This window comes from Stegodyphus dumicola, chromosome 5, assembly GCF_044657685.1.
Source record: "Stegodyphus dumicola isolate Sdum_Otavi_A_Nest chromosome 5, ASM4465768v1".
NCBI classification, from domain to species: Eukaryota; Metazoa; Arthropoda; class Arachnida; order Araneae; family Eresidae; genus Stegodyphus; species Stegodyphus dumicola.
Genome location: NC_140772.1, coordinates 167,595,856 through 167,884,213, shown reverse-complemented (window position 1 = coordinate 167,884,213; position 288,358 = coordinate 167,595,856). Strand labels below are relative to the sequence as shown.

General features: G+C 31.8%; 3 protein-coding genes across 7 annotated transcripts; 1 reads left to right on the top strand and 2 right to left on the bottom strand.

Moving 5' to 3' along the window:
* Positions 1-55,806: 55,806 nt before the first annotated feature.
* LOC146997325 (uncharacterized) lies at positions 55,807-67,865 on the bottom strand. Of its 2 annotated transcripts, none has more exons than XM_085816369.1 (4): positions 67,729-67,865; positions 66,040-66,114; positions 58,986-59,302; positions 55,807-56,090 (listed from the first exon to the last, which is right to left on the bottom strand). In XM_085816369.1, the coding sequence occupies exons 2-4, from the start codon at positions 66,098-66,100 to the stop codon at positions 56,019-56,021; spliced, it is 450 nt and encodes a 149-aa protein (XP_085672495.1). In that variant the 5' UTR covers positions 66,101-66,114; positions 67,729-67,865; the 3' UTR covers positions 55,807-56,018. The 2 variants fall into 2 exon arrangements, with proteins under 2 accessions (XP_085672495.1, XP_085672494.1); XM_085816368.1 differs by lacking the exon at positions 67,729-67,865 and adding an exon at positions 67,608-67,679.
* Positions 67,866-94,001: 26,136 nt separating this feature from the next.
* LOC118195140 (uncharacterized) lies at positions 94,002-120,907 on the top strand. 2 transcript variants are annotated; one of them, XM_035366395.2, is made up of 6 exons: positions 94,010-94,272; positions 99,762-99,808; positions 103,822-103,929; positions 108,867-108,911; positions 115,819-115,878; positions 120,792-120,907. In XM_035366395.2, exons 1-6 carry the CDS (start codon positions 94,143-94,145, stop codon positions 120,831-120,833), a joined length of 432 nt encoding a protein of 143 aa, XP_035222286.1. In that variant the 5' UTR covers positions 94,010-94,142; the 3' UTR covers positions 120,834-120,907. The 2 variants fall into 2 exon arrangements, with proteins under 2 accessions (XP_035222287.1, XP_035222286.1); XM_035366396.2 differs by lacking the exon at positions 108,867-108,911 and having other exon boundaries at positions 94,002-94,272.
* Positions 120,908-122,200: 1,293 nt separating this feature from the next.
* r (carbamoyl-phosphate synthetase 2, aspartate transcarbamylase, and dihydroorotase rudimentary) lies at positions 122,201-288,128 on the bottom strand. Of its 3 annotated transcripts, none has more exons than XM_085817355.1 (46): positions 288,011-288,128; positions 267,581-267,689; positions 253,490-253,759; positions 248,601-248,662; positions 246,900-246,983; positions 246,673-246,814; positions 243,811-243,979; positions 243,403-243,588; positions 241,994-242,095; positions 240,896-241,088; positions 233,250-233,381; positions 231,827-232,060; positions 223,729-223,950; positions 219,502-219,690; positions 219,044-219,274; positions 212,698-212,835; positions 210,708-210,875; positions 207,126-207,223; positions 206,526-206,775; positions 200,620-200,718; positions 199,019-199,120; positions 198,785-198,907; positions 198,419-198,595; positions 197,260-197,478; positions 196,000-196,164; positions 192,470-192,652; positions 191,659-191,763; positions 190,990-191,214; positions 190,339-190,587; positions 188,511-188,675; positions 188,220-188,351; positions 186,411-186,612; positions 185,005-185,120; positions 181,617-181,832; positions 181,390-181,512; positions 176,455-176,563; positions 172,323-172,466; positions 161,328-161,554; positions 154,735-154,806; positions 150,033-150,174; positions 149,375-149,445; positions 148,873-148,998; positions 143,016-143,171; positions 134,278-134,379; positions 134,098-134,192; positions 122,201-124,424 (listed from the first exon to the last, which is right to left on the bottom strand). In XM_085817355.1, the coding sequence occupies exons 2-46, from the start codon at positions 267,663-267,665 to the stop codon at positions 124,325-124,327; spliced, it is 6,900 nt and encodes a 2,299-aa protein (XP_085673481.1). In that variant the 5' UTR covers positions 267,666-267,689; positions 288,011-288,128; the 3' UTR covers positions 122,201-124,324. The 3 variants fall into 3 exon arrangements, with proteins under 3 accessions (XP_085673481.1, XP_085673479.1, XP_085673482.1); XM_085817353.1 differs by lacking the exon at positions 288,011-288,128 and adding an exon at positions 270,483-270,616; XM_085817356.1 differs by lacking the exons at positions 172,323-172,466; positions 288,011-288,128 and adding an exon at positions 270,483-270,616.
* Positions 288,129-288,358: the final 230 nt, after the last annotated feature.

Genomic DNA, 288,358 nt, shown 5'->3' with positions numbered 1-288,358 from the left:
AAGCATATTTTAAATGATTATGAATAAACAAACAGAAGAATACTAAGTAGCTATTAGGCATAATTTCGATTAAATTCACTTCTGAAATATAAAAATGCATTTTAAATGCTACTTTAAAAACTAAGATGAAATTAAAGTAAATAGTTCGATATAAAAAGATTCATTAGCAAACTCCTTAAAGATATGCTCCGAGTTAAATCGAAAAAAGCACTTGAAAGTCGCAGATAATTTAGTTATCGAATTTTCGAACTCAATAATTAAAAAAGGAAAAAACTGCTCTTTCCAAATAAGTTAGCTAATAAAACATTCCCTCTTCAGTTTGAAATATTAAAGATCATCTATATTTCAAACTATTTCATTAGAAATAATTATTATATTATACGGGAATACTTCATAAAAAATTTTAACTTTTTTAGCGCTTTAATTAGTTAATTTCTGCTTTTCAAAATTCATTTAAGTGTAAAAAATTTGTCTTATTGAATGGCAACATATTTTTCCAGTCTTTTGTGAAAAATAGTCTTCTGTGAGTTACTGTTTAAATATTATTCTTTACCTATAAAACTTATTCTGGCTCTTTTTCTATACAAATTAAAAGTAACTTGAATTTTAGCATTTGTTTAATGACGGTGTCTGTAATTCGCTTTTGTTAAAATCCCGTAAGCTGAATACGAACAAGTGAAAAATAAAGCCAGAGTATTACTAGAAAAGAAATTTTATTATTTAATACTCATGATCAAGCGTGACGCAAATGTGCAATCACGAAATTGTTTAAGGAATTGCGTGATCCAATATACGGGACTTACTCTAATTTGAGACTTTGCAGCTCGACCTTTTTTGCACTCTGCACTCTGAGCACTCATTCTGTGCGTAAAAGGCATGAGTCATTTTTTTTAGTGGTGTGGGAGGACAATTCTATAATCGTGGACTATAAATTACCGTCCTGAATGACGACGTGTCAAGCTTCGCTTTGAAATTAAGGACAGTTTAAGAATTTTCTATGGGCAAAAATCAAAATTGTTTTTAACAAATTGTACCACAATTTTAATAATATTAATTTAAGAACACAAATATCGTTTTAATTGTAGGAAATTGAATGGACTTCATTTAACTATCATGAAGTTAAATATTTTAAATAAAATTAAAAATTAATAGCAATTGTTACTGGATTAAGAACTTATATCATTTACAATTTTGTCTGATCAATTTTATTTCAAGACAAATTGTGATCGGTAAGATCAGAAACTTCACTCTGTGTGACTCTCTGATTGTTAGTCCTAAATTTGCTTAAAATATGTAACTATGAATAGAATGTTTTCAGAAATATAACAGATATAACTGTAAAGAAATTTATGTATGATATAATATTCTTTTTCAGTTTCCTTTCTATCGTTTTTATCTGCTGACTGATTTTCATAATATTAAAGTATTAATTTTGAGCATTTTCTGTTTCTGGTATTTTATTTATATGAAAATAACTTTTTGAGATTAACGTTGACCATTTATTTCTCTTTATGATCACGCAATCTCGCATGTTTTCAGCTGATCTGTTAACATTTTTTTTATTTTTTATTTTGATGTCTCTTTACGAAAAACCTATAATTGCTGCAGCTATTTACTGTTATATTATTATTGCTACAGATAAATTGACCCTAGAATTTCTCCGAACGAACGGAAAAATGTTACTCTTCTGAACACTTTAATCGCTGTAATAGGAAAATGCTTCCATCAGTTAGTTGAAATCAAGTTGAAGGCACGCCATACTGCTGTATAAAGGCTGAAAACTACAAATCGAACAATGTTCATTCAAAGACGGGCCACTGAAACAAAAGGCTTCATTAAGCAAATGGCTTTAAATAGTCTGAATACTATGTTTTGTCCTATGTATAAATTGTCTGAATACTTTGTTTTCGTGACCGAACCAATTTGAACAATCATTGCTTGGTGCAAGAGACAATTCTCTTGAGTAAAAATTACTTGAAACCCGAACATTTAATCTTCTGTTCTTATCAGAATTGATTAGCGAGATATAGCTCGTGAGCAGTTTTTCTGTTTTTGTTAATGCCTGTTTATTAATATATTTATTGGAGACATTCTTACTACTAAAACTAAACAGAAGTCCACTACAGTCTTAATAAGATTCACAAAGAAACTTCTACCAGAAAGATTGGATGCCATAAGATTCTCCTCCCAGGAAGCTTTCTGAGTACGTTATAAGTGCTGCGATTGACGCATAAATGCAAATGAGGATTTTTTAGAAGGTGGTGGAAATTAGATGTAATAAGAATTCATCCCCATTCAGTCTTACACTCCTATCCTACATTTCATTGTGTTTCAATTACCACAAATTTTGATTCTTTCTTCTACACCCTTCGAGGCTTCTGTCACCAGCTCTTCAACATTAACGCAAACACGTACTCACCTCCATACAGATTAAAAGTCTAAAATGAACTTTTATAATAAACAGAGTAAAATAGTATTTGTCCTTCTATTAATCCCATGATCCAGTGTAATAATAAGAATTTTGCAAAATACAGTTTATCTATCTGTCTTCATTCTGATCACCATGGTCAACGGATAACAATCTGATACAGAAATCTTTCAGAATCAATCTAAACTTTGATTTATTTTCATATATAACTCTCTCGTTTCTGAGACAATACAATCCGCTGTTCTGTTATTCGGATTTATTTCACAAGTAGTACATATCTATTTCTTTTACCTAGAATCCTCCAAAGCAAACCGGTGCATATCTCAACTTGTTTTTCTATCGCGTAGGTGTTTAGTGAATACATCAGGCTTTGATTACGAACTAAAATCATATCTGTATTCTATTCTATTTGAGCAGTGTACATACAATATTTAATGTTACGGAAACATTAAATATTGTATGTACACTGCTCAAAAAAAAAAAAAAAAAAAAATATGGGACAGTGCTATATCTCCCGTTCTACTGGAGCGATTCACGAAATTCAAATTGCGTTCTTCATGTCCCGAAAGCGCGACTTAAGATATATATTAGATTTATATATAGCACTATTCTAACATAGGTATTTTGACATAAAATCGGACTTTTTCTGAAATAACATACCAAATGTTTTACATATTTCGATTCTACGACTCAAATTATGCCAGAATACCAAGTTTTGTAAAAATCGTACGAGTAGTTTTTAAAATATTAGCTCTCAAAATTTTAGCTCCTCAATGTTAATTGAATTTGGCAAATATTTATTTATATCTCTTTTTTTATTAAACTTTTTTGATTTTTTCTCTCACATTTCGAAATTTAGGTTCATTCCAAATAAAATTTACCCATTTTTTGTGTTTTATTTTTTAAATTTCTATTTTTAAATAATTTTTATAAATTTTTCGAAAAAAATTTTGAATTATAACCTATAAAATTTTTACCATCGTCTTAAAGTAGGTATATTTTTAAGCATATCTGCAAAAAATTAGACTTATTTATTAAAAATTTTCTAAGATATACACAAATTTACATATTTTCGCGTTTTGAAATTTGGCATCTTTTTTTTTGAGCGATAATAACGCCAAATGTGGTGTATGGATTTTTGCTACACTGTATTGGCACAGCTATTTTTAACCTTAAATTTCAAGTAAAATTTTACGAAGAATTAATTATATGACATTTTTTCCCTCAATGATGCGTAATAAATATTTATTAATACTATATGAAAAGCTATTTTTTAAATAAATTTTTGAATATTTTTTTTAAATTTCTATCTATCTTTTTTTTTTTTTTTTTTTTTTTTTTTTTTTTTTTTTTTTTTTAAATAAGAGTAAATTTTTGTAAGAGTAAACTTTTACCTTCGGCGTTTTATCGTCTGCTACTTTACTTCGTTTAAATCGAATTGTCTAAAACTGAGAATTTTCGTTTGACGTTTATTTGAATTTTATGACATTAACTGCACAATTTATTTCTAAACAAACTGATGCTTTTGAAGTGGCTGAAAGAGCGGCTGGTACTATCATCCATATTTTAAAAGCACAGTATTTTTTTATAGAAACATAAGATTTAGAATAATCATATTTATAAAAGTCAAATTATGATATAAACATACAACCCTCTAGAGACTGAATTAATGGAAGTTCAATGGTTATGTAGAAATGATCTGCAGCTACTTAATCGCTGGATAAGTCAGCAGATTCTGTGGACAAGTAAGAATAATTATATAAACGACACCCAACATTCTGAATTCAATTAACAACGAGGATACGATGTTTATTAAATGAATTCGAGAAGTTTTAAAACATAAAAAATCAACTCTTTTTTTTATCCTAAAATGTACTTTTGTGCGTAACGTATTTTCATTATTCTAATTTAAAATTATATTAATTCTTAAAATTCTAATTTAGAATGTAATTGTCAAGAACTGAATCCTAATCATCAGTAATTTAACAAGTAATTATTACAGTTATTAATAAATTCTTCTTATAAAGTAATTGCAAATATTTAAAAAAACTTTCTGTCTGAATGCAAATATTTTTCTGTGCAAATATTTTTAATTTTATATTAATCAAGATTGCACACCATATTATTTATTTGCACTTCAACTTTTAACGTCAGTTCTTGTAGAAGTTACAAATCAATTGTATTTAATTAAAGATTGGATTGGATTTGATTATTTAATTATGGCAAAGCACACGAGGGCTATCTGCCTAAAGGGAAGGATGCCTTCGTGGAGGACTTTCTAAGGGAAACTGGCTCGTATACACGTTACATATGGGGAAAACCACGAAAACTCCCATGCAACCAGCCCGTTCGCTGGATTCGAACCTCGGACCGAACTACCAGTGATCAGCGTCTTTACCGCTCGGCCGCTAGTGGGCTATTTAATTAAGGAATGCCATCTAAGTTTAGAAACAGCGTACCGTAACAGCAATTCAATTATTGGCGCTGTATCTTTCATGTTACTCCCGATTGGCAAGCTACATGATTTTTAATGAGTATTCGGGTTTTACTAGTAACTTCACTTAGAAATGGCGCTTAAACTAGGTTAGTTGGTTATTTGAACATAGAAAGAACATGGGAGCTATTTGATTAAGATGCCTTCATAGAGAACCTTTGTAAAGAGAACCTAGAAAACTACGAAAACCAACCATGCAAGCCTGGGTTAGACTTCGCAACAAACAATTAGTATTTAACAATCTTTCAAATGCTAGGCAACTGGTGAGGCTCCAATTAAATCTCCAATTTAATATTTTATTTGTAAATATTTTTAATATTGTTGTATTCTTAGACACAAAAAGGAGAATTTAAGTTTTGTTAACTCGTTAGTAAACTACCAAGCCGTAGTGCAATTGAATATTCAATTTCTTTTGCAATAATTGTATTCACTTAATATTCTTGGAATATGAGGTAAAGAAGGAACGTGCTCGGAAGATTAAAGAAGTGTTTAAATCCAGTGATATTAGGTTTGTCTTACAAGATCAGGATCAAAAAGATTCTGCTTCTGCAATTGCCCGAGTAGTTGACTTGTAAATGGCTGTGAACTAAGCAGATGACTTTTAATCTTACGTTTTCAGTCAGAAAACGTATTTCCCCCCCCCCAAAAAAAAAGTACTTTGTATTGCATGGCAATGCATCTTTTCATTATTCAATAACCAGTCGGAGAACCGCTTGTGTTCCGAAAATAAGTATGTGTACTCAATCGTCCTGCATGTTCTTCAAATTTCTCTTCTTGTGATTTTTTTTCTTTTCCAAAAACTAAAGTTGCCTCTCAAAAGAAAGTTTATTTGACATTGAAGAGACAAAAGGAGTATGACATCTACTTTTAGAGGCATGTCAAAAACAGATCTCTACAAGCCTTCTCTTCCATTACATGTTGTGCAGACAGACAAAAAGTTGCATCAGCGTACATTGTATAATCTAGTTTTATTACACTCTGATTACTTTATTAACATACAGTGAATATATACTAAATCTTTTACTTTAGCTTAAGTAATTCGGAATTTTTGACGGAATTGTTGTCGAAACTAGGACTTAGAAGATAAGTCAAATTAAATATTTCGATAAGCCAATAAATTCAAGGTCGGAGTTTCAATATTTTATTTTCGGAGGGAGGGAAAATTTTTTCAGTTTTGGTCCATTATCCTAAGTATATTTGCTTCGATTCTTTATTTTCCATAAAAGCGAAAAATTTACTCCTGGTATACATATAACGCATAGCTTCAAATTAAAATTTAATAATATACAGAGTGGTTATAATTAAAGTTCCACATTGAAACGGTCATAAAAGGAAAACTACTGGATCAAATGTTATCAAGCTTGGTAATCGTGTAAAGGAGGTCATAGGAATTTATTTTCCGCGAAAAAAAGGAAATTCCAAACCTCACCACCAGGAGGGAAATAGCGCTGTATGCAATATTGTTAAACGAAATATGGGTCGGAATCTAACTTAACCTTTTGTTACACGGGTTTAATATGTTGTACACCCTTAAGAAAATTTGAAGTAGGCAAATTACCATTTAAAAGCGTTAAATTCGATAAAAGTCGACTGCGCCATCCGTGTAAATGAGAAATTCGTCAGTAAAAACCACGAATTAGCGATTAGAAAGTGTGAGATCGCAAATCACTCGCACAAGTGCGTACAATTTGGAAATCGTTTTCTTACAGATCGCTAATTTGTAATTTTTGAAGCCTGAATTCGGCCCAAAAACATGAAGATTCAAAACGCTTTTAATCGATTTGTGCCAAAGAAATCCCTCATGTTATCTACCTAGTTCCATTGCATTCTCCTACTGCATTCGATTGCATAGCAGTCATTCCACACCGTCTGGTTTCATAACTGAACCATTTTTCTCTGAAAAGAAGTCGACAGCTGGATCACTGTGATTGCACCTCGCTTAGAGTCAATGTTAAAATGTTTCGTGATACACGGACTGCACTAACGTGGCATTTTAGATACTAGGATTTTTATGCAGGGCTGAGCCCCACCTCACATGTATCGCACAGTTACTTAGGCAACATTTCACGAATGAGCGTCTTATAGGCCGACACTTCCCCTCTTCCCACCAACCACCTCATGCTCTGTGACTTTTGGCTATGGGGTTATCTCAAAAGCACTGTTTATGGTGATAATCTAAACAATTTGGCAGAAATGAAAAATGTGATACACTGACATGTGCGTAACATTCCTTCTGATATGCTAAGAGCTGCTGTTGAGAATGCAGTAACAGGATTTAACTTGCTTTCGGAAAATGCTGGACGCTACATTGAACATGCTTTGTAACACGTTTCGGAAAATATTAAACACATTTTAAACAGATGTTTTCGTGTCTTATTTCATTTAACAATATTGTATACAGCGCCATTTTCCCCCTGGTAGTGAGTTTTTGAACTCTTTTTTTTCCGGCAGAAAATAAATTCCCATAACCTCCTTTACACGATTCCCAAGTTTGATAACATTTGGTCCGGTAGTTTTCCTTTTATGACCATTTCAAATTGAAACTTTAATTATAACCACCATGTAAAAAAGCTTTAAAAGATTAAAGTTTTTAAAAGATTAAAGATTTTAAAGCTTTAAATGATTGACAGTTTGGTTCAAGTCCCAGCTTTAAAAATATATATATAAATATAATCTTTTATATTAATCCTCTTAGGAAGAATGTTTTAAGAAGCTAATTTTTCTCTCGAAAAGCTAATTTTTCTTTCTTATAGATTGTATAAAAAAACATGGTCTTTAATATGATTTAGATTGTTTCAGCCGATATAAGAATCGGGTCACTCGGTGGTACAGAATAACCCTGTTGGACTGTTTTATTTCTTTGTCATTTAGCAAAAATCTTTTAATTAAAATATTCATCCTTTGGACTTCGCTTTAAACTTTATTTATAGTTAAAATGACTAGAAAATGAAAAGGCTGTCTTTAGCTGAAACGCAATTCATATAATTGATATTTTAAAAAATTGACAAGAATGCAAAATTTATGGAAGTCTAGCAGTCGAAAAATCTTAATTTTCTTGTGTGAGCACTGAAAATAACTGTAGAAGGAAAGAAGAAAATTAGGGAGAAAAGTAAGCAAAAATTTGCAGGGAAATTTGGCTGTCAGACATACCAAGATTTTTCAAAAAGTTGGACACTTTCGAATATACTTTCAGGATACTTCAGAGAATTTAGGTGTTCAAAGAGAAAACACTTGGACGTGTACACCAGCAAATACTATCAATTGAGCTTGTGTTAACAGAAAAGACAAAAACGATATCATTGCAGCTTAAAGTGAAGAGCGACTGGTTTTACACTATATGGTTGTGTAAATTACGTTATAGAACATCATATGGTATCATAAATGGAGAATCCCATGATTTTCTCAGTCGAATTATTTGAAGATTCAGGAGTTTATCCAGTGATTTATGTGGATGTCACCTGAAGATGTTTATTTTTCCCTCCTGATGAAACTGCGGCCGCGCGGTAAAGTCGCTGAACACTGGTAGTTCGGTCCGAGGTTCGAATCCCGCGAACGGGCTGGCTGCATGGGCGTTTTCGTGGTTTTCCCCATGTGTAACGTGTATGCGAGCCAGTTTTCCTTAGAAAGTCCTCCACGAAGGCATCCCTCCCCTTAGGCAGATAGCTGTAATGTGCTTTGTCATAATTAAATAAACCAAAACCTTTTGATGAAACCAGTCTTTCCTTTCATCTCATACCTTCAAAATTTTTAGCTTCTAAGGACTGATAAAGGCTCTGACGAAATACTTCGTGAAGAACTTTCTAAGGGAAACCAGCGGTCATACGCGGTACACATGAGAAAATCCACGAAAACGCCCATGCAACCAGCCCGTTTACCGGGGTTCGAACCCGGGAGTGAACTACCAGTGTTCAGCGACTTTACCGCTCGGCAGTTTGTGGGCCTTTATGAAATGGAAGGCGATAACTTTATTTAAAATGAATAATATACCAAAATGTTTCGAAATGCCAAAATGTTTCGAAAAGTTGGATACTTTTTTAAAAACTTTCAGAATGCTTAAAGAAAAAGAGAAGAAAAATAAATTTTTTCGTAAAATTTAGCATTTGTATTTTTTTTTTTTTTTTAATTTGAAATTTTCAATCTTATGATATTTGATTCTTGCGATTTCAAAAATAAAATATTTGACTAAAATATGAATAACATTTTAAGAAACCAAATGTAGGATAAAATTGTGTAAAGCAATGGGCACAATGATAAAACTGTTTAAAGCAGTATATGCAAGTCATCCTAAGTTATGTCGGTTATACATCTCTCTTATTTATATATATCTTTTCTGAATGGAACATTGAAAGGCGGTGTAAAACTGTGCTTTACTGTATTTTCTCTTTTAATATCGTATGCAGTTTTCAAACGCATCGTAGTCTGGGTTACAAAGTATTGTTCCGAAAGAAACGCAGTTCAAATAAATAAAATCCAATTCTGGAAAATTGATATTAATAAGTATATTTAAAATACTCAGTTCGAAGGAATAAATAGAAAATTTTAAAACAATTATCTGAAGAGGCAATGCAGCACAAACAATTAAAATAAAAGTATAAAAATTTAAAAATTACCTAAAATAATAACTATGACGAAAAATATATATAAAGAAAACTAACGCTGCTAAATAAACGCTGCACCTTTATTTACGCAATTCGAATAAGTAAATAGAAATTTTTAAAACAGTTATTCGAAAAAAAAATGTGCAACTTAAACAATTAAAATGAAATTCGAAAAAGAAAAAATTACTTAAAATAATAAGTTATAATTAAAAATATAATATAAAGAATATTATTTGGAAAAAAGGAACGATGGTGACTTTTTTCCTCTCATGGGAAAGGAAACTAGGTTGCCAAACATTAAGAAGTTCGCCAAGTGAAGTATTCTTGGCGCAAACTGACAAAAAAGTGCCAACATAAATTTGTGAATTTCTCCGTAAATTTCGCTCCAAATTTTACAAAATTTCATATATAGGCGTAATTTGAGTGATAGAATAGAAATATGTAAAAAAAATTGGTATGTTATTTCAGAAAAAGTCCGATTTTGTGTCAAAATACCTATGTTAGAATAGTGCTATATATAAATCTAATATATATCCGAAATAGCGCTTTCGAGACATGAAGAACGCAATTTGAATTTTGTCAATCAGCCCAGTAGATCGGGAGGTATAGCACTGTCCTTTTTTTTTTTTTTTTTTTTTTTTTTTAGCAGTGTACATATTGAGCAGCTAAAATACGCTTTAAAAAATCTTCTAATTAACACAGTGATTAGAAAAGGAATCGGAGTTCAAATCTCAGTGCAGGGACACTTTCTTTCTAAGTAAGTCGTCCGTGAAGGTTCTTTAAGGAGAGTATAACTTTCACCAAGTACTCTGTTAATGTACTTGGTGAGCATGTCTGGGACATGATAGGCCGCCAGATTCGGGCACCACAAAATATCTGGAGCATACGGGCATCACAAAAGATCTGGAGCGACAACTGATGAATGTCTGGCAGAATGTGTCGCAGGATGACATTAGGAACTTCTACCACTCCTTGCCTCGACGAATTCAAGCATGCATTGCCGCCAGGGGCCGCTCGACCAATTACTAATTTGAACTTTCAGTGGGTGATTGTGAGCCGTGAACAGGTACTATGACCTTGATTTTTTAATTATTTTATTATCTGTGTATGAGCTATACACATATTCAATTTCATCAAAAACAACCACTTCCTTCATGGTGCTTCGATTTTTTTTTTTTTTTTTTTTTTTTTTTTTTTTTTCAAAAGAGTGTGTATATGTATATACATATACTTTTGGTATGGCTGATTGAAACCAAACAGATAGGTGCACATCTACATGCTATAACAGTCCTGTATACAAAATATCAACGTTCTGAGGCTACTCGTTTTTGAGGCATACGAGATACATACATACATATGTACGTACGTACAGACGTCACAAAAAATATCTTCTTAATCCTTTTTAAATCCTCTTTGCAACCCATTTTGCAAAAAAAAAAAAAAAAAAAAAAAAGAGTCCTTTATTCTGTCTCTATGGAAAGATATCACGCAAAGACATCGTTAAATTGTATTCAATAACAGTCAAAATGGACATTTTCTCTGAAATATGATACCCGAAAATCTTCGCGATTACAATACTTTCTTTCCTTTGTACAAGGAAGTAAAAAGCCGTCGAATTACAATAAAAGCTTTAGGATTAACAAATCTTTCTTAAGGCTAGTGTAGAGTTGAAACATACATCCGATCCCCCTTTCAGTTCCATATTCACTTTAAGTTTGCTTTCTCATATTCCAAAACATCTTCAAGAATTTGATTTTGCTTTTGAGAACAGTGTACCTTCTTAAAAATGCTTAATACGTTTTAAATTGGTAACTGCCTGTAAGGAAGATAGCTTTCTGCATCGCCAGCGAAAGAAAGGAACGGGAGAGCATGCAAATGCATCAATTCCATTTCACGCATTTAATCACAAGAACAAACTTCTCTGCCTACTAATCGTATGCAGATCTCGTGTGTTTGTAAATCGCCGGTCTTTTTCGAGGCAAAAGTACAGGTTTGAATAGCTTCAGACTCCATACATTATTCAGATATTATGCTGGTCCCGAGAGAATTACTTTGCATTTGCATCTCTCCCCCTTCAAAAAGGATTCTCGATGAGATGGACCCTAATACGTCGTATCTTCCATTACACAGTTTCTGCAGCATTTAAATGCATTGCAAGTTTTTTATATCCCAACAAACAAACTATTGTCATGCTTTTGTGTAGTGTGATTGTTGAAAATGGTCTGCTGATTTCTAATCTATCATTAGAATAACATTCTTCTGTATTTTAATTGAAATAAATATGTTGTATTTTGAATGAAATTTATGAAATTTTTATGAAAATAATATTTTTTTTAATTAAAAGAACATTTGTCTCAGAAAGTTTTAAGTTTAGATTATATAATGCTCAAAGCAAAGTACAGAGATATGAAATTCTTATTTATTTTTTAACAGTAAACTGATAATATTTTTTATGTTCTTCCTGTTTTCCGAAAAGAAAGCTTCAGTTTTTTCCAATTTTCTAAAAATGTAATTTCAGCGTAAGTTGAAACAGATTAAAATAATTTTGATTTCTTAATGATGTCATATAAGCACAGTCGTTGCGAAAGAAAATACGGCATACTTCTTTTAATTACACTTGTCTTAAGAATGTTTCACCAATATAAGTTTTTTTTAACTAGAAATCTATCAGTTTTTTTATCAAGAAGGTATCTGACCTCGTTCGGGTACCATTTTTTAAAAAATGGTTTTTATTTTAACTATAAACTTATTAATTTGAAGATAAGCATATTAATGAGTGAAAACAGCTTAAAACGTAATGATAAGTAATTTTAATTTTGAAAAATAATGAAAAAAGGGTAATTTTTGCTTAAATTTTGCCTTTACGGCAACAACCACAGTGAATAATGTATACATAAATATGCAGTTTTTTTTTAATTTGTATTTATATTTACACTTGTTCTGTATGCAATGAAGCAAAATAATTAAGAAATATTCATATGTTCTTGAGATATGTTAAAATATATAGAATTTACTGCATATTTTCCTATTATTGCATCCAAAGTCTAAAAAAAAAAGTAACAATTCAACTTTTAATTAATATTTCTAAAATCTTCAGCTTCAGAGAAGGCATCAGATTATATGAAACATGCACAGAAAGTATCATTTAGTTTTATCCATAAAATTTTGAGTTATGGCTGTTACCATTGGCAATATTTACTGAAAAAAAATTCTTTTCAGAAAACAAGTTCAAAGTTTTCATAAAACAATTTCTTAGTGAAAAAAGCATCCCTGATAATTAAAATCCCCTGCTTTGTAACTAACACCTTATTTTTTTCCCACACACATTGCGCTTTTTCTTTCGAACAAAGCGTAATTTTTTCCTTTGGGTTTTTGTAAAACTTGCGGAATGCCGCCAAGAGTCATGATTTTGCACTTTATCAAGTTTTCGAATTCCCTGCTCAGTGTAAAATTCTGGACACATACCTAACCTTGAAAATGCTTCAAGCAAACCTATAAATACATCATTAAATAACATTAAATAACACAACACTTACATTTGCTCCAAACATTATTGTTCGCGAGTTTATGAATGTTCCTTTTGGAACAATTTGCAATAAAATGCCATTAAAATGTTCCTTGATATATTTGAGTTTTGCCATGTATACACTTTTTTAATAACTCTTGTTTATGTAGTCAACTCCGTATATGTAGGTTTAATTAAATTCAAAATATATATTGGTATACTAGAGGTATTTAATTGATTTTTTTCTTTTTCTGCAATCGCATATTGATAGTAACTCGTTGATTGAGGAGGGCACTAGCTTCGAAGAGCTATAATGGAACAAGCAGCTAGTACAGTCTGCTGCATCTCAATTACGTTTTCAACATTGCAATCCCTAATTCTGCAGTTTGTCAATAAAAGAATCAGTCAATTTACCTTTTCCTTTCAATCCAGGAGTAGAGTTTTTTTTTTTTTTTTTTTTTTTTTTTTTTAATTCGTAGTCTACTACCAACCCTTGTACATGTCTAATGCATTCCAGTTTCTTGGTCGAATCTTTCCCATATACATCTTTCACAATTCACAATTAAAAAACCCTTAGAATCCCCATCCTCATAATACTTCGTGTACTTCAGCTTTCGTAATTTAATAGATCATTCAAAAAGCGGATAAGCACCAACTGCCTCCATACCCGAAGCTGCTTCTTTATAATTTGCAGAACAATTATGTTACGCCATATATATTATGAACTATATGTCGTGTGTAGATCGCATTCCATTTTGTTTATTTTGTTGCAAATGATGCCAAAATGTTGCATAGCCTTCAAATCAAGCACTTTGTCAACGCTATTTGACAAAGCAGTAACACATCCATTCATCGTCGAATACACTCTGCGCCAAACTAAATACGAAATTAAGGGGAAAAACTGCCTCCAGATTCTTAAAATGTATTACAAAATATCTAAACTTGGTACGAAGGTTTATAATTTACAAAATCTTGATGATAAATATGGTTTCTAAATAGGTATGTCTATTTAAACGCTCACTTCCGGCCCAGCATATTGGAACTTCCGGTTTATTCCTTTACAGAGAAATGCTTATAACTTAAGTTCTAATTAACCTATCGACAAGCAAAAACTTGTATTTGATAGCTAATATATTCTTTAAGATAATGTAATAAAGTAAAAATCGAAATTTTGAGAGAAAATCGTCTTTTGTACGAGGTTGGATACCTACCATAACATTCACGTGTCACTTTGGGTAAATTGCAAATATTTGTTTATCAAAATTAGGCCTGACAATAGCATTATACGTTCGCATTAGCATTTATACATTGAGTGATAACAGTGCATTTATATTGTTAATTTTCGCAGTATTTTAATCATTTTCACTATTAAAAAGGGGTCAAGAATAATAACAATTAAATTACCTTAAACTTAATAAGAAAAAAGAATCCAAGTTCTCTGATTTTTAATTAAATGCTAGAATTTGATAACTTAGAACAGAAAGATATGTCAAAAGTACGAAAAAAAATAATGAAGTTCGATGCGCTGCTTCAACCGTCATTAATTTGTTGACAAATCTAGGATAAAATTGAAACATTTTCTCCCAAATGTTTTTTCTACCACTAAAGTTGCACGATTTTTTACTTCGGAACATAAGCCCAAAAAAGTAATTTTGTTGTTTTCTCTTACTAATGGGTTAATGGTATCATTCATCCAAACCTTCCAAATGCATTATGTTATCCTCTTAGTTTTTTAGGAGTAATATCATTATCTAGAAATAAACTTCGCCATCGAGACTTTGTGTTTTTTATAAATGGCAGACGTCTAAAATGACCGTCTCACAGCCCTGTCATAAGCCAGATATCAAACTTTGGCCAAAATTAGAAGAAATCGTTAGCGGCAAACTCATTCATTCTCATTAAGGTCAAAGCTCCTTTGCTCTGAAAAATTGAATTGGCTTCCGATCATCATGATTTGTTGCCAGAATTATATCATGCGAACCATTAAGCTGCAGTTCGGCAAATATTTAACAATGCACAATAATTAAATTATATATTCTTTAAGATGCTGATTGGAATTGGTGTCTTACGATCTATTTAGTGTAGCGTTTCTTAAAGCAACATCGGAGATTTTACATTATATTTCCGTTACTGTACATACCCGAATATTCACGTATCTGAATATAATCTGGGTCCGAAAAAGATGGCTACGGAATTTCCAAACATGATACTAAACTTGTAGTTTTAGTTTTTACTTACAGGATTTTTAAAATAAGATATAATATATTTTTATGAAAATAGTATCAATTCATTTAGAAGTCTATAAAATTAAATAATGGTTTTTATATAGCCTTAAAGAAAAATATTTAAATCAATGAAACATTCATTATGCTTTAATATCTTAAAAACAATATATTATATTATTTTATCTGCAAGTTTTGAGGAAATGTTCACTGAGATGAAATTTAGGGATTGCCAATTTCTCGTAGGATAATCATTATTTTCTACAAGCCACAGTTCTTCGTCTATCGAACTTAGACACGTTTTCGAATGATTACCATTTTTTTCGATGAGAGAGATTGAAGCATCCAAGCAACAGGACAAAGGAAAAACATACGCAATTTCAATGCTTGGAATAGGCTACTGCTCTTCCTTTTAATAGTATTTCTACTATGTAAGGCATATGATTTGCACATTCGCTATAATGTTAATCATTTGCATACCCTATAAAAGTATCCGCTTGGTTCAAATTTCAAGCCTATTAAATGATTCTTTCGGGGTGCTATATTCTGGATGGTCACCAGTGTACAATGACCCTGAAATCTTTTCAAAGATAGAAAATACGATGAAACAATTTATTGCGCCATATGAAGCTTTTCACTATGAGCAGGCTCATCACTGCTCGAGATACGAGACTTACTAAATGCTGACCTATCAGTGGCCTTTTAATTTTGGATATCAATGTGCCAAATGGAATTTTTTCAAAAGCTTATTTGCGATCTGATATGTCTTTTATGAGGCATTCAGTAGCGTATATTCCAGGTTTGGGAGACCCATAAAAGGAACTACCGATCAGCATACTGTTTTCTTTTTTACATTGCTTCTAGGTGACGTTAATAGTACACATGATTTGCATACGGCATTGCAGTGTTTTGCGTCTCTTATCGAGGTTTATAATAAGATGCAGATTTAGAGTATTGGATGCTTCCTTTACCGATGACGCAGTTTATTTTCTTATTGCTGAAAATGATAGAGTACAGTTCACTGATCTGCCTTGCATGATGTTGTATTGCCTCCTATACATGTGGCCTCCAGAAAAAAATGTTTCGTACTTTGAAATTAAACTCTCAAGTATTTTTTGCTTTTTAGGGATTTCTATTCACTTAGTGGAATTGAACAAAATCAGCGAGTTTCCCACCTACCATAAAAGGGTGATTGCTTTCACAATATGTCCGCGTATCCCTCTATTGAAACCATAGAGAGACGACCCCAGTTCTGCTTCTTCATTCTCTGGTGTTCTATATGCTAATTTCTTATCCATTTAGTACCCAAAACTCAAATAACGGTAAAATATTGGTTGTTGTTCGCTGATGTTATATTTGCCTTCACATATGGACTTTGTGCATAATGGCATCTCAAGCTGGGGGCAAAATGTATTGGTATTACAAACTTTTACTAAATGCTTTTGATTTTTCTTTGTAACATTAAGATTACGATTTAAAGTTTTCTTGTATTTTGAAAAAATAACAGTTGTAGCATTTTAGTTTCTACTAAATTAAAATTATTTCTGCCTTATCTTTTCTACTGTTTCTTTTCAACTCGTTCAAAAGATGCAATGCTTTTTCTAAAGTTCAAACTTTTCAACTTGTTTCGAAGATTAATACACTTTAAATATATGATTTTTAATGTGTTGCATCTGAGCAGCTATGTGAAATAAAGAGAGAGTACTAAGCGCTTAAGCCGTTCCTCATATATTCAATTCGCTCTTCCAGTACTCAGTATTCTAATGCTTCGTAACATTTTTCTAGCTTCCTTTTTGCTACTGGTAAGACTTCTGTTGAGCTATTATTAGTTTTGGCATTTAGGTGCATAAAAATGAAACAGCTGTTTAATTTTCCTGTGCGTTGTATCAATGAATAAATTTTGTAATTCTTACTTTCTTAACAGAGAAGATAGTGCTCCATAAATGTTTCATTTTACAGGATACTGCTAAGCCAACTAGCACATTTCAAACGGGGGTAGACAGTATATGGGGACACGAAAATATAACAGATACGTCAATAAATGCCTCCAAATGTGCTATTTATTCGATTGCAAATTTACTTTTGAAAGCTGTAGGATTTTGTATTATTTAACCAACTGTTAAGATTTGAAACTTCACTATTCTATAACTTCTTTTTCCCGTAATCATCAACAGAATGCAAATTAGTTATTAAATACTGAAGCCGAGGGTTTGAAGGTTTCAGAGTGAAAACTTTTGGCAACCTCGCTCGCAGTTCACGTCTTATCTCCAGCTTTGTCAAAGTTTATTCCGGTTTTAAGCTATTTTGCTAGCTGATGCTAAAAGCGCATCATTAATTACTTGATCCGTCTTAAGCAGACTATTTTGTGTGTAGTCTTAGATTACGTTACTTAAATTTAATTTTCACTCATACTATTTTTAAAAACCTGAAAGTGGCAAAGTTTTATTTTGCAGCGCATGTCGTACTTTCTATTAAGAGTTAATAAAAAAGATTATTTTAACCTTTGAATGACTTCCAGTACTCCGTAATTCAATACTTCATCTAATAGTGATAAGTTGGCAACAACTTGTTGGTTTTTGTGCTTTTGCAGCTGAGGATGATGGTTCGGTAAAACCATCGAAACTAGTCCCGTGAAAATTTGAAAGTATAACGCTGATTTTTGTTGTTTGGTTTCTAAGTTAATATTTGTTCGGTGTGTTATTGTATCTTAATTGGCAATAACTTATTCAATAATGTCATTTTAATTCAGACCGGAGAAATAATTCGCTTGTCAGTCTAGTAGGACCTGAAGGGCATTGATTTAAACTTCTATGCAAACTAGAAACTTACAACACTACAACGGGCAAATGGACTTTCTTTGTATCAGTGCTTTGTTGCAAGTGTATATTGGGTCTTCATTAATCCTCATCATTAGCTGTAGCTATTGATACATAAAACTGCTTTCTTCTCACTCTTTAAAACCGAGAGTTCTGTCGCGCCGAACATCGAGAACTTGGTTTGTAAGTTTATTCATTTTCTAGAAATGCTGGGGTGCTTTAAGTCCTGGAACTCCATGCTTCACATCAAATACACTACCAATTTCAAGTTTCTTCGCATTAGCCAAAATGACATTCAGGGATCATTCGTAACTAGGCCAATTAATATTGGATTACCATTAAAAAACACCTTGTGTTTCAGTCACAGACTTCGTTTAATAAATACGAGCATAAGTGACAAGTTGATTCCCGTTCAAATATTCCATTAAGAATAACATCCTCCCTTTCTTCCCTAAATGGCATCCTCTCTTCTACCTTCCTCCTTTCAACCAATCGAACAAGATATCGCTCTCTTGCAATATTCAAATATGAAATGTACTCAATATTCAGCACCCTATATTAAATTCTGAGTGTATAGTTATTAATTATTTTCGTATGGATTACAAAATTAAGCCTTCATGGTGTACCTGGAAGCATGTCTAAAGCATAATCGGAAATTTCGGCGTTAGAATCTCATCGAGGGCACTTCACACGTCTCCATCGGGAAACCAAGTGATTCTACAGTGACGCCCGAACTAAAAGAAGCGATTGAGTCCTCTGAACCCCAGTAGTCCTTTAAAAGAGGAAATAAATAAGGTATTTCTCCCTCCTCTCCACGTGCCTTTGTCGTGCTATTGAAAGTACGTCCGACGCGTAATCGGGAGATCTGGAGTTCGAATCCTGGCGAGGGCATTGCACATTTTTCACTTTTCCTCTACCAAAAAACCTATTGACTCTACAACAGAATTTAGTCAAAGACAAAAGATGGCCTAGATCTTTACGGACTATCTTTTCTAAGAGTAGACTAATACAGCAATTGATAAACTCCGAACAGTTACTACCATACTGGCCCGAATCTTCAACGGACGCCAAACTGGATATAGGAATTCGAAAATTGCTTTAATTATGTTTTTAAATTTGTCAGTTATTGTTAGAGGAAATAAGCTTAGGAAAACTTAAATTTAAAAAATAATAGGAAGAATTGCAAGAAAACCTGGAAATTAATGCAGTGTGCATTTCGATGTTATTTCTTATTTATCAAAAGAGAATTTTTTAACATTTTCATTTTAAAGTTATAAATAATTGGCTATATTATTTTTATGAATTTGTAATGTTGCGCCGCCCCAACCTGCACGCAACAATAGTGGTGACCGATATGAACTGGAAAGTACACAAAGGCTTGAGAAGGGTTTAAATCCATTTTCATTCAACTTTAGAAATTACAGATGCGTGCTCTTGACGCTCACAAATTACGCCGACCCGGCGTAAAATAAAAATAAGAAACTAAAAATGAATACGAGGCTCTCTAAACGTAACTAACCTAACCGCGTTCTAAGATACCGCTGATATTTCAGCAAACTTCTGAATATTAAGTTGAAAGATTCAACTATCTGCCGAGGCAAGCACACAGGCCGAAACGCGCGGTTCTTAACTTTCTACCTAGCAACCTCCACACTCGCGAAGCAAGAAACCACACTTTGGAACTCGTTTCCCTTCTATCTAACTCAAAATACTTCCGCTGACAATTTGAATACTTTGCGCGTTCTACTAAAATTTACATATTCTGGCATTGGCAGTTCCAGGAGAAAGTAAGGCTTGACAGGAAAGATAGTTTAAACTTGAAATAAATGTTAGTTAAAATAAATATAAACCCTACATTTGCAGGTGCCAGAATTTGGAAAACTTGGAAGCAGGTCCTACAAACGATCTGTTGTAAGTTTCTCTAATTCTGAACTAACTGGCGAGAACCTCGTTTACACAAAAAAAAAAATCTTATGTAACAAATTGTATACTAAAATTTCTGTTGACAGTTATAACTTTCTCTTCTTACAGCAACTTTTCCTGGACTTCATCAATCAATCTTGGTCTTTCCTTCCAGCATCTGGAAGGAATAAATATCAGTATCTTTCTAAATACATTATAAATTACACTTTCTTGACACTGAATAAAGTTTTTGTTTTTGATCGATTTATTTTCCTTAATTACTGCTTAATTCACATTCATTCAAGCATTCAAACATGAATTTAACTTTACCCTGGCTCTCCACCATGTGTGGTGTCAAACGGGAATATTCGTGTTTTAGTATTGCAACACTTCCCCTAACCACAATGATTTGTTAGAATTCGGCGACCAAATAGACACACCTTATTCGACATTCTAAAACTTGATTAGCTATTTTAACATTCTTAAAATTCAAGTGTAGGTGGAGAACCCTACAAAACACATTCATTCTAAATTCTCCCTCATTCATTATTAGACATGCAGGCTTTCGCTCTAAAGCATGATTTTATCTGCTGTTTAATACTTAAACTTTAATTCATTTCTTTCGAGTATTCACTTTTAGCATCTAAACTTTTATGCTTCTAAACTAAATTCTACTTTTACATAACTTTCAAGTATTTACGTATATTTACAAAATTCTAATCCATATGATTTTAACAATTTACCATAAAATGAATAAGAGAAAAATAAATTTTTACTTCACGCATTCTTCGCCAAGCTGGCGGCACTGAAACTAAATTTCTTATTAATACAAGAATACGAAGTTATTTTTATCTTCGGCCAAATTTTGGCTTTAACATAACAGAATTAGTCTTTCGACCAACAGAAACTGCTTGTTCCTAGATTTTATACTTAAAGAAAATAATACTTTTGCCTTAGCTAAATAAAGTAAAACAAAACTAAGTCTCAACCGAGACAAATTGACTTCCGTCAAAACATAGAACTTCGTATTTACGCATAACATTTCGGAACAAAAGAAAAAAATTTTATACAAGATTTTAACTTATCTTTGAGTTTTCGATGATTGGAACTCCGACATCCTCTTCTGGCAGAACTGCTCCCACGTTATAGATTTCATCGACGTCAGTCGTCTCCTTAGTGGTCTTGGCGTCTTCCGGTCTGGAATCATGCTTGAATTTCTTCTGTTGGTGGTGGTCTTTTCGTTCCTCATGCTGTCTTTTCGTTCTCGGGAACGGCGGCCTTGTTTGCACCTGACACTCTGGCCCTGGAAGCGTTCTTCTCGATGCAGAATTTCTACTGCGATACGTTGTAGGTGGTCTTTTTCTCTTTATCAAAGCTTCTTTACGCGGCGGCGTTGCTTTCTTGTATCTCTTAAATGGAGTCTGAAAGTTTTCACTTTTTCTTTTCGGTACCGACGTCTGGGTTGTAGAAGGGCTATGTCTCTCTTCAGTTCTCTGCTTCTTGGGTGGTGGAGCGGGTGACGTTACTTCTTGACCTTCCACTTCTTTTACGCTTGAGTCCTGCAAGAAACTTTTAAGGATTTCAAAATCCTTTTGATTATAATATTTTTTCACCTGATCGGGACTTGCTTTACAGATTTTCCCTCTCTCGTTCTTAAGGTACAATACGACTCCGTTGATTTCCTGAATTACATAGGGGGCCTTCAAATTTTGGAGCTAACTTTGCAGTAAAATTGTCTGGGGCACTTGATAAAGAAAATTTCCGCTTCAACACTTTATCCCCAACTTTAAAATCTGCTTCACGGCGTTTTCTATCATAGTATAATTTTTGTCTATTTCTTGCCGTATCCGAGCTTTTAACCACCTGGTCAATGAGTTTTTGTACATCTTTTTGCTTAAATTCTTGCTCTCTTTGTTGCACAAAGAATAATTTATCTAATGGCGTAATTAACTTCCGTCCTAAAAATAATTCTGCTGGAGTTTTTCCCGTAGTATCGTGATTTGCTGTTCTTAAAGCATAAGCTAACTCATTTATGTAGCCATCCCAGCGCTTGTGATGTGTGCTGACATAACTTCGAATTATTTTTACAATGTTTTTATTAACTCTTTCTGCGATGTTTGCCTGTGGTCTATACGGAACCATTTTGATATTACCGTTATCGCTAATGACTTTTATCGGTGCACCGTATTTTAAAATGCATCTGTGTAAGAATGCATCTGCGACTGTTTTGGCTGACGCACGTTTAAGTGAAACAATTTCTGTCCATTTTGAAAAATGATCTACTATTACTAAAAGAAAACGATTTTTATTTAACTCACTCTGGGGAAAAGGACCAAGAAGATCTATGCCTAAAATTTCATTCGGAAATGTAGCGCGAATGCTATTTAAGTACCCGGCCGGGCTGTAATTAATATCATTTATTAACTGACATTGATTGCAGGACCTTACATACGCAGTTACTATTTTGTATAATTGCGGGAAATATACCGCCTAGCGTACCCTTTTTAAAGTCTTTCTGACCGCTAAATGACCCGCTGTTTTCGCGTCGTGTAATTCCTTCAAAATGCCTAATCGAAGCGTGGCTGGGATGACTGGTTTGTACTCGAGATTTTCGTTTGTTGTTTTCGTATAAAATAATAAATTATCTATTATTTCATAGTTTTCTGCTCTATTTCTTATCACATCGATATCTGTGTGCTCAAGGCTTTCGGGGTCTTTCAAATATGCATAGATACTTCCAAATTCAGGATCAGCTTTCAATTCAGCAAAAATTGTTTCTCTAGAATCTAAAATTTTTGAAGTCAACACAGCGCATTTGAGTTTATTTCCTTCATCGTCCAGTTTTATACGAGAAAGTGCGTCAGCTACATTGTTTTCCTTACCCGGTTTATATTTAATTATGAGATTATATTCTTGAAGTTTTAAAGCCCATCTTATTAACCTGGGCGTTAGATTTTTCCCCGAGTAAAGTCTGCCAACAGCCGCATGATCCGAAAAGACTGTTACTGGCGATTTGCCGAAATAAACTCGAAATTTGTGTACAGCCATTAATACAGCTAATGTTTCTCTCTCTGTAGCTGTATAATTCCTTTGCGTAGGGTTCAACGTTTTACTAAAAAATGCTAGAGGATGGCCATTTTGCATGAGAACAGCACCTACAGCATAGTACGACGCATCTGCTGCAATTTCCAAGTTTTCGTCCCCCTCCGGGAATTTCAAAACAGGGGCATTGATGAGCGCTTCTTTTAATCTTTCAAATGCGGTATTTGCTTCCGCTGTCCACGTAAATTTACTTTTCTTTCTTTTAATTACTAACAGTGGTTCAACAATATTAGCGAAATCTTTTATGAATGACCGATAGTAAGAACATAACCCAAGGAAAGAAGAAAGTTTCTTGGCGGTGTTGGGCGGTGGGAAATTCTTGATTGCTTTTATTTTTGAATCTTGCGTTTCTATACCCTTTTGCGAAATTTTATAACCCAGATATTTAAGTTCTTTAGTTGCGAACTTGCATTTTGAGGCGTTAATTGTAAGACCGGCCTCTTTTAATAATTTAAAAACTTCTTCTAGGTCTTTAATATGTTGTTCCAACATACTACTCGTTATAATTATATCATCTAGATAGATTAAAGTGGATTTTCCTAGGACAGGCTTTAGAACAATGTTCATAGCTCTCTGGAATGTTGATGGGGCCCTACATAACCCAAAGGACATGCGTAAAAATGCATAAGTGCCCGATTTTGTTATAAACGCGGTTTTATGTATGTCTTCGGGTCTCATAGCTATTTGATAGTAGCCAGACGTTAAGTCCAACGTAGTCATGTATCTCGTAGATTTAATCTTTCTAATAATTTCCTCTATAACCGACAAAGGGTAAACTGGGAATTTAGTAACACTATTAAGTTTTCTGTAATCAATAGCAAACCTCCAAGCCCTTTTATCCGAAGGAGGAAACTCGTTCTTTTTCCTACATAGTACGACTGGACTCTCGTACTCACTATTTATGGACGTTATTATCTGGTTCTTTAACATTTCCTGAATGTGTTCTTCGATGATTTGTTCTTTCTGTTTATCATAGCGGTAAGGTTTAGTCCTACAGGGTTTGTCGGCAGTTAACTGTATATCATGCGTAACAATTTGACAACTACCAGGCCGTTCTGAAAACAAGTTTGAAAAAGTACTCACCACTTGCTGGATGGCTTGGCTTTCATGGTCATTCAAATGGCTAAGGTCGACTTGCGGTTGTTCCACTGGTTCCACCACCCTCCGATCCATCTCCAGCACAATAGAACTTTCCTGAAAATTCAGTTTGGCCTTCGCGGCTTTTAAAAACTCCACACCTAAAATAAGTGGACTTTGCAAGTTTTTTACTACAAAAATTAATACTTTAAGGCTTTCGTTTTGAACCTGTATTTTTAAAGATAATTTTCCAATACATTGACAAGTTTGTCATTGCGCTGCTATGATTTCTGTGTTTTTATTTTTAAATAATCGTAACCTATTAAAATTTTTCTTAAAAAAAGTATCACTCATAAAATTACCTTCTGCTCCTGTATCGATGAGGGCTTCTACTGGTACATCGCCAACCAAGACTTGTATAATTGGTAATTGTGAGTTTTTTACGATGACCGTATTTAAGTATCTTCTTGAGGGTTTTTTCGAAACTTCCGGGGTCTGGACCCTCGCTTTTACAGGCCCCTCTACTCGTTTAAAGCTTTCCTTTCAACTTTTGCCTTCTGGGTACGCGGACGGTTGTTTTCAAATTTCCTTTTTGGGCCTTGAACTTCGAGCTTCGATGAGTTAGCTTGATAGCTCTTTACCCCATAAGAGCGATTTGCGTTTCTGGCCTGCTCATTTGAAGATTGCCTTCGGAGACTTTGAGAATATGATGCCCCTCTAGCTTTTTCCGCTATTCTGCGATTTTGGATCTTGACCGCCAACTCAAAGAGTTCCTGCAATGTGCTTGGGTTTCTAATTTCGAAGTAATCTTGAACAGCAGGTAGCAATCTTGGTAAGATTATTTCAATAATCTCCGCGTCGGGTTTCTTCCCATACAGCATATCCGTCAGCTTAATTTTTCGCAGAATAAAGTCCGTCAACTCTTCTATATTCCGTTGATAAAAACTATATAGTTCGGCTTCTAGCCTTGCTTGGTCTTTCACTATGGGGAAGGCCTTTAATAACGATTTTTTGAAATTTTCAAAGGTATATGTCTGGCCTCCGAATTCCCCTAATAAAAATTTGCCTATATTCTTCCACCATAGCGCGGCCTGTCCTCTTAGTGCAGATGTGACAATGGCAACTTTTTGTCTTTCAGGCACAGGGTATAGCTCGAAATGGTTTTCGAGGCTTTCTAGAAATATCGCCACCGAATTTTTTCCGTCGAAATTGACGTTTGGCTTGATTGACGCTCTCATCGTCTGGACCAGGTATCCAAATCCTTCCAATTGGCTTGTCATTTTTTGTTGTTGTCCAGAAGCTTCCATCCAGTTTTCGGCCATTTCAGTTCGACAAGTGTTCGGGAGCTAATGTAATGTTGCGCGGCCCCAACCTGCACGCAACAATAGTGGTGACTGCTATGAACTGGAAAGTACACAAAGTTTGGAGAAGGGTTAAAATGCCTTTTTATTCAACTTTAGAAATTACAGATGCGTGCTCTTGACGCTCACAAACTACGCCGACCCGGCGGTAAAATAAAAATAAGAAACTAAAAATGAATAATAACAAGTTACTACCTACGAGGCTCTCTAAACGTAACTAACCTAACCGCGTTCTAAGATACCGCTGATATTTCAGCAATCTTCTGATTATTAAGTTGAAAGATTCAACTATCTGCCGAAACAAGCACACAGGCCGAAACGCGCGGTTCTTAACTTTCTACCTAGCAACCTCCCCACTCGTGAAGCAAGAAAACACACTTTCGAACTCGTTTCCCTTCTATTTAACTCAAAATACTTCCGCTGACAATTTGAATACTTTGCGCGTTCTACTAAAATTTACATACTCTGGCATTGGCAATTCCAGGAGAAAGTAAGGCTTGACAGGAAAGATAGTTTACACTTAAAATAAATGTTAGTTAAAATAAATATAAACCCTACAAATTTATAAAGCTACGATTAAAAAATAAAGAATTATGGTGTAATTAGAATAAGAATTATGATATTTTTTAATACATTTATTTTTGTTTAATACAAATATAGTTATTTTGATATATACAGGGTGAATCTAAATTGTTTTATCAAATTAAGAGGGATGATAGTACTCCTCCAGATGGACAATAATTACCATAGAACGTAGGGTCGCATTCCACTCTGAGAGACAGAAAAGAGGAATATTAGAATTCCAACCTGAACTTACAACAGTGTTGGGAGAGCTAATGAACGAGACCGAAAATTGACCAATCAGTTTAGAGAAAAACTCACAGAGAATGCACAAAGCGGATAAAACCGAAAACTTGGCTTTCGAGTGTTCATTCGAGCTCAGACTTTGATGGCAAGCGCTCAAATGCACATCTTTGGTTGGCAAGATCTCAACCTCGCAAACGATTGCAACAAGTTAATTATCTAAATTATTAGGGGAAAAAACTGCTACCTTGATATCAAGTATCAAAGGTAGCAGTTTTTGTTTCCCTTTGTCATCTTCTATCCTGTCCTCCTGGACACTATGCTGCTCTCTTTCTACTTGAAGCGCCCTTCTATGGAATTCGAGTTCTGACATCGGGAACCCAGCATGAACTTTTCATGCTAATCTCGGCATATAGCGGAAGTTGGAATTAGTTGATAATATTCAACCCTTTATTTAGATAATTAACTTGTTGCAATTGTTTGCGACGTTGAGACCTTGTCAACTAAAGATGCGCGTTTGAGCGTTTTGCCATCAAAGTCTGAGCTCGAATTAACACTCGTCTCTGTGATTTTTTCTCTAAACTGATTATGCAACTTTTGGTCTCGTTCATTAGCTTTCCCAACACTGTTATAAATTCAGGTTGGTAATCTAATATTCCACTTTTCTGCCTCTCAGAGTGGAATGCGACCCTATAAGCATTCCTAGAGTGGAATGCATATGGTAATTATTGCTCATCTGGATGTGTGTACTATCACCCCTCTTAATTTGTAAAAACAATTTAGAATCACCCTATATATATATATAGGGACGCGCAATTACCTTTTTACCTCAGATGAAAAATATCTTGGCACGGCTCTGGCTTGCATATAAGAAGACTCTATATGTATAAGCTTGACAACTTAAAGAGGTTCAATTAAAAAAACTTATATGCATATAAATTCTTTTCTTACATTAACTGAAATAAAAATTAAATGACTATGTTTTCATTTAACATAAAAGTTAAAAAGATAAGAGTCTTTCTTATTTATTTCTTTATTTATTTTATGTTCAGTGAATAACCTTTTAAGTCTTAGATATATAGATATGTACACGTATAAGACAGGTATGGTTATTGGAAAGGCATTTTAAAGTAAAATTATCATATATTTCGTTCATTCTTATATTTAATAATTTTAGCATATTTTATACATATTCTAAGTGTGCTACAGTTGTATATATTCATTAATTTATTCGCATCTGTTCCATTTTTTTATTACAATAAATATAGCTTTCTATGGAGCGTTGTTATTTCAACTAATATTCCTTATTCACTTGTTTCCTCTATAGCATGCAATCTATACATTCGCATTATTTTCGCTATTTTGTTTTGGCTTTTGTGCATTTCACGGGATCATTACAATTTGATCCTTCCTCTCACATCCGCGTGTATCAAATCATCAATGCATTCATACGGTTTGCATCGAAATATTCCAGAGAAAGATTTCGCTTTGTTCTACGCCGATTCTTTTGAAGGATTAGAAGGAACGCGAAAGAGATTTCAAATACATTACGCGATTTGCACAGTCAGCGTAGCGTGTAATTCGCCCGTTTTCAATTTCGGTGGTCATTAGGAGACCGCCCTCTGCTGCGTGACTTTGAGGAAAATCGGTCGCTTGCTCTGAATTTATAATTCCGGGAAATAAATCTGTCCCTCTTCGTTCGCCCATCCGAGGAACATTCGCGATGGAATATTATTCAGCGCCAATCCATTTGCTGGAGCGAGTTCAGAAGTATACATTTCACTTTTCTCAGAGTAAATTATCTGGAACGCATGTATAATTCAAATTTTGCACATTTTGCTACCAAATAATATTTGGAGGTCTCGCGGCGATTGCCGTTCATTTTGCTTAATCAGAGGATGCATATGGTTACGTATCGTTGCCGCTGGTTACCTCTTACTGTGCAATTTCGCAATTTCAGAAAAATGCGGTTCTATTAACTGAAACGGTAGCCTTTTATTACCGTTTCATTTTGTTCCGGGCAGTAAATCATAACCTTTCAAATACTCTTCAGTTTTTCTTCATAATAAATTCGTCATTTGGTTAAGCTGCTTTCGTTGACTTAGAAAAGTACAGTGTGACCTCATTATAATGCAAGGTGTAGGACCATAATAGTATTTGCCTTTTAAAGGCCTCTGGTAGCCCCCCAGACGGTATAGTGGCTAGGGAAGCCTGAATGCGATACCGAAGGGCCTGGGTTCGAATCCAGAAGAAGGCATGGTTGTAACTGTCCGCCACTTCATAGGAAGCAATGGCGATGGTGCCCACCTATTAGGTGCCTCCATAATAAAGAAACCATCACATCTGGTTTTATATAGAATAATGGACTGCGTTACACCGTAACTGTTCACAATCTGCCATTGGAAAACAAAAAGCCTCTAGTGCAGGATCCGAGTAAAACAATCTGAGGCTCTGAAACCAGAATTTCTTCAGAGATCCCCATTTGCCTTTTACCTTGTTTTAATGCAAGAGAAACTGGAATAAGTGAAAATAATAGTTATTTGGGGACCCCCTAAAAGCTAGAACCTAACTAGATACTAAGGCGTAATAAGGGGGTGAATTTTATTTGGAATGAATCTGAATTTCGAAATGTGAAAGAAAAAATAAATTTAATAAAAAAGAGAGATTAATAAATATGTACCAAACTCAATTAACAGTGAGGATCTAAAATTTTGAGGCCTAATTTTTTTGCCTTGTACAAATTTGAGCTCAGGTACAGACGTTTAAGACCTAAGTACAAATTTAGGGGCCTAGGTAGGTCATATTGAAAGTGCAGGTCATTGGAATTAAACAATGAACTACCACTGGCCCCGCGAGGATAAGATCACTGAATGCTGATACTTCGCCCAGGTTTGGCTGCCGACAAACAATAATTTACCATTTTGGTTGTAAAGGAAGTTTCTTAGTTTTCCTTGCATGTAATATGAAGAGAAAATAATTTCACTTAAGAAAAGTACAATACGAAGCATGTTTCGGTGTTGTGTATCTAAGAGAAAGAATGTGTTAACATTCCTTCCCCCTGTTATTTTTCTTAGTATTTACCTCGTACGCTTTGCTTACGGAAAATATACGAGATAAATGTTTCTTTCGTGCAACTTGAACAATTAATCAATGAAATTAATACAAGACATAGTATACAAAATACATATGCATGCTATGTTACATATTGTATATGTGCTTTTTTTATTATTATTTTATTCTGAAAACTCACTATATTTGAGAAGCTCACTTTGATATGCTATCTACTTGCGAAGAGGTATGCCTCATGGAAGAATTAATAAGGAAACTGCCTTACATTAGACATGAGTAAATCTAATCCCTTTTCAGTCGCCAATAATAAAACTCAGGTGAATCATGATATTCTGCAGCTACAGCTCACGCTTTCTTGCCAGAATGTTAATGAGTTGGCGCGCATGTGTTCAATGAGGTAGAAAAAAGCAATATTAAAGGGAATGTTTTTGGATATGATTTTAGAGTCTATTATGCTTGCTTCAAGGCCACGTTGTTATCTTTGATTACTAGTGATAAAACTTCAGTTGCGTTGAGTGCTTCTAGTCATTTTGTAAGGATCTTAAGTTTTACTAACGTTTATTTTATGTTAAATCTTTACTATCACTTCTTATTTTCTACTTCCGGCCAGAATTAAAAGCTTTAACTTATTTATGCAAATTTGTCTTGCTAACGCCAAGTACTTAAGTTGTGGCTTTTTGCCAAGCAAGAGAGAGGAAGGAGCTATTAGAAGCAGGCCGCTTGCCATAGTAGTTTTACTCGGTTGCTGGTTGGCTTCAAGGCCAGAGGTTTAATCCTCTTGATAATTTTTAACGTATCGTAGTGTTAGCAGTTCTCTGTACTACATACGGCCTTTTGTTAATATACGGCCAATCTTGGAGTTAGGCACTTGGTTGATTAATCCAAAGTTAGTTTAGTTAGAGTTTAGTTAATATTTTTATATTCTTACGTTCAGACCACAAGTGGTTGGTCTCTGTATTCCGAAGTCCGGAAATCATTGTAAAGAGAGAAAAATAAAGGGTTTCGTATACCCTTCCTGTGTGCATTGTCTACTTCCCAAATTTATTGAACATAGCTTTAGTAAGCTCCCTGTTCCGAGTCAGGACAGTTAATGTTCCCAAAGCAAGTAAGGAGGAATACAGAACCTGATAGTGGCGCCCGACGAAGAAGAATAACCATGGCCGAGTTTCAAGAAGAACATGTGCTGCCTGCAGAAGCGGCTCAGAATCCAGAAATGCCAGCTGCCGCCCTGGAAGGATTTGGTTACATCGTCCAGACCATGCGCGCATCGATGAAACCAGAAGCAACATTTAATGGAAACTCACCGGTAACCAATTTTTTGGAAAAATTGGATGACCACTTCATGCTGTATCCAGTACATAAGTTCCAGAAAGTCACCTTAGCTACCAGCGCTTTGAGGGGCCAAGCGCTTAATTGGTTCAAATGTATAGGCAGAAGCCTCTTGGGTCAAGCGGGAAGTCCCACCTATACTTACGAAAATTTTAAGACCGCCTTAGTAAAAGCCTTCCCTGTCGCAAGAGATCGTGCAAGATTAGAAACGGAACTTTTCAGCATATATCAGCAACAAATCGAAAATCTTTCCACCTTTATTTTAAGAAAAATTCATGTCTTTAAACTCTTGTATGGAAACCGTCCGGATCCTGAGATAATTCAAGTGATTTTGCCGAGGTTACTTCCCCAAGTACAAGACTTTATTGAATTAAGGAATCCGACTACACTGGAAAAGTTATTTGAGCTAGCAATCCAGTTTGAAAGTCGAAGAACGGCGGACATTGAAAGAAGACGCCAGTATGAGCAACGAAGCCAATTTGGTGCGCCAAGACCACAGCCAAGAACACGGCTACGAAAGCAAAGCGAGTCAGTGGGCAAGGAAACCCGAGTATCCAAAAACAACCGGCGAACGTCGACAGTTCAATAGTAAGCCAGAAAAAAAATCTGAAGACCAGTGGAAAAAGAAGGAAGGCATGGAAAGGAAGAAACAGGATTTAAACTAAAACGGATTTCTGCTGACGGGAGGGTGCGGAAATCCGAAGCCCAAGAAAACCCCTCTTCCTTCAAGTTAAATACAGTGATGGTGAAAAATTTGACTCTTCCAAAGATTGAAGTGTTGGTGAATAACATCCCGGCCACCGCACTCCTGGATACAGGCGCGCAGTCTTTCTGTGTGGCAGAAAATTTTTTTAGGAAGTATTTCCGTAAATACCGCATATATAATTTGGATAATACAACAGTGTTAGCTGCGCAGGGAGAAAGATGCAAGTGCATAGGTAAATTACCGTTATACATTCGTATCAAGGACGAGCAAGTAAAGATTATGTTTTTTATCGTAAAGAATTTGCAAGCACATGTCATCTTAGGGATAGATTTTCTTTCAGAGGCAGAAGCAACGCTGGATTTTAGCGAAGCGTCCCTTAAGCTGACGATGAAACCAGTTCGAGAAGAAAAATCAGAACCACCAACGTTAAACCTCGACCACCTGCCTAAGGAAGAGCAACAAGTGGTAAGTGAATTTGCTTCGTTATTTAGTGATATTCCCGGATTTACTCAAGTTACTAACCATAGTATCGACACCGGAGATTCACTGCCAGTTCGCCACAAACCATACCGATATGATAAGAATAAAGAAAAAATTATAGAGTGGCACATTCGAGATATGTTACGTAAAAAGATCATAACGCCCATCTCAAGTAGTTATGCTAGCCCGGTTGTGTTATGTACGAAAAATAATGACTATCCGGTCCTGTTATCTCAGCTAGTCTTAGATTAAATATACTGCAGGAGTTACACGACTGCCCATTAGCTTCTCATGCTGGTATTCGAAAAACCATCCAAAGCGTACGCGAAGTAGTTTATTTTCCTGAACTGCAAAAGTTAACAAGGGCGTATGTCCAGTCCTGCCCAACATGTCAAGCAGTTAATTATATTAATTTCAGCCCGGCCGGGTTTCTAAATAGCATTAAATCCGAATTTCCAAATGAAATAATTGGCATCGATTTATTGGGCCCTTTCCCAAAAAGTCAGTTAAATAAAAGTCCCTATCTCTTTGTTATGGTTGATCATTTTAGTAAGTGGACCGAAATTGTTCCCTTAAAACGAGCCTCCGCGAAATTATTTACTGATTCTATTTTAAATAAATATATTTTAAAATACGGGGCGCCCCTAAAAGTTATATCGGATAATGGTCCTCAATTTGTAAGTAATATATTTGAAGACATGTGCCAAAAACTGGGCATACGTCATTTAAAAATGGTCCCGTATCGGCCGCAATCAAATATAGCGGAACGGGTCAATAGAAATATAGTGAAAATTATCCGTAGTTATGTTAAAAAATTTCATAAAAGCTGGGATAATTATGTCAATGAATTAGCTTTCGCCCTTAGGACCGCAAAACATGATACAACGGGCAAAACTCCTGCTGAGTTATTTTTAGGCAGAAAGATTATAACGCTGTTAGATAAATTATTTTATGTGCAACAAAGAGCCCCAGAATTTAAAATGGGCGATATAGAAAAATTAATTAAAGAAGCAATAAAGAACACTGAAGTAGCACAGAGAAAACAGAAACTTTATTATGATATGAAACGACGGGGAGTAACTTATAAAGTAGGAGATGAAGTGTTAAAAATTAAGCATTCACTTTCTTCAGCACCAGAAGATAAAACTGCCAAGTTTTTCCACGATTTGAAGGACCATATGTCATAGAAAAAATAACTCATGCTGTAGTGGTGTTAAAAGCCAGGAATGGTAAAACCTGCACCGCAAACATTGACCAGATAAAACCATTCTATAATCGTAATAAAATGCCAATATTTAAAGATCTTTTGCAGGATCCGGCACGGCAGGCACTGCAGGCACAAGCTCCAGAGGTGGAACGACAATCACAAGGGCAAGCCATTAGGAGGCAGGAGCAATTGAAAAGAAAGTTTCCCCGTTGGAAAATTGAAGGTAACAAGAAAAAGAAGCCGTTCCACCGACCAGAAAAGAGAGAGCACGACCACCCCCAGAATAAAGAAGGGAGAAGTGTACGACGAATGCAAAGAGAGCCAGGAGAAATAACGGCAACTATAACCCGGCTCCAAAACGGAAGATCTACCCATCGGATAGGAGTCTACGCAGCAAATGTCGACGAATAGATAAAGGAAGACCAGTTGCAGATGTAAAGAAACAAGGAAAATTTGAACAGCCAGCAACGAGATCCAAGCAGGAACGAGAGAGAGTTGTCCCGGTTCCGCCAAGACCAGCTGCCATCAAACGGCCGAGACCACAGTCAGAGGCTAAAAAGAAGGTCTTAAAGGGTGACCAGACTGGAAGGAAAAGAAAGCTCATGGAGGAAGGACCTGAAGGGCGAACCCGCACAAGAACGAAGATAAACCAAACCGTAGTCTTCGCTACCTTCCAGGACTGGGCAGAAAAAAGGATGTCCGAATATCACAAAGATAAGTAAAACTTTAAGTTACTTTGAAACCTTGAGTTAATTTTTCATTCTTACTGCAAGTGGCAGAATTCAAGACGTTTTACCTCATGTGAGATCTACGTTTATCGCGAAAAAGGCGAGAAATGAGTTGTTACCTATTTTGGTATTATGTTTTTCAATTACTCGCGAGTAAAACTAAAATTAATGTACAATAGGAATGTGTAAATACTTGAATATTGTAAAAGCATTGATAATCTTTGAGAAAGGTACCTTAAGAAAATTGTAAATGTTATTGTATAAAATTTTATTTAAAAGATTCTGGCAAGAAAGAAGTTTTAGTCTGAAAGACTTTTGAAATGTAGTATTTCAATGTAGAAGAATTGGCACTTGCTTGGAAAAGAATAGAAGTTAACAATGTACTACTAATGTATGTTTTAAAATGCGTAAAATTAACGGCATGTTAATATGTCCTTATATACAATGTGCACTGTTATTTTAAAAGTTAAGAAATACTGTGATATGTTAAAAGTGAAAGTAATGCCAAAAAGTTTAACTTATTCGTGTGACTGTGAAAAGAGCATTTAATGTGAATATGTGTTAAAGGTTGAATGAATGTAGTTATGCTCTCTGACGCTACACTTCATAGTTAGCCACTTTTCAGAATAGTACCTCAGGGTTTAGAGATGAATATAAGGTGTGTTCTGAGGTCTTGTTATGTTGAATTTTAACACGTTAGTGTTTTGATTGCAGGCGGTAGTGTTGAACACTTGTACATAAACACGTTCGTGTTTGGTATTTTTCTTTACAACACATGTCAGAGAGCACGGGATAATTAAATAACGTCATGAATGAAATAAGAATGTTAAAACAGAAATATAAATATTCATGTTACTTGCCATTTAATTGTGTAACATTTCATTAAACTAGTTTTCCTTCCAGATCTCTGGAAGGAACCAGATTTCAACTAGAAACTCCTGTTTAGATGCAGTACAGATGAAAAGTAATTGTCCAAGGAGTTGATAATGTAAAAACGACTTTTTTTTAATTTCTAGTTTCTAGTGAGAAATGTTTGTAAAAGATTGGCCTCGCGTTAGATTCTAGAGCTAAAAGTTTTCAACAAGGTCGTTTTAGACCTCAATTTCAAACTAATTAACTCTGGTGGGAAGTATGTAAGGATCTTAAGTTTTACTAACGTTTATTTTATGTTAAATCTTTACTATCACTTCTTATTTTCTACTTCCGGCCAGAATTAAAAGCTTTAACTTATTTATGCAAATTTGTCTTGCTAACGCCAAGTACTTAAGTTGTGGCTTTTTGCCAAGCAAGAGAGAGGAAGGAGCTATTAGAAGTAGGCCGCTTGCCATAGTAGTTTTACTCGGTTGCTGGTTGGCTTCAAGGCCAGAGGTTTAATCCTCTTGATAATTTTTAACGTATCGTAGTGTTAGCAGTTCTCTGTACTACATACGGCCTTTTGTTAATATACGGCCAATCTTGGAGTTAGGCACTTGGTTGATTAATCCAAAGTTAGTTTAGTTAGAGTTTAGTTAATATTTTTATATTCTTACGTTCAGACCACAAGTGGTTGGTCTCTGTATTCCGAAGTCCGGAAATCATTGTAAAGAGAGAAAAATAAAGGGTTTCGTATACCCTTCCTGTTTGTATTGTCTGCTTCCCAAATTTATTGAACATAGCTTTAGTAAGCTCCCTGTTCCGAGTCAGGACAGTTAATGTTCCCAAAGCAAGTAAGGAGGAACACAGAACCTGATAATTTAAGCTTGTTTACGCCGACATTTACGAATCAGAGCCTGCTCTCACGTTAAGTAACCTATGAAAGGCCGTTAGGTTCATTTAATTCTATTTTATTTTACATTACTTGAGATCTTTTCGGTAAAGCCAAAAGTGTTGGGGCTTTTCTAAGCACGAATTGGTGCCATCTATGAAATTTATCTTGAGTTAATGAATCTGTGAAATTTATCTTGAGTAAATTTATCTTGAGTTTATCTTGAGTTAATGTGAAATTTATCTTGAGTTAATGAAGGGTTCTTTGCACCCTTCCTTGGACTGTACTTGATTATAATTTCTGATTATAATTCCTCGCACAGTCTGCTCTCATCTCGTTTGCAAAGAATACGAGACACTATAAAGGAATTAATTCCGTTGCAATGTCAATTAAGCAGTAAGTTCTTACTGAGAAGTAAACTGATTTGTAAAGATAGTTATTTGACAACCAATTTATAGCATATATTTTATATTTATTTTTAGCATTTTTTCAGTTCATAACTAAAGATTCTGGAAATTTTACTTATCAATTTCTGGTACAAATTTACTCAAAATCACATGTTTTGGTTCATAAATGAAACACTTTTAAACCTCAGAGTGCCTTGGTAAGTAAGCTGACGTTTACGTCGATCAGATCCGTTTTGCCATTGAAGGGTTTTCCTCGGTTTAGGTGGCAGTTAAGGTTTTTTCATTAATGGCCAGTTGCAAGGGGTGACTGTTCAGTAAGATATGGAAATAAAATAAAGATATTGTTATGGCTATAATTAGAGGATATTAAAACGATTTTTAAGTGAGTTTGACGACGTTCAGCTTGCTAGTAGAATATGTTTAAATAATACCCAAAAGTAATTTTATTTTCATTCCTTAGCCAACTGTCTTTCTACATTTCGCTCTAGTAAATTTGTTCAGGTCTTCGTGTGCATTGGACGATTATCCTGTTTCTGTTTTTCCAACATTTATCAAAATACAATACATGGAGCTTATATTTAACGCTAGGATCTTTATAATAAGACAAATTCTGTACAGAAGACTTCATGTGAAAAGAACCTCATGCCGGAAAGCCTGTAGTATGTATTCCTCTTGTTCTAAATCCGAAAAGAACACATCTGTATTAGTGTAGAAAACGTAAAAATTGCAAAAGAAATGAACTTGCATGCACTTATTGATGAGACTGCAAACTGTATTACTATTATTATTACTCGAAGAATAAAAACTCCAGAATCGGGATTTTCAGCACTTTAGTATTATAAAGAACTAAAATTTTGAAGTCTTTTTATTACAAATGGGGAATGAAAACAACAGTAAAAGTTTTAATAATGTGGAAAAATTTTCCCATTACATTAACATATGCCAATGCATATGTTCATGACAAACAAGCGAGGTTGAGAATTTTTGCGGTTGTGATTCAGGCTTTTCTGAGATGCAAATTTAACTTCGCATTTAAAAATGAACTATCATTGAAACAGTTTTAAAGTGGTGAATAGATTAATTGAATGTGCTAGACAGAGAACAAAAGTTGCAAGCCAAATCTTGAATTTTAAATCCAATCGAAAATGTTTCAGTATCACTAGGAAAAGAAGAAAATGGCTTTTAAATATTCTTTAAGACTTCTTCAGCGAAGCATTAAAACTCACTGGTTTGGGTTTTAATACTTTAATTTCTACCACAAAATCGGCTTGCGACACCTATGATAGCGATGTACAATCAGATGATCGCCTATCCCATTAAATTAAAAAAAGAGAGATAGAGAAATCTACAAGGGCTCAAATTTTAACGGTAGCCCAAAAGGTTTGTTAAGGCTTTTCTACGCTCTCACTAAGCTCGCAGTCTACCAGGCTGCTCTTGCACTCACTTCTGATAACCCATTTCTTTTTGTCTTTTTAGCTCTAGTATTAAGCATCATTTCTTCGAACTTATACCGTAGACGATTCAGCAGCAAAATTAGAAAAAATTTAAATGGAGCATGTGTTTAGAATTCCTAATGAAGTTTTAAGTAATGGCATGCATTTTTCTATTTTTTTTAGTCACTTTTCAGTTTATCATATCAAAGTACAGTTTGCTTAGCAAGATGGCTTGCAAATTATTTTTATTTTTATTCTTTTCATGATTAATGTTTTCCATGTTAAATTTTTTAATTAAATATCATGTTCTTTGTATACAAGCCACATAAAATTCAGTTGAATAGCAAAATCATAAAATATTTAAAAATATCATATCTTTAACGTGCCCACCAGCGGCCGAGCGGTAAAGTCGCTGAACACTGGTAGTTCGGTCCGAGGTTCGAATCCCGCGAACGAGCTGGCTGCATGGGCGTTTTCGTGGTTTTCCCCATGTGTAACGTGTATACGAGCCAGTTTCCCTTAGAAAGTCCTCCACGAAGGCATCCCTCCTCTTAGGCAGATAGCCCTCGAGGCTTTGCCATAATTACACACACACACACACACACATATCTTTAAAATTTCTGATATATACACTATACACTCTGGCGCGCTGGAGATAACAATGTTTTAAGCCTTACAGTGTTGGCACTGCTGGCTTTCAAATCGTTGAATTTGTTAAAAATTCGTTAAAGTATTTCAAAATATCAAATACAGCATTCGAAATTAAAACTTCGGGGTTCCAGGCGCACGTGCTCGGGGGAGGATTACCTTATTCAAAATCTGATGGCCCTAGGTACCGTCGTTTTTTTTTTTTTTTATAGTGCGAGAAACCTACATACATTCATGCAGATTTTTCATTATTTAATTTCTTTAAAATTAATACGAGGCGACAATATTTCGTGGCAACAATTCAAAAAATGATTTAGACATTTAAAGTGATACGCCGCCAAATCTCGTGTCGAGATTAATAGCTCATTCGGGCAAACGCCCTTTTGGGCTCAAAACTACTTTTAAATTAAAATTTGCAAATGTTAATCCCTTTGTGAATCGTTTAATTTCTTACAACGACTCTTTTTCACTTATATTTCCAGTATTTAACTCTGAACTTTAAAGTTTGCATGATTTGATTTCTTATTTAAGGTTAAATGAACGGTGTTTTCATTATTTGTGCTCATGCAAAGTTTTTACTCTTAAAATCTGAGCTAGGTTCAGAAAAAATGTAAAAGCATCTGAAAGTAGCATTAGTATACTAAGAGCAGGAACTATTTTTGATCACTTTAATACATTTCTAATGCCTCCTTTTCAGTACATCAATTATGGAATAATGATTTACTAATGGTGTATATGCTAGTTGTCCTCTTAGTTTTATTATAGAGATTGAAATTATATCATCAGTATTAGGTGCAAATTTTACTTGTATTTAAAGCTGTTGTTTTTATTACTCATTTTTATTTTACTGTTATTTTACTTATTTATTTGATGGCATGCATCTTCTTTTTATTTCATTGGAATGGTGTTCTTTTAGTAATACCATAAATGCAACACCACTTTGGAAATTAGATCTAGTATTAACAGCAAATGGCAACAGCATTCCGATCCAAACGATTTCGAAACTGCTCACGGTAAACGGCAGTAATCGAGGAAGAGCTGTTTCATTTTTTACGACAGGAAAAGAAGTACCGAATAAATATTTGATTCTTCCACTCAAGATGTCGTAAGGTGCGGGGTCGATCGAATGGAAGGGTTGATCCCAATCCCAGAAACTCCATAAAATTTAGCTTTCTTCTATCTATCGTTAAAGGCCATAACATGGAATACCTTCGACCCGAAACGTGTGATAGAGTGCACGGAGATTTAACGATTGTGGAGGAAACTTCTCGTTAGCCAGAAAAGGGATTGTTAACTTTCGCCAAGCGCTCAAGGAGGAATTCCATTCCAAGATCAATTACTGTTTTATTTTCATTTATTTTGTTCTTAATTGCATTTTATTTTCTTCACTTCTAGTGGGTTCAGTCATTCAATAGAGGAAGTGAATTAACACTTATCGAATGCTGAAGTATCTTAAAAATTTGCACATTTAAAACTGGTATATGCAGCGTGAAATTACTCAGTTAAATACAAACATACCTCAAGTTACTGCGGGTTCGGTTTAAGTATACCACTATAAAGTAAAAACACAATAATGAAATGATTTTTTCATTTCCCATTGCATGTGCATATTGTCATCTGCTAAATATAGGTTCATTTTGCTTTTCTAATATTCGTGTGGTTACTACAGTAGTCCAATTTATTCTTTTTATAGATCTCCTGGTATGGAAGTGATGTGTAGTCTCGTTTTGGTGTTCTTGCGTTGAAGCAAAAGAAGATACCAGATCTTTCAAGTCTACATATATTATTTTTATAGCTTCGTATGCGGAATAGGTATTGCTACATTTCGATGTAACTTATACTACAATGAATGTAATAGTATTCTTATAACAGTTTGATAACTTATTTACTTAATGCATTTTGTCCGAGCATCGATCATTAGTAGGGTAACAACATGAAGAATAAGTCGTTTATGCCTTTTCTTTCCTTGGTAGAGAACACCTAAGTTAACAGACGTTTTCTACATGTGAACTGCAAGATAAGTTTGAATAGTGTCATCACTACGACAAGACTTTTGTGTCTGTGTGAATGTGATAATTTTTCTTGAATACAGTGGCAATACGTTTTTGACTGATTGTTCTACCAATTAGGAACATTTTATTCCCATTGAATATTCTAGTAACTTTCCTCTAACCTCACTTTTGCCTAACAACCCCTGTTTACTTGATGTTACTTTCCTAATAACATCTGTTTTACTTAATGTTAATTATTATTAGGCTGAATCTATGCATGTTCTGTTCTAACAATTACTTCGTAGCTTCGTGTTTCTGTGTTAACTATTCTATTTGGATGTATTTTAGCCCAGCTGCTTTTAGTAACAAGCTGCATCAAAAGTGCTGTTAATGTTATTTTAATAATCGAGCGGTTTTCTGCTGGGTTCTCATATAACTTACCATTTAAATATTAATTGCAGTGTTCTTATTTCTTCCTACTGTTTAATTTATTATCTTTCTCTTTTAGTACGTATTTAATTTAATTTGTATTGTTTCTAAGAATATCCTACTTCCATTATTTATTACGCTTTTGTAATTATATTAATCAGCGGTGTTTATTTTTAATTTTAATTTTAAATTTATCTTACTGTAATTCTGCTGTATATTCTTATTCTTTACTTAGCTGTATTTACATAAAGGTAATTTTATAAATTATTTGTGCGTGATTTACAATATATTCAGCCAGATTAGCCTTCTTTCTTTGAGTTTGAAGTCATGGCTTTACCTTCACGTTCCTGCAGTCGAGCAATCTTACACTGCTTCTCTCTGAATATGTTCGTCATTAGCGCCTCATTGCTCATTCTTTATTAGTGTATCTGATGTTTTGTTATTTCAAATTCATTTAATACCTGCATGAACGAGAAAGTTTGATAAATTTACTAAATACTGAACAATTTCTACACATATAGAACGCATAACACACCTTGTATAAGAGCCATTTGCAAAAAGATTGTCTAAAAGCTAGAAGAATGGTCCGGTTAATAGTTCATTTTCGGAAAGTGCTAACACTAACGCCCAACAGTCGCAATCCCCTTTTTCACCCAGCTTGCCAGATATTTATAACGAACATTCCAACGAGCTGTGTAATAATTTTATTGAAATAATCAGCACAAAACGATCTGCAAAAATTGTATCTCAACAGAATACTAGAAGAGTTCAATCTTTGGACATCAACTAAAACCAGTCTGCATACTGTTAAAAAATAGTTAATGATTCAGCTACAAGTACAGAGGAACTAGAGAAAATAGTTAAAGACTCATCATTAAATGCAGGCAATCGGAAAGAATTCAAGAAAACAATTAGATTCATTAACAAATAGACAACACTTACTTCTTATTCTGCAAATTACTACAAATACTTACTTATTCGACAAAATATTACGGCATTAATTTTAAACTCTTCTGCTTGTTTTTCCATAATACTGCCAAAATGACGGTTCTAGAGTGAATAAGTATATAAGACTTTTCCCCTTTTCATTACCGACTTAATTTTTGTAAAGGTTGGTTAATTTGTAGGGTTTTATTTTATTTTCCTAAGAGTTAATCTTATTTTTAGAAGCAGCCTTTCCTTTACTTCTCATTCTCCTAGCCACATTTTTTTGTCAGAATAAGTTTTCAATTTGACGCTTTATACAAAGTAGGGTAGAAGCTACGGTCTGAGCTACTTCCAACACAGTGTGTACTGGCTTTCGGCCACGTTGTTGCTACTATTTAAAGCTTGCTATTTTATGGCCATGCGTGGTAATTGCTTATTAATCTACGCCGGTGATATTAGCCAAAAGTGCAACTACTGGATAAATCTCTCTGTGCAGATTCGGCTGATTATTCGATTTAGAGTTAGTTTAGTTTTACGTTTTCTACTTTTAAGCCAAAAGTGTCCAAAGCGGTACTTTTAAGTTAAAGCCATAGTGCCCAAGCCATGAGTGCCTATTTGTACGCCCAAGCGGGGCTATCTGTGAATATACTTGAATTAAAATAAAAGGGTATTTTAATTCTTCGTCTGTTGCTATTACTGACCCAACAGAATTAACAAATAGTCACTTTATAGTTCTAGTAGCTTTTAGAAGTCAGATAACTTTAATTTAGCTAGAATACAACAAGTAAGGGACTGACTCTGCTCGGATGGTCATAAAATGGCTCTCTGACACATGACTGGGTCATCCCTGGCTTCAACACAATGAGAAAGAAGAAAAGAAAGAGGCACATATTACACACGCACACTAAACAAGACACTCACTGAGTTTATATGCTCTGTTGAAGTTTATATGGTCCATTATTTTTCTCGAAATCCTTTTCTATTTTTTAGTATTTATTAAAATTGTTAAAATTAATTCAACGTTAAAACTGTAATTTCCTTTAAAATCATTTGTGATCATTCTATCTTTAAAACGTCTACAGGTCTCCACGAAGTGCTTTGTATCGCCTCTCTCGTTGCAGTTGCTCTAGTGTTCGGAATCTTGTACTTTAACCCCCTCGAGAGAGGATGGAACTCGTCAAAATTTAGTTGAGGTCAGTGTCATTGTAAATAGTTCTTTTAAAAAACAATTTGACGTGTTGCATGTAATAGAACGCATTCATCACGCATTTCCCTTGTTCCGCTCAGAAACGATCAATTTTCCCTTCTAATTTTATATATAGAATTTTTCATTAGGATCACAGTTCTTCCTCCTTGTCTCCTTCAACTTAACATTCTCTATTTCGTTTTGAATTGTTGTTTGTTTGGCCAGCGCATCGACCCTCTCATTTCCCAAGAAGCCTGCATTTGCCCTCACTCAGTGAAAGATGATATATATTTATTGGACAGTCCGTAATAATTTTGCTTGGTTTCCAATATTAGTTGATTGGCCTGGTCTGGGTGGGTCTGGATGGACTGGTTTGGTTCCTGTAGGGCAGAAAATCTATCACTATAAATATTTATCTTATCACTATTGTTAAGTCTTATTTTGGTACATTTCAGTGCGTAAAAACAGCTGCTGCGTATGCTTGGAAAACTACATTCTATGTATTCAATTAATATTTTTTTATCAGTTTCAATACATGTCATGTAAAGTCAGAGCTGGCGCCAGAGCAGATTGCAATCAGTACCACAGCAGCTGGCCGCAGTATTTAGGGCTGCAAAAGTTTCAGAATCTAGACAAACACTGAGAAGTAAGATTTGGAATGGCAAAATTTGAAGAATTTAGAGAGGCACAGGTGGAGACAGAATTTAGCATTCGTAAAATTAGTAAAAAAAACTTCAGTAGTCTAAGCCTACAAATAAAGACGTGATGATTAAAAATAAACCTGAAACCGTAGAAGTGACGGCTGACGTCTTTCTAGTGTTAAAGTATGACCTTTTTAGAAGGCGAAAATAAAGTAATTTTCTGCATCCTTTATAGAATTTATAGAATACTCCCAATAGGGCTTCATATTATTCGTAAATACAGTAAGATGCTGCATTTCTAAAGGAGTTTCACAAGAAAAAGGAAGAGCCCGAACATAAGACAGCTTTTCAGTTGCCATAATTTTATAGTCTAGATAAAGATACGAGGTATTTCTCCCGCCTTCGTAGTGTGGTAGTCTGCACGCTGGGCCGGTATTCCAGAGGCCCGTGGTTCGATTCCTGGAAAAGGCGATTGCTCATTTTTCATCTTGTCTTAAAATATATATATATATATATATATAATGTCTCTACAGTGGCGCCCGAATTAAAAGGGTGGTGGATGACAATTCTCCCCACCCAGGATTTGGCGATTGGGTTCCCTAAAAAGCCCAGTGACCCTTTAAAAGGGGGAGTATTTAAGGAATTTCTCAGGCCTTCCTAGCGTGCCTCCGTGGTGTGGTGGTCTGCACGCTGGTCAGGTATTCCAGAGGTCCGTGGTTCGACTCCCGGCGAAGGCGATTGTTCATTTTTCATCTTGCCTGCTTCTAAAAAAAAAAAAAATACCTAATGTCTCTACAAAGATAACTTGTTTGCTTTTATGTAGGATTTTAAGGCAGAGAACGTATTTTATAAGGCCAATACATTAATTAACTTCTATGGCTGTGCTCAGAAATCATGCAAAAAGAACGTCAAAACAAGTCTTGGTACCGATTTGATAACTAAAAATCGAATCTTTATTTACATAATAAAGTTTTTCCCTGCCTCATAAATTTGTAAGAAAGAAAAACGAAATGTAAAATTTGATTGATTAAAAAATTTTTTTAATTTAATTTTTGTCCTTAAAAAATTTGAAAAGTTTTGTATTTTACTAATCCAACATATTTCGCATCCTACTGTTTTTCTAACCTCCCGGATCGTAGTTGAGTAGTGAAACATGGTAATTCGACCTGATTTAAATCTCAGAGAACGGGCTAGCTACAGAAAGTTTCGTGGTTTTGCCTTTGTGTCACGCAAATACAAGTCAGTTTCCCTTAAAAAGTGATCCTCGAAGATATCCCTCCTTAGTCAGATAGCCCTCGCATTGCTTTGCCATCAAAACGGCATACGTTTAAGACCTTTATATGAAACTATTTATTATAAAAACTATTACTTGCATACAGTAGGATTTATTATTAGTACAATAAATACAGAGTCTCAGAAATGTTCAAAATAAAATTATAGGCAGATTTACTAAACGTCCAGATTTTCGACATAATTTAATAACAACATAATTTTCCATGTATACGTAATGTAGAAAAGCTGTGCTACGCGGCAAGCTGAAGACATTACATTTTATAAATCTTAAACCAAGTATGTTTATCAGCATGGGTTATATTGATGAATTATTTGTGTCTTTTTTAAATAAATTTCAACCAGTTGTAAGTATCAAATAGAAGAGGAACATGCTAATTTAAAATTTAAAGCTATGCAAAAGAGGAACCTTATTTTGGCGTAGATTTCGAATAAAACTCAGTGAAATTATATAAATATTTTTTGCTGAACTAAAAGTATATTCCATAAATTTGAATAAAGCTGCGCATCAGATAAAGGTGTTGAAATTTTCGAATTGCGTGCATTCAAAATCACATTACTCTGTTTGAATAAAGAACAAATATACAAGTAATATGTGGGATAATTATATTAATTTTTTAATATTCAGTTGATCCTGCCTATTTTTACTTTTTACTTCCTTGTACGGAGTAAAGGAAGTATTGTAATCGTGAAAAATTTCGGATATCAGATTTCAACGAAAATATCCATTTTAACCGCTGTCGAATCCGAGCGATGTTTTTGCCTGACATCTATGCATACGGGCAGAATAAAGGACCGCTTTCGCCAAAATGGATTATAAAATGGACTTCAAATGGATCCAGAAGATATTTTTTTCCTTGATGTCTGTACGTACGTGTGTTAAGGTGCAGCTAAAAAACTTTTTTTTTTTAAATTCATGTCGCCTGAGTCATTATATGGTTCCAAATTGGCTAGAACAAATTCAGCCCAAAGTATTGCTATCTTGAAGTTCCACGCCTCAAGTGAATATCTGATCTGCCTTTTTTAACAGTTTTGTGATTTTTCATGAATTTCTTTGTCAAAAACTCAATTATTAACGCAAGAAATTTCTTCCCACACCAAAATATCAAATTTAATGCCAAAATGTGCTACTAGATGGCGGACGGGTTCTAGTCTGACTGTTGGTTCTAGCTTGGGGTAAGCAGTCACATCGCTTACGTAACCTTTTAACGATGTTTTATTGTTAATTAGTTGGTTTTTCGGTGTGTTTTGTCATTTTTGCTTTATAAGGCATTGCTTATGCTGGACTAAGAGGAAGTCAACTAGAAGTGCATTTTTTGTTATGTTTTTAGAACTTAAAGAGACACATATGCTAATGTAATGAAGCATTTCCTCTGGGTCTGAAATGAATTATTGGGGAAAGGGAACAAGAAAGACTTGTCAATCAAAGATATTTTCGAAACTACTTCCTGTGAAATTTCAAAAATTTGGAAAAAAAACTTCATACCTCAGTTAAGTTCGTCTGAGAATTGCATCTAAAGATAATTCAGCTAAAGTTATTAGCAGCAGTAAGCTGCAGAGAGAACGTCGTATGGTATGGTCTCAGCTTCATTCAACCGCTACACCAATAATACAGTCTTGGTATGGCACCTATTTTGATGATTTGAAGGACAAAACTATTGTGTATGAGAAAAAGGGAAATCCTTTTTGCAGCACTACAGCTGAGGAAGAGCATATCGTCAGAAACTGGTTCTGTTTATATAGGATGTTGTAACTCCGAATTTTGGGTCTAGTGCAGATATTACACAAAGCAGCACCAACATTTTAATAACATTGTTACACAGAAAAGTATTGAACTTTCCAAACTGGTTGCTGCTGGGTGCGATGAAATGAGCATCAACCCTGGGAAGAAAACTGCGTAACTAGACGTCTTGAGATTTTTGTTGGTCATAAACTACATTGATTTGTTTGCTTAATGTACACCAATAAACTGCCTCTTCGTCTTAATGGAAATACATCTGGGGCAGAACAGCTTTTTGGAACAATAGTAAAGTCACTGAAAACATATTGGGCAGGTTGTGTTCCTATTCTTGTTGAACTGTACGAAATTGATAAAAAAGACCTCAGTGCTGATCAAAATTACCTCCTTGATATTTCTAAGCAGTAACCTCGGGGAAGTGCTCTTCAGAGCTAGCAAACAGGAGTTGTTTGTGGGAAGATGGTCCACTCAAGATGGCTCACTACAGCCAACAAAATTCATCGCCTTTGTATATCAGCCGCCGAACCAATAGACGGCTCGAAGCTACTACCCGAATATATTATAGACATTTATGTGCCATTTGTTAATTAAATTATAGTTTGAAATAAAGAAAGGTCCGAGAGCATTAAATAGAGCACGTCATGTTCACGAAATGATCCAAAAAAGTTAATACTTGCCAGAAAATTTTCAGCCAATCGTTCACGAAATTATTCAGACGAATTGTCATTTTCCCACTTTAAAAACATCCTGTTGGCGATGCTAGAAGATATATGATAATATATTCCTGAACATGGCCTGAGATGAATACTGAAAGCAAGGAAAACGGACTGGAAGGGGAAAATACGACAAGTTTTACTTTTCAAATTGAATTTCAAAGCAAAGGAGTATTCTGAGATGATTTGCTGGGACCCTTGAACCTCAGCCGCGAAGACATAAGATGGATTTAGAAGAGGCTCTCAGTTTTAAATAGGAAAACTTCTTTGCCATTCTCAAGTAGTAGAGAGGCATGTGAGACTGATGACAGAAGGGTCATTGACAACATCTGGTGCAGAAGCCAAGGATGGATTCATATGCAGTCGAATCAAATACCGGAACGTATTTACGAATTTCAACACCAAGATGAATTTCTTTGGTTCTCTTATGGAACCTAAATATGACAAGTAATTAAGCTTAAATTTTTTAATTGTATTTTTATACTGATTACCAACCATATGTTGGGTCAGGAAACAGAACTGTTATAAAAAAAATCATTAAAAATGTTGTTAAAAAATAGTTTGACGTTTTCGTCAACATTAACATTGAATTTTTTTAATTTACCTCATGTGGAACCCAAAGAAGACAAGCTGCAATTTTTTACGGTGTTTTTTTTTTTTTTTTCATTGAACAGAATCATTTATTCGGACAGGAAATGATAAAATTTGAAAATTGCTTTCTTTAACCCCACCTTAGCCTACATATGTATGTATCTCGCATAACTCAGAAACCTTCAAATTTTGTATATAACATATAGTTTGCGCATTGCATCCCATTTGAGATATACTTTATGTGTATATATATATATGTGTGGGGGGGGGTGTGTGCGTGTGTCCGAAAAAGGGAGGTGCACTTCCCCAATTTATATCTATATATATCTACTCTGTTACTTGGCTTTTATTTTTATATGTTAGTAAAGTGTGCAATTTTTGCTTTAAAATTATTTAAGTATATTGTTCTTATGTTCCGGTTAAGGGTTTTTTGCGTTTAGTTAATCTGCATGCCATAGTTGTAGAATTATCAACAAGTTAAAATTTCAAGTGGCTTTAAGCCTAACGAGGCCGCTGTTTATTTACATTTGAAATTCTTAGTGAAATAGGGTCAGTCGGTGCACCACTTTCAGTGGATCTGTATTAGCTGCCCGGGTGTCCAGATTCTGCTCTCAATTGTTAATTGCCCAGTGGGACCAAAAGTTAACATTCATTTTTGTGCATCAAAAATTGTGTCTTCTTGCCCGCTAGCCGAATTGCTTGTTTTGGGTAGAAATTATAATTTTAAATGTAAAAATTTATTTTACTGTTCATAAGTGCATTTGGCGTTTTAGATTTTTCTGTATTTTACAATTTTTAATGAAGATTGAGTTTTCATGTATTTTTGCGAAGGGAGAACTGAATTTAATGAATTAGAAATATATCTAATGAAATTCGTAGAAATAAGTTTAAATGAATTGCAGCCAACAACGTGTATAATTTCATAGGCCGGCAAGAAAGTCATGCTGTGTCATCATCAGATATTTTATATTAGGTTAACAATTATTTTATTCTGTGTTGGAACGGTTAAAGTAACTCTTAAAAAATTACTCATTAATCATTATCCTGCCACCTTTTTTTCGGGGGGGGGTACACTTTAACATTTAAGAAAACAATATTATTTATTTTAAGATATTCTCATATTACTGAAAGAGCGATTAATTTTTATTTTCTTCCTAGAAATGTATGTCTTATTTCAGAATAAATAGAGTAGAAGAAATTTTAAAATACAAACATTCCCTTTTTTAATTCATAAAGGAGAAAAGAAATCAGTGAAATTCTGCTTGTCGTGAGCAATTTAAAAAAGAAAAATCTTAAAATGTTTCTTCGGTTCTCTTGAATTATTTAAATTTTCTTTGCGCTTACATTCACTTTGCCACCTGCGCTTCTTTTCTATTAGTAAGAAAAGAATTAAGAGATTTTTAGATGGCTTTCAAGCGTAATACGCAGCCCTTTGGGCTTTACGGATGAAAATTTGCTTTGCATGTTCCCAATGAGGGGATTGAGATAAAAACTTATTTCCATTGCTGCATAAAGAAAGAAAATAAAAAATTCTGGGCATTTTTTCATAAACTCAAGCAAAGTAAGTAATGAAAAATCTTTATAAAGTTATTATTTCTGTAAACAACAAATAAAATCTTAATTTGTTTTAAACAGGTAAAACTAAATTTGTTCTTTTCTACCGATTTCGTTTTTTTCCCCGTGTCTCTTACTTCATTCAGAGTTAAGAAAATAAGCAACGAAATAAAAATTAGTATTGTTTGCTATGTATATGTATGTGTGTATAAAAAGTGATTATTCTATTATAAAACTAGGCAATTCATGCCGTTTGAAACGCCTGCGTAATGGTTTAAAGTATTTAAACCATCATCAATTGCTTATGTTTGATATGAGTGGTGTCAAACTAACAGTGCGTAACAGCATTATTCGCTCTTACTCACTCTCAGCTTATTCGCTCTTACTATGGTGGGTATATTTTGAAAGGATAGGTTATTATGATAATTTATTTCCATATTAGTAACGGAATACTTGTAAACTTTATTTGTAGTGTTATATATATATATATGCGTAGCAGCATTATTCGCTCTTACTCACTCTCAGCTTATTCGCTCTTACTATGGTGGGTATATTTTGAAAGGATAGGTTATTATGATAATTTATTTCCATATTAGTAACGGAATATTTGTAAACTTTATTTGTAGTGTTATATATATATATATATATGCGTAGCAGCATTATTCGCTCTTACTCACTCTCAGCTTATTCGCTCTTACTATGGTGGGTATATTTTGAAAGGATAGGTTATTATGATAATTTATTTCCATATTAGTAACGGAATATTTGTAAACTTTATTTGTAGTGTTATATATATATATATATGCGTAGCAGCATTATTCGCTCTTACTCACTCTCAGCTTATTCGCTCTTACTATGGTGGGTATATTTTGAAAGGATAGGTTATTATGATAATTTATTTCCATATTAGTAACGGAATATTTGTAAACTTTATTTGTAGTGTTATATATATGAGCGAATAAGCTGAGAGTGAGTAAGAGCGAATAATGCTGCTACGCACTGTTAGTTTGACACCACTCATATCATCGCGAGCACGAGGCCTGCACAGCATTTTCGCAATTTTCGGTTCAGTTAGACATTGAAATAATTTCTTCTAGGAGAAACTTCGTAGATACCATCGTGGAAAAACAAAGGGTTCTTTAAGAGCACATCTTTTTTCATTAGAAGATAGTCCTCACTTGCTTTGTCCCTACTTTGTCCTAATTTATTAAATAAACAAGCAAATAAATATCCTGCTTTTACTCTGGTTAGCCATACATTTCTTTAACTTAAAAGATAAAAATTTTTAGAAATATATATAGATATATATTGTTTTAAATCGCTCGGGTATACGTATAACTAACACTGATCAATAAAAATTTTATTATAGGAAAGCATTTAATAATTCTCATCTTTTTGGTGTTGATTTTAATTACCAAAATTTATGCTTGAGGTTCTACTCCTTTTATAACAGAGCTATGCATTGTCCCTACTACCCTATGACAGTTGATCAGTTTAATTTTCTTTTCGAAACGCATATACAATGTCTCTCTGGCTTTAAGTGTATTACTCACAATCCACTAAAAGGTTGTTCAAGCATTTTTGAATGATTTTGATCAAGCAAGTAATTAAAACGAATGAAATATCGAAATATAAAAATTAATTGGCGGCACTTTTCATATTAAGAGATAAATTGTTGTTTGTTGGCGATCAACACTTTTATAAGCTCAAAATGAGTACTGTAATTAAATTTTAAATAGAGATCTACGTTTTTGCACTTCTCGGGGGCAAATATTCTTCTTATTTTTCAATATAACAACTATGTAGTCATCTTGAAGTCACTATAGCTAAAGGCACAGTATACAGTATCTTTCATGAAATTAGCTAAATTATTTGAACATGGCAAAGCACAAGAGGGCTATCTGCCTAAAGGAAGAGATATCTTCGTAGAAGAGTTTCTAAGAGAAACTTCTTAGCATACTATAATAAAATACTTATTATCTCCAAGCACCAGCGTCTTGCTATTGGGTAAAGAACAAAATATTTAACTTGAATCCTTCTGTTACTGAGCAGCAAGCCATTGAAAGGAAATAAATGCAGTTATTTAATAACTTTTCTGCTTTTTAATCTGAACGCATTAAATAAAAATGCGTTTAAATCTTAAGATGTCTAACAGGAAATTTTAAATTCTTTTATGAAATGGTTTTTATTTAACTGGACTCATTGAAATCATTATATACTTTTTTCTTTTTAGGATAACTCTTTTAGGTTGTTGGCCGTTCGAGCAGCTAGTTTTCAAAGAAATAATAAAGCGAATATAAAAAACAATTATGGCAGTCCCTAACATTTTATCGGGATTTCTGAAGAAACGTTGTTTTGAGATATTTTGTGGTTATGCTCTTGAAGTTTAGGTTGCGTAAGTGAGAAAGCGATGCTTAATAATAAAGCTGAAAAGACAAACAAAAATTGTGTTAGCAAGAATGAGCCCAAGAGCAGATTGGTAATCTGCGATGCTCTGCGAGAGCATAAAAAACCGTAACAAATCCTCTGATGTTCCTTTTAGATTTTCCTTCTTTTTTTTTTCCCTTTCTCATTTCTTTTCTGATTAGGTGGCCTTTAGTTTCACTATAATAGTTACTGTTAATTGTTGTCCCACTATCTACGATTTAACATGCAAGAACTATGTTACAAATACATGTAATATTGAATTTAACTTCATTAACTTCCTTTTATTTATTTCTTTTCACTAGCCTTTTATAGTCACTCGATTTTGCCGAATTGCAAGTATATCTATGATCTAGTGTAAAAGCTTTTAATTTAATAAATATCGTTGTTAATGAAGCAGACAGCCCGAACTCTGAAGTCATCGGTCTTCATTGCACGAACTCCATAAACGCGAACTCGTTTCGGAAAAGAAAAAGTTTCCAGCGAAGCTTTAAAAATAATGCTTCGATGAACTACGCTTCCATATGGAAATTGAAAATTGCCGAGAGATGGAAAATTTTAAAACTCGTCCAGCCTCCACAATAAGAGGCATTTGTTCTTCGATGACACTCGTGGTTCGATAAACGCAATTTCGGGGATATCATTAACAAACTTAATGGAAACGGAAATGAAGTGTCCTTTTCGTAATGAGATATTGTATATGTGTGTAAAGTGAAGGTAGCAGTATCTTCGCTTTTCTCTGTTAAAATTGCGGGATGAGGAAGTCCATCCATGGTGATGCTTGAAAAGACAATTAACCGCGAGAACTACAGTTCGCATATTAAATGGAATTCTTCTTCCGGCTTTTGGGTTAATCGTACGCGAGGGCTTTTATTTCCTTCGAAGTAGTTTTCCCAATTCAAAACTCGAGAGAGAAAATGCAGTCCGGGTTGTATTGTGGTGGGGAATGCAATGTTTCTTGTTAATAGGTGGTCCAGGATATGGAGAAATGGTTTCTAAAATTATCTGGATATTTACGTTAATGGATTATTGATTGCTATACGGCAATAGTTTCAGTGACTAAGAAAAAGGGATCCCCGGAAAAATTTTAAGGGAATCATTTTCGTGGTTCACATCATGATACGTATCATGATTGGATTTACTTGGAGTTCATTCAGGAGAAAATATTTATAGGTTTTTTTTCCTATTGGAAGGGATTTATATTTGTCAAAGTAAACATTCATCTTTTCCGTTTGTTCATAATGCCTGCCTGAAACGTACATACTCAGGAGATGCCACAGGAGTTTGAAGATTTTTAGATCGAAACCAAAACCATGAAATGTATCTTAAATATTAATTAATTTTAGAATGCAAGAAGAAATGCAACAGCGTTTATTATCATAGAGCCATTTCTCTCTCTTACTTTTCAGCAACGCATTGTTTATATTTACTGCTTAAAGTTAAGGATTTTTCTCTTCGTATAGTTTAGTAACACTGCAAATTTTGAAAAGCTATGAACTGATATCATATTCTATCAGAGAATCAATCTATGACTTTGCTTTAGTATATGTTTCGCAGCAGCAGAAGTTTTAAAAAAGAAAGTGCATTCCATGGCCATCACGTTCACCAGATTAGTCAGCATGAGACTACTTACTCTGGAGTTATCTGAAGTCTGAAGTGTGTATTTGTAAAGCTAGGTACCAAATGAAGAAAATATTACAGGAAGCAACTACAGCTGTAGAAATCGACACTGCAGAAAGCTGATTTAGATAACAGAGGGAAATGTATGGTTTGAAAAAAACAAGAGTTAGAAACAAAAAAATGGCACTTATAATAAATGGCATTCTATATCTCAATTTGTAACGTTAATATATATTAGAGTTTCATTTCATACTGTTGATTTTAATCTCAATATCGGCAGATTACCCTGGCCTGAGCTTTGTAGCCTTTGTTTGAAATTTGTTCATCCCTAACTGCAACGTCTTAACAGACTTCTAACCTTAGGAATACGTAATCTTTCTCATCTTTCATTGGGTTTCTTCTTACTAAAACGCAGGCACGAGAAAGTAGCAATAATCGCTTTATAGAAATACCAGCATAAAAATGAAGGATTGCCCGATGAGAAAAAAGTGTTTAAATACAGGATGAAAGGAGGCGTTACACGCATATATATATATATATATATATAATGTTACATTTTAAAGAGCATTTTATGCAATCAATAAAGAGAGAACAATAGATTAAATAGAAAAGTAAAAACACAAAATTTTAATAATATGGTTATAGGTATGAATGCAGTATATCTATAAGTGAATCAAAAATCATACCATGAATACATACAATTATTTAGTAACACATTTGTAAAGCTTATAGAATTACATGTTTGCTGCTAGCATGTTATTTTTGAAACATATTACTTGCGTATGGGTTTAGGTTACAATCTTGTAAATAAGTGAAGGTGAAGATTGGAATGTCGATACAGGATACTGCTTCACACAACAAAGGCCAGGGGTTTGAATCAATTTAAAGTATGGAAGATTATAATTAGAGTGTTTAGGTAGCATGGATGCTTAAGCTACGTTTGAAAATCCTCTCGAGAGCCTGTTAGTAGGACGAAGACAGTTCTTAGATATTCTGATTCTGCGTTTTTGAGTATTCTTTAAACAAGAGAACCTAGAAAGCGTCTTCTGTGCTATCACTGAATTCTAAAACTCAACGTGTAAAATATCATAACAACAACATTTTAAATTAATATCTTAAAAACAACATAAATAGGAAAAAGGTGCCAAGTTCGAGAGAAACGACGTTCGGTGTAGTCGGTGTCACCGGCAAAAGAGTTGAGATCTAGCGGTAGACAAGTCCCACAACAATCCTTTTCATCATAGCTGTAGGAATGTACAATGTGTACAATTCCTTTAAAAAACAATTTACTTTCTTTGTTATTGGATTTTAAACTTGGCAAGTGAATTTTTACTTAAAGAAGTCAATTTATTTAAACATAATTAAAGCTTGAGAAAAAAGGCCACGAACAAGTACGGAAGAAAAGTGATGCTGATCATAGACCATGGACACAAGTGGGGCGCAAGTGTGTTATATCTATTCCACTCTCGCTAACTCCACTCGAGTTTTTATTGATAATAGAAATTTGGGATCCACTCCAGTTTTGACCCAACTTCAGTTTTGATGGATAACAGAAATCTGGGGATCGTATACCTTTGTTCATTTGCCACTAACTTCTTAATAGCATTTTCTGATCGATAGGTTTTGAATATCGCATTTCACTGACATTACAATCACAATAGCTAAAGTGCCTCGAATCTCCAGCCCTCCGCACATCAGCAGCGATTTCTGTTTGATATTTACTATGACAAAGTAGTTTTTTAATTCTGGTTCCTAAAACTATATTGGCTGTGTAACAAAGTATAAAATACTTTAATGTAGCATGCTGTCCATAAAAATATTCAACAATTTCGGTCAGAATTTCTTTTCATGTGTAACCATTACTAGTCGTGATTTTGGGCTTCAAAGACTGGGAAAGGAATTATTTGTATAATAACACTCAAACACTCAAACCAAAACGAAAAGCTGTCATTCAGAATATACTCAGATTTTTCCAACTGATCATTTTAACAAAGCACGTATTACCCAAGTGAATCAAAAGTCACTTGCAATGTTTTAAATTCTTGTGGCTTGGCGCATTTGGGTTTTAATCCTTTTTCTAGCATTATGAGGCAGAATTTTTTTATCTATAATGTATTTTTACATGCGTGAGAATTATGTCGTATCCATCTGCAAAGTTGAAATATCCAATTCTCTTGGGCGTTCAAAATTTCAATAGGATATCATCAGACAACGGAACAATAACCATATGAGAGACAGACCGTGATACTTTGTTAATGATTAAGTCTGCAAAAACAAAGAATTGCTTGAAAATAAAGTCATTTAGCATAAAATATCATTTTGAGTTCAGGTTCATGTGTTGTAATCTAATAAATATTTAGAATAAAAAGTAAGAAGTTAATATTGTTAATCTTTTATAAGGAATTTGGAAGAATTATTGAGAAAATGCTGGATTTAGATACTTTTATTCTTTTCAAGTTTACTTTGTTTACTATAACATTACTTATAACAATAACTCAGCTCAAATTTCAAAATGATTTTCTGTTAGTTAAATGCTATATATTTTCTAACACGAAAATTCAATGATTTTTAAATATCAATTACGTTTCCAGCCTTTTAGTTTTAATGTAAAATGTTATGTATAAAACAATGATTCATTTGCTGTATTTTAATGACATTTTATTGACTTATTTTAGGGAAAATAAATAGTTCATTGTTCAGATTATATTAATTATTCATTACATAGAATAAGCAGAGAAAATATTGCTAAGATGTTAGTCTCAAACTTCTTCATCAAATTTGGGAACATGAAAATTTCTTTGGAGACTGGTTTAGAAAGCTGCAGTGCAGTTTTCTGGTGTAGGATGGTTGCCTGCTAAATGTACATTTTTCCCACAGGAAAATTTCCACCTTTAAAAGAAAAAGTATCTCTTTTCTTCCTCTTTCCCTGTTAAAAGAAAGCATACATTAATAATATACATAAGTATATGCACTGCCTTGCAAAAAAAAAAAAAAAAAAAAAAAAAAAAAAGCATATTTGCTTTATGTCTTATAATAAATAAGTACATGCACTGCCTTACAAAAGTGGTAATAAATTCAAAATACACCAAAATCTTTTTGCGCATTAATAGACTACAAAACTCACAGAAGATCATCAATATTTTATTTCCAATTATATCAATAAGATTAAATAAATATTTATGTATATTTATGTACATTACATTCATTTTTACATCATGTCTTAAACGCTTACTTCACACTTAGTCCATGCAGTAACTATTTTCATTACCATTCATTTCATGATTACATTATCATTCATCGAGTACTAAATCCAAAGGCTAGAGATTATTTCGTTTGATATTAACATGCACAAATTTATTTACATATAATACAATGGTTACAAACATTATTCTTAGGCAGAAGAATTCTTTACTATAGGCTTAATACCTTCACTCTTTAAAGAAAAAGTTAAATTATCGAATAACATCAAAGGACGTTCGGAGCGCCACCTAACGGCGGGAGCTATCAATTCGTAACAGTCCATTGAGAAAAATATCTTATAAGTTATACAAATGAAACTTAATATGCGATATGCTCTACTATACCTTTAACACAAGCATTGCAACAATATACTTTATCCGTACAATTACTCTACGAGTAACACTTCCAGCATCACCTAAGAATTGTCATTGACACTGAAGTCCAGAAAATATGCTAGACAGGAAAATAACCTCATTTTCGAAGCGCAGATCTGCCAACTGTTCAGCACAGTGAGGATAAGTGTTATCTTCCATCAGATAAGCCACTACTGCTAGACTTAATCTCACAAAAGGTTCGACAACTTAATTCTGCTTGCTTTTAATAGTATCCCCATTATTACCCATACATTGGTGACATATCCCAAAAAATACAGCCTATGTCATCGCAATGTTACCATTAAAACGGGAAGTTAACCATATTATCAGGCTGGATAAGATCGCATTTCCTTCTATATCTTCAAGCTCTTATTCTATGATTCTAGAGCAAATCTTGATTCATCTTGAAGATCACTCACAAATATTGCTTTATGTTTCAAATCCAAATCGTATGCTATGGCAGCTATTTAAGCTATCGATTCTTATCTTACAGCTCAAAGAGAGATACGTTAATAATGAATATATTTCGAAAAAACGATTTTACTCTCCTTATTTGTAATTGGGCGTGAATTAAAAACTAAACATTTCTGCTATGTCGATAGTGAGCAGTCATTATAATTTTGTTCATATGGTACGTTTTGAGAAATTAGTATAGATGAATGAATCAATAGAAAGCCATAAGAGGTTAACAGAAATAACATGTAGAGACATTAGGATTTTTGATGATGAGAGACGTGAAAAATATGCAGTGCTCTTGCCGGGACTCGAACCACGGACCTCTCGTTTACGCCCCGAAAGCACTAAGCACTATACCACGAAAGCACGCTAAGAAGGCGGAAGAAATACCTTATATACTCCCCTTTTTAAAGGGAGACTGAGGATTAGGCAACCCAATCGCCAAATCTTGGTCGTGGAAAATCATCATCCACTACCCTTTTAGTTCGGGCGCCACTGTAGAGATATTACGATTTTTTTAAGCAGGAGTTGAGAAATATGAGCAATGCCCTCTCCGGTACTCGAACTACAGACCTCTTGTTTATGCACCGAGCGTGCTGACTACTATACCACGAAGACATGCTAAGAAGGCGGGAGAAATACCTTATAAATACAGCAAGCTCTATAGCAATATTATTTTCGATATTTTTAAGACCTTCAGAATCTAATGATAGCATCTACTTGAATGTGCCTGAAATGTCTTACATCTATAATAAAGCTTATTCAAAATCATTATTTTGTCCTGACTGACTTGACTACTTGAACGTGCCTGAAATGTCTTACATCTATAAAAAGCTTATTCAAAATCATTATTTTGTCCTGACTGACCGTAAGTGCATTCACTTTTCAGAATAACAGCATTTTCAAATTTATAAAAATCTGTCACAGTTAACATTGTCTGATTTACTGTAAAATATCCATAATGGTATCATCTGATTTATATCATTGTTATTGTTTTCTTAGTATACCGCCTGTACCGGCAATGCTACTTGAATTCTGAAGATGCTGTTGACTCCTAAGGTTCTTTCTTTCTGTCTAGAGCTTTAAAGATTAAAGCTATAAATTCTTTATAAAAGCCCATACACCCTATTTCATTCACAACCACTTAGTCAATATTAATGATCACGTATATTCTTAAAATTAGGAATTGTATTCAAAAGTCTTGAAATTAGGAACTGTAAATTAGGAAATAGGAAATTAAAATTAGTAAATAGAAATCTTAAAATTAGGAATTGTATTTAGGATAATTAAATAAAAAGATACTTATTTTAACAATCCCTTCATAATGCCTGGATATTGAAATATATTGGACTTTGTATGACCACAAGTAACGGAAAGAAGTTACAAGTCGACTTTTATCAACCATTACCAAGTCGCTTAAATTTGATTTCCAATCAATATAATTCATCGGTTTCCACCAAGACTGTATTAAATTTACCATGCCTAATATCAAAACTGCCTTTCTTTATGCCGCTTTTTGAAGTTCGCGACAATAGCACAAGACAAAGCACTAGAGCCAACAATATTCTTTAGACATAAATAAAATATTACGACATTCTGAATTTCCATGCTAGTAATAACAACAAATGTGCAACTAAATAAGTTTTAATTAGAATAAACTTTGTAATTACTGAAAAAATAACTGGAAGGTATTAATTTCTAAATTCAAACTATTCATTTCTATAAGTAAATAATGAATAGATGATTCTCACCTGGAAGGGTAAAGTAATTTCTCCTATGCTGGTAGGAGGCATGATACTAGCGGCTAAGCCTCCAAGTAGAGCCAGGCCGATCGGCAGTGTCAGTAATTTGAGAGTTTTGAGCGCAATTTTTGTCTTCAAGGCCTTGACAGCGATTCCTGCGGCTCCGGCACCTCCCGCTATACTAAGTGGTGTCAGTGCATTATTGCCATAGGCTGGATAATCATAAGCACCTAGAGATTCCGGATAATCATAAATAAGGTTGTCTTGTCTTTTAGCACGGCGTCGAGCAACAGGCAACAGAGAATTTGTAGTTACATTTTTGTCTCCTGAAAAATAAAATTTTATTTGAAAATTGCATTTCTTAGAAAATATTTAGATAAATTATCTCTTAAAACCAAATTTGAAGACCATAAATATACATGCATTTTAACTCAGCATCAAAATAATTTTTATAGTATAATATTATAATACAACAACTAATTAATTTTATAGTATAATATAGTATTTTATAGTAAAAAATAAATTTTGATAGTATTCAATAACATTTTTATATAAGGTCATTGAATTTTAGCTTGTGATGCGATACTCGACACTATCACACGTTTTTAGATATGTAACATACCGTATCGAGAAACTTGACTCCATGTGAGGAAGAGTTAGAAGTTTTTTTCGTACAAGTAAGTATACAAAATAATCTAGTAATATTTTATGTGTTTTTCTACTGATTTGAAGTATTTCCTATCTTTATGATATCCCTACATTATTGGTATACGATCACACGGTTTGAAACAAAGGAAAATTTTACTCCCGATATGCACTGGAATTACGTGAAGTAATCCAGCCATCTCTTTACAGTTCAGTATTACTAAACATAATAAATTGTAAATTATTAACTTTACAAAATAGTAAATTGTTCTGCATAACAGCTTCTCACTTTCGAAGGGTATCTGGGATTCGACTGGATTAGATTATATTACAGCAAAGCGCACGAAGGTAACGGAGATGTGCCTTCGTGAAAGGTATTTTAGGAGAAACTGCTCATATTTACATCACACAAGAGGAAAGCAAGAAAACTTTCCATGTAGTAACACGTTCGTCGGGGTTTGAGCACGAGTCCGACTAGCAGTGGTAAACGAATTTACCCCTCAGCCACTGACAGGCAAAAGCTAATATTGTCAAAAGAAACTATTAGACCGAATTGCGGCAATGAACTTACGTTTTTCTTTCAACTATCCAATTTTTTTGCTTATCTCAATAATAAATTTTTTGCCATCGAATTCATATGGCCAGGTAAAGCTGTAATGCCACCTCTTAGTCGTTCTTAATGGCCAAGTTGTCGCACTATATGGAATGGTCATCAAAAAATGAATGCTGTTATATTCATTTATTAACTTGTGGACTTGACAATATCATGTCTAAAATTAAGACACAATAACACGCCGAACAAATACTAATTCAGAAGTCAAACAACAAAAATCAGCGTTTATATTTTCAAAATTTCACAGGACTAGTTTGGATGGTTTTACCGAACCACCATCCTCAGCTGCAAAACCGCAAGTGGTTTTATCGAAACTAGTCCTGTGAAATTTTGAAAATATAACGCTGATTTTTGTTGTTGGACTTCTGAATTAAATCATGTCTAACAACTACACACACTTTCAATAACTGTGTGAAGTATTTACAAAATAATATTTTCTCTAGTAAATGTTTTATTTTGTATAACTGTATACTTGCATCATATGGCTTTCCGCTCTTTATTGTTTTCACACTATCCAGCTTCTGAAGAGTTTATGAATTATGTGCTGCCAAATTTGATTGCGATCTTCATTTGTAACATTAGGTTTTATATAATCTGTTGTTTTTATCTCTGTCTGTAAATTCAATCTGTCTCTTACTGATGAATAAACTAAGCGATTTAAAAGGAATAAACACAGTTAAACACAGTTCTTATTAACATTTTATTAATCTGTTTGATTTATATTAAGATGTATTTAATTCATGATACATCTAATTTATGTTTTTTAATTAATCACAGATTTTTCTAGCTTTACATGGTATATAACGGATACAGAATCCTTTTATATTTTTATATCCTTCTGCGGTTTTTAAAAGGCAAATCCTTCCTTGAGTGTTATTTGTAAATTAAAGATTTTAGATGCAATTCTTTTAAGCTGCACTCATGCTATTGATTCGTACCGAAATTCTTCAGTATTCATTATGTTCAGTCCGCTATACACGAGAAGAATGAGTAAAGGTATGTGTTAATAAAAATCAAATCATGTACATTTATTTATTTGATACTCGTGTAATATATGCGTGTATGTTTTATGATTTTTTTTCAATTACTTCCAAAACATTCACACCTTATTTTTTTAATTTGTATTATTTTTGAATTAAATTTCCCTTTTGTGATTGATTTATTTTGTACTGTTTATTTACTTAATATGAGTTCAATTATTATGACTGCCATACTCATATTCAATCCGATATCAGAACACAGCAATGCCTAAAAAGTTCGCCACATAGGTGCAGAGAAATTAATTTCAAGGTTTAGTAGCACTGGAGAGGAGGGTTTACAAAATATTTCGAGGCAGGTGAAACAACATTTACAAGTCAAAGGACTGACGTCACAATTTCCTTTCCTTATACGAAATAACATATTCTAAAAGGAAAAACTAAATAATATACGCTCACAAAAGGTCATAACGTAAACAAAATAGATGTTAAAATCATATAGTTGCACATTCTCTATTTCCAAAAGCAACGTGACATAGTAAAAAGTGTTTTTTCCTGAAAGTTACACTTTTGAGGTATCGTGGGTTGTACATTTTTTATCTATTTTCGTGAAAATTACACTTTTAAAATATTGTATTTAGATGTATTTATAATATCCCTTATTATAACATTGCTCGATATACCACTCTTTAGATCACTTTCCAGATATTAATTAAAACGCTATTAATAACGCAATGCTGAAATAATGCTCATCACAATAAATCAAACAAAATTTGCATCAAACAAGATTAATTATGTCTAATGAATGTTATACCTAAAACTCTTTATCAATCGATTGCAAAATTTGTAATTTTCTTTTGTATACTAGCGACTGCATCTAAAATTGAATCCAAAGGCAATGATAAAATTTTCAGTAACATATATATATTTCAAGTTCCGTCTACATACTTGTTTTGGTTACTTACGTATTAAAGCAACCACCTTCACCCAATCTAGCAATTTTTAGGTAACAGGACGACTGTAATGGTAAAAGTTAGTCATCGAGTGCAGGTTGGTAGTTTTCTCGAATATTTTTGAAAAGATTCTCCTACTGCAGCTATTTATCATAAGTCACATTATCAACACACAAAAAGAAAATATACTTTAATAATTTAAAATACAAATTTTAAACATTAATTAATTAAGTATTAATTAATTAAGTATTACGTAATAAATTAAATAAAATACTTTATTTTCATCTAAAAATCTTTCAGCGATGTTTTTGAGCTATACTTCTCCCCAAGTATTTGAGCTATACTTCTCCCCGAATTGCTATCGCTTAAATAAAATCAGAGAATTGCAGAGACTCGACATCGCGCAAACCCCGTAATACCCGCTATCTACCAAACGCTTCTCGTGGTTGTTCCCTTTATGGACTTTGTGTTAGAATTCTGCATTCCTGCAGAAACGTTATGGCAGTTTCTTCCATTGCTGGCAAATTTCACAAAGACTTTGAAACTTGGAATATGACAAAAAGAGCACATAGGAAAATGGTGATGTTGCTTTCACCGAACTACTGTTATAAGCATTGTTGCCTGAACAATGGTCATGTACGTGGTTGCTAGAATTTGGCCCAATATGAACATTTAGCGACATCTAATAAGGTGATAAGAAACAGTTTTTTTTTTTTTTTTTTTTTTCTGGTTGATTCAAAAGGTAACTCTAAATTTAGTAATAAAGGGGCAAGGAAACTAATAGAAACATTATTATTCTTTTCTTTACTAAATCTTTGGGCAACTCTTTTGCAGAATGTATCAGATTCAGCCATTAGATACTTCATAAAAAATTGAAGCATTTTTACCCATACATAAATTTTATAGAGAGTAAAAGGAAAAATTTATGGCGCATGACTGAAATTATGAATTACGATAATTTTAATTGAAAAGTACAACATGATAAACTCATTTTAATTAAAATAAAAAAATTACATATGTATCTTTTGATAATCTGGCTCTGTATCAATTAACATATTATAATATCATTACCAGCAAACGATTAAATCATAAAGTACGAGTATTGTATATATATATTGAAGCCGCCCAAGCGAGAAAGCGTTAGTGACACTGACTGCCGAACCGAGGGACTCAAGCTCGAAACCCGGAGAAAGCATGGATGTAAATTATGTGCCCCTTCATAGGATGTAATGGTGGTCGCCTATTAAATGCCTCCATAATAAAACGACCACCACTTCTGCCTTTGTAGCGACCAAAGCCTAAAACGTCTAGTGCCCGACTCAGTTTTTTCTAATTGATATAGCAGGGCTTGTGGCATTACCCAGTTAAAGATATTTAGTAACTTAATGATTTATAACTTGACGATTCTATTTAAGATATTTTTACTTTTACATGTTTATGTTACTAACAATTGAATCATCATTTTCGAATTCAAAATTATTTCTTTATTTATTTAAAATTTTGGATTTAAAATTCATAATTAGACGTCAATTTGTAGGTACGATTACTCGCAAACATGCTTATAAATCTGTAAGGATTCAAAAATAAAAATTCTCCAGGTGATTTTTTAGAGCTAAAAAAATAGACAAAATATTCCACAAATATTTAAGCAATAAGTTTCTTTAAATATAATTTTAATGCTTAAATATTCCTACAAAATATTATTTAACACTGAAATAAAGTAAAAATTATAAACTGCTAAAAGGCTTCTTTTTCTTTTTAATTCACAGGGTTTAGCACCGAAATCCCTAGCTCCATCTCTGATATTCCATGCAGATACATTCTTTATCTGCGCAGAAATCTGAATCATTTAATAAATTAATTTATCTGTACTTCTGAACAACGCTTTGTAACAAATACATTATTATACCATAAACAGGAGATATGAAGTATAATTTAAAGCCTTAACAATTATTTCTAATGCTGGTACGTAAAAAATCTTTATTTGTCGATTGCGAAATCTCTAATTGTAATTCTTTTGTATACAAGCGGCTACATCCAAAATCAAATCCAAAGGTAATGATAAAGTTCTGAAGTAATAATTTATTACAGACCTTAAGCTGAAATTCCTTAAGCTGACCTTAAGCTGAGTTAACTTTTATACAATAGTAAAGGATTGTTTTTATGAATTGACAATATTAGATATTTTTCGTTCAAAAGATAAACGAAGTATTTGTATGATATAATTATAATTTAATTTTTTTAATTTAAAATATTATAAATAGTTAACTCATTTTGAGTTGTTATTTTGAAATTTTCAGATTGTGAGTTAAATGATTTTTAATTATTTTCTGAGCAATACTGATTACTTTCAATACTGTTCTTCTCAGAAAAATTATCTCAGTGAACTCCATATGCATTGTAGATTTTATTGCACAGTTTTGCACGGTTTTAAACAATGCATATACAAAGGCTATACCGATAACTATTAAATCAAAAGAGAAAAGAAACATGCCAAAGTACAACATAAAATTGAGCAAAACAACAACCTTCCTTTTGCCTTATGCTTTAACCGTTTGTATTCTGTGCGGGTATGTTTTATTAAAACATACGCCAAACGGAAAATTGTTGCTTTACGAAGTTTAACTATCAACTCACTAAACTTCAAATACAACTTTAAAAAATCGATCAATTAATGAAAGCTATTCTGACTTGCTTGAAAACTTACGTTTCACGAGTGTTTACATATTTTTCACTCGCACTAAAACGTTTTTAAGCTAAAAATCTTAAACTTCGATATGGCAGCCGATTATGTTTTCTGATAGTTACAGAATTTTTATGTTTAAAACAGAGATTTGTTAACACGAATTTTTGAATTCTGCAAGATTTTAGCAATTAGTTTTTTACTGAAAAGATTTTTAAAAAAGAATATATGAGTTAACGTAAATTAGAATATTTTCAAGTGTTTTGGACGCCAATCTGAAAATCAGCTCCAAGTCTTAAACGATAATATCTCGGAAGGGACTTGTATTGATATTTATGCTTAAGTGATGCATGTAATAGAACTATGAAAAAATAAATTGCTATGTTATTTCAGAAACAATTCGATTTTGTGTCAAAATACATATGTTATACATAAATCTAATATAAAACACTAGTCGCATTTTATAGACATGAAAAATGCAGTTTAGAATTTGTAGATGAATCAGCGAACCAAACAGAACGAAAAAATCGAAAATGTCTTTTTTTCTGAAGCTTTTAATATTGAAATTCCTTTTGAGTCGAGTTTTAATTTTTCAAAATTAGAAATAATTTTTATCATTTGGTAACAGAAAATTAGAAATTAGTTTTATCATTTGGTTTTATCATTTGGTATCATTTGGTATTATGTATTTTAAAAGAAAAGCTGAATATTTGTATAATTAAATTATTTATGTTTTTCGACATTTTATTATATATATATATATATAATTTAATTTAAAAAAAATTAAGCATCTAAATCATATCTAAAGTGTTAGACTGTAATCTGAAATTTTCAAACTGCAAGTTATTATTTTTATATTCGATTATTATTTATTCATTAAGCAATAATATGAATTCTGGAATTTTATTGATCAACTTTTTTCAAAATTTTCAACTATGAAATAGAGGAACATAGCACCTTAAAAGACACGTAAATAATATCATTGTACGCTGGTAGTTCATTCTTTTTTTCTTAACAACTGAAAAAGCTGGCTGTATTTACCTTAGTAGTTTTATCCGTGAAGTAATTTAAATTTGGTTTTTGTTAGAAAGTCTTCCCGATGACATCATTCCTAAGGTAGATAACTCTGTTGTACTTGACTGCAATAATTGATGTAATCAAATACAATAATTAAAACAACAGTTTTACTCACCTTCGATAGTCAAAGCCGCATTGGAAAGAAGCACTATTACAAAATATAGCACAAGCTTCATTCTGAGCAGGAAATCTAAAATAGCGAATACATCTTTTTAATTTGCAGATTACTAGAAAATATGATTCAAAATATTTTACATTTGTTAATTCATTTGCATTATACAAGTTTATCTAATCCAGACATCATATTGACCGGAATATAAGACGATGTTTTCCTTCGAAATGTCCTTCTAAAAATTTAATCCATTCGTAATTTAATACAGTGTAAACTTACTTTTCACTTCTTTATTTTTAAAATTAAAGAATATTTGCTTAACGTAACTTTCCTCCATTTCTCGAAAATAGTTTTAAAATTTTAGGTCCTCTTATATTTTATACTGGCTTGTAGTGAGGACAATGAGACATTTAATTAACATAAGTAATTTACGTGATAAAAATTAACATATTAAAAAGAAAACTAAAATTTCAGACGTTGTTGGTTGACAGTCATTATTTAGCAAAGGCACACCCATTAGTCCTTATTATCGGCAGTTAAATTAGTACACTTAAATAGCATTAGTCCTTATTATTAGCTGTTTAATAGTGTCAGCAGATTTAACGAATAACTCGTTCTTAATTAAAGGAGCTGCAAAAGGATTTGAAATTTCAATATTTTATGGCAATCCCATTGTTAACAATGGCGGGATAAAAAGTGCCGAAGAGAAATTTAATCGAATTGAAAGTAGTTATTTTTATGTATGGCGTCTCTAAATTATCGCACCTGTTATTCTTTAAAATTATCTCATAGTCGTGATGTAGTTCATATAAACTTTCCCTATATTTATTTTCAAGATATTTCTATTTTTACATTACGAATTTATCTCTCATTACAACAACTTTATTAAAGATTGTTTTTAATCGACTAAATACAATTTTAATTCATTTTGGTTTAATTTATCTGAACTGAGAGCTTAATATACATAGTTGGACTGACTGCGTAACCATTAGTATAACATAATTCTCTAATCTTCTCTCAAAAGGAGGAAATTTTATAACATTTAATATCAGATGAAATCAATAATTGATCACACTAAAATATTTTCAAACACCTTTCAAAGTAATGGTACCATGATTATAACAAATCCTAAGAATTAATTTTATAACTCTTTGATAATCTCACTTGTTAAAACTTCAAACATAAATTGGTGATAGATAGCTGACATAAATATACGCTTGAAACTATCTGAAAACCTTGAGATAGTTTCAAACATAATACATCATTTTGAAAATTTCCTGATGAAGTAAAATTTTTTTCATACGTTTAAAATATCAGCCAAGTTTAAAAGCTTTATAACAGTGACAAAATGAATGATGTTTGAGAAATACAAATGGTAGAAAATATTGCGGACATTTTCAGTAAGCTATATTATCAAGTGTATAACGTGTAATTCCAACTCATGTTCTTTTGCATATTTTAAAGTTCATTTACTCTGTTTTCTTAACCAGAAACGCAAACGCAATGATTAGGAAGTTTATTTTAAATTTATTTAGTTCCGTTAATAAAATATGAATAAAAGTACTCTAAACCTTGCATTTAAAACCTCCTATTCATTTACATTAGCACAAACGTTATTCTGTTCACAGAAAAATGTAATTACAAGTAAATTTAAAACGAATAGAAAAAGAACTGGTAATAATAGTTTCTTACTTCCGACTAGGACCGGAATCGATACATATACATAATATTACTAGAAAAATTGCGTATTTCCCTTTTTAAAGTTACAGCCGACATGACCTGCTTGCCTTGTCCAATAGGGCTGGCTTCCTTTTTAGGTTTCCTTTGTTAGCCTTAAATTCTACTAACGCCCTTCTCGGCAAATGTGTAGAGAAGTTTAAAACATTGATTTCCTTCCTTCTCTGTGACACCAGCACTTTGGGACCGAAAGGTAAACATTTCACTCTTTTGCAATGAATTCCATATTGATCTCAAAGAAAGACTAACACAGAGGAATGTTCAATGTACTGTTGGAAATTCGATCATTTCAAAGCCAGTTTTGAAAAGAAAATATGGGGCAATAACCTCACAAACATTATTCACCCTCTTGGATCCGTAACCCTATTACGATAAAGTTAATCATAACGAGCATCATATTTAAATAGTTATTATCAAGATTTAGTCTTCAGTCTTTTATCTCCCAGCTTAACTATTTCAGCCTATCCTTAATCCACCTTAGCAAGTTTTTATCGACAATACAGTTGCTTAAAACAGACATGTGTTTTATCGTAAACACTATTAACATTATTAACTAAAATATTTTATTTGCACTTCCAACATAAAACTAAAGGCCACAAAATGTTAGCTGTTTCTTGCAGACGATAAAATACATGACTGTTATTTGAAAAGGATATATTAAAAAAATGAAACAATTTTGACTGGAGAAGTAGAAAGTTTGTTATTTCCACTAAGCTGACATTGAGGGAAATTTAAAATTTTCACCTGCAGATCAGGTCGACGAAACTTATTGTACGAATCTCCGCTAAACTGACAAATCGCAAAAAAATGTCACAGTTTACTGTATCAGAGGGACAAACTCTAAAATGAGGCTATCTAATTAGCCTAACCTAAGTAAAAGCTCTTTATTCTTCCTTAGTATGCAAAATGCAAAGATAATTCAGAAAACTAGTGTAGAGTCATTACGAATTTTTTTATGCGAGAGACGCGAAAAATGAGCAATGCCCTCGCCGGGACTCGAACCTGGACCTCTCGAATACGCGCCGAATGTGCTACCGTTACACCACGAAGGCATGCATAAAGGAGGAAGAAAATACTTTAAATTATTCCTCTTTTAATGGGCGACTGGAGATTAGAGGACCCAATAACCAAATCCAATTAGGTTTTGGATGCTGGAGACGTGAGACATGAGCAATGCCCTCGTCGAGACTCGAACCTGGATCTGTCGAATATTTGCCGAATTTCCAACCGTTACACCACGAAGACATGCAGAAAGGAGGGAGAAAATAGCTTATAATACATTTAAAACGTAATTCATATTAATTTGTAAATGAAATTCAAATTGCAAGTATCCCAGAAATGGTATTTAAATGAATTTTGACGATGGCGAAAAATCAGCTCGCCTGAAGTCGGTTAGTTTCATTCAGATGATTTCATACTATAGTATTTTGCTCAAACTTCATCTCAGGAAATGGAGATAGCTAGCAGTTATCGTATGTAAGCCTTCCATCTGGACATTCAATATTAGTGTCAATATGAAGAGAATTTTTCAGTATATGAAAAGTTCACTGAAAGTAGAAAGCTTACCCAAAAGCTTCAGGCTCTTCCGGAAGACTACAATATGATTCTGACAGAAAAGTTTTCACCAGGCAACAGCTAAGTAATTAACTATGAACCTAACCTCACAATAACTTGTACGAGGATTAGCATATTTACTCCTTGCCTAATTAGTGGGAGGTAGGTCTGTGTAAGAGATGGGCTATAGTTTATTTGCCCTTAGCTGCTCCATTTAACGGAAGAAAAATAGTTAATAATACCAGAAAGTTGTGCTAGCTCTTGTATTCTAACAGAGGGCTTTTCCGTATACAAAGTAAATTATGATACACAGAATTCTTCTGTATAGATGAACTAATAAAAGTATAGGTGTTAATTTAAAATTTTAACTTCGACTTTTGTCCTTATTTCAAATGAGCTGAGAGCTAACTTTTGCGAACAAAGGGTGACTCAGAACTATAATTATTCATCGCATCATGTGATAGCAGTATTGTGGCTAGATAGTGCCATTGAACAGTCAAGTTTTCAGAAGGAAGAATAAAAAAAAAAAAAGAAATATCATCATACCAAGCAGATTCACTTTATTTCTCAAATTACTAGCCGTTTCGAATACTTCTAATCTTTACCGATGTTACTGCATCGGCGCGACTGGGAATCCCTCCTTCCATAAGCTGTATTGTAAGCGAATATTTTTTACATTAAAGTAGTTTTAATGCAGCATTCTAGACTTCAGACAGAGTCGGCCTCTAGAATCGCAGTATACCATACCTGTCTGATCTTACGTTCCATGATCATTCGTAGAATGAAAGGTTCAGATCATTTCCAGAATGATAGTCATCAGTCATAATGGCTGTCTTTAAAATAGTCAGATCAATATTCATAATGATATTGGCAATGATCTCTTGTAGCATGGGTGACTGCATACGCAAACACCTATACTGGAACTGGAACCTGATGTTGTATTTCGTGTTCCATCTTGGATAATGATCTATGTTCCGATATTTACTTCTATTTGAAATTAAAAAATTGAATTTCAAATTTAGTGTACTTTTCACCATTTCCCAAAACACAGCGCGTTCGTTTTAAATAACAAAGAAACAAAATCTTCATTTGACTTCCTTATTCAGTTCTGTCCGTTGTTTTAGATACTCTTAATCCTTCTCATAAACAAATGGAACAATGAACAAAGTTGAACAACAAAATCAAATAACTGAAATATAAGACTCATATAATGATTTTGTTTAATACCTCTTTTAAAATGAACGTAATATTTACAGTAGCTCCTCGCATAATGAACATAATTTGTACCAAGACGATTTTCATTACGAGAATTGGTCCACTTCTCATTTTTAAAAACTTCGCTTTAGAAACGTGAACCAGTTTAAATTTGACTACTTCGAAAGATTTAAGAGCTGCAGTAAAGGTAGACCGAATAAAGCATCTTTTTTCCACACCAGAAGCACTGGTTTGCAAAATGTTAGTGATTAAAAGAAAGTATGCCGTTTTTCAGTGATAGCATAATACAGGGTGAACACACAAAACAGTCTCTGATTTCCGGATGTCATAGAATTAAGAGCTGTTGGAAAAGTTTGATGAAATTAACTCAGAATATTTCATCTTTATTTTAAGAACTGTTAACTCTGACTTGGGCAGCTAGAGGACAGTAGCATCGAAAATAGCATTTACTCCCCAGCAGAGAAGCTGATGGTTGCTAGAGCTTTCCAAAACAAGCCTATTTCTCTGTATTACTGAGACTTGGAAGCAATTTTTGAACGGCATTCAACCATGCTGATAGATTGATTCGCATGGTCACCGGACTTAACTGCATGTGAATTTTACTTTCGGGGGGTTCCTGAAGGACAAACACAAAGTTCGCTGCTAGAACTCTCAATGATCTTCAGGACTGGATACGTGTAAGTACGGGTTGAAGTAAGGCCAGCACCTATGCATTTCCGTAAGTATATTATCTCTGGGCCTTTCTTAACTGCTAAGCTTCCTCCCTAAGTATGAGGAAGAATGGCCCGGGGCGGTCTGAGGATCTCCCATCCCTCTTCTTCTACCACAAACCTCTCGAAAAGGTTATCAGATCGCTGCGTATTTTGAGAGCGCCCTTGCCGAACAGACGCTATATGCTTACAAACATTTATGCCTTCTTCGCCATTCAGACCCTGGCCCATCGGTACGGCAGTCAGCCTATACTGGCTGGGTGGTCCATATATATGCAGTTGTCATCATCTGCATCATACTGAATGGTTAGAGCTAGATTACCGTCTCTATTCGTATCACAGGTTGCTCACGCACTGACTGTTTGTTATTTTGATCAGCATCACCAGTAGCTTCTTTGTAATATTACTGTAAACGTTTGGGCAGGATAGTTCTTTAGGTATTAAAGTTACAGCCTTTCAAAATCAGGAATTGTTCAGTGCTTGTCCTGTATTAAGGAATATGCTTATTTGACTGCTCATTTGTTCTTTCTCATTTTATATGTGCAGTTATTGTTTTTTCAATTGACTTCTTGTAGAACAGGGATGAGAAAAAAAATAGCTTACCTTTTAATTTACAGTAAAATTTACATGCGTCTCGTACTCTAGGACATATTTCATCATGTGGGATATTTTTCGATCAATGCACGCATTCATATATGTATCACTGTAACCATTTTCTTGACTCAACCTGCATATATTAACTTTAATATATCCTATAATAATGGAGTGGCAGCTGGCCGAAAAGGTAAAAATTTGTTGAAATTTTATGTCATTTATTGTTGATTATGGATTAAAATATTTTCTAAATTGTCAGTGGACTATGTTAAAATTTCATCTGAAATAAATTTAACTTGCTTGCAATTTGTTTAAACTCGCAAGAGTTCAGCTGAAAGGATTTCAATAAAGTAATGAAATCTTCTAAAATATAAATTACGATGAATCCAATAAATTTCATACTAAAGAATTTATTTTAGCTTGACTATTTGATTCCTACATATATTATCCTTCATAGCATTAAAAACCAACTGAATAAAAATAGCAAAGTACTTTTAAAGCTCGCTGTTGCCAAATACTAGTTGATGCAAAAACTAATAATGAAATCAAATAATTAATAAAACAGAAAAATTTTAGATATAAATTAAAAGCACCTTAAAAGTAAATAATATTCGGAGCTGCCACATATAAAACAGTGTTGGAAGTTCAAAATTTTAATCTTCAAAATCAAACACACTTCAACACAGGGAGTAAAAAAAAAAAAAAAAAGTCACTTTAGATATGATACACTGAATTTCTCCATCTTGAGTGCAAATGCTTGCGAATTGCCCATAGAAAGTTATAAGAGGTTATCAGAAATAACTTGTAGAGACATTTAGGATTTTTGATGCTGAGAGACGTGAAAAATGTGCAGTGCTCTCGCCGGGACTCGAACCACGGGCCTCTCGTTTACGCGCTGACCACTACACCACGAAGGCACGCTAGGAAGGCAGGAGAAATATATTCGAAATATATTCGAAATTCGAAGGCAGGAGAAATATATTATATATTCCCCCTTTTAAAGGGCGACTGGAGTTTTTAGGGGACCCAATCGCCAAATTCTGGGTGAGGAGACCATTCTAACCATTCATCACCCTTTCAGTTCGGGCGTCAGTGTAGAAACATTAGGATTTTTTTGGGGGGGAGGGGAATTTGAAGAAATGAAAAATTAGCAAACGACTTGCCAGGTATCGAACCGCGGACCTCTCAATTACGCGTTGAGTGTGCTGACCACTACACCACGAAGGGTCGCTAAGTAGGCGGGAGAAATATCTTATATAGCTTTAACATTGTGTTTTCATTGCTTTACACAATTTTATCATTCTACATTTAGTTTCTTAAAATGTTATTCATATTTTAGTTAAGTATTTTATTTTTGAATTCGCAAGAATCAAATATCATAAGATTAAAAAGTTTTAAATTACAAAAATACTAAATTTTATGCAATTTTTTTTTCTTCTTAATGGCTTGCTCTTTTTCTTCAGACATTCTGCAAGTATATTAAAAAGCATCCAACTTTTCGAAACACCTTGGTATTATTGACATTCATTTTAAATAAAGTTAACGCCTTCCATTTCATATATTCCCACAAACGGCCAAGTGGTAAAGTCGCTGAACACTGGTAGTTCGCTCCGGGGTTCGAATCCCGGTGAACGGGCTGGTTGTATGGGCGTTTTCGTGTTTTTTCTCATTGTAACGTGTATGCCAGCTGGTTTCCCTTAGAAAGTTCTTCCCGAAGGCATCCCTCCTTTTAGGCAGATAGCCCTGCTTTGCCGTAACTTAATGATCCAATTCAATCCATTTCATTAGTATTTGGTCAGAGCCTTTATCAGTCTTTAGATTCTAAGCATTTTGAAGGCATGAGATGAAAGAAAAGATTGGTTTCATCAAGAGGGAAAACGTCTTTAGGTGACATCCACATACATCACTGGATAAATTTCTGAATATCCAAATAATTCGACTAAGAAATCACGGGATTCTCCGTTTATGATGATATGATGTTCTATAACGTAATTTAAATTTATACAAACATATAGTCGAAAACCAATCGCTCTTCACTTTAGTCTGCAATGATATCGTTGTTGTCATTTCGTTATCGTTTTTGTCATAAATTTTGCATTCTTGTCAATTTTTTTTAAATATAAATTACATCAACTGCATTTCATTTGAAGACAGCTTTTCGTTTTCTAGGCATTTTAACTATAAATAAAGTTTAAAGCAAAGTCCAAAGGATAAATATTTTAATTAAAAGATTTTTTGCTAAATGGCAAAGAAATAAAGCAGTCCAGAAGTGTTTATTCTGTACTACTGAGTAACTCGATTATTATATCGGCTACAAATAATCTATATCATATTAAAGATCATGTTTTTTATACAATCCAACGAGATACACGATTTTTATACAATACACGAGAGAAAATTAGCTACTTAAAACATTCTTTCGAAGAAGGTTAATGTAAAAATTTATTCTTATATATATAATTTTTAAAGCTGGGACATGACCCAAACTGTCAACGTCCTGTTTGCTTAAAAACATTGTGGAAATAAACATTAAACGAACTTTCTCAGTTTTAAACAATTCAATTTATTACGCATCATTGAGGGAAAAAATTTCATATAATTAATTCTCCGTAAAAATTTATTTGAAATTTAAGGTTAAAAATAGCTATGTCAATTCAGTGTAACAAAAGTCCATAAACCACATTTGGCGTTATTATTGCTCAAAAAGATGGCGAATTTCAAAACGCGAAAATATTTAAATTCCTGTATATCTTAGAAAATTTTGAATAAAAATCTCTAATTTTTTGCAGATATGCTTAGAACTTCATCTACTTTAAGATGATGGTAAAAATTTTATAGGTTATAATTCAAAATTTTTTCCGAAAAAATTATAGAAATTATTTAAAAATAGAAATTTAAAAAATAAAACACAAAAAATGGGTAAAATGGTATCATAATTTTATTTGGAGTGAACCTAAATTTCGAAATGTGAAAGGAAAAATCAAAAAAGTTTAATAAAAAAAGAGATATTAATAAATATATGCCACATTCAATTAACATTGAGGAGCTCAAATTTTGAGAGCCAATTTTTAAAAACTACTCGTACGATATTTACAAAACATGGCAGTCTGGCATAATTTGAGTCGTAGAATCGAAATATGTAAAAAAATTGGTATGTTATTTCATAAAAAGTCCAATTTTGCGTCAAAATACCTATGTTAGAATAGTGCTATATATAAATCTAATATATATCCCAAGTCGTGCTTTCGAGACATCAAAAACACAATTTGAATTTTTTTAATCGGCCCAGTAGAACGGGAGATATAGAACTGTCTCATCCCCCCCCCCGCAGTGTACATCTTGCAGGTTCCTCGCTTGCTTTTCGAGAAACAGAATAAAATTTTCAAAAGTAGAAAAAGTATCTTTATCTAAAGACAACTCCTATTGACTTCTACAGCTATTTCATTTGCAAATTATATATTAAAATTCAATCTAGCAGATAACATTTACCATTTCAAATAATCAGCTGTTACCAGAAATTGTTGTTACCAACATTTGCTTTCTTTTAAATTCTTTATTGAAATCGTTGTAAAAATGTGTAAATACCCTCTTTACAAGCTGAAAGGTCATCAAGATAAATTTTTGATCCCAGAAAAATTGAAAATAACAGTACTTTGACACTGCAAATTAATGAATTGTTGCCAAACTTGAAGCATCTTGAAAGCACCTTTCAAACTGTAAAATCAGTATGTGATGTATCAACTTATTTATTGTTTCAAATATGCTTCTTATGAATACTTTATTACACCTCAGTGGCAAAAAAACTGTTAAAACATGCTAGGCATTTTGACTGCAGCTTTCAAACAGCAGTTATAAAAATCAACTATGTGTTATAACTATCAAATCGTAGTAAATATGTGTTCCAATGATGAGAAACTGCAAACAGGCGGTCATAGGAGAAGCTCTTTAAAAGTTTGGTGTAATTTTTCAAAATATTATGTAAATTTTTAACCCATGATCTTCATGAATTTCAAGAATTTAATCTAATTCATATTCAAATGCAACCGTTTTCATTCGCGAAATGTTATTAAATTGAACGTTTCCTTCAGCATATAAACAAAAGTAATCCATCGAATGAGGAAAGTTAAAAAGTTAAAACTTTCCCCAGTTCATAAATTATGGAATAAAAGTATCCATTCTGAAAAGCTTCTGCCATAATGTAGTTTATTTAATTAACCTGATGTTGCTGTTACACAGACTGCTCTCAGCATTATGTGTTGAATATGTATATGATTGAAACTGATGCGAAAAACGATATTAAGTAGTGTCAAAGGGAGTAGTAAGGATTTCTGAAATGGTATTGCAATTAGACGGATGTTTTTGTACGAACTCCCCCGCCCCTCCCGTTTGTCATCCACCTTCCCTGTTCATACACTATTTCATCAACCTTGTGCTTTTACCCTAACCACCGCCTTCCTCTTTATGCAAACACGGAAACGAAACCGTATTTCCGTCAGGAAATGTCGAGCTGCAGGGTGACATCTGTTTCTGCCAGGAGCTCTAGGCGTTTTATTCACTAAATGGAAAAATAGAATTTTCCTTGTAGAAGTACCTATTTCTCCGAAATAATTCATCGACTCTTCGCTCTAATGTGTTCGGTTTCACTCATCAGATATTTCATTTCAGAAATTTAAATGAATTCCTTTTCTCAAAAGTAATTTCCTTAGCTTAAGCATGCCCACACATTAGGAAGGCTAATTAGTAATATGATAACACTAACAGATTTGGCATTTCGGAAGAATTTCAGTAATAATATGCATTTATGAAACTTACGTTAAATAAGTACAGTTTCATTAACTAATCTGATTAGTTTCTAATTGATTTATGCTTTTTTTTCCATCATCTAACCCCTATTATTCAATACTGAAAAATCTGAATATAAGTATGTATGTTTCCTCTTATTGTTGCCGAAACCTAGAACTACTAAGTTACATACGTCGTCCTCCAGTCGAGCATGTGCAATTTGAAGCTCGAATTTGAAATTTACAGTTTATTTCTTATTTATTGGACTTTTGGTGGGAATTAAATTTTCTTATTAATAAACCAAGCAATTTAAATACAGAGTGTTATCGCTGCCTAGAATTAAAACATTTTTATTCTCCGTGCGCCGGTGTATTGCTAATCGACAAGGTATAAGATATTTATCTATCAAATTTATTAAAACTTCTCAGCTATTTAAAAGCCATGTGTTATCGTTGCCGGAATAAATTACTTTTATTTTCCATGCGCCAGTGCATCGCCATCGATAAAACGTCAGAAATTTTTCTTTTAGATTTAATCTCTCTTTTATTGATTAACAGATTAAACGATTTAAAAACAATAAACGTATTTTTCATTAATTTTATTTACCTTTTAAACTGATTTAAACAAAAGATTTATTTAATTGCCTTTCTTAGGTAGATTTGTACTAATAATTCGTCCAGCAAATCATTATGTTTAGTCCGGCCGATCTATTATGTATCTCTTAATAATATCATTAAGTTCCTTTCTTGATTTGTTTCGTCTTCTTTGAAAAAGGACCAAGCTTTTTTCCATAAGTAGAAAGAAAGAAGTTTGGATACAATATACTATATGATAATTCCTACATAACTACCATTGTATCCCGATTCTTCACAGGCCTTTATAAAACGAATGTAAATATAATGAAGCAATTGATATTTGAGTTAATATCAGTGTTGTATATATATATATATAATTGTTATTGGTCCCCCTATATATATATATATTCTTACTTTTATATATATGTAGTTTTTATATTTTGCATATAACTGATCCATTTTCAGGAGCATATTAAGCGGAAATAATATTGGGATAATTTGTCTTAAAATAAAAATTTCTGATACGTGTAAGGGATTAATTACAGTACCATTTACAGTTATCCTGGGGCCGCACTCAAATGCCGCCAAATGGCCGCCAAGTTTGTCTGTTCTGCCTTCCATAGCTTCGAATCTGTTTTCTGTTATGGTAGTAATTTCTCTTTTCATTTCCTCTTGACATGCTTTAATCATAATAATTTCTTAAACTTACTCCAAGGCTCCTTCCATCTTGAAATGCTTGCATCTCTCCTTGGCACGCTTTCATCTCCTCTTGGCTCGCCTGCATCTCTTCTTTAATAGCTTTGATCTATTCATCAATGCATTCTTGTCACGCTTTTATTTCTTCTTTAAATGCAGCAAGATCTGCCAGCAGCTGACTTAGTTGCTCCTCCATTCATCTTTTCACCGGCATTCAACCCCACTTCTCACACTAAAAAAGTGTTGCTTGCGTACGGTTCTTAATGGATTAAATGCACACAGAACCAATGGTAGATTTATAAAATTTATTTGTGCCCAAAGAAACAATTTACAGTTCTAGAACTTTCTCAGAAATACTCGTACAGTTTTTCTCGGTATCGCATAGCACAACCAGAACTACTAAGAATGTTAAACACAGCGCAATGCAAAGCGCATCTAAAAGGCGAAGATCATACGGAGATTTCTCAGTACTCCGAACTCAAACTTCAGTTGAACTAAATAACTGAGAACTGATGTTCTCTCCGGCATTACATAGTTTTCCTCCAGCAGTCGAGAAATCTCTAGTGTCTTCCATTTCTTGAAATTACTAGAAGGATTATACGGTTAAAGTTACATGCAGGTATCAATTATAATTATTCAATTACAATACCATTTAGAGCTATACTCGGATCGAACCAAAATGTCGCCAAATAGTCACCAAATTAGGCTGCTTTTCGCGATTTCTCGCCACATTTGGAGAAAAAAATTAGTTGCCAAACTCATTGCCAGCTTGGCGATATCTCTTCAATTTAGCGAGATGCCATTTACAGTGGATGGACAAAAATATGGAAACACCTTGTGAAATGCATGTTTGAAAAGAAAGATTGATTCTAATGAAATATGTAGGTGGCGCTGGCGTTTTTGACTATTGACGCCACCTATACAACTTCGTAAATGTGCTAAACAGTTCAGTTGTTGTCGGAGTACTGTTACGTGAGGTTGTCATTGCATTATGTCAGAGTTAACAGACTTCGAACGTGGGCAAATTGTTGGAGCACGTATGGTAGGTGCTTCCGCAAGCAAGGTAGCCGAGGTGTTTAGTGTTTCAAGAGGTACTGTATCGAAGATTTATTCCGCATATTTGAAAAGCGGAAAAACATCATCTGCTAAATCACAGCGCGGACAAAAGTGTGTCCTGAGTGATCGTGACAGACGATCATTAAGGGCGATTGTGACGAAAAATAAGAAGACCACAGCTGCAAAAATTGCTGCTGAAATGAATGTTGTGTTACCGAACCCTGTGAGTACCGAAACAATTAGAAGGGAGCTTCATAAACAGGGAATTGCCGGCCGTGCTGCAATTGAGAAGCCACTCATCAGTGATGCTAATGCCCGTAACATGAAAAGGTGGTGTTTAAGTCATAAAGCCTCGACTATAGAGCAGTAGAAGCAAGTAATATGGTCTGACGAGTCTTCTTTCACATTGTTTCCCACTTCTGGCCGAGTTTACGTCTGGAGAACGCCATCTCAAGCCTATAATACAGACTGCTTGTTTCCAAGAGTGAAACATGGCGGGGGTTCTGTTATGGTTTGGGCAGCCATATCGTGGTTCTCTGCTAGCCCCATGATAACTGTGTCAGGGTACATGACTGCCAAGACTTATGTGAACATTTTGGCCGATGTAGTTCATCCCATGGTACAAACTTTGTTCCCCGATAGTGATGGTGTCTTCCAAGACGACAAAGCCCCTGTTCACACAGCTCACATTGTCCAGGACTGGTTTTCTGAGCACGAGGATGAGTTGTCCCATCTCCCCTGGCCACTACAGTCACCAGACCTGAATATTATCGAACCTTTGTGGTCTACATTGGAACGGAAAGTGCGTTCTCGTTATCCACCGCCAACATCGTTATCTGAACTTGCCACCGTTTTGCAGGAAGAATGGTATAATATTCCCTTGGCAAACATACAGGAACTGTATTGATCCATTCCGAGAAGACTGCAAGCTGTTTTGGATGCCAACGGGTTTCCTACACCATATTAAGCAAAGAAACATGTTTTTTTAAAGGTGTTTCCATATTTTTGTCCAACCCCTGTACGTCAATGTTAAATAAACTTGCCCCTGTAATCTCATCTTTCCTGAAGGACTTCACTCTCTTCAGACTTTTCATGTTACATTATACAAAAGATACTACAATTTTACTAAAATTTTTACAAAACTAAAAAATTCGTATCAATATCTATTGCGTGTAAAGTGTAGTATCGTTGGTCTAGAATGAGTAATTAAAGTAAATGTGATCAAATATATTATACTTTTGGTTTATAATTAAAATCATTAAATACTTTTTTATGAAATTACACTAACTGGACTTATTGAAATCATTATATATTTTTTCTTTTTTATGATAACTGTTCTAGGTGCCTCGCTGCGCAAGCGTTTTGTTTATAAAATTACAAGGTACAGTCAAATCCTCCTCCTCCCCCCCACACGAAATTTCTACGATTTAATCTTGACTTAACATAGCTGAAGGCCCATTTTCAAATATATACCCGCTTCCAAAAAAAAAAAAAAAAAAAAAGCCATTCTGTATCGAGGCATCATCATGTTTCTCCTGATAAAGGGGGACCTTACGTCTGTTCATACTCTCAACATCAACAAAAATTTTCTAAATTTAGCCAAACTAAGCTTGCTTATCTTCTACGCTTTTATAATCACAATATAATAATAATTTTAATTTCTCGATACAGGTTTCATAAATTTTCTTAATGCAGTAAATTTCCGTTAACCGGCTTAAAATAAACCAAGTCCTGTGTATTAAAAAAAAATCTGAAAGCTTTCAAATTTTATATTACGCTCAAAGGTGCGTTTTTTAACGTTTTTGTGTGTTACTTTTATTTACTAAATATCATGTTCTTCGCCCTTAAACCATAAATTTCAATTCAACAGCAATATGACAAAATATTTAAAACAGCGTATGTTTAGAATTTCCGATACACAGTCTTGCGTACTGGAGATAAAAAATGCTCTCTCTCTTTTTTTTTTTTTTTTTTTTTTTTCCTTTCTTACAGTGTTGTCATTGTTCGCTTTGAAATCGTTGAGTTTGTTCATCAAAAATTCATTAAAGTTTTACGAAGTATTAAATAGATAATAAATAAATTCCAAATTAGGGCTTCCAGATGCCCATATTCGGTGGAGGATTTGGAGGATTATGTTATTTAAAATTTGAATGGCTCTAAGGTACCGTTGTTTTATCACAATGCGAGAAACATGCATATATTTATGCAGATTCTTTATTATTCAATTTCTTTAAATGTAATACAGGGCTCTAACACTTGGTGGCAACAATATTCAAAGTGGTTCGTCTTTTATAGTGACTCAACGCAAAATGACAAAGCGAAATTAATAATCCTTCTGGGCAAACTGTCCCTTTGGACTAATAAGAAACGAAGATAACTGTTACAGATCATCAGTGTAAAACAAAATTTTCCATAAAAATACAAAACAAAAAAGGAAAATACGCGAGGAAATTGGAAGCAGCAATGCTAGCAAATACTGATAGATTGGGAAATAACGGATTTTAGCGAAAGTTTACCGCCACCGCAAATATCGTCTGCACAAATAGTTAGCGTTGGCGTGTTAAATCATAGTTTGTCAAACGAGTTTGGGCATTTGAAAGAAAGAGACTTGCTTCAGAACACTGAGTTGTAAAATTTGTAAAAAAAAAAAATATCATTAAAGTACAAGGTGTCTGAAATGGTACTATCATGCTACTAGTTTAGAACCATCATTTACTTCCAGATCTGTTGCAAAAGGTTACCTACAGAATGCCACCAACTTGTTTCCTATGACACTGTGAAGGTTTGGTACCGAAAGTTCAAAATCAAGGACTAAGACATTCAAGAAGCAGAGCTCTCTGGTCAGCCTATTGATGTTGGTGAGGCTCGCCTGCGAGACCTTGTGGAAGATCAGTATGCAACCATTCGAGAGCTTTCTTGCTAAGGAATTCGGCGTTAATGCCATGTCCATCAGTCGCATTATGCGTTGCATAAACTTGACGGACACTGAGAACAATAATTATTTGTATTTCTTTGCAATTAAAATCTCTTAATTAAATTTTAAATTTTAATTTTATATTTACTTTATACGAATAGAGAATTTTATATCTGCTTTATACGAATAGAGAATATTTGTTAAATTAATATATATATATATATATATATATATTATATAAAAGAAAATCTGAAATGTTTCAGATTTTAAATTGCGTCCAAAGGGGCGTTATTTTAACACTTTTGTATGTTACATTTATTTATTAAATATCACGTTCTTAAACCATAAAATTCAGTTCAACAGCAATATCGCAAAATAGTTTTAAATAAGCATATCTTTAGAATTTTCGATACAGAGACTCACGCGCTGGAGATAAAAATGTTTTTTCTGTACAACGTTGCCATTGCTCGCTTTGAAATCCTTGAGTTTGTTAATCAAAAATTCGTTAAAGTTTTACGAAATAGGAAACCGAAAATAAAACAAATTTCAAATTTCAAATTTGGTCTTCCACACGCCCATATTCGTAGGAGGATTACGTCATTCAAAATTCGATGGCTCTATTTACCGTTGTTTTATCACAATGCGAGAAATATACATACATATATGCAGATTTTTCATTATTTAATTTCTTCAAATATAATACAGTACGATAGTATTTGGTGGCCACGATTTGAAAAGTGATACGCCGTTTATAGAGTTCCGAAGCAAAATCGGAAAACGAAAACAATAGTCCTTCAGGGACAAAAAGTGAACTTAAAAAAAAAAGGGGGGGAGGACTGTTCTGCTTTGACGATTGACGAAATTCAACTTGCGTTTTTCATGTCTCGAAAGCGTGACTTAGGATATGTATCAGATTTATATATAACGCTGTTCTAATATAGGTACTTTGAAACAAAATCGGACTTTTTCTGAAATGATATGCCAGTTTTTTCCATATTTCGATTCTATGACTCAAATAATACCAAACTGCCAAGTTTTGTAAAAATCGTACGAGTACTTTTTAAAAAATTAGGTCTCAAAAGTCTAGCTCCGCCTGGTGTCCTGGGATACTTGTTTTTTTAAGGAAAGCTGGTATTCCGTGTAATATTTACCACCTTATTAAAGATTTTCTGCATGACAGATCTGCATTGCTCTCCCTTGGCCACGTTTCTTCCTCCCGCATTTTGGAAAGAGGTTGCCCTCAAGGCTCGGTTTCCGGACCTTTATTGTGGAATTTAATTATGAATGATCTACTCAATAGACTCTCACGTTGTCCGAGTTGTAAAACAATTGCTTTTGCTGATGATCTACTAATTTGCTTTCAAGAGAAGTGTCCCATTACTCTCTTTAATACGGCTCAAAACACCCTTACTATTATTTCCAATTGGTCCAGAGAACAGAAATTGGAATTCAATCCTAATAAATCTAACATTATGATAATTAAAAGAAAGCATGTCAGCTATACAAACCAACAACTGTACTTGGATAATACCTTACTCGAAACGGTGAATGAAATTAAATATTTAGGCGTTATTCTTGATCATAAGTTTTGTTGGAAAAATCATATTATGTATTTATCCAATAAGTGTGAAAATATACTTAGAGGACTTAATCGTGTCTCTTGCAATACTTTTGGTTTAAAAGTTAATGTTATTGATATGATTTATAAGCAGGGTATTGTCCCCTTTATTTGCTATGCTTCTAGAGTGTGGGGAACAGCTTTAGAAAAGAAGATTAATTCCCGTATACTTCGCAGAATTCAAAGAAGAATTTTACTAAGAGTTGTGCGTGGCTACAGAACAATTAGCTATGAAGCCTGTTTCGCAATTTCAGGATTTCCTCCGATTGACCTTCATGTTTTGAATGACAAAAAGTTTAAAGATACCATCAGCAAATTTATGTTCGATGCCAAGGTGTTGTTTGAAGATCTTCCTCATCCTGCCAATCGTTTGCCAATTCAAACTATCATTTATGACAATTCTGTTGATGATAATTTCCCTGTTGTGTGTTATACAGATGGCAGTAAAATTAATAATCGAGTTGGATTAGCTTATGTCGTTTTCCATAATGGTTCTGAACTGGAATACAAACTCTTTAGAATTCCCAATGAATGCAGTGTTTTCCAAGCCGAATTACTGTGCATTAGTGAGTCAATTAAGTGGATATCTAACAACTGTTCGCTAAGTGCTAAATTTCTTATTCGCACTGATTCTCTTTCATCCTTATTTTCTCTTAGGAATATCTTCTCATATAATAAATTAATTGTGACTTCCCATGCTCTTCTTAAAGACCTTAATAATAAAGGTGTTGATGTTATCTTTTCTCATGTACGTGGCCACACTGGCAATCTAGGAATTGAACGGGCTGATTGGTTGGCAAAACAAGCTACACATCTTCAAGTAATTACTCCAATGATACTTCCTAAGTCATTTTACAAGAACAAAAGTAGGGATGATACAATACTCGAGTGGAATGAACTATACAGGAATTCTACTACTGCCTCTTTGACTAAACCATATTTTCCCTCCATTCCTCACAGACTGAATAATAAACACTTTTTCTGCAATTTTGAAGTTACTCAATTTCTAACTGGACATGGTAAATTCAATTCATATCTGAAGAGATTTAGATTATCTAGTACAGACTTGTGTTCATGCAGTTTCGGGGGAGTGCAAAATGTCGAACATTTGTTGTTCTATTGTTCAAAGCTCAAGGAAGGACGAAAGGAACTCATTTCTAAGTTAAACTCTGTGAATATTTCATTTCCTCCCCCTCTTCATGTTTTTGTTCAACATAAAATGGCTTTCTCTTTTTTCTGTAAATTTATCTCTTGCGTATCATCTGTGAATTTGTAAGTTTATTTTATTTTGTGTTGTGTTGTTGTATTTGTTTGTTTTTTTTACTTACCTCTGTAAGCCTTGTGTAAATACTATGTGGTGCACAAGGATTTAAAATTTTCAATAAAAAAAAAATAAATAAATAAAAAAAATAAAAAAAAAAAAAAAAACTCTAGCTCCTCAGTGTTAATTGAATTTAGGAAACTATTACTATTTTGTATTTATTTAGCTATTTTTAGATTTAATAAATTGTCTTATTTCCCCGTGTAATGCAGCGCATGACGAGTTTTAAGAGAAAGCTACGTCGAAAAAGTAAAAATATAGAAGCACGCGCATTTAATAAATAGATATCTCGTAATTTATATTTGAATGGAAATAATGCAATTGTGTGTTAGCTGAAGCTGTAATTCTACTCTTTTGTTTTCCAGAAACCTCGAGAAATTACCAGAAACTTCTCGTGACTGATTAAAAAGCTTATAAAAGCCGGAGAAAAACATCTCAATTCAGTCAAAAATAACTGCATAGTTTCTCTGTTGCGACGCACGAGTCTCAGACCGCTATTCTTGATTTTTGGTAAATATCATTTTTGCTTGTTCTCCTCGATATGCCTGTAATAGCAAACCACCTGATAGGGGCAAAATTCCTTGGCATGCTACTTTCAGCGATAATGATTCTACTTATTCGAATTATTCAGGAAAATCGACTACATCCAAAGATATGCCTGTAATTGCTTCAGATGACCCGGCGCTTCAAAGTATAATTGCTACTCTAATTTCTACTATGAAAAGTAAATCCCAGAGAAAAGAAAAGGAAACCGCAGGAAGTCCTAAGAAAGTAGCTGATAATACTAAGAAATTCAAACCCTCCCCTTCAAATTTTGTAGCAGTAGTTAACAAACACAGAAACGTTTTTTCGAATTTAGCAGAAGCTAACTCGCAAGAATATCAATACTCAGCTTCCCAATAACCCAAAAGATCTCGCACTCGAATTAGAAAACGAAATCGCCGATAAATTAAACTGTATTAAGTCTATGAAGAAATTTACCTCCCTACGAGCGATAGAAATACGTTCAAAGTTACAAGAAGGAACTCAACAAAATCAGTTAATTTCGGCAAGCATTCAGAACACCCCGGAGCTCGCAAATTCTAAAACAGATGATAAAGCAATAAATAAGAACGATTGGCAAACTCTAAAGAAAACAGTGAAAAATACCGAGTCTACGCCACCACCAGATATTCCGCAAAATAACAGATTTGAATCTCTTAACGAAAATAACGAAGCACTGGAAGTTACAGATGAAACGCAGACAACTCCAACATAGAATAACTCAGAAAATAAAACGAAAATTCCCCCATTAGTCATTCCGAAAAACGATGTTGACTGGCCTGAAATAGTCAAAATGCTCAGAGAAATATGCAAAAACAAATTTCAAGTTACAATCAAAACCAAACAGATTTTCTACCGAAGTCGATTATAAAGCTACAATTGATAAATTCAAGAAAGCACATATTAATTTTCATACGTACCAAATTTCCTCAGCCTCTTCAATTAAGATCCTACACCGAACAAGCAATTCACGCAGACTTAGAACTCAGAAGCTTACCTATAATTAAAGTAAAGCAATTCACGAAGAGAACAGAAGACCAAATTATCCGTTTACACTATATTTTTCCTTGAACTAAAAAGAAATTCTGCAGGAGAGAATCATCAATTAAACAATATGTTCGGTTTCAAAATCACAATAGAAAAATATCAGCCCAGAAAACGCCAATTCAATGTTTCAATTGCTAGGAGTTCGCTCATTCCCAAAATAACTGTTTTAAAAAAGGTGCTGTAAGTGCGGACAAAATCACAGATCCAATACCTGTAAATTAAAATCAGATGAAAAACCAAACTGCACTTACTCTCACAAAAATCACGTTTCTTCTTATCGTGGTTGTAAGGTATACAGAAAAAGATTCAATCATTTAGAGAAGATAGAAAAACCACAATAAATGCCCATTAAAGATGACTTCTCCGAATTCATTCAAGCTTCAACCCAAACTAATCAAGAAATGTCTAAAAAACTTTACCGCGACAAAATTAAGCAGAACAACTCGCAGGAAAATTTAGCAGAAATCATTAACATTTTCAAAGATCAAAAAACCCTTTATCTCAAGAAATCAATAACCACAAGAGCTCAGAGAATTAAATCAGCTAAATCAAATATGCAGAAACTTTGTCTAGCTTTTTAGCCATCGAGTTTATTTTGAACTTTGCAGATCAAAATTAATTCGCAGCTTCTCTCAAGACAAGCATAGCCGAGCGGCAGAATTCCTCAAGCTACAGATCCTCACATCGTGGGTTCGGATCACGCTTACAATTTTCCCCAAAAGATGGCGCCCCGTTTACTTGTCTTCTAGATACTCTGCACCAAAGAACGTCTATGTACATACTCATATGTCTATGTACGTCTGTGTACAATACATATTCTTTGTCTTCATTAAAAATGTACGTTCCATCTTACTGCATTCAACTCATCATTTAAGATACCCTGTTTATAAAATATTGGTAAGGGCGGCACTAGGCCGATTGCCTCTTAATTGCGTTACAACATAGAACATATCTCAGTTCAGTTGTTTACTTATTTGTTGTTGTTGACGGTAACAAACTCGCGGTGAGATCGGATTAGCTATCTGTGCACTTTAAATTGTGTTCTATTTAACGTTTCAGTAGTTTAAAATATAACTACTGTGTGATAGTGTATGAATATCTGTGATGAAACATTTCAGCATTTTGTTTTATTTCTTGTGATAAGAATAAATTTTGCTGAATTTTTATCGGATTTGTGCATTCAATATATTATGAACCTGTACGCACGCAACACGTTTGGGCAGTTGATGACGTTTGGGCAGTCTGCATTTCAAGAAAAGATGGAAGGAGCCGTCAACTCAGTTAAAGTAGAGATGAGGCTCGCCGAGAATCAGTTAGAGAAGACATGAAAGCTAGCTAAGAATTCCGTTAAAAAAAAAGATGAAAGCAAGTCAAGTATTTGTTAAATAAGGAATGTCCAGAACGGCTATTAATTACGTTTTGGCATTTTGCGCTAGTTCATTATAAAAGCTTTTCACTTTTCAAATTGTTGCCACCAGATATTTGAGCCCTTCATTACATCTAAAGAAATTAAATAATGAAGAATCTGCATAAATGAATGTATATTTCTCACACTATGAAAACCACAACGGTACCTAGAGGCATCAAATTTTGAACAATGTAGTCCTCCACTCGAATATAGGCATCTGGAAGCCCAAATTTAGAATTTGTTTTATTATCTATTGCATACTTGGTGATGTTTTAACGAACTTTTGATTAACAAATTCAATGATTTTAAAGCGAAAAATGGCAACACTGTACTGGAAATAAAAACATTTTTATCTCCAGCGAGCGAGATTGTGTATCGGAAATTCTTAAGATATGCTGTTTTTAAATTATTTTGTGATACTGCTGTTGAGTTGAATTTTATGGTTTAAGTGGGAAGAACATAATATTTTAATAAATAAAATTAACACACAAAACGTTAAAAAAAAGCCTCTTTGGGCGTAATCATCTTTTTGAAAGAAGGCACTGTAAAAAAGCCATCTACTCTAAACAAATGTTTATAAAATATGCTTTAATATAATAATATTATTAGTTTTGAGATGATCTGTTTAGGGGAGCCATTTGTCATAGCTTTTGAGCCTGGTTAACAACTGCCCTGCTATCGGAGTGTGTTCACTGAATTCATTCGCTCAATTCATTCTAATTTATTCTAATTATTCGGATAATTAGAATTATTAATTTAATTCTAATTATTCGGACGCTAAATTCATTCTGTCACTTCTAAAACTCCTCTTCAATTGCGTCAGGTGAAACTCTTTGCTTTCGCCAATATAAATTCGTAGACGCGATCTAGATCATTTTCAGATGAGAAGGATAAATTACATTTAATTAAATTCCTACTATTAGCTCACAACTATCCCTATATCTTGTTCAAATTTTCAATCGTTAATAAAATACTTTTTATTCATCCACTCAAGTTCAAATACGTTTTTTTTTTAAACTTGTAGTGGATGACACTTGATGTTAATACAGTTTTTTTCACATATTAAAGTGCTGGTATATATCAAATATTGATGTGAAGAAGGGGTTTTTTTTAATGGTGTGATTGGATCCATCACCGAAATTCATTGGCCTAATTTCTGCCGGGCGTAAATGTATGAACAAGACATTCCATCAGTCACTATGAACTTCGGCAATAATGGTATTCACAAGAATCGAGCCAACATCAGTGCAATTCCCCAAGAAACGCAGCTACAGTACTGCTGAACAAAGAATGCTACTATTAGTACTATTATGGGCAACAACAGTACATAAGATGCAAGGTAGCTCTGTAGATTATGCAGTAATATAATCTAGGACGAAACCTCTTCGCAGCAGGTTAAGCATATGTCGCCTTGAGTCGTGTGAAATCATTAGATGGAGTATTAATTGAAGAACTGGACTGCTCGAAACTCACTGGAAATATTCCTTGCAATAATGAAGCATTACAAGATATGGATAGAATGAGAAATGTAAAATAATACTTTAATAGTGTAAAGGATGGTAGGATAAGATTGAAGCAAAAGGCTGTCGCAAACTTCCGTACAACTAATCAATCTTCCGTGCAACTAATCAATGGAGAGTACCTCTGTTTTTTTAACCAAATTCTTTGTTTCGTTCTTTTCCTCTCATTGAATACTAAAAGTGAATACTGATAGCGTTTCATTCCTGCTAAAAATACTTAAAGCGTTTTTTGTTTGAATTATAAACGATTATCTTATCTTTTTCGATAGCATTTGAAATTTTTCCTTATTTTTCCTACTTTTTGCAGTTTAAGAATAGTTTTCATGTTCACATGCAATTTTCTTGCCTTCGCATCTTATTTTTGCATCATGAGAGTTAATAACTATGAATATTTGATTTTCACTCTACCATTATTCGTGATGCATAAAAAGCAAATGATTTTTATGATACATACCTGAAGATTACTAATTTAATACATTTCCTCTGCAAGCCTTTTTCAGAAATAGTGCAAAACATTCGAAGAAATGGTGCATAATATATTTTTACGAATGCAGCATTAACTAACTAAGAAGAAATGTTAAAAATTCCTGCTAGCTAACGGAAAATACAAGGTGATAAAAAATTCCTAATCAACTTTAGTTTTACATGTTTACATTCCTTGCTAAAATAATTTCATCATGCCCATTTGTAACCAAAAGAAGTCGAATCTTTTAAATGACTACGCGTACTTTACTCTACGATTCTAGTTTTTTATGCATCTGAGTGTCAATCTTTAGTTCAGCAGCACTCAGGATTATCCGAAAGTACAATGTTTATTTTTGCAAACTACTGAAAATATTGGTTGGGAAAAGTTCCGAAGACCATGTAGACCTTTCGTAATTGGCTATTACTTTATCTTTGCAAATAACAGAAAACAACGGGACAAACTCTAACTGAAAGCATCTTTCTATTTAAACAGGTTCGCGAACGGGCTGGCTGAATGGGTGTATTCATGGTTTCCCCATGTGTAACGTGTATACGAGCCAGTTTCCCTTAAAACGTCCTCCACGAAGGCATCCCTCCCTTAAGGCAGATAGCCCTCGAGTGCGAATCGGTAAATAAAGCAAAGACATCGTAAGAATAAAGGTTCCTCGTTATTTTAAATACTCAAAATCTCAAAAGTTCATAGTTATCAGTTTCTTATTTCACCTATTATTATATTATACGATAATAAAATTTTAAAAAGTCCTTCATATTTTAAACTAGTCTGAAAATAGTATTAGAAGGTATTTAGAAATTAGGTTATTTAACTTAGTAACTTTAACTTTCTGGTTACCTGCTGCTGACAAAATATGCATAGTGCATGATCCATTAGTACTAACCCTAGAAAATATTATTATATTTCTAAATATATTATGTATATTGAGCATATTATAAAGTATCATAAAGAAATGAAACATGGCATAGATCTTCAAACTGCTAGCCATACAGCTATCTAAATTTTAAAAAGTTAAAAATATCTAGGGAGTATTCGTTGAGCTAAGTACTTCATTTAAAAAATAATATTTGACTCTTTTAATTTCCCATCTACGAAAAAAATCAAATATTCATCTGACTTTTGTTATCTTACGATCACCGTTCTTGCTATAGAGTAAAACTATTTTTTGTTAAAAATGATTTTTAATGTTCTTACTAGACTGTAAAAACATTTAGTTTAGCAAACAATAATGTCCAAAAAGAGGGGTTATTTTTTTAGCCCAAGGCGCGTTAGACTCAAAGTCTATTAGTCTCAAAATGGCGTTTTGCGTCGTTTCACTTTCTGCATTGGTTTACTTTTCAAACTGTTGCCACCAAATATTATTGCCCTGATATAATATTTAAAGAAACTTAATAATGAAGAATCTGCATGAATGTTTCTAGCATTGTTAAAAAACTACGGTACAAAGAGCCATAAAATTCTGAATAACGTAGTCCTCCAACTGAACATGGACTTGGAAGTCCGAATTTTGAATTTGTTTCAATATTTATTTCAGATTTTCTAAAACTTTAACGAACATTTGATTAATAAACTCAACGATTTCACAGCGAGCAATAGCAACACTGCACGGAAAAAAATATTTTTATCTCCAGCGCGCAAGACTGTATCGGAAATTCTAAAGCTATGCTGTTTTTAAATATTTTGTGATATTAATTTAGAACTCAGATCACAAAAATCAGCGTTATATTTGCCAATTTTCACAGGATAGTTACGATAGATTTACCAGACTATCATCCTCAGCTGCCAAAGAGCAAATTAACCAGATAGCATATAGTGATACGATAAGTATGGCTGGACAAGAGTTAAGCTACTGGTGCCATCTATTGATCAAACAAGAAAACTAAAACATAATTTCTTTAAAGGCTGAAGGTAAAGATGGATTTAGAATTAGGGTCCTTAACCAGAACAGAGGGAAATTTTTAAATGTGAAACGCCTCTAGGAAATCTAATTCAGCAATAGATGTTTTTTGAATTATGTTGGCTGCAGAAAAATGGAAAGCGGGATTTTCGGACCAACAATGCTTTGCAATAGAGGACTTCTGTGTTTCCTTTTTCCTAACATATGCCTCATATTTATTGACGCAAAATTTTAAGGCATTTTTAGTTTGACCAATGGAAATTAAACCACACTGGCAAGGAATCCTGTAAATACCCCAGGAATTCATTTCGGGAATGGGGTCCTTAAGTATGGAACTCGGAATTTTATTGGCAAGAGAATAAATGACCCGAAAGTTAAATTTTTGTAAAAAATACGTGCAATTTTATAGCTAATTGATGGAAAGAAAGGAAGGACAACAGAATTCTGATAATCTCCTAAAACAAGAGTGTGCTTATTTGGTGTGTTGAGATTATAATTTTTTAACTCCTTGGTTAATAATGTTGGATTAAAAGCCCTTATAAATAGCTACTGATTTTAAATAATTTAAGAGCCAATTTGGAGGAGCAAACTTGAAGTGCACGGAAAACAAAGGAATAAAATGAAGCTAACTTTTATTTAGTCGGATGACGTGATTTGAAGTGTGGTGGAAGCCAAATCGATGCATGTTTACGGTAAAAAGTAGTACAGAAGTTGGATATGTTACGTGTGACCAACATGTCGAATGTAAAAGTATCGTCTACGTAGTTTGTATGTTTAGTATCTATGTTTGACGGTAATAATGATGATTTAAATGAAGTTCTATCAATAATGAATTAGACTGATCCTGCTATTCAGTTCGCTTTTGAACTTGAGACATACAATTCTCTTCCGTTCCTCGACATTTTGGTCACACGTAACACATCCAACTTCAATATTACTGTTTACCGTATTGATACCGTATTATCTATTGATAGGATCTTTCCACCCAACATTATCAATCAAGCAGTTAAAAAATTTTCGTTTAAACACACCAAAAAGCACACTCTTGTTTTAGGAGATTATAAGAATTCTGTTGTCATTCCTTTCTTTCCACCAATTAAATATAAAATTGCACATATTTTACAGAACTTTAACTTCGTTTTATAGGTCGTTTATTATCCTATCAATAAAATTCGGAGTTCCATAGTTAAGGACCCCTTTCGGACATGAATTCCTGGGGTATTTACAGGATTCCTTGCCAGTGCAGTTTAATTTACATTGGTCTAACTAAGAGAGCCTTAAAATTTCGAGTTAAAGATTGAGACATATGTTAGGAAAAAGGAAACTACAGAAGTCCTCTATTGCAAAGCATTGTTGGTCTGAAAATCACGCTTTCCATTTTTCTGCTGCTAAAATTATTCAAAAAACATCTTCCATCGGTGAATTAGATTTTTTAGAGACGTTTCACATTCAAAAAAAATCTCTCTGTTCTAATTAATGATCCTAATTTCAATCCATCTTTACCTTCAGCCTTTAAGGAAATTATGTTTTAGTTTTCTTATTTCATCAATAAATGATGCCAGTAGCTTAACTCCTGTCCAGCCATTTTTATCTTATAGCATCACTGCATCACTATATCTTATCTCATTCATTTGCTCTTTGGCAGCTGAGGATGATGTTTCGGTAAAACCATCGAAACTAGTCCAGTGAAAATTTGCAAATATAACACTGATTTTTTTTGTTTGAACTGTAAATTAATATTTGTTCGGCGTGTTATTTTTACCTAAATTTTGAGATATTGGTGTTGAATTGAATTTTGTGTGGTTTAAGTTCGAAGAACATGATATTTAATAAATAAAAGTAACACACAAAACGTTAATAAAATCGCCGTTTGCGGCGTAATGTAAAATCTGAAAGCTTTCAGAATTTTTTTTTCCTTTCGGGAAGGAGAGGAACAAACTAATCTAGAATATATATAATAACACAAGAACGAAAAAAATTTCATTTACACATAATATAAAAAATCTTTAATAGGAATAATATCTAACAGAGAATGTATCTTCTATTTACTGGTAATTACACTTATAAAACTCCTTGACCACAAAATGTGGAAAGAAAACAGATCAAAGTATGTTAGAAATGGATTAGGTTAGGAACCTTTTATTCTGAAAGGATGTTAGTTCTCTCTCTTCAAAAATAATTTTCACTTTCTGATTTCGATGTCGTTAAAGGTACACAACAGCAGCTGCAACTTGAACAAATAAGAAGCCAAGTTTTACGACTCGAGAAACGTCATTCCCTGGTTCGCAGGAAGTTTCAGTTAATACTCACGAATCTGGAGACTATTTTGAGGAAATATTGCTTGTGCTGCTGGCAGACTCGTGGCTTACTTGAAACAGAAGAGAAATTTTTCTACTGAAAATGCACATGCATTAACAGATTGATGTTGAAATAACATAGGAATGAAATTCAGGACTTGGATTAAGTGCCTTTTTTGGAATTTAATGGCTTTGTGGATAATCTGGAGTTTTACTGACAGTGAAAAAGCAGACTTATTATTTCGATGTTTGCTGGGATTGTTATGTGATAAAAGTAAGATAAGTAGATTATTAAAAGGAATTTTTTTAAATTACTCTTATGATTTGCAGTACTTTATTCTCTAATATTTTGCTTCAGTTCAAAAAGCAGAATTTATAAATCTATTTTATTTTTTTATTAATACTACTTGCTGCCTAAAAGAAAAATTCAAATACAATTTAAATTCTTATGCATTTTTCATAGGATTTGCTTTCTTAAAATAACAAAACTAATTTCAACTCAAAATTTCGTAATTTGTCTTTCTTTCTTTGTCTTTAGAAATTCCCAAAGGTGTAATGAGGTGTTTTTTTTTTTTTTTTTTTTTTTTTTTTTTTTTTTTTTTTTTATAAAACTAGTACTTTTATATTACACATATTTAATTACACAATTATGTTCTTGTATTACACATTTATGTTACATCTAAATGTAAACTGCATCTGAGATTGTTATGAAAAGAAATTATTATTGTTATAATAATTTCTTTATTAGAATTTTTAGGGCAGCTGCTAATGACAGATAAATTCATCATTTTCATTTCCTGTATTATCCTATAGCTAGGAAGATTTATAAAAATCGAAATGTTAATTTTTGGGTCGAAAGTACTAATAGTTTCATGTATTCAAAAATCATGATGCAGTTAAAATAGCTGTGAAATATCCATAAATAATCCCCCCAAAAAATTGAAATTAGTAATCATAGTGGCTTTTAAAGGGTTTAATAAGAATCTGGATTCCGAGATAAAATTTTCCGACGAGATATGCTGCATTTCAAGTACTAGTTAATTATATTTTTTTGGCCATGCCATTTCACCTGGCAGTTACCTCAAAACTGTATTTTATAGCTGAGTTGTAATCCATTGCTTATGCTTTACTTACGTTAATCACTGCTTAGCCTTTTATACACGTATATCAAAGCAAATTTGTTTGTTTCATTAATATTCCTATTTATTCTGCAAGCTGCAAATAATTGTTCATCGAATTCACTACAACACCTACCTTCTTCAAACTGAAGTTATAAATGAGGCAGCATGGATTTGTATTTTTATGCCCAAACTGTTTTTCTATGTGTGTGTTTTCATTTATTTTTTTTATTTCTAAACTATTTTTCTATATACTTATTATGTAACCTGGAAGTTGTATTAAAAATATGCAGTGAAAGATTTAAAACTTTACGTAAAAGATTAAATATTAAACTAAAATAGGAACACTGGTATTTTATAAGAATATGAGTAACTATATGATGTCGTTTTTAGTACACCTCATCCATGTTACATATTCAATCCAAATCGATGTATTGATAATCACTTCTTCTCATAATGTGAACACACCTGCTTTGTGAAATATATTTAATTTAAGAAAATCTTTATTAAAAAAAAAAACTTGAGTTTGTATTTAAAACAAATATAATGTTAGAGTTGTGTTATTATAAATTTAATATTATCCTAAATCACGCTTTCAAGACATGAAAACTGAAGGTTGAGTTTTGCTGACCTGTCAGCTACAGTCTGTCTATTATCATAAGAAAAGCTCTCCCCAGTTAGTCTGTAGCTGTCTGTTGCCGTAGAAACGAGCCTTGGCCCGTTTTTCGTAAAGCGCCGTTCCCACTGGGGTTTATCTGAGCTAACGGAGTCAGTTCCCTGTGTCGACTAGCTCCGCTGTGCCTGCAGTTCAGATTTTTCAACTTGCTACTCTATGGGGAAAAACTGGTTTGGGGGATGGGTCGACTACGTTAGTTGTGTTCGTTAGCTCAGATAAACCCCAGTGGGAACGGGGAAGCCGAATGATAAACTCTTTTCCATCAGCCAACAATCGCCCCAAAACAAAATAACAATAAAGAAACCCTTGGTTCGCTCCTATTTGAAATATGCTAGAAATGCAAAAATTCTTCCATATCGAAAATCTGTAAAAACTACTAGCTCACACTTACTAAATGGGTTGGAAAAGGAAACAAATTTTAAGTTTGTGAGCCCATTCAATTGTTGTGGGCTAACTTTCAGTAAAGATATATTAAATAAAGACTTTTGTCTTGCCATTTTGAATATATTGTTTTGAATCTGAATGTGCATTAATTACTAAGTCATCTCTGCTGAAATGGTGTGTCAGCTAATCAAGAGCTTTTCTAGAATTTTCGCTGGTTAACGATAATCCACTGACAGCATTTAAAGCTAACCCGTCCGAAGGTGTCTTTAAATAACAAATCAAGTGAATTGAGATATTCATTTTGGTTAAATGAAACTGTTAAACTAATTTCAGAATTCAAACCAAGAACAAGGGTCGCCATAATACTTGGTAATTGTTAATTTCAGCAAAATGTTAACTTTAGAAGCTTTCGACTTCGCAGGTATATTTTCCTTACTCAAATTTTAGATTTTTTTTTTTTTTTTTTCCTGAGTTTTACATTTGAAACTAACAATTTTTTCCAGACGTACCTGTGCGTGATCTTGTAATATTTATACTTTATACATTGATAGAAAATGAAAGCCCATTACTAAGAAAGAGTTGTGCTAGATAAATAAAATTTCGACTTCTGAACCATATGCATATCTGAAAGATGACGTCTATTAACATTTCGGGTACACGAAGAAGTGCGAATCCGCGGCGCTAGTAATGCTACTAATGTACATGCAAATCTTTAAATACGCGATGTAAACCTTGTGTCATTTATTTATCTTTAAGTCCGAGCCTTGTGAGCGAGATTTGAATCAAGAACTTTCAGGTGAGAAGGATGGTAATATCAGTAGCTTACTGAATATGAACAAGGTCGCGTTATAAGTCTACGAGAAGGTGGATTTTCTTTTCACGATATTGCACAAATACTTGGCAGATATTTGTCTAATGTGCATGCATACTGGCAGCAGTGGTCACGAAAAAGTACTGCCTCAAGAAGGCCGGGGCTCGGCTGCACACGTGCTATCACTCAAGGAGAAGACCACGGTATTCGCCACATATCTGTGGTGAATCGCACTGCATCTATAGCAGGCTTCGAGCTTTTTCTAGGACTAGAGTGATACAGTGAACTGTAAAGCTGCGTTCCCACTGGGGTTTATTTGAGCTAACGAACACAATTGACGTAGCCGACCCATCTCCAAAACCAGTTTTTTCCCATAGGGCGGCAAGTTGAAAAATCTGAACTGCAGGCACAGCGGAGCTAATCGACACATGGAACTGACTCCGTTAGCTCAGATAAACCCCAGTGGGAACAGGCCTTAAAAGATCGATTATTTGAGGGAAAGCTTCGAGACAGGCGCCTTGTAGCAGCCATATCATAAATTTCAAATCACTGCCATCTGCCACTTCGATCGTATTGAGCTAAGACTCACTGAAGGGTGGAGTAGAGATCTGTTGTGTTTTCAGATGAGAGCCGTTTCTGTCTTGATGCCAGTGATGGCCACTTGTTGGTCAGAAGGAGGCCAGGTGTGGGCTTGGAGCCAAGCTGTCTGCGGCGTAGACACTTTGGATATACACCAGGAGTTTTTGTCTGTGAATCAATTTTCTATGATAGCAGAAACCTCGTTATCCTACACACTTTGGCAGCAAATTTGCACATCAGACAGTTGATTATACTGCTTCTATTCTTGAGTAATATTCCAGGAGCATTTTCCTAAAGAATAACCCTTGTCCCTATTTCTATTATCATCTAGCTTTTTCTACAGAATGTCTTTGCCTGCGAAATCCTCCGATCTTTTTCCAATCGAGTATGTGTGGGACATTATTGGACGACAAATCCAGAACATCCACAACGTCATCATCCAGCACGTACTGTTGCTGACTTGACTTAGGCATGGAACTTCATCCCACAAAATGGGATACGGCACCTGTACGATATATTGCATGTGCATTTGCATGCTTGCATTCAACATCGTGGTGACTACAGCAGTTATTAATGTACCACCATTTCAATTTAAAATGGCACTTTGGCTCATCTCGTGCATATTTTAACCTGTAACCTTGAAACATTAACATTAATCATATAGGTTACCTAGACAAATCTTTTGCATTCCTCTGAACTGATTTCTTCAGTGGCGTAGCAAACACGGAGCAAGGGAGGAGTCGTTTCCTGGGAACGGCATCCAGGGGGAGCAAACTGATGTGACGGAATTTTAGAAGAAAATGACACGATTACAGCTATTACACAAATTCCTTGCTAGTTCTACTACACAAATGATTTTCTATGCGCAATGCGCCATCTAACGAAAATCGTAATCGGAGGGGATCAAATATAGGAGGTTCTCAGAACACATAGCCCAGAAAAAATAGCTCAGCAAAAATAGTTTTCAGCAAAAATATTTTAGATGGATCATCCGTATTTTCGAAGCTCGCTGTTTATTCTTGGCAAACAGGAGGGCGGCGAAACCTTCAGCTGTCCCAAACGCTCTTCTTCTTGGTGTTGGGATTCCATTTTTCATCAGTATATTTACAGATTCTGCGTACAGTGTTATTTTTTTTTTCCAATTATAAAAATTATTGGTCATCCGCGGTCCACCTAGCAGTGTGGCTGTGAGGGGTCACGAGGAGACATCAGACTCCGGAGTTACTAGCCTGGGTCCACTGCCATCAGAGATAAGATGCCAGAGAACCTGAGTAATATTCTCATTTTGATGATTTGGTGTGATCGTTACCTTCGAATTCTGTTACATAAATGACAGCGATTGTTACAGATATTACACAATGACACAATTACAACTATTACACAAATTCCTTGCAAGTTCTATTACACAAATGATTTTTTATGCGCAGTGCGCCATCTGACGAAAACCACCGTAATCGGAGGGGATCAAATATAGGCTCTCAGAACAGATAGCTCAGAAAAAATAGCTCAGCATAAATAGTTTTCAGCAAAAATATTTTAGATGGATCATGCGTATTTTCGAAGCTCGCTGTTTGAAAATTCCTCTTTGTTTGCAAACACTTGAGGACTATAATAAAATTAATTAGAGGCACACTCGGAAAACCTGTCTAAAGTGTTGTCACTAATGTGCATTATATGAAATATATTACGAATTAAAGTTAGAAATTTATTCGAAATTGAGATACGTATGTATATTAAAAGGTAAAAGAATCATGATGCAAAAGTGTTGAAATATAATTATAAGGAACAGTTATCTAAAATACTTATTAGTATATGAAGTGTTTTGACTTAATACGAAACGACGTAAGTACGTGGATGTATCATCATAAATACTAATTTAACATGAGATACATTTAAAAATTGTGTATGGGGCAGTGCGTAGTCATAAATAGTTCTACGAATGAAATTAAGCACATGAAAAATTTTCTTTAAACATCTTTTTCAAAATTTACAAGAATTTCGCCTCTTTTTAGGTAAAGGTTTATTTTCAATCAATAAAAAAAATTTTTAATTTACCATGACGTAAATTTAGAGGAATAATTCGCACGCAAAATATTTTTAATCAGTTTTAGCTTTGCTAATTCGTGTCAGATGTTATTTTTTAAAACTCTGTTACTTTCGAGGTAGTTAATGCTGATATTACTCATTCTTTTCAGCTACTTTTCGATATCTGAGAGACTGCTGGCTGATTTTAGCCGCTGAGGTAAATAAAGCATTGGTTCTCTTTCTATTAATTCATCATTAATTCATTTAAAACTTCTCATCACTGTTAGCTTTATATGCAGTTGATTCTTTTTACCATTTAGTAATCTGGAGATGAAGTATACTTTTTATATAGGCAAATGAGATAATTATACTTCTTCCGTAATGTGCTGATTCTCCTTAAATTAGGAAAAACTAATTGACCACGTTTTCATTTTAAGTTTGTATTCTTTTATATGTAATTGTAATAATATGATAATTAATTAACAATTTTAAGATTATCACTTTACTTATTATTATAACTCACATTACTTTTTTTTCGGAAATATTTTTTCTATTAGAATATTTTCCAACTACTTTTCAGGGACTATAAATTTAAATATTATACGCTTTGTTTCAAAGAGATTGATTGTGAAAGATTGATGCCATATTAAATACTACCATGTCTCGTATATCTAAAAGTATGCAAATAAAATTCTGCTATATGTGTCATTTGTTCACATTTAAGTGACAGAGACGCAGTGTTATAAAGTACTTCAAAAGTGCTTAATGGACTTCGGATTAGTGGGTTTTATTGAAATCCAATTTTTACGTAACTTCGCCAAACGTGATGAAGATAAAGGTCAGTTTAGGCATATTTTTACAGGGTATCAGGATAAGGTCTGCGGAAAGTAAGTTATCAATTATCTTAAAAACGTACTATCTAAGTTTATCTCTATTTTATTTATTTTTTATTTTTCGCGGAACTTAAGTGCAGTTAGTGACGAGCAAGAAAAGCATTTCCGTTAAGTTATAAAAGTGACGGAAGAAAGCTAAGATGGGACTATTAAGGAATATTGTTTTTGCATATCGCGATGCTTCAGAACAAATATGGGATTGAAACTGGGGTTATCGCATATTTTAACTGAACTGGCTTTTGTATATTAATTTTCTCCACAAAAAACCATATTTTTAAAATTCTATTCTTCAGGCAGAGAATATTCTTGCCCCACTCATTGCCCTTCCTTGATAATGTGCCTGATTCCTCTCATGACTGAACATTCTGGAAAACTAAAACTGCATGTAATTAACCATCTATCAGACGGTCTTAGTTCAGTGTCAATAATTACACTTAAAACTTCAGTAATAACTTTATCGTCACGCGAATTTTTGCGATTATTTCACGATTTATTTTCACGAATATCGTTATTTAAATTATTTTCACAAATGTTAGGGTATTTTCTGAAATTTCACGAATATTGAGTTTTCTGTGACTATCAGATAAATCTGAAAATTTCAAAAATTTTCCTGTTGTTTTATGGTTTCTATTGCAATTATTGGATTATTTTTCATAATTTTATAATATTTTACTTCTGTTTTATTCAGAATGCTTGCTTAAAGGACCCTGGGAATTAATTATTAAAACAAAAGCTTTGAATTATATTTCGAGATTCTCATTCGCATGCAGTCAGGTAAAGAGCGTATCTATCGCGTTTCGTGACTTTCATATCCACTAATACTCTGTGACCAAATTGGTGACTAGCTGCGAAATGTCATAAATTGTATTTAACAGATCTAGTGGGGAAATTAGTTGAGGAGTAAAAATTTTTATATTCTGTTCATGAATTTTTACGAAGGTTAATTGTTTTTTCTTTAAACTACAAAATGTAATTACAGATGTTTTCATTGAGAATAGCTAGCTCAAAAAGCAAAAATCCATCCATAAAATGTTCGAAACTGTGGTAAAAAAAGGTGAGGAAGAAAAACCATTTCAGTGATAAATAACTAGTTTATAAGATAAAAATTACGACTTCGCACTCATATTAATCAGAAATCTGGCCCTAAATGTATTCTTTCGACTTAACGCAAAAGTTATAATTTATTTATCAGGACAAGTAAAATAAATATTATTAAAAAAAGAACCTCTCGCAACCAAATATAAAGGTCGGTGTCAAAAGATTGCAAAAAATAAAGAATGATTTTTTTTATTTAGGTTACAATATCTAAGATAATTCTAGACTAGATTGATGCAATTACTGCTTTTGTTCAAACTCTGAAACTACAAATATGGAGAAAATAGATCAAACGAATGTTTCATATGAATAAATATATTTTATTTTGTTTTGAGTTAGGAAATAAGAAATAATGTATTGAGAAAATTTTTGGAAACACGACGACAGGGAAATCCAAAACGAATAGTACAAAAAAAAAATCATATCTGTGAGACGGCCGTGATGCATTGTTTTCGCAAGTACAGATATTAACTATTATTACTCAGAGACATTTAAGAACCGAATTTGCTAAAGATAGCTCCTCACTGTTGCATCATAAAATAAGCGAAACAATTCGAAGAACGTGATTCTCAAAAGGCAAATGTTTTCTGCACCATAAACAGCCGCAGTGTATTTAGGGCCTCCATGGAGTACCACTACATGGCTCATCTATCTCAACTTGCTATAAGAGGAATTGTAAGAGTAAGGAAAAGAAGTACCCAACCTATCAAGACTCCTTCCCCATTATCATTGTTGGTTACATCACACCACACTGTCATTGCTGTGCCATATTGATGCTTGATGTATGTAATTATGTCTACCAGCATCTTCCCATTCTGCATTAGTCGTGCTAATTTGAATGATTGTCATTGATGTTCTGGTCATTCAACTTTTACCAACTACAGGTGACGGGCAAAACATTTGTACCCCTAGTTTTGAAGAACTTCCAACAATTAAATCAGCGGTAGCCAAAACATTCGATTCAATTTATCAGATTATGCTAGCATGGATATAAGCAGAACGGAAGTATCATGTACATACGCAGTGTCAACAAAAGTATCCACATCGAACATCTGTCCATAGAAAACTTGGTTAAAAAAGTTAGTTTTTCATGTTATACGTATGTTTGTGAAATAAATCCATCGGAGTATTCATGGTTATAATTTCTTTTCAGTACTTTGAATTATCCTATATAAAATTATATATTATATATCTGTTATTGCCAAAATTATAATGGATATGTGAGCTGTGAATTTGAAGCATCAATATAATTGCATTAGGGAAAAAAAAAAAGATGTTCTTTATTTAATTTTGAAATACGGGAAAATGTTAGGCTTTCAAACAATATCAGTAATTTCTATGAAAAATACCTTATTTCGAAAATTTAGTATCTTTAATGTAGTGTTTAGACAGTAACAGAGACGATAAGGTTATTCAGGGAAGATTAGGCAGGTGAGAAGCGGGAGAATAGTCTTTAGCTGAGAGAGTGCAATCGTTTGCTTTCGCCATATTAAAAAAAAAAAAGAAAAAAAAAAAAAAAACCACTTTATTTTCTTTCTGCTTATCCCAGTATCAAATGCTGAATTTTATTATACGCTAATGCTGATGTGAAAGGCTTGTAACATATATTACTTAATTACTTAAGCAGTCACATTTTTTTTTCCATTGAAAAATTTCTTTGCACACGACAAAAAATTTCTGCAAAACCATCGTAAGCCAACAGGCTTTCCCTAAATAGTCATTCTCATGCTTCTTTTCAATCAGCGCGTAAACCAAATACTGAATGATGCTTTTGCTTTTCATCATTTTCAGTAAAAGCGAATTTTCTCTTCGGATTTCTTTCATAAACTAAAACCGGTACCAGATTTAGGAATTTTAATAGTAGAGTGCAACTTTTACATTAGTTTATTACTAGCCCAGTAATTAAAACAAAACAAAAATAACTAATGAGTTCTCCTCTAATCTGCGTCTATACTCTTCAACAGTTTATGCTTCAAAATACTTTTCTTTTGATGAATTTTATGTAACATCTCTCAGAGTGAAGATTTAAAGAAAAAATCATTTAAACTTTAGCTTTGAAAAAATGCACTGAATAACAAATTAAGCAAGTAAACTTTGAATTCCGGAAACACTTGCAAGTTCACATGAATTCAATTTCCTTAGATAAGATTTTTTGACTTAATTTTATAACAGTAACACTTCAAATATTGTAAAAAAGAGTGCATGATTGTGGAAGGCATAAAACTACGACTTCTATTTTCAGACCAAAGATGTTGTGCAGACTTGTACATTAAAAAATTGTGGAATATACTTGCCAGATTATTTTTCGATGGATGATGTTTGCAACGATCATCTCACGTATGATAATAAGGTAAGTTGCAACAATTCAACTTGCACTATAATTAATTAATAAGTTTTAAGTTCATATTTTAATTTGACTAGAATCATGACATTAATAATGACCATGCAGACAAGCATAGTTTAAATCAATGCTTGATAAATGAAATAGCATTAAGCAAAAATAATAAACAATAGGAAGGTTTAGTGGAAACAATTATAATTTATTCATCAGTTTGCTTGAAATTTTAAAAAAATGCGAATTATAATAAAGGGTAAATAAATCGAATTGTCATGAGGAACATTGTAAGGAATAAAGTTAACAAAAGAATTGTTTGAATTTATATTAAACATCTGAACAATAAAATGTTTCGACAAAAATATCAAGTTGTTAAAATAGTATTCGACATATTCATCTTATCTTACAACCTGCAATAGCTGTTGACCGCTATTTCAAGAATTCGGTGGGCTTCGAATCTTTATTGCATAATCAGGGTTAGCATCAAACATTTCCTTAGCATGCTGAAGGTGATTCAAAGTTAGTTCATGTTCTTTGCAAAGTTAGCCCGTGTACGTAGATGTAATAATTATTTTCTTGTTTGCCCTCCTTATTGTTCTTTCTTCGTTTAGCATGTCATTTTAGTTAAAGATCATTCTGTATGATCATTATGCATATTTCTCATTCTTCATTATAGAACTAATCCAGTTTAAGTCCTCTTTCGTTTTTGCTAACCTTCTCAATAATATAAAAGCTCAGTTTGTAGATAGTGAAATCCTTTGAGCAATAAGGTGACATGCTGTTACTCAGCCTTCTTACTGCGCGTAAAGTTAAAAATAAATAATAATAAAAGAAATAAAGAAAAAAATAATTTTTCTTTGCCTGGGAATCTAAATTTCTTTAAATTAAATGTATTTGCCTAGGGACTTCGCGCTTAAATTTTCTTTACTTAGAGGCAACTTAAACTCTTTCCCTGGCAATGTTATACAGGAAACTCTAAAATTATGCGTGTTTTGTTCTGAGTTTTTCTCATCATAATCTCAGCATATGCTAAAATTTCACTAGCCCAGATTTGGAATATAACGAAACTGTGTGATAAGATAATGAAAATCTAATGTCAAAATGAACTAGAATAAAACAGAATTTCTTGCAAAAAGTTTACCTTTACCTTCTTGTGAAATACCAGCGCTTCTAGTATAAAATTTTCAACGAGTTTCCACGTAGTGAACACGGGTCATTTAGTTTCTACAAATTCGATTGCTTGCCAGTACTTTCTCACAGAAAACACTTGCTAACTATTGGAAAGCGAAACATGCATTAAGAAGACATGTGAGTGTATTGGTAATGAAATTCTTCATACAATAAAGGCCAGTTGTACCACTAGAGAAAGAAGGCAATGGTCTAGGAGTGTCGATACAAAGAAGCAATTTTTTCACCTAAGCAATTGAAAGATAAATAGTTCAATCTTTTCGGTTTTAAAGTCTAGCTAAATATATTGTTTAATATGATGTTAAATAAATAGTATTTGATAGTTGTGAATAAATATACAGTAAAACCTTTCATGATGCTTACCTGTGTTAGATAATCTTTGAAAGTGACGAACACTTATAAAAGCTTAGTTAAATAATGGTGTTGAACATACCGATAATCATATTCTCTAACGAATTGCTTTCACAGAAGAAAAAAAAATCGTTCATAAATATAAGTTAGTGTCTTATGTCGGTTTCGCAGCATATGCTATGTATTGTTACGCCCTTGTTATTCATTAACAGAGTATTAGTGAATAAAATTAAGCGCTTTTACAATGCATAGGGGCGCTTAAAATTTTCTTTGCTAGGGACATCAGATATTCTTTACCAGCCATCTATTCAGCAAATTATAAATTCATACATTCATGCCTAATCAGCTTTAATGTTGCCTTCAAAAGGTTCAAAAAAAAATGGCCGTTTTATTAATGATCAGGCAATCGAATTAGCCAGACTATTGGCTCAATCAAGCATCCTTCCATGGCCTCGTTTAAATTTCAAATAATCAACTAAAACAACTTATTTCAAAATATTGGCAAGCTCTGTGGAATAATGCTTCACAGGAGAAGACGCACATATATTCCCAATGTAAGCTTCACATCTTTGCATATTTTTGTACTCTACGGCCGCTACCCAATGTATTTCTACGCAAGAGATATGGCAAACTCCGATATCTGTACATGTGGGGAAAACAGAGAACTGCTTATCATTACACTTTCTCGTGCCCCTTAACTGATGATAATCACATAAAATCCCCAAACATTGATATCCTGGCATTTCTAATTGAAGATAAACATGAGTATCCTAAGTCTAAAAATATTATGCAACGCAACCACTCACTTCCTAAAGTCAAAATCTTGGTCATGTTTAAGTTACTCATGCTGCATAAATTTAATTAACTTTTACATCCTGTGAATTTGTTCAAAAGAATTCCACTTATAAATTACAATAACCTGCTCCAAGATACCATTTTTAATTTTTTTTAATTGTGTTGGTTTCTCATCAAAATTGTTTTCTGTTTTCCCACACCCTGAGATTTCAGATTCATACTTACAGAGATTTTTTTTAATGTTTTTTGTCAAACAGTTTTACCCCTTTGACACTTATTTATATTACTAGTGCAATTCACTATAACACTGTGTTCCCAATACTTATTATATTTATCTCATTATACTTATTCCCTATTTATTGTATTTATCTGTTATTTTTGTTGCATCAAAACAAATGGTCTTAATTTAATTTGTGAATTTCAAATTGTATTGTAAGCTCATTATGTCCTAAATTAGAATTTCAAATTGTAATGTATTTTATTATATTCTAAATTATTACTTTTAATAAATACTGGATGCAAAGTATATGATGTCCCATAACAGGTAAACTCAAGATCCTTTGGAAAGCTTCAGATGCTAGCCTTCTCAGCGGAACTCAACATTTTCTTAGTAAACTCTTATTAAGCTTGCATTTTTTAGAGCTGGTTAGTATGGGAAGGCATGACTAGCTGACCCAAACTTTTGCCTGTATTTGTAACTGTACCTGCCTTCAACAAAAACTTTTTAACACAGTATCTAAAACATATTTTATTATTTACATTATCATAAAACAAACACACATTCAAAATAACAATTATTGTTTCCCAAAAGGAACTTTTCTGAAAAATTTTCTCAGATACACTTCCTCGTGTTAATATTACCTCCAAACTTTATCTAGACTACAACATATGTGCAGTTCTGCCTCATCGGTTTCCTTGTGTTCCTATAATTATTTCTAACATGTCAATATTTCCTTCATAAAAAATGCTAGTCTAGCGATTCAATATGTTTTCCTTACAATCATGTCTGAAAATCCGAGGTATAGCGATTACACAATTATTCGCAGTACTCCTTCTCCTCCCAAAAAAGATGCCAAAGTATGATATTCGCTTTTCATATCAAAACTAAAAAATACTCCTTCTTTACATTTAACAGAGGGCGTGACCATTTCTCAGCCTTTTTGTCTCACACTGAATTTTCGTATTTTGTATCAGACTGCTCAGAAGCCTACGAGTAACAAGTCCTGTTCCTCAAGTAAAGCAGTTTTCAATTTCGAAATGCTCCTTCATAGAACCTGATGGGATGCAATTAACTTCCCTAGCTCAATACACTCTCATTCTATGGGACTCAGACCTGAAGACTTTGATAGCTCCGAATTTTTTTAATTGGATATCTTCAGTTCGGTGATACCTGAATATCTGAGATCGCAGAAGATTATCGTAATCGTCCATGAATACGATTTATAGACTCGGATCTCGCAAAAAACTGAGCATGAGGTTCCAGTAAGTCTTCTTTCTACCTTCATATCTGTAAACAGAATTTCTGTCGAAGATTTAGACCTCTATGCGCAGATCATAACCTCTCCTAATAACAAACTATATACCACTTAAAAATTAGTCTCTTTACCTTTTAAAGGGAAAGTAGCATGTTTCCTGTTTTCTCCTTATCACTATGGTAATAATCAGATGAAAATGGACTCATTGCTGATGAGCATATTGCCCCAGTGATTTAGAATCCAATATCAGTGTTTCTGATTTCACTGTAAACGTCTATACCTATGCGCACTGGTGAGAAAAAGACGAAGTGTTGGATGTTTGTTATACAAATAAGCTTTGCTGATATTTTGCAAACATAATTAGAAGCAGTTACTTACTCCTGCAGAATCTGTTCTTCAAAACGTCCACTGACAAATAATTTTCTAAATCGCCATGCAGTTAACTTCAGTTGTCTGTCTAGTAACTAATTTAACTCTTGGATGACGGACAATGTAACAGTAGTCGTCAAAAGTATGCAACGTTTTGTAGTCTTCTCCAGGATCTAAATATGTTGCTGTTGTGATTTATCTCACTTGTCTGACAGTCAAACATTAGAACAAGATCACGAAATTTATCGTAGCAAGGAGTGCAAGACTGAGCCTTGAGCACCATATAGATGACGGCCTTACTTTTGCTCAGTTCCGCCTCCAATTTTGATGCAGAACACCTCAGGGGTCTGGGTCTGAGCGTCTCCCACCCCTCGGTCCCTACCATCAACCTCTCGAGAGGAGTTTCGGCTCGCCACATATTTAATGTGTCTTCATGCTTCACAGACACTATACATTTAAAAACATCCGTGCCTTCTCCGACATTTGAACCCTTGCACTTCTGTACGGCAGTCAGAATATCACTAACCACTCTCTTGGTTGGGCGGCAGAATCTAAATATTACTCATTGTAGCACATTCAGTTCTCTAGAAACGATCTATAGATATTTTAGTTCCAAATAACCCGCTGTTCCCCTTTTTAAAAACTGGTGTGTGTTTGTGTTTCAGTCATCTTCCGTTGTGCCAATTTCGGGCTCAGTTTTGTATGAGTGTCCTCATGTATGTATATGCATATTAAGTTCTTACGAAAAAAAAATGTATTGCATGTTTCTTTCAGAAACGATGCTTCATCATGTGCACTCAGGCTCTGATGGATCATGTGGTAAGTATAAATAAATATCGCACATAATTTAAATATTTTCATGAAATTTTAAAATTCAATATCACTGAAAAACCCAAACCATCTTTTTAACTTTGCTTGAAAGACCTCTGCAAATTTCGAAATCAATTATTACTATTTGAATTTTTCTTCTTTAATGAAAATCTACTCTTTCCTCCCTAAAGATGTCTAGTATCTTCCTGTTTTCCAAATTCAGGGTATTTTTCAAATTATAATTGACAAAAGAAAATATATAACACTTAACATAGTCTTGTTAAGTTCTCATGACGAAAATGCATTTTTAGCATTCTAGTAGTGGAAAACTTGTATTATTTTTCAAGTTTGTCAAAACTGAGAAATGTTTGCGAATTATTGAATTGGAATCGAAAATTTTTATAGCATCTGCCTTCTTCTCATTACGATACTTAAGCACTGAATAGCGTCATGTTTTCAGAAAATTGAAATGGGTATCAAAGTTGTGTTAAATAGGCGTTCGTAATGAGATGTAACTAATGTGTCCATTCCTTCATCATGAGGAAAACTATTATTATGAAAATAGCGCATCGGAAGAAGAATGTAAATATTCTGCTGGATCAAAGAAGGTTGTTCCACAAGAGATGTATCATCAGAGGATGGAGTGGCATACGTTTTAAGGAGATTTAACATAGGGATGAGGTAACTGAAGAATAAAATGTTGACGCAGGAAGATGTCAGCACTATACAAGTATCTTTTTATCTCTTTTTGTAGAGATTTCATTCAGAACCGGTTTGTCAAACACTCTGACTTAAAACCATTTCGGAAAAGTGATTTTGGTTGACAAATGAGAATTTGTATTATTAAAAAAAATGAGCGTCATATTACCATGGGTTTTAACCACTGAGGAAACAACTGCTAAGTGAGACAATGAAGTTGCTGGGCAAAAGAACTTAAAGCATAAACAAGGAAAACAGAGGAAAAATGTATTTTAGAAGAAAGGAAATTTAACTTTGCATCTTTGATGGAGAGCAGCATACAAACTGCCAAGTTTCAAAAAAATATCCTGATGATAAAAAGAAAGGAAAAAGTATCGTAAGGAAGAGTGAGGAAAATTATAAAGCAAACACGCTGTGAAATGGTTTGCACATTTCACATGTGCATTCACATGCAGTTGGATTTCACATGTAGGCCATGTACGTTTTATAGTTGACAAAATTACACATTCTTCTTAAAATAATATTTATAATGTGTTAAGGAGTGGTTTACCTATTATTTTTACCACTTAAGCACAGATTAACTCAGGGTAAGTAATATAATGATTCTTAGCATGGGAATAGCTGCAACCTTAAGACCTGATTAAAAGTTTCTAAGACGATTTAAGTGCAGATTAGCTCAGGGTAAGTAATATAATGATTGATTCCGTTGCACAGAAAGAGCTGCAACCTTAAAACCTGATTAAAAATTGCTAGTCCAAAAGCACCGAAAGTTTACAGGAAACCTTCATCCGAAAGGCCTTTAGATGAGATGCTAAACAATATTTGGCATCATCATCGAAGAAGAAAGTTACTTCTAAATGAGATGAGGTTTATTACGCGGATAAATATGTAACTATTATCAAAGCGAAATTTGTTCAATTCTACCTTCTCTTTTTTATATATAAATATAGTATACATATATTGCTAGCTTTACTTTTTGAAAGTTAAAGGAGAAAATTGTAATTAGTGTGTGCCACTTCCAAAGAAACGTGTTTAAGATAGGAATAACCATAGGGCATAAGAATATACATAATACATAGGGATAGAGTACTTAATTTTACTACATTCTGAATATTTCAATGCACTCAGTTATAGTTAATTATTTGTCTTCCCATAATGTAATATTTTCCTATCTGTCCGCATCTTTTACGCTGTTAACATAAATCAGAAGTCTCTAAATCACATGCTGAACAAATCCATGGAGATGGATTATGAAAGGGGGAGAATTATGTGAGTAAGTACTGTATTCCTTTGTTTCTGTTATTAAAAAATCATGCAGTTATCAACATTTCAAAAAATCTTTATCAAACACTTCTTAAACTAGAGAGGGTGTTGACACATTTTTTAGGATGATTTTGATAAAGAATTCAAAAACAGCAAATGTTCTAGAATAAAAATTTCTGGAAACAGCTTATTTCTTGAAATGACAAATATCGTCCACTACTTTAAATTTATTTTTCTTTCAAAATGTCGTATGTAAATAAGCGTAATAAATTCAAAATGTCTTATGTGGATTAAAGGATCTGCTTTCGTACTTTCCGAAGAAACAAATTTCTATTCCAATTAAACGTTGTGAAATACATGGTATTAAAATGTCAAAGCATAAAATAAGCAACATTATTAATCGGAAAGGGAAAAACCTTTAGTCATTACCTCTACATGGAAAGAATCCTCGAAACGAATACCCGAAAAAAGCACGTAATCCTGACGCAGAAACAAATTGCAAAGACTTTAAATGGACCTGTAGCAACAATAAATAAAATAATAAAAAGATTTACAACTTAAAAAAGCTAAAAAATATAATGTTCATCAGTTCTTGTCGAGGCATGTGGCTCAACGCAGATACTATTTAACTATTTAGCAGGCGATAAATGTAAATACATTGTGACCCTTCATGAAGCCTGGATTAATGTAAATGTCTTCAATAAAAAAAAATTTAAAAGAAGGTCTATTTATTACTGAAAACGAAGAGGAAAAAATATATAAACCTGGTTGCTTTTAATGCAAAGAAAGTTTCAGTAAAAGGTTTATGATAGTCGCAGGATTCTCTTATAATGAATGAAAAATTTAGAGGGGGGGGGAATGTGTTAAAATCAACGCAGCGTACTATGAAGAAACGATTTTATGTCTTATGTTTACAGCAGAAATTCCATTTCTTTATCCCAATGACTTTTAAAGAGTGAAACTTCATCTAGATAAAGCAATAATCATACTTCGAAAAGTACCAACGTATTCCTTGAAAAAATGAAGACTGCTATAGGTATTGCGATATAGATTTTCAACGTATTCCTGCGCAATCCCCCGATGTCTCACTTATGGACTATTGGGCTTCTGGTGCAGCCTTTTCTAAGCGCAAACCCATTACTATTGATGGACTCTGGAAGGTAGAGAAGGAGGAATAAAAATCAATACCCCTGGTACTTTTACGAAAATCCTCGTATCATGGAAATTATGAGGCAGGGTCCAGAAAAAAAGGCTATCAGATGGAACATTTAAGAAATACTCTTTATATTTTTAATATTAGTTAAACGGCCCCGAAATCGTTCTAAAAATGTGTAAAAACCCTCTGAACAAACTTCTCGTAACAGGTTATTCTCTAATGCATGTACCCAGATTTGATGCAATAACTGATGCACCAAACATATTTTACTTTATTAAACTGTTTCAAATATTACTGAGTAACACAACCCTACTGCAAATAGTTCGTATTTGCTCGTATTTGCTGAAATTTCGAATAAGTAAATATTTCGACGTATTCTAATTGGATAGTTCAATATGGAAGCATAATGCAACAAAAGTGGTGCACCAAAATTTTGTCACAAAATCTGAATCTCCACACTAAGTATTTCAGACAATATTCAGACTTCTGTTATCATTCGAAAATTTTGAGGATTGTTGACATTCGTTGATATTATTCTACTTGCTAAGAATATAAAAGTAAAAAATTTAAGTTACATAATAACGCATACTGAAATTTACTCATGAGAAAAGTAAAAGTGTAACACTTACATTGACATCAAGGTTTATGGTTTTCACATCAGCATTCTTCTATTATTACCTTTTAGACAATGTGTTCATGCGGCTAATTTTCTGTTACATTGGCAATGAATCAGCATTTGAAAGTCAGAAACGCTGCCAGTGTGAAAAAAACGTATGAAATTTTGAAAAATCCCACTTGGAAGAAGAATATAAATGAAATGCAAATAAAACATAGTTCTACAATTTGAAAGGTCAGTCGGTATCTTTTCTTCTAGCTATGACAGTGAGAGACAATTTTACTTGCATTATTATTATTCCTCTTGCTTAATTTTATCCCTTACAAGTTAAACTTATCTGATATAGCCATTTATAACAATTATTATTTCTTTCCAGCTACATAAAATATTGCTTTTTTTTTTTTTTTTTTTTTTTTTTTTTGCCTGTAAGCAACTGAAAAAGGATAAATCAAAATACTAGAAAATATTGGCCAGAATGAGTATCACTAAGCCCAGGAAAGTTTTATGTCATCAGCAAAATACCGATGGATAAGGAAAACTTTGAAGACCTTTCGCTGAGGGAATGGATACAAATGTTTTCGCATCTGCCTGAGAAACGAATATCTTTCTACATATATTAATAGAAACTGATAAAATAAAAAAAAATTAATTTTGTGAGACTATAAATTATGAAACTATTTTTCGAATAGAAAATTCGGTAAACATTGGAAAAGCTGGATAGCAGTCTGATGTGTATATTTGCGAAAATTTCTTATAGAAGTCCTGTGACAAAGAACTACGAAAAAGGTTGGATGACCATTTTTGAAATCATATGAAGTTTTGAAAACAAATACTTTTTCTTCACTTTGTGCATTTTAAAGTAGTTCCTTCTATGTTTGTCTGGGCGCATGAAAGTGACTGCTTTTACCAAATTTTTTTATATTGAGAAATGGCATCAAGCCTACTGGACTCAACTTTCTGACGTCTACTGACTTAATGAGAGACCAATCCTCAAGCGAAGTGCGGCAGGAAATCGTACATCTCTACATTTAGATGATTTTCTTTCTCGATGCAAATATAAATTTATGTATTGCAAGGTTATTACTATTATTTTACATAACCAGTTATTTATAATTTCAGACTTTACTGTCACTTCTATTTTTCGTTGTCCTACCAGAATGCAAATTAGTTTGAGGTTATTTAAGCTGGGGTTTTCGAATTGTAAGACAGAGGGTGTTTCTTCCTCTCGAAAGCACTTTATTAGGTTTCGCTAGCTCTGATAAACTTGTATTACTTCGGCTTTACATTATTGCTGCCGACATTTAGAGTCGTAGGTTTTCAGCGCCCAGAGACAACTGAAGATTTCACGCCCCCTACTGCTTGCCAAGGATGGAAAACATTTAATTCTAAAATGTCGTAACATCAGTTTGGTGCCCCTTGGATTCTGCGCCCGGGGACAGATGCTCCCCCTTGTCCTCCTCTAGCTACGCCCCTGCCGACATTTAAAATGTTATGCCGGTGAGGAGTTTGAGACTACTTCACGTTAAATCAATTTTGTAGTCTACTAAGTTTAACTTTTTTTAAATTGACTTTTACTTTAAGTTACCACATTGCAAGTGGTGTTTGAGTTTGTCAAGCACGAAAAGTGCGTTTTATGTTGAAGTCCTGATTTTAAAAAAAGGTACTTTAAAACTTTTCGAGACTGTCGTATTATAGCTGTGTATGGAAATACACAGAGATAATTCGCTTTTGTTAAGAGTTTGATGTTAGTTTAATCTAACAGATAGAACCAAACTCTATAGTATACTTATATACTAAATTTTAACGGCGTGTCAATAAAAATCCTTATCAATAAAAATATTCTCAATACATACAAGTACAATGTCCGAAATCCGGAACTTCGGATTTTAGATCATCAATCTATATCTAGTAAAATGATATGTGGACATAGTAACACTGCGGCTTCACTTATTGTTCAAGTCAGATCGAAAAATGCTAACCCCCCAACCACACACACACACAACCACTCAAGGCAGATTGTAGCAACATCAATACAACGCAAGGCAGATTGTAGCCAACATCAATCAATATATTGTCACTAGCCACGATGCGATTGCCAAGTCAGCGAGTGTTTGAAAAAGACAGGAATCTCAGTTAATCGCATTTTACGGCCCATCTGCTTCCTTTTGTTGATTATTCTATTATCCATTCTTAAGAGGGATTTTTTAAAATTATTATTTTACTCATTTATTTGTTCATTTTGTGCTAGTAGTCTGGATATTAGATCATTTCGGCTATTGGAGGTCCGGATTTTGGACTTTGTACTGTATTTGGACTCGGCAAAACAACGGTTATCACATTCATATACAATGGAACTTCAGATCATAAATGCCTCACATCACGAACAAATTATCTGAATAAACCTGAATACACCCGAAATTAGATGATTAACAGTGTCTCGACTTACGGACACTCAAATCGCCAATATACAGTTTTCAGAGATATTTTGAAGTAATCTATGTCACAGTTGAGTGTTATTTTGTTTTAATTGAGTCTTTATTATAGCACTCAGTTGCTGGGTTATACATTTGTGCGTAAAGTAATGTTGCTAAGTTTTAAATAAACACACATCTGCGACTCAGGAACGAATTAATCCATTTTACATTAATTCCTATGCAGAAAATGGCCCACTAGAGGCCAAGTGATGATAGCCTTGTAGTTCTACCTGGGCTCGATTCCAGGTAAATGGGCTGGCTGCATAGGCGTTTTCATGGTTTTCCCCATTTGTAGCGTGGATGCGAGCCAGTTTTCCTTAGAAAGTCTTTCACGAAAGCATCCCTTCAATTAGGCAGGTAGGCTTCGAGTGCTTTGCTTTAATCAAATAGTAAATCTATGGTTGAAAATTTCACTTTACAGACTTTTCGATTAACAAAAAGCCTTCAGGAATAAATTTAAATTCGTGAACCGACATTTCACTGCATTTTGATTCATGTGACCAAGAAAAATTTGTTAATCAGCGTTCAGTTTTTCTTATTCTAAGCTACAACCGCGACTCCCCACCACCATTTATTTTTAGAATAAAAAAGATGAAACTAAACGTTTGCTGAACTACTGTTGATTTTCTATGCGAGTAAGATACTGGCTTAAAATATTATATTCGTATTATATAAACAGAAAATTAATAAAAATACTTTACTTCACAGGAAAAATTACAGAAGAATCCAGCATTCAGTTTAGTATATGAAAGTGCACTTCAATCAGGGGTAAGCATAAAGCTTTTAAACAGCATAATCTTTTTTATTACCATTATTATGACTAATGTGAAGTGTGGTCCTAGTACATCATTTTCAATAACGTAAAAAAATTACACTTATAAGGAGCATTTGGTTGCAGGACAATAACCTACAAAACTTTATTGAATTTTGTTCCATACAAGCATAAGGAATATTAAAAAAATCATTGTCTTAAATCATTATTCTAACAGTATTTTTTTTAATGCAGACGATCTCATCATAATTTATAATTTAACTTTAAGAAAACGTCTGTACTAACATTTAAGTATTAATTAATTCCATTTTCACTATAATTCAGTTTCTTATCAACCACTTCATATACAGTGGCTCCCCAAAGTGTTCGTACACTTATGATTTTCTTTGAAATAGGGCTCTATCCATTAATTAAAAGTAAACTTTCTGAATGAGATTTTAATAATAATATCTATAATTAAGTCTATATTATAATAATAATATTTATAATTGTGTAGACACAATAACACGCCGAACAAATACTAATTCAGAAGTCAAACAACAAAAATCAGCGTTATATTTTCAAATTTTCACATTGGGAGGATGGTGGTTCGGTAAAACCATCGAAACTAGTCCTGTGAAAATTTGAAAATATAACGCTGATTTTTGTTGTTTGACTTCTGAATTAAGATCTATAATTTATTTGTAACAAAATTACATGAAATATTTTTAAAATATAGCGAAACTTTATTTTTAAGAAATTAATAATCAAAAAATGACAAATATTTTATCTCACAAAAGTTTTCGTACCCTTCAAAAAATCTTGACATATTAGTAAATATTTTCATTTTTCGTTAAATTAATATTTAGTAGGATATCCTTTAGCATCCACAACAGCTTTTGAGCATCTAGAAATAGAATTTATTACTTTTTTTGTAATTTCTGTATCAATGTTCATCCATTCTTCCATCATGACTGTTTTAAGTTCGCTTTTCGTTCGCATATCTGTTTTCGTACCCTAACTTCCAGTTCTTTCCAAATGTGTTCTATGGGGTTTAAATCTGGCGACTGAGGTGGTGTTTTTATAGAGACACCACAGGCGAACGTTCAGAGCGTATGCTTAGGATCGTTATCATGATTAAAAATAAAATTGTTCAAAATACCCAAATTTTGGGCTGATAATTTTAAATTGTCTCTTAAAATATTTAAATAAAGAGAATGATTCCTTATGCCATCAATAAATAGCAAATTACTTAGTCCTGATGCTGCCATGCAACCCCACACAAGAACACCTCCACCGCCATGCTTAATTGTTCCAACTAAGTTCTTAGAATGAAGTTCCTCATTTTTTTTTCTCCATACAGTTATTCGACCATCGGAACCAAAAATGTTAAATTTGCTTTCGTCAGCAAATAGGGCATCATTCCAATGCGTTTCGTGTGTATTTATCATTGATTTTGTGAATGAAAGCCTAAGCTTTCTGTTTTTCTCACTAACAAAAAACTTTTTACGGGCAGAAGCCCATGCAATCCAGCTTCTCTGAGAACTTGTCGAACAGTTTCAGGTGAAATTGAAGTAGAAAACTTTGAATTAAATTCTGCAGAAACTTTTACAGCACTCAAACGTGGGTTTTTCACAAGTTTGCTAATAATAAATCTCTCATCACGTTTAGTTAACTTTCTCGGTCGACCTTTTCTTACCTTGTTTTCAATCCGATTTTCTTCTTTAAAGCGTTTTATCACATACTGCACTGCAGAATGGGATAAATTAACTAATTTAGAGATATTTCGAATTGATTTACCACTACTATGGTGAAAAATTATCAATTTTCGAATGCGGTTTGTAATTTCTTTAAGACTGCGATCCCTTTTTCAGTAATAAATAGAATATTATGAAGAAAACAATAAAAAATTAAAACAAACGATTTTTTAAATGCCACCAGAATGTAACAATTAAAAAAAGCAGCAAATGATAATTCTAATTCTTATTTTATCCAAAAATATTTCAGTATACGAAGACTTTTGTCCGATAAAATGTTTCTCATTTTTTTATTATTAATTTCTTAAAAATAAAGTTTCACTATATTTTAAAAATAATTCATGTAATTTTGTTACGAATAGATTATAAATCTTATTATTAAAATCTCATTCAGAATGTTTTCTTTTAATTAATTGATAGAGCCCTATTTCAATGAAAATCATTAAGTGTACGAACACTTTTGGGAGCCACTGTATATTACGATGCGGACAGATTTATTACGATGAGTTTTGCAGCAGAATGAAGTTGGGAACATCTTCCTTCAACTGAGGGAACAACCATTCTGACAGCATATCTTGGTAAATGCAACCGTTAATTGATTTTTCCATTAAGAAAAAAGGACCTAAACACAACTGTTAGAAATGGCGCAGAAACAATTCACCTTTAACGCTCATGTTCCATTACACCATGTGGATTTTTCAAGTCCTCAAAATCGTAAATTATGGTGATTAAGTTTGCCAGAAATGTGAAAAGTGAGTTCACCCGTAAACGCAAGTACAAGTCTGTTCACGAAACCATCTGCTTCCAACTTACCCTGCAAATTCTGACAGAAGGCAGCGGTTTGTTAAGATGTTTTAATGCCTGCGCCATCTGAAAGATTTACGGTCGGAATTGTAGACATTTCCGTAGCATACGCCACACCATCACATGAGGCACACTAAGTTCCGAACTCGCACGACACGTTGATTTTGTGAGACTTCGTTTCGCGAATATTTTGAACCACTACGACTCTTCGTTCTGGGCTGATTTTCTTACACAAGCAGCCTGTGTCCTGCTTCACCCACCGTTCGATGTTGTGACGATACGATGGTTCTTTACTAAATTTAGCGCGGAAATATCTTTGAACGATAATAAACGATGTTTTGGCGTATTCCAAAGCAAAGTGCGCTTTCTCTTGCACGGATGATTTTGATTAACAGCGTCTCTAGCGGCGATTTCGTATCGCTGATGCCAGATAAAAAATGTATAATTTGGTCTCAGAATTAATTTGTTTCGGCATTATAAATCAATTACAGAATTTGTACTATGCTGTTCTTTTTGTCCCACTGAATATGAAACACCTTGTAGTTTTACTGATATAAACCCCCCTTAGACAATTCTCGGATGTCTTCGAATTAGATTTCGGAGATTCAGTTTCTCAACTGAAATTTATGATTATTGAATCTCTTTCGTTAAGTGGCTTTTAATTTTACAAAGTATTTTATATTTTGAAATATACACAGCAACAAAATAACCCACACACCTAGAAAAAATGTCAGCAATCATAAAATTTAATATGCAAGTATATCTTAACTAAATGCACATAGCATTGAAACAAGCTTTGAGAGCAAAGGAAAAATTCACCCCAAATTATGTACAAACAGCAATGGTTGACTGCTATGACAGTTGGAACTGTATTTTGTTATACAGTCAAAAGTCGTTAATTAGGACACCCATAATCCGGAATGATCTATAATCCGGACCTCAAAGCTACAAACTTTCTGCGCATGCTTCGCGTTCACGCATGCGCACAGGCGTTTACGAGAGCGTGTAAGACCCTTACGGCTGCGAATATGTTTGTGCGCATGCGCGTTTAATGTGTAACGGAGTTATACGCTAAGCTAAAGTTATCTAATTCAGTTAATGTTGCAGATTGCGTTGTTCCTTAATCTTCGAATTGGATCCGGCTTATTATTTTTTGCAGACTGTTAGAGCCATTTAATAAAAGTAAGCTTGAACTTTCGATTATGTCAAATAGAATTTCCGATATATATTTACTACAAAGCGAAAGTATGTTTTGAAATCCGAAATCTGTTTATCAATTTCACGCTGCTCTGCGGCAGAGGGGGGGGGGCAGAAACGTCATTATTAGATTATGATAGATTAGAAAGATTATGTCAAATAGAATTTCCAATATACATTTACTAATATGTAATTTGTATCTACAAAGCGAAAATATGTTTTGAAATCCGAAATCTGTTTATGAATTTCACGCCGCGGATTGGAAGTTGATCTGTCAACATTATCCTTATCTTCAGAGCAGATGTTTTTATTTTATTTGGATTATAATTCCGTACTAAGTTTAGTATTTCGTCTCGACGTACTCCGTCTTTGATATGATTTAAATCAAGTTCCTCGTCATTATAATTCGCTTCCGATAGTGAAGAAAGTGACCCAGAGGTTATTGAAAACGAAAATATTTCGATTGACAAATTAGTCGGTATTCTCAACACAGCAATTATAGGACTTGAACAGCGGAACTTTGTAACTAAACAAGAAATTGTGTCTGTTTAATAGAATTAAAGAGAAAATATTATCACATGAAACGAAGCAACTTACATTGAAGGAAATGTTTAATAAAGTAAACAAATAAATATTAAGCTTTTTCTTTTTGTAAATTTTGATACCCTTTAGATCATAATTGTTCTTTATTTCATAAATTACGGTTTCATATTTTTAATTTTGTAATTTTTGCATGCCATCTTACCAGATTTAAACTGATGATCTATAATCCGGAAAAATCGATAATCCGGAATCGCCGAAGTCCCGACGAGTCCGGATTAACGACTTTTGACTGTAGTATCTCAGAGGCCAACCCGATGACAGTAAACAGTTTGATAGTGATTTCATCATAGATTTAATCTCTTGCAAAGATCCTTCCTTTTAAAAGTAGCATAGCTTCTTGATTTATTTCACATACAGTACCGTCATAGTTATAGACCCTGTGACTTTTGGCTTGATTAATTCCCATATTAATCCTTTAGTTGTATATGTGAAATCAGAAAATATTTAGCATGCAATATAATGATATAATTTTTAGTTAAAAAATAAAGTTATAAAAAAGTGAGCAAATTAAATAAAAACTACCTTTAAAACTTAAAATGCATTGTATAAAATATTTTGTTTCATTTCAGAATTGCTTAGAGCCTGTTCTAAGACCATGTATAACCTTGTGATTCTTCGACAATACATCTAGATTTGAAGATTTGTCGCTATTGAGTAAATGAACATAAATTCATATTTATTTACATGTTTTTTTAGTGTATTTATTGTTTCACTATTGATACAAGATAAATAATAGAAGCTCTTTACCAATTCACTCTTTACCAAGAGTAGAGGGATTACAGAATTCTTATAACTGAAAAGAGAGAAATCTTTAAATGTGAAACAGAGAGGAAGTGACATGCGAATACCATTTTAACTTTTCTTTGGGTGCTTTTCACTTTTCTAGCTCTTTAAAGTGTCAACTTTCCCATTAAATTTTCAGGAATAAATAAATAAATAAATAAAATCAGAAAAAATGCATTTTCTTAGATCTTCTAGTATTCATTAAATGATCACACTTACTGGCATCATTATCAATAAAAATCTTGCAAATACACATTGCTTTAACTTCTAAATCTTGCTTTTTTAATTGCATTATAAACCCACAACTCACCCAGAAAAGTAAAATAAGTTTTCCATTATTGCTTCATTTAGCTTTTAAATTCCATTTAAAAAAGATGGGATGTTATAAGGCCTCATAATTCTAAGGCCTGGAACTTTTGGCTGTATTTCCCAATCATTCCCTAAAACTTTTATCATAATCATAAAAGCTTTCATCAACATCAGTATCATAAATCTGCATGCAAAAATAAATGAAAAATGTTTTTCAAATCATTTTCCAATAATGTCACATTTTCTTTCCAGTACTCAGAATATTCAAATATTTTATTTCAATGCTCTGAAGCTCATAAATTATACATTGATCAAAATCCATGACGAATAATAAGCATTAAATACAAAGATCAAATGGACTATAATTTTTTTTAAACTGGTCTGTAGCTACAATCATGTATTAATTAAAATATCACTATTTGTTTAATTTATGTCATATAAAAAACAACAAACAAGAATTTAAATTTGAGTTAAATTCTTCCTATATTTAATTTAAATAATTAAAAGAATGTAAATATTAACATGTATTTTTTGGTAGTTCTTTAATTCACTTCAAATCTTAACTTCACTTTCAAGACTATATTTTCTCTAGCTGCTATTTTATAATCTTAACTTTACCTTTTACTATACTTTTTCAATGTCTTGAATAATTTAACCATTTTGCTTTCAATGGAATATATTTACTACTATTTTCATGCATGGAATTTTTCCCCCGTGATTTTAAGCATATAGTAATAATTTTGTAGATGAGCTCTATTAATTGTAATAAATGTAGGATACATAGGACAAAGATACCAATTATTTTTTAGTCATTGTTGAGATGATCGTTGATGTTGCTGGCATACAGATCAAATGCATAGTAGAAGGAAAAATTTAGAGATGTTAGCATAGATAAGAACACATACTTTATTTTCATAACAGAATAGGCCTTAACACGCATACACAGATTTACACAGCATCATTTATGGGTGCAAGATGCATGCCAAAATTTTGAACAGTTTACACCTTCTTACATAAAAGACAAAGTGAAGCAGCAAAGCGATACATCTTAGCAGCAGCAAAACGAAGTCAAAAAAGAGCTGTGCAGTAGTAGGAGTAGTACTTATAAACTTTTATTTCTTTGTTTAAATTCTTCATCTGTAACTGAATCTGAGCTGTCACAATGCAAGAAGATTATGTAAATAAGCATGAAATGGAAACAGCCAGTCCAAAAAAATTATAACTTAGAACAGAAAGAGAAGACAGACAAATTAAAATGAGGAATTAAAAGGAATAATGAAAAAAATTAAAGTTAATAATTTTCAGTTAGCTTATATATATAGTATTCCTTTTACATACATTCATAGTTTTAAACTCATAATTTATATTCATAATCATTTTTAATTTCACTTTATATTCACCATGAAACACAATAACTTTTTTTTTTTTTTTTTTTTTTTTTTTTTTGGTGTGTGTGTGAGTCAACGAAACGATTGTGATAAACTTTGTAAAATAAATGGATACAAAAATTTTTATTCCTGAAAAAATTTATTTCATTTTTAATTCATACTATTAAAGTTTTAATTACTTGATCTAAAGCAGTTATGAAGAAATGAAAAATTATAAAAATATAAAAATATGAATTCAAATTCAAAATTAAAAACATTATTGATAAATCAATTGAAAATGAACATATACACATACTGGGCATTAAAATGCCCCATTATATATTTAGTCTTATTTAAGCACTAGATAATGCTATGTCCTATTAATAATCTACAACTTTCATATTTGCAGTATATCAACTAAAAGGAATGGTAATAAATATGATAAATGAAAAAATTTTGAGATTCATGTATTTTAAGTCTAACAGAAACTAGAAATCTTATTACAAAACATAAATCAGCAAAAAAATTAAAAATTCTTTATAAATTGTCAGCATCACAGATTATTTACACCATACACATAGTTACTTATCCAATAACAGTTCTATAGCAGTTATTTATTATCAACAGACCTAATTACATTAAATTTAATATTTTGCACTATTTTATACACTTGTATTTCAAATTAAATTATGCAATACGAAGTTTAAAAGAATTTCCTAAAAGTATTTAATAGTTTTCTATTTCAATTAAAATTTAAATAAAAAAAGCTGAGTATTTAAAAAGTAAAATATAAAAGTGTAATATGTTACCTTCATCATTTAAAAAAAACTATGAGAGTAAATTTAACAACAGATGATTCTCAAATCAAAATTATGAGGTCTACTAGATTATGGAAATCATATAATATGAGATTCTAATTATAAAAATGCATTTACAGTAACATAAAAATGTCCATTCTACATTTAATACACAATAAAAGAACAATTAAAAGACTCATTATTTAAAACTTTATGAACATAAGAACTTGAATAACAGGCATATAAAAATAAGCACTTACTTGAGTACTATGTGTTATCTAGCTTGATAAAATTTGTATTGGCTCAGAAATATAAAAACAATACCTATATATTTTTCCTTTAAAATTTTTCTAATAAAAATTAATAGAAGTCATATACATTTGAAATTCAACATACTTTTGGCACTACTTTCATATCACACTACTAACAACTAGGGGAAAATATATGCTATTTTTAATCAAAAATGAAAAAGAAATGCAATTTAAAGTTCAGGAAGGTCGGACAATTCCCTTCTTGCAGAAAAGTAATAATTCCCTCAGGTTAAAAACTTATACTAACAAAAAAAAAGAAAAAGATACATTTCAAATAACAAGTCTTCTAAACATAAAAACTTCAATACTTCTGAAGTATAAAAATAGCTTTTTTTATTTTTTTAAATATTATGCTGAACTATTTCTAAATTTAAAAATATATATTATTATTTTGCACAACAGTATTCAGTAATCATTTTATTACATTGTTCAAGAATAAATGTAGAATTAGGAAAAGTGAAAAATGAATGCAGTCATTGTAATACAACAATTATTATCAGGTAGTTGCATTATGTAGCATTTTAGAAAAATCTGTCTAATGTCCAATAACAGAAGCCAGAAGTGCCATACGCACAAACATTCCATATCTTGCTTGCCTGAAATATACTGCACGTGGATCACTATCAAAATCAGTGCTATAAAAGAAATACAGAACATTATTGTTTAATAACAGCTATTACTTTTTAATACCACAAAATCACAGTTGTGAATTTTTATTACTTGGGCAAAATTCACTAGTTGTACATTTCCAAATATGATGAATATTTAGTAAAATAATTATCCATGGCCATTAAAAATTTTGATCTTCTGTGAAGATAATTGCTTTAGAGACAACAGCAACTTGTAACTGTAACTATTGGTTTGATGCAATAAAAATTTTTAATTCAATAAATATAGGTATATTTTTAGAAACTATATTCCTAATTTTTTTAATTAAACAATAATTTCAAATTTTGTTAAAACTCCATATTTTATTTTATTTCTTATTATTATTCTCATATGAAGGATTGAATATACACTCTTAGACAAAAAAAAATGATGCATCACAACGCACCAAGAAGATATAAAGCAAATTGGACACAAATTGATGTGGTACATGTTTTGATGGAAAATGCAAAATTTTACATTTTGGCTGCCAATGAATGAACAGTTGTCGCTACAGCGCATCTAGTCTGCGCAACTGGCAGGATATTGAAGAGGAGAAATTACGATTCCAAGTCATAAATTCTTCACGAATTTCATTCTGTGTACTCTGGTAGACAGTAACTATGCCTCGCATACAGCTGCGCGAACGATATGCGCAGATGTCAGAATTTGAGAGAGGTCGTATAGTTGGGCTCAAAGAAGCTGGTTGGTCTAACCGGCAAATAGCTCGACATTTGAGCAGGAGCAATGCCACTATTAGACGACGTTGGCAGGAATGGGTGAACCATGGCCGCATAGCGTCAAGAAGGAAGCGGTAGGCGTAGAGAAACAACAGAATCGTCAGAGTGGCACTCACAGCCCCAGATGCATCATTATCATAAATTGTACATGCAACTAGTACTTCAGTGACCACAAGGACCATTCATAGATGGCTCACAGAAAGGGAGCTGAGGTCACGTCGCCCCTTGTGCCGACTACCATTGACCTCTGTAAGACATCAAGCCTGTTTTCAGTGGTGTCGGGCTCATTCGCACTGGAATGTCACTGACTGGAGTAGAATAGTCTTCAGTGATGAGTCCCGCTTTGAACTGAGCCCCAATGACCAGCGAAGGCAAGTCTCGAGACACCCCGGACAGCGGTGTGATACCAACCTGACTGTCTTCCGGCAGACAGGCCGACAACCAGGAGTGAAGGTCTGGGGTGCCATTTCATTTCATAGTAGGAGCCTTTTGGTTGTCGTCCGTCAAACCTTACAGTACAGCGGTACGTCGACGAAGTTCTAAGGCCCGTTGTGTTGCCCTTCATGTCAGGCCACCCTGGGATTACATTTTAGCAAGATAATGCCCACCCCCACACTGCACATGTTTCTACTGCTTGCCTTAGTGCTTGCCGAGCATTATCTTAGCCAGTAAGGTAGCCGGATCTCTCTCTCCTATTGAGCATTATGGGAAGGGCACTCCAACTAGCTCGGGATGTTGATGATCTAACACGCCAGTTGGACAGAATTTGGCACTATATCCCACAGGAGGACATCCGCAATCTCTATCAATCGATGCCAAGCTGAATAACTGCTTGCATAAGGGCCAGAGGTGGACAAACACATTACTGACCTTTTTCACTTTGTGAAGCTCTATCACTTCAATAAATCATCCAATTTTTCTCAAACGGTAATCATTTGTTTTTCTGTACAAGTACATCACTTCTACCAATTTTCGTCCCATTCAGATAACTCCTTCTTGGTGAGTCTTTCCCCCCCCCATCTAAGAGTGTATTTCAAAGATTCAAGAATCTTTTAAGATCAGACTCACCTCTGCACATAATAAAACATTTAAAGTGTACTTTTAAACAAAACAAAGTCAATAAACCATCTAATAAAGATAATCACCATCATAAAATAAGGATATTTTTTTCAGAAATATGTAAAAAACTGTTTTCTATAAGCAAAAATAAAAATAAATAAATAAATAAATAAAAACACCACAAAAAAATCTTAAATGTTTCAAATCTTAACTTACATTCAAAGGAGCATTTTTTTTAACGTTTTTGTGTGTTACCTTTATTTATTAAATGTCATGTTCTTTGCACTTAAACCATAAAATTTAGTTCAATAGCAATGTCGCAAAATAACTTTAAAATGAGCATATCTTTAGAATTTCTGATACACAGTTCGACATGCTAGAGATAAAAAGGTTCCCCCTCCCATACAGTGTTGCCATTGCTCGCTTTTAAATCACTGAGTTTGTTACTCAAAAATTCGTTCAAGTTTTACAAACTACGAAATCGATAATAAAACAAATTCCAAATTTCAAATTTGGGATTTCAGATGCCCATATTCACATTAGGATTATGCCATTCAAAATCAGTTGGCTCTAGATACAGTTGTTTTATTACAATGCGAGAAATATACATACATTTATGCAGATTTTTCATTATTTAATTTCTTCAAATATAATGCAGGACTCTAACATTTTGTGGCAACAGTTTGAAAAGTGAACCGACATTTATAGGAGCGAAATGCAAAATGAAAGTAATAGTCCTTCGGGGCTCAAATCCCTTTGGACTAAAAAGTTTCATTTATACAGTACTTAGGAATATTTTCCATTGATACAAAATTTCAGACTTTTTGTGCTTAAGAATAAATGTGTTTGATAATCTTAGTCAGAGCAAAGAGTAATCAAATGCATTTTATATATCAGTCTTAATCAAGTTTATTTTATTTATTAGTTTTACTGTTTGTACACTGCTCAAAAAAAAAAAAAAAAAAAAAAAAAAGGCAGTGGGAAGTGCTATGTTTCCTGTTCTACTGGGCCGATTAATAAAATTATATACTTTTTCTACTTTTGAAAATTTTATTCTGTTTCTCGAAAAGCAAGCGAGGAACTTGCAAGATGTACACTGCGGGATGGGATGAGACAGTTCTATATCTCCCGTTCTACTGGGCCGATTAAAAAAATTCAAATTGTGTTTTTGATGTCTTGAAAGCGTGACTTAGGATATATATATATTAGATTTATATATAGCACTATTCTAACATAGGTATTTTGACACAAAATCGGACTTTTTGTGAAATAACATACCAATTTTTTGCCATATTTCGATTCTACGACTCAAATTATGCCAGAATGCCAAGATTTGCATACGAGTAGTTTTTAAAATGTTAGCTCTCAAAATTTTAGCTCCTCAATGTTAGTTGAATTTGGCAAATATTTATTAATATTTCTTTTTTTATTAAACTTTTTTGATTTTTTCTCTCACATTTCGAAATTTAGGTTCATTCCAAATAAAATTTACCCATTTTTTGTGTTTTATTTTTTAAATTTCTATTTTTAAATAATTTTTATAAATTTTTCGAAAAAAATTTTGAATTATAACCTATAAAATTTTTACCATCATCTTAAAGTAGGTATATTTTTAAGCATATCTGCAAAAAATTAGACTTTTTTATTCAAAATTTTCTAAGATATACACAAATGTACATATTTTCGCGTTTTAAAATTTGGCATCTTTTTTTTTTGAGCGATAATAATGCCAAATGTGGTTTATGGATTTTTGTTACAGTGAATTGCCACAGCTATTTTTAACCTTAAATTTCAAATAAAATTTTATGGAGAATTAATTATAGATGAATTTTTTTTCCTCAATGATGCGTAATCAATATTTATTAATACTATATGAAAAGCTATTTTTTTAAGTTATAGATGATATTATTCAAATTTTTAACTATTTTTTTATAAATTTCTCTCTTTCTTCCTTTTTTTTAAAAAAGTTTTGTAAGAGTAAATTTTTATCTTTGGCATTTTATCATCTGCTAGGTTACTTCGTTTAAATAGAATTATCTAAAACTGAGAACTTTCGTTTTATGTTTATTTGAATTTTATGAAAATATTTTATGACATTAACTGCGTAATTTATTTCTAAACAAGCTGTTGCTTATAAAGTGGCTGAAAGAGCGGCTGATATTATCATTCATATTTTTAAAGTACAGTATATTTTTATAGAAACATAAGATTTAGAATAATCCTTTTTATAAAAGTCACATTATGATATAAACACACAACTCTCTAGAGACCGAATTAATGGAAGTTCAATGGTTATGTAGAAATGATCTGCAGCTGCTTATTGGCTGGATAAGTCAGCAGGTTCTGTGGACAAGTAAGAATAATTACATAAACGACACTCAATATTCTGGATTCAATTAACAACGAGGGTACGATGTTTATTAAATGAATTTAAAAAGTTTTTAAACATAAAAAAATCACTCATTTTTTATCCTAAAATGTATTTTTATGCGTAGCATATTTTCATTATATCCTTAAAATTCTAATTTAGAATGTAATTGTCAAGAAGTGAATTCTAATCATCAGTAATTATTACGGTTATTAATAAATCCTTCTTATAAAGTAATTGCAAATATTTCAAAAAACTTTCTGTCTGAATGCAAATATTTTTCTATGCAAATATTTCTAATTTTATATTAATCAAGATTGCACATGATATTATTTATTTACACTTCAATTCTTACCGTCAGCTCTAGTAGAAATTACAAATCAATTATATTTAATTAAGGAATGACCATCTAAGTTTAGAAACATCATACCGTAACAGCAATTCAATTATTGGCGCCGTATCTTTCATGTTACTCCTGATTGGCAAGCTACATGAATTTAATGAGTATTTGGGTTTTTCTAATAACTTAACTTGGAAATCGTGCTTAAACTAGGTTAGTTGGTTATTTGAACATAGAAAAGAACATGAGAGCTATTTGGTTAAGATGCTTTCATAGAGAACCTTTGTAAAAAGAACCTAAAAAACTACAAAAATTAAACATGCAGCCTGGGTTAGACTTCGCAACAAACAATTAGTATTTAACAATCTTTGGAATATGAGCTAAAGAAGGAACGTTCTCAGAATATTAAAGAAGTGTTTAAATCCAGTGATATTAGGTTTGTCTTACAAGCTCAGGATCAAAACGATTCTGCAATTGCCTGAATAGGTGACTTGCAAATAAATGGCTGTGAATTAAGCAGATGACTTTTAATCTTAAGTTATTCAATCAGAAAATGTGTTCCAAATGTTTTGTATTGCATGTCAATGCATTTTTTCATTATTCAATAAGCAATCGGTGAACCGCTTGTTTTCCGAAAATAAGTATGTGTACTCAACCGTCCTGCATGTTCTTCAAATTTGTCTTCTTGTGATTTTTTTTCTTTTCCAAAAACTAAAGTTGCCTCTCAAAGGAAAGTTTTTTGACATTGAAGAGACAAAAGGAGTATGACATCTACTTTTAGAGGCATGTCAAAAACAGATCTCTACAAGCCTTCTCTTCCATTACATGTTGTGCTGCATCAGCGTAAATTCTATAATCTATTTTTATTACACTCTGATTACTTTATTAACATACAGTGAATATATACTAAACCTTTTACTTCAGCTTCAGTAATTCGGAATTTTTGACGGAATTGTTGTCGGAACTAGGGCTTAAAAGATAAGTCAAATTGAATATTTCGATAATCTAATAAATTAAAGGTCGAAGTTTCAATATTTTATTTTCACAGGGAGGGGAAATTTTTTTTAGTTTTGGTCCATTATCCTAAGTGTATTTGCTTTGATTCTTTATTTTTTCCATAAAAGCGAAAATCGTACCCATGGTATACATATAACGCATAGCTTCAAATTAAAATTTAATAATATACAGGGTGATCATAATTAAAGTTCCACTTTGAAATGGTCATAATAGGAAAATTACTGGATCAAATATTATCAAACTTGGTAACCGTGTAAAGGAGATCATGGAAATTTAGTTTTCGCAAAAAAAAAAGAAAGTTCAAAACCTCACCACCAGGGGGGGATGGCGCTGTATGCGATATTGTTAAATGAAATATGGGTCAGAACCTAACTTAACCTTTTGTTACACAGGTTTAATATGCTGTATACCCTTAAGAAACTTTGAAGTAAGCAAATTACCATTTAAAGGCATTAAAATCGATAAAAGTTGAGTGCGCCATTCGTGTAAGGGAGAAATTCGTCCGCAAAAACCACGAATTAGCGATTAGAAAATGCAAAATCGCAAATCACTTGCACAAGTGCGTACAATCTGGAAATAGTTTTCTTACAGATCACTAATTTCTAATTTTTAATGCCTGAATTCGGCCCTAAAACATGAAGATACCGATTCAAAACACTTTTAATCGATTCGTGCCAAAGAAATCCCTCATTATCCACCTAGTTCCATTTCATTCTCCTACTGCATTCGATTGCATAGCAGTCATTCCACACCGTTTTGTGTGGAATAACAGCTAGTTTCATAATTGAACCATTTTTCTCTGAAGAGCAGTCAACAGCTGGATTACTGTGATTGCAGTTCGCTTCGAGTCAATGTTAAAATGTTTCGTGATACATGAACTGCAGTAACGTAGCATTTTAGATACTACGATTTTTATGCAGGGCTGGGCCCCACCTCACATGTGTCGCACAGTTACTTAGGCAACATTTCCCGAATGAACGTCTTATAGGCTGACACTTATCCACTTCCCATCAGACCTCAACCTCTGTGACTTTTGGCTATGGGGTTATCTCAAAAGCTCTGTTTATGGTGATAATCTAAACAATTTGGCAGAAATGAAAAATGTGACACACCGACATGTCCATAGCATTCCTCCTGATATGCTAAGAGCTGCTGTTGAGAATGCAGTAACAGGATTTAACTTGCTTTCGGAAAATGCTGGAGGCTACATTGAACATGCTTTGTAACGTGTTTCGGAAACGATTAAACACATTTTAAACCAATGTTTTCATGTCCTATTTCATTTAACAATATCGCATACAGTGCCATTTTTACCCTGGTGGTGAGTTTTTGAACTCTTTTTTTTCCGGCAGAAAATAAATTCCCATAACCTCCTTTACACAATTCCCAAGTTTGATAATATTTGGTCCGGTAATTTTCCTTTTATGACCATTTTAAAGTAGAACTTTAATTATAACCACCATGTAAATTAAACTTTAATTTGACGGTTTGGTTCAAGTCCCAGCTTTAAAATATACATATACATTAATCCTCTTAGAAAGAATGTTTTAAGAAGCTAATTTTTCTCTCGCATTATAGATTGTATAAAAAAAACATGACCTTTAATATGATTTAGATTGTTTCAGCCGATATAAGAATCGGGTTTCTCGGTGGTACAGAATAAACACTGCTGGACTGTTTTACTTCTTTGTCATTCAGCAAAAAATCTTTTAATTAAAATATTTATCCTTTGGACTTTGCTCTATACTTTTTTTATAATTAAAATGTCTAGAAAATGAAAAGTTGTCTTCAACTGAAACGCAGTTGATGCAATTCATATGTTAAAAAAATTGAGAAGAATGCAAAATTTATGGAAGTCTAGCAATCGAAAAATCTTAATATTTCTTGTGTGAGCACTGAAAATAACTGTAGAAGGAAAGAAGAAAATTAGGGAGAAAAGTAAGCAAAAATTTGAAGGAAAATTTGGCTGTCAAACATACCAAGGTGTTTCAAAAAGTTGGAATGCTTTTAAATATACTTTCAGAATACTTTTAAGAATTTAGGTGTTTAAACAAAAAACACTTGGACGTGTACACCAGTAAATACCATCAATTCAGCTTGTGTTAACAGAAAAGACAAAAACGATATCGTTGCAGATTAAAGTGAAGAGCAACTGGTTTTAGACTATATGGTTCGGTTTTAGACTGGTAGTTCGGTCCAAGGTTCAAATCCCGCTACCGGGCTGGCTGCATGGCCATTTTGGTTGATTTCCCCATGTGTAATGTGTATAACGAACCAGTTTCCCATAGAAAGTCCTCCACGAAGGCATCCCTCTCCTTAGACAGATAGCTTTAGTGTGCTTTGCCATAATTAAATAAACCAAAACCTCTTGATGAAACCAGCCTTTCCTTTCGTCTAATACCTTCAAAATGCTAACCTCTAAAGATTGATAAAGGCTCTGGCTTAAATACTGATGAAATGAATTGAATTGGTTTATTAAGTTACGCAAAGCAGGACTATCTGCCTAAAAGGGAGGATGCCTTCATGAAGAACTTTCTAAGGGAAACCAGCTGGCATACACGTTACACATGAGGAAATCCACGAAAACGCCCATGCAACCAGCCCATTTACCGGAAGGCGATAACTTTATTTAAAATGATTGTCAGAAATACCAAGATGTTTCGAAAAGTTGGATGCTTTTTAATATACTTGCAGAATGCCTGAAGAAAAAGGGCAAGAATAAAGCAGAATGCCTGAAGAAAAACTGTTTAAAGCAGTGTATGCAAGTCATCTTAAGTTAAAATGTCGGTTATACATCTCTCTTATTTATATATCTTTTCTGAATAGAACACTAAAAGGCATGTTAACTGTGCTTTACTGTATTTTCTCTTTTAATATATGCAGTTTTTAAATGCTTCGTAGTCTGGGTCACAAAGTGTTCTTCCGAAAGACAAATAATAATAATAAATTCCAAATAAATAACATAATAAATTCCAAATAAATAAAATCAAATTCTGGAAAATTTATATTAATAAATATATTTAAAATGCTCAGTTCGAATGAATAAATGGAAAATTTTAAAATAATTATCTGAAGAGACAATGCAACACTAACAACTAAAATAAAAGTCTAAACATTTAAAAATTACCTAAAATAGTAACTATGACTAAAAATATAGTATAAAGAAAACTATTTGAAAAAAAAATGATGCACCTTTGATTTAAACTACGCAGTTTGAATGAGTAAATAGACAATTTTAAAACAGTTATTTGAAAGAAACTATGCAATGTAAACAATTAAAATGAAATTCGAAAAAGAAAAAATTGCTTAAAATTAATAACAATTATAATTAAAAATATAATATAAAGAACATTATTTGAAAGAAGGAACGATTGAGTCTTCTCATGCACTATGTAAAAATGGAAATGAAAATAGGTTGCCACATATTAAGAAGTTCGCCAAGTGAACTAATTTTGATGCAAACTGAATAAAAAGCACCAACTTTAAATTGATGAATTTCTCCATAAATTTCACACCAAATTTTACAAAATTCAATATTTAGGCATAATTTGAGTCATAGAAACGAAATATGTAAAAAAATTGGTATGTTATTTCAGAAAAAGTCCGATTTTATGTCAAAATACCTATGTTAGAATAGTGCTATATATAAATCTAATATATATCCTAAATCACGCTTTCGAGACATGAAGAATGCAATTTGAATTTCGTGAATTGGCCCAGTAGAATGGGAGAAAGTTCCCCCCCTTTTTTGGGGGGGAGCAGTGTACATGCTCTCAGAAATACTAGTCACTTTTAGATATAGTGTATGGTATTTTTTATATTATTTTCAAGCAGACTTGACTGTTAATAAGACTATTTCTTTAAGAAAGAATGCAAATGTGAAGAAACGGTCGTTTTTTAATCAAGTAAAAGTAATACGATACATTAGAATTCAAATACAGTCAATATATAATTTTGTATTCAAAAACTATTTTAAATTCTCCTCCTTCTTGATTATTACATATAAAGCTATTAATATATGCAGAATTTCCTTTATCACACAAAATTACATCTTTATCCTGATCTTGCTTTTCATATAAAACCTTTCTAATCTGTCAAAGAGAGCATTAAAGTAAATGGTAACATTTTGTAAGAATTACCTAATTTCATCAACACGAGGAAGAGGATGCATGACAATCATTTTCTTCTTGGCATTTGTCATCAATACGGGAGTAATCACAAAATGTCCACATGCCTAAAACATAATTTATAAATCAATAATATAACATAAATGAACTGGCACATGATTACTTAAATGAAAGTTACGAATCCTAACTTACTTTTTTATATTCCTCTTCATTCTGAAACCTTTCCCTTTGAATTCTAGTCATATATAATACATCTGTTTGAGGTAAAATTTCTTCTAGGCTGGAAAACTCCTCCTAAAAGATTAAATATTAACACAATGTATGAATACCGTTTTTGATCTAAAGGTTATGCATTATATATTTATTCACATATGTATTTGTACAGAAGCCAGAAAATAATCAAAATAAATACAAAGCACAAAACTTGCTCATTTTGCTTTTATATTAATATAATCTAGAATATGTATTAAAATTAGTGAAATAATCATAGGTCTTTAACTTTTATAATAAATTTTACTTAAACCAGGAGCATCTGATCTGCATTCCATATGATATAAACAAAACAAACAAAGGGAAAAAAAAACTGAAAAGTGATGTTGGAGAAATGTTAAGAAATGGTGAAAGTAAGAAATAATTAGATGATTTTGGGTAGATATTGACTATTTTCTTAAATGAAATGGGCAATTCTCATTAAAGACTAAAAACAACTAATCAGTGATATTTCAAAGAATATAACATCATTTGAAACTAAATTGCAATTGCATCAATTTCACATTCACAGCATTAAATGAAATTATTCTGGAATTTCATCTCCACAAAGTTATGCAAACAATGAAAAAATTTTTCAGCTCAGATTGCCATTATTTGTGAATAAACTTCAGGATTTAAAAAATCATCACTTACATATTTGTTACTCCTTTCTCAACTGATAACAGAATTTACTTGCAGATTTGCAAATGAATATTCAAAGTTGAAATCAGATACACAACATAAAAAAAAAAATTTAGATGGATTTTCATACATTGCTCTTAAGAAAAATTTCAAAATTTCATGAATATTCGAATATACCTAAAATTACATGATAGGTATGACCAAGGAAAAGGGCATAAATCATGGTCTAGCTCTACATATAAATACACATGAATTTTAGTTAAATGAAAGACTAAAAAACATACTTGTTTAGACAAAAGCATATAACAAAAACTGTGGTTTTGTTATATGCCAATACAAAATACTATTAAATAAATGTGCTATGTGAATTGGAGTTATTTTTCAAGCTGATGTTATAAAGAAATTTTACAAATTTATATTTGTAAAATTTCATTATACGACATTTAGAGACTTGATGACTTTTTTTGACCACATAAAATTCTTCTTTGCAAGCTAATGATTTATTTTATCCCTTGCTTTTATGTATAATGTGTTTCTCACTTAAGTCTATGTTTTTAAAAATATGTAATCTTTTTTAAACTGAATAGAGACCTACTATTATGAATGCAATTATCATACACTCTTCTAATGGATCAGAACCAGAGGAGTTACATTCTTCAGCATTGATTTGTTCGTAAGTAGTTCTTCAGTAGTGATTTGTTCATTCTGCATCTGTATAAGCCTATAAAAATATTACGTTTTTCCTGAGCCAGATATATGAGAAAACAGTTCTGCCTTTCATCACAATCTGAACTACGGAACTTCTGATTGCTAGACATACACACTACTAATTACACTTTATAAGTATATATTGGGAAAAGTTTTAATTCCTCATAAGTTCATATATTGCTAGTTTTTATTACATGAGCCCTTGCTGACATCATCACTCAGATGGACATGCTACTAGTCACACTTAATAAGTACATGCAGGGAAAGGTGATAATGCCTTATAAGGTCACAAATTGCTATACAAGTCCTAGATGGCATCATTGCTATAAGCATCCAATTCTAACTGCTCGCCAAGTTTGACAATTTCTTCTAGTGTTACATGAGTAACTTGATAAGTTCTGGCAATGTTTTCATCTCGCTTTTGAAAAAGAGTAGAGGCAATGTTTTCATCTCGTTTTTAAAAAAGAGTAGATAGATTTTTTTCCAAATATCATTCAAAGATTTTTTCTTTCTTTCCAAGATTCTCCACTGATTCTTGGTGGGGGAGGGGGAATGCAAAGGGGAAAATAAGGAGCTGCTAACTTTATGTTTTCCTAATACCTGCTAGCATAAGTCAGTGTATTACAGCATTCCCCATCTATAATACCATTTTTTAAGAGCATGCATATTAGTATGAAACCTTCTTCTGTATAAAATACACAAAAAAAAAAAGAAAAAATGTCATACAAACATTGTTAATATACACTTTACATTCATTACTATATCTATCAAAATAGACACATACGTACTGATATTCAAATATTCAGACACAATATTCACATTAAAAATATATTTATTTTTAATGCATGTAGTCTCAAATAAAACATAAAAATAATTTTATCAGTTGAAATAAGAACAGCAAAAGTTTTATTGTGGTCATTAATAAATAGTTAATTCTATAATACAGACCTCGAGACATCTTTATTGGGCTATGAGGCTCAGAAGCTGAAAAATTATAGGTGTATATCTCGAAAGGAGATTGTTGTTCAAGATTAATACATTATAATTTGTGGCCTTGATCATAAATATTTATGTATTATTCTCAGTACACTAGCATGCAAGTTAATTATTTCCAACACAGTATTCTCAAATTAGAATAAGCTCATCTGGCACATTCTAAGTAGCTGCAAAAATCTACATTCTAAGTAGCTGCAAAAAATAAGAAGCCTCATTCATTAAAACAAAAACAGAAATTTGATTGAACACAGTACCATGCTGTGCTAACATTTTCAGTAAGCATTTAATTCAAGACAATATATCTAAAGATTTAAGTGCAGACGTAGTATTTTTCTGAACTATTACTCAGAATTAAATGCAAAACTTATATCACCCTACTGTATTCATGCAAAATAAATTTTATTTAATGATATCTCAAAAGCAAACACTTTCCTCTGTGGCGTGGGAGGGAAAAAAATCTTTTCCATTTACTATACAAAAACTCAGATTTATAACACATGTATTTAATATTTCAATATACACTTTGCTGGAAAAAAAATGCACCCAGAAAAAATTGAGCCACAATTATGAAAATCGTAACAGTATAAAGTATACATTTGAGTAGATACATAAATGATCAAAAACTGGGGCGAAAAAAAGCATTTAGTTTACGAATAGCAGTACAAAGAATGTGAAAATCAGTAGGTGGTAAAGTCACCCTGACAGCTATACAAGCTGATATCCAGCTGGGCATGGAGTCTATTAAGTTGCCAACATCTCTCTGTGGTAGCTTGTGCCACTAATGTACATGGCTGAATTTGCCTGTCCAATATGTCACAAACATGTTCGATAGGTGACAGTTCTGGAGACCTGACAGGCAAGTTAACGACATTAACATGCTGAAGGCATTGTTGGAAAAGTCGTGCTATACGTAGCTGAACATTATCCTGCTGGAAAACAGAACCTGGACAACCTGCTAGCATAGGTAATATAATTGGCTGCAAAATGTCATCAATTTATCTGTGAGCAGTCAAAACTACTTTGCGCCATAACTAATGTCTCAGCTTTTGCTCCCCAGACTGTCTCATCCTGTGTTCTGGCTGTATGCCGCTAGGTAACAAATGGTACATTGGACTGCTTGCCTCTCAGGCACGTAAGCAGTAATCAACAGCATTGAGAGAAAAGCGTGATTTGTCGCTGAAGATCCCATTTCATCAATCGGACACTGTCAAGTCTCAGTGAGAGCAATCATACAAGACAACACTGCTTATAGTGGAGTGTAAATAGCAAGCATTTTAATAGATTAAGGGATTTGAGCTTAGCATCACCTACTCTTCTGAAAATCCTATTCCTGGATATCCCAAGATCCCTGCAAGTTGCCAAATTGCGTTGAATCGATGATAGCCTAACTGTTTGTGTGGATGCAGCAGCTCTTCTAATTGCACAATCATCTTGTGTATTGGTGGCCGGGAATGTCCTGAACCACTATGGTGGCTGGCTATGCTTTTGTCAAGCCACCCCTTTCAACAATGGACAATGACCATATCATTTCAACCACTATGCTGGCTGATCTGCCTGTTCAACCAACCAGCCTCTTTTAACCCTATGATGTGACACTTCTCAAGTCTGACAACTGTTCATAATGTGGTTAAGTAGTCTTAAAGGCATCTTTAATTACAATGTCATGTATCGAAGCCATCAGCATGGCTGCAAATGCTCATCACTTACTGCACCTGCCTTTTTATATTTTACCAGCTGCGCACTTCAGACGTGCATAGTATCTGGTATCGGTGCAACAAGTTTAATTGTTTAAGAACTCACCAAACCACATTTGTATGTTTCGTAGTCGTGGCTCAGTTTTTTTAGGCAGGCTTTTTTTTTTTTTTTTTTTTTTTTTTTTTTTTTTTTTTTAACAGAGTTTATATCAAAATTCAACTTCAAAATGATGCGAAAAAATTCAAACATTCAAAATGTATGTAATTGATAATCTCAATAAATAAACTGTATTCAAACCTAATGATAAAAGAATTCTCTCAGTTTTGCATTCTTTTGTGTATATATTACTGATAAACACTTTTAGAGGACAGAGAACAGTTTCATAAAATAAAGTAAATCCTAGAATTAATATTTGATTAAAATAACCTCAGAATTTTTTTATTTCAAATTAATTAAGAAACTTATATTAACAACAAATAAGGTAATTTCTTTTATTGTCAGTTTCAAATCAGTAATTGTTATAATGAAGTCTGATAAAAAAAATTCATAAATATTTAAACTAATTTGTAAAAACAAAATATTTTATGACTTTGTTTTCATTGTTAAAATTACAATGCAGCAATTTGCAAAAATTTATTATGCATTTTCACAGAATCATCCAAAGGCATTAAAAATTAAATATTTGATCACTTAACAATTTTCAAGTAACAGATACATTGCATACATTGCTAATTTTCAAGTAACAGATACACTGGTGAAGAATTCATATCATGATCATATCAAATGTTTTCCAAGAGCAAATCTTCATTTTGGTATTTTAGAATTTGATTAAAATTCTTCCCATTATGAACACTGTGGTTTATTTTAATGTTTTATGCATTTATTATATTACATAAAAAATAATTTTTAGCATAAAAAGTGGCATACTATTACAGAATCAGAAAACTCTTTCTGAAAACACAAAACTTTATTTAACACTAGAAGCGCCGTTGGGGGTCATTTTGACCTTTTTTTTTTCAATTTTCTGCGTCTTTTGAAGCTGATATTTTTTTACTTTTTCTAAAATGTTTCCAGGTATACTATGCCAATTTTTCATATTTCTATGTTAATTATTTAAATAAATAATCGCAGATATACCTAAAACAGCCAACTGGGATCATTTTGACCCTCATAAGAAAAACAACATATTTTTAAGCGAATGTTCGTTTTCGAATTCCCGATGCCACGTTTTCATTTTCTGCGCATTGGGAAACACGCAACTCTTACTGCGATGACTCAGGGGAGAAAAATAAAATCCAGAACGGAGCATATTCTCTCTCCATTGCAATGCCGAGAGAAAGAGGATTGAGTATACAAGAGTGCCTTGCCCTCCTTGAACAGATGATTTGTGGAACAGGAATTGGGGACCACCTGTATTCAAAGAAACAATGTCATGCAATAATGTGAAATAATGCGGTATCTCATTCGATGTCCGAAGCACCAGAGCTGATCGTCTCGCCACTAACAAATTTGCTCTCGCTTCTGAAACCTGGTAACAGCTAATGGAAAACTGTTATTTATGCTATAATCCTGGACCAGAAATAACCGTTAATAAACAATTGTTGCCTTGTAAATCAATATGTAGATTTATCCAGTACATGGCGAATAAACCGGACAAGTTTGGCATCAAATTCTGGCTAGCAACTGATGTAAAATCCAAATATGTTTTGAATGGTTATCCTTATCTGGGTAAGGATGAAGAATGACCAACTAATTTACAACTTGGGGAAAGTGTAGTTCTCAAATTACTGCAACCACATCTAAACTTTGGACTCAATGTCACAACTGACAATTTTTTTACTTCTGTGAAACTTGCAGATGAACTTTCTCAGAAAAAAACCACAATTGTCGGGACGATGCGTCTGAATAAGCGAGAATTACCCCTTATTGCTCGTGACACTTCTTCAGCACGATATTCATCTTTTGCACTGAAAAATGGAGACAAAACACTCACAATATATAGGTGCAAGAGCAAAAAGAATGTTGTGATTCTGAGCACAATGCACAGTAATGTGTTTGTTGACGACAGCATAAAGAAGAAACCGAACACTGTCACTTACTACAACAGTACAGAATGTGGCGTTGATGTCGCAGATCAGATGCTGAAGAAATATAGTACAAGTGGTGGAAGTCGCAGGTGGTCTGTACATGTTTTTTACAACGTCCTTGACATTGCTGCACTCAATGCTTGGATTATATTCAAAGAATCCTTGGGCACCTCTATTTCCCGTCGAGAATTTATTTTTGCACTCATGGAAGAACTACAAGTTGGTGCACTATGCAACAGATGCCCCCCCCCCGATTGCTCAAATACAGACACTTAAACGAAAGAAATGTGCATTTCAAAGTTGCAAGGGACAAAACAAGACTGTCGTCAGCTGTGAGGGATGCCAGAAACCAATTTGTGGTAAATGTGTTGCTGTCACTGTCAAGCGTTCATATTACATCACCTGCGGTTATGTACAGTCAAAAGTCGTTAATTTGGACACCCATAATCCGGAATGATCTATAATCCGGACCTCAAAGCTAAAAATTTTCTGCGCATGTGCCGTGTTGACACATGCGCATAGGCGTTTACACGTGCGCGTAAGACCTTTTACCACTGCGCATATGCGTGTGCGCAAGTGCAGAATACGTTTTCGCGTGCGCGTTTTATGTATAATCTAAAATTATCTATTTCAGTTAATGTTGATGATTGCGTTGTTCCTTAATCTTCGAATTGGATCGGGCTTATTATTTTTTGCAGACTGTAAGAGCAATTTTATAAAAGTAAACTTGAACTTTCGATTATGTAAAATAGAATTTCTGATTCTGGAGCTCCCAAAGGATCGTACAAAACGAAAGTATGTTTCGATGTCCATCAAACAAAAAGTGGAATTGCTGCAAAAAATGGATAAAGACATGAAGAATGTGACAGAGAGGTTAGTGAAAACGAAAAAATTTCGATTGACAAGTTAGTCGGTATTCTCGGCACAGCAATTAACGGGACTTCAACAGCGGAACTTTGTAACTGAACAAGAAATTATGTCTGTTTATAGAATTAAAGAGAAAGTATTATCACATAAAACGAAGCAACTTAAACAACTTACATTGAAAGAAATGTTTAATAAAGTAAACAAATAAATATTAAGCTTTTTTTTTTTTTTTGTAAATTTTGATACCTTTTAGATCATAATTGTTCTTTATTTCATAAATTACGGTTTCATATTTTTAATTTTATAATTTCTGCATGCCATCTTACGAGACTTAAACTGATGATCTATAATTCGGAAAAATCGATAATCCGGAATCACCGAAGTCCCAACGAGTCCGGATTAACGACTTTTGACTGTATAACGAACTTTGGAAAACATTGTGTGTTTATTCCCAATTTATGTTTTTTTGTAATTTTTTGCATATGTTCTACTTTCCACTTTTTGCATTTGTATCTTTTGTCTGTTTTTCATAGATTTTGTTTCTGTTTTTGTAATCTTACATTGAAAGATATTGTGTGCTAATTTGCACTAATTGCACAAAAAAAATTCTAAGGTATAAAAAATAAATAAAAACCTCTAAAAACTCTTTTATGTGGTCATTTCAGCATCATTTCAATCATTTACTGTGTTTCTACTTACATTTCTTATGAGGGTCAAATTGACCCCCAATGGCGGTTTTAGGTTAGTCTGAAATTCGGCTGTTCTAGTGTTAAAAAAATCAACCAGCCCCATTTTTCTGAAAATTCAAATTATACAACTCATACATTTAAAATTATGAAATTTAAAAACTACATAGGTGGATCCAAAAAAAAAAGGGTTACAAGCATCAATATTTGAAAAGCAATTACTGTGGAAGGAATACTTTTCCTCCAAAGTGCAGACAGATAGCATTAGTTCTGTAGCAGTAGTTGTGGGGTTAGGTAGAGTAAGTTTGCAGGCACGTCAGAGCAACTAAAATGGCAAGACATTCAGAAAAGTGGTTTCTCTTGGAGCTGCAAAACATGATTCGTTATCCTGATCAATTATCTGGATCATGGCTATACCATTACTGCCAATCGTAACTGAGCCGCACTAACAAGGTTATGTGAAGCCATCTGATGCAAGTGCCATGGCATGTTGAGTGACGGTGCATGACAATACCCAGCACCTGCAGCTTGCCAAACTCAAAGATTGTTGCAAAAGTTTCAGTGGGAAGTCCGGAGTCCCCCGACAAACCCCAGATTTTGCACCCAATGACTATTTCATTTTAACGAAATTGAAGGAACATTTATCTGGAATGAGGTTCTCTTCAGATAGTGATGTGAAAACAGCCACCAAGAATTGGCTCAATTGTCAAGGACGTGGTTTCTCAGAAGCTGAGTTAAACAAGTTGGTCCCGCATTCAGGAAAATGCCAAAATAGAATTGGTGATTATGCATAAAACTGACAGGCAAATATGCCTCTTAATTCCATTTTGTAGTAGTTAATAAGTATTTTTTACTACCCTTGTAATCTTTTTTTTTAATTTTGATCCACCCTCTTATATTAAATACAGTAATCTCTATGTTTACAATGTTCATATATACTGCATAATCTGTATTATCATGTTCTTAAAAGAAAAAAATTTTAAATATAAAATCTCCTTACCTGAGGAGTTGTCTTAGACATCACATAATTGATCACAGAGTCTGGCATTTTTAGTTGCAGAGGAGACACATAACACAATCGAACAGCATAATTTGTTAAAAGGCAAGCTAAAGAATGTGCTGTGCGACCATGTTTAAGGTCTCCAACAAATGTTATCTATGAGAGAAAAACAAAAAATCGAAATCAGAACAGACATCACTACAAAGTAATAATTCATAAAGATATAATGAAATATGAGACCTATTTACTTTAGATATAATGAAAAATTATCAAGCATGAAAGTCTCAGAAAATCACATGTGTTTCATGAAGGAAAGGGGAGAAATTTTATAATAAATTTTTCTTTGATTATAGTCATTTAAAATAGATTTCTAATAAACTACATTCTACTGTTTGTAATATTGTTAGAAGTCTATGCATAAACACACAATGCAAAATAAAATTAAAAATAAGTTTAAAATTCATCACATATTCAATTTCAGAATAAATCATGTTGAAAGCAAACAGAAGCATGATGGAAAACTAACTACAAGAAATAGGCAAAATATGTAAAAAGCAAAAATGAAATAAGAAATATGAAATTTATATCTATCACTGCATGGTCATCAGAGAGTTGGTGCAACGAAATAAATTAAAAAATAAAACAGCCAGTTTCAACACTAAAAATGACACAAATTAAAATTTAAAAATAGTACCAAAAAACACTAAAAGTAAAATTCAAAATGACTACAAAATAAAAGATATACTTTAAAAATTATTTTCAATAGATCAAGTCCAAAAACAAAGCTTTAAAAAATAATAATACGATACTTGAAAACAAATACTTTAATCCAATATCTGAAAAAAAAAAAAAAAAAACTATATGCAAACTGTGAAAAATACAGACCAGGTTGAAAAATAGTATAAATCATAAACAAACAATAAAACTTAAAACAAAAATTTGCAGTTTTAATGGACTGAATCCCAAAACAGGTAAAACTGAAGTAATGTTAATATATGAAAAAAATAATAATAAATGAAAAAAGTGAAAATTTGATAACTATGAATATCATTTGATCACTGTATGTTTTCAGTGTGAAGTTTGCCATTGCAGTATTGCCTTTTTCAAAAGGAACAGAAGCGCAATGGGTGAGACTGCATGTGATTTATTCCGAATTGAATATATGTGATGAATTTTAAATGTATTTTTTTTTTTTTTTTACATTTTTTGCATTATTATCCACACTTTAACTTATTGCTGCTATCATCACATAATTGAACTACGTTTTGAATTGCTTTTTACTTTATATTTATTCATTTATGTATGTATATATATATATATATATAATTACAAAACAATTTTTTAAAAAACAAAATATAAATATGCCTAGTATTTTCCTGCCTTAAGCTGCAGAAAATTATCATTAAAGACAAAGTAAGAAATTTAGAACTAATGTTTCACAAAGACAAAAATTTTGAAATTCATACCCCAATCCAAAAACAATTCTTAAAGAAATTAAAAGAAAAAAGAACATAACAGAAGAGTAATTCAATCAACTTCAATTTTTTTCACTAAAGTATTTTTTTCAATTTTTTTCAACTTTCAATTTTTTTCATTGAAGTATTTTAATTATTCACTTTTGGTTTCATTTCTTTTAACAAAACAGAGATCTCTTTATTTAAAATACAAGTTCTAATTGAATTTTTTTCCCTTGCTTTGGGGAAGGGCCAGAATTTTCAGGTGAATTATTATAATTAAAATACATTGAAATAGTTCCTCAGCTAATTCTGGATACAGAAAAGCAAGGATTTTTGTAGAAGAGAGATTTCAATGTTCCTTTTCCCTGATGAAGTAGCATTGAAGTTGATTGAATTACTCTTCTGTTATGCTTTTTTTTTCCTTTTAATTTCTTTAAGGAATTTTATTGGATTGGGGTATTGATTGCATAAAAGCTTTGGTTTTTACATTTATTAAATTCTTTGTTGCATTTATTAGATTATTTGAAATTTATTAATTATGAATTTCAAATTTTTCATCTTTGTGAAACATTAGTTCTAGATTTCTTACTTTGTCTTTATATATATATATATTGCATAAGTAAATAAGGGAGGGAGAAGTTATTCCTTACAAAATAACCACACGTATAATCATGCTTTGAAACTACATTTTTACAAATATATTACTTTAACTACTTTACATTTTGAAATTCACCAATTTTTAAATGCAGAAGTAATTGAGAATGCTTATATATGAAGTACAATGAATAACATACAACTTTTCCTGGCAAGGGGAAAATATGGTTATTTTTTACCAGTTGGCAATTTTACAACAAACAAATTTTCTCACTATAAGAATTCTTTGTCATTTCTCCATGCAGCATTTGTTAACTCCTCCTAAAAATAATTCTGACTTATATCAAATTAATGCAATTCATGATTCTGAATTTACACATATGTGTAGCATAAATGCAGTTTTTGACATAAGTCTCTTTCAGAAAAGAAGCCAGTTTATACAAATTAAATTATACAAAGCTAATTTATACAGTTTGTACAAATTAAATTTTAATTTGAAATCATTGCATTTATGGAATGAAAATTTCAGTTGTAAAATAGCACTATCATCAACAGAATACATTTTCACAATTTTTCATGTGTTGTAACAAAGCAGTTACAATAGAATATCAATTATCTGAACCACTGTAGCATCAAAAATCAACAGTTTTCAGTAACAAAATAATTATAATCTTCAGTCCAAAACAGTTTAAATCTTCAATTATCTTTCGGCACTTAGACGAAATTTGATGCATTTATAAAAGTATACTTCATTGGGAACCCTTTTCAATTGATAAACCCACTCATTCTATGGACAGGTTTTGTTTTAATTGATTTTGACATTAGGGCTATCTGACTAAGGGAAAAGATGGCTTCGTGGAGGACTTTCTAAGGGAACTAGATTGTATACACATTATACATGAGGAAAACCGTAAAAATGCCAATGCAGCCACCTTATTCACCTGGAATCAAATCCAGGTTTGACCTACCAGTGTTCAGCAGTTTTACAACTCGGCCGCTGGTTTGCCCCAATCTTTGGATGCAGCATTTTAAAATGATGATGCGGGCTTCCTCCAACAAATGGATTAAAGCATTCTAGAAACAATGATAAAACATATTTAAAAATATTTGTATGACCTTCTACAACTAAAGGAGGTTGAAGAGAACATTAATGAAACTTTTTTTAAAAAATTCAATTTTAAGGAATTTTGCATATATATGTTAATAGACACCTAGAGCACGCTGGCAGGAAAAAGTCTCAAATAATGTGGCATAAAAGCTGAAGTGATGCCAAAAAGACAATCATGCATGAGCAACATATGTTTTAATGAAAAGATAACCTTAACATGAAAATATAACCTTATTTTTAGAAATTCATAAATTTTCCAAGTGTTGGTATAAGGCATGGCTAAAAAAAGGTATTCTTACACATGGTTAGCAGATTTTAAATAAAGAAGAAATTACTGCATTAGCCTAGGCTGAAGGACATGTTATTGCTAACCAAGATGATTTTGAATGTGAAGAAGTGGAAAGCGTACTTGTTCAAGTGATTGATTTTATTGGAAACTGTAACCAATGGCGTAAATGATAGCAATTATGTGGAGATATTGCTTCTAAAAAAAAGGGCGGCAAATCTTGCCATAAAGAATGCACTGTTTTCTACTTTAACATTAGTCTTAACTATGGTGTGCAATTATGCCTTTTTTATATATATTTACATAAAAGAAAATTTTACATCTGAAATTGTGTATAAAAAAGAAATAAACTACGATATGCATGAACTTAAGACTAAAACTACATTTAAATATAAGGGGTTTCCAGGCGAACCATCTGCTTCATCAGATGGGATGAATTTATGTTTAAAGTACAGTTTAAGCATGTCAATTTAAAACATTTTATTTCATTTTAAACTACTTTCTAACCCCATGTGTCTTTTAATCCTTAAACCTATATGCATGTACAAAGTACATGCTATCATTTAAAACCAGTTCATTAAAATTCACACACAGTTTCAAAAATCAAATACTATTTCAGGTAATGTAAGATTTCAAAGCACAGCATCAATATTGTCCCATAGAATATCTAGGCTTAACTGTAATTAAAATTTTTACTATACTCAGAATAAAGTCTGCTTAGTATTAACTAGTTTATTATTAATCAAGTTAAGTAACAATTTGTAACTATAATGAAGCCTTGATTTACATATTAGTACATTCATGTGGGTTTAATCACCCAGATTATTTAAATAACTGAATCACCTAGCTCTTAATAAGTCTGGATGGTCAACAATCATTTTACTATATTTCAATATGTGTTTTTCATATACACATATGATGCTCATCAAGGATGAAAAATACGACTTACTAAACTACTAAAGCTACTTTTGTCTTCAATATTTCCTTTTTCTGATAACAGTTCATTTGGGATTCTGAAACAATTTTACACTTGATTTGCACTTACAAATTCACATTTACTTTTCTTTTGATATATGTAGCTAATATTTTTTATTCAATATTTCCATTTCTATTCAATTGTTAGCTAATATTTTCTACTCAATATTCCATGCATCTTAAGCAAAAACATTTCAACAGTTATACTAAAAATACCCAAATTATCCAAATTTTATAAAGAATGAATGATTACTATTACCCTCTGGTTGGTTCTCTTTCCATTTACATACACACTCACAACTTGTATACTTGGTTCTATTCCTTATATAAATGTATTTCTCATCATTAATGCACAAGAAGACAAAAGCAACACATATCTTCAATTGCTGACACAAGAAAATGGTTACATATGCAATATAATTTTTTAAAGCTAGATTATAGAACAGGGGTAGCCACAGTGTGGTCCTTGCAAATGAGTGGTGAGGCTCTGATGCAAATAAAATATATGTATGAAATATGGTAAATTAAAAGTACTCAACATCCAAAAGAAATTAATTATTTATTTCATTTCTTTTTACAAAGTTATCAGACTTTCTTTCCATTTGTTTCACTACTTTTAAAATAATGTAAATATGGTCATGTGGCTTTTGGAAAACTAGTTGCAGCTAGTTTAACTAGAAACTCTCCTGAATTCGAACATGCTGCTCATACTGAAATAAAGCTTGGCCACCCTTGTTATAGGATAATGAAAACCACATGAAGCAGATGGCATTTAAATGAATCGATATTAAATTGCAGTGAATATTTAATGGCATTATTAAAGAATCAATTCAGTATCACATATGAAAGTGATATTAAATTAATTTTCCACAAGTTCAAAATGTTTTAATTCAGAACACTTACAAGCATGGATGAATTTTCAAGTCAGGAAAAAATGAAGAGAGTTATATAATAGTTATGCCCATTCAGAAAAACTGGAAAAGATTTAAAGAGAACACATTCCTCCATCCCATACTTATTGAATCTCTTCAAAAATTGGGTGTTGTACTACCTCCCATAGACTTTGATTGGAACATAAAGAACTGTGACATAAATTTTATAAATTTATAATTTTATAAATTTTATATTTATAATTATATTTATAATTTTATAAATTTTATAACATAAGTACCCCCTGATTGCCATCCTGTTATTCAAAACAAAGATAATTTTTTGGTTAAAATTAATTGAAATTCTAGAGATTCTGAAAAAAAAATTAGTACAAGATGCCAATAAAGCTTACTGCATCTCACCTTCATATATCTGGAGATTCATTAAAGCAATATAAAATAAAATTATGTGTATAGGAAATTTGACAAGACCAAACTTCTTGTTCATTATTTCTGAGAATTTGACCATAATATTTAATTAAAATTTGAGAATAATACTTTTGCTTACTGTTAAGTTATTGACAGAGCCTAATTCTTCTCTGATGGTGAAAACATCAAGGAGAGCTTGAGTAGGATGTTCACCTGTTCCATCTCCTGCATTTATTACAGGTTTAGAAGAGACAGTAGCAGCTCGCTAAGGTAAACATAGCACAGTACATTAAAACATTTATCTTTCCATACATACTATTATACCTAAATAGAAAATTATGCTATAAACTTTAATGTGAAGCATGAAATGGTCAGTCTAACATTAGAATTCACACAACTAAATTTTCTAGAATTAGTTACATAAATATGAAAATCATAATAATAAACACATATAAAACAAAGTTCCAAGAGACGCATGCCGATTGGAACTTTTTGTAATATTTAATTTTAGTGACTTAATTTAAAGAAGTATTTTGTCCATTTTAAGATGGAAAAATACTTTGAGCAGAAATATTTTTGGATCATTGAAGAAAACCTAAGTTTGAAATTCACTATATTTTAAACATATTCAACTTCCATACCTTGGCAGCTCCATGTTCTGGGTGCCTCAACACAACTACATCGCTGTAACTTGATAAGACTGCAATAGTATCTAAACATATAAATGAAACTGTTACAATAAACAGTAATGCAAGTATCTTTCTGAATGATATTCTAAAAATTATTTTGGGGGAAAATGTACAGAAATGACTCAACTACTCAGAGACATGAATTCCCCTTCCCCCCCCCCAAAAAATTACTTTCCTAAGTTGCTAAGCATAAGTATTACTTTTTTAAAAAAAACGCTTATGATTAACATCATTTCATACTTATTTCATCATTAACAATTGACAAAATTAAGAAGTCTTCTTTCTTATAAACCAAGTAGATTTTTCCTGAAGAGTGAAGCTACTGAAAGTGGGTTTAACTCTCTCATTTGAAGCAGATACCAAAGAAAGACTGAATTCTGAAAATTATTAATATCAATCCCAAATCAAAATTTATGACTACAGGCTCAATTTATAACAATGTTTGTCATAAATATTAAGTACATGTAAAATACATTCACATGAACATTTCAAATTGGCTGAAACTTTCAAATGTAAAATGTGTATAGATTCTAGAACGTTTAAAAATTTTATTAAGAATTTTTCAATACTTTAAAGTAGATAACATTTAACAAAATAAAATATAAATTACCTTCTAGTGATTCGCCTTTCTTTACAGAAGAAAAGGTCTCATTAACATCTATGATACTACCACCAAGTCTTTCCATAGCAGCAGCAAATGAAACTCGAGTTCGAGTGCTTACTTCATAGAAAACATTAACCATCACTTTGCCCTTTACAGAGAAATAATAATTATGCATTCTCAAAAATTATACATACAGTGCTACCTCAGGATACGTCCAACTTGGTATATGTCCTGTTTGCACCCAAATATTTTTTTTTTTTTTTGGAATATGACTCAAGTTTGATAAATCACATCTACATGCACTGCACTTGTTCCCCTCTTTAGAGACAATGCTACAACTATCCATGAGTGTTAGTATGTATGCCTGTTGCTATTATTCAGTAAACAACTTGTGCTATAACTCTGAACTTTTAAGTGATACTACGTTTTTTTCATGTATTGCAAGTACAAATAAGTCTTCATCATTTGACAAAAAATGGTGCCACTTGTAAGTTAGGGTTAAATTGTCTGATGTAAAAAAACAACATATTGTAAGGTTCGACATCTGCTAACAACATAACCTTGATATATTTTATATCAGCATTACATATTTTTTGTCCGTGTGAAAATGTCGCGTTTTGAGCCAAATGAACGTCACTTATGGGAACTTTTGATTTATGTATTTAATTTGAAGAAATCTGCAGCTCAGCCACATTGATTGCTTGTAGAAGCATATTTGGAGGCTGCCTTAAGTGAAAGAAGTGGTTTCAAAAGTTTAAGAACAGTGAATTTGATGTCAAAGAACATAGTGGAAGGAAGAAAGTGTATGAAGACATGGAATTGGAAGTATTATTGGATGAAGATGGGAGCGAAACACAAGTAGAACCTGCAGTTACATTAGGAGAGACTCAACAAGCAGTTTCAGATTGTTTAAAGTCGTCAGAATGATTCAAAAGCCCAAGAAATTGAGTTCCATACAAACTGAAGCGTAGAACCGTTGATTGCCGATTTTTTACTCGTGAAATTCTACGCCAGACTTCCTTTTGGGGCATGGGTACACCTAAAAATTTCCTTCTGTATGCACAGAAAAACTGAATAAAAAAGGCTTTGAAGGTTACTATAGGTTACTCTGAACCTTCTTTATTTATAGTAGATGGCAGCCCAATGCAAACCAGTCCATATATTTTAGCCATGTTTAGTTTTTTAAGACCCTCATTTTTCAAAGAAATCTTCTAGATATTTTAGGGTATAAACGGAATTGTTTGAAAGGAAATTTTTATGGTTTTTTTTTTTTTTTTTTTTTTTTTTTTTCCCCTGTATGCTAATTTCCTTATTCTATATTAGTTTTAAATTTTTACCTTGAAACTTGCCTAAAATCGAACGGCGAACTGAGGTGTTCCCACGACTCGGTTCACTGTGAGTCTAGGTCACTGAGAGGCAGCTGTATCTTTGTTTCTCTGCAGCTCATCGGTCAGCTCATTAACATAGAAAGGTGGATCCACATCTATATTTTATTTCCCGTTTTTCTCTTTCTTCTTTTCTTTTTTTTTTGGGGGGGGGGGGAATTTGGTTATCAACTAAGAAATTGTTGACGTGATTTTCTGAAGGTCAGGGATAATTTTATCAGTTAGCTGTTTGATTTTTCACTAGAACAGTTCTCTTTTTCTCTTTCACTTTGGTTCAAAGAAGTTTTCTTAGCGCTACATTTAACAGTTTTGAGTTGTAGACATTAGTATTTTTATTTTATAGCTTATAATTTCAAATTGTAGATATAATATCAGTTTATTTTTTATTTATTTATTTATTTATTTATTTATTTATTTTGGATTTTTAATTATTTTCCAAATAGATCGGAGGACTGACCATTTCTAAAGCACTGAAAGTGCTACACGAATTGCTTTCAGATAGTGAATCTGATACGGATCCCAGCACATGTGCAAAACATGCAATATTGGGTTGTGCATTTTTAAAGGTGGTGTCACTTTCTTCGAAAAGTACCACGATGAAAAAATAGACTAAATTGTAAATATGAAATGTAAATAATGTAAATATCATATACCCAAGTTACTTTTTTTTCCATTAATAAGCATGCAATCATCATATAACCAAAAATGAGGTTTTTAAAGGGGTGTAGAGTAGCAGATCTTCCCATGGCACACCTTGGGTAATGCTAAATCTGCTATGGTATTCAGAATACATTGTTTTTTAATCATAGGCAAAATCTCTTATTCTTTTACGCGCTTCCCAGCAATGATTGTTTCAGCACTCTTTTTTGAAGCTCTATTCAATCAGTGTGCCCGCTTCGGGCACATCCCCAGAATTAAAACGATAAGTGCTAGCTTTACAAAATTTTAATTGTGTACTCTTCTAGGCCTAATTAAGCTGCCTAATTTTCTTATCAAAATTCTAACTTTAAAAGGTAGCGTACCGGAAAGGGTTAAACAAAAGGGTTTCTTGCATTGTATAGTATCACTGGTGATGAAAAACTGATTCATTATGATAATCCAAAGAAGAAGAAATCACGGGGACCACCTGTACGTACTTCAACGTTGAAAGCTAAAATGAATGTTCATGGAAAAGAAATAATCTTGTGTATATGGCGGGATACTTGGTGTCATGTATTATGAGTTGCTCAAACTAAATGAGACTATTACTGGGGCCCACTACCAAACACAACTTATGAGACCGAGCCGAGCCTTCAAAGAAAACCACACCCACACCTACTCCAGACATGACAAAATTATGCTCCTGCATGATAACGCTCATCCACATACTGTGGCCCAGTCAAAACATCTTCCATTGGTGAACTGCATTTTCTAGAGGCATTTCACATTCAAAAAAATCTTTCTGTTCTAGTTAATGACCCTAATTCCAATCCATCTTTGCCTTCAGCCTTTAAAGAAATTATACTTTAGTTATGGTTTCATCAACAGATGGCCCCAATGGCTTGTATCTTGTCCAGGTTTTCTTATCTTATCTAATCATTATATCTTATCTCGTTCATTTGAGTTTTTGCAGCTGAGGATGCTGGTTCGGTAAAACCATCGAAACTAGTCCTGTGAAAATTTGAAAATAAAACGCTGATTTTTGTTGTTTGACTTCTAAATTAATACTACTTAGAAAACTCAACTTATTTGTACTCAAAGTGAACAAACAACCAAAGACTTATTTGTACTCCTCATATTTTTTTCACTTTGTTTTGTGTAAATTCATTACCATTTGAGTTTTAAGAATGTTAATAAGAAACATCAAACAATTAAGAAAACTGTTAGAATTATTATAGAAGTGAAAGAAAGAGATGTTTGAAAACTATGAAGATGGCATGCATATCCAGGGTCTCGTTATTGAAAACTGTAAGTCGAGTACAGTGGTGTCTATGGTTGTGAAAACCTAAGATGCTATTCAATCAGCTAACAGTGCAAAGAGGGTGAAATAGGTTACCATATAGAGACATTAGAGCAAACTGAAAAATTGTTTTTGATCCTGATAGCAGAAAAATATCTATGTATAGTATCATATGCAGTAACAGGGTTTGGGTTAGTTGATTATGGCAAAACATACTTGAGCCATCTGCCTATGTGGAAGAATGCCTTTATGGTAGACTTTGTAAGGCAAACTGGCTCTCATACACATTACACATGTAGAAAATCATAAAAACACACAAGCAGACAAACAATTTGCCTGGAATCAAACCCAGGTCAGAACTACCAGCATTCGGTGATTTTACTACTCGGTCGTTGGTGGGCTATGTATAATAATAACAAAATGAACTTTTATTATAAGAATGGATGAATTATTTTCCTTTTATTTCTTATAAGAAAACTTTATTTGATATACATCCAAGGATCTGGAATGGATTAATGATGTATGCTGAGGTACCACTGTACAGTCATACAAATTCCTAAATGCAGATAGATGTAATTCATATAATCTTTCACAATTTAATGAACTCAGTTTACACAATGGATATAATAAACAGCGAGTGTGACTACTATGAATGAATCACAAAATTATGTTTAAAATAAAAGAAGTAAAATATAAGCATAGTAAATCAAGCCAAAATTATTAATGAGAAACAGAGAAATGCAGATTTTCTGATGATTTAATAAAATAAACAGAGATTTTATAATTACATAAAACATTAATTTTGTGCATTTCACAGTACTGCAAAGAATATGATACCAAGCAGATAAAAAAGCGAGATTTTATTTAAGGTGCATAATAGTATAATGTACAGTGAAGTGCACTTAAATTAGTAGCAGTTATGTAAGTTTAAAACTAACTCTTTGTAAATCGTATGCCATTGTTGCAAGGCAAAGCATTTCAGAATCCTTATATTTTAAAAAAATTAATAAGTAATGTTTACATTAAAAAAGAAAGAAATAAAAAAAATTGCAAAGTTTAAGATTTTAAGAGTTATTTTTCTATTCAAATGATCAACATTTTAATGAAATAAAATTATGATGTTAATGAGATTAATTTCATAACAAATGCCAAACATTTTTATCATTAGTCATTAATTAGTCCACAGACAATAATATTTTATACAAATATTGGATAATATTTGTACAAAATATTATTATTCCAATCAATCAGTCTACAGCACTAAATAAGATAATAAGCTACCATTTAATATCAACAATTACAAAACATACTCTCAGAATTATTCAGTTCAAATCCAAATGGTTTCATAAAACATAAAAGAAAAAAAATTGAAATATGCACATACTTTCATGATGTCCAAAGGACCTTTTTTCACTAAGGTTTTGAAATTTTTTGCCACTTCAAAAAGCCTGTGCAACTATAAAATTTTACATATATTAGTTTGAAAATGTAAAGCTTTTTCACAATAAAAGCGCAAATACAAAAATTAAAACATTTTAGCATGACATGTAGCCATAATTAATGCACAGATTTTATATATGAATTTTGTTTTATGAATTTATTGCTAATTTCAACATGAATATAATATTAGAATCCCAAAATCACATTTCTGATTGTAATCATAATCCATTATCTGTAACATTTAATTTTATTGACCATAATAATTATGCTCACAGAAATACCAGTCCTTTAAGAAGTAATCATTAAGGAATGTTTTGCTGTATTCTTTATAAATATATATGGGCAGAAATATATATGTAGAATAATTTATGTATATATATATATAATATATGCATAACTTTTCTTACATTTTTTGTTGCCTAAAATGGGCCAGGGAAAGAAGGTAACAGAGCTGCAAGTTATGAAACATAAAATTACAGTGTTACAATGCAACATATATTTCATCTTCCACACAGTTAAAATATAGCAGTGATGCACTTGCATAATTTTACATAAATAAAACAATATTAAAATTATAAAAAGGTAGCAAAATAATTATATTAAGTGCTTTAAACTATTGGTCGAAATTCTGTTTACATCTTTTCTTTATTTAAAAAAAATAACATCTAAATATATTTTAAGTAACATCTAAATAATTTTAAAATTAAAATTAAGTGGTGAGAATAAGTTATAAAATCAAAGCTAAATTTATTTCTTTTATACAAATCCATTATTAAAAGAATTCACCTAAAACTGCAATTCAAGGGAGGATGAATTGGGAAGGAGAATCAAAGAGATGAAAAAAGTTTTATTAGAAAACGATAAACCTTGCAAATAAAGGGAAGTCTATGAAATTTTCATTTTATAAAAACTTTTAGTTTTAAATACATGTGCCATAATGGTTATTGATTGTTAAAAATCTCTATAAATTTTTAATGGATTTTATTTATCAAGTACAGAATGATTATCAGCCTAAGCTTCAAATTAGTTTTAATTCACAACAAATCACACACACTAAGTCATGCATATAACATGAATTACTCATTATATATACACTCACATTTGTGAAAATTGCAACACCAAGAAGGAATCGTCATAATTGAATGCAATTTAATACACAGTTGAGTGGTAGTGGTACAAATAAATGATTAAATGTCCAAAGCAAACAAACAAGAACAAGAGATCAGAATCAGTATTTTGTGTGGCCACCACGCGCCGCAATAAGTGCTGCTACACGACGTGGCATGGAGTCAAACAAAGTTTGAATGTCTGACTGAGGAAGAGCATTCCATATCGTTTGTACGCGTACCCAAAGTTCGTCTGCAGACGCAACAGGACGAGGATCACGAGCAAGACGCCGACCAATGACATCCCACACATGTTCAATTGGCGACATATCCGGGGAACACGCAGGCCAAGGAAGAAGCTGTACCTGCTGCGCTGCAAAGAAGGATTTAACAATCCGAGCAGTATGAGGGCGGGCATTGTCCTGTTGAAATACAGCGCCTGGCAAGCTTTGAAGGAAGGGAACAGCTTCGGGCTGTAGAACTTCACGGATATACCGGTTGCTGTTCAGATTGCCCACAATTCGTAGAAATTGAGATCGTCTATGATATGCTATGGCGCCCCAGACCATAACTCCGGGTGTTCGTCCACTGTGGCGTTCACCGGCATAGCGTCTGACACGAATGCGGCCATCATGGTACCACAAATTAAAGCGGGATTCGTCAGAAAACACGACATGCTGCCAATCAGCACGCCAGTCTCTATGCTGATTGGCCCATTGTAGCCGCAGGCGGCGATGGTCGTGCGTTAGGGGGATCCTGTATAAAGGAGTCCGTGCGCGCAGTCCACACTGCAGCAGACGTCTACGAATTGATGAAGCACACAATGAAACACCTGTAGCTATTGACCACAGTGCTGCCAATTGTCTAGAGGAAGCTGTATGGTCCGTCCGCGCCATGCGGACCAGGTGTCTATCATCGCGAGCTGACGTCACATTTCGGGGTCCACTCCCGGATTTCCGAGTTGTCCGACACTCGTCCGTCCACTGCTTCCAAACGCGCATCACTGTGCTGCTGTTATGCTGCACACGAGAGGCTACTGCACGATACGACAATCCAGCTTCACGAAGGCCGATGATTCTCCCTCGTTCAAACTCTGTAAGTTGTTCAAATCTCGCTCTCTTTCGTCGACGAGGCATAAGTACAGATTGAGTTAACGTTTACCACTAGCAGATAACCACCGATAACCATACATGCCTCGCTACAGCCGTCTATTTATTCGGATCCATCAGCCGTTCAGAGGGCGCTGCTCAGCATACGCATGCGCTACGGATTTGCAATTCTAATCATTTGCATATCATGCGCTACTTTGCATTTCCTGAAAATTTCAGCTCACTCGCGCAAGTCCTTCATGGTGTTGCAATTTTCACAAACGTGAGTGTATATATATAGGGTGTCCCATAAATGTTGTGACAAACTTCTGGGGGGAGGTAGGACACATAAGGATTATGAATTGCATAGGAACCTATGCCTGGAAATGTCATAAGTGGTAGCAGAGGTAGAAGATAGAAGATGGGAAAGGAAACAAGGAGTGATTAATTTGAAACATTTATTGGACATGAATACAAATGGTGTATAACAGCTTCAATTATACAACAGATGCTCAAATTTTGCACCATCAGACACCAAACATGGCTGTCACCGACGTACCATTGATTGCTGGATATGTTCAAACACACCAAGAGTTCCTTTGATTGTACCAGCTGTACATGCGAGTCTTCTAACGAGATCCATTTCAGACACAGCAGGATTTTGATATACAACACTTTTAATGGCATCTCACAAAAAGAAATCAAGGCTCAATAAATCCGCTGAGCGTGAGGGCCAGGGAACCAGTCAACCATGCCCAATCCATCGATGCGGGGATGATCTGTTCAAATGGATACGAACATCTAGTCCAAAATGAGCAGGTACTCCATCATGTTGGAGCCACATGTTCACAGGCTCTCCATTCGTAGAGTGTTCCTTTCTCTTTGTATGGTGCCTACCACCAGAGTCGTAGCTAGGGTTTTCAGCATCCAAGGACAACTGAAGATTTTGCGCCCCCTACTGCTTGCCAAGGATGGAAAACATTTAATTCTAAAATGTCGTAACATCAGTTTGGCGCCCCTTGGATTCTGCGCTCGGGGACAGATGCCCCCTCTAGCTACGCCCCTGCCTACCACTTGAATGAGGCAATCCTCACTTTCCACTAGAACTCTCCTGTACAACCCCCCTGGTGACGTACAATGACATTTCTGGGCAGGGGTTCCTTTGTAGTTCTTAATCCTTATGATGTGCCCTACCTCCCCCAGAAGTTTGTCGCAACATTTACCAGACACCCTGTATATATATATATGCACACATATACTTCCATATTCCCCCTCTACATATATTTTCCCCCTAATTCTCCCTAGTATATGATTTAGAAACATTTCATTATGGTAACAATACAAAATATATGCACAAACAGGAAATTATTTTATGTAAATAAACAGAATATTATTGACACTGATAAGTCCTTTAAAATACATAATGTAATAAAATTACAGGGTCTTTACATGTATGTTTCAATGTGCTATGTATATCATTTGCTTAAACAATTAGATAAAGTCAGGCTATGTTAATTGATTAAATCTTGAGGGCTATCAGCCTATGGGAAGGGATGCTTTTATGGATGACTTTCTAAGGGGAACTGGTTTGTATCCACTTACACATAGAGAAAACTGTGAAAAACAAACATGCAACCACCTGGTTTGCCAAGATCGAATCCTAAGTCAATTACCAATGTTCAGCAACTTAACTCTGTGGGGGCCAGTTGGCCATTTCCTTAAAAACAGTATACACCACATATTTTTCTCCACCTGGTTTTCAAGTGGTAAAACTAATAGAAAAAGAGTGAAATAAGTGAATAAATATGGTATATATACAGTACAAAAATCTAAAATCCAGAATGATCTAACCTCCAAATGATCTAAACCTCCAGAAAAAAGGGGGGAAATGGATGGGGGAGGGGGGTAAAAGAAATTTTTAAAAAATTAGTAATGACGAATATCAGAAAAAGCAGATTATCAAAACAGTGATTTTTCTCTCAACCAAGATTCCAGCAGATCATTTTCAAACACCTCGCTAGGGAATCACATGGTGATCAATGACAATGCATTGACTCACATTAGCCGCAACCACACTTTCGCCCCTTGAATGATAGTGGAAGTGGAAGGTTAATATTTTTCTGTCTGGGACTTACAAACTAAAATACACAACAAACGTTTTGGAGCAGGATATTGTTAATACTGGTTTTCTTTTATTGGCATAATGGCAACAAGAAAGAAATTAATTTGTAAGAAATTAAGCTCAGTTAACACCACAAATTGTGTTCTTCTGTAACTAACTGATCCAGGATTTTTTGCAAACTATCATTATTACAACTACCTTTTCAAAATTAGGATGTGAATTTTTAATTATTTTGAAAAGACTATAATTCTAGAGATGTAGCTGCATCTGCATGTGAAACTATGTACTTTTCAGAGCAGATGTGGTGCAAGAAAATAGTGATGGTGATATTCACGCTAAAAAGAGTGCAAAATTAGGCAAAACAGCAACCTTATACCGGCATAGATTTTAATTGCTAGAGATGGTGAATTTTCCAATTAATGTAATTTCTGAAGAAATGTGGAGAAATGATAATAAATGAGACTGATAAAACAGAAGTTTTCTATTGCAATGGCAATGCCCCAGTGACCACTCAACTAATGAACAGCGAAATTTGTATTAAATCCAGAAAATATCAATATCATTAGTGAGAAAAACTGTAAAATTTTCCAATCGAACAAGAAATTATGTCTGTCTATAAAAATCAAAGAAAAAGTATTAGCACAACAGCTTGAACAACTCAAATTGAAAGAAATGTTTAATGAAACATACAAAATCAAAGAAAAAGTATTAGCACAACAGTTTGAACAACTCAAATTGAAAGAGATGTTTAATGAAACATACAAATGTATATTTGAGCTTTTATATATAATTTTTTTTTATTCCTTAAAAATCATAAATGCTTCATTTTTTTCCTAAACAATTATTTCATATTTTTAATTTTATAATTTTTACAAGTCATTTTACTAGATTTAAACTGATCATCTGAAATCTGAAATTGCTGAAGTCCAGATGATTGCAGATCTTGGACTTTGTACTGCATATATACGGTCAAAACTCGTTAATCCGGACTCGTTGGGACTTCAGCGATTCCGGATTATCGATTTTTCCAGATTATAGATCATCAGTTTAAATCCGGTAAGATGGCATGCAGAAATTATAAAATTAAAAATACCATAATTAAAAACCATAATTTATGAAATAAAGAACAATTATGATCTAAAGAGTATCAAAATTTACAAAAAAAAAAAAAAAAAACTTAATATTTATTTGTTTACTTTATTAAACATTTCTTTCAATGTAAGTTGTTTAAGTTGCTTCGTTTTATGTGATAATACTTTCTCTTTAATTCTATAAACAGACAATTTCTTCAGTAACAAAGTTCCGCTGTTAAAGTCCTATAATTACTGTGTCTAGAATACAGACTAATTTGTCAATCGAAATTTTTTCGTTTTCAATAACCTCTGTGTCACTGTCTTCACTATCGGAAGTGAATTATAATGACGCGGAATTTGATTTAAATCATATCAAAGACGGAGTACATCGAGATGAAATACTACATTTAGTAAGGAATTATAAGCCAAACAAAATAAAAACATCTGCTCTGAAGATAAGGATAGTGCTGACAGATCCACTTCCAATTCATTGCGCTCCGCGGCGTATATTGAGCTTTTATATATAATTTTTTTATTCCTTTAAAATCATAAATGCTTCATTTTTTTCCCTAAACAATTATTTCATATTTTTAATTTTATAATTTTTACAAGTCATCTTACTAGATTTAAACTGATCATCTGAAATCTGAAATTGCTGAAGTCCAGATGATTGCAGATCTTGGACTTTGTACTGCATATATTTATGTGTATATATGTGTTATATATATATGTGTGTGTGTGTGTGTGTGTGTGCATGCAATAATATGTAAAAATGTTACCATCATGTAGAAGCACTGTAGACGCATAATAGAATGGTGTAATTTGCAGTCATAAAATACTTCTTTTATTTCTTGTTATATCCAAATTAAAGCAGAAAACAAAGGGACTACAGCAAATTAAAATATGTATTTTTGTGTGCAGGGAAGGGTGGTGTATGCATGCAAGTGTGTAACTTCCTAGTTTGTGTTTTTACAGATAAACTTCACTTATTTTACCTAACACAAATTCTAAAGCCATCCAAATTACACTCAGGCTTGTGTGCAATGTTGTTAAAAAATGTTTAACTACAAAATTAGATAAATTGACAATTTCAATTTGACAATGAAAAATAAAACAATTACACTTAATTAAACCAGAAATCTGCTTACTTCATATCTGGAGAACATATCAACTTTAAGGATGTGCTTTCCTTGTAATTCAGGAACTGCTAGGAGTGCAGAAGGTGAAGCACTTGGGATATATGAAAGAGGTCCCTTTAAATCAATATGTGGATCAACAGGTTTATGTTTAGCCACAACTAAAGGTTCCTCAACTTCCTTTATAAGTTGTTTTGACACATCGCTTATAAAATCCTGCATTGTCTGAGTATGCATTTCTGAAAATTCCATGAATATAAATAAGGAGGATTCCATAAATATAAATAAGAATAATGTGTAATGTTACATTTTACTCATACATCTTTGAAAATTAAGATGAATTTTTCATTCAGGAGTACTTCATAACTATTAAAATATTACATATTACACAACTGTCACAAAAGCAGCAGTTTTTAAAATTTGTACCATAAACTACTGTTTATTTTCATAATGTGACATGATAATAATTTTAGATCACTGAAAAATAAAGGAGCAAAGAACAATAAATACACATAAAATTTTTTAAAATATCATATTCAGACAAAAGCAAGCTATTGCTTAGATTGTTAAAACAAAGATTTAAAAAATGCAAGCATACATAATTACAACACATAACTTTTGTTCTTTATTAATGAAAACATTACAATTAACTGAAAACAAGGGGAGATTGAAGTAAAAACAAGTAATGTTAGTATCAACAAACACAAAGGTTTAAAGCCAAAATTATGTCACTTAAAAATTCAAATGCAACACTGATCAGCATTTTGTATTGAAGTGTAAGTGCTCACATTGCACATTCAGCGGACATAGGAAAAGATGTTAGTTCACAAGAAATAAACTCTGTATACAAGACCAAATTACAAACTCTCAAATACAACAGCTGTGGTTAAAAACAATGTTATTCTTATTTCATACTTCAGAAGCATGCCCAAGCTTAAAAAGAGATTACATGTATTACTCTAAATATGCGAACAAAATAAAAGTGGTTAAACATGAACGCCTAAGCATTCACAAGAAAATAAGAAATCGCAATGCTGATTTCATGGGGATATACACAAGCAGAAAGTGAAAAGAAACAGAATAAAGGGACTAACATTAAATACTTAGGTGCAGGAATAGAAGCAAATATTTTAAAACAGAATGCCATTGTTGTATGCATATAAAGATTTACCTCTAATGTTCATTTTCAATAAGAGTAGAATTAAAAATTTTACATATAATTTTGCTTACATCTGGCATTGTTATGTGGCTAATATATAGCAAATAATTTAAATTTGAAAATTATTATATTAAAAGAGATCACTTCTTTAACTATACACAAAATCACTAAAAGTATGAAATAAATTATGAATGCAAATGAATGACATTTTAAAATATGTGTTATAAGAATTGTACAAACATCTATTTGTAATCTATTATGAGTATATTTTTGTATATTTGACAGAGAATTTATAGGCAATTATCAAGCACAGTAAAATTGAACAAATTTTTTTATACACTGGATTCTTTATTCTAATGTTATTGTGTAATGAAATAAAAATAATGGTGTGTATTTTATAAATGGAAAAAGTACTTAAATATAAGTTTTATATTAGCTCTATTATGAGAGAAGCACAGTGGTTGAGTACAGCAGATTTGTCATCATTCCGGTTTTACTTTTTGTGTGTGTGTGTGTGTGTGTGTGTGTGTGTGTGTGTGTGTGTGTGTGTGTGTGTGTGTGTGTGTGTGTGTGTGTGTGTGTAGGCATTTCTTAAATATAAGTAAAAACAATACTCATATTTAACAATTACGATTCAATTATGTATAATTATAAATAACAATGACATGTCTATTTATTAGCAAATTTCTTACTGCTCAGAAGTATCAAAACACATGGATTTACTCTCCTGCCAGATAACCTTTTGCAATTAAGTTACATTTTTCATTGCCATGCAATGGCAATCCTGAACACCTTTGAATTTTATGTGAAATTAGGCCGCCTAATGTAGTTGACCCAGCAATAATGTTTGTATTTAAGTAGATTATTTACTGTATCTGATTAATGATGTGACTTTCATATGGCATACTACGAGTATTTACCACAATAGATTTACAATTTCTGATACCTAAAAGTAATTTCGATTCATTAAAGTTATTATAATACAAGTCCAAAATCCAGGTGCTCAATATTCAGGGACCTCCAGACCATCAGCCATAAACAAAAATAAAATATAATATAAAAAATTCCCCCCCCCTCCAATTACAAAGGAATAGAGAGTATAATGCTGAACAAAAGGAAGCATGTGTGCCATAAATGCCACAGAATCTTGCATATCACTTTCAAACACCTGCTGGTTAAAGAGTGGCCATGATGGCCAAAAACAATAGCATTCTTCTGTCTGATGTTAACAATAAGCACAACCCCAATGTTGCCATGTCTACATGTCATCTTACTTGATTTAAGTTGATGATCTAAATTCTGAACATTTCTGAAATATAGAATCACTAAAATCCAAACAATTTCAGACTTTACACTGTATTTCAAAACAAAACTTTGCAATCACCATTTGACCCCATTTTAGATATAAGCAACAAAAGTTTCAAAAAGAAAGAATGTATATTATTTGTTTTCAAATTTGCTTTTCCTTAAAACGTAAAAAACGTTATTGACATAGACTGATAGTGTTACAACTCGAACACGAAATGAGCGAAAGTTTCTCTTCTGCCAGTGGCAACAAGGAATCGAAAAAAGAACTTGGAAGAGAGTGGTCGCTCACTTGGTTTCTCTTGATAGAATTTGATATGAAGGGAGGATAATCCCCATCTTTTGATTTGAAATTGATCTCGAATTATGTATATATTGTTATATAAAAGATGTGTGTAAATAAAAGGCATTAAGACTTAATTGAAGTAATGATTTGAATCGAATATAGAGATCGAAAGCTCTCCCAAATAGAACTATGGATTTTAGAAATGACATATTTTAGTGGTGCCTTCACTAAGGGACTTTTGGATTAGAATTTCGAAGATTAGCAGATAGATTACCAGTAAAACAGGTAAGCAATTCCTTTTTCTTTGAAAATTTGGAAAAAAAAACTGAGTTTCAATATTGTGATTAGTCAATTTTAAACATGGAAGCTTTAGACAAACTGAAGCAGAAACGTACGAATGAATGCAGTAGCGTTACGAAATTAATTACAAAAATAGAATCTTTGTTATTAGAAAACATCGAAAACACAAACATTGAGGAATTGCAGGAGATGAATGAAACAATTATCGAAAGAGAAAACACGTTGAAAATGTTGAATTTACAAATTTAACTTCAGTTAAAAGATGCTAAAGAATTTGAAAAAGATATTACTGCAAGTGATAAATACAATGAACAAATTATGTCTGCAAAGTTTAGAATTAAAATAAGATTAAATAAATGTAATGAAAATTTGTCTGTGAAAAATGCATCAGATACAAATTCTTTGACCACTTCTGTTTCTGAAATAAATGTAGCGTCATCGGCTATGAAATTGCCAAAGTTAAATATACCAAAATTCTCAGGAGATGGAGGAAAATGGTTAGAATTTTTTAACAGTTTTCAAGCTGCAATTGATCAGAACAAAGCGTTAAGCAAGATTGAAAAATTCATATACTTGAAATCATTATTGATAGGGCAAGCATATAATGTCGTTGAAGGATTTCAATTAACTGAACACAATTACGATTCGTGCTTAGAACTTTTAAAAGAACGCTTTGGAAAACCAGAGAAAATTATAAAATCACATATGAATAATCTTTTGGACATAGAACCAGTTAAAATTTCTTCTAACTTAAATGCACTAAGAAGATTACACGATGCTTGTGAAATAAACATTCAAAGCTTAAGTAATTTAGGAGTAACTTCAGGTTCGTACGGACACTTGTTAAATCCGATATTATTGAAATTATTGCCTCATGATTTGATTCTCGAATATCATCAAAAGCGTGATCCAAAAGAGAAATCTGATGTTACAGGTTTAATTGCTTTTTTGAAAAACGAAATTGAATGCCACGAACAAACATACGCAGTTAACAAACCGGAACCGAAACTCGTTCCATTGAACGTAAAGAATAAACACTTCGACAAAAACAAAAGTAATTATACAGTCAAAAGTCGTTAATCCGGACTCGTCGGGACTTCGGCGATTCCGGATTATCGATTTTTCCGGATTATAGATCATCAGTTTAAATCTGGTAAGATGGCATGCAAAAATTACAAAATTAAAAATATGAAACCGTAATTTATGAAATAAAGAACAATTATGATCTAAAGGGTATCAAAATTTACAAAAAGAAAAAACTTAATACTTATTTGTTTACTTTATTAAACATTTCCTTCAATGTAAGTTGCTTCGTTTCATGTGATAATACTTTCTCTTTAATTCTATTAAACAGACATAATTTCTTGTTTAGTTACAAAGTTCCGCTGTTCCAAGTCCTATAACTGCTGTGTTGAGAATACCGACTAATTTGTCAATCGAAATGTTTTCGTTTTCAATAACCTCTGGGTCACTTTCTTCACTATCGGAAGCGAATTATAATGACAAGGAACTTGATTTAAATCATATCAAAGACGGAGTACATCGAGATGAAATACTAAACTTAGTACAGAATTATAATCCAAATAAAATAAAAACATCTGCTCTGAAGATAAGGATAGTGTTGACAGATCAACTTCCAATCCGCTGCGTGAAATTGATAAACAGATTTCGGATTTCAAAACATACTTTCGCTTTGTAGTAAATATATATCGGAAATTCTATTTGACATAATCGAAAGTTCAAGCTTACTTTTATAAAATTGCTCTAACAGTCTGCAAAAAATAATAAGCCGGATCCAATTCGAAGATTAAGGTACAACGCAATCTGCAACATTAACTGAATTAGATAACTTTAGCTTAGCGTATAACTCCGTTACACATTAAACGCGCATGCGTCCAAACATATTCGCAGCCGTAAGGGTCTTACGCGCTCTCGTAAACGCCTGTGCGCATGCGTGAACTCGACGCATGCGCAGAAAGTTTGTAGCTTTGTGGTCCGGATTATAGATCATTCCGGATTATGGGTGTCCGAATTAACGACTTTTTACTGTAAATACACAAACAATAAGTTTAACTCTAAAGTTAACCCCTCGTCGGCGTCAGAATTATTAGCCCCTGTAAAAGAAGAAAACAGTATTTTTTGCAAAAATAACACACATAATAGTGAAAAGTGTAATATGAGTGTAAATGAAAAACGAAATGTTCCGAGATTACAAGCTCAATGTTATGTTTGTCTGGCTCAAGGTCATCGATTTTCCGATTGTTCGGAGAAAAAGTCTTGTGTATACTGCCACAAAAAACATAATGCAACCCTTTGTTACAAAAATGAGAAAAAACCCGAACCATCGCAATCAAAAAGTGTAGAAAATTCAGCGTGCGATCACATTAGCATCGGTAGGAATAAAATACTGTTACAGACGGCGACAGTAGAACTTAAAAGTAGGTCACGCAAGAAATTAGTTCGTTGTTTATTTGACAGCGCTAGTCAATGCTCGTATATTCAGAAACATCTGTCTAAACAACTGGGATTAAAAGTCGTAGGAAGGGAAGAAAAAATGATTCATACTTTCGGATCTCAAGTGCCTACCAAACAGAACTGTGCGCAAGTAGAAGTAAAAATAAAAAACATTTTTGATAACCAGGATTTAATTATTCAGGTTTTAGAGACTGATGAAATATCGAGTGCTGAGCTAGACTATCCTCCGGAAAATATTCGGGAGTTGTTAAAAGATAGGGGAATAATTTTAGCGGATGTTGATCACGAATCTTTAGATAACAACAACGTATCTTTACTCATTGGAGCTGATAATTATTGGAAATTAGTAAAAGACAAAATTGAACGTTTGAACTCATCATTAGTTACAATGAAAACCAAAATGGGTTGGATTTTAATGGGAAAATTGTTTGATCATACTGACGATAAGGAATATGTAACTAATGTCATCGCAGTGACTTTTTTATTAATTCACACATCGAAGATTGAAAATTTGTGGAAATTAGATTTATTGGGGATTCAAGACCCTGTTGAAACAAAATGTAGAAAGGAAATGGAAATTGCCGCATTGAATCATTTTAATGAAACTGTTACCTTTAAAGAGGGAAGATATGAGGTTCAGTTGCCTTGGGTAACAGAAAAGGACTGTAAGTCAAAATTTCGATATTGCTAGACAGCGTCTAAACAGTACGACACACCGGTTGAAGATACAAAAGGGCAAATTCAAGGATTTCGAAAATGTTTTCACAGATTGGTTGAATGAAGGAATTATAGAAGTTCCTGAACACAAAATGAATAATCAGTGTCACTATTTACCACATAAAGGGGTATTCAAAGAAACTTTGACCACGAAATTGCAACCGGTATTTGATGCTTCCTGTAAAGACAAAAATTTGCGCTCACTTAATGATTGTCTAGAAAAGGGTCCAAATTTGCTGGAACAAATTATTCCTATAATAGATTTGCAAGAATTCTAGATTTCGCAAGAATTCTAGATTTCGCAAGAATTCTAGATTTTGCAAGAATAGAAGTTATTTCAGACATAAGAAAGACTTTTTTGCAAATGTCAGTGAATAAAAGTGATCGTGATTTCTTACGATTTTTATGGTGGAAAGATTTTGACAAGGAGGAACTTAGAGTTTTTAGACATAAACGCGTTGTTTTTGGATTGAATTGCAGTCCCTTTTTATTGGCTGCTGTATTAAGCCATCACATTGATCTAAAATCGTCTAAATACCCTGAAACAGTGGAAAATTTAAAAGAATCATTCTACGTAGATAATTGCATTACATCTGTTCCTGATGAAGAGAGACTTATGCGATTCATCGAGGAATCAAAACAGATATTAGATTCTGCATCATTCGATTTGAGAGGGTGGGAGCACACTTCTGAAATCTGAAGACAGTATAGAACCTACTCCTGTGTTGGGAATTTTGTGGGATAAGGAAGATGATAGCCTTTTCTGTGAGGTGAAGACTGCTACTTACAAACCAGTGAATCTTACTAGAAGAAATATATTGTCTGCAGTACATTGCATTTTCGACCCCATGGGTTTTCTCTGCCCTATAATGCTAACACCTAAACTACTCATACAAAAGACATGGTTGTTAAAAATTGGTTGGGATACAAATATACCCGAAGACTTAGGAAAAGAGTTCTATTTGTGGATTGATGATTTGTCACTTTTATCCAGTGTTAGAATTCCAAGGGCTTTAGATATAAATGGAAATGAAAGTCTTAGGCTTCATATGTTCTATGACGCAAGTAAACAAGCTTATGGGTGTATGATTTATTTAAGAAAAGAAACAAGTGAAAATGTATTGGTGTATTTTCTTCTAGCCAAAAGTAGAGTGAGTCCATTACGAAAAATGACCATAAATCGTCTAGAATTATTACCCTGCTGTATAGGAGTCAGACTCGCAGCTCTTGCTTTACAAACACTCAAATTAGACAACGTTACAAGGAACTATTGGACAGATTCGAGTACTGCTCTTTCTTGGATCCAAAGAGATGACCATTGGGTGCCATTTGTAGCAAATAGAGTAAGAGAGATACGAAAATTGTCATCGGAATCTGAATGGCGTCACATTCTAGGAAATTCGAATCCAGCAGATATACCATCACGAGGGTGTTCGATTAAGAGTTTTGTAAAATCTCGCTGGTGGCAAGAGCCAGAATGGCTTATGAAGAAAGGTGAAGTGTGGCCAACTAGTGAAGTGATTACTAACGAAGAAGAAATTATGAAAGAAAAGCGAAAGAACATTATTTCAACTTTGGCTAATATCACCGCTGGAAAGTGGTATCTGATTTCCTTTTCAAGTTACTTTAAAATTGTGAGAATGATTTCTTGGATTCTAAGATTCATAAATAATTGTAGACATGGAAGAAGAAATTATGGCAAAACCCTGAGTTTTGAAGAATTGGACATTGCCGAGAAGAAATTAGTGACGATTGTTCAACAAGAAGCATTCTCTAGTGAAGAACAGTTGAAGGGACATTTTACTTTCAGGGATGAAGAAGGGATTATAAGATTGAAAACGAAGATTTAAAGAAGACATGATGATGAAAATTTCCGGTGCCCCATTGTACTTCCATCCAAACATGAATTAGTAGAAAGAATGATACGAGACTACCATTTACAACTTTTACATACTGGTACTCAAGTTCTTTTGACCAATATTCGTCAAAAATTTTGGATAATAAAAGGAAGAAAAACAGTACAAGGAGTCATATCGAAGTGCATTCGGTGCAAGAGACACTCAGCGAAAGCTCTTGATACAGTGCATTGTCCTCTCCCAGAAGATCGAGTCAGAGATGCTTATGCATTTGAGGTGACAGGTGTTGATGAAGCAGGACCACTTTATTTAAACCAAAATAGAAAAGCATGGATCTTGCTTTTTACTTGTGGAGTTTATCGTGTGGTTCATTTAGAATTAATTGAAAGTTTATTGACTAATGGATTTTTTCTCGGATTTACAAGATTCATAGCACGAAGAGGACGGCCAAGAGTAGTATACAGCGATAATGGCACAAATTTTGTAGGGGCAAGGAATTTGCTACGATCTGTTGACTGGAACCAAATTATCAGAAGTTCTTCGATAATGAAAATTCAGTGGAAGTTAAATCCACCAACCGCAGCATGGTGGGGCAGCTGGTGGTAGAGACTGGTTCAGATGATCAAGAAATTATTGAGAAGAGTCCTGGGAAAAGCATAACTTTCATATGAAGAAATGTTAACTATCCTATGTGATGCAGAAGCAAATATCAACTCCAGACCATTAACATACGAGTCAGAAGATTCCACCGATTTATGTGCACTCACTCCATCTATGTTTATTCAGGATGTGCGAACTGAAGGTGTTCCGGATCTGGACAGTTTGGATAAAATCAACTTATCGAAAAGATCGCGATACCACCAAAAGTTACGTGTGAAATTTCGTAAAAGATTTAGAGATGAATATCTTGATATGTTAGTACATCGACCAAAGACTGTACCTTCGCAAACTATCAAGAAAGGTGATTTAGTGTTTGTAGAGGACGATAAAAGGAAAAGAACAGACTGACCTATGGGTCGTGTGATCGAAACATACCCAGGAAAACACAACAACATCAGAGTGGTGAAAGTAAAAACATCTAGTGGTGAACCGTTAAGACCAGTTCAAAGAGTATTTCCAATGGAGATAGACAATAAAGAATCTATCTTCGAACTTAAAACTACTGAATCATCTACATCTACGAGAAATACTGGTAAAAGGAATGATTTAGTAATTGATAAAGACTGTGAACTTGAAAATTCTGATTAAAAACATTCAGTTTAGTAAATATGGCAGAAAAATTGTGAAACCAAAGAACTTTAATTAGTTTAATTTTGTTTTCAGTATCACTATTATTTGTTTTCTTTATTCCTTTCTTTGAATTTAATTTTGTATACAATTTGATTTTCCAGTTTAGTGAATTAATCTCTTTACTAGTATTTTTCAGAAAAGAATTTTTTGCCTGTTGTTTAAAGAATATAAGTTAGCAGAATATTAAGTAAGTTAAAAATATTCAAGATATTTGTTACACCTAGATAAAATTGTTGATTTTGGTAAGATTTAAATTACTCATCTTATATTCGTATTTCAATTTTCATTTTACAATTGTTTCCATTTTTTCATACTTTGTCAAAAATCAAAAGATGGGAGAAATATTACAACTCGAACGCGAAATGAGCGAAAGTTTCTCTTCTGCCAGTGGCAACGAGGAATTGAAAAATGAACTTGGAAGAGAGCGGTCGCTCACTCGGTTTCTCTTGATAGAATTTGATACGAAGGGGGGATGATCCTCATCTTTTGATTTGAAATTGATCTCGAATTATGTATATATTGTTATATAAAATATGTGTGTAAATAAAAGTCATTAAGACTTAATTGAAGTAATGATTTGAATCGAATATAGAGATCGAAAGCTCTCCCAAATAGAACTATCGATTTTAGAAATGACAGATAGGGAAAAGAAATTTATGGTCCTTGTTTAAATTACATTAAATATGTTTGCCTCAGTTTGTCTACAAAGGATTTGGTAGACTAGTAGAAAAACAATGACCATACACTGTACTCTTAACCTCCCAGATCCATAGATGACGTTTTTTCACTGGGGATTCACCAGAGACCAGCTTTTCTTATTGACCATATCACTGCATTGACCATATCTTATTAACCATATCACTGCATAGCAAAAACTTTGACAGAAAACTGCTGCAGCATTTTATTCCATAAATTGAGCACAGGTAGAATTCAAGCAAATGAAAACTCATACACTTTCATTTATGTCAACTTAATTACTCTATAAGCTTTCACTTATGTCAACATTATTCTATAACTATTTCTTTATGTCAATTTAAGGAAATAGCCCACAAAATGTCTTGTGCACCAAACTTTAGTGTTTCTCTATTAGATAATGTCCAATATGTTTTTGCATTGTAAAAAATAATTTTGAAAACAAGTAAAATACCTTGCACCTGTAAGAAGCATACCAGAACATTCTGTAGCATAATAAGCAATATATTGTAGCAGTTATAGCAGTTACATTGTATAATAAGCAATATACTCTAACAGTTATAGTATTATACTGTGTAATAAGCAATATATTGTAACAATTATATTAAAACTGTTGCATCGTGGACAATGATTTATTGATTTTTCTTGCCATGATGATTTTAAGCTAAATATTTAATACTGACAAGGCAAACATACTAAATATCGATATTTTATATTACAGAAACTTGTTTTAAAAAACAGTACCTTATAATTCAAATATTATTATTATGTTAGCTAAATATGCATACAACAAGGCTGATAAAAAAGATGATTAAATTAGTTTTGTTGGACTAGCGGTTAATTCCAAAAAGTTAATGTTAAGTATGCTTCTGCTTAATATTTTAGAAAGTTCAGAAGCAAACATTTGAAAGTAGAAGGTAACTTACTATTTCCTACAATATAAGTACCACCACCATGTAAGGCCTGTTTTGGCATCTTTACAGATTTCATGCTTGGAAGGAAAGACATTGCATTTCCAATTACTTTACTAGACAGAGTTGCTGATTTTTTTGGAGACCAATGTATTCCAGCTTTTTTTATAAAGAAGAGAACCAAACAGATTATGTATGAAAAAGAAAGATAGTATCATAAAGGTTACTGACGAAAAGAAGATATAAGGAAATGCTCATGTGTGCTTATTATTTTAGTTTAACATTTCCTGAATTTTTTATTCTCACTCTTTTAATTCTTGAAAAATGTCCAATCCTAATCATTTTAAAAAAAATACTCTTAATGTTTTCAATGTTTAAAAATTAGAAAAATACCACACTACATTTTCTTTTTCGATTAAAGATTTAAGACTGTTATTACATCAAAATATTTATATGCTACAGTATTACATGATATATTTTCAAACTATTCCTGCTTCATCTGCTTCATAAGCTAATCAGAAATACTATCTGAAAAATTAAGTATAAAAATTATTGCAAAAGACTTATTTGTTAAATATTGCATAATTTCTATTTGATCAATAATCATTAACAGAATGACTTTACTAACCAATAAAACTAACATTCTTCAAAATGGATAGAAAAGTAATAAGAAATAAAACTAATCTCTCTTAGGTATATCGAACAAACATTTACCAATTCTTTCACATAAAATGCATAAATAAGCTAAATAAGCATTACATTTAGGAAAATTTACAAGATAATTTTGTTCAGACATATTTCAGCATTAAAAATTTCACAATAAACTATGAGAACTGCAGAATTTTATCAAAAAATCTTAAGAAGTATTTTCGCAGCTTAAAAATAATTTAATCATTTTGGACTTTTTAAATGTTCTCATATGTAATAGTAATAATAATTATTTAAATGCTGTGAAATAATATGCATCTGAACTGCATTTTAATTTTAATATATTTTGCAATTCTATATTATGCCCCCTCCAAAAAAAATTCTAAATTATATTAGCATCATATTTATATATTTAGAGTCATGTAATTCTGAAAGTAAAATACTGGTGAAATTTTTTGGATCATGAAATTTTTTGGATTTTTTATCATGAATACTTCTGATCATAAACAAATCAGTTCACAAACAAATTATTTTAACCAAAAAAATCTCGGATGGCAAAATATGCCTCAACGTACAGATGCTCAAGTCAGCAACAGATGATTATCATCAAAGGTGTTTTCAAGTAACCTCTGACACAAAATCAACATTCAAAGATTTCCATTAATTCTCATTAACAAAGCCTGACAGCAAAAGACTTACAGGTTCAAGAATTCAGCCTGGGGAAAATTATGGCCTAGCTGTGTTACAGGCAGAGATTTTGAGAGAAATTATACTGACAAAATTTTGCTATCAATGATATTGGGTCTCTAGGCAAAACCATGGGCTTGGAAATTAAGAATATACACATGAAAGAGTTATTATAAGAGCATAAAAATGAGCTAACAAAAAAAAAAAAAAAAAAAAAAAAAGTGGAACAACTTCAGAAGTAGCAATAAAAGGCAATTGAGGAGAAGTGTTTTCAGAGAAAGAAGAAAAGACGAACTGGCCTATGAAATTTATGCAAAACAGGACAAGGTGAAATGTTTCACAGAATGACGTAACCCTAATAAAGCAGTAGCAAGCTACAACCTAAGCATTTTCAATGACACTATGTCTCTCTTTAGAAACATTTTAACTCTCTCAGCGTTATGGGCAGAAAATTCTGTATAGAAGGGTTGCTTTCATATTCATTAGATATGAAAATTTTCTGAGAGTTTTTTTTTTTTTTTCTTCTGATTATAGTTAAGAAAATATAATTTATTCATAACATTTTGAGGAACTTTGAAATTTCAAAACTAAACCCATAATGCTCGGAGGTTTAAAATAATAGACAACAACATATCACACTAGACACATACTGAGTGAAATAGAAGCCCAGTAAGGCTCCTGCAGTGTCAAGTGACATTAAGACTAAGATAGCAGAAAAGAAGTTACTCCAGAAAGACTGTTAACTGATATCTTCATGCAGGAAGATTCCTTCTGCTAAAAATAACACATCTTCCTTTCCTCTTCCTCAACATTTACATCATCTACTCTCTTTCATATTGGTATGGTAAAATTAAATTAAATGTTCATCTATTTATGCATTTTATTTTTATGCTTACCTTTTTTTATCCTAGATGGACTAACTTTCATTGATTTGTGAGCCATAAACTTGTGCAAAAGTTACTGTAATAAATTTTACATAAACAATCACCTTTTGTTCATAAATGAATTAAATCCATTTCACGTTAATTCCTATAGAGAAAATAGTTCTGATTTACGAACATTTCAGACAATGAATGGCCATCAGACGATGAATAATCAGACAGTGAATTATACTTTAACTGAGGTTTCAGAGTATTATTTTGATTAAGTTTGACTGAAGTAATATAGTAATATTTATAATATAATTTCTATCTTAAATCTGAAAAATTATTTTGATAACCTTAACATATATTGTTCTACACTTAGCCAGGTATATAAAACTATTGAAAATTGATCATTCTACCATGATTTATTTCCCAGTGATCCCAAAAGATTGAACAACCTCACTGCATGTGGCTTTTTGCATTTACTATAATATTTCTCCTCCATACATATAAATACAAACCTCTTGCCCTTAGATATTCCTCCTATGATACAAGCCCTCAGATGCTTTCAGGAAGTTAGTAAGCCTTACCTAACCTAGCTCAGTACAGTCTCAAATTTTATATATCTAGTTTTGATATAAATCAAATTAGTTTGGAAGCTATAGTATTAATTTATTTGAATATCAATTTATTACAAAAAAAATATCTAATAGAGTTATTTTAAACATGAAGCAATACTTGTTAGTATTTAAAATAAACGAGTGATGAATAAGTTTAATTAAATCAAACACCTTTGAGCAGAAAAAAACAATGCCCATATTTTTTTAATGGAATAAAAGAATCTGAACCCATATATACTGTATTTTTATGAGTTTTGCCAAAACAAAAATTACATAACAAACTCTCAAAACAAAGATGTTAAGTACAAGATGTCAAACAATTAAATAACCGATTTACTTATTAAGAAGAAAATGTGTCATAAAGTAATTATAAATTAATCTTATGACAATATCTATTACAGAGCTCATGGAGAATTATATTCAAACTGCATCATGATATTTCATTCTATTATTTTAAAATACTGAGCTAAAATTTACAAGTTATTAAACATATAATAAAATATAAAATACAAATATAATACACAGTTATATGACATTTATAACCTTTCTTTGCATATATTACCTAAAACAAGTAAAAAATGTAAAATGGGAAAGGTTTCACACTCAAAAACATAAGTACAATTTTTATAGTCAAACTTGCTTTATATCACTGTGTTGCAAATTTTTAACTAAATTCTAAGTAAACTTAACCTGTAATAAATACTAACAAATTTAAACAAAGAATAACAAAATATGAATAACAAAATATGAATAAATATATAAATCTTTCTCTAAAAAACTGAAATGGATAATTAGGGAAAAAAAGATAACTATATATATCATTTCCTTTCATTTAGAATTGAAATAAAATTTCTGCTTTTCTTTAACAAAGTCCATTTAAAAAAAAAAAAAAAAAAAATGTTTCCTGAAAATCTTCAAAATGTTTTAATCTGTTTCAAAATTTTAAGATCGTACTAAACATTTTATTTACTAATACTCGAAAAAATTCTTTTTACTTTTGTAACAAGTTACCTGATAAATGAATTTACTCAAAATATTCTCATAGCAATAAAATAAATAAATGAATAAAAATAAAATTAACTCAGTAGAAAATAAGTGTAATTCGATCCCCACCCCCCCTTTTTTTTCTCTCAAATTAGGAAAGGAATAATTTAAAAAAATAAAAACATAATTTACTAAAAAATTTTGAAAAAATGTGGGGGAATTTTTTTATGATATTTTTTAGTTTAAATACCAATAATAATATTTTAAAACTGAAGTCTTCAAAAAATTACTACAAAATTATAAGCAGAATTACAGAGGGTTAAACTTAAAATTCAGATTTAATACCTGATGAAGCAGTTGGTACAATAATCTCCGGACCATATAAATTAGCTCCTACCTGGTCAGAGGAAAATAGCAGGGGAGCTGGAGTGGTTCTTCCACCAGCAGGAGAAAGCTACAATATTTTTATAATTAAAAAAATAACAAAAAAACAACATTAAGGAACAGTCATAATTTATCCTTAATAATAATTTTACTCTTGAGACTTCCTCAGTACAAACAGATATCCTTTTTTTAATCCTTTTAAATGTTTAAAATTTTATTTGAAATACAGGGTGTCCGTAAAAGAATGTCTGAGTTTTAATGGTATATTACAGGAGTTTATTTTATACTAAATATAACAAATCATACATGAAATTGAAGGAAAACTAACCTAGTTTTTCCTATAAGTGTTCAATGTATGAGCCTTTAGTAATACGGCACACATCCAAACGAAAATGCAATTCTTCCCATACTGTCTGCAGCAAGTCTGGAGTAATGGAAGCAACAGCCTATGCAATTCTATCTTTCAAGGTTGGTAAATCGTGGGGTAGGGGTGGAATGTAGACCCGATCGTTTACGAAGCCCCAAAGGAAGAAATCACAAGGCGTGATGTCAGGTGAACGAGGCGGCCAAGGTAAAAGAACTCTGTCGCCTGGACCATGACGACCAATCCAACGGTCAAGGAATTCAACGTTTAACCAATCTCCCACAAAGTGACTCCAATAAGGAGGGGCTCCATCTTGTTGCCAAATAAAGTTTGCAGGTTCCCTTTCTACTAATTGTGGAAAGAGCCATTGTTGTAGCATATCCAGATAAGAAACCCATGTTACTGTAGCTTCAGCGAAAAAAAATGGTCCGTACACTTGTCGTCGTGAAACAGCACAGAAAACATTTATTTTTGGAGAATCTCTTTCGTGTTGTACAGGTTGATGAGGATTTTCTGAACCCCATATACGAACATTATGGGTATTTACCTTCCCACTTGTATGAAACATCGACTCATCACTGAACACCACATGATGCAGAAAGTCATTGTGCCGTTGAAGAACTTCACATGCAAAACGAAATCGTACTGCACAATCATTTGGCTTTAATTGCTGTACCAACTGTAATCGGTATGGACGCAAGTGTAAAGTTTTTTTTTTTTTTAATCATCCAGACTGTCGTCTTTGGCAACTGTAGTTCACGACTTCCTTTCTGAACAGATTTCTGCGGACTACAACGAAAAGATTCTTCGACACGTTCCACATTCTCTACAGAATCTTTGGGTCTTCCTGGGCTTTTACCTTTACAAAGACATCCGGTCATTTCGAATTTTTGATACCATCGGCGGATATTTCTGTCACATGGGGGATCACGTTTAAACTTTAATTGGAATGCACGTTGTAACGGCAATTACCGAATCACTCTTAGCAAATTGTAGATCACAAAACGCTTTACGCTCAGAAGTCGCCATTTTGAATAGATGACGCTGAAACTGTGAAAATGATGTAGCGGTACAAGAGCATGCGCTTATCTGAAATTGTTGGAGTTAATCTTTATTCGTCACCTTCAACCACAACTGTCGAATGATCTCAGCTGATACTATTACAATTTGAAACTCGGACATTCTTTTACGGACACCCTGTACTTTTTGCTATGATTTTATTATGCTTATATTTTCACTAAAATAAATAAAAGTAATGCTATCTTTATTATAAAATATTTAGGGATTTTTAGACCCCATAAAATAACCATCTATAGCTTTTTTCCTCCAGGTCTTTATAGACTGAGAGGGTCTACGATCATTTATTTTGCACAAATCGGTAAGTTCTAAACTGAATTATAATAAAAATCTCATAGCAAATGTATATGATGATAATTAAGCATTTGCAGTTTTAAGGAAGAAAGATCAAGTATATATCCCCATTTCCAGTTATATAAAAACATAAAAATAATATAATAGGACATTCAAGAAAATATTTTCTTATTGATACCTGGTTAATAATCCAACAGTGAAAGAAAGTATAAAAACGATACAACATAGTTTAACAATAATCTAATAAATGATGAAATTAGCAATTAAATATATGAATATGTCACTTGATATGAATAAAATATGTATGATGATATGTAAACAAAATTCAATTGAATGCTACTTTTTTGTATTTTAAGTGAAAGACATCTATTTGGCAACATGATTCTTTTATGCTACATAAAATTTCCTATCACCAGTCTTCAGTAATATTTTTATTCTAAATCTAGGCAGAGTTATTATCAAAAAGTGATAAAAAATAGATATTACACTATAAAAACATATTGCATGCATCAGCATTTATGATATATAAATGGGGTTTTTCAATAAATTATTAAAATATTGCTCACTTTAAACTATACTTTAGTTTTTAGTTACTGATATATTAAAACACATTAAATATTATATTATACTTTAATGAGCAACTAAATTCCGTGTTTTGCAGTAATTTCACTAAAAATGAGGATTAATGCATTAAAATAAAATGTGGAGTCCCTTTCTCTAATGACAAAATTTTTTAATCAGATTGTGATCTGATTGCAAACCTAAAGCTAGACATAGATCTGAGAAACTGAATAGAGAAGAGCTAGTTCTCTGTCATACTGAATATATTTAGAAAATTTTATTTGATGCTGATCTTGATATGGATTCAAATGCATTCAAATCTGTTAAAATCTTAATCAAAACCTTCACTAGCTGTTATAAATTACATGACAAGATGAAAAAAATTGAAGAATATTCAAACATCACAATATAATTTTGCTGTAAAAAAAAGCAGTCTAATGAAATGCTTAGGCATTAAATAAAAATTTAAGGAACTGTTCTTTTGAACTTTAATGACTTTATCATAACAATGATCTCCTTCACCAGATTTATACTAACTAATGATTAAATGCTGATTCAGAAGTCAAACAACAAAAATCAGCGTTAATTCACAAAATTTGCATTTCTGATGCATGCAATATGCAAACATTGCATATTGCATGCATCAGCATTTATGATATATAAATGGGGTTTTTCAATAAATTATTAAAATATTGCTCTCTTTAAACTATACCTTAGTTTTTAGTTACTGATATATTAAAACACATTAAATATTATATTATACTTTAATGAGCAACTAAATTCCGTGTTTTGCAGTAATTTCACTAAAAATGAGGATTAATGCATTAATCCAATAATAATCCAATAATAATTAAAATAATAATTAATGCATAATTTTGTGAATTAACGCTGATTTTTGTTGTTTGACTTCTGAATCAGTATTTATTGGGCGTGTTATTGTGTCTTAATGATTAAATCCTAATTGTTCCTGTAACTGCATTTATGCAATGCTATAATCTTGTCAATTAAAAAGATTTTTGGAAAACCTACCATATAAGATGCATAGAAAAAAATGTTACAAATAAAGGTACTTTCCTCTTTACTGGGCACTACTTAGCATCAAGTGTAAATGTTGGTGCAAAATCTAACTAGATGGCAGCACTCTATTAGTACTAAAGCTTCAAGAAAAAAAAAAAAAAAAAAAACTCATGATAGCAGTAAAATACAAGTATAATAAAATATATATAACGTTTAAGGTGCACAGTGCCAAAGCTGTGCAGACATTAAACATTGTACAGCTAATCATGATGCAATATCACAGGCTATTACATTATATACTTTGGCACACATTTGGCAATTGACACCCCGTTAACAGAAAATTGCCCAAATAAAGTTCAGCATACATAACTAAACAATATTAACCTTTTAACTGTCAAGTCATTTTGATGATTTGGGTGCATAGATTGTCAATTTTTTTTATTCCAAAAATGAAATGTTTGCCTCAAAGTCAAAAAATCAAAAAAATGCCGGACACTTTGAACTTTTACCTCTATCCTCTGAAACCTTCAATCAAATGCTGCCATCCGTTGGACTGAAGCCGAAATATACTTCTCAAAATATATATTCAGGTATAACAATACGATGCACTCAAAAAAAAATTAGCCCGAGTAATATTCGGGCGTGACATTTTGGAATACCAGTGCTGTGCCTGAGATTATTTTGGGCATGACAGTTAAAAGGTTAATACTCTTCTGCTCAAAACGTTTAAAGGAACCATGCCACATAAGTGAGAGTGAATTTAGCTGTTAGTAGGCATAGCATGCTCTCTAATGAAGAAATGTACGTATACGATGCAACAACACCCAAACATTGTAGCTTGTGTTGTTGTGCAAACAGAGTTAAAGCATCTTTTGACTACTCGATGAGATGTTGAATTTTGAGTAAAGGTCATTTCAGCAAAAAAGCTTATGTTGTTTCATTCTGCCTTATTTCTCACCTTTTATTCTCTCTTATCAAGATTCTATCTAAAACAAAATCATAGTCAATTTACTACATACCAATAGAGACATTTTTTCACTGCTTCCACGAATATCAGATGCACTGGCGGAGGTGTAGGTATTCCAGACGATATTACTTTGAAGGTAATAACTTTTTATATTTGGAATAAAGATACCTTAAAAATATATTCCATAAACTTTTTAAGCATAGGAGTATATGCTTTAGTTTCAAGAAAAAATTTAAATGCAGCTAAGTACAGTTAATCAGAAATATAGTAATTAATAGTTATTGAGAATAGATTAAAATTACATTATTATCAAAAAAATATAATAAAATTACATTATTATCAAACACACCTCAACAGCTGGAAATAATGCGACTTAATAAGTAGCCTGCTACACTAAGAATTTCAGGCTATTTCTGTTTTTCAACTATTTTAAATGTTCTTAAAAATAATTCTAAATCACTTGAAAATATTCCTTAAATACTCCTATTTTTTTAATAATGCTATAATAATATAAGAGTGAATAATTACATCATATGCATCCTATTTCTATATCACTTAAAAACTATAAAAGTACTATTATGAGAAAGAATAAAAGAGAAGATTACAAATTTGTTACCAGAGATGGTACAGGTGGCACAGCTGGTGATACAGTTCTGATATGCAAAGGTGAACGAGCTTTTACTTCAGCTTCTGGTTTGTAACTAATAATGTTTTGCCCAAATCCTGGTTCAACTAAAATCTTAAATATTTGCACAAAGAGTAAGTACACTTATTTGATTACAAATTCAAACACTAATTAGTAATATTTCATCAACAAAGGGGAAAAAATCGGAAACAAATTACCTGGCCATCTATAAATGCAACTTCTCCGCGCAATACCACACGTCTTACTTGGCCTTTAACTTTGCGACCCGCAAAAGGTGTCCATTGAGCTTTACTGAAAGAAGTTTTGGAAGGTATTTCCCATTCTTCATCTAAATCTACTTCTACATATGTGTTTTTTTGTTCTGGTAGGTTAAAAATTTTTCTTGGATTATGGTACAATTTATTCTCCAAATCCTATTAAGAATAGTCATAAGATAGTTTATCTTGATATACAAATAACAATTTAAAAACCATGCATATTGAAAACAAATATGGAAAAGCTAATGAAATAAAATAAATATGTAATAAAATTTCAAATATTTTTATTGTTAATTTCTGAGCTAGCATAGAAACAACATTCAGTATAGGCTCCAAAATATTTCATAAAATATTCACTGCAAGGCGTTTTTATTTTTTTATTTATTTATTTATTTTCTGAAGGTTTTTTTATTCCAATGGAATCTGTTCTATTTCAGATTGATAGACTCAAAATATAACAAAAAGCTCATGACAAAGAATAGCTACAATGTGAATAAAAGATCATTCAAAAGAAATGAAAAAATTAAATGTAAACTTAAAGCAGAACAAAATCAGCCGAGTGTTTTCTTACTTACCAAATATAAAATAGTTTATACAATAATGAATATATAATATTTTACATTCTCCCGTTTTTCATTACTCTGATGGAAGGAGGAGAACAAGGAAGGCAACACATTTTTTTACTATACTTCAGCAGTTACTGCAATTATGTTATTATAAACATTCATACATATGCTCATAATATAAGCATAACGATCATAATAAACACGAATATGAAGTGACCAAGCGGAATGAGAATGCAAATTATTGAGATCTTGATAGAAATTCAAACGTGTGTAGTATTTGGATGGGAGGAAAAGAAAGCCGAATGTACCGGAATTTTCTATTGCTTTCGCAATTCTTTGACCAATAGAACGACGGGCACCTGCCTGTACTCTTCGTGCATACCAAAGGTTATGTTAATGCAGAGAAAGGGGAAAAAACTATTTCCGGGGCTATGATTCACAATCTGACATTCCATATTAGGAAGAAAAGTTGTTTATTTAGTTTCAGCTTTGATACGGGGAAAAATAGCGCGTTCATTAAAAAAAAAAGCACTAAAAGCAAAAAATAAGCACTAAAAACAAAAAATAAGGGCTTTAAAGAAAAAGTAAGCACCTATAAGGGCCTTTATATTTTATTTTCAAATATAAGGACTTATAAGCACTTATAAGGACTGCTACGAACCCTGTGTTATTATACATCATTATTCATGATTCATTTCAAAATATTTAGTCATAATGACATCATAATTTAAAGTATTTTTTCTTCGATATTGCATACTCCTTGTTGCCATTTCCGGAACCTATAAACTGAATGTTTATATTTTGAGAGGCAGTGCAGATTTCAGGTAAATTTTTGGTACTTGACTGTACCAATTCAAAGTTGAATTTTCAATATTTGTTTTTTAATGGATGTGTCCCTTTAGGTTTGGCTTATTGAAATACGACTATATTTGGCCTGACTCTTCCTTTTTTTACTATAAAAGTGAAAGTTCTACGTATAATACACTTATTTCATTTCAAATTAAGTATTTAACAAAATAAACTAAGATTTTTAAGAGTTCGCAGTTTTGGTCATATCCCAAAGTAAAAAATATATGCAACATAAATTTTTGTGTTTACCCTTTTATAAAGAATGTTTCAGATAGCTAAGCTTTCCTCATAATATTACAGATAACTGAAAAAATATATTACGGAAATTACAGATCTTAAAAATTGTCACTATTATATGAGAAAAGATCATTCAAAAGAAATGAAAAAATTAAATGTAAACTTAAAGCAGAACAAAATCAGCCGAGTGTTTTCTTACTTACCAAATATAAAATAGTTTATACAATAATGAATATATAATATTTTACATTCTCCCATTTTTCATTACTCTGATGGAAGGAGGAGAACAAGGAAGGCAACACATTTTTTTCAGATTCTAGCTGATAAAGCAAATAGATCGTCCACAAAAACTCCACTTTTAATGGCCTCTTATTGCAGTTACAGCCATGAATCAATTCTATTAAATTATTTATTCTTATATTTATACTAAAATTGCCAGTTAATCTTCAATTTGCATTTACTGATATAAAAGATTTATTCGGGAAATACTCATATTACTTGATCCAAGAAGGTATAAAAAGTTTTCAAAACGTACAAAATTTTTAAATTATTTAATTGAAATTTATTCAGATATTTCAGAAAACTATAGTTCAACACTCTTAAATTCAATGTGAATGCATAATTAAGACAGTAAAGTAGATAACCAGAAACACAATACAAAACTAAGCACTCTGAATTGAGACATATTAGTTAAAGAGAAAATAAAATCCTCTCAACTACATACTCTTGTAGATTACATAGCTGAATGAGGAAGAAACAAATGTTCTTAGTTTAACATTAAAATCTACAAACTTTTGTTCGATTAGTTGTGTCACATCACACATGCCACCAATTACTAATAATTTAGACCCGATTTTAATTTTCAGTCAAGAGTAATATTCGATAATATTCTTAATTACTGTTCTATATATGACATTAATCTTTTCATAGGCTATCTAAAGAAAAATTTCATTCTAGAAGTTTAAACAAATACATCTATATTTTATTTCCCATTCACTGTTTTAAAGACATAAGAAATAAGTAAGAAAAATTAACAGCCTTAGTAACTCAACTTATGAGGTTATTTGTCAGAGAAGGAAAATTGGGGTACAACACACACATGAGAAGATAAAAGAAACCAAACAATTTTCTAATGAAAAATACATGGCCATAACTAAATAAAATGTGTTATTCTTTTCTTATAATATCACTGTTGTTTTCAAAGTAAGTATAATTAAGAAATAACCAATAAAGTGTACCATTTTATTTCATTCCTTCTTTAATAAAATAACTATGATACATTTCTTACCTTTAGAAAAAACTGACAACAGTGAAAATGAACTGATGATAAAAGTATGTTTCCTTGCTGGAAGTATTAAGTTGAATGCATATTTCATTCTGGACAAAATTGTTTAGTGCAAGATATCCTATAATGGAAACATCTAAACTGGGCATACTCTGATTTAAATCTCCCTAGTTAATGATCGAAACAATACATAATAACAGCCACCAACTAAAGATTGCCAAACTTCATATAACTGTTCTACTACAAGTACACAAAGATTTTTTAAAAGCAAGTTCCTGATAAAATATTTGTAAAATTAGTCACCAGCAAAATACCCAGAGCTTATTAAGAGTGATATAATATAGTCTTTTAGCCCTACAGATGAATTTGAATATATTTTAAAAGTACAAACTTCTAATGTAAGTCTTCCTTCGTTTACAGCTGTTAGGAGCAATGGAAGCATTGTTTCAAGACCAGGGAAGCCAGGTGGTGCAGCTTCGCTCGTCTTTTCTGCCAGAGTATGAGGAGCTATTGGAAAATATTTATCAAATTATAAATCTGACTGTCCATCTTTAAAATGTAAATAATTACAGGGGAAAAAATTTTTTTCAGCATATGCATTTTCAGCCAATACACATACAAAACAGTTTTAAAGAAATAAACACGAAAGTTTAAAAAAAATTCTTCAAGCTCAGATTTATGATTTGATGCATGAATTGTTATTAAGATTCATTGGAGGAACACAGGTGTTTGAAGGATGATCAGAAACAGGAGGAGAGAGAGAGGAAAAAAAATATCAATATTAACTATCATTATACAGTTTTTACATAAGAAAAAACCAATAACACTGCTAAAAAATCAAAATAATAGCAATAATAATTAGTAATGAGATTAGCACTATAAAACTGGATTTCTAGCTCATCTTTAAGCATCTGAAATGTTCTTAAAAAGAATATTCATTCACAAAATGAAATCTTTTATTTAGAAGTTAGTAGTTATGACAGGCAAAATTTAAAATAGCAGTGTTTCATCAGATTAAAAGCACAGTTTAATTCTGAAAACTTTATCATTATAGAGTAAAAATTTTTTTAAATAACACACCAGTCATTTCAACTAAATATTATAACAGATGTATGTAAATACAGAACTGGCCAGTATTATTTGATTATAGTAAAGCATGCTAAGTTGTCTGCCCATGAGAAAGAAGCCTAAGTGTGAATGTTTTAGGGAAAACTGACCCATATTTACATTACACATAAAGAAAACTATAAAAACCTCATGTGAAATATAATAAAGTAATTTAAAATATTTCTGTTCAGACTTCATACAAAAAAGATGCAAACCAGCGGATGATCAAACTCATATGTTGTTGTCGTTTATGAATTTCATGGAAGAATGGTTACCACAGCCTCAAGAAAATTGAACTTTGAAAGGTTATTTCCACCTTAATTTTGAGGTAGAGCACACCTCAGGGATGGTCCGAGGGTCTCCGACACCTCTTACCTACCACCAATCCACATGAGAGGCCTTCAGCTGGCAATATATTTAGAGTGCCCCCATGCCACAAAAACACTATACATTTATAAACATCCATGCCTTCTCTGGGATTTTAACACGGGCCCTTTGGTACCACAGTAGGCTCTCCTAACCACTACACCACCTAGGGGCCAACTCAGATGTTCTTCCATCAAATTAAAAATTTTAAGAGTTGAATTTATTGACACTCATATATGCTTAATGACTGAACTATAATATAAAAAATTCATTGAAAATTGAATAAAATATAAAATGAAATAAACATATTATATTGTTGCTTACCATGATCAGTAGCAAAGCAATCAATGACATCTAAGTTTTCCCACAGAGCATTTTGATCATCCATTGTCGCCAAAGACGGTCTTACTCTCCCTTGCAGCTCACCTAAAGTTGATAAATCTTCAATGGATAAAAATAAATGATGAGGGCAGACTTCACATGTTACAGGTAAACCTTTCCCCTTAGCTTCTTTGATAAGCAGTATCTAAAGGGGGAAAAGGATATGAAGCTAAGATTATAAATAATTTAGTTATTTCTGGAATAATTATATTTATATATTCATTTTATCTAACTAAAACAAAGGTAATTAATAATATACAGCATATATTCGAGGTTCAGACTTGGCGCATGAAGGTGCAGTTGCCCCTTGCTCCCTATTTTTTGACTTCGCTGATTTGTTTGCTTTTTAGTCTATGTTTTATATGTTTGATAAGATAGCCTGGCTCAGTAAAAGTAGGCGGCCAGTGTAAATGTTATTCAAAATCCGGTTACAACCACGTGTTTCCGAGATTCCTTTGCCAATCCTTTATTTTTCTTCTTTTTCCCTTTTCTAGTAATTTTGCTCTCCTGATGAAAAGGGACCTTTTGCTGCCCTCGAAATCGATCGAGTGTTTTAATATATGTAAGCTAAATACAAGGTTGTTATTGCAATTTTAATATACAGTATAGTTTAAAAACACATATGAAGTCTTTCAGTAAGACTAGCTGCTTTAAATATCTTGAAAAACAGTTTCATGACTTATTATAAGGAAATTTGTTTCACTAACTACAGAGAAATCTACCAGCTTATCTAAATAAGGGAAGGAATGTGTTCAAAGAGAACTTCCTAGAGGAAACCATGAAAATGCCCATCAACCAGTCTATTTACCAGAATTTGATCCTAAATCAAAGCAATGCTGTTCAGCAGTTTTATTTATTCAGCCACTTGTAGAAATAAACAGAAAATAGGAGTGAATTTTACTGTCCATATATGAGCATTCATACTGCTGGGTGCTTTTAGCTATATATATATAAGAAATGAATGCCAAGGTTATTTAGTTTTGCCAATGAAGCCAAGATGGCAAACCTGTACAAGCAATTCTATATAGCCTCAAATATTTAGACTAGAGACTAATGAGAGTGATGGAAGTTCTTGATTACTTTTTATGTGTTTTAAATAAGTTTTTCAACTACATCTTACTTCACTGGATTTTCAGTTTAAAGGTAAAATTTTTGATTTAAGAAATTGTTCACTATAATATTTTGTTTTTTCACTTTCGTTTTCAATACTTTTAAAAGAATAAAATTCTTTTGTAAAATTATTCTAAATTTTGTAAATTATTAACATTTAAATTTTAAAAAAATTATTTCACTAAAGTATTTTGCTTTTTCATTTTCGTTTTCAATTCTTTTAAAGAGATGGAGTTCTCTTTTTTTGAGATGTTTCTAATTAGAATATACTTTGTTTTTTCTTTGCTTTGGGGAAGGGCCAGAATTTTCGAGTGAACTATTACATTTATAATTTAAATACATTGAAATGGTTCATCGGCTAAGTCTGGATACAGAAAAGCAAGGATTTTTGTAGAAGAGAGATTTCAATTAGTTTCAAAGTTCCTTCCCCCCCCCCCCGATGAAGTGACACTGAGCTTGATTGAATTCCTCTTCTGCTTTTGTTTAATTTACTTAACAAGAATTTCATGGTTTTTGAAAAGCTGTTTCCTGTTGCATAATACTGCAAAAATATGTGTCTCATTTCAAATGAAAAATTCCTAAGTCTCAAAACAAAAATATTGAAAATGTTCTTTATTTAAATATTAAATTTAAAAAACTTACCTCATCTCTTGTTGCTACATGACAAATATGGATAGGCCTGTGAGTAAAAACTGACAACAAAATAGCTTTAGCAGCTGTTGAACCTTCAGCATGAACACAGAGAGGTAAATCAGGAGGACAACTTTCAAAATGCTGTAAAGAAAAAAGGCATCTTTAATATCAATTTTTAAGCATATTTAAAGTAATTGGAATGAATACAAGAATCCACTGCAAAAAAAAAAAAAAAAAAATAAAAAAATAAATAAATTAATTAAAAGTTTAAAAGCTAAATTTGTATTCATAACTTCTCACCTTCTTCCAGACTTCCAAGGAATGCAGCTGTAGTGGACCATAAGTTGGATTTAAATACATCTTTATGCCAATTATTTTTGTCCAAATATGCTGCAAAGCTTCAAAATTATCAGAAGTTGCTCCAGCAAATAATGCATAATCACATCTGGCACCAGCTTTAGCTTTCTAAATTTAATTAGAATTAGTATATATAGTGAAGAGTAAATATTTAGTATGACATAAGCAGCAGAATGTATGTTTACACTAGTTATAATTACCTCTCTTTATAACAATATAAAGAAGTATAGCAAAGAAATATTTAAATATGAAAGCAGTTTTGGGAACTATTGAAATAAATGCAGAAATAAATTTAGAAGCAAAAATTATAATTATATCATCGAAATAATCTCTAAAAGCACTTAAAAACTTAACCAAATTGATAAAACATGCTTCATGCATATAATTTCTCATGTGGAATAACATGATCACAAAAACCAACCATGGCAGCTAAATGTTGTGACATTAATATTACAATCATACTGCAGATATTAAATATGCAGATAAATGAATTACTTTTGCAGAAAATTAAAAATACTGCATGAAACAGATACTAAAAATAATCTCTAAAAATTAAAAAGTTTAAAAATACTAAGCTACATCACATAAAACGAACTATGTGATTATGAAATACACAACAAAATAAACTTTAAAAATTGATAATCGTTTTAACACTACATAATCAGCCAATCTTCCATACAAAAAAGTTATATGTAATATGGTATATCCATGATCATATGTTATAACATATACAATTGTGGACTAACAATATCTCTGGTTTAATATAAAGATGTAATTGAGTTTATCAGCATTTGAAACTGTTTGCCTCAGATATGCTTTTGAAGTGGAAGCAATTTTAAATTGTAAAGTAATAAGAATTTTAAATAAATTATTTGAATTTTATTCTTAATATACTGGTCATGAGTAATAACATTGAAGGCTGTTAAAGAAGTTTTATCTCTCTAATGATTCCAAAAATGAGAGAAAACATTTGCTGTATATCTAAATAACTATGAATCATAAAGCTCAAGTGCACTTCTAATATGGAAACAATCTTAAACTTCAAAGTGGATGAAGATTTAATGAAACGTATTTTAAAATGCAGTTGAAGATACTATTAAAAACTATAAAAGAAGTTTATTTTTTGCTATGATTCCAAAACAACCCTTACTTTTTATACCTGTTTTGTATCTAAGCAGTAATATGTAATAAACAAATTTTAATATACTGAGTTGTAAAACAAAGGGTTAGTTTAAAACTAAACTGCTTATATTTGAACAAAAATGCATAACTTCAATCTTTTCCTCATCATTACCATTAAATTTCCTTTCAGGGAATCCAAAAGTAAATGAAAAACATTAGTTGCTAGACTCAGAGCATATGGCAAGTGATCCAAAGTTTCATGTAGCATATGAATTATTCCAAGCTTTTGACAAGCTCGATTACAGAATGTCTATTCTTATATATTATTAAACAACCCTTTCTGGTAAGCTTTGATATGAGTTTAAATTTGCTAATAGCACTGCTTCTTAAGGAGTTAACCAAGAGCTTTAACTGTAAAAAAAAAAAAAAAAAAAAAGGAAGAAGTTCTTAAACTATAAGATCATTTAGGAAGATTGTTTTCAAGAAAAACGTTTTATAGAAAAATCTTGTTCTTAAAATATATATGTATAAAGAAAAGTTCATTACTCATTAGCTTAGAACTGTCCTAATAAAATTGTAATAAATCATCAAGAAAATTTTATGATATAGTTTCAAAGTCTGAGAATTATTTTGAAATGATGCACCTTACCTGAAGTGCAAGGGTTAAGGAATCTTTATCAATAACAGGGGGATTAGTATTTGGCATAGCACACACTAATGTCACACCACCTGCCAATGCAGCAGCAGTACCTGAAGCAAAATCTTCCTTATATGCAGCTCCAGGTTCTCTCATATGCACATGAATATCAATAAGTCCAGGAAGAGTAACCATACGACTGGCTGTAAGGCAATCTATATAAGGTTTCACTAATGGTTCACCTTTAATCCTATGCAGCGACTAAAAAAAAAAAAAAAAAAAAAGCAATTTACACGGAAAATAAATAATGAATTAAACAATTACATTATTGTTTTATGAAGACACAAATTTTCTAAAGACATATAAATGTAAATTAAAAGCTTCATGAAGACAAAATTTCAGCAATTAGTTCAATATGAAAGATGTATTTAAAAAATACAAATTTATAATATAATGGATAATCTAGTAAAAACGTTCAGTGAGATTTTCTTTAAACAATTATAAACTCCCTAATTCCTTTATAATTAACTATTTTTGCTCAAACTAATTTTTAACAAAAATTACAAATTTGTGGATATTTTTTAAATACTAATAATATAATTTAAAAATAATTAAGACACACAAAATTTAAAATATATTGAAAATAGATATTAATTACATTACCTCAATAAGCAATTTAGCACATTTTACATCTGTTATTAAAGGAATTGCATAATTCAAAGCCATCCTACGAGTCTGATACCCATGTGATGCCCTTGCATAACCACCACTGTGTGTTGGGAGATTAATAACAACATCAAATTCCTTTTGGGCAAGGTAGTCTGTTATGCTTTTCAAATAACCTCGACTTTCCCCTTTATTGTCATAAGGCCACTCAACAGGTTCTATCTATCAAAAGAAAATTCTATATGCATACTTATACATACCAAAACCAAAATAATACTTTCTGTTCACTTCCTTTCATAGACATACAAATTTTAAAAAATAAATTAACAGATTTTAAACTTAATGATTTTTCCCCCTACTTCAATAACATTTAAAAAAATTGGCTTTAATATTCTTACTTCTTAAAACCCATATTATCATATTTAAAAAGACTTACTTGGGTTCAGGCGGATTAGAGGCTCAAAAGTTGGCTGGTCCATTCATGATAAAATATTATCAAAATGAAGCAATATAAATTCTCAAAAAGATAACTTTAAGATATTCTAATACCACTGATTATTATACAAAAATTAACATATTTCCTTAAAAATTAAGCTTCATGTTTAAACCATAAAAAATAGCGTCCAGTTATTAACAAGAATTTTAAGTAAAGTCAAAAAAACTTACCGAAATCCCTTTCATAGAATAATAATCTGCAGTTCCAGTGCTGCCATATAATTTCAATGACATATTTTGCAGTATTCTAACATATGGTAATAATTCTTCTTTGTGCTATTAATGAAAAATTCAGTTTCTTCAGAGAAAAAAAAAATTTAAATAGGAAACACAAAACATATCATGAGTAATATATAACACATAGTGTATCTACAAAGTATAAATACTATTATTTTTCTACTAATTCCAGCAAAGTTACTAAGTACTTAATAGTAAAAATGGCTACTAACTTATCTCAACTTACTTGATGTCAATAAGTGCTTACAGAAAGAAATTTAAATGGTAAATTTTTAGTTTGCTTTTATGGAATTGATATAATCTGTTGAGGATTCAACAAATGAGAGAAAAATTTCCTTGTCACCTGTTTCCTATCAGTTTGATGCAAAGATAAATGCAGCTGTTCTTAATGAACCTGATACTCAGAGTGGCTACATTCTTTTGGAGCATTCCCTTTACAGGGCACACTCTGAACAGCATTTTAGAAATTCAAAAACTACAATAAGAAACAGTGCCCCAACAAATAACTTCTTCAGAAGCATTCAGAATAGGTAACAGATGTAGCTATGGTAACAGTTGTATAGAATGAAAATTTATTTTCTTCAAACCTTTGATTTATTAAGAATTTAGTATTAAAACTTTGTAATGTGCATAAATGAAGTTAAGTAACATACAGAAAATAAAAGCAAGATACAAAATTTTACGGCACAAAAAATTTTAATTTATTTTCCAATAAAAAAATGTTAAAACTGTTGTGTGTTGTTACCTTATAGCTACCTATGGAAAGAAGAACTGCTCGCTGAGGTATATGAAAGCCAGTACTAATCAAAGCTTTTAAATATGCTTCATAAACATTCTCTCCAAAGCAAGCCACTTCTCCTGTACTTGCCATTTCAACACCTAGAGTCACATCAGCACCATCCAAACGAGAAAAGGAAAATTGTGGTACCTGAAAGAAACAAACAATGATTAAAAATACAAATAATTCAAACATATTCCAAAACTGAAAAAAAATAAACAATATTAATATTATAATACCACTCAATTACCATTTTTTGCATGAATTTATATATATTTTCCCTAAAACTAAACATCTGCTAAAATATGGAAGAAATGCATAGAGAAATTTTATATGAAATTTTAAGTTAAGCAAAACTCAGCCTTAGATTTATAATTTTGCAGGACAACAGAATGCATTTTTAGCAGCATATGGGCTCGGTTCCCCCCCCCCTCTTTTTTTTCAGACAGTAAAATGGCAAATTTTTACTTTATACAACATTCTGCAAATAATGACTCCTTTCCAGTTTTTCTGGCAAAGTAATTAGTTTTATTTTTTAAATTAATTTTTTAAATAAAAGCACATATTTGAATCTTTTATAATAACATGAGAAACACTATTTTATAATTCAAAGAATTTATTTACATGAGTAATCAAGTTAATTTAAGAAAGTATTGTCATTAAATAATCACAAGAAGTTCTGAAGTTTTAATGCAAACATCAAAGTGATATCACTAAGATGAAAATTATACACATATGTATTCAACAGCATTGAATATTTTAAATTGTTGCTTTAGACAGAGGCAAAACACTAAATGAGCATGCAATGAAAAAGATATGTTATATATTTTAAACATGTTTGGCATTACAATACACAATTTTTTAAATAAATAATCAGCAATATTGTCTCAATATGTAAAAAAAAAATTTAAAGTTTTAAAATATTTTTTTTAATCAAAGCAAAATTACTTTCACAAAATTTAAGCAGATAATTTTAAATAAAAATTTTAAAATACCAATTTTCCAAATTTTGAAGCAAAACTTTGTTTAATTATCATTAAATCTACCATCTTAATTTCATTATGACATTGTAATGTCAGAAATGTTTTCACAAGTGTTTTCAGCATTTAAGTTTTCAAAACTTAGATATTAATGAAATACTAGATTATCATTAATTACTTTCTGATTGTATTGTAATTTTGTTTCTAAAAATATATATTAAAATACTCTAAATGTAGGAATTAAATTTTAAATTATTTAATAAGCTTTCAAAGAATTAACTAAGTTTTGAAATATCAAAAAATATGAAAAAATGCTACTAATTAATATAAAAAAGTAAAATCAAAATAAAAAAAAATCAAATTAAAAATTTTTAAGACACTATGCAATTTTAAAATGAGTCTTTTTAACTCAATAAATTAATGATATTGGGAGTACAAATAAATCTTCGCCGTTTGACAAAGAGAGGGGCAGCACCAGTAAGTTATGATGAAAATGGTCTGATGTAAAATGTCATATCATAAGATTGGACATCTGCTAACATAAACTTTGAAATATCACTGATTTTGTATCAGCATCGTATATATGCTTTGTGCGAAAATGTGGAGTTTTGAGCTGAATGAGCACATTTTCAGGAACTTTTGATTTAATTCTTTAATTTGACGAAATCTGCAGCTGAGGGGAATCAATTACTTATATAAGCATACGGTGAGGCTGCATTAAGTGAGAAAAGTTGTGTGAGTGGTTTCAAAAGTTTAAGAACAGTGAATCTGATGTCAAGGACAAAAAGCATAATGGAAGGTTGTAGTGTAGGAAGATGTGGAATTGGAAGCAATATTGGATAAAATTTTTCACATTGTTTGTTGATTCAACAAACAATTGCACATTATTTAAAGTCATTGGAAACGATTTAAAAGCAAGAAAACTTGGTTCCATATGAACTGAAGCTGAGAAACATTGAATGTGGATTTTTTAGATGTGAAATGTTGTTTGCCAGGCGTAAACAAAAAGGTTATTTGCATCATACAGTCACAAGTGTTGAAAAAAATGGATCCACTATGATAACTCAAAGATGAAGAAATCATGGGGACCGCCTGGCCATGCTTCAACATCGAAAGTCAAGACGAATATTCATGGGAAAAAACATGTTCTGTATATAGCAGGATCAACTTGGTGCCATGTGTTATGAATTGCTCAAATGGATTATTACTGGGGCTCTCTACCTTCACAATTGATGAGATTGAGCTGAATACTCAAGGGAAAATGCTCCCACTACTGCTCAAGACATGACAAAATTATTCTGCTGCATGATAAAGCTCATCCATGCGTTGTGGCACCAGTAAAACCTACTCAGAAACACTTAAACAAGATTCCCCCCCTCTGGCTGTATTGCTCCTGCTGATCTACTTGCTTCGATTGATGATACATGGCCTGTCTCAGTAATGCTTCACATCATATGAAGATACCAAAAATTGAGTTGGTTTGTGGATAGCCTTTATGAAGCATTCTTCTGGCGCAGTACCCGTATGTTGCCAGAAAGATGGGAAAAAGTAGTGGCTAGTGATGAACATAATGTACTATTTTTTCACAATAAATGCCCAGTTTTTGATTAAAAAAAATGGCAGAGACTTATTTGTTCGATAACAATTTTAAATTCCTTTTTAGGTTAAAATAAAATATAATGAAAAATATAAAAAACTAAACTACCTTCACTACAGTCTCTCGCTGTCTCGAGGTGAAATTAAAAGTTACAATACAAAGGAAAAAAACCCAAAATGGCATTTTATCCTTTAAAAGAGGTGTCAGAAACCCCTATACCAACAATGTTAAATTGGTTATTTTCGATGTACCTTTTCTCAAAATCTGCTATAAATATTCGCTTGAAATTTTTTGTTTAATTAAAGTATAACTATTTGATTATACTGAAATGAGCCTTTGAAACATTTTTAATTTTAAAGTAATTTACAGAATATTTTGTTAGGCTTAGTAAAATTTAGCAGTTTTCTCACACAATTTTTTTTTTTTTTTTTTTAATTTTCCCCTTAGTTTATCACAAAAAGCTCATTTCAGTAAATATTAGGAAACCTAATAAATAAGTCATAAAAAATTTAGACACCTGTGAGCAGTAGTTCCAGAGAAAAGGTGCATTGAGTATAAAAAAATCACGTTTGAAGAAAAACACGTTCTTATGTAAAAATCCTCATTTATCAAAGCATTCGATGACAAATTAAAACTAGATTTTTTACAGTTTTAATTTTCATAGAGGTTAAAGAATGATATTTTTAGAAAGATAAAAATGTAGAGAATTCTGAAATCGCCATTTTTTGAAGAGTTTTGGGTTTCAACACAAAGACAGTTAGTTGATATGGCATAAATTACTAATAGCCTACTGAAATGCCATTGGAACCTGCATTCACATTCATCGAAAAAGTTTAAATTAAAAAAGTGCAGAAATGCATTAGATATTTTTTCTTTCACTAAACGATTAAAAATATAATATCCATTGCTTAGCAAATTACCTTAACTCCAACACGTCCACAGCTGATTATATCTACAGGATCTGGCTTCAAACCCATGATTACTTGAGTAGCAAGAGCAACAAAATCACAGTTCAAAGTTTTGGACACGAATGGAAAGGACCGTGATACTCTAAGGTTACATTCAATGACTTTTAATTGATTATCCTAGAACAAATCATGAAAGAGATTGACTTTAATAATTAATTAATTAAAAATACGTTAACCTTGAACAGTAGCTGTCCAGACAAATACACACACAAAATCACAAAACAAATACACAAAGTAACTTCATTCTGCATTGATTAGAATTATTAGATTGAAAAAAGGCATTATTAGCCATTAAATTTGCTATACCATCAAGAAAAATGGTTAGAAAAAAAATTATGTTACAAATACACTACAATAGAAAGATGGAATAACTAAAATTTCAGGAAATTTTGAGGTACAGAATATGAAAAAATTAGCCCTCCAAGCATGTACGTCTGACAATAATAAAGGTTGAACATGGGGGTCACACAAACTTTGGATGGTAGTTATAAGTACTACAGTTGAGTTATATGCCAGAGCTCATATAAGTTGGTGAATGTTGTCATGTTAGTCACTCTGTAACTTGACAAGATGTTTTCAGTTCATCAGAGATCAGAAGAACATGCTGGCCAACGCAGGAGGCAAACACATGGTGCGCTGAAAAAAATTTATAACAGCACTAAAACATGCAGTCTAGCTTTATCCTGTTGAAAGGTGAGGTATGTCAAAGTCTTGGGCATTAAAACCTTAATAATTTAATTATGGTTCGTCAAAGTACAGATATATGGACTAAAAACAAATTATATATGTACTCTATACTATCAATTAGATGTTGGGCCAATATAATGATGGAAGCTTGGAAGCTTTCAACATTCATCGCACTCGGAGCTTCCACATACAAGCAAAACCACTGCAACGCTCTAAGCAGCAGTGGGAATCAACACAAAAGATAACATCAAGAGCTTTCATATATCAATGTGCATTTTTGAATGCTCTATTTTATATCAAGACCAGCTGAATAAATAACCTTGCTAATAAATGCCTGTCCTGTAAATATCAAGAAAAGTTGAATAACAGTGCTAACAGTTTAAGGCAATACAGGAACAATACGCCAAGTTTTCAAGCATTGGTGATTGCCGGCAGACTTCATTTTTCAATTATAAGATAATAATAAGATATTTAAAACCAATTCTGAAAAGAACTTTAAGATAATTTTAAATAATTAAGAATTACCTTTGCAATCAGTTGTATGTTATAAGGGCCATTAGCTTCTAAAGCTCTCCCAATTGCATAACAGATACATCGAATTTTCTCCAATGTCTCTTCATTGAGATCTTGAGGAGGTGTTACCAAAGTGGCATCCCCTGAATGGACACCAGCATTTTCAACATGCTCTGAAACAGCCATACAAATCAGTTGCCCATTATCAGCAACAGCATCAACATCAATTTCCTATGAAATAAACCAATGACAATTTTATAAATACATAAAGTTTAAAAAAAAAATAATTTGAATACAAACAAATATATCATTACCTAAAAAGAATAAAATTTATAAATAAGGAGATGAAATTACAGTAATCACATAAAGAGAGGGAAATTATGTGTTGTCTTACAATTTTGTTCCCTTTGATAAACATCACAAATTAGTCATACACATATTTGTTCTGCATGTGCTACATTTAACTGTAAAGTAGGTATTACAGTCATAAAATGAACTAGTTATCCTATAATTAAAAGTTATTTTTTTAGTTTATGTGTTTAGTAAATGTCCTTAATAAAACTGCATCATAATAATATCAGCATATAACTTCTTCAAATAAATTTATATTATCATTTAGAACAAAAGTAAAAAATTTTTCAAAGAAGAAAGACAGTTCATCCTCATACTTTTAAAATAAAATGCAGTTCTTAAAACATTCATATGCCCATATATTTATTACAAAAGATCTTTTAACTTTGCAGAAAACTTTTCTTATCACTATTAATTTTGCCAAAACTTTTATTTCAACTTAAAAAATAGATGCTATAATCTCACATGGTTTAAAATATTTAAGGAAGTTTTTTTTTTTTTTTTTTTAATTATTATTTTAAATAGCCAGCAATTTGGAGAGAGATATGCAAGAGCTATCTATATGTGGATGTTCCTTACTTGGAATATAGCAAAAATACATGAAAATTTTCTAATCAAAAAGCTATATTTTTTCACTAACTGGCACTGGAAGAAAATATAAAACTAAATAAGTAATACAACTCTAACTATAACTGAACTTGGACGATAACATTCAGAGAAGTTCTGTGGTATTTATAAATCAGCACTAGGATTAGAAAACGTATTTTCATTAAAAATCTTAAATTAAAAAGTAATAAATATATTGTTAAAAGTTTCATACTTTTGCATCTGTCACATATTTTGATATAACAACAACAGTTCCAACAGCAGTAGCTTCAGTTAAATAGGTTTCCAGATCATGATGGGAATAGGCAACATTCATTGCAGCTCCACTTAGAACATAGGATGGACGTACAAGACAAGGATATCCAACTTGGGTACAAAATTCTTTAGCAGTCTGCAAGAAAAATTCAACTTTTCATTGGAGGAGGGAGAAAAGAAAATGAAGAAAAATATATATTAATTATTCAGAATTTCATTCCTATAGAAAAAATTAAATTTTTACAAGATATTAGTAATAAGCTGTTCTTGGTGATTGAAAAAAGGCCTAGATGGCATAAAAAATTATCAAATATTAAAAGGAAACCTCTAAAGTTGTTAATTCTTTCCACTGAGGCTGAGAAATACCAATATTGTCCAACATCCTTGAAAATTTGAATCTATTTTCTGCACTGTCTATAGATTCTGGAGAAGTGCCTAGTATCTTGGCCTAAAAATAAAACTGAGTTCTAATAAATATGTAAAAAAAAAAAAGACATGAGACTCTTCAAAATTAATTACATGCATAAAACAAACACTTGAAATAAAAATCAATTAGTACCTTATGTAACCATAAATCCATCGCAATGTTATTTGGCAACTGACCACCCATGCTAAGGATAATACCTTCAGGATTTTCTATATTATAAATATCCATGACAGTCTGAAAACATATATAAAATATGATTAGATCACATTATTTTCCCCTTTCAATAAACAAATTATTATATGTGATGATGTCTACGTAGAATTTAATTTTAGGAAGCACTATTACTATCATAATATTAAAAATACCTTTGAGTAAATGTTCTTATCTATAATTTTGCCATTTAAAAATTCAATTTAATCTAAAAATCACTCATCTACAGTTATATTAGGTTATTTAATTAGAATACATGACATTCATTCAGTTGCATTTCTATTATTTTGTTATTAAAGATAAAAGTTTCATAAAATGCTAGTCAGCAATGTAAAAATACTTACATTACTTTATCAGATCAAAGATAGCTCTGAAAGCAGTTCATTCTGAGGTTTTGTTATTGTTTCTGTTGTTGCAAAACTTCTTCTTTTACTAATTATGTTTTTAAATGTATACAATAAGCATAATCAATTTAAGCCTATTTCACGTATCAATGCTTCATACATGATTATTTAGATTATAGCACAGAAAATTATCATACCATAGTACCATGGTAACTGGCAATGCTATTAGAATTTAAAATGTTTGTAAATATTAGGGGGGGAAATTTACTGCAGAAGTCTAAAACTTCTGCTGCAGATAATTTTGCTCTTGATGCAATTTTTTGTTTTGAAGGGCTATTTTGACAAATGCGAAATCTCATGTGGGGTTTGATGTTCAACTCGGGAATTAGCAGTAGGGTTTTAGCTGGCTTTCCATAGTACTTTAATATACTTTAAATTTAGATCATTTAATTGACTCAGCCCCATCACTTCCTGCAACGCACTTTCAACAAATGTGATTCATTATTTCTTTACTCATATTCAACCATCTCCCAACAAAATAGGCAAAATATATCACCTTCAATGAGAGAGAAACTAGAGAATAAGGTAACCCCTCCTCCCCCCCCCAAAAAAAAATATCTCCTTTAACTGATTCACATTTCAGTCAAAGATCTCCTCTAAGCAAATTAACAAAACAATGCCACCTTCAGATTGTATAAATTTTAGATACAAATTCTTAGAAAAAAATGTTGAGGGATGCATATGTTCCTTTGCACACACACCCTGGGTACGCCATTGTCTAGCAGCAAGCTAAATGTAACTATTTTATGTTTAAATGCAATATGGATTTACTATTAAGGATAAATAAAAAATAAAAAAAAACTATATAACTTATAAAGTAAGTGTCATTAAATTTCTTTTTTGGAAAGCTAAGTCAGAGGGACATTATAGTTATTTTTAAACATAGAAATTTTTATACATGTTTTAAATTCTACAAATTTACATACAAACAATTGCTCTCATATGCACATACATACACAAACATACACAAATACATACACAAAAAAATGCATACACAAATTGAACATATCTATGTGCAAATAATATATAGTGCTAAAATGAAGTATAAAATAATGTGAAGTTTTAATTACAACGCAAATTTTTAATTGAAATGAATACATAAAACTTAAAAATGCTTACCTCAAAAGATATTTCATCAAAATAAAGTCTGTCACATTTATCATAATCTGTACTAACAGTCTCAGGATTGTAGTTTACCATAATTGTTTGCTTGTTCATCTATAATAAAGAGGACAAAAACTAAGAACAACTTTTTAAAAAATTTAACCTGAAAAATTGTAATAAGCATCAAACATAAAAAAATCCTCATGCTAAGCTTGAAAGGAACAAGCAAGTTACTACTAAAATCAGGATGGCATTTTTACTAGATTATTATAGAAAAATACACAAGAAATAATTTTCCAAAGATGTAAAATATGAAGTTAATCTATGAAAAGTAACTCGTACAAAGCCTATCTGAAAGATGCAAACTTATTTTAGTCAGGCGGGGAAGTAATGATCATATGTTGTCAATACATCATCAGCACTGGGTGCTTCCTCATGCTTATGCACACTGAGTTCTGTGATTTCAGAGGTTTGTAAGACAGCAGGTATGTTCTGTTTCATACTTTTCATTTACTGAATTACTACTTATGGCAAAATGTCAATGTCTAGTGCAACAATATTGCATCAAGTTTTTCCAGAACCTTGGTAAAATATTGCATTGAATTTTTCCAGAATCTTGGTAACATACTGCATTGAATTTTTCCAGAAGCTTGGTGATACAAGCAAGCAAAAACCATTATCAAGATTCAGCAGGTGCTTGCAAGAGCATAACATCAAGCTTCAGAAAAACATGACAGATGAGCAACAAAAACAAATTAACTTTGACTGTCTTTCCATACTACCTAGTATTTGTCATCACAATATGAATCAGAAGCGATGCATATAAAATTATACCATCTTGACATTTTTCCTGTACTATAGGATGCAACTCAAGATACGACAACTGTGGTTAGCATTATACAAATGGCAACAGCATGCAGATGTCCCAAGTTCATTTTGAATACCCAATCAACTGCTTCCTGACCAAAAAAAAAAAAAAAAGTAAATAATATTCTGTTCTTTTTTCAGCCTTCCTGATATTTGAACATGGCTTTGACTTCCCTCTGACTTCACTTTCCAAAAAAGAAATTTAATGGCACTTGCTTTAGAACCTGAATAAATAAGACAGCAGAGTGCAACTATGCTGATATGACTGAATAAGTGGGATCCAGACCTACTGTCAGCAGCGAAAAGATCAAATTCAGTTTGTGAAAGCTGGATGGGCCTATTGTGAAGGCAAATTACAAATTAAAACATGCCAGATATGCAACATTATTTTAATAGTTTAATGTGAGATACATTTTAGTCTGATTTTATATTTAGATTACATAATAAAAGTCATAATAAATGCCATGAATTGAATTCAAAAGCAAAACAAGTAATGCTCAGAAATTTTCTCTCACAAGCATTTCTTTGAAAGCATACTTGATAAAATTTCGATAAGCATGCATTATAAATGTGACATATACAGAGGGTTTCCAAATTCCTAATGAATTTAATTTTTGGGAAACAGAAATGAAAAATCTTATTTTCTGGTAATTCTTAAGAATTTCTAGCACCATTTACTTCAATTTTCATAAACTACCAGTAATGCTGACTACATCATTCACTGTTAATAAATAGGATACTATTTTCTACTGGCTTCTGTTCATTTAAAGTTTCCAAAATGCAAACAATCAAATGCATAAAGCATGATTTTATCCAACTTTGATTTGAATACTAAAAGGTACCATCAGACATAATTTAAGTAACAGTGGAATATTTTAATTTGGGATAATCCTAAAATGGTTAACCATATCATGAAGCGTCAAGTGTGGAAATTGCCAATATACTCCATTATTTTTGTTTTAAAAGAATTACTCACTGGTTGGATGCATTAAACTACTACTAGATTTGTCTGGTAGCTATGGAGTTTTCAAAGAACATTTAAATGCAAAAGAGTACAATCAAACACTAGTAGACTTTTTGGAGGACTATTCCGCGTCCCGCCGATTTTTAAAAATGTCCCGCTTTTTAGAAAACATCTGCATTTCTTATTTAAAATGCACTGTAAAAATATATTTCCTATTATTAAAACATAATAACATGCTGAACAAATACTAATTCAGAAGTCAAACAACAAAAATCAGCATTATATTTTCAAAATTTTCACAGGACTAGTTTTGATGGTTTTACCAAACCACCATCCTCAGCTGTAAAACCGCAAAATGCGGAAAATAAATTATTGCTAAAATATAATTATAGAAATAATTATTATAGAAAGTATAAAGAAATAAAAAATACATAAATAAACACATAAAATGGATGCAGAGTAAACTAAATTAGGCAATGTAATGAGTTAGATTTACTCGGTGGTGTTCTATCATTTTCATTACATTTCATTAAGGAATAAGTATTTTTTATGGAGGAACAGCTAGCATTAGCTGAAGGGCTATTTGCTTTCCCCACCATAAACCACAATCAAAGTTTCAGATCAATTGATTGTACGTTGCAAATGATCAAAACATTTTTCGACAAAAAATTTTTATGTGCAAGGACAAAAGTCGAAGCAATTATTTGTAACGTTTTTTCACTATATTCGTTTTCACAATTGCAGAAAGAATTAGATAAATGTACATTTACATCCATATGATACACAAGAAATAATTTTCTTGTGTATCATATGGATTATTATGATGGCTAAAAGCACAAAAATTTATAATTATTTCTCACAATTGTTAGACTTTTTAATCCAGAAACAGGAATTAAAATTAGAATATTAGATATTGTTTCATTGCCATGTGAAAATTCATAAATAATTTTTGATTCAATAAGTTTTATTTTATAAAAGAGGAGGCATCTATAACGTTTTTACGAAACTTAAAGAACATTTGAACAAAAAATTATTGAAGTAGGTTGTACAGCGCACATTCTACACAGTACTATTCAAACAGCATCTGACTTCCAGTGGATCTTCAAAATATTATTGCAAAAATTTATTCATACTTTTATATATATACTGTGTGTGTTGAAAGTTTGAAGGATTTTTGTGAAAGTGCAGAAATTGAATATAAAAGAACTATTGGTTACAGCAAAACACGATAGCTAGCTCTTTTATCAGCTGTAGAAAAATTTTTAAAATATACAAACCATTAAAAATCATACTTTTTATCAAAAGATAAATGTACAAGAATATTGCAGCTCTTTTTTGAAAATGACACATCACAAATTAGGCTTCAGTTCATCAACAACCAAGCTACATTATTTCACAATGCTGTGAAAATTATTGAAGGGGACAAAATTTCAGTTACAGAAGTATCAAATGAAATCAATAATTTAAAAGCAAAGTTGCGAGAAAGAATTGATAACAATTACATTCCTTTAGTTATTCGAAAGGACATCACTAGGTTGGAAGAACAAGGTGCCATTAAACGACCTGATTTTCTGAAAGAAGTCAAAAATTTTTATAATAACTACTTGGAATATCTTGAAGAACGTACAATTCAATTCGAGGATATTAAAAATTTTCATTGGGTGACATTAAAAATGGAGATTTTATGGGAATATGTGGAAAAATCATTTTAATATATTAGTAACCATTTTCTGAAAAATAATATTTGCGAAAATGATCTTTTTGATGAGGTTTCATTCATAAAAAGATATGTTACTGAAGAAAAAATTAAATGTTAGTTGTCTGCAAATGTGGAAAGACACAAAAAATGGAAAGAGTTATTCCTTCATTTTAAACAGAATAATATTCCTTATGAAAATATTTTGAAAAGTGTAGAACACGCGCTCTCCCTTCCTGGAACAAATGCAGCAACAGAACATGTTTTTACTAGTATCAATAAAAGATGGACTGTAAGAAATTTTGGTACTTACGTATTAATGCAACCAGACCAAAATTCGCATAAATTGCCAAATTTGGCGACCCTACTTACGGCAACCCTACGTGTTATAGGTAGTTTTGTAAAAAGAGCATGTGGAGATTCACAAAATTTTCCTGCATTTTCGTGCAAATTTTTGCAATTTATAAGAAAATAGCAGTGTACATGGATAAAGTCAAGAGTGTGCGCAATGCCATTTTTGTGCAATTCTGGGATGTTTTTTTAAGTAAAAATAAGTCGACGTGTACATGGTTATGGCGAATACGGTTTTCAATCAGTGCTAAAAGCAATAGCCAAAAGATTTCCCCCGAAAAATAATTCTGCAACTTATTCAAATTCGAAACTGGAAGGGTTAAATTGCTATTTTATATTTTAAAACAAAATAATATAAAAAACTGTATTAAAAATTATCTGTAATTAATAAATATACATTTTCTTTCTATTCATACTTTTTTACTCAAACTTGCAAATCGTGCCAACCTGGTTGCGATAATACGTAAGTATCAAAATTTTATGTGGAAATATATTTTAATCGGCAAAGAGGGCATAAATCTTTCATGATGTATATATACTTCTAGTTCTTGGATCTGGCATCCGCCAGTTGAATGTGTGTTATACTTTAATAAACTTGGCAGTTTAGAAACCTGATTTGTAGTGTTCATGTATTTTGATGTTATGTGTGATTCGAATTAGTGTTTTTTGAACTAAGATATCTTGCAATTCTTGACAGTTAATATAATATTTTATATGGACTATTGAATAAATGCAGTTGAACATTAAAACTTTAAAATCTGCATTAAGCATAAAATATAATTTGACCAATTCACGAGAGAAATTTACAACATTTTAATAAATGATCCGAATCTATTGCAAAGTATTCACTCGGATAAAAAATATGACTGTGAAAGAAAATCATAATTTTTAATAAAATTTTAAATTAATTAAAAAACATAATATTCAAATTATAGTTTTTACAAATATTTTTATAGTTACCAATATTTAATAATAAATATATTTTTGTATATTTATAGACAAATATATGAATGTATACATAAAAATATATTTTTTTAATTATTGGTTTGCTTTCATAACTAAATTACAATTCTCATTTCCTTCCACTTGTCCCGCTTTGTCTCAATAAAATGTCGTCACTTTACACTAGAATGTACATTAGCAATATAAGTTCTATTTAAAAATAGACTAACTAATATGACAGAAAAACGTTCACATATCCTGCAATCATCAAATGAAAGTTTATTGAAAGTATTGTAGCTAATATCAGCTGGTCAAATACCCAGTATGTAGTTCTGGTATTGCATTTCAAAAGACAATTGTAAGTAATACATTTCTTCAATTAAAGACACTATTCAAGTTCAAACAACAAGTTTTCTCAGCTTCTCTACAACTAGATTTTTTTTAGATACAGGATCTTGGGAAAATATAAAATTTTCAGAAAACAGGTATAAAGAAAGACTCACCCAAAACACTTCATATACATATAACACAGTCTCATATTAAAATCTTGTTAATCAGTATTTCCAGTAGTGCTATTACAAGACAAAAGAAAATATTTCTCCAAATAACTGCTCTTAGTATTTTATAAAAAGCTCCTAATTTAAAAATCTGTCATATATTATTTCTTTATTAAGTTTGATATAACTTTTGACATCTCAAATGCAAAGCTAAATTAGCTGAATGCTGACAGACCATAATAAAAGCATTTAAAAAATATATTGTGCATTTATTTAAAGAATTTCTCCTTAAAAGGACTTACTTATTACAAATTTATTTTTAATTTCAAGTGCATTTAATTTTAATTAATTTCATTTATACTTATTTTTAATTTAATTTCAGGGAATTTTCCAGTCCCAATTTAAAAATTCAACATTGTAGATTAACAATGTTGACTTTTGATTTAACTGAAAAATTTTCAGATTCTACAGGTATCCAAGAAAACTATGAAATAAACATTTTACAATATATACATGAAGATTGAGTAAAAATTCAAAAATAATTTAAAATATAAATAAATAATATTTTTTTTTAAATGAGTAATACAAATGGAAAAATTATTACTTTCCGAAGTTCTTCCACGCAATTAACAGCACACCAATCAAATTCTACAGAACATCCAATCCTATAAACTCCTGATCCTAAGACCATTGCAGCTCCTCCAGGAAATTCAATATCATGGGATATTCCATTATATGTTAGATACAGGTAATTCATTGTAGCTGGCCATTCTGCAGCTACTGTATCAATCTGCTTTACCATAGGCTTAATTCCCAGAACACTTTCTCTGTGTTTCCTGATAACATATTCTGAGCTAAAGGAAAAGAATAATGAAAACATTTAAACAACATGACCTGAAAAATAACTAAGCAACAATTTAATAGCAGATCTAATTTGGTAATCACTATGTTAATGTATTATTTTTAAGTTCCATATAACAAAGCATAGTTTACAGCAGTGAAACTTTATATCATAAAAATATTAAATAATGTCAGTGTTCCTTTTTTAAAAAGAAGAATTGCTATTAATTCAAGAAGCAAATCCCTCTTGCATAATTATGATAAAAAGATTGATTTTTCCTAGACAAAAGCAAGTGAGCAAGATTTAGACATGCAATACTTGAAAAAAAAAAGTACTGCTGACAGATAAATGCACCTTGCATACCTTTTAACGCAAGCAGCTATGTGTTTATCAGAGAAACCAATCTGTTTAGCTTTCAACATAACATCACTGGTAATAACTGTTATATCATTAGCTTTAATCTGCAAAAAAAAATAAAATAAAATAAGTTTTATAAAAACTTCAAAGAAAAAATATTAGACATTTTTTAATGTTTTACATGTTAAAAAAAATGTTAATTTTTAAATGATTAAATTATCTTCTTAATTAATGTTCAGTCAAAATGAAATTCAAAAAGGAAACAAGCACATTGATCATGTGGTGATATCTATTTTTACCTTATGTTACAGCTACATGCAATTCATTGCAGCTCAAATACATTTTTGGAAAATAAAGAAAACAAATTTATTAGTTACAAAATGCACATCATTTGAGAACAGGCCACTAAATGATGAAATACAGTAGCTCATAAATGTCTAGGTTTATGTTCCAGATCATAGTCTGAAATATACATAAATGGTTTGGACAAATACGTCACTGTTTATGAAATATATTAAAAGATGGTAACAGAAATACAAAATTCATGTGTTGATGGAAAAATACTTATACATTTCTCTTATTTTTTAAAACTGCAAGTGAAACCACAGTGTGCTGGAAAAGCAGTTGTTTTTTATTATTCTTTCATCTTCGAAGTCAATGGAACAGTGTAACTGCACCAGGTAGCAGTAATCTTTTAGCAAAATTTGAAAACACCAAGTGCCAACCCTGAGCAACTTCATGGATCAGAATCCACTGCTTTCATATATATGAAAAAGAATGCAATGACTTTATGCATCGTTGGTTGCTACAGTAGATATCAATGCTGACTGCCATATTTTTGGGTCTGGCTTCAAATTTCACAAAAGGCTTAGTGTATAGTATGTATGCAACATGGGCATATTTAAAATTATGGTAAGCCTAAAGTCCTCATGAGGTTTGTCAGTAGGAGAAGCTCTCAGATCCATATCCCAAAATATTCTCCATCAAAATTGTGATGAGGTTTACTCTTAACATAATGGTAGTCTAAACTTTTCAACCACTGGTTTTTGGTATCCGACCCACTCATTTCTTTCAAAACTTTCACCTTATGTAATGTTGTAATATGTGTATCGTGTAAATCAAAGATAGGAACTTTATACTGCAAACTACACCAAAGATTGTAACTCAACACTTTTTGGTCCAGAAAAATGAAAAGAAATTGTTCGTAATGAAAGGCTTTGTTCAAATAACCATGATTATATTTCTAAGCAACAATAAATCTTGAATGTAATATTAAAGTTGAAATTACTATTTCAGACTACATCTCAATTCAACAATAACATCTGGCAAATACTGCTGCATCTTAATCAGTAAAATAATGGACTTCAACTCTTATTATAACTAAAATTCAATATAGTACTTTTTTGTCATATCAAAATAGTTAAGTTCTAAATAAACTCATGATTTTCCTGCTAGCATTAGTGAAAAATTAATTTAGAAAAAACTATATGAATTTTCAGGAAGTAAATACTTTGTGCAATTTGATGAGAGGGGAGCCAAAATTAGAACATCCTAACTTTTTTAAAATACATTACTATAAACAAACGTTTGCAAAATGTCATAAAAATTTTTGTGTGATTTTAATTGTTTTTATTTAGATTTGGTATGTAGTTATAATTAACCCTCCGAGCGTTACGGGTTTAGCCCTGAAATTTCAAAGTTCGTCAAAATGTCATGAATAAGTGATATTTTCTTGATTTTAATTAAAAAAATAACTCTTTCCTTTTGTACTTTGATTCCTTTTCTTCCGATATACATCCAAACTGAAACCATATACATTAAAAGCTAGCAGAAATTTTCATGTTCAATGAATATAGAAGGCAACCTTCTATACGGAATTTTCTGGCCATAACGCTGAGAGGGTTAATGTATGTTCCTTTATTACTTCTTTAATAAAAAAGTGAGAAAGAAATTAATTGCTATTATTAATTTCCTTATTTCCTTATTTTTTTAAATAAATTTTTATTTATTTTTCCTTTTATTTAGTCTAAATTTGATTATTTTTCATTTATACACAAAACTGAAATCTGTGCAGTTCCCCCCCTTATATCTACTACAATTTTGAAATATTTTACCCACATATAAGACAGCACTACATTAAGTTACATAATTTTTTAACTCTGTAAAGATACGATCTAAGCTCAGTCTTCAAAGACTCTCATATGTATGTAAATTAATTACACATACAAAGAAAATACATGCAAAATAATCAGTTTAAATCTCGTAAGATGGCATGCAGAAATTCTAAAATTAAAAATATGAAACCGTAATTTACGAAATAAAGAACAATTATGATCTAAAGGGTATCAAAATTTACAAAAAAAAAGCTTAATATTTATTTATTTACTTTATTAAACATTTCTTTCAATGTAAGTTGTTTATTGCTTCATTTTATGTGATAATATTTTCTCTTTAATTCTATAAACAGACAATTTCTTGTTCAGTTACAAAGTTCCGCTGTTGAAGTCCCGTTAATTGCTGTGCCGAGAATACCGACTAACTTGTCAATCGAAATTTTTTCGTTTTCACTAACCTCTTTGTCACATTCTTCATGTCTTTATCCATTTTTTGCAGCAATTCCATTTTTTGTTTGATGGACATCGAAACATACTTTCGTTTTGTATGATCCTTTGGGAGCTTCAGAATCGGAAATTCTATTTGACATAATTAAAAGTTCAAGTTTACTTTTATAGTATTGCTCTTACAGTCTGCAAAAAATAAGCCGGATCCAGTTCGAAAATTAAGGAACAATACAATCATCAATATTAACTGAAATAGATAATTAGATAATTTTAGCTTATACCGTCCGTTACACATAAAACGCGAACGCGAAAACGAATTCTGCACTTGCGCACACGCATATGCGCAGTCGTGAAAAAAACTTACACGCACGCGTAAACGCCTATACACATGTGTCAACGCGCCGCATGCGCAGAAAGTTTTTAGCTTTGAGGTCCGGATTATGGGTGTCCGAATTAACGACTTTTGACTGTATTATGCAGAATAATGTATGTTTAAATATTAAATTAAAAGTTTATTTGGGTTAAGTCCAAATTCATTGATTTATATGATAAAAATTAACAACCAATATACCTTCAAACTATATAAAATTAATTAACTATTTTATTTATGATATCATATAATAGCTACATAATTATGTATAATAGCTAACATAGATGTGCCACACTTAATATTCAAAAAGAAATATAACAATATATTCCAAAAATAAGTATTAAAGAAAGATGGAAATTTAGATTTTTAAAGAGCATGTAAAAATAAGAAAACAGAAAAAAAAGAGAGAGAGAGACTTAAAAAGGAAAATAGGAAAATAGGAAAGGAAAATAGGAAAAGAAAAACTTTCTTAAAAAATACTGATTCTACGTTTTAAAGAATACTAATTAATGTCAACATATTAAACATTAATTAATCATTGTTAATTGTTATTAAAAACCATTGTTAAACATTAATTCATCTTCACTTATCAGGTAAAATAAATCTTGAACACATAAAATTTAGAGATAAAGCTACATTATGCTAATAAAAATTTACCTGTGACCTAAGACTTTCCAAGTATATTTGAAAATCTATAATATTTTTCAATTTATTTAAGAACCATGAGTCAATATCTGTGAGTTCATGAAGTCTTTGCACAGAATAATTGTTTTTTAATGCTGCAGCTACTACAAACATACGTTTGTCAGTGGGATGTTCTAGTTCCTGAAAAAAAATTTGTTCATGAAAATGGAATAAAGTTATAACTGCAATAAAAAAAGGCTTTAAATAAAACATAACAAAATCATCACACATGAATATAATATTACATCATCAATGAAAAGTGATCATAAATCACAGATAAAAATTATGCATAAATTTAACATTTAGTCAATAGTACTAAATAATCATATAATAACCAAAAGATCTTCACTTATCACATTAACCTTTCAGTGGTTGCAAGATTAGGCAATTTTTCTTCCTAAATATAGGTGATACCTGTAAGTCATATATGTAATGCAAGCTGTGTTTGTTTAAGCTCCCCGTGAAGTGTAATTGAATATAAGCTGAGCTCACCGAGAACCATCAAAAGGTTAATTAAAGGAGACTTTTTGGTAGTAAATGAAAATTTCCTTTAAATGCATAAATTGCATGTTAGATAAAATCATATTTTTTGCTGTAAATCATGAAATGTTTTCTCATTTAGAAAATTATTTATTACTTAATCTTTTTTTCACTAAATAAATTATTCATACAAGGGTAATTTAAGTAAACAAAACTTCTTTCAATAAACAGGGTTTTTTTTTTTTTTTTTTAACATTGTAACTAAATTTTATGTAATCATTTTATTTTACTTGACATAATTTTTCCATGCTTTCTTTCTGGTGACTTTTGAACAAATTATTTCCAAAGTTTTTGAAATTTTGCAAACCATATTTCATTTCTTTTATAACAAGAACATAGACATATGTATATACTTTCCCTTACATACTAAAAAAAGAAAAAAAGACTTGGCTTCTTCAGATGAAGACTAATTTTTGTTGTACATGCTTTAGGAGTTGTGTCATTTCTACATAAAGAAATGTAAATGAAAATGGCAAACTAATAATAAATAAGCATTCGACAGTTTTATAGGATTTATCAATTCAGATTTACGTTACATATTGTTTGAAAAATAAATGATGAAAATTTTAGGACTAGCACTTTTTCAGGATAAAGACCTTTTGAACAAGGATTGCTTATTTTTTAAACAAAATGCAATAATGCAAGTTTGAAAAAGTTAAAAATGTATATATGCAATTGTACTACAGTTGATGGAAATTTCAAAGAATTTTATCAAGTTGCATAACTATTTTAGAGCAAATCATTTCAGAATTTTATTTAGTTGCATAACTATTTTAGAGCAAATCAAACTTATAGACATAAATTCATTTATTTCATTTAGATCAAGTTTTGTGGCCCAAAAGAATGTAATGCACTTAATAAAGGGATTAAAAACATAAAAATATTTACAACAGCTAATGTACTATATTAACATGTAAATCATTGGTGTAAAGTAAGTAATGGATACACTTTTCTTCTTCTACTGATAACAGTTTACATTTAAGACATTCTGCTAAACTAGTTATATATTATTCTATTCTCAAAATTTCAGGCCATTTTATCACTTACAAAGCAAATCAAGACATCTTAATTATGTCCACAGCTGTTTATATGAAAAATTAGAGTACTGATAAATTGGGCACATATTTTAACTACTGAATTACTAACGGCCTTCTCTCCAAATTAAAAAAATTACTTTAAAAGTCAGTGAAATGGAAACATATTTGATAATTTATATGTAGCTGAAAATAGTACTTCTTTTAAAGGATTAAAAAAATTACTATGAGGTTAGATTATTTAAATATGGCAAAGCACATGAGGGCTATCTGTATAAGGGAAGAAAATGTCTTTGTGGAGGACTTTCTGAAAATTGAAAAAAAAAAATCAAATTAAACATATACATCATAAAGACAAAAGAAAAATTATAAAATCATTATCATCTTACTTCGTCATTCACTTCTTTAACATAAGGATCAAAACCAATAACATTTTCATCCACCATGCGTAATGCTTTTTGAAAAGCTTCTTCAAATTTCCGTCCGATTGCCATTACTTCTCCAACGCTTTTCATGGAGCTACCAATCTTAAATTACAATAAATAAATCTTTTGTACTTTTAAATTAATAAAATTATAAATTATTTAAATGATGAGTATCATCTATATTGTTTATTCAGAACTAATCGGTAAGTCTTGCTGAAATATTTTTAGCCTTTTCAAAGAAACATTTAGACATTTAATTTAATAATTTTATATTTTTTAATTAAAACAAAACTAAATAAGCAAAGTATATGCAAGTATGAAGCAAATGTTAATGCTTTGTACTGTTCAAATATAGGAATTAATTTCAAAAACATAAGGACTCAGTATACATGAAAAAGTAAAATGACAGTCTTTTTCCATCAAAATTATTCTGTTAAAAGTAGAAGTAGTCTACCTTTTTTTGACACAAATTACAATTTTAATAAAATAATTTGCTTCTGAAGAAAGGACACCAAATCAATTATTACTAAAATTGCAGTAAAACTTTTCATTAACACCAAAAAATATATTTTATATATTTTAAAAAACACTTGTTACTTTATTTTTAAAAAATTTCACACCTCAAATGCATAAAGTATAAATATGAATACAAATTCAATTTTAACATTAGAGTTTTAATGAAACAATGCCCCTTTTCACTCAATATATCATTATTCAAAACATATTTTAGGAAAATATTTATAGAAAGAAGATATATTCTTTCATAAACGAAACTTTTATTTATGCCTTGGCAAGTAAAGTGTATTTTTAAAGACTTAATTCAAAGCATCATATTTATATTGCATCTTACAACACACATTAAAAATAAATTTTAGACAGGTGCTCAAACAGAAAAATTTGAAAACCTATCAGCACAAATTATAAAATATAAGACAATTTTAAGCATCAGAGTCTATATATAAAGCACAAAGGTTTACTAAGCTAAAAACTGAAGATTTGTTTTTCAGAAACTTGGGGGGGGGGACTTTTTTTGGAACTTAGACATTCATTTTTTAATTAGCACAGGAGAACAAAATGTCTTTAACCAGTTAACTGTGATTGACGAGTATATTTGTCATGGAGAAGCGGCACGATTTTATGTATTGACGAGTATACTCGTCACGCGTATAATGAAATGGAAAGATAAGAGGGATGTTTATTTAGTAAATACAGTAAGACCCCGCTTAATGCTGTTTCGTTTAGCGCTCTTTTATTTCAACCCGGGGATTCCCCAAAATTGTGCGCAGCACTACAGGGATTCCCCGAAATTGTGCGCAGCGCTAAGTTTCCAAATAACATATCCGAAACAGTGTAGTTGTGTTTCTTGTTTGGTGCGGTGCTGTATGGATGCATTTTTATCCTTTGAAACATTTGTTGACATTATTGCAAGTATAAATTTATATAATACTATAATGATTAATACAGTGACAAATATTATGATCTTTAGTTTTTATCATGGGTGATAATAAAAAAAAAAACAAAAAAGAAAGCAACCAGAAAAAGCATTTCACTGGAAACTAAAATGCAAGTGATTAGAAGATTAGATTCTGGTGAACGTCAACCTCAAATTAATGCTGCATTGAATTTGGCAACTTCAACAATAAGGACAATTCTTAAGAATAAAGAAAAAATACTGTCACTGGCAACTGCAACTAGAATTACCAGTTCTAGAAATAACATTATAGAGGAAATGGAAAAACAACTGTCTATATGGATTAACGACGAAATTGAACGCAATATGTCATTAAGACTTTTCTATCATAATGGAAAAGCTAGAAGAATTTTTAATTACATTCAGGCTGAGGCAAGTGACATAAGTGAAACTTCTGTTGCTAATCAAGGATGGTTTAATAGATTTAAACATCGAAATAATGTTCACAACAAAGATTACAGAAGAAACAGCAAGTGGTGATACGAAAGCGGCGGCTGAATTCCAAGCGACATTAAAAACAATAACTGAACAAGGAAACTATCCTCCAGAATTGGTTTTTAATGTTGATGAAACAGGCCTGTTTTGGAAAAGAATGGCAAAACAAACATTTCTATCCCATGAAGAGATATGAGCATCAGGATTTAAAGCTGCAAAACATTGCTTAACACTTCTACTGGGTGGTAACGCAAGCAGAGATTTCAAATTAAAACCACTACTAGTTTACCACTCCAAAAACCCAAGAGCAATAAAAGGCATATCTAAATCAACTTTACCTGTAATTTGGGAGTCTAATAAAATATCATGGATAACTATGAAAATTTTCCAGGATTGGTTTACTGAACATTTCTGCCCATCTGTTAAACATTATTGCGAAATTAAAAAACTTGAACAAAGAGCACTACTATTAATTGATAATGCTCCAAGCTACATAACAAATTTATCAGACTTAACAACATGCATTCCAGTCGAAGTGGTTTTCTTGCCGCCTAACACAACTGCCTTAATCCAACCAATGGACCAAGGCGTTATATCCAGTTTTAAGGCTTATTACTTGCAGCGAACATTTAAGCAGATGTTTGAAAAAACAGATGGAGAAGAGAAGCAATCAATAAGAAAATTTTGGAAAAACTACAATATCATTAATGCTGTAGAAAACATAAATCTTTCTTGGAATGAGATAACAGAAAGATCTTTGAAAGAAGTATGGAAGAACATTTGGCCAGATTTAAGTAAGAGCAAAGACATTGGGCACTCTGTTGATATGGATGAAATAGTGGAAGAAATAGTGGAATTACCAAAACAAACCGGTTTAGATGAGGTAAATGTAATAGACGTCGAAGAAATAGTTCAAGAAACAGCAGCTAGTCTTTCTAATGATGAGCTCAAGGAATTAACTGAGCAAGAAGAAAACAAAAATATTGATAGTAGTGATTTCGAAGAAGAGCAAAACGAACTTTCGATGGCATTTGCAAAAAAGGAGTTTGACCACTATAACTGAAATTATGGACCAATTTGTTGAAAATGATCCAAATTTTGACAGGAGTTCAAAAGCAAGACGGGATGTTATAGATGCTTTATCCACTGATCAACAACTTCTAACAGAATGCAAAAGGAAAACGCAAATTACATTAGATGCCTTTTTGACAAAAAGGCAAAAAATTGAAAACACAGAATAGACTGAATGATCTGACTGAGAATTTTATTTGTTTTTATAAGTATATTTGTTTATATTGTTTTTATTTTTGCAAGAAATAAATCTTTGGTTTTATTTTTATTAAAAAAACATTATTAAATTTAATACCTAACCAATTTTCTATCCATCTTCCCCTAACCCCATTATTTACATGTTAAGATAGCCTCGTTTATCGCTGTTTCGCATCACGCTCTATTTTGATGGAACGTATCCCCCACGTTAAGCGGGGTCTTACTGTATTGTACATAATGACAACGTAATAGAAACAGAGAAAAGAAAAATAATAACAAAGAAACCGGAGCTAGCGATTGATTATAATAAAAAAATGGGTGGAGTGGATATGAGTGATGGAATTATCATAGCGTACTCCACAGCAAGAAAATGACTCAAAAAGTACTACAAAAAGATATTTCTCCATTTCTTACACATTATGTGTCTGAATGCATTCATATTATATAAAACGAATAATGGAACATTATCGCGTATCAACTTTTTACTCACATTTATTGAAGATACTTTTGCAACGTATCCAATTGAAAGAAATAAATTGACACAAACTCGATATTTAGACCTAATTGTGTATATTGCCCTATTTCGCTGAATATCGCTCCACAGCAGGAATTTAAATTCTTACTTTTATATGTAGAATATTTAATTTAATTTATTGCAGTTTTAGTTTAATATGTATGTAATATATGCTTATAAGTAAATATTAGTAATAAAATTTTCAATTTTATAAAATAAACGCATCTTTTTCATCAAATATCTTACCAGCGCAACTTACTCTGCGATTGATGAATATACTCGTCATGGCTCGATTCTAGTGACACAAAACGGTGCACACTCTTAAACGACGGCGCCACAATTAACTGGTTAAAAATTATGCAACAAATAGCAGTTTTGATTTCACAGATTAATAAATTTTGATTCTCACCTTCATTTTCAAACAGGAAACATAATATGACACACCCAGCATTGTTCTTATAATAGCTACCTTTTTTAAATATGGTTTAGTAAAAGTAGATTTATCATTTTACGCAATTCATTTTGATATAGCACAGTTGAAATAATGCTTCTTTTGAATTCCCTATTAAAATTAAATCGGAAACAAAGATTTTCACTCAAGAAAAATTTTCTAAAACTTCTAATTAAGATACCATTCTTGTACTCATATTTCTGAAGTAGTTGTAAACTTTAAAAATGTACCACAAATACATATTTTGTAAACTAAAGCCCCTCCCTCATAATTACACAAATATAACTATATATCATATTACAAACAACATTTCAACATTAATACATTATATTTTAACATTATTAAAATACAAATGATGCAGCTGAAATGATTCAAGTAATGAAAGAGACTTTAATTCCAGTTGTTATATAAACAAACGTATCTACTGTCAAAAAGCAGATAAAGGTAAAATCAATATGAGCATATGTAAATCATATTTTGTATTATTTTGTACAGTTGACATATTTCCAAAATGAAAAATAATTTTCTATATGTATGCAAACATAACTTCCTTGATTAATGTATTAAAAAGTGTACACTGTAGGCCATTAAAATTGCTACACCGTGAAAGAAGTATAAAACAAAACTGAAATTTGCATGGAAGGTAGAAATGCTGGTATATGCAAATGCTTAACATTTCACAACATGTGCATGCTATCAACAAGTAAAGAGTAGTACTATTTACAAGAATTATAGTACTATAGACAAGAGTAATTACATTTCAAATTAATATAAAAAAGCAAACTGAAATACCTTTTTTATCATTCAGAAATTGCTTTTCATTATTTTTCAGCATTGGAGGTTGTCATGTCAGAACGTCATGCTGTCATGTCTTTCTTCATATCAGAAGAAAGAACTCGCAGCACACTTAAGAGTTTAGTTGTGGAAGAATTACAGCCTGATTATTTTACTGCACAACTGCTGCTCGCACTAGTCAAAATCCTAATTATTTTGAGAATTTACACTCTGTGACCTACTAGGACTATATAAAATGATATACAATACTTCAACAGCATAGGAATGCTTTTCACTCTGCATCCCTCAAAATGGATGCATCAGTGAAACAATATCTTTTTTGACAAACCCCACTTTTGCTTACAGCGTCATGATAGCCATAACTATATGTGTGATGGAACTGAGGTAAAAGAACACTGAAGCTTGCATTCTTCTCCATTAATGGCCCAGACCACAAACTGACAATATGTGGTTTCATCTACTACACATCCCACTCACTTCTAAATTGCATATCCAGTTACTCTGATGAGCCATCATTACATTACTGAGGTTTTAATGCTCATGGCACGGTTGTGCCATAGCTTTACAGCCTCTGTTGCCCCACCTTTCGATAGGATAATGTGAGACTAGTTAACCCATACTGTCCATTTTTATTCTCTTATTACACATGATGTTTGACTCCTGCCTTGGCCAAGACATTCTACAGATCTCTCATTAACTGAAAATGTGTCATGGTTGCAAGGCTCGCACAACAACAACTAATAGCCAATATGATGGATGAGATCTGGCATGGAACTGAAGCCATATGGACTGCAGTATCCATAACTGAAATCCAAAGTCTATTCAATGCTATGTCCAGCCATATAACAACTAGTCATTTGTCGGAGAAGAATGCTTATAGATTCTGATTTCTGCAAGTTCTGCATCTCAAAATTATCTGAGCTTTTAATCCTTGTATTGCACTGCATTTGTAAAATTCATATAATTCAGCTAAATGTTTTTCTATATGATGTAGAAATTTTAATGGCCAGCAAAGTATTTTTTAATGAATAACAATGTGTTTAAAACAGCTTGCCATTTATCCTGTGTTTTCCTGTCTGAAATTAATTTTCTATTTAATCTTTATTTCACACACTTTTCTTTTGCACAGTTTTTCTAGGCATTCTATTGATCATGTAAATACATACATTTAGCTAAAAATACTTCAAATAAACTGAAATCAGTGTACTTCTGATTCATTTAAATGTGCACATAAAATGAAATTAAGAAATAAAGTATAGATTATCATGATATATCATTTTACTTTTATTCATCAAATAATTTTATATACTAATCTCAGAAAATTAAAAAAAAAAAATAATAGTAATGCATCATTTATTAACTATGATAGGCTCACCTTTGTGCTCACATGAGGAAACTTCCCTAAATCCCATCGAGGCATTTTTACCACACAGTAATCTAAACTAGGTTCAAAACATGCAGTTGTAGTGGTGACAGAATTCCGTAACTCAAGAAGAGACTTTCCAAGAGCAAGTTTGGCAGCAAAAAAGGCTAAAGGATAACCTGTCGCTTTGCTTGCTAGAGCAGAACTTCTGGATAGCCTGGCATTAACTTCAACTATATAATACTGAAAAATGAAAATTCAATAAATGAAAAAATAGCATATTTTTAGAACACAATATAAATAGTAAAAAGATGCAAAACTATTTTGATAACAACAATTAGGAAAACAAAGTCTATCACAAAAAATTAAGTTTTCATCATTTTCTTCTTGAGACAATTCAACAGATGTCAGATTCAGATTTTATAATTTTAAGCAATAAAAATAATAATTTCAAAGACATATAAACTTACTTCTTGTTGCTCAGGATTTAAAGCATACTGAATGTTGCATTCACCTACAATACCAAAATGCCTAACAACTTTGATTGCTGTAGTTCTGAGTTTATTATATTCTTCATTTGTTAAAGTTTGACTTGGTGCAACAACAATAGATTCTCCTGTATGAATTCCTAATGGATCTACATTTTCCATATTGCAAACCTAGAAGAAAATAATTTTAAAATTGTTATTTCACTATGAAAAATGGAATGAGAAAATGTTTGCAGATTAACTAGCATTAAAACTTTTTTGTAATAAAAATTATTTTATATTACAGTAAAAGTATGACTATCTGGAAAGCTCATGAAATGTCATATTCTGGATATGTGAAAATTCCAAATAGCTGAATGTGCAAAAACCGGAATCACTTTAGAAAGGCCAAATAAATGGAAGAAAATTTTCACCTTCAAATTGCAAAAACAATCTTCTTATTTGTTACCAATTTGAATATCAAAAGCCTACATTTAAAGTTAAAAAAGATTTTGAAAAAAAAAAATACATTTTAGGCATAAAAGCTGACATATTTCATAAACATACAATTAAAACATTTGATTTCATTATGAAATTCTGCCCAACATAAAAGTTTGCAGAGATGTTGCCAGTCATTCTGGCAGAAATTTAAATGAACAGTTTGTCCATTATTTAGTTAGATAATAAAGAGATACAGCATACAAAAAACTTAAATCATGACAGACACTGCATATAAAAAAACTTAAATTGTGCATAATATTTCACAATACATCAGCATTGTTTATCAATCTTCAAAGTTGCCTATCATGGCTTTTGTTAATGACCAGATCCTGTAATGTTGATTACTTCATGCAGTCCCAAATATTACTGTTTTTTTTTATTTTTTTAAATGCACGGGAAAAAAACAGAACTTAAATAGTTATGTACTGCTATTGCAACCACCTTAGTACAAGTTGACAAATTTTTAGAATGTGCCAAAGTCTGACAACTATGCATATAATGATTTTTCAGGCAATTATGCTCCTAACTTTAATTTAGTCAAGCAGTATAACCATTTTTGCATACATTTCTTTGTTGAATTTATCCTGTCCTTATCACTTTTATAAAGAAAACATGATATTTTGTGTTTTACAGTTAATTTCAAAATATGTGCTCGTGGAATTCGCGAGCAGTTGAAAAAGCTGTAAAATTTCTTCAGGAATACAAAATTTTGAGTTAAAATCTCTAAACGGAACAAAAAGATGTGTTTCATGAGTAGCTGATGTTACCTACCAAACGTTTGCATAATGCCATATTTTCACAATTCTCTGCTTTTTTTTTTAAGAGTAAACAAATTGCTGCATTATTCAGGAGAAGAACAGCACAAAAAAAAATTATTATAAATATTTGAAGAAAAATTTAAGTGTTTTAATTTTTAATGTATCGCATAATTCTTATTTAAAAACTAAAATTTGTAATTTAATTTACTAAAGTTCTTTTTCATTATGTTGATGATGTTTGCCAACTTACAATAAATATCAATAATTTGGGAATATTTTTTAAAAAGTCATGAAAACCACCAATAAATAACTTTTACCTTTTAATCTGTAAAAAACTGCCAAACTGTGTCACAGTTGTTGCGGTAATATGCAAATATCAATACATTTTTCTTTGCAAAAATTAAACTGACTGATCGAGAATTTAAACAACCATCTTATGATTGTGTTATAACATCATGCTTGTCCATTATTGTTTCTAAATCATACTGTTTGGCGACACATGATAATAGTATCACGTGCTCTATAATGGTGTTATAAATCTCTCATTTACTAAATTTTTCTAAAATATTCTAGTTACGTGAGCTTTTCAGTTAATTTAATGCTGGACAGTTGGGCTCTTACTGTACCTGTTTCTGTACTTTGTTCCAACAATGTATCTAATATATATAAAAAAAGAAATATAAATAAAAATATATATACTTTCCTTTACATCTATCTATCTATATATATATATATACAGTCAAAAGTCGTTAATTCGGACACCCATAATCCGGAATGATCTATAATCCGGACCTCAAAGCTAAAAACTTTCTGCGCATGCGCCGCGTTGACACATGAGCATAGGCGTTTATGCGTGCACGGAAGACATTTTACCACTGCGCATACGCATTTGCGCAAGTGCAGAATACGTTTTCGCGTGCGCGTTTTATGTATAGCGGACGGTATAATCTAAAATTATCTAATAATCTATTTCAGTTAATGTTGATGATGCGTTGTTTCTTAATCTTCGAATTGGATCCGGTTTATTATTTTTTGCAGACTGTAAGAGCAATTTTATAAAAGTAAACTTGAACTTTCGATTATGTCAAATAGAATTTCCGATGCTGGAACTTCCAAAGGATCTACAAAACGAAAGTATGTTTCGATGTCCATCAAACAAAAAGTGGAATTGCTGCAAAAAATCGATAAAGACATGAAGAATATGACAGAGAGGTTAGTGAAAACGAAAAAATTTCGATTGACAAGTTAGTCGGTATTCTCGGCACAACAATTAACGGGACTTGAACAGCGGAACTTTGTAACTGAACAAGAAATTGTGTCTGTTTATAGAATTAAAGAGAAAGTATTATCACATAAAACGAAGCAACTTAAAACAACTTACATTGAAAGAAATGTTTAATAAAGTAAACAAATAAATATTAAGCTTTTTTTTGTAAATTTTGATACCCTTTAGATTATAATTGTTCTTTATTTCATAAATTAAGGTTTCATATTTTTAATTTTAGAATTTCTGCATGCCATCTTACGAGATTTAAACTGATGATCTATAATCCGGAAAAATCGATGATCCGGAATCGCCGAAGTCCCGAAAAGTCCGGATTAACGACTTTTGACTGTATATACTTTCCTAGTGTGTGTGTGTGTGTATATATGTATACACACATAAGGTGTTTCAAAACTTCTCAGAATTGAGCTCTAGTTCAATTACTAGAACTTATAAGGCAACACTATCAGCCAGAGAACAAGTCTTGACATGTTTATGCAGTTATCCTTTGAAATACTGTTTATCTGATTCAGTTGTTTTATGATGCAGGCTATTTTTATATCACTTTTTTGCAACCTTAGAAGCTAAAAAGTGCAATCAGCTTCTTTTTATCGAAAGATGGTGTGAAAATTTCAGAAACTGTTTAATATCTATGAGAAATATTCTGTTCCCACATTTGAAAAAAACCTTTATGCAGTGTTCGATTTGAGAAGTTTAACTATGCCATAAATAGGTGAACTGAGAAGATGCTGGTAAAGTTCTTTGACGATGGCTTAGAAAAGTTATTTACATTGAGATAAACACATTCAATTAAATGGGGATTATGCTGAAAAACTGCATTGTAATATTGATAAAAATTGATGGAATGTATACGTATTTTTTTTTTTTTTTTTTTACTTTAATGCCTATAGCTTTGGAAACAACCCTCATGTATACTTATATATTAGGACCTTGACTAAACAAAATTATAATAAAATATATTCGAATAAACAAAAAATACTGACAAAGTAGCCCTATTTAAATAATACAGCACTTGATTTGAATAAATATGTTAATAAATCAATTGATTAATTCAATGGACACAGGAAATAAGAAACTATACTTTTTTAAATAGAAAATGTATGAATTACATTAATTTATAAAAATAATAGTTAAAGGAATTGAAAAAAAATATCAGTTTCCTAATGAAAAAAAATGAAAAAACAATAAAATGCTAGCATATGCATGACACTTTTTACATAACAATCCTTGGAATCATTTGATTTACCCTTCGCGTAAAAAATATAATGGAGGAAATGGTATACACAGAACAAAACAAAAAAAAATGCAAAACATCAAAGAATTAAAAGCAAATAAATAAAATACATAACAGGGACTACAAATTCTAATTTTTATTGCTTTGCTAGAACATAAACAGGAATTTGTAGCACTGAATAAAAAATTATATAAAAAAAAAAAGAATCAACTTCAATCTATGGTATGAGGTAAGACGTTTGTAAAACAATAACAATGTTAGAATGTGATGCATAAAATTTCGAAATACTGAACTAATAATCAGTATACCACTATACAGCAAATTGTTTGATATAATTTACTGTCAGGGCAACGGGGTGAGAGATTATTGTCTCTCTTAACTCTAATCTCCATTGTGTATAATATTTTTCTAACTCTGATTCTGCAATAAAGAAAGCTAGAATGATAACTTACTGTAATGCAATTATCATAAGCATCCCTCACAACTTCATATTCAACTTCTTTCCAACCTTTAAGGGATCTGTCAATCAGAACTTGATGTGATCGAGCTAATGCTTGTGTAACTAATGTTCGCAATCTGCCTTCAGAATGTGCAAATCCAGAGCCCAGACCACCTAATGCATAAGCTGTACGGACCAGTACAGGATATCCAACTTGTTTAGCAGCTTGAACAGCCTCCATTGAAAAAACAATAAATGTTAGATGTTACATTTAAACATAACTATTTAAAATACCTATAATTTAAAGAATTTTGTTTAATATTTTTAATTTTTATAGTAAGCTCGTGTGTATTTTAATGGTATATTAATTCATTTTTGCTTTATCAATACTTAACAGTCAGTGAATTTTTAGCATTACCAAAATTATTTTTAAACTGGAATATTACATTAATGAGAAGAAATTAAGATAACAAATACATTCTACATGACAAAAAGGTCATAAACTGTAAATTTGTCAGATAGCATAAATAGGTAATACAAAATACAAAAGAGGTGAATAATATAAAAATATATGCAACAGTTTATAAAATATATAATAAAATTACATAAATAACTAATATAAAAAGGCAGACATCATAAATTTCTGTTTCCCAGCTTTTAATCATCAAAGCACTTTAAATACCATTTAAAAGTATTCATTTTAAATATTGTGATAAAACATTACAAACTGCAAGTAGAAAAGATCATAAATTATAAAGCACTGATGCAGCAACAGGTAGAGATTAATTTCAATGGAACAAAGATAAAATGGAAATTAAATGGCACAAAGATATAAATGGCATTAAAATGCACAAAGATAAAATAGAAATATTATGAAAAAGAAAGTTTATGCATTAAGGAGCTTTATTTTAATACAAAATTATAAACTGATAAATTAAAAAGGTTTACATTAAATAGAATACAGTCAAAAGTCTTTAATCCGGACTCGTCAGGACTTCCGCGATTCCGTATTATCAGTTCTTCTCGATTATAGATCATAAGTATAAATCTGGTAGGATGGCATGCAGAAATTACAAAATTAAAAATATGAAACTGTAATTTATGAAATAATGAGCAATTATGATCTAAAGGGTATCAAAATTTACAAAAAAAAAGCTTAATATTTATTTATTTACTTTATTAAACATTTCTTTCAACGCACACATGCGTAAAGCATACATTACGCATAGTCAAAATTAGAAAACTGCAACCAGAAAACTATTTGATGTGTATTCGTGATATTTATAATGACGAGGAATTTGATTTAAATCATATCAAAGACTGAGTACATCGAGATGAAATGCTACATTTAGTAAGGAATTATAAGCCGAATAAAATAAAAACATCTGCCCTGAAGATAACGATAGTGCTGACAGATCAACTTCCAGTTCATTGCACGCCACGACGTTTCCCCCCGCCAGAGCAGCGTGAAATTGATAAACAGATTTCGGAATGGTTAGAGAAACAAAGCATATGCCTTTATCCATTTTTTGCAGCAATTCCACATTTTGTTTGATGGACATCGAAACATACTTTCGCTTTGTGGAGCTCCAGCATCGGAAATTCTATTTGACATAATCGAAAGTTAAAGCTTACTTTATAAAATTGCTCTAACAGTCTGCAAAAAATAATAAGCCGGATCCAATTAGAAGATTAAGGAACAGTACAATCTGCAACATTAACCCCTTCGCGCCGACTGTCACGTATACGAGCCAGCAACGAACACGCTTATCTACCGGCTGACACGCAGGCGTGCCAGAGCATTGTTGCATTTTCTACCGAATGTCACGTATTTAATCCAGTACCTTGGAACGTTTTTCAAACTATAATTTCTGCCACAAGATGGCACTGTATGTCCATATGGTTTCAGATACATGTACATTAGACCTTCTACTCGAAATGAGAGAAGCATGACTCGCATACACGTGTTTTTGATTATATAAACAAACGGGGAACTAAATGTTTCCGAATGGTGTGATTTATGACGTCTCTTTAAATCGCACTTTATTCGCACATGGTAGTTGTTTATTGTAAGTAGAAGTTTTATATGCGCTAAAGCGTTGAGTATTTCCGTTTACAGTTCAGTTTTTAGAAAATAATTAGATCTTGTTAGACGTGAATTCTTTCTGTTTTTACCGTTTCAATGACGAAGCATCGACAATGTTTAACAGAGCATGAAATAGCAAAAATGATGCAAAATATTTCAGATATTAATTCTGAAATTCTGATATTTTGATATTGATTCTGAAAGATTAACTGAAAGACATTTTCCAAAACTTTGTTCAGAAGAGACTGATAAGAAAATGAGACGACGATGCTTCGTTTGTTCACATTCCCGGAAAAATCCTCCAAAACGGCAAATGAGTTATTACGAGTTCAAGGAATGTAACGTAGGACTGTGTGTAGATCCCTGTTTTAAAATTTTTCATACGAAAAGAGAATTTTAAGTAATATATTTAGTTTTCAGATGTATAATGTTAAAAGTCATAAAATGGTGAGTAATTAAAATAAAATGTGTAAAATATGCATTTAGACAAGAAATAAGGTAATTAAAGTATATATATAAAAATATCTATAAAGCATAAGCCGTTTAAATACTCTATAGAGCATTATTAAACAATGCGTTGATACTTCGGAAATTTCATGGATTTCGGCTTAGTAGCAAAAAAGCCCCCGGTCCTGGAGAGACGATCGCGGAAGACACTGCCGGCCTCCGCGATAAGCGCGCGTTTTCGCTACCCAGCTCGAAGGGGTTAACTGAAATAGATAATTTTAGCTTAGCTTATACCATCTATTATACATTAAACGTGCATGCGTAAATGTATTATGTGCATGCATAAACGCATATGCACATGCGTAAAGGTATCATGCACAGAAAGTTTGTAGCTTTGAGGTCCGAATTTCTAGATCATTCCAGATTAAAGACTTTTGACTGTATAACTCACATGATGTGTCTACACTACAATTTAAGATCCTTCTCATTTTGTTTTCCTTTAATTATGAAAAAATGAGATTTTTTACTTAGATATGCATTTTTCAGAATAGGATTATACTTACAATAATTGTGTTAAAAAAATTCTTTAATTTGAAAATGCAATATGCATTAACCCTCTAAGCGGCAAGGCCATATATATACGGCCCAGAATATTTTTTGTGATATCTGTAAGAATGTACACAGTGCAGTCACATTAATGTGACCACCACGTACTTTCCATGTCAGAGTTAAATAACCAATCACAGAAGGCAGGTGGCAGCATAGTGCAGTTGAGCGTATATAAAGGGTGTGTGAGGGCTTCGGAAAACATTTCAATCGTTGGCGTAATGCAGAAACGAAGCGATTTATCCGACTTCCAAAAGGGCATGATCATTGGCTTTCGGGCCAAGGGTGGAAGCATTTCCGAAACGGCTGAGTTTGTGAACTGTTCGCGTGCCGCCGTGGTAAAAGTGTACCGTGCATGGCAAAATGGGACTGTCCAAAATCAGCGACGTGGCAAATGTGGTGCACCACGGGCCATAGATGACAGAGGCGAACGACGGTTGCGGAGATGCGTTCGGGCAGATAGACGGGCTACCGTTGAGCAACTGACCACCAAAATGAACCAAGGGGCTACCAAAAGTGTCTCCCAAAGTACTATTCAGCGAACATTGCTGCGTCTGGGCCTCCGAAGCAGACGCCTGGTTCGTGCACCTATGCTGACTGCTGTTCATCGACGGCGAAGGCTAGAATTTGCACGCCAGTACAGCAGCTGGACGTCCACTGAGTGGCGACAGGTTGCGTTTTCGGATGAATCGCGTTTTATGCTCCATCGGACAGATGGACGTTGGCGTATAAAGCGTGAAACCTCTGAAAGGAACCACCCTGCAACCATTGCCGGAACGGTCCAAGCTGGAGGCGGGAGCATTATGGTCTGGGGAATGTTTTCCTGGCATTCTCTAGGTTCACTGATCATTGTGGAAGGCACAATGGATCAATACAAGCACGCATCTGTCCTTGCGGACCATGTTCACCCCTACATGCGCATTGTTTTTCCTCAGGATGATGGCATCTTCCAGCAGGACAATGCGAGGTGGCATACAGCTGCCAGTGTACGTGCGTGGTTCGAAGAGCACCAGGATGAGTTTACCGTCCTCCCCTGGCCAGCAAACTCACCTGACTTAAACCCAATCGAGCATCTGTGGGACCATCTCGATCGAGTTGTTCGCGCCATGGATCCTCAACCGCGTAATCTAGCGCAGCTGACCACGGCATTAGAGTCGGCATGGCTCAACATCCCAGAGAACACCTTCAGGGACCTATGTGACTCTCTTCCTGCACGTCTCGCAGCAGTCCGCTCTGCGAAAGGTGGTTATTCTGGCTTTTGACAGATGGTCACATTAATGTGACTGGACTGTGTATATATATGTGCATATTAAAATATGTCAAAGAAATTAAGGCAATATATCAAAACTACACAAATCCAGGTATGAAATACCAGGAGAGTTTTTACATTAAAATAAAAAAAAATTGTTCTCCTAGTAGTTTTGGGAAATTTGTGCGTTCTCAGCGAAAACCCTGGCCATTCAGAGGGTTAAGAAGCTTTATTTTAATACTAAATAATAAATTGACAAATCAAAAAGGTTTACATTAAATAGAATATAATTCATATGATCAGCCTGCACTGCAGTTCAAGATTTTTCTCGTTCCCTCCCTCCTTAATTATGAAAAAATGAGACTTTTTACTTAAATATACATTTTTCAGAATAGGATTATACTTACAATAATCTATTAAAATACTACTACTAAATGCATTGTGTTTAAAAAAATTCTCTATTTAATATGAAAATGCAATCTTTAATACTTAAAAAAACAATTCAAATTTACAATTTTTACTTGCTATAAGATATTAATTTAGAATTCAAACAAAAATCAGCGTTGTATTTTAAAATTTTCACAGGACTAGTTTCGATGGTTTTACTGAACCATCATCCTCAGCTGCAAAAATGCAAATGAACGAGATAAGATATAATGATTAGATAAGATAAGAAAGCCTGGACAGGAGATAAGCTACTGGCACCATCTGTTGAAGAAACCAGAACTAAAAAATAATTTCTTTAAATGATGAAGGCAAAGATGGATTGGAATTAGAGTCGTTAACTAGAACAGAAAGATTTTTTTGAATGTGAAATGCCTCTATAAAATCCAGTTCACCAATGGAAGTTGTTTTTTGAATAATTTTGGCAGCAGAAAAATTGAAAGTATGATTTTTGGAACAACAATGTTGGGTAACGGAAGACTTCTCTGTTTTCTTTTTTCTAACATGTTCCTGAACACGAAATTTTAAGGCTCTCTTAGTTTGGGCAATGTAAATTAAACCACACTGGCAAGCAATCCTGTAAATACCCCAGGAATTCATATCTGGAATGTAGTCCTTGAGTATGGAACTCGGAATTTTATTGATGGGAGAATAAACAACTCGAAAGTTAAATATCTGCAAAATACGTGCAACTTTATAGCTAACTGATGGAAAGACAACAGAATTTTTATAGTCTCCTAAAACAAGAGTGTACCTTTTGGTCAATAGCTATTGCTTTTAAATAATTTAATTCTTCATCAAAGGATGCCTTCCACCACACTTCAAATCATGTCATCTGACTAAACAAAAGTTAGCTTCCTTTTATTCCTATGTTTTCCGTGCTCTTCAAGTTTGCTCCTCCAAACTATCTCTTGATGAAGAACTAAATTATTTAAAAGCAATAGCTACTGACAGGGGTTTTTTTACCCAACATCCTTAATCAAGCAGTTAAAAAATTCTAATCTCAACACACCAAAAGGCACACTCTTGTTTTAGAAGACTATAAAAATTCTGTTGTCATTCCCTTCTTTCCATCAATTAGTTATAAAGTTGCACATATTTTGCAGATTTTAACTCTCGGGTCGTTTATTTTCCCATAAATAAAATTGAGTTCCATACTCAAGGACCCCATTCCGGATATGAATTCCTGTGGTATTTACAGGATTCCTTGCCAGTGTGGTTTAATTTACATTGGTAAACTAAGAAAGCCTTAAAATTTCGCGTCAAGGAACATGAGGCATATGTTAGAAAAAAGAAAACCCAGAAGTCTTCTGTTGCTCAACATTGTTGGTCCGAAAATCACACTTTCAATTTTTCTGCTGCTAAAATTATTCAAAAAACATCTTCCATTGGAGAACTGGCTTTTCTAGAGGCATTTCACATTCAAAAAAATCTTTCTGTTCTAGTTAACAACTCTAATTCCAATCCATCTTTGCCTTCAGCCTTTAAAGAAATTATGTTTTAGTTCTGGTTTCATCTACAGATGGTGCCAGTAGCTTATCTCCTGTCCAGGCTTTCTTATCTTATCTAATCATTATATTTTATCTCGTTCATTTGCACTTTTGCAGCTGAGGATGATGGTTCAGTAAAACAATTGAAACAAGTCCTTTGAAAATATATTGCTGAGTTTTGTTGTTTGACTTCTAAATTAATACAGTCAAAAGTCATTAACTCGGACACCCATAATTCGGAATGATCTATAATACAGACTTCAAAGCTACAAACTTTCTGAACATTTACGCATGCGCGTAAGACCTTTACGGCCACGCATGCGCATAATACGTTTACGCATGCGCGTTTGATGTATAACGGACGGTATAAGCTAAAATTATCTAATTATCTATTTCAGTTAATGTTGCAGATTGCGTTATTCCTTAATCTTCGAATTGGATCCGGATTATTATTTTTTGCAGACTGTTAGAGCAATTTTATAAAAGTAAGCTTGAACTTTCGATTATGTCAAATAGAATTTCCGATATATATTTACTAATATGTAAAGGATCTATAAAGTGAAAGTATGTTTCGATGTCCATTAAACAAAAAGTGGAATTGTTGCAAAAAATGGATAAAGGCATATCCTTTGTTTCTCTAACCATTCCGAAATCTCTTTATCAATTTGACGCTGCTCTGCGGCAGGGGAGACGCTGCGGCGCGCAATGAATTGGAAGATGATCTGTCAGCACTATCCTTATATTCATGGCAGATGTTTTTATTTTATTTGGCTTGTAATTCCTTACTAAATGTAATATTTCATCTCGATGTACTCCGTCTTTGATATGATTTAAATCAAATTCCTCCTCATTATAATTCGCTTCTGATAGTGAAGAAAGTGACACAGAGGTTATTGAAAATGAAAAAATTTCGATTGACAAAGATATTCTCAACACAGCAATTATAGGGACTTGAACAGCGGAACTTTGTAACTGAACAGGAAATTATGTGTGTTTATAGAATTAAAGTGAAAGTACGCAACTTAAACAACTTACATTGAAACATAAAATGAAGCAACTTAAACAACTTACATTGAAAGAAATGTTTAATAAAGTAAACAAATAAATATTAAGCTTTTTTTTTTTTTTTTTTTTTTTTTTTGTAAATTTTGATACCCTTTAAATCTTAATTGTTCTTTATTTCATAAATTACGGTTTCATATTTTTAATTTTATAATTTCTGCATGCCATTTTACCAGATTTAAAATGATGATCTATAACCTGGAAAAATTGATAATCCGGAATCGCCGAAGTCCCGAGTCCGGATTAACGACTTTTAACTGTATTTGCTTGGTGTGTTATTGTATCTTAGCTATAAGATATTTATATTTTCATTAACTGTATGTGCTGATCATAACCAAAGTAGTTATACTTTTTTTCAGTTATGCAAATTTAAGAAAATTTTCCTCGTGTATGCAATTTTCAGAACACGATTATGCTTATAATAATCTATTACAGTAACATTACTCAGAAAATATTGTGTTAAAAAGTTTTCTGTTTAATACAAAAAGGTTATCTTTAATAAAAATTCAAATGCAAAAATTTTACTAGCTATAAAATAATTACATTTTTAGCCCTGATCATAACTACAATAGCTCATTCCTTTTTAGGATTATGCAATCAAGCAAAATCCAGGATTGCTATTCTAGTAATAACAAAAGCAGAACATTAAAGTTACAAAAGGAAAAAGTGTAGTTTATAACAAATATATCTTCTCATGGAACAGAGAAGAATATTACTTAATACCAACCTCTTCAACACTATATGCAGCAGCATTAGGAACAACTCTTTCTCCAATTTTAATAAGTTCTTCAGTAAACAGCTTCCTATCTTCTGTATTAACAATGGAAGAAATTGGAGTGCCTAGAACTTTAACATTATATCTTTCAAGAATTCCCAGCTTCTGAAGCTCAACACCACAATTTAATGCCGTCTGTCCACCAAATGTTAAAAGTATACCATCCGGTCGCTCTGATTTTATAACCTGAAAATGTTAATAAAATTAGAAAATTATACCATTTCAAATATTTTTCAAAGACAAAAGTTTTGGTGAAGAATTGCTTTTGGAGATATGGTTCATATTCATAGATAAATAATTCTTAATGTTAAAATTAATTTTCATACAATTTTCAAGAAATTATGTCCTCCACATTTATAAAATTGCGGTTTTAATACAATTCATTTTATGATATTGAAACAGAAATTGATATCTCTGAAATGACAGTATATTAATAAAAATTGAAAAAGATTATTTTTCAGTTTTTAAATCTCTCGCATATACAATATGACTTTTTTGTTAAACAACAAGAGCCAGCATAAATTATATAAATTTTCAGGACTAGTTTCAGAGGTTAAATAGAATCTTTTTCTTCAGCTGCAGGAAAGAAAATGAGCTCCTGTAGCTGAAAAAGAAAGTTTTATTCAACCTTCAAAAACTAATCCTGCAACTTTGTACAACTTATACTGATTCTTATTCCTATAGTATCTTAAACATTTGTTCTTTGGCATGTTATTTTAGTTAATAAATGGTACATCCTTATTATTACAGTCCTTGTTATTTAAATAATGCCAAAGTTACTGATAAGTCACCATAAAAACATTTTTAACATTTTTCGAAATTGAACTTACTAAGTATGGATTCACTCTTTTAAGATAATTCTACTAAAATTAATCTTGGGAGATAATATATTCAATATTCTTTAGTAAATAATTTATATATGTATATATTTATAAATCATACTTTTATATATATTTATATATTTAAACACAGAAAATGTAATAAAACAATAATAAATGACTCAACCAGAGCTCTTCTCGTGCCAAGCAGGTTATTAAGTACCTGCAATTAGGACTGGCAGCCATTTGCCGATGGTTTGGGATATATATAAGCAATTTATTAATAATCTTCATGCCATTTAAATAATGAAGTCCTTAACAATAAAGTAGCACATAAAACCTTTCATTATATAAAGTAAAATACCGATTTCTTGAACTACCTTTAATATATTTAGGAAATTTTCTCAATATATTCAGAAAGTATTAGGGTAATACTTAGACGAATTTAACAGCTTGACAAAAGTGAAATGGATATATGAAAAAAAAAAATAAAATAAAATGTTAGACAAATCATAAAGCTAGAAGAAAAAGAGCTAAAGCAAGAAAACATAACTTACTTCAGTCACATAATGAGGAGTTATAGGTAAGAAGTAAACTTTGTCAGCCAAACCTGGAGAAGTCTGAACAGTAGCAATATTTGGATTAATTAAGACACTAATAATATTTTCTTCTTTTAGTGCTTTGATAGCCTGCAAAACAAAAATACATAAAAAACTTAATAAAAATGTTTGTATAAAAAATAACTTCTAAAGTTTAGTACTCAGAATGTCTATTAAAAATAAAATTGATTGCACTGCATTAAGAATACTTTTTCTCTAAAATATCATACATTAATGTGCATACTTACTCGCACAGAAAAACTTTATAAAAATATTTGCATAAAATGGGTAACTTCTAAATTTAGTACTCAAAATGTTTATTAAAAAATAAAATTGATTGCATTACATTAAAAATACTTTTTTTTCAAAAATATTATACATTAATATGCATAGTCATTCACAGAAAAACATGCTCTGAGAATTTATGTTAACTTTTTAATGTGCTAACAATTCCCCCCCCTTTTTTTTTTTTTAATATCTAATAGAATGTCTATATATATATATATCAAGCCTTTAAGCATTTGCTGCTTTGTTTCACACGTGTAACACTGTCATTGAATCAGCAAACTTCAATTCCATCACTTGAATCATAATAAGAAACAGTGGCCTAGCTAGCGTGGGGCAAAGGGGGGCATCTGTCCCCGAGCGCAGCATCTACGGGGTGCAAAATCTATGGAACGAAATTTTAGAATGAAGTTTTTCCATTCATAACCCACAGAAAAAATCTTAAGTTTTTTTTGGTGGACTACGAAAGGGGTGCAAAATCTTCAGTTGTCCTGGGGGGCTGAAAAACCCTAGTTACGCTTCTGATAAAAAAAAAACTTTTAATCATATTACTTTACTGTTTAGTTCATCTGCTTAATGCAGAGAAATTGCTTTAGTGAATTTACTTCTTTCTTAGGGATTTAAGTACTTCTTACTTCCACATTTATCCTTAACTCTTGTAATAAACCGAACTCTCAAGTTAAGGGTCAATTGATATGAAATCATAATAATAAAAAAAAGAACAAATGAAATATTACAAATTACTTGTGGCCTTATTAATCATGCATTTTATTTAAATCACAAAAGTAGTATTAATTATAAAAATTTAATTAACATCATCACAATTAATTGCAATATTCTCTCTCTTTTTTTTAATCAACCTTTTTTTCTCATTCTTTTAAAGAATATAAAAAGTCTTTAATACTATTTAATTTTGATACGGCTGACATTTACAAGAAGATTTTTTTCCCTTGCAAATTGCCAGCATTGTTTCTGTTCTTAAAATAGCTTCAAAACGCAATGATATTTATTCTCTGATATAACTTTATTATCATCATTAGTTAATAATTTTGTAGGGTTTATCATATTCTTTTTAAAGTATTTTCATAATCTAACTACCTGAATGTTTTAGCATCACTATCAATCACAGAACTTCAAAGAACTCCTTCCATACTACATTACTTATATCAGCATCAGAAAGGTCAATCAGATCATCATCTTTCACAGCATTTCCTGCTGCAATTTCATTGATTGAAAGTGAAACATATTTGAAGCGGTTCACAACCACTCTTGGGTTTAACTATTTTCATACTGCATATTTTATTTCAATTGCTTGCAGCAGTGACATACTCAAGGGGTGCAAAGGGCTATTAAAAAATTCATACAAATTAAAAATGACATTGTTTTGCTAATTTTCTTACCGAAGAAAGTCTTTCTGTATTGTCTTACTTCTTCAATTTCTCTCTTAGAGGTACAGATCATATAGACCTATCGTTAATGTTTATCACTATTATTCACTAAAAAGTGGATGAATATGCATGTAAAATATAATGAAATATGCTGGCTATGTTAAGAAATTATTGGCGACCTTCAAATTGATTATTCTAAATTTTATGTTCTACCCTTAAGTTTATCCTTTCTCCCAAATTACATAACACTGCTTGAAAAAGGTAACTAAAACTAAAGTTAACCAATCATGGCTTAGCTTCACATAATGCACCTACGTAGTATAAATACTCTTCGCAAGGAACTACACCTTCTTTTACCTAGCATCTACTCTGCACGCAACTCTGTGCTGCTGATGCTGTCCTGTCCAAAATGCTTATGCCGTACTTTTGTGTTAGCTGCTTCATCAAGCCTTCACCTTCAGCCACTACTGTCTTTACAGCCATCCCAGTCTTTGAATACCAGAAATTAAAGTACTGGATTCCTTCATCTATGCATTAAATTATGACATGCATATAGTAATCAACCTATTGAATGCTGGAAGATAATTCAGTACATTCTAAATTGAAAGTAATTGAACATATATTGGGGAACTATGGAGAGCAGCTTGGGTCCAATTGCTAACCTTTGAAGTGAGCTTCAACCTGACATGACATCTGATTTGCAAAAAATGGCCTTGGGGAAACAAAAAATTAAGAGACAAGGATTAGTTTCCTTTAAGTCCCCAGGCTCTGTTGCTTTCAGCAATATTTCCACTCTTCACATCCACACGATACTGAAGAGAAAATGTCATTATTCTACCTGCAGTCAAGCAGGCTATTTTCTTAGCCTTTTTTTCCTCCCATTAATTTTACTACAGTTCTGAATATCAGGTGATAGTTTACTAAAATGAGCATATCTGTTTCATCTTGTCTAAGACTCTAAGACATGATCTATTCTTTACCTGTAGCATAAGCAAAGAGTAATCCAATTCAATAATCATTATTAATCACTATTAATTTTATGATTGAGCAAGCCAGAGATTAACATAAGAAATCTGGGCCAATCTATTGATTAAGAACAAGTATGAAGAGACATTTAATCTTAAATTTTTTTTAACTGTCACAAAGCTGATTTGAAAAATTAAATTTAAGCAAGGAAGTATTGCATACAAAGCTATGATGAGCAATAACTCAAAAATGCTAAGATTCAACAACAGAATGAAATGAAACTAATCTGAAAAATTTGACAAGTACTTTTGATTCTTATTCAGACATCTCTACAAACCTCTTAGAAGAAATAAAAGTTCCTCTCCAAGATCTAAACTTGATTTTACTTGGACTCCAATGGTAAAGTATGTATTTCCAAGTTCTTCAATGAACAATTAAAATGCAAATAGAAAATTTATATGCATTATTATTTGAATACCCTTGGCTGACTTATTCTAAAATTAAAGATAGAGTGTGCTATAAATATTATGTAATATTTGACAAAAGATATGAAAACAAATCAAATTTTAGGACAGTTAGATAACAAGTCTTTCCACAACTGCAGAAAATCTAACAAAAAATTCCATGACCACCAAGAGAAAAAATACTATAAGCATTGCTTATTATATTATCAGCTGAATACTTCATTGAAAGCATCATTCTTGCCCAGAAACAATCCATAACTGATGCAGTCGATATTGCCAGCACTCTTAAAGTTAAATAAAATCTAAAAAAGCTTATTCCTGTAATAAAAACATTGATACTCTGCAGGAGAAGTGGATTTCCATTAAGAGGTCATCCTGATTCTGGGCCAGTGAATGTAAATTATGATAATGTTAAACCTCAACAAAAGAAAGAGAATTTTTGCCAACTCCTCACATTTTGAACAGATACAGGAGATGACATATTAAAAAATTATTTAGAATCCTACAGCAATCACCCATTGAATACTTCAACAAAAATTCAAAGTTAAATCATAATACTTCCAAATAAAATTATTTTGGAAACAATTGTTGAAAAAGCAAATGCAAGAAAATGCTTTTCTCTCATAGGAAATGAAACTACAGACATTTTTTCCCAAGTGCAAGTATCCATCTCTATGTGATATGCGTAAAAACTTGAAAGAAAAACTATTTTCACAGAAATTTTTCTTTTTAAAATTCATACCTGTAGTGTTGACATGCAAAGAAGATTTTGCTAATGCCACTGTAGATAATTTGACATCAACAAGATTAAATTTGAGATGAATGAAAGGTCAAGACTATAATGATACTGCAGCAGCCATGTTCTGTATATTCAAGGATGTATATGAAAGTGAGATAAAGATTTCTTTCAACATTCTGTGTGTACTGGGCTTCTAATTTTCTCAGTCTGGCAATTTTAGATGCTTCCTTTGGCTTGGTAGATTTGATTACAGCAAAGCATGTGAAAGCTATCTGCCTAAGGGAACAGATCCCTTTGTGGAGGACTTTCTAAAGGAAACTGGCTCACATCTATGTTACACATGAGGAAAACTATGAAAATGGCCATGCAGCCAGACTGTTTACTTGGAATTGAACTACCAGTATTTAATCAATCAGCTCAAAGCAAATAAATAAAGATTAATTTGAAATTTCTCTTCTATGACTGACAAGCAAGTAAACATGTAATTTTAACATTACAATTGAATCCACCAAATCCTAATTTCGAATATCAAGTTTTAATCAATTTTTGGATAGTTTGATCTAATAAGTTTCCTGCCCTATTTGAATTTGAAAGAAACTCGTAGTACTCTTACATACATATTCTTTTCAATTATGTAATTGTAATATTGGTATTTTAAGCACTGAATATTAACTCTGGCTAAGAAAAATGCCTCAACAGCAAAATAGTTTACCTGCAATGAAAATTTTAGAGACCTGCAATAAAGAAAAAAAATCTTAGTAATATTACCAGTTACCAAGTGTAGTTAGAAAAGACCATTTTCTAGGCTAAAATAGCTAACACATTACTTACAAACTAGCACATGTGAAATGCATTTAAATGGATTATACCTGTTGCATATATACCAGTTAAAGAAGTTTTAAATATTCTTTATAAAAAACGCAATATCAGAGTATATGGTTTGGTGCAACTTAAAAAACTTGGAAATATATCTGACCTGATAAAATAATGTAAGAATTTTTGTATTGTTGACTGATATTTTACTAAATATCTATTATTAATAACATTGTAGGGTTTATATTTATTTTAACTAACATTTATTTTAAGCTATCTTTCCTGTCAAGCCTTTACTTTCCCCTACAATTGCCAATGCCAGTGTATGTAAATCATAGTAGAACACGCAGAGTATTCAAATTTTAGCAGAAGTAAATTGAGTTTAAATAGAAGGGAAACGAGATTGTAAGTGTGCTTCTTGAATCGCGAGCGTGAAGGTTGCTAGGTAGAAATTTAAGAACCGCGCGTTTCGGGAAGTGTGCCTATTTCGGCAGTTCGTTGAATCTTTCAACTTCTTAATCAGTAAGTTTGCTGAATCTCAGCTGTATCTTAGAATGCGGTTAAGTTAGTTACAATTATAGAGCCTCGTAGGTAGTGATTTCGCTATTTATTCATCCTGTCATTTATTTTTAGTTGTACTTTTCTATTTTGTTAAACCGCCGGGTCAGCATAGTTTGTGAGCGTCAAGTGAATGCAGCTGTATTTCTAAAGTGGAATAAAAAGGGATTTAAATCCTTCTTACGAGTTTGTGTAATTTACAGTTCAAAGCAGTCACTACCACTGTTGCTGACAAGTTGGGGCCTCGCAACATTATAACATAATAACACAAATGCAACTGAATCATATCAAGTATTGTACTTAAATAACCTAATTTAATTACAGGTATATAATTTTTAGATAAAGTTGAATCTTGAAATGATAAAATTATAAATAAGAAAAATTGTACAACATTAGTTTTGACACTGCCATTGTGATTGCACCTTCCAGAATTAAATTCTAGGTATGCCACTGGTCTGCAGAATAGAAAGATTTTATCAGAATCACTATCTATGTTAAAACAGCACTTTATCTCCATACGCAGATCTGAAAATAATTCGTTGTTTGTGCAAGCTATCCTTTATTTGCTCAGAATCTATCATGTCCATTCGGTTTTCAGGCACTTTTTTCTTGCATAATGGGACCCACCACAGAAATGAACTCCCGTTTTCATAATTTTAGTCTTAACAGCACAGCAGCTTTGACATCTTTAAAATCAGATGCCCTTATCTCTTTCTGGAAGGCTCTACAAAAAATTCAAAGGCTGAAAATATATATCTTTCACAAAACAGGCTGAAAATGTATATTTTCACACAGTGTTGAGTTTTTGGTACCATTCTGTTATCAGGATCGGGTTCAGAAATGTATGCATGTATGTATGGATGTGTTCATGTATGCATGTAATGGATGAATGTATGTGTTCATGTATATGTAAGCAGGAATATATACATGTGTATACATATACACATATATGAACATGCATACATACATTTCTGAATCCAGTCCCAATAACAGAACATTATCAAGAGTTGTCCTAGATATATTGCATTCTTTAGAAATTTTGAATGCATTTTTCCATTGGAAGCTTTTGTGATGAAGTTTCACTTTAATTGGTAAAGTGTTTAATTTTCTAGACCTAGAAGCCATTTTAACAGCACTCACAAACACATAGCAATAATTTAACAAAACTGCTCATTTCCAAATTGTAAATTTCTGGGAAAGCAAATTTTATAAAGAAATCTTCAGGATGACCCCTTAGGACATCATTGATGATCTCCTTCCATTTACTGATGGGATTTCTGATAACAGGTACAAGAATCTTTTTATGTTTTTAGAAATCTAACAGAAATATACCAGAAAAGATAAGAAAAAATTTGGAACAAAGCATGAAAAGTTAAATTATCCTTCTTGTAAGTTTGCCAAGTTAACACAACATTTTCTGATACTTTTTGATTCACACCCCTACTGAAAAGTTACAAAAAAGCATTAATGAGCCAAAGCAGTATGACACCAAAATAGCAATGTGGCAATCCACGATCTCATCAAAATATATTTATGTGGCAACCCAAGTATGCACATAGCACATGTCTGTTTTGGCCAATGACTAATGCCAAATTGTGCTGATGCCTCTGTACAATTCTCTGGTGTTCTTTAAATAAAAACAGATTGCTGAGGTGATCATGGGCAGAACAATAATGCGAAAAAGAAAGCTTTCTCAAAAAAGGTAAGTAGTTTATTACCAATGTTTTTTCTGCTTTTTTAATTTTATTTATTTATTACTCTTGTGTGGAATCTTCAAGTGCACCATTTTGAAAATGGCCATTGCCTTTTGTGCATAGCTTGACAAAAAATTAGTCACCAACAAGTTCACGAATGCCCTCTAAAAGTCAGTAATGAGTTTAAGATTTTTCAGAGATGGTATGAATGATCAGAAAGCATCCTTTATATAATAACCTATTATAAAAGAAATTATCTTTCCTATTATAAAAGAAATAGAAGAATAATTTTTTTCAAATAAAAGTTTGAATGTATTTTGTTTTACACTGAAATATAGTACTTACACCATTTCATTCTTACTAAAAATGCCTTCACGATCCTAATCCATATATTTGAGGCCATACAAGCCCCTTTTCCCTCATAAAAAATGCATTACAATCTTATATGTTCAGCCAACTCGTTCTCCTATCCCAAATTCATATTTGGAGAATTATTACGTATGCCTATTATGTGTGCCTAAAGTATGTGAAACTTTAGGAAAGCACAATATATTCAAAAACCACTTCAACAGAGCAAAGAAGAAATTTTCAGACCAATAATTTCAAAATTTAATTTAAGAATAAATTTCTGAAAAAAATGCAATAAATGACTAATAATGACTAAAAATATATTAATTATTAACAGCTTTCAACATACTTGAGAACCTGAATAATCAAATTCACCAGCTTGCCCAATAGAGAGGCCACCAGAACCAAGTATTATTACTTTTTTCTTTTTAATTGGATCTTTAGTATCTACTTGCTGATCACCCAAAGGAAAAGATTCACAACCATAGGTTAGTCCCGACTGTTTTTTTAAATGTTGTTTCATTCTGTCATCAATACGTGGCCTGGAAAATATGCAAAAGCACTAATTGATAACAGAGCTGTAAAATAATGATATAAACTGTTTTAAATTAAAGAGACGCATACAGTTCTCATACAGCATGAATACATAAGTAGCATCTGTTGTGCAGCATGAATACATTAAAAGAAAAAAGCAACCATTTCTTTCAAACATATCTAATTATCTTTTAAACATATTTCACATAAAATAATATTATTTGTAGAAGGAAAAAAATCTCTTAAAAACATAAGGAATAGTGGTATTTTGCGAAGCTGCCTTTTCACAATTTTTATTTTTTATATAAGTGTCTATATTTTTTAACTATACAATAAAAATAATTTGTAATATACACTGAAAAAAATGGATTTTATTTACTTGGATAAATTTAAGGGGAATACAGATGAAAGACCAATACATTACAAACAGACGATTCACAATGATAATTACACTGCTGAACGCTACAATGACTGAATTTCTTCACATTTTAGTTGCAATTAAATGTGATATCTGCATAATAGATTTTACACTGGACCTTCAGTTTTGTAAATAAGATCCTGAACACAAATATAATCTTATTTATTATAATTAGGATTTAAATATTTTTAAAACAGAGCAATTTAGCAACATTCAGTTATATTAAATAAGTAAAAAATCAGAAGCAGAAAGCAGGTAGAAGTAAGGAATTATGATGAAGGGTAAAATTTTTAAATAATTTTCTAAATTTAAATCCAAAATCCAAGATTTTTTTTTTTTTACTGGTGCATTTTTTAATATTTCTCTTACTTTTGTATTATAAAAAGGAAAACATAAAAACATTGAGTTTTCCTCACGTTCCCAGCAGCAGAAGATTTAACAATCACATTTTTAGAATTAATGGCAAAATGTAAAAAAAAAAAAAAACAGTCTTACCCTTTTGTCTTTTTCTTGTGGTCTAACATCATCTCAATGAATATATCAAAAAGAAATTCCAAGTCTTGAGGTCCTGCACAATGTTCTGGATGAAACTGTATGCTGTCACAAAGATAAAATGGAAAAATTACTAATGTATGAAAGAGCAGGAGAAGTAAATGTAGCAGAATGTAAAATTTAACTCGTAGAGTTTTCATTTAATGAAGACACACATTATATAGATTAATGCAATAATTATGCTCTTGCATGAAAATCCAGTTTTTGATTTTTACAGCCTCTTTGAAAATTGTGCAGAAAACTTTTATTTTTATAATACAAAATTTTTGCTTAGAATCTGTAACTTCTTATTTGATAGTAACCAAAGTAACCTCTTATTTGATAATATTTGAGTTAGTTTCTCTCAGATTCAAAATCCACCTGCTTTTTCAAGACATAAAATCAAATTCAGAATATTTTAAATATATCTTCCCATTAAAATTAAGCAAAGTTAAACCTTAGATTAGCATTGGCTTTATAAAAATGTGAATGAAATAAATAAATAAGAATGAAATTTGATGTATGTATTTTGAGGGAGATTATTATGGAATCTCTTTCTTCAAGCAATATACACAATGCAAAGTTTTAGAATTGAGATTTTACAATTAATACAAGTGAAACTACCAGACCATAATTAGTGTTAATAATTACTAACCTAGCTCAACCAGCTTTTTCAAAATGTACTTTGCTTATTAAGTTTTAAAAGAATTTGATTTTATGCAACAACATTTGCTGTTATGAATTCAGAATCAACAGTGAGAAGCAAAAGCATTCTCTTCACACAATACAATACTGATCAGTAGGTTGGATAAGAGCCCACAGAAGAAAGTCTTGAATTGCTAATAGTGTGTAGAAATCCATCATAAAAAAGCTATAAAGTATTATCCTTAAAATTATAACAGAACTAAAGAAAGCGGTAATTGCAGTATGCAAAAGAAACAAAGGACATTTTATGTACAAATTTGATCAATACCGTGCTTGAAATAATTCATGCAATTACTAAGATAAAATACTTTTCAACCTGAATTTTAAAATATGTATATTACTTTAATCTTTCTGACTTTTATATTGAAATGGTGCACAAATATTTCAATATATGACTTATTCTGAAAACAAAAACAAAAAATGATTTATTCAATATTAATAAAAATGTATATTTTCAACAACTTAAAAATTTATGTCACATTTAGAAACTGAATTTTGCATTACACTACACAATGGCATTCAGATTTTAAAAATAAAACACAGATTTTGTAGAGCCTATGTAATTCACCAACTAGTAAAATCACATACCTGTAATCAATTATTGTAATCACATATTTGTAATCAATTAATGTTTAAAGTAAAATAAGTAAACATTTAGGCATACAAACCTGAAAAATGGAAGTGTTTTATGAAATATGCCTTCATTTGAATGATCATTTGCATTTGTGAATAAAGGAAGCCAGTTTTTTGATAGTGTTTTAGAATCAATTGCAAACCCATGATTTTGAGATGTTATACAGCATCTTTTTGTATCTAAAAATATACAAGGCTGATTGTGTCCACGATTACCATACCTAAAATATTGTTAAAATACTGTAAAAGAATGTTAAATATAAATTGCTTTGTTCATAAACATAAAAATAAATTAAACAATGATTTCTAATTAATAAAATAAAAAAATAAGAATAGAGAGGTAGAAAGTAATGTTTATGAATGTCCACCCACAGAAATTATAAATAAAAGGAAGTCAAATTTTACTTTAAAATTTCAAATTGTATGCAAAAATCCCTACTCACTCCATTTTGTAAGCTGAAGCTCCTGATGCAAGAGAGAGAAGCTGATGACCCAAACAAATACCAAATATTGGCTTTTCTCCATTAATAAGTAATTTCTTAATATTTTTTATAGTCTCTTGGCACATATCTGGATTACCAGGTCCATTGCTCAAGAACAATCCATCAAAACCTTCATAAAATAAGGCAAAAAACGGAAGTTAAATATGCTTTAATTCTTTACACACTGTGGCAAATTCACAAGGCAAGAGGTAGCATAAATAAATTTATTAGGGTTATTTTCTAGGCTATATGCAAAAAATATTAAACACAAAACAGATGATGTGGGAGAAACGATCTAAAGTTCTGTTTAGATGTTCTTCACTTCTCCTAGTTGTTTGCTCATACGATTTCAGGGTGCAAAATTCTGATGTGCTGCAGCTCACCTCCACCTTTCTCTGGGAACTTTCGAGGCCTCTCTTGGCTGGTGGTGGCCATTCTGAGCAGGATGATCTCAAGTAAGGTAGCAGTGAACCGGCTACCATTCATTGAATCTCTTGGTAGAGATAAGATTGCTCTTTAAAGAGTGAAACAAAACTTGCTCTTGACAGAGCTAAAAAAAAAAAAAAAAAAAGAGAGAGAGAGGAAGAAGGTTTCTCTATATATATAATGCAAATAACTCTCACACTCTCTCTGGAACTGTATTCCCTGTTTTTGTTCAAGTTGTCCTGGGCATGTCAGAATGATTTCCAGGATTCTCACTTGTCCGTAATTTTTAAGAGTGTCTCTTGATTGGTGAGAGTGCCTTGATAAAAACTGGATATAATGATGACAGGCCTGGAGAAAAACTCCGTGAGATCTTTCCGGTTCCGACTTGGGACTCAAACCCGGTCGTCTGAGACAATGCACCTATAAACGGATGTACAGGAATGGAACAATGTCTCTCCTTCAGACAACCATAAGGGGAACAAACTGGTTTGTGACTATAGATCATGTTCTTCTTTCTGAGAATTCATTAAGAAGTACTCTTTCTTTGGGAACTTTCGAGGCAATCGTTAGAAGTATTCTTTTCCTCAGAACTTTCAAGGTGGTTGTTAGAAATATTCTTTTTCTCAGAACTTCTGAGGTGGTTGACAGAAACAGCTTAAGACATTACAACACGTCTTTCTCTACATACAGTAAACTCACATTAGTTTGAACTCATAAGGACTAAAATTTGTGCGACAGAATCAGAAAATATATGCACATAGAAACTGAAAAAATTAATTTAATTAATGTCAGTTATTTATATTCTGAAAATTCATTTATTATAAAAACTCACTGTATAAATGTTTAAATAGTTGGCAAACAAAATAAGCTAATGTATATATTGCATCAATAAATACTAATAAGATTAAATTAGCAAAAATTACACACTGTAATTAATTCTAGAAACTTAAAATTGTAATAATGATAAAAATTTAACTTTTTTCTTTTAACCCTTCAAGGAACACTTTAATTTTGTTCTTTCTTATTATCATTTATTATTATTAGCCCAAAAGGACACCACCAAAAAATAAGCCATTAGCCTCGAAATGGGATTTGGATGGCGCATCACTTTAGAAGTCTGAATCACTTTTAAAGTTGTTACCACGAAATATTATCACACTGTATTACTTTTAAAGAAATTAAATATTGAAAAATCTGCAAGAATGTATGTATTTTTCATACACTGTGAAAAAAATGACTGTGCCTATGGCCATTGAATTTTGAATAAGGTAGTCCTCCTTCTGAACATGTGCACCTGGAAGCCCAAGTTTTAATTTTGAATTTTATATTTCATATTTTGCAAAACTTAAATGAATTTTCAACAAACTATACGAGTTGAAAGCGATCAGTGACAACACTGTATGAATTAAAACATTTATCTCCAGCGTGTGAGAGTGTCCCGTTATTGGAAATTCTGCTGTTTTTAAATATTTTGCAATTTTTCTATTCAACTGAATTTTATGATGTGGCATAAGTACAGAAAACATGACATTTAATTAATAAATTTAACACACAAAACACTAATAATGAAAAGATAAGAGAAAAAGTTTTGCCAGTCATCTTACTAAGAAAATTGTATATTGATATAATAAACTGAGAAAAGACTGAAAAAATAGAAAAATGTATGCCAACATCAGGAGTTCTAAACATGGTGCTTTTAAAAGATTTGTAATTTTGTTGTTGAATTGCATATAGATTAAGTGCAAAGAATAAACTGCTTAATAATAAAGGTAAAAAGACAAAAAGAAATGGGCTAGCAGGAGTGAGTGCAACAACAAAATCTGAGCCCTTTCAGATTTCTTTCTTTTTCTTCTTCTTCTGATTATTATTATAAAAGATACTTTTAGTTGAAATCATGTAAGATTTGCAGGTATTTGCAGTTCTAATCATTTTTATATTATAAGAAGCTTCAATTAACTACTTTAAAGTGGTGAATAGATTGATAAATAGGATTCTTTCATATACTGGCCTAAACAATAATTAGATATTAACAGATTTTTAGATATTTACAGATATTTAGTTTCAAAATCCATTAAACAATACAGATATTTACTTTCAAAACCTAGAGCAAAACTTTTAATGATAATAAAAAGTGATTCTGTTATAATATTTGTAACTCTGCAGCATACTCCCAAAATAGTTAACAAAACTGCTTGTCTAAAATCAAAAGCGCTTAAAATTAAAAACAAACAAAAAAAAAAAACTTTACAAGAAATTAAAAGCAGATTTACAAAATGATAATCATTTAAACCTGAAGTACTTTATCGAAATTCATATAAACAAAACAACAAAAATACAAGTTCAAAATTTTAAAACATCAAAAATGTTTGTATTAAAACTTATAAAGAAAACAGTCACCTGAAAGATCAAGAGAATGATCCCATGGTACAACATGTACGCAAGCTCCACGCTGTACAAGACAACGAAGCTGATTGTATTTCATTCCACAATCAACAAACAAAACTTTTGGAGAACCCTTAGCATTATAAACTTTAACTTCCTAAAACACAGAATTTAAAAAGTTAACAGCAACTAATATGTAAAAAATAAAAATTCAAAAAATAATTTTCAAAGTTAAAATTTACTTTTGTGGAAACTTCAGCAACTAAGTTTCTTAAATTTGGATCAATAAATGCAATACTTGATGGTGGTGTATCTTCAGTAATAATCTACAAAATAATAACAGATAAGTAATTTAAGCATACATCTAAGTAAAATGCACAATTGTAATTAAAGCCAAAAATAAGGTACTTGCATATTGAAAAATAAATTATTTTTTCCAAGAGGATAAAATAATACTGGTCCTTTATATCACCAAATATATGCTATGCTAAATTTTCAAGTATATCATCATTATTTTACATATACGGGATACTTTTCTTGTTATTAGCTTTTGTTATTAGTTCCTTTTTCTTGTTATTATGTTTGTTAGGCACTGCTGGTCAGAGTGTCATATTTTGAAGCATTTTAAATTTCATGAAACCCACTCTCATCAGAATAAAATGAAAATTTGGTATCTTCCACCCAAAAAATTATATTTCTTTCTTTCAATCATAAAGAAAGCATGCTTTCATTCCAGAAAATAGCATACATAAGGATGAATACCAAATATGACTAACCGATTTTTTCAAGCTTATTTAGAAGCACAAAAAGTAGGATAAGTTCAGATCTGGTTTGAGGGTTCTCGTATTCCCTTGCTTCCCACAACATGCAGATTTATTTACTGCTGGATAAATGAGATGATGTCTACTAAACAAAGTGAAGACTAATTCAATATAACAGATAAAACTGCAATCTACTGGAATAATTACTTATGGAAAATGTGCATCATAATCATGTGTTTGAAATTCAAAGGAAAAACTTAAAGCTCTAACAAAATTGCTAAAATAGAATTATAATAGTCTAAATTATTTTTTCCAAGAGAAAAAAACTAATACTGGTGAACCTTCCAGAGCAGTGGATTTTCATAGAGTATTTCTTAACATAGGTCCTAAACAGAAATGAAAAATAACAGGTGGAAGCAACAAGAAAACAAAGCATGTACACAAAGCAATACATTGCAGTAACTGAAAAATCTGATAAACTACAAGCCAGAGTTTTTCACCATTTTACCTTATATATTAGTACATATAGTTTAAATTTTGAGAATTTAGATACCAGTATTTATAACACAAAAAGATTACATGATTTGGGTGATTATCAAACTGAAAAGATCAATATCAATCGGCTTCATTGCATCAGCTCATGGATTTACATCTAGCTGCATTTATTTGGAGAACAATCAAATGAAACAATGATTTGTTTAAAGCAAATTACTGTGAGAACGTACTTTTGACCTCCAGAAGTTGTGGTGAAGCAAAAACTGAAACATAAAGACAAAATTGCATAACACTGCATACTGAATAAATTCACTTTTTTCGCTGTTCTTAATTCGTCCAACATACTATAAATTTTTAGATGATGTAATGGTAAATTCATTTTAGAGCGCATTTTTGTTTTTAAGCTTGTTTCATTTGCAGCATGGCATTTTTCCATCTTCAGTCAATCCCCTTCAATAGTAAGTACCAAAAACAATAACAGCATTTTTTGTTTGTTTGTTTGTTTGATAATATAACATAAAAATCTTGAATTGTAATTTTGTGTCTACAATCTCTTAAATTTCAAACTGTTGGATAAATTTATAGAGAGATGAACATTTCCTTTAAAAAAGTTTAACAAACTAAGTAAGAAAATTTTAAGAAGCAAAAATATGTAACAGCAACAATGAATGAAACAATAAAACTAACCTTTCCAAGACAGCCATTTTTCTTGCTTCGAATCCTTTTTGTAAGATCTCGAGTATCAATACCTAATTATTATTAAATAATTTAAAACTATATAAAGAATGTAAAAGTAATATGCTAAACCATTTTTTAAATAATAAATATATAGGATAATAATAATAAACCATTTTGAAATTTGAGGGGGGAATCAATGAATATATTTTTTATTAAGAATTTACTGTATTTTGCATTTTAACATCATTTACTTATTCTTTTTGTCTCACTGAATGTTAAGGAGGCATTACTTATTTGATACAAGTAAAATGACAAGCTTTACTAGGCTTTATGCATAAGGAGAAACTGTCATTATATTTGCCAAGCTGAATTTTCTAAAAATTGAAATTTTGTTTGTTCACACCCAAAAATGACAGCAGATTATAGATATTCACAGATTCTCAGAATTCTGTCATATGTGCACCCATATACACTGTGTCCACAAACGTCCTTACCCAGCTTTATTTTTGTAACCATTAGACACTTTCATTTACAGAAATGTTTTATACGACAGAAATATTCATGCTTGGGCAATTTAAAATTTTATTTAAAAATTCAGTTTTATAAAAATTTTTAATTTTATAAATCTCCCTCACCCCATCCTTAATTTTACATTTATAAAAATAAATAAAGTTTTATAAAAAAATTAAAGTACAGGGAAAAAATTCCTGTAAGACAAAAATTTAACGATATTTAATTTCAAACTTTTGGATACCAGATGTCATTTCCAACTTACCTTGAGAAATCAATTAGTAAATAAATTAGAATAATTTAAAATTCATTTTTCCCTGTATATGCTATTCATTGATATTCTTTTGTGATTTACTAGCATGTCACATTCTTTAATTTATAATTTTGTCACAAATAGTATGCCAAAATTCTTGTTCAGTATTATTTTTTTAAATACAGTTATAAATTTTTATGCAGGTTTTTAATGTTGAAAATACTTAATAATATTCTTATAAAGTTTTATTACTTTAGAATCATAATCAGTAATTAAGACACAATAACACGCCGAATAAATACTAATTCAGAAGTCAAACAACAAAAATCAGCGTTAATTTACAAAATTTTGTAAATTAACGCTGATTTTTGTTGTTTGACTTCTGAATTAGTATCATAATCAGTATTTTCTTGTCAAAAGGGCCAGAACGGCAAATTATAGTAATATAAGCTTGCAGCAGTAACGTATCATACAATATAGTATATGAAATGTTTAATGTACACTATGCTGAATTTGGGCACTTCTCTGATGTTTTCTAAGAGAAAACAGATTGCTGTGTACAGGGGAATAACAACAATAATGTATCATGCAATATATTACGTAAAATGTTTAGTATTTGCATTTTTAATTGTTTTATGTTAATAATATTTTTAATAAATATTTATGTAGCAGCAATAGGTGGGAATGAGAAAAAAAACTAGATCTGCTCATGTACAGCCATCTGTGTTTTGCTTAAAAAAACATCACCAGATTGCACAAATTTGGCATTGTAGACATTAAACTTTATATATATTATATAGCATGCTTAAAGCTGTGCATTTTTTTTTTTTTTTTTTTTTTTTTTTTTTTTTTTTTTTTTTTTTAAGATTATTATAGTTTCCAGTTTTCACCAAGTTCATTTTAAATGTCATCAAATTTAACTAGCATCAGTGAAAATGTTTCTGTTGGCCACTTTAACAAGAAAATACCTCATAATCTAATAAGAATACAAAAAATTCATTAAATTATACATATTTTTTTTTTTTTTTTATTTATGCAAATAATGTTATGAATTAGCTATGTGCCAATACTGAACTGAACATAGATTCTATAAGAGCTTTTCGAAAAACTTGACATTGAAACTTTTCATGACAATCTGCATAGAAAAATGTGCATCCATTGATCTTAACATAAACCTAAACTGATATATTATTTTCAGTTACATACAAATGCAAACCTTTTGTTTTCAATTTGTGTACACTCCCTAAATATTATATCCAACTTTAAATGAAATATTTAAATAAAGTTACGATATATAGTAGTCTTTTTTTTTTTTTTTTTTTTTTTTTTTTTTTAAGGGGCTTCGTCCCTGAAGGACTATTGGTTTTGTTTGAGCGATTTTGCATTGATTCACTACAAAGGGCGAATCACTTTTCAAACTGTTGCCACAAAGTATTATCACCCTGTGTTATATTTAAAGAAATTAAATAATGAAAAAGCTGCATTAATGCATGTATATTTCTCGCATTGTGATAAAACAACAGTACATAGAGCCATCGAATTTTGAATGACATAATCATCCTATGAATATGGGCATGTGGAAGACCAAATTTGAAATTTGGAATTTGTTTTATTATCGATTTCCCATTTTGTAAAACGTTAACGAATTTTTGATTAACAAACTCAAGGATTTCAAAGCGAGCAATGGCAACGTAGTACAGAAAAAACATTTTTGTCTCCAGCGCATGAGTATCTGTATCGGAAATTCTAAAGAGATGCTCATTGGAAAACTATTTTGCGATATTGCCGTTGAAGGCTCAGTTGCGAAAGCACGTGAAAACAGGCCCCTGGGCTAATAAGCCTCATCCTGCATGTAAACATGTGGAGAAAAACATGACTTTCCCACCATGACGTAGATGGATGTTGGCAGAGAATTCTCGATGATGCGATGGTGAGCCTTACATATAACACATTCGGAGCTACTCTAAGTAACAAAATGATCACTTCGCCGCAGCATGGAAGGAGAGCTGCGTGAATTTCCTGCAATCTTATCGGTCCGTCATAGGAGGGGATCTTATACTTTTCTAATTTTCCGATTCGGCAAAATTTATGAGGATCATAGCTGCCTGAAAACCTGTCTGTAATTTCTCTGCTGGACTTTTTAAAGCTCTGATTTGTCCTATGCAAGAAATGATTGAGGTTAGGAATGCATTGATCTTGTCATCTTGGATCCAAGCCATAGCGTCGTTTATGTCCTTTGGTGGTGGTGTAATGTTACTTTTCAGCTTCTTGCTACAATTAGCTTGGGGTGGGTTTTTTAGCACTGGAATCTTAGTAGTCTTTGAACTAAGGAAATTTTCCTCTGTGAGTTCTAGGGCTTTTGGCTGGGGTGGGCAGCTTTTCTTTTCAAATCTTTTTGTTTTGTTTTGTTTTGTACTTGCTACATCCTCTATAACTGCTGACGTGGCAAAGTCCGCAAAATGAAATATACATTTAGGATTGTCTCCCAGTTTCATAGAACATTGATTGCTTCTGTGCTGTTGTCCACATTTTATGCATCTTACGGGGTTACTGCAGCATGATTGTGTGTGTGTGTGTATGTGTGTAATTATGGCAAAGCCTCAAGGGCTATCTGCCTAAGGGGAGGGATTATTTTTTTTTTTTTAAATTTAAAAATTGTTCTGAATCGATTAACGAGGATTAGGCACTGATTCTGAAATTTTGTAAATTGTAATTTTTGACTCTTCCGACTCAAAAGGTTGCCGACCTCTGGTCTAATGTAATCCAGTCGTTCGCTTCCTGTGAGAATACAATAGGAGGGGAAGGGACTTCTGCACTGGCTCCGCCTTCTAGATTTTCTTCTGCAATTTTCCTCAGCAGTTGGAATTTGTTCTCTGGGGGAATTTCCATTGGTTCTGGTTTTTCCTTGATTTTTGCGATTTTCTTTGGTGTGGTTCATTCATCATCAGCAGCAACATTATCGGTGGTTATTTTGGTGCGTTGTCCTTACCAAGCAACTGCGCTGTTTCCTTGACATGTGCAGAGAAGATTCTGGATTTTTCTTCCAGTGTTTTAGCTGCATTCAATCTTGCTTCGAATTCAGGATGTTTCATAACATATTCTATTCCATGTACTAGCTCCTGAAGCTCCTTCTCTCGTATTTTTTTAGGGTCCTTTTCCTGAGTCTTTTCTGCATTTATCTCCATTTTTTCTGACTTTTCTTCTTCTTTCTTATTTTTGCTTTTCTTCCGTAATCTTGGATCCTTCAGAAATTCTTCATGTCTTGAAGTGGAAGGTAGAAAAAACATTGATTGTTCAGAGTCCGTATAGTCGCTAACATCGTCATCAGTATTAACTGTCTTAAAAAAGGACATGCTTAATCGTGAAAGCCGAGGGAATCACACACGTAGTCTAGAAGGTACTCAGCAGAATAACAGTGAACTAACTAACCGCCTTACAGGACTGGGTCAGTTCTTCGAAAAATAAAGCTTAACCAAAGTGTGTCCAACACACTTGGAGTCACAGCTTAGAATCTATTGTTGTTGAACTGAATTTTATGGTTTAAGTGCGAAGAACGTGATATTTAATAAATAAATGTAACACACAAAATGTTAAAAAATGCCCCTTTGGACATAATTTAAAGTCTGAAAAATTTCAGATTTTCTTTTTTTACATTTTATAATGAATATCAATTTTTTTCTAAATATAAGGACCATGGAAGATACAAAAAATTACATTGCATAGTTTTTATAGTTTTTTTTTAATAAAAATGCCAATAAAATAAATATTTGCATCACTTAGTGATTGGACTGATAAAAGAAAAAGCACACCTAATTTTACATCTCTTAAAATAACAGTGAATAAAAGCTATTTTGAAATATTTGTCTAAAATTTGAGTATTATAGGTTAAAATCAATAGAAGTTTGTTTTAATTTTGATGCCAAATTTGGATAGTATTCTAGAATTTAGTTTTTATTTAAAACTGGTTAATTTTATAAGTGATCAATGCATTAGATCACTAAAAAAGTATGGGTTTGATTTGTATGACTTGTGAATAAACAAAAGAATGAATCACCTTTAATTACTAATTAAAAATTTAAACCTTAAAAATTAAATTATGAAATTATAAATATATAAAAAATTATTTATAATTCACCTTGGATCCCTGGTACACCATTTCTCTCCAGCCAATCATTTAAAGATTCTGAAGCACTCCAGTGACTATACCTTTCACTTAATTCACCGACCACCAAACCGGCAGCCCACACACGATCAGATTCAAACCTTTTCTGTATGCCATACTCATCTACTTCTTCAGCTGTAATGCCATAATTACCAATCAAAGGGTAAGTTAAAACCAATATCTGAGCATGATAGGACGGATCTGTTAAAGACTCAGGATAGCCCACCATTCCAGTCTGAAAAACTGAAAACATAAACATAATGAAATTTGTCTTCTGTATCAAAATAAAGCATTTACATAGTTCACAAAATATATAGAGAGCAAAAAATAAAAAGAGATATAACCATCATAACACAACCTTAATTTGGTACTTCAGAAAAAGTTCAATTATCCAGCATTCAGCTAACTGGAAAGCTCAAGTAACTGGAATATTTTAGAATTTTAAATGTGGAAAATAATATATAGATAGAGAATCTTGGGGAAAAAAAAAAAAAAAAAAAAAAAAACAGAAATGTTTATGTAGAAATTGTAGTGGATCTCTATGCGATTCTAGTTGTCCATATCACATTAAATATTCTCACTGCATAATCAAAGTTTAATCAGACATTATACACAACAAAATTTAATCTTTTATTATAGGACTTGATATGCATTCCATCCCTCAACAGAGGATCTCTATTCTCCACCTGCGCTTCTACAAAGATTTCTCTTTAGGGTTGCCATATTTATCAGCAGACACGTGAAGCACAAAGCATGCTTCTTATCGCTGTCACCAAAATTTAAAACTTATTATAATGCATCTAATGATATTATAATGCAGCAAATCTTCTGAAAATGAGTAAACACACTCGGTATTTTCATATAAACCAAATGTTCATATCTTGATATCTAAAACTCATATAAAGTAGTATTAATAGAATTTAAAATGCAGTAAATCCATACTTACAAAATGAAATTCTAAATGCAAAAACAAGTAAAAGTATACCATTGGATCATCTGGGAAAAGTTCTCTGGTTTTTCAAATCGAAGTGTGTTTTCTTCTAATTATATTGATCATGCCAATAAGGTTTAAATAAATGCTTGCTCAGGTTTTGACATGCAATCATTTGCAAAAAATATATATAAAGCTCCATTTTTTAATGGCTCATGACTGGAGATGACAAGTGGACACTATACAATGTTATAAGAAAAAGATCGTAGGGTAAGGTAAAAGAACATCTTTTAGTAACAACAAGATGGGAACTGTATCTCAAAAAAGTAGTGCTTCGTGTATGGTGAGACTACAAAAAAATTGCGTATCACATATTGTTGCCACTAAATCGGACAATACAATCAGAAAAAACATTGTTCCCAAATAGTAAGCAGAAATCAAAGTGAAATGGCAAGAATTGACCAATCTTCAAGGTATTGTCTTCCATCATGACAATGCTGTACCCTACATTTTGCTGAATGCAGCAGGGATGTTTGACATTACCCCCTACACATATTCATTAATTGCGGCCACCCTCGGATTTTCATCTCTTCAGGCCACTTCAAAAATTCTCACAATCATCTGAACTTTGTTTTTTCGGAGACTGTCAAACAGCATCTTGATAAATTCTTTACAAATAAACCTAATGACTTTTTTATTAAAAGGAATTTTCCAGCTTCTGGGCAGACAGCAAATATCATAAAACAAAGTGATTCTTATGTATTCATTATATTACTTCATTTGTATTTATCATCAAAATACCACAGAACTTTCTGGTTGATCAAATATCATGCATAATGTACAACAGGAAGAAATAAGAAAAAATTACAGTAAAAGTAGAGGATTTTATATATCCAAATATATACATATATTTAATCAAATATAGAAATAGCACTTTCTGATTATCTGCACTTTCACAACTGCAAACTCACTGATGACTTTGGGAATTTTTGAAAAATTATTTTTGGCTGTAGTGGCTCAGAGATATTATTCTGTTCATAAATGATAAGAAAATGAAGCATTTTTATAAGAAACAAAAAATTTCATGAAAAAGTAATTTGTATTATTGATATTTACATTTTTATAGCCAATAGATACTGTTTAGCAAAATGATGGTTAATATATAAAGTTTGTAAATCCATATGTAATAGTACAAACATGTGTTATTGCATGCACAGTTGTCCTTATAGTTGCTGGTGCCCAAGGCAAGTTGAACTTTGGCACCCTTATTAAATGTAACTATGAAAAATTTTTATATGGAAAAAATATAGAGAAATGAATTTATTATTTTGGTTGTGTTTTATCATACAATGAATAATACTGTTTTTCTCCGGCAGTATTTATAAAGTATGAAAATTTAGCCTACTGAAAACACTTTTGTACAGCCTTTAGATTAGCAAATCTTTTCATGGTACTTTCTACATTTATTTTCTTTACAATATTTTCTGGAGACAAAATTGCCAAATAATTCAATCTGTCTTGAGACAAGCATGACTATGTTTTTAAAAGCTTTAGTTCACAAAAATTGCTCTCACCAGTCACCACAGTAAAATGTGTTGTAAACATTATTCTTAATGCAACTCGCAGATTTGGTATGACATCTTGTAACTTATTAGTGTTTATGAACCTAGCGGCTTCTATTAGAAGCTTTACTTCTTCAAAAAATAATTCTTTGGATGTATTTAGTTCAGTCAAAGGATCAGATCTATTAATGTTGGCTAATTAATGGATCTGATCTCTTGACTGAACTAAATAATTAAGGAACAGTTAGTTAAGGTATCAAGACCTGTAGTTTCTTGGTACCTTAACCAACTCTCCAGACTTTGATATGCTACTTTGAGTTTATTTTTATCTGGTAGATCTTTAAAATCATTTAAAAATTTCATGTGCTATTTAAACTTTATAATTATTCAAATATCTCATATAAAGAATTAATAACTGGATCCACAATTACATTGAACAAGTGACTTTTTTTCTGCATCTACACTTGGAATCTGGCCGCTGCACTCATATTCAAATAGCCTCTTTTTTTTTTTTTTTTTTTTTTTTTTTATTTATTTATTCTTTAATTTCTAAAAATGGGCTCTACATCTAATACTGCAGGTTATGCTTTTTCTGACTCTAGTGCCTTTTTATATCCATTCCCAAGATAATCAGCGACACCATTCATTAGTGAAACTGCAGGTGATAATTCCACAGAAGTGTTCTCAGACATTTACCCTGCCTAAAACATCATACCAAACATTTATCATCACTAGGAAACTTATCTTCTATTTGTATAAAAACAGTCTCTAGTTTAGTCGCACTACAAGATCAGACACAGACATTTCTGGAAGTTCATAAACAGCTTCTTAAATTCCCAGGATTTAATTTTTAATGGTTTTGACTCATTTTGTTATTCACTCCCATCTGTACAGTACCAAAAAAAGAAGTGGACCACTAAGTTTAGGCTATGACATCCAAATAGCATATAAAACACTGATAGATTTTCTTCCATGATCCATGCCTTAACACCTTTATTTTTCCTCTTTTTATTTTAATATTACCATAGCCCTGGACTCTGCAGTTCTGTAGTTTAGGTTGCTCTCTTAGAAAATCAAGTATACTTTCATATAATCCTTGATCTACAGTTTTTTTAACAGTTCAATAGTTAATAAAATGTTCCTTTATTGCAATACCTTTTTCTTTATTCAATATCCTTGATCTGCAGTTTTTTTAACAGTTCAATAGTTAATAAAATGTTCCTTTATTACAATACCTTTTTACATCTAAAAATAACACTGTAACAAAATCTGCTCCACATGACTTGTATCTGGCATACAGTCTAAAATAAGACTCAAATATTTTACTTATCTAGCTCAGTTAAATATATTTTCCTGAACAGAATTTCACAGCAAACTGAAAAGTGATTATAAGTTTCTTTAGACAGAACCTGACATAAATGTTCACTCATTGTTAAATCAGATTTTCCGAGTAGTTTAACAATACCTAAAATATTCACATTGCAGAATATTGCATTTGAAGTTCTGAAAGCCAAATTTTTTTACTGAGTGATACTCAATAAACATTCTAAAACTTTACACCTATGCACTCATTCTTTCCCCCTTGTGTCTGAAGCACCTTATCAGTAATTTTATTAGTCTGTAATCAAAGTTTCAGACCATTTGTATTTCATGTAATGTACTAAATTTTCCTGTAACTGTAAGTATTTATGGGCATGCTTTCAATCATTAACCCTCTGAGCGTTATGACCGGGTTTAGGCGGTCAAGACGGCCTACCTTGAAAGCGTTACGGACGCTTCTAGGCGGTCACTGGAAAAGTGTTCGAAAGCGTTACTGATGGTTCTAGGCGGTCAGTGGTGAAGACCTCGAAAGCGTTATGACCGCCTTAAAGCGGCCGTGCAGATGTCTCCTGCCCCCCTTATTTCTGGAATCCTGGAGATCTCTAAATGACAGTTCTCAGTAGGAGGCAAAGAGGGTTGCTCTTTTTCGTTTTAGACCGCTATGTTTAATCGCCAAGAAAACGCTTGAACATGTAGTGGTTTATAAACAACAAACAAACGTGGACATTCTTCGCGAAATAAAAAAGTAGCATGTAAGCATGTTTTTTCAATACTCTCTTTAAACAAATAACATTTTCATAAAATATCTGTTAGTTTTTAAATTGATTGTTCAGAAATATGCGAAATGCTCGTGAATTCAATTAAAAAATAGCATTAGGAAATATTTAAACAAATTTACTTATGGATATATAAATACATAATTAAAACCAACAAGTTATAAGTTTTAATTATTCGAGCGAACGAATAGCGCATTTAATTACTGCATTTAATATGAGTTATATATAATTACATGTAAAGAATAACATAATTAAGCAATAATTCAAATAAAAATTAGCCATCAACAGTAAATTATAATAAGCGTATTTTGAACGGGTTTATGAAGCATAATCTAATTTGATAGTAAAAATAATAATGGCGAATTATTTATTCATTTTGGAACAATATTCGTGGCTTATGCTGGTTTGATGAAGTTCTGTTCAAATTCATTTCAAATATTCCAAATCTTTTTATGTACATTGATTTCAATGCAATTTTTATTAGAAAAAAATTCAATGAGTTTGATTTTCTTACATAATTGTAATTACATTGTTCAACGCAAAATAGCTACAAGCAGAAAGGCAAAGGTGTGTTAAAATTTCTGTATTTTGCTATATAAATTATTAAAATAACCAACCTATAGCCTAACAACTGAATGTCCGAAATATAACCCGCAACTTTTCTAAAAGTAACAAATTTCAGTTAAAAAAAAACCGCAGTAAATAAATAAAACGAAATACTATTACGAAAAGAAGCACGAAAATTTACTTTTTTATGTTTGCTTACTTTATTTTTAGTTCATAGGGGCAATTTGCCCTGAAGGACTTTTAATTTCACTTTGCCATTTTTCATTGAAAACTATAAACGGCGAATCACTTTTCAAATTGTTGCCACTAAATTTTATCGCTCTTTATTATACTTAAAGAAATTAAATAATGAAGAATCCGCATGAATGTACGTATGTTTCTCGCATTGTAATAAAACAACGGTACCTAGAGCTATCAAAATTTCAAAAATGGAAGCCCTAATTTGAATTTGAAATTTGTTTTATTATCGATTTCATATTTTATAAAACTTCACCGAATTTTTGATTAAAAAACTAAACGATTTCAAAGCGAGTAATGTCAACACCGTACGAAAAAAATCCCATTTTTATCTCCAGCGCGAGAGACTCTAAGATACGCTCATTTTAAAATAATTTTGAGATATTGCTGTTGAACTGAACTTTGTGGTTTGAGTACGTAGAACATGATATTTAATGAGGTAACACACAAAACGTTAAAAACGCTGGACGTAGTTTAAAATCTGAAAACTTTCATATTTTTATTTATTAGTTCAAAGGGGCGTATTAGTATTTAAAACAATAGTCCTTGAGAGACTATTGTTTTAAATACTAATACTGTTTTCGTTTTTGCGATTTTGCGTTGAATCACTATAAACGGCGAATCACTTTTCAGACTGTTGCCAACAAATGTTAAGAGTCCCGCATTACATTTGAAGTAAATAAATAATGAAAATCTGCATAAATGTGTGTATATTTCTGGCATTGTGATAAAAAAAAAAGGTTTGAAAAAAGGCCATCCAAGTTTGAATGACGTAATCCTCCTATGAATATGGGCATGTGGAAGATCAAATTTGATATTATCTATTTCATATTTTGTGAAACTTTAACGAATTTTTGAGTAACAAACTCAATGATTTCAAAGCAACCCCGTAGAGTGTTGCGATGTAGCAACACTGTACGGAGGTGGAAACCTTTTTATCTCTAGCGCGCGGAATTGTGTACCGGAAATTCTAAATATATGCTCATTTTAAAATTAATTATCGACATTGCTATTGAACTGAATTTTATGGTGTTAAGTGCAAAGAACATGATATTTAATAAATAAAGGTACCACACGAAACGTTAAAGAAATGTCCTTTTAGACGTAATTTAAAATCTGAAACCTGTAAGATTTTTTTTTTTAATTTTTATTGTTTTTTGAATGTACGTTGTTTGCGAATGACGCAGTAGTCGTGTATAATTTGAATATATAATAATTATTTGTGCTATTTTTTATTTGAAATGCATATAATTCTCTAAAATAGTAGCATTCTTAGATTGAATATTGTCTAAGCAGGTGCAATGATATTTTAACTTCATTACCATATCAAATACAGTTTCTTTTTAATTTAAAAACTTCGTCAGCGGTCTGAAGCACCTTTTTGAATCATGGGATGAGTTTTACTAAAATTTGTAGTAGTCCGAATTTTTATAAGTATTCAGAATTACTGAAATAAAAAAAGCTAAACTTTTTAGATTTTCTTTATCAAAGTATTACATCTTAGGCCAGCAAGACCTGATTAGGAAAATCTGGGAAAGGATCTATAATTGTTTAGTAAGAAGTAAAAAAATAGTACTCTAAGTCTAAGCAGTAAAAAAAAGCTTGTCCCTCTATAGAAAATTGTCATGTATGTTAGAAAAGATTTTGCAAGACATTAATATTTTAGCTCAAACATGATTTTTTTTTAATTTAGTCTTCTGTTTTGGAGATGGTGTTCAAGCATTTTACCATAATTTTATTTTCACATGTGCAGAATTTTTATATTTTTTATTGATCGTTGTATTTTTAACTTCCATAGCATAAATTAAAGAAATACACATAGCAACTTCAGCCATAAACAGATGACTTAAGAGAAATTTGTTTTGACATATTATGCGAAAGACTAAGTAAATATTAAATGCTTTTGCAATTATGTGACATGACAGTAATTAGAAAACAATAACTGTAGATGTGCAAAAAAACTGTACTTATAACCTTCTGTATTTTTAAAGAAAGTACAAAATAGTTCAGAATAGCAGATGGCTTTGAGATCATTCAGTAATGTCATCATCGTAAGTATATTCTCTTCCCGTTTCGGAAGAACTGCAGTAGTTCAGATTTGTCGTAAAAGAGTAATTACACCCCTGGGGATTGGCGTACTTACGGAACGGAAAAACAAGCTTTGAAACGTACTCATACAAAAGTCCTACCTTTTCTTCGATAGATAAATGACAGATGTGATAATTTGAACACATGCTTTCAATCAGTTGTTTCCTTCTAACAAAGCGTCTTGGGCGGCTAGCAGGATCCTAGCAAAGTCTTGTAATAGTCTCTTGTTTTAAATATGCTGTGTTCAAACTCAAATTCAAAGACGGCCATTTAAAGATTTTATTAATGCTTTTTTTTTACATTCGACGATTCAATATTTGTTTAAAAAATAAACACAAAAATAAACTTGCATAGCAGATCAAAATTATGTTGCTGTTTAAATGTTTCATCAACAGTTATTAGTAGTTATAACAGCATAACTAAATAAGCCCATTTTGAAATATGGATGATATTGCATTCATTATTTTTAATCTGAAACAATATCAAGTTGTTATTACTAGGTAAAATGGCTTAAAATAAGCTCACACATTATAAGAAAATTTTTTAAAATGAAAATTGGATTCACTTTCTTTCACATAATTTCTGACCAGTTCTTCCAAAATATTTTAAAGCTTACTTTACTACATAATAGAAATGTCTCCGCGTTCGTTGTTTTTAGTTAATAATTTTAATTGGGGCTGTTATATAAAAAGGCTATTTATCGTTGTTGTGTTATTTTGTGTTGTACTTATTTTATTGTATAATGCACATTTTTATCAATTGGTTAATTTTATAATGTATAGAGGAACTTAAAAAAGAACAAAAGTAATTTCCACCGTTATAATATGCCTTAAATGGTTCCCAGTAAAAACATAGTTAACTAAGTAGTATACTACATTATATTAATTAATTTATTAACCAAATAGCAAAAACATTTCAAATTCGAAATCCATCTTTTTACTAAGTACTTTTTGCAAAGTAACAAAAATTCTAATCCCTTTGCTGTTTAAATTAAAGATAAACAAAAAATGTTTTTTTTTTTTCCCATGAAATGCTAATTTTATGTTATTTGATAAAAAACTGGGAAGTGCAAAATCAAAATCCTGACGAAATACATATACTTATGAATGAACACAGCACACAAACATTTCTTTACCCTAAGCACGAACACAAATAATATTTTAAACAGCTTAAAATGAATCTACTTTCAAAGTATTTAATTTGTGATAGATAATGACAGCTGAAAATATTTTCCAATATTACAAGATAAAATGAGGTTATTTCTCAAATAGTTTCACAAATAAACACACAAAATAAAGAACGCTTTTTTAAATTTTTAATTTGCAATACGTTAGATGCTTTATTGAAGAATTTGCAATAATATCGTTCTGATTTTCATTTTATCCAAGATTGCCATCATGTTTCACTGATGAGCAACTTGCTAATTATTAGTCCAATGTAGAGTCCTCCTTCTGTTTTCTCATAAAATCGCCTTTGTAAATTTAGAGTTTAATTTAGCAAAACGTTTTCCACCTAAGTGGTAAAATGTCTTCGTAAAGGATTTCCTAAAGAAATCTGCCTTGTATTTATGTTGCATTTAGGGATATTTTCAAAAACACACGCTGCTGATTGTTATTTTTAATAGGTGAACAAAAGAAATATTTTTTTTAAGAAAGAATATAACTTAACTGCAAGCTATATCTTATTCCTAGATAGCGAAGCTTGATTAGAAACTCAGTTTTTAAAATACATTTAATTATCTTTATGCTTTAAAAAATGTCTTGTCTGGTATTTGGCCACCCACTTAACTTACACGTTGACCATTTAAATAGAGCACTACCAAATGGCACATTGAAAATGATCATATTCATCTCAGTGAGATGGATATGATTCGCATATCTTTTCTATTTCGCATCTCTTTCTCGGAAACAAATCTACCCATGTAGTAGATTAATGTATAGGTAGCAGACATTCTGTCACTGTCAGCCGAGCGGTAAAGTCGCTGAATAGTTGCAGAATACCGAGTTCTGAGTTAAGTTCGATTCTAAGAGAACGGGCTGGCTGCATGGGCGTTTTTATAATTTTCCGCATATATAACATATATACGAGCAGTTTCTTTAAAAAGTACTGGGGCCCACCAGCGGCCGAGCGGTAAAGTCGCTGAACACTGGTAGTTCGGTCCGATGTTCGAATCCCGTGAGCGGGCTGGCTGCATGGGTGTTTTCGTGCTTTTCACCATGTGTAAAGTGTGTACGAGCCAGTTTCTCTTAGAAAGTCCTCCACGAAGCCATCCCTCCCCTTAGGCAGGTAGCCCTCGAGGCTTTGCCGTAATTAAATAACCTAACCTTTAAAAAGTCCTCCACGAAGAGACCCTGCTCTTAGGCAGACAGCTCTAGTATGCTTTGATGTAGTCAAATAAGCCAAATCATTCTGTTGGCGAAAAAGCAAGATTGCATTTATCATGAATAATTTCTAATGCAAAAGTTATACTTGTCACTAAGGAAAGAATTTATTTTTGTGTAAAATTCAGATTGCTTGAATTTTAATAATTCTCAGAAACGAAACACAAATAACAAAAAACTAAAAAAATATTCATAATTAATTAGGATATATAAACGATGTAATCATTAAGCATATTTTTAGTAAGAAAGAATATTTTGTAATAAATAAATGAAAAATATATTTAATACTAAAGAATCCTCTATATATCTCTACAAAGTATAAAAATTACAAATATTTTTCAAGGTGCATGTGTATACGTACCTGATAAAAATATTTACATTGTTTATCATTCTAGCGATATTTTTAACCAGGTGCATATTTTCCGTGAGGCATTTTCCGGAGATTTTTTTTCCAGATATACATTTTCAGGATATTTTCTTGGCATTCGTTTTACTCAAGTGGTTAGATTAAAGTGTTATTTTGTATGCTGTGAAACCTAACTAGAATTTATTTTCATTCCATAGTTGCTTCACATAAATTTTCGATTTCATGTAATATTCAGTTTCATAATTGCACTATCATTTTGAGATTTACTATACTTTTCAGTTCAATTTTTTTTTATAAAATGTTGTCTACAACTACTTTCAATAAAATACTGATATGATATATAATAGGGAAATATAACATACACGCGCACACATGCTCACAAACATACATCACCATATGTATACACAGTGTTTTGTATGTGTATTTACATATATATATATATATATATATATATATATATATAGTTTACATGCAATATATATATATATAGTTTACATGCAAAACAGTTTTAATAATTCCTACGAAAAATGCGATAAATTTTCACGAAATAAACTGCTTAAATTTATATATATATATATATATATATATATATATATATATATTGCGCTTTCCATAGTTTAACATAAATGAAGTTTTTAAAGTCTGAATTTAAATAATGATATTGTGTTTATATGTACTGTAATTACTGATGAAAGGATGTTTCTGAATTTAAAGCCAGGGTAGTTTAAATTACTAACAGACGGCAAATACACAACTTGAAATCAGAGTCTTTGGAAGAAGCAATAAATTTAGAATTTACGGCAGCTCCATTTCTCGTCATAGTTAACAAAATGAAAGAACTGAGAAAGATAGATAGCGGATGCTTTTTTGTCCTTGCACAAAGGTAATGGTCTCCCATATAAAGTAGAAAATGTACAAAAGTGGTAAGCTTTTAGTTCAGTACCCCCTAGAGGTATATTTACGTTGAAGTCAACTTGGAGATTCCTCTATTAGGTGTTTTCTTTGAAACGGGTAATATCTTTTTCAGCACATAACCAGAAATAAGAGTTTATGTTTTCATTACTTAATCTTCAAAGCTGTATAATTTGGAGCATCTGCTCGAAAAACTGTTAACTTATTTTTCATCATTCATGAAAAGAATACAGACCTGCGTAAATGTCTTGGAGAAATAATATCGTTAACAATTTTGCTACAAAGAATTTTTTTTTTTTTTTTTGGTTTCTATTAACATCTCGATAATGCACGTAGTATATAAATACTTGCATTGTAACTCATATATAGCTAATTGCAAGGATATTGCATTGTAACTCGAAAATACATTTATTTTCTCAAGAAGCTCCTCTGTTCAAGCTGCTTACTTGTTTTCTACTCCCAAAGTGATTTTACTCTATAAAAGCCGAACTGCCTGATCTCATTCATCAGCCACTTCATCTATTCTGCTGTTGAGTTATGCGATAAACATGCATACATACGTACGGACATACGTCGCGCTAAAACTAGTCATAAGTCCCAAATATAAAATTTCAACATTTTATGTTAAGTTATGCGACATACGTACATGTAAACGTCATGATGGAACTATTCAAAATGGAAATTTCCTTTGAAATATGAAAATCCAAATGTTTCGCGATTACAGTACTTTATTTCTCACAAGTCAAAACGGTGTCATAAATAACTAACTACTAATAAATTTATGATGCAATCTAAAGAATTATTTAAATCTAACACTTTAAACTGGAATAAACTTATAATATTTGAAAATTAAATATAAACATAATACTAAAATAAGTTGCGAATAATTTGTATTCGAAAAATTGGAACACGAGAGAAAAAAATTCTCACAAATTCCCTTTGTATATTAAAAAGTATTTCCTCAGAAAATAAGGATAAAAAAATGCAAGATTTATTTTTCACCATTATCGAAGCAATTCCTTAAAGAAACTGGAAATTTAAAGCATTTTACGTAGTTTCTCTTACTGATGTATATTGACTAACTTTCTGTATTCGGCACATATCTTGATTTAAGGTACGAGTAATATATAGTATATGTCTTAGTGTGCAAATTATAAAGTAGCCAAATAGGAGATAAAATACTATTTTAGCAACCCGTCTCGTGACGAAGATACCATAGGGAGAAAGACTAATTTCACTCGCTAAATTCAACGAAGGGGAGAATTAGCTTAATTATATCCACACGGTAAGGGGGGCCCGCTTTTGAAGCAGTTTGAGTAAAAATGCTTGCCGCTTTTGCGACAGACCTGGTAAGAAAACACGATTATTTTTACGTCGTTTCCTGAAAAAACCCGTAACGCTCGGGGGGTTAATTCCAGATTTTCCTAACAATAACTTGATGGAAAAGCCAAAAATATGCAAAAAAAAAAAAAAAAAAAAGAGAGAAGATTTTATTTGTGCTTCCTGAATAAATAACATTCTAAGAAAATATCCACATCACTGTCACAAACAAACTATTTTTGTTTGCATCGGCTAATCTTTGGAATATGGTAACAGGTAGTTTGGTGACATTTTGGTAAGGCGATAAAGGTTACTAGCTAGGACTTTAGCAGTGTACATGGATAAAGTCAAGAGTGTGCGCAATGCCATTTTTGTGCAATTCTTGGATGTTTTTTTAAGTGAAAATAGGTCGACGTGTACATGGTTACCGTGTATGTGCAATTCTTAAAAATGCGGCAAGCTGTTTGCGATTCTGCACTTTCTCCCACTTTCGCACCTAATCTTCATCATGTTTAAGCACTTTTGTTCCATAAAAGTTTTAGCATAAGCGTAATTCAGCTAGCAGATTGTTGGCGAAAAAATGTTGAGTTTAAAAAAAAAAAAAAAAAGCCTTTACTTTGTGAAAACAAAATAGCATCCAAACAAAAACTAGCAGGTTGCTGTAACAGGGTTGGTCACCAAATTTTCGCCAAAAAATTGCCAAATTACCATAATCCAAAGATTAACCTTTGCATCTTTTAGAAAACTGTACTGTTTATTAATATGATTTATAATGATGTTATCATTTTTATTTGTTGATAATTCATCTTACCCAGTATGCTGGATCATTGCAGTTGATATTTATTTTGGCTGAGTGTTCAAATTTACTTTCAGCATTCTCATTATTCTTGGCTGTGAGTGTGACATCACTACCTAAGCCTTTAACAGCAAATGCAGTTATTTTCTTCAGAAAATACAGTATTTTTTGTGAGTTTGAAATTAATCATTAGATGACATATGTGTACATATACATGCAGCTGAAGAAGTTCAGGCTGCATTGTTCCAGTATTTTTTGACTGCTGCCTCTCGTTAAAGACTTTTTCTGTTTTTATAGCCGGATAACCATTTTGGGAAAATTTCTCAATTTTACGAGATGGAAAGGGAAATAAATGTAAACTGTCTACAGAAAACAAAAACACTATGCTACATAATTATAAATGGCAGAAAAGAAAAAACATGCTCAGAGACAAACAAAACCCTTATTTTAGCTCAACATCCATTCAGCGTTGGATTCTATACACCTTTTTTTTTTTTCATTAAAAGTCAGTATCTGAAAAAAAAGAGGGGAATAAAAAGTGCTATAGCTTATAGTGTGAGAAGCTGAACCCAAATAACATCTGGATTTAGACAGAAAAGTGTTAAAAATTTCAGATTGAGAAAAATTTGTATATTTTCACTTTTTTGGTGGGGATATTCTTGATGCCACACCTGGCAACTGTCCATGTTGCCCACACCTTGAGCCAACTCTGGTTGCATATATACTTCAAAATATGCTAAAAACAAAGGCAACACTGAATGTTGGAACTACGAGTGCAGATAATCAGAAAGTACCACTCAAACTTACCTATTTCACCAGAAACAGCCTTTTTAGCTCCAAATATTGTTCCTTTATATGTAGTGCCATCGTCTAATACTAAATAACCTAACATTTTGAAATTAGTTTCCTATGACTTCTGAAAAAAAAAATTGCAATTATAAATAAATATTAATACATAACTCATCATTAAAATGTTTCCATCTGAAACAAGACAAGTTAAAAAATAGTATAGCAGAAAACCATAAATGTATAATGTAATTTATAAAAAACACCATCCAATTATATGATAATCTAAAATATTAAATTTATTCACATAAATTTCAAAATATATAATGTTTATTTAGTTGCACTATAGTTATTTTTGTTACTGCTTTCAATTTTGATAAATATTCCTCCTGCAAAATATTAATACAAATCCTTGATAACAATTTTTTTGCAAAACTATTAATGTAAATCACAGACCAAGAAAGTTACATGAATTTTTGCTACTTATCCCATGACCCCCCCCCTAAATTTTGCTCATGACAAATTTATAGCCTTAGACATACATAAATAAAATATATGTAAATACGGTTATAGACTGAAGGGTACCTCCTGTACTATCGCAAAATTGTTGCTTCATTTAATCGCCAAGTTGTTGTTTTGTTTATCGCCAAGTTGTTTCATTTATGGTAACCTGAGTAGTTAAATGTTCCATAAATATACTTTTACCTAGAATTGTGTGCTCCTTTGACTTTTTAAGTGAAAATATATTGATGTGTACATGGACACATCAATATATTTTCAAGTCAAGGGAGTGTGCAATGCCAAGTTTGTGTAATTCTCTGATGTTTTTTTAAGTGAAAATAGGTCGACATGTACATGGCTAAAGGTCAAAGGAGTGCACAATGCCTAGTTTGTGCAAATCTGTGATGTTATTTTAAGTGAAAATAGGTCAAAGAATTGCACAAACTCAGTATCCATGTACTGCTAAAAATTGTCAATTTTCGCCAAGGGGTACCTGTAAATATACTTTTACCACAAACAATAGTCTTTATCATTTGTTACCATTGAATAAATACACATGCATCATTTCAGAATAATATTTTAAGAAAAATAAAGTTCGTCAACATGTTACTATACAAAAATTTGCAGATTTCTCTTTGCATCAATGTTAATGAACAAAATATAAAGAAAGAAAAATAATCATGGTAAATAACGTACCATAATAATTTCAAAACCACCTTCTACTACAACAAATGTCATTTAAGTACCTGGTTAAAATATGCCATATAGTGCTAGCTAGAAAAGTATGGCATATTTTATGAATGAACAATTTGTCAGCTCAGTAATCTGTACACTGAAGTTATGCAGCTCTTAGTTTTCACATCATTGTGGCATCACTTGCAAACTTCAAAGAACACAATAATATGCACACAAAGTACATATAGTTCTACTGACACAACACCAAAAAAGCAGTATTTGAAAACAAAAAGTCCAATTACTTAGTGCTAGAAATTTTTCAAACATTTCATTTGTTACAGGACTAATCTTTTTACATCTAATGTTAGTAATACATATATCTACAGCCAGATTAAGACTTTTAGAGGCCCTAAACACTAAAACATTTTGGTGCCCCCACATATATTTAAACCAGCATTTTTTTCATTTCTTCTCTCTCTCTCTCTCCCACTTTCTCAGTTTAGGTTTAGCTGAACCATGCATGATATGGCAAAACTGGCAATGGGAAACTTTGGTGTTTCCTTTCCTGAATACCTAAGGACCTTTTGTGGTGTCACATTTTATTTATGCCCTAAACACATGCTTACATTGCTTAATGGTTAATCCAGCCCTGCATATATCCATAATTCTTTTAGTATCTATTTTTTAGTTATCTAGAGGGGAATACTAAAATAGATGCTAATAAACAGATAGATGCTAACATAATTCATCATGTAAATGAATAATCTACTTGCAATATACATGAACATTAAAGTGCAATATTATAGATGTATTTTCTTTTTAATTTTCTCTCAAGGAAATTTGATTTTCTTCAGAATTTACTGTAAAGATGCAGCATATAACATACAAGTATAGAAAATAAGAATTAATCTATTATTTATGTCATTTGTACTATGAAATTTACTAACTGTGGGATGTTGATGCTCCTAACCCCCTCCCCCATATACTAAAAAGATCAATGGTATAATATTTATTGATCAAAATTATTCTGAAAACCATCTTATAAATGCAGCAAACATTTAAAAAACACATTAAGAGAGTTTATTTGTTATTCCATAACTGTTAAAAGGAAACAAACTCAATTTTATTTCAGTGGATATTATCTAGAGCTTTTAGTAATAACTGTTTAATAAATCAGTCTTTGTTTGGTCAAATATATGCAGGTCAGTGTGGAAATACAACATTAACATCATACAACAAAAGAACTCAGAAATATATTCAAAATGTCTGTTTCTACCATTTATCAATTCTTGTGATTAAAGTATAACTTTTTTTTAATTCTAGACAGATGAAGTGAAATATATAGGATATTGATAAAAAATTGCTTGAATATATTAAATATAAAAAAAAATCGATCAAAGCTTTTAGCGGATAATATAAACAAAAAAAAAAAAAAAATCATTCACATTTGGTTAGAATTTAAATACGTTATCATTATGTCAAGAATTTTTCCTCCATTCAAATTTTCAGAAGCGACTGCCAACAGAATAGTATAATGCTTTAAGGCAGAAAAGATCTAAAACGCAAAGCGAGATCACCTCCAAAAATAGGTAAAGGTAGAGACCAGGTAAAATAATTTCTATTATTAAAAATATCGCTAAAATTTACAGACATCATTATTGGATTATGAACTTAGTTTCCAAATCTGAGACTAAATAACAGAATACATAAAATATTGACATGCTTTTAACTTGAATTGAAAACATACCGGCTAACCAATTTAAATGCACCTCTCCCCACATCAACCCAATCGCGAAAACGTGTGTGCGCAAGAGAGAAATGCCAGATACAGCTGTCATGAAACGTAAACACAACCGGTTTTTTACTGACCTTGAATTTCCATTGCGTCCACTACTTTAAGGGATAGTTAATTAATGTTAACTGTAGCTGCAACTTGAAATAAAATTTAGCAACCTAATGCATAGTTATGATTTCCTCATAACTGATACTATTTTTACCTAGCAATTCTTGTTTTCGATTTTCTGAAGGTGAATGGACGCGTGGACCTCGTCTAGTATATTCCTAGACATAGAGATTAGTAACAACAACAACAACAACAACAACCTAGCGATGCAAGCTCGATTTAAATGTCAGTTTCATCCCTTAATTCAATTTTTCACGTCAAGCTATCTTTGCAATAGACCAAGAAATGTTCGTGAAAGGAGCGGTATAATGTAATTATGTTGAAATGTACCGGGACTCCTTACTGTCGACTTCGTAATCTATCACATGAGCATCATATTGGCAATAAGTTTCAATTTCTTTCTCGTAAAGGCAAGATAACTTAAAAAATTCTACGGATTATTTGTTTACATGAATAACAAAGTGTACGAGGCGTATCAGCTTTAAAAGCTGGTGTGCCTTCATGGAAGGCTCTACAAGGCACAGTCTTACGTTTCACGAGAAAGCCTTAGAACGTATAATGAAAATCTGCGAAACTGTGTGTTAATAAACAATTTCACTGAAATATTGAAAAAATGTAGTCTTACAACGGAGTGATCTTTCAACAGTATAACAATGGAGTTTTATCTTTTAGTTTGTACAAAAAGAAAGGATAATGACGACCGTTTATATTCCTTGTACATATTTATCTCACAAATATTCAGTTTAAAGAAATATATCTGTATATCATAATCTGTACAGAATTAAGACTCGGATACTGAATATATCATAATCTGTACAGAATTAAGACTCGGATAATTATCTGAACTTTAATTTATAAATTGGAAGAAATATTTAGGATTTGTAGCATTCAAAACAAAAGTTGTTTTTCGCACTTCTGAATTTATTCTTTGTACCTAATTTATAATTGCTTAACATTGGTCAACAAAACGTTATAAAAGTTGGAAAACAATGTTATCTTTTAAAATTTTGAAAAGGTAGTAGAATTAATAATTATAAAATTATATACATTTCAGTATAAGACAACAGGTTTGTTCAATATTGAAAAAGTTATTTTTATTGCATGAATTCTAATTAGAATTTTCGAAAGTAATAGTACTTTGAACTGTGGGCTAAGTCAACAAAAATATTCATGATAGTTGTGTACTGGGCAAACTACTCAAAGACCATCTGTCCAGGAAAAATGGGGAAAAAACACTCGCTGGAGAGCATCAGATTGCATTTTTATTAGAAAAACTGTGATACTTTATTCCAATAACTTAAAATCAGAAAGGAAAGGAGATTAACTGCATTGCGCCAAAAACATAGCTAGAGATGGTGGTCATCTTTGAACGAAACATTTTGAGGGGATATTTTTAGCTGAAAAATTATTTTATAGATGTTAATTACGTGATCGTTGAGGCGGGTGAAGACTAAGATTCTTTAAATAGTTGCATGAAGAAAAAAATTGCTAATCATAAATTAAATTAATTTCAGCACGTACAAATGATAGATTCGTAAAGACCTAGACGTCACACATTAATAAATACTGTTGTTTCCATTGTCTTTGAAATATATTGAGCATCCCCAAAACATTTCTGAGTAAAAGATTAACCTTAGAAGATGCATATCTTTCACTTCGAGTAAACACACTCGCACACACAAAACAGGGCCTTTAATTACACCCCCAAAAAATAGTCTTATTCTCATTCAGAACAAAATTTGGATTAATAAGAAAGCTTTATCAAAACAAGAGATTAAAACATTACTAGCTTTCACATACCTTAAAAGTAGCATACAGAATGGCATACCTTAAACAAGTTTTTCGAAACTAAGTAATCCAAGTTTACAGAAGAAATATGTGTTCTAATGTAAATTAAGAATAGAAAAATCCTGAAGAATAAGCAGCTCGATTAAAAATTAAATAAATAATAATTTGGATATCTTTTAAAGATATTGTAACACAGTTTAAAAAAAATGGAAGGTTATCTTTCTAAGAGCAAGTCGGGGAGGAAATTTATTAAGAGCTACAATAAAATGATTTGCGGAACTTTGTAAAACAATTACTTTATACATTTGTATTTAAATATTTTAATAAAAATTTGGATGCTTCAGCGATCAGCAGAAGAAAGTTTTCCATCCAGAATATGGAAAACATACTCTTTTCCGTCTGATATTCTAACAATGAAAAAACTGTAATCAAATGAGATGGAAAACGTGACGGGAATAATAGATGACGGGGATTTGTTGTAGAATAAATAAGTTATATGGCGATAAGATTGTAAACGAAAACCCGCATTTTGCACATTTTTCATCGACAGCAGATTTAGCTTGAAACTGTATTTATGGAAACTTCGTAAATATTAGTGTCTCTTTCCACTGAAATGCAGAGGTTGTTCGCTCATTTTTTTAAGATGATTTGGATTAACAAGTAACTGAAATTAACAAAGTACATAAAAATTGATTGGCATCGCCTTCTATTCCGATAGATAAAATTTTAAAAAAATATTACTAAACATGAAGTGCCAGTACCATTGGCGGCTTCTTCATGGTGAATAATATCTCTTACCTCTACCACGCAGAATCACCCAGTTTATTTTCTTCAGACCATCTTCAGACGTTCACGAGTCTAAACTAGGTCTTTCAGCTTATAGAAGTTACAAACTGGCAGTTAACAGCAATTGCTACAAACCCACTCTGCAAGGCATCCCGAAAATCATCAAAACCGATTAACTGGACCTGGAAGGTAGAAAGTTTACTAACTTCTTAAAGTTATCAATATAAATAAGGAGTGACATCAAGCCGTAGTGACCACCAAATAGATTATTCCAAGCTATTAAACAGCTCATTAAAAACGGAGAATGGAAACGATGGTAGACAACATGGGATACTGCCTGTGAAATATACAGTATTATATATATATAAAGAAAGAAAGAATAGGAAAGCAGTAGGAACAGACGGAATAAGCGCACAATAAACAAGAAATGAGCACTTAATTAAGCCCTTAAAATAATAAATAAATATAGAGCTTAAATATCTATAAAGCAATAAACGCTTAAACATCTGCCACCTAATGCTATCACTAATCTCACTAAAATTATTAACTTATGCTTATAGCACAGCGATTTCCGTAAAAAAGGGAAGATTTTCATAATTATCAAATTTTCAAATATAAATATAAATAGCCAATTCCTACAGAACTACTGACCTGTCAGCCGGTTTAGTGCATTGTCTAAAATCACAGAAAGTATTATCTAAAACCAACTATTACATCATAGCAAAACAATTAATTTTTGTCTGCACAACATTGTGAATTCAGAGCTGCCACTCTCTTCGTGTAATTAATACAGTTACCGAAGTTTTAGCTCTTAAATGCAGAAAAGAAATGCTCTTGAGTGCTTATGAGCGCAGTTTTCTCGAGTATAGCACGGCAAGTGTGGCATAGCGGCCTTGTCTGCAATCTCGTAAAACTGAAGCTGCTGAATTACATCATCCGTGTGTTTACCTCTTTTCTAAATAATAGCTAATTTTACTAGTATCATTTTTAAAGTCTTTACATCCGTGAGATCTCTCAGAGGTCTCTCAAATAAGTTACAAAATATTTTCATTAACACACATATGATTTTTCGTATGACCTTAAAATTCAATTAGCGTTATTGATTATAGTATTGGTATTGTTACATAAGCATCGTTAGACATCAACTTCAAAGCTACGTGAAACAGCTAGAAAAGTAGCATACAGAATGGCATATCTTACTGAATACACAAAACTGTATCATATTCAACCATAGACGAGATTGTAGAGTCACTATTCAGCAGAGACGTGTGTTAATGCAAGGAAAAGAAGATATAACTATTTTTACATCGTACATAGAAATGCAAGGAAAAGAAGATATAACTATTTTTACATCGTACATTTTTACATCGTACATATTACATAGAAAAGTAGCATACAGAATGGCATATCTTACTGAATACACAAAACTGTATCATATTCAACCATAGACGAGATTGTAGAGTCACTATTCAGCAGAGACGTGTGTTAATGCAAGGAAAAGAAGATATAACTATTTTTACATCGATTACATTAATTAGATTCGAAAATATATTAGCATATATACAAAGATAATAAAATAAACATCAGATTTAAGTCGCGACGCAATCAAAGAATAATCATAAACCCGAATCCACGTTAGTAGCTAGTTGTAGGAAAGTCAGTCGGTATTGCTCGACCAGGTGGAAGTCAGTTTTGTGCATCACTGATGGCTGCTAGAGATCAACTGTCGAGAGTCAGTCAAAAATTCTGTTCCTTGCTGGACGATAGAGAGAAAGCTAGCAGTGTCATCTCTTAGATTTGGCCATCACTTAAGAGTTCTCTGCAAATCTAATGCAATATCTTACATAAAAAGAACATCTAACAAAAGAATGGATGACTTATTCTGCTGTCGATCAAATGCAAGGAAAAGCTAAATGACGTAACTCCATCCCATAATCGAGCAAGCTGATATTCCGTGTTCATTTCAGAATTGTAGCGGACAAATTCAACTTCACTTTATGCTATATAAATCTTACACTAGGACTGAATAGAGAACTCTTCATTAAGAATAAATTAATTCTCCAGACCAGGATTATTAAATATCTCTGTAACTTGGGGATCTGCGGCGAAAACACATTTTCAAAAAAAAAAAAAAAAAATGCCTAGATAAATAGTTAATGTCTCTTGGCTTGACAAAAATTTTGCGGCTAATCTTCCGTAAGCGGGATAAGTTGGTGCCAAACTATTTTAGCCTTCAAAAATTAATAAGGCCTAAGAATGTTCTGAATTCGTGAATGGTTGTTGGAAGTTTGTAATTAGCAATAGTTTGGACAGATAAAGGTCGTGATCCTTGGGGAGTAATTTAAATAACACCACAATTCTATTTCTTGTGTGCCAAAGATGGATTTGGAAACGTTAATGCGGAGTCCATAGTCATTTAATTTTTCAAACACTAGCTTGAAATGGATTTTGTCTTCACTAACAGATGCTATCAGAATGTCATCTAAGTAGGGAAAAGCGAAATTTAGACCAGAAAGAATCTTATCGTGAATCTTATCAGCCGTAAACTGAGATATCTCCATATTAGTTTTCTCTTTAGGTGCGCTTTGCATTGCGTTGTGTTTAACGTTTTTAGTAGTTTGAAGTGTAACTACTGATTGTACACTGTGATACTTTGAACACCTATATGATAATTTCTGGGAAAAATTACAGTACTTACAGTACTTAAAATTACAGTAAGAAGTGTTTCTTTTGATAAAAATACATTTTATTAACCCATCATCAGACCTGTGTGTATTTAATCTATTACGAGACTGTACGCATGCAATAATATGTATAAAGAGAATGCCCCCAAGCTTGATATACATATATATAGAGAGAGCAAGATCTTCGTTAGTTTAAAGACCATTTTAAAAAAATTAATCTACGCTTCTAAAAGATGACCCGCTTACTCACGTACTCAACAGCGATATCATTAGATTTTTTTTAAATGTCTGACTTTACTACGAATAAATTATAAGCCGGGTAACGGGGTAAGTTTAAAGCTTTAGAAATGACCCCCTCGCCCCCCAAAAAAGCTATGGCATTGGTGTTTTTTTTTTTTTCCCTGATACGATGAAGCAGACCGTAAAAGTTTTAACAAAGGAAAAAGTATTTATGAAAACTCTTTATCGCATGAAAAATGGAAATTTATTATGAACATAGATGAAGGATCTCTACATTTGAATGCTGAAGTAGAAAGCTAAAAATTACTATTTTGGAAAGAAGAAAAAAGAGGCTCCCAAGGATGCCTTGGAAGCCTGGTTCCGTGATTATGAAAATATCTGATGTGGACAACAAATTATTTCCTTGTATGGCCTATTATATTATATACATTTTTTGCTGCACTTCATTTCAACTTATTTATTATTTTAACTTCAAGGCAAGTTGAAAAAAAGACATCAAAAATTGCAAATTTTGAAATTAAGTATCCCGGTAAATTTTTGTCGTAAGGGAGTTAAATTTCTTACAATTTTGTTTCTTCATAACGATTTTAAAACTTTACTAGACACTAATATAGGAACCGGCGGACTGCATTTAAAGTTAGATTTCTCTATTTCTCAAAAATTAATTTTTCTTTTAAATTTGGCATTTCCAAAACATTAATATTTTCATCATTTGAAACATTTCTGTCATTCAATCCTATATACAAAATTCTGACTTTCTACGGTTAATCGTTTTCGAGTTATGCGAGATACATACACATGTACGTACAGATGTTACGAAAAAATCCCTTTTGAATCCATTTTAAAATCAATGTCGAAGAAAAGTGATATCATAAGTTTTATCTTTATTCTGTCTATACGTATAGAAGTCACGGAAAGGCGTCCAAATGGATTCGGGAACTGTCAAAATGAATATTTCAGTTGAAATATGATATCCAGAATTTTCGAGATTACATATTACTTCCTTTACTTCGTACAAGGAAATAGAAAACAGAAATGCACTTTTTTAAAATTAGTGCGTAGACTGATAATAGTTAAACGAAAGGATTGCCATGCTGAACATTAAATATACATGTATTGAAGTAAAAATTAATTGTTTTCTACTTTAAAATCATTCAAAAATATGCTAACACTCTTTGTAACTTTTTTAATTCTACCTTTTCCATTTTCAGTCATAATTACGAAATTTTTTAAAGTAGAATTGGTATTAGATAACTCCAATTTCTGTATTTGTTAAAAATTTTGATCAAAAATAATAAATACAGAATTATATAAATATATATAGTTACAATTTATTAGCATAAATACTTTTCAATATGAGAATTTTTTGGTAGAGTTTAATCATATATTATTGTAATTACCAAACTTGTCTAATACATCACTACTCGTATCATCACTATTTATCACTACAGTCACTACTCCTAAAGGCGTTTATCACAAAATTGCTTGGAAATTTGTTAGATGTATAAAGGAAATAGAACTGATCGAGAAATGCTATACTAAATAAAAGAAACAAGTTACTAACGCAGAGTTTGTTTGTTTAAACTATTATGGCAAAGCTGATTGCCTAAAAGTAGGAAGGATATCTTCATCTAGGGCTTTCTAAGAATATCTATTTATTATTCCCGTGTTGAAAAAAGATCCAACAGTTAATTTATGAATAATGCAGTTAATTTAAAATTTTCATTATTCTTGATTAAGCCTTCGAAAGAAAATCGCCCCGAATGACTACCTTTTTTCTTTCTTTCTTTTTTTTTTTTTTTTTTTTTAATAATAAAACTAATTTTTCTTTCACAAATGCTTTACATTACTGTTACGTGGTACAAAAATACTTTACATTACTGTTACACAGATGCTTTACATCACTGTTATACATAAAAGCATATCACAAAAGGTCAATTAACAATGGATGCATAACCATTTTATTCCGGAATGAAAGAAATTCAATATCATTCAAATTCCCAACTTGTGTAGGCACCGTATATTAAAAATTAGTTATATGGATTAAAATGAAGTTGTTTTTAATCTGTGAATGATAGAATATCAATTGCTGCAGAAAAAAAAAAAAAAAAAAGGAATGTTACACCGGTGTTCATTTTTTACATCGATTTTTTACATCATTACCATTTGTTACACCGATGGGTTTGTGAGCAACTAAATCGGAAAGAATACTGCTTCTTAGGAAACGGACATGTTATCTCGAAAGGACATGTTATATTTCCTATTTTCCATACGGGTAACTGGTGCTTAGAGATTAGGGAATAGAAAAAGTAAACTGATCGATCTGACAGCCAAGAATTTCCGACTCAATAGAAAGTGGTCACAAGATTTGTATCCTGTTTAGAACGAACGATTAAAATACTTCCGTTGAGTCGGAGCGTAAGGCGTCAAAGGGAAGCCAAGCTTCAAGAAGTAGAAGATAGCAAATCTGGATAGCCAGTGATTAAAGAAGACAATTTCCTTTAATATGTGTTTCATGATTTTAGGGATACATGTAAGAACTGTAAAAATTGTTGGGAACGAGCTGCAACTTAATAAAAATTGCAATTGAACGAATTGTCACGTCAAATAAGGAAATAAAGTTTAAACAACTCGCCAGTGAATCATCTACTACATCATAAAACACATACAGTTAGTCAATAAAGTCTGCGTACATCAAGAAAAGTAATATCAAATCCACATTTTTAAGGTGCGAAAAGGGTAGTTTCTTAAAGTTTTATTTTTTAAATATTTAGTTTCAATAAGGGACTTTGAAATTATTTAACTGTAATATTTTCATATCTAATAATTTATGCACACTAATTTTTAAAAGATAAGTGGCCAGAAATCAAAGCCAATAAAGTTTGCGTACAACGGCCAAGGAGGCGGGAGATTTCTTATCTAACTTTTAAACTTCAAACTTGAGAATGCAAAGAAGGTTACACTTTCAAGGTCATTGACTTCCGAAGCAAATTTTACGTTGATTGGAAGTTGTTATTTCTATTTTCTTTGACGAAAATGACAACCAATAAAGAGATTCCTTTAGTTACGAGACAACTAATTATCAAATTGAGAGATGAAGGTAAAACTCTTCGCTATATTGGTAAAAACATTTCAAAACCATTTTCTAGTGTGCAAAGAGTTATTCAAAACTATCTTGACACTGGTAGTCTTGCTGTAAAACCAAGATTTGGGAAACCGAAGAAGCTAACGCAGAGAGAAGAAAGAAAAATTCTTTTACGAACTAAACAAAATCCTAAACTTTCTGCTGCAAGCATTGCAAAAGACATTTTTTTAACTAGCAACAAGGAAATTTCTCCTGAAACTGTACGGAAAGTGCTGCGAAAGGCCGATTATCATGGATGCAAACCTAGGTCTAAGCCATACATTTCCGAGACAAATAGAAAGAAAAGAACTGCTTTTGCCAAAACATATTTAAACTCTTCGCAGGACTTCTGGAAAAATCTAATTTGGTCAGATGAAAGTAAATTTACAATATTTAAAGTTAATGGCCACCCTTTTGTATGGAGAAAACCAGGAACAGAACTGAATCTGAGAAATTTAAATCCAACTGTCAAACATGGACCTGACGGTGTGATGGTATGAGGGTGTATGTCATCGAAAGGAGTTGGAAATTTTCCCAATATTGTTAAAGTCATGGATAAGTATGTTTATCTGGATATTCTGAAGAAAAATCTACGAGACAGTGCCCAAAATTGAAACCTTTCTAATACCTTTATTTTCCAACAAGACAACGACCCGAAACATACAGCAATACAATACAATATAAAATTGTAAAGGAATATCTCCTCTATCACACTCCAAGACAGTTGCGTACTCCTCCACAGTCACCAGACTTCAGTCCAATCGAACATTTGTGGGCAAAATTGAAGAAACGAATTCGAAAACACAATATTACGTCGCGAAATGAGCTAATTAGTAAATTGCAGGAAGAATGGGCGAAATTTACGTCGGATGACACTGAAAAACTAGTTCAGTCAATGCCCAGACGTCTGCAAGCTGTTTTGAAGAATAAAGGATATCCTACAAAGTATTGAAGTAATGTAAAAAACTTATATTTTGCTTTTTTTTTTTTTTTTTTTTTTTTTTTTTTGAAAGCGTACGCAGACTTTACTTCCTTGTTTATCGTACACACACATCTCTTCAGTTACAAAATTGCTTTAACTAAGATGCAGAATTTTATGAAAACGTTTTTTTTTTTTTTTTTTTTTTTTTGTTTTTTGGTTTGTGAGTTATAGGGTTCTATAAAATCTAAATATATCTCTATTCTTGATTTCCTAAGAACGCACATTCTAATTAGTAAAATATTAATTATCTTTAAGTAAGCTAAAAAATAAAACTTTTCATATCCTATGAGCAAAATTCGCTAAGATATATCAGAAAGAATTTATTGATTATGATCATTATTTCTTGCCGTATTATAGATGCACTTCAAGACTAACTTCAGGCAGCAGCTAGAAAACAAACACTGCTGCTTTTGGCAGTTTATAAGTCCAGTTTAAGTAAAACGGAGCCATGAATTGCCAAAATCAGCAATAAATTAAAGCAGCATTCATTGTTAAACAGAAGTGATATTTAAATACTTATAAATAGAGTTAGTTATAATTGGATAGTAATTTTTGAACTTGTATCTGGTATGATTTGTATTATCTTACATTCGTTTTGATTATTTTTTTCTTTGAACAATAGCTAACTAAATAATTATCTTTTATTATCAAATTTTTTCATGATAACTATGAGTAAAATTATTGTGTTACTATCGAAAATAATTAAAACATTTGCTTGTACTCAAAGGAAGAGATGCTGCAACTAATTGCCTACAATAGTGCTGAAAATATTAGTTGTAATGTTTCAATTTTTTAGTTTAAAAACTTAATTAGTGACATTAAAACTCTGAAAACAATGTCATGGTAGTTAGTGCTTACCATACCGCTTATCAGCGGCCGAGCGATACAGTCGCTGAACACTGGTAGTCCGAAGCTCGGATCCCGTCAACGGGCTGGCTGCATAGTCGTTTTCGTAATTTTCTCCATACATAATGTGTTTATGAGCCAGTTTCCCTTAAAATGTCTTCTACAAAAGCTATCCCTTCTCTTAGCCAGATAGCTCTCCAGTGTTTTGCTATAAACATTAAGGCAGTTTTCTCTAAAATTTTAATAATTTCTTATATTAATTAATAAAATCAAATATGAAACTTCGAGATTTACTAAAATATGTCGTATTATTAGTTAGTTTAAGAACTCGTTTATATTTAAATATTTAGCTTTTTCTTCATTTAGATTAAATTAGGCGAATATTTAGATCAATTTAAGAAACTTCTTGACCAGAATTACTTTGTGAAGAAGCGAAATGCATGATTATTCTAATATTTTCCCTACTATGTCCTAAGTATGGATTAACGAAATTATTTCAGATGATCCAGAAGGAATTTAAGTTTTTTTTTTTTTTTTTTTTTTTTTTTTTTTTTGTAAAGCGTGCAAAACAGGTATATGTGAAATAATCACCTTATAAGCAAGACGTTTGGTAAGATTTTGTCTAATAATACGAATTTGGATTATTTTCTCTATCTTTGCTTTTCAAAACAACGTGAAAAAGTTTTTTTTTTTTTTTTTTTTTTTCTTGTGTGGCTGTTGAATTTAACTATAAGAAAAAATAATGTTTGTATAGCTAGTTTAAAAGACATGAGTGTTCTTAGAGTTAACGAATTTAATCGGGTAGCGAATACAGAATTGATAAGTTATTTCTAGCTGTTTGCGAAGGGTAGAGCTTTTCTTAGACTCAATTAAAGTATTGACGTTAGCGTTGGCAAAAGTTTTTAGTTACTAATAACTTCGTTGTTTGCAGTCCAGCCAACAGTTCGCCCAACACCGTCATTTTAATGAGAGCCATGGAAGTTTTGATTTGCTTCAGAGTTTAAGTGATAATGTTTCAGGTCTACTAGATAATAACAGGAGCCTGACTAACTTTATTATGCGATGAGAAGTAAACTACATTATACACATTCTTAACAAAGTGCTTAAATAAAAAAACTAAAACAACAAAACAGGAAACAAGCTTTTAAAAACGGAAAAAGAAGTTAGAATTGACTCATATATCTCGCTAATTTCAGGCGAAAGTTAGAATAATACTTAAAAGAAAAATTTATCTTCCTATATGACCTGAGGAATCTTGGCTAGATTTAATTCAGATGTGGTTTACATCAGCTTATCAAAAACCTTTATTTTTGCCATAAAGAAATGTTTTAATTTTGAGGCTTAAACATTTAACATATTTAAAATTATTAATAAATGGACATGTACGCGTTTGAAAACATTTTCTTTAATTAAACATTGTTTAGCTAGGCAAACATATTTACTTACTAAACATTACTTTCCTACTAAGTTTGAATAACAGTTACATTTTTTAAATGCAAACTAATTAAATTTTAGAAAAAGCCTCGACAGATGTTGATTTTGTAGAAAACTTTCGACATTTCGAAGGAGTCTGAGCATAGGCTCCGCTTGTTCAAGCAGCAAAAATATCCTCAGTTTGTGCTCATTGTTATGTGCTTCAGTGTATCTGTTTCAAGTACCGTTTATAAATGATCTACGACTTTGATTATAAATTTTAAAAAGGGAAAACATCTAAATAAACTTTGCTCAAACATTATCAAACTTGAAAGAACGCAGTAGTCCCGACGTTGATAAACCGGATAACAGTGTTTGATCACGTTTGGCGCTTTGCCAGAGATGTGTTTGGGCGGTGAGAAATGCGCGGCAATTCTATAAAGGAGTATGCAAGCTGCATGAGTTTTCAAGGTTTTTTGAGTATTATGTCAGCAAGTAGCAGGTTGTTAAACTGCATTTCCTATCGCAATGGTGGAAAGGAGGTCTGAAATTAGAACTAAACTGAAGAACAATCTATATAATATATGTGTAATCGAAAAATTAAAAAAATAAATAAATAAAATAAATAAACGATTTTTTATAAAGTAGAAAAAGAATTTATAATGTTTACACGTGTCATTAAAATTGAACTTGAGAAATCTGTTTGTACGCGTTATTCAACAGTTTGTTTAAGTATAGAACAAAGCAAAAGAAAATACAAGATTTCGTAGACTAGAGGATGAAAAAAATATAAATAAAATTGCGTATATCGTGGTTAAGCAACTAGGGACATCCATTTATCAGGAAAGACAATAAGAAGAAACGTGATGTGGACACCACATAACTCCTTATATAGCCCATTAAATTGTAGCTATTTTTTCCTGCCCTTCATTTAAACTTATTTCCTCGAGTTATTTTCTAATTTAATTAACTGATTGCCCAAGACAAGTTGAAAATGACATGAAAATTGCAAATCTTGAAATTAAATATGCCCGTCAATTTTTGTCGTACGTGATTCAAACTTGCTATAATTCAGTTTTTTTTTTTTTTTTTTTTTTTTTTTTTATCCCAAAGAGTATAAAACTTTTCCAAATATAAGTATAGGAACCGGGAGATAGCATTAAAAGTTAGATTTCGCTATTTGTCCAAAATTATTATTTTTTTAAAATTTGACATTTCCAAAACTTGAATATTTTCGTCATAAAGCACTTCTGTAATTGGAATTATATAACTACGACCAATGATTACAAAACCAAAGTCTGTGTAAGAAATTTAAAGCCGAATAAGATGGGGTGGTTTTATATATATATATACATATTTAATACGTTTGGTACTGCCTATATCAAGAAATAAGGAAGGTGCACAATAAGACGTTATAGCAGTCCCATATACAAAATTTTAACGTTCTACGGCTAATCATTTTTAAGGTATGAGAGATGCATACGTACAGACCTCACAAAAAAATCCCCCTTTAAATCCATTTTGTAATCAGTTTTGGGAAACTAAGTCCTTTATTCTGTCTGTACCTACAGACGTCACACCAAAAAATAGTCAAAATGAATACTTGTACTGAAATATGATATCCGAAAATTTTCGCGATTATAACACTTCCTTTATTTCGTACAAGGAATTAAATGAGGGAATGTTTCAAAAAACTTTTTTTCTTTAGGTTCTGGATTTGGAAGAAGTGTACTACAGTCACGCTACAACTTTTAATGTAACGGACTTCTCCCAGTAGTTTGGTTTATTCGATTACGGCAAAGCATTTGAGGGCTATTTGCTTAAGAAAGGGATGCCTTCGTTGAGGACTTTATAAAGGAAACTGGCTTATTTTCACGTTACTCATGGGAAAAGCACGAAAACGCCCATGCAACCAGTCCGTTTGCCAGAATCCAAACCCCAGACCGAATTACCAGAGTTCAACGTCTTGAAAGCGCGGCAGCTGGTGGGCCCTCTTTCGATGTAACGATCGTTAAGAAAGTTTCAGCGAACTTAATGTCAGCCTAATGCAGTTTTTCTCTCAGTACAGTGAACCGTCGATTGGTCGAAACTACGCTATAACGATGTTATTATGTAACGAATTTTTTGAAAGAAGGAATAAGATTAAACATCAGCTATATTTTTGACAAATCGAGGATTCATTTTCCAAAAGCAATAAACAAACAAATTTAAGTGAAATTAATCTCAGTTGGTTTCCAAAACATACTTTGAATCCTAAACTCTCCTTTGTCAGAAAAAAAAATAATAAAAATTCATTGTAGTAACCCTTTGTCATCATTACATTGTTTTCACCATTTGCCGTGCTACCGCTGAATACTGGTAGTTCGGATTAAAATCTCGGAGGACGAACTGGCCGAGCGGATGTTTTCCATTAGAAAATTCTCCACGAAAACATTCCTCCCTTCAGATGGATAGCTCTTGAGTCTTTTGCCACAGTGAAACAAATAACATATAAAACTGTACATTGATTTAAAAATAATTTATTTACTTCCATCAAAAAAATAAAAATTAAAGGTTTTTACATTAAATTGAAGTTTAATGTATAGAAATGATAGAAACTTAAGGAACAAAATACCCTCAAAGTTAAATAATCAGAACTAAAAATTCTTGAGAAAGTAACTAAGATGGCAATAATCGACTCTTCCCAGAAATCGAACCCCAAACTTTAATGTATTAGAATAGTGTGCAGGCCCATGCGCCACAATACCACAAAGCAGAAATGTCTTTTGTTTGCAATATTCCTCACTAATATCATTTAAAAGGTGACTGGAATGAAAGGTTTCCCTCAGTCAATCTTTCGAAGCTGACGATAAATTATCGCCCATCTTTTTTCAGATAGTATGAGTTTAGGAACTGAAGAATCCTAACAAATATGCAGTGCCCTTGCCTGATCTTTAATTTCTCACGTGTCTTTTCCGATTTTAAATATAAGTATAATAATCATAATGATCTGATATCTTTCCTCTCCTGCGTTAAGTAATAGTACTTTTAATATTCCTCTACTTGCGCTAAATTGTTGAAACGTTTAGTCAAAATTATTTTTTATTAATCGATAATTAACTTTTAAAATTACACGTATGCCTATCAATTGCATTCGTAATTTGATTTTTTGGTTATTTAAAATTTTAAAGAAATAACACATTGATTAATCATATTTTCTCAATTTTTGAGATATTCCAAGTTACAACATTGCGATATGATCTTTTCTTTTACCGTTCCTTTGGGGGTATTATAATGCGAACAGATCATATTTTGTGAACGTTTGTTTGAATTATATTTCCCGGGTGGTAAATTATCTATGCAGAGAAAACAAGAAGGAACTCAGACTTCAAATCTCACATTCTACTGTAAATCATGGTATTGGAAAACTGAAGCAGGACATTTTGAGTTTATTAGTACTTATTGCCATCTTATCCATAAACAGGAATCAGCGTTCAGTTTCATAAAAAACTTTGTGTGTTACCAAATAGCCAATTTTATGATTTTAAGCACAAAACCGACGTTGGTTTTATGAAAGTGTTCGGAAGGACTTGAATAGCATCTCAAAATCATTTAAATTTTAAATCATTTAAAATATTTTGAGAAATCTGTGTTTTTATTAGTTTAATTACTCGTATCAAGCATTCTATGTGAATATTAAAATACCTAATGAAAATTTTCAATAGTTTCTTCTGCACAAAAAGCGCTTTCGGTTTTGAGTGCTTTACTCTGTAAGTAAACAAATGTCTTTGAAAAAAAACAAAAAACAAAAACAAAAACAAAAACAAAAAAAAAAAAAATGTTACATATATATCGTTCTCTTTTATTATGACACCCATGCTGATGGCAGAATCAACCTTACATTGTAATAACATGAAGATTTCCAATGAAAAAAAACTAATATAATAGAGTATGTACAATTTGGCTCAAAAGAAACTTCATAATATTGAAAGTCGTGTAACAGGACTATGAAAAGTCGGTTATTGAAATACAGCCTTTGAACAGAAAACGATATTTGATTACAAATTTGGGACAATATATGGCAGGTACAATTACTGCACGCTGAAATCAAAAAGTGATTTCCGAGAATATTAGTTTGTACCCTATCAAAAGTATTAATACTATTTTTAACTATATATTCGACAGAATTTGCCTTTGCACGATGCAAGTGGAAATTTAGAGGTGAAAATTTTTATATGTGAATGTCTTCTAAATTAAAAACATTTTAATACTTGAAGTCAAATTTTAGGCTAATTAATATATACATATAAAAAAGCAGTTTGGTTGATCTTTACATTATGGTAACTTGGCGTTTTTTTGGCGAAAATTTGGCGACCAACTCTCCTACAGCAACCGTTTATTTTTTTTTTTTCCCGCCGCCATTTTGTCTTCACGAAGTAAAGACATGTTTCTTTTCTTTTTATCTACTGAACACTTCTTCCAACAATCTACTAGCCAAATTACACTTATGCTAGAAATTTTATCTAACAAAACTGCTTAATCATGACAAATATTCCCTGCAAAATTGGGAAAAAGTGCACAATACCATACTCCTTACGCGTTTTTCAAAATAACACATACACATAAACCATGTACACGCCGACTTATTTTTACTTAAAAAAACATCCCAGAATTGCACAAAAATGGCATTGTGCACACTCTTCACTATATCCATGTACACTGCTTTTTTCTCATAAATTAGAAAAATTTCACGAAAATACATGACAATTTTCTCAATCTTTAAACCCGGTAAAAAGAACATATATGAAATTACCTGATCGCGAAAAAGTATTTACCCTTTCCAAATATGAACATTTCCACATATAAAATAAATAAAATATCCAAAAACTTTTACCTCTAAATCATCTATTACATTATACACGTCACCAACGAATTCATACCGCAAGCATTACAAATACTTAGTATCGAATATTTAAATTATTTCCATGCACGTTTACTTCAACTTAAACGTATACCAAATTCCTACAAACATAAAATTCACAAAATAACTATCATTTAATTAAAATATCACTAAACCATGTACACGTCGACTTATTTTTACTTAAAAAAACATCCCAGAATTGCACAAAAATGGCATTGCGCACACTCTTCACTACATCCATGTACACTGCTTTTTTCTCATAAATTAGAAAAATTTCACGAAAATACATGACAATTTTCTCACTCTTTAAACCCGGTAAAAAGAACATATATGAAATTACCTGATAACGTATACCAAATTCCTACAAACATAAAATTCACAAAATAACTATCATTTAATTAAAATATAATTAAATTCAAAAACACTACTTGAAATATAAATGAGCACATACATTAAATTAATAAAAATTACCTTACAATCCTAATTACTTTAAACTAAATCATTGCTAATAACAATTTTCCCAATAATACCAAATTCCTTTACTTCCACCTTACATTTAGAACAATGCATAAAAATAATATCCTCAAATAATTAAAAATACTAACTTACCTAATCTTCTTCAGAATCTTGATTACGTGTCCGATAAACTTTTCTTTAGTTATCCAAAAATCCAAAAATTCACGAACGATGGGATCCAAAAATTCACGAACACTGTTTCACACAACACAGAATAAACCAAATACAAAATTTCCAGATTTTTCCCCGATTTCCCCCCTTTTCCGATTCAAGAACCGTAATTCGTCCATTAATATCACATGACATATCCCATGATCTCTCATTTCCCTCACACAAAATAATGCGTAATCGGAACTGAGTACTGCTCACATTATTACCAAAGTCCCAGGTAGTAACCTTTATCGCCTCCAAAATGTCGCCAAACTACCAGTTACCATATTG

What these genes read in the sequence shown, in the direction of transcription:
- LOC146997325 (XM_085816368.1), bottom strand. An exon ending in TGCGGCTTTGACTATCGAAG is followed by an intron (nt 59,303 to 66,039) that starts GTGAGTAAAACT and finishes TTTATTTTTCAG; the next exon opens with GAGACAAAAATGTAACTACA. An exon ending in AAATTACTTTACCCTTCCAG is followed by an intron (nt 56,091 to 58,985) that starts GTGAGAATCATC and finishes TTCTTTTAACAG; the next exon opens with GGAAAGAGGAAGAAAAGAGA.
- r (XM_085817355.1), bottom strand. Translation starts at nt 267,665, where the DNA reads ATGTTAGGTTATTTAGTATTAGACGATGGCACTACATATAAAGGAACA. An exon ending in AAAATGGCTGTCTTGGAAAG is followed by an intron (nt 246,984 to 248,600) that starts GTTAGTTTTATT and finishes ATTATTTTGTAG; the next exon opens with ATTATTACTGAAGATACACC. An exon ending in TCATTCTCTTGATCTTTCAG is followed by an intron (nt 243,980 to 246,672) that starts GTGACTGTTTTC and finishes TATTTTATGAAG; the next exon opens with GTTTTGATGGATTGTTCTTG.
- LOC118195140 (XM_035366395.2), top strand. Translation starts at nt 94,143, where the DNA reads ATGAAATTCAGGACTTGGATTAAGTGCCTTTTTTGGAATTTAATGGCT. An exon ending in GGGATTGTTATGTGATAAAA is followed by an intron (nt 94,273 to 99,761) that starts GTAAGATAAGTA and finishes CATTCTTTTCAG; the next exon opens with CTACTTTTCGATATCTGAGA. An exon ending in GGCTGATTTTAGCCGCTGAG is followed by an intron (nt 99,809 to 103,821) that starts GTAAATAAAGCA and finishes TTCTATTTTCAG; the next exon opens with ACCAAAGATGTTGTGCAGAC.